Source organism: Mytilus trossulus, chromosome 14 (assembly GCF_036588685.1).
Source record: "Mytilus trossulus isolate FHL-02 chromosome 14, PNRI_Mtr1.1.1.hap1, whole genome shotgun sequence".
Classification (NCBI taxonomy): Eukaryota; Metazoa; Mollusca; class Bivalvia; order Mytilida; family Mytilidae; genus Mytilus; species Mytilus trossulus.
Genome location: NC_086386.1, coordinates 54,217,046 through 54,505,403, shown reverse-complemented (window position 1 = coordinate 54,505,403; position 288,358 = coordinate 54,217,046). Strand labels below are relative to the sequence as shown.

Below are 288,358 nucleotides of genomic sequence, written 5' to 3'. Positions count from 1 at the left end.
GTTGATATGAGAAAAAAAATATTCTATAGTTTGTTTTATATCTTGTTAATCTATATATTTAAATATATACTTTAATATACATAATAACACAACGTTGTGTTATGGTGCACTTTTGACACAGCAAGGTTTAGCGGATGGTGAGTGGTGTAATTTTCTGTACTTATATTTGTAAAACAAAACAAAAGTGGTCTTTGATTATACCAAAGATGTCGTTTGTACAATATTGGACATGGTTTTTTTTAAAAAGGGGGAGGCGGGCTCGGAATGTTGATAAATTTATAAAAATGTATATTCTCATATCAAACCAATTGGAGATAATTTAGTTTCATTTTCGTTTTGATTTCGTCTTATTTCTTGATAAGTTCATTGAATGACTTTTGAAGTGTAAATATAATGAATTTTATTCTACATTATGATATTTTGGTTTTCATTGTTTTTTTTTCAATTTACTTAACAGAAGATTTACAGTTCGTTTTTTGTTTCCTCGAGAAAAAAATCAGTGTTACTCTTTTCTGTACGCCTCCTTCTTACTTTATTTTTTTTTGTTCTTTTCAGGAGGGACATACATCATTTGTTTTTAAGGAAGATAAGTTAAGAAATTAAAGCAATAGTTTTTAAACTGTATCTTCTATGTTGTTATAAAAACAAAACAAAATAATTGCAGTTTTATATCTTACAATGTTTCACGGAAAAACACACAAATGGTCGTTGTCGGTGTCTAGAGTCACAAAAAAGAATCGTATTTTAACAGTTTCAATTTCAGTGCTAAGTTGTTTTTTGGTTTTTTTCCCCCTAATTTTAAAATAAATTGGAAAAAAGTCAAAATATATTAAATGATTTGTTTTTGGTAATTCCTACCATTTCAAAAACAGTGTCATTTATTTCCGGTTTGTTTTTTCTTCTCCCTACTTTCCGACCTTACTTAAGCTTCGGTAAAACATTATCCGACGTCATCGTGGTTTAAACTAAGTTCCTCAATTGTGAAATAAACCTACATAATTAACCTGCCTCCTTAGACCTAATCTCTAAACACACTTAGAGATTATTGATCCACTATGAACCAATTGTACATTAATTAAACGTCACATTTCATTTTAATAAATATCAAATATTTATTAAATGCTAATGGAGAGCACTTCTTTAAACTTTAATATGTATAATGCAAATTAGAATTAAATTGAAACTTTTAAATCTATCCAAACATTTTAAGTTGGCAGAATACTTGACCAATTTACATGTTAATATCGAAGTTGAAAAACTCGGGAAATAAAAAAATTATAAACATAATGATCCATAATGCATAGAGAGGATCAAGATGGTAGATTAAATGTGTATTGTTTGTCTCGTTTTCATATTCACTAATCGGATAAATTTTGATGGATTATATGTTAATTCATACATTTAATCCGAGATTAAGTAGGACAATTTATTATTGTAATAAATATGACAAGACTGCATTGGGCATATGCGTATAATGTTTTGATAATACAACAGTACGCTTTGTAAATATTGGAGTCTGTTGAATTCAATGATGTTTAAGGTTTGTGGAAACATTTTTTTATGTTTAGGGTATTTCAGTCAAATCCCCAAGCTACTAACCTAACTATGATATATAAGTGACCAATTTTACTAGGGCTTTATATTGTGGTTAATTTATTGAATGCTTAATGTTTACAGAATGTCCAGTGGCAAATATTTCATGTATGGTCAGCTATAAATTTAATAAAGTATGTTCGAATAGTGAGCTGACCGAAATAAATCAAATTAAAAACAAAATATGAATTAAAGTGTATAAGGCTTATATTGTGCCATTGACTTTATGCATATTTATCAATAAAAAAATGATGCTGAATGTATCTCCTCTATACCGGCATCAAATAAATATGACTTTAAGACATAAAATAAATATGCATATAACGACATATTAAATAAAAATGGCTATATTGACATACAGTTAATATGGTTATTAACGACTTGAAATAAATCTGGTCATACGACATAAAATGAATAGTGCTACACACCATTAAAAAAATGGCTATAAAACATAAAATATACATGGCTATATCATGTATTTAACATATAGTGCAAAAGGTTACATGATAAGGACATTAATATTTGGTTATATAAGGATACTAAGTGTATGCATTAACGGTGTCTATACTTAACCGAATAAATGCACATTTTTGGCTTAATGTCTCTTAAGTGATGCACGGGGACAAAATATTGAAAAACATATAAGAGCTGATAAACCAAAAGAAGTCGGAAAGGAATCAGTGAGATATATTACTTAATTTAAAATTATTTCAAAAACAGCAAATTCTTGACTGTCCCTTTGGTATCTTTCGTCCCTCTTTTATAACACAATATCCGTAGTGGCATAACGTTTTGGAATTTTGGGTCCAATCATCTTCAACTTGTATTTGTTTGTCTTAAAAACTTTTTTTTATTTGAGTGCCTCTGATGCGTCTTGTGTAGACGACACGCGCCTCTGGTGTATTAAATTATAAGCCTGGTACCTTTGGTATATATTGGTATGTCAGAAATGAATTACTGGCTACTGGGTGATGTTATCCTAAGGGACTAGCAGTCTACCAGCAAAGGCATCTACCCAATATAACGACTCTAGAGTTTTCGCTTAGATTTTGTTAATTAAAGTTTAACGTTGCAGAAGTTAAGTCATATGTTAAAAATCAAAACAAGAAGAAATATAAAATCCTGTAGGGATGCCATATAAATCTTTTGTGTTGAAAATCTACAGTATGGCGCTGAACATGAATTTTTAAAGTATAGACCAGATAAGGTAAAGAAAACTCCCTAGAGCACTGACTTGACTTTACCATACCACGCAAGACTTCAACACCTCTAGTGTTAAACAATTAACTTTCAGAGCTAAAGTTTCAATATAACATTCGATATCGACCGTTTATTTGTGTGGGACCAATATGTACTATGACGCCGTACTATGGTAAAGTTTGTCTATAATATCATTACATTTAATGACCTTAATAAATATATGATAATTGTTAAATTGCAATGCATGTGTGCATGTGGTGATGAAAATTTGATATGACGGCGTTGTGGGTAGATTAGGACTTAGCTGAACCGATTGGACATGATAAAGATAGGTTATAGTTTCACCCTTTGCTAACTATTGTCTGGGCGGATGAAATTAAATTACGAATCAGCGGACAACACTCGTCAGACTTACTACTTCTGTTGTCACAACGACTAAATTTACGTATGGACAAATAAAAATAAGAACCAATTGATAAACGATTCTACGTCAATGATAAGCAATACTTAGAAAACATTATCATCTAAGGGGCACGTCCAAATGATGCAAAGATCTGCACCGGGTAACGATTTGTTTTACTCTATTACTTCTTTTTTTTTGTAATGTGTTTATTGGCAAAGAACTTCATATGTAGTATAATTATAGTAAATAAGTTCATAGTACATCAGCAAAATCGAGACAAGTACATAAAGTTGATATTTTGAATCCTTCTATAAACGTATATTAATATTATTAATAATTTAGAAAAAGGTTTACTCGATTACTTCTGCTGGCATGACATTACATCTTTGTAGGAGGTCGAAACTTATTGTTCTTTACACATTTGTTTGAGATTTTTTAAAATGTTTAAATAAGATATCGATGCCTCTATACACCATACAAAATTAACTAAAAGAAATTAGATATTCGATCACTTTGTTAATGCAAGGGATGGGTTTTAAAAATGACATATAGATCTTATTTAAAGCTTACCATTAAAAATGCAACATTTAAAGCTTTAATTGCAAGCAATTATAAATTCTTTTGTTGTCATAAAACATGTTTAAATATTTAATATAAAACATAATACTTCAACGTGTTAAAGTGAAAGTATATCGATTGTATATCAAATAGATTAATACGTTATACAATGGGAATTAAAAAAATAACAAATTCTCCGCCACGCAAATATGACAAACAAGCATAGACGGTTTTCATCATAGCATTTGTTCAACGTATGTATTACATTTATTAGTATCTTATTTGGAGGGGACAGAATATTTATACAAGAAGAACTTCAAAAAATGTTTTTGGAATATTACAGATATTTTTTCAATTGCTTGATGTGTTTGAGCTTCTGATTTCATTTTTTGATACGTACATTACGATTTGAATATTCCCTGGATTCGATATTTTTTGTTATTTTACTTTTTACGTGTAATCTTAATCTTATAACTGCCGAACATTATTTTGTATGAGATTCTGTTCTTCATTATTATCGAGTTCACTCGAGAAGGAAGGAATCTTAACATATTCACTTTCTTACCAGCTGATTAAGCGGCCGAGTTGAAACTTTTTTTCCGTTTTACGAAGACTGTTTAGGCTTCATTTTCAGTATATATGAAACCTTCGTAAAAGGAACGACATTAATAGTAATTATAGTTTCTATTAAAAATCCTTGGTCACCGTCACGCAAAAGGTGGTAAATGATGCCAAAGGGAGTATTGTGTTGAAGTAAACAAGTCAATGTAATGGCCATGAGAAGAAGAAAACTATCAGTGCAATAAAATATAAAAAAAACTTAAGTGTAACCTGTAATGTTCATCGAATGGAAGTAATTTCAATTGTCATAAAGAATAAAGACATTATATTACTTGTAGATATTACACCCTGATACGCAGATGATATTCGTCTTTTTTTTTGGTAACAAATCCTGCTTATGATATTGTTCAGCTTCAGTCGGAGGCAACTATTACATTTGCCATGTATTCATATCTATTCGATAGCAGTTAACAACTATATGTCACCGTGCGGCCTTCAAAAATCCATGCCGCATAGTAAAATTTTAAAGACCTCGAAATGACAAATGTAAAACCATTCAAAGAAGGAAACTGATTGATATATGTACGAGACAATAAAGCAAAAGTTATATGATATACTTTATTGTTTATGGTTGACACGTTTCCTTGTTTCCAAAATTTAAAGGATATTTACTTTAAAAACTTGGTCTGACATATGTATAGAAATTAGGTATTGGTTCCCCCTAGATGCACGTAGGAGAAATGTCTGACCATCCATTCACACCTCATATGATATACTGTGCTAGCACGTGGGCAAAACAAAATGCATCACTACCTGTTCTAGGTTAAAGTATCAAGGTCGGATACTAACTATTAGACACCAGATAAAAACACGTAGTCATCTTGTTAGCACTGTACAAAAATGAAGCAAATGACGTACACAAGTTTAAACCAAAAACAAATGAATAGCAAATATTTAACCTAGTTATTTGTTTAAACACCCACTTACATCTAGTTGGTTCATGGTTTTGAAATATATATTTTGTCTTCGACTTGATGTGAACTTTGTGAGAAAAAAAAATAAAGTTCAGAGATTATTTTCTCTAATTCTTCGTCAATTTATCCCTTTCTGAAAAAATAATAAAATAAAAATAAATAATAAAAATTAAAAAAAAATTAATCAACGTGTGGTTCGTTTGATCAAAGTACTTCTTTGGTTAAAATCCGATTATGACGTCGAATTTTCTTGCTTTCCTCTGAATTTCCTATTGTGACGGCATGAAAAAAGGCGACCATGCCTGACGACGTCACATAGAAAGAACACATCTTTTTGCAGATCGATCGCAAAGAAGGAATATGTTTTCCTGCATAATGTTAGAAAATCTTTAGAGTAACAGATTCCACCACCAAATCTCGTGTAATACGATATTTATCCACTCTCGGCTCGGACTTTAAATTTGAAAATTTAACTGTCTCGAGTGGACAAATATCGTATTACACTCGATGCAGTGGTAGAATCTATATTTAACGAATATCACAGTGGGGAATCAAATGGGATGGCGTTTATATTTTTAACGGTTCTTTTTAAAATTGACTGTCTGAATAGATTCATCATAACATGTTTAATTTGTATCGGAAAATAAGTAATATCACAAAAATACTGAATTCCGAGGAAAAACCAAAACAGAAAGTTCCTAATCAAATGACAGAATCAAAAGCTCAGGCGCGTAGTTCTCTATATGCGAACACGCAGTTGCGTGAACATCGATTCGGCATGCCAAAAAAAAATTGGCAAAATAAAAATTTACCAATTGAATGTCAAAGGAAACATCTATGTTGTTACATTATAGTTCGTTTCTCTGTGTGTTACGTTTCGGTGTTGTGTCTCTATTGTGTCGTAGTTCTCTTATATTTGATACGTATCCCTCAGTTTTAGTTTGTAAACCGGATTTGTTTTTTCTCTATCGATTTATGAATTTTGAACAGTGGTATACTACTGTTGCCTTTATATGTCACTTTTTTAATTGATGAAATATCATTAAATAACGGCATTTTGTTTCAAAAAGTAAAATCACAAAAATACTGAACTCAGAGGAAAATCAATACGGAAAGTCCATAATCACATGGCAAAATCAAATAACGAAACGCATCAAAAACGAATAGACAAGAACTGTCATATTCCTGACTTGGTACAGGCATTTTCAAATGTAGAAAATGGTGGATTAAACCTGGTTCTATAGCGCTAACCCTCTCTCTTTAATAACAGTCTCATCAAATTCCGTTATATATACATGATGCGTTAAATAAACAGTCACAATTAATAAAATAGTCAAAATATGGGTACATCAGTCATCATCGATAACAATTTTAAAAGGGACAAATTTACAGAACACAAAAACATCTATCTACGAACACATGGATTGACTTGAGTGTCTGACGTCATAAAATTTGTAAACGTCACATAAATTTGTCGTTCAATGTGCATACACACAGTTTTAAAATTTACATAGGCAATGTAAGCATACAGAGTTAAAAAAATCAAAAGTATGTAAGAACAAATTACAGAAATAGACCGAGATTTAAACTAGTCCAAAAGTTATAGGTAGAATTTATGAGAATCCAAAAATAGTTAATTCCCCTACGCGATTGAATGATTTTGACGTTTGTGGTTCAACGTATATAGTAATTCATAATAGAAATAAAAGTTTTAATGCAGATTATGACAGAATCGGACAGTAACTTTTATCTTTTACAAGATTTGAATTTTGTAGTACTCAGTCAAAATAATAGTATTGGAAAATATCATTAGGTTTTGCGTTCATAAACCATATCATAAGGGAACTGGAGAGTGGAGTCGCGTCTAGTTTTTCTTCTTTGCGCTGTATCTGCTTTATCGCGTTGTAGGAAATATGACAAATGAACAAATCTCAACATTGTCTGAGACATAAAAAACTGACCTGACGAATTCAATTAGGAGGTCACTCCATGCCGAACACGTACGTACGCGAGTTCTGCCATTGAGGTTTATCTGTGTTCTACGTATGCTGAAAACAAATTTACGAACAACAATGAACAACGACAGTTCTACTAGCATTCCTGCTTATTCATCGGGATTTCAGTGTGAATATTGACAAAGTAATAGAGAAGTTTGTTTCTGCCTAGACCTGAAGAGCAGATTTGGGACAATTTTGAGTAAATTATGTATCAAAAATATGTGTTGTGTATGTATTACTCAATTCTGAAGATTTATTAATAGTTTTACATTCATAAATTTTTTATAAGTCCTATCTACATATAGCTCCCCTTTAAACGTCCTATGACCGAAAACCGAAAAAAAATCGGTATAAAAGGGCCCCAAAGTTTTTTCGCTTCGTTCCGCTCGCCTGTATTGTTTGCAAATCGTTTCATTATAGCTACGCCCCTGAAAGCTCAAACTCATCAAACGAATGAATAAAAATTGTCATATTCTTGATGTAGCACATGTTTTATTTTTGGTTACTGTTAAAATTACAAGTCTAACAACGATGGAAATTTTTTGCTGAGGACATCATTCAAAATTTACATTTAGAGGTTAGGAATTGCGCTGAATTATAAATACACCATCGTACGCATTTAAATCACCTATTGAACTTTGTTCATTTTCGAAACGAGATTCGATTGTTCGTAATTGGTTCACCAGTGTTCTACTGAACTACTGGAGACCTAAACATATTGAATTAGAATGATTGTTTTAAATAAATGCAATAATACTGTGGTAAATTAGAATGGTTGTTTAAATAAATGCAATAATACAGTATGCCTAGCTACACCGATGACCGAGAACAATAGAAAATTCACTTTTCTAATGAAAATCAATAATTAAAAATGCCGGGCACAATACTGATCAACATTTATTTCTAAACAACAATTGTACATTATAAATAAAGTATTTATTAAACAGTGTTAGTATAAATATACGCAGACAGACGCGATGATTTATATTAATTATTCACAGAGATAATTGCATTATCATAAGCTAATGTGAAACTGAAAGTTATCAGCAATTATCTCTGTATATCTAAAGCTAGCAATTAACAATCGACAAATATTCGGTTATAGGACAATATAAATAATTGCTCTCTCTATACGTTTTGTTTAACTTTCCAGGAGGCGGAGTTTTAATACTTTCCTTCGATGTTATTTTGGAATTTGATGCGACTTCCATCCTGTTTAGCTAGCTATAAAACCATATTTTATCCACCTTTTTGTTTTCTTAAAATGTCCTGTACCAAGTCAGGAGCCAGTTGTTATCTACTAGTTCGTGTCTATGTATGTTTCATTGTCGTTTGGGTTTTTTTGGTTGAACTCTATTGTTCTGTTGTTTTTCTCGTATAGTTGATGTGTTTCTCTCGGTTTTAGTTTGTAACCCAGATTTGTTCTCTCTCTATCGATTGGTGAATTTTGAGCAGTGGTATACTACTGTTGTCTTTATTTATTGCAATTTCTGTTTGTATCAGAGGTTATTTCTCATTTCAGACACGATTTGATATGAAGAAAAAGAAGATAAAGCCACCTATAGATGAGAAATTGTTCTTCAGCCTCCGTGGCACGTCAATTCAGAAGAAACCCTCCGTGCAGGCTCAAGTGGAAACTTTCAATCTCTTTGGAAACTTAAAAAAAGCTCCCACAGAAATACACAACTCATTACCATCTTCAGAACGTGAGTAATGTTTGGCAGTATCTGCTTACCCTTCCGGCGCATCTAAGATCCCCCGGTTGTTCAACTTTAATATAGTTTGATAAGATATATTTTGCAGACTGTTTTTGTAGTTCGTCATTTTTGTTCATGGCGTTATCTATTTATCCACGATTTATAAGTTTGCATATTCATTTGATTTACGTTTCTCTCTTCACGGATGTCTCAGTTTCTAATCTAACTGATCTCATCTGGTGAAAATCTTAAGATAACCATGTCATTCATTTTCATTCAAATATGAACTCTAATAATAAAAAAATATATATCAGTTTGAGTTATTCCTGAGTAAACAGTTGCAAAATAAAAAGGCAGTATATCTTATGTTGTTGAATGCTTTTTTCCCTTAAAAAATACCAAATGGTTTTCAGCAAATATCAATGCAAGCATACCGTCTCTGAACACTATATGTTTCGTATAACTGTAACAGCAATGAGCAACTAAAAATAAATCAAAACGTTTAATTAAACATGAGGAATATTTTTGACTTTCTTCAATTTATTAACTATATGCACAAACGAATATAGCAATATGCATAGATACACACAGCGTACCATTTCATATTGTTTGCTTTTCAATGTTGTCAATACAATGCTCAATAGACTTAGTCATGACATTCACGCCATTCGTTGTAGTTCATGTTTCTTCTTCTTTTTCAGTGATAGAGAGAGAAATGAAATATATTTCTTTTGACGAGGAACGAAGAAATAGACCACATGAAGTTGGCTACAAAGACTTTTACCAATACCTCACTCCAACTGTGACCCCTGTGAGGAAGAATAGAGAAATTACATCTAGCTAACACAGCCTAGATAGATAGTGCTTTTATTTTCATTTTCATATGCATATATTTGTGCTATTGAAAACTTCACACCATCGGATTTATTGGGGGCCGAGCCAAGATTTTCTGGTGGAAATGGAGCCGCGTATGTCATTAAATTCATTTGATATCTATATTTAAACTTTTTTGTACGGAACAGATAGAGATGGATATAAAGAAAGTGTCGAACTTTCTCTTACATCCTAGTCACTTGAATTATGTTCTTTACCAATGTTTTGAAGTACTGTGGATTCATTATTATTCGTGGGATACGAATTTTCGTGGATTCTTGGGAACAATTGAACCATGAAATTAAATGTTCAACGAATGACAAATTTTCTTATGGTTTATATGACAGCTTCGTCAAAACTACGTAATCAAATATCCACAAACATGCAAGTTTTCCTCAATCCATGAATATTGGTACCCAAGAAAATAAATGAATCTACAGTAAACAGTATTATATTTCCTCTCATTAAATAATGACGGTGTTGGGTTATCAGTTGTTACCAGTGTGCAATTCTATTTTGACGTTTGATCAAGTAATTGAAGGTCAAATGTGTCTTTTTGACGAGAATAAGTATTTGCATGTATTCCTTCAATGCTTTTCTTTTTGTTAAAAGTTTTTATGGGTGATACAAGTTGTTCGAACTTTCATGAGCAAATTAAATGTACTATACACATGAAGTCACTTTGTGTACATCGGTGCTTGAAGTATATGTAAAATAAAAATCTAGAATGAACGTTATAAAAGATGTCTGGTTTACAAAATGATAATATATTCCGTGCTGTTATTTAATACTGATAAGGTATTTGTACTATATTGTTATATGATCTTATATTGAATAAATCTTAAATTGGTTTTCTACATATGCTTATATTACTATGTTTTAAGGTGGTATGGGAGTCTAAAATAAAAATGATAGAATTTGTTCATACTTTGTCAAAATGTAGTATCTATTGATACATGATCAAAAATATTATAAAAATGATAGGTCACCGTGCATTTTCTCAAGCTACAGGTTGTGACAAAATGACAAATTTTGTATGGATTATACAGGAAAAAACACCATTTTGTGAATAAAAACTAAACAAAATGATAGAATTGTAAAATAAATTAGGAAAAGATTGCTTTCAGACAATGCTTTGAGAAAATCAAAAGAAAAGATAGGGTCACCGTACGTTTTTTCCATCTAAAAGACAAAATAGGAAAATTTCAAGTAGAGTCCTTCAGAAAATGCACTGTTATAGAGTTACCTCCCCTTAAAATGCCAATTTGAAAAATATTCAAAAACAACCAAAATTAATCTACACTTGTAAAAATATTAATATTTCTAAGTTATATTCTTTTAAAGGGGTTCTTTTAGATGAAAATTCACATTAAATTCTGCATTCCTGCATCAAATTTGGCTAACTTGATAGAAAATATTGACCTTAGATTCTCTGTTTTTTACAATCCAAGATGGCGAAAGACACCCATACCACCTTAAATACTACACAATAATATTCACCAACGTTATTATCGATTTATGTTTCTCAAACGTTTGTACTGAGACAATCTTTCTTTTAATAAAACCACATTTATAAACCTCAAAAAGAATATGGAATAATTACTTTAGTAGCACCTGCGATCACACAGATGACCGTGGGGTTGCGTAAATCTGCACATAAAAATAAACTTAGATGTGCTAATGATTTTTTTTTAATAAAAATTGTATGTCTCGGTTCAGAATTTGGAATCGTTGACGTCATTTCGAAAAGGTTCTATTGACTGTTCTCGCGAAAGTATTTGCAAACAGAGTTCATGCACCATCTGCCTCAAGTCACTGTCTATATCTAGATGAATATATCATCTATTTGTACGAATATCAGGCATTCAAATTACCGGTTTTACCCAAAATCGGAATAATTTTGAGCAAACAGCTTACATAAAAGAAGTGGTACACATGCACTTGTAATATATCACATGACCATGACACGTGATCATAAAATTATCTTTAGCAAAAGACCAAAGGTTTGGACAGCAAAAATGAACCAAAATAAAAACTTTTAAAGGATAAAATTTCCTGGGTCTGAACAGAGAGGCAAAAGGTAAACTGTGTACGTCATTTGGGAGTTTCAAACTTAAAAATAAATGCATTAAAACATTTATAAACTAGAAATCTAAAAATTCTGAATATATTTAATTCACTTCTATGTTTAAAAAAAGTCATCTACTATGCAGATACTTTCCTCATGGAATGAATGTCAGCTAACTGCATATAAACTCATCATAGAAACCAGGACTTAATTTTGTATATACACCAGACGCGCGTGTCGTCTACAAAAGACTCATCAGTGACGCTCGAATCCAAAAAAAAATAAAAGGTAAAAAAAGAAACGAAGTTAAAGAGCATTGAGGATCGAAATTCCTAAAAGTTTTGCCAAATATAGCTAAGGTTATCTATGCCTGAAGTAGAAAAGCCTTAGTATTTCAAAAATTCAAAATGTTGTGAACAGTAAATTTATAAATATAACCATATCAATGGTGATTCAAGTGCTGACAACTTGGCAAACCCATTTCACAAAACGTAGAATCAACATTTTACGACTTTTAAAATAAAACACTTGCAAGATGCCTATCCATTTCTAAACCAATTATTCGCAGTAATAGAATCAATGCGGACATTTTTTTTTCATTTAAGGAGGACATAACTTGAAAAACAAAATTTGGACAGAGCACATGACTAACATGTGCATGTCTCTAAACGAACATATCACAAAATATGCTTATTCAGAAGATGCAGTCAAGAAATATGAAAAGGAGTTTTTACAGTAATTGTCGTTAACTACACTACTGTGGATTCATTTCTTTTCGTTGGTATCAATTTTTGTGGATTGCTGAAAACTTGTATACATGACGTACAAAAGTTTAAACCGAAAACAAATGATTAGCAAATGTTTAGCATTGGCATTTGTTTAAACACCCACTTACATCTAGTTGGTTCATGGTTTTGAAATATATATTTTGTCCTTGACTTCATTTGAACTTTTGTGAGAAAAAAAATGAAAATAAAGTTTAGAGATTAATTTGAAGAATATCACAGTGAGGAATCAAATGGGATGGCGTTTATATTTTTAAGAGTGATTTTTAAAATTGAATACTTTAATAGAATCATTGTAACATGTTTAATTTATATCGGAAAATAAGGAATATCACAGAAATACTGAACTCCGAAGAAAAACCAAAACAGAAAGTTCCTATTCGAATGACAAAATCAAAAGCTCAAACACATCAAACGAATGACTAAAACTTGTAATATTCTTGATGAGGCACATATATTATTTTTGGTACTTTAACATAACAAGTCTAACAACGATAGAAATTTTATGCTGAGGACAACATTCAAAAATCAAATTTAGACGTTACGGATAACGCTGAATTTTAAATATATGGAAAGTTCCCTATCACACAAATAGTCCAGTCAATCTAGCATAAATTTTACCCTAACCCGAAAGTAATTGCAACAGAAGATGTTTAAGTTTTAATCTTTAGCATTATACCCCAAATATACATAGAAAAAAGTCCCATAAGATCTAGCTTGAGGAAGGTTAAAATAATTACCATTTATAATTCCTATGGAAATTTGCATTGAAAAGGGCGGTAACTCAAGCTAAACAGGCAGAAATATCAATAAAAATTAATACAAAATTATAACTTTGCCGCTTCTATTCATCAAAATGTATTGATTCTTGATATTTTAGCGGTCTTTAGAGTATAAAAAACAACACTGGTGTTTTCATATATTTTATAAAGCTATAATCTAGATTTCGTAATTTATTAGTTGACCATTCAATGTAAAGAATCTCAAATTTAATAAAAACAATTGAGCATACATTCTTCTTTTTGTGGTTTAAAGTTTCTTTAGATAAGTAAGTTGCTGAAAAATATAATAAACATATATAAACAATACCAAATTTTCATATCATTTTTTCAAAATGGTTACAAAGCTTCAAATTTGCAATTTCTTCAATGAAAAATGCCCGAAAATAATAAAACTACCCATAACAATTTTGTTTTGTACATTTCATGAGCAGAAGATTGTATAAGTTAGTCAAATACAAACTTCTAACCCCATCAAAGTATCATACTTTACATAAATTTCAAGAAAAACAACCAAAAACTGACCAAAAAAGACTTATTTTTGCAAGAGTTATCTCCCCTTCCAATGTTAACTTCCATAGGAAATTTAAAATGCTGATTTTGATTTTTCCCAAAGTAAGATTTTATGGGACTTTTTTCTGTGTATATAAAGGGCATAATGCTAAAGATTAGAACTAAAACATTTTCTGTTGCAATTAGTTTGAGGTTAAATCTTAGTTTGACTGGACTAAAAGGCAGGGACTCATTACTTGTATACCAAAGGAGGGTAGTCAAAATTTTATTTAAAGAACTGGCGACCTATCACACTTTTCTGTGAGGCTATAACATAGGTACAGCAAGTTTAGAAAATAGACTAAATAGGTGCTGGTAAATATAATAAGTGAAACACAAAAAGGTTTTCTTAAAGGTAGGCATATAGGCGAATGAATTCGATTCATTTATGATCTGATGGAAAAGATGGAGGAAGACGACATTCCTGGACTTTTACTTTTAGTCGATTTTGAAAAAGCTTTCGACACGGTCGAATGGTCTTTTATACTAGAGGCTTTGCAGTTTTATGGCTTTGACCATTAATTTATACGTTGGATGACGGCATGCTACTGTGATGCCTCTAGTGCAGTGTTGAACAGCGGATATATTTCAGAATTTTTTTCATTGAAAAAAGGGGTTCGTCAAGGGATCCTCTGTCTGGTGACAAAAAGTCTCTAAATCAATGTCTTAATTTGTTTGATAATTTTTCAGAATGTGCTTGACTTAGGTTAAATGATGACAAAACTGAGGCCATATGGATTGGGTCAAAAAAGGGTAATATGGGATACCAGAAAGAAATCTTGTTTGGAACCTTTCTGGGAGGTTCAAACTATTAGGTATATGGTTTGAGCTTGCTAAAATGGATATAAGACTCTATGTAATTTTACAGGCAAGATAAACAGTATCAAGTCACTTCTTAATACTTGGGCTTATAGAGAACTAACATATATTGGTAGGGTGGTTGTGATTAAAACTTTAGCACTTCCCATTTTGGTTCAAGTTCTGACTGTCCTCCGTAACGCCCAATATGGGTTTTGAAAGAGATTCAAAATATATTTTTCAATTTTTTATGAAAAGGAAAACCAGATAAAGTGAAAAGAACAGACGTTATATCCGAACACTGTGATGGCGGTCTTAAGATGCCTAATATTTACTATGTTTTTAAGCGTAAAAATGTCTTGGCTGTATAAATTACTTGACCCCAAAAATTATTCTCCTTGGAAAGTTTTGCTGCCTAACTATATACAAAAATTGGGGGAGGGGACAAAATTTTACATTTAAGTAAGGAAGGAATCCCTTTTGGCATGATATCCTGATTAATTTTTCAGAATTGATAAATAATTTGAAAGTTGAAAACAATACCGATATTCTGGCCCAGTCCATATGGCTAATTCAAACATCAAAATGGATGGCAAGATGATTTTGATGGGTAAATATATTGGAAATTGCATATCAATGATCTGGTGTCAGATAATAACACATTATTCTCATATGAAGAATGTGTGAAAAAGTGTAATATCGATACTAATTTTGTAGAGTTTTATGGTATTTTAAGCGATTTTCCAAATATATGGAAAAGTAGGATAGAAGGTAGTTCTAAACTTGATAATATTGAAAATAAATTCGTAGATAAAGTTAAAAAGGAACCAAAATCTTGTAAATTTTTCTATAATTTATTTCTGGAGGATAATAAAGTATTATCTCTTTCTTCCCGTAACAAATGGGAAAAAGACTTAAATTCACAGTTTGAAGATTGAAATGCTATTTATTCCATGCCCTTCATTATAACCAAAAATCCGTTAAGATTGTTCATAGGATTTTACCATGTAATTCCTTTTTATTGAAATGTAGATTAAAAGAAACTGAACTATGTACATTTTGTTCAGAAGTTAGAGAAAATATTTTTCATATTTTTTGGGAATGTAATGTAACACAAAACTTCTAGTTATCCATTATAGATTGGATTAGAAATTATGAAATCTTCTTGCCTTTTAGTGCAAAAGAGGTCATTTAAGGTGTGTCTGGGGGTATTCTGTCAACAGCAACCCAGTTAATAATAGCTTCTTGTTACTTAAATACTATATATACAAATGTAGATGTAAAAGTGTATTGGCCACAAAATATGGTGGGATAGAATATTTAAAGTATTGGTTTAAAATAGAAAAATACTCTGTATGTTTCTTAATCCCTACACAAAAAATAAAAATGGATCAGAAGTGGCAATTGTTAGAAGCAGCATTTAATTAACAAAATCAATTGTAATATTTATATATTATACCATTATGATTTAATCTATCTTAATTATATTAATTAACCTTTTATACTTTGTGTGTAATTCTGTTTTATGTAATTTCACATGTTTCATCTTGAATAATAAAATAATTACAATTAAAATATACCGTCGAACGTATTGAACAATGTTGAAATCACCTATTGAACTTTGTCCATTTTCGAAACGAGATTCGATCGTTCGGAATTGGTTCACCTGTGTTATACTGAACTACTGAAGACATATAAACATATCGAATTAGAATGATTGTTTTAAATAAATGCAATAATACATTGGCTATGAATAAATGTAAAAAGACAATGGCTAGCTAAACCGATGACCGAGAACAAAAGAAAATTCATTCTTCTACTGAAAATCAATAATTAAACAATGCCGGGCACAATACTGATCAACATTTATTTCTAAACAACAAACGTACATTATAAATAAATTATTTATCAAACAGTGGTATTATAGATATATATGGACAGACGCGATGATTTATTTTAATTGTTCTTAGAGATAATTGCATTATCATAAGCTAATGTGAAACTGAAATTTATCAGCAATTATCTCTGTATTTCGTAAGCTAGCAATGAACAATTGACAGAAATTCAGTTATAGGACAATATAAATGATTGCTCTCTCTGCACATTTTATCAAACTTTCCAGAAGCCAGAGATTTAATATTTTCCTTCGATGTTATTTTAGAATTTGATGCGACTGTCATACTGTTAAGCTAGCTGTAAAGCCAAGTTTTACCCACCTTTTTATTTTCTTATAATGTCCTGTACCACGTCAGGAATATGACAGTAGTTATTTAATAGTTCGTTTCTATGTATGTTTCATTGTCGTTTGTTTTAGTTGTACTCTATTGTTCCTTTTTTTCCCTTATAGTTGATGTGTTTCCACCGGTTTTAGTTTGTAACCCGGATTTGTTCTCTCTCAATCGATTTAAGAATTTTAAACAGCGGTATTCTACTAATTGTCACTTGTCACCTGTATCTTTAATAGCTTACACTGTAAAACCTATTCAACTTGAAATCGTTATCCCTAACTTTAAATCGGCAGTTTTCTTGCCGATGCTGGAGTCTGTTGACAACGGCAAGTTTGTTGGCTTAGTGCAAGACTTTGTTGAGTATTGAACCCAATCTAAAAATAAATCTATCTAAATCTGCTGAGAATTCGGTTTTCAAGAAAATAGGTTTATTTCAAATGTGCTTGTATTGAAACTTCATGCTAAAATGGATGAATGAATTTTGATTAAAGATTTCTTTATGCGGACCTTGCCGCTTTTTGTTTTTTAATATTGTAACTGTATCATGGACCTGGTCGTGATTTTCTATCATTGAAGCATAGGATATTGCATATTTGTCCATGTATTGTATTGTAACGTGATGCTAAAATGAATGAATTTTGAGTAAACATTTCTTTATGCGGACTTTGCCGCTTTTTGTTTTTGATATTGTAACTGTAGATTATACAGTGTACATGTGTTTAATATGCGGATCTGGCCGCTTGTATCACGGTCGTGGTCGTGATTTTCTGTCCTTGAAGGATAGGATATTCCATATCTTTCCATGTCTTGTATTGAAACTTGATGCTAAAATGAATGAATGAATTTTGAGTAAAAATTTCTTTATGCGGACTTTGCCGCTTTTTGTTTTTTCTATATTGTAACTGTAGATTGTACAGTGTACATGTGTTTAATATGCGGACCTGGCCGCTTGAATCACGGACCTGGCCGTTATTTTCTGTCCTTGAAGGAAATGATATTGCATAAATTTCAATGTCTTGTATTGAAACTTGATGCTAAAATGAATGAATGAATTTTGAGTAAAAATTTCTTTATGCGGACTTTGCCGCTTTTTGTTTTTTTTAATATTGTAACTGTAGATTGTACAGTGTGCATGTGTTCTATATGCGGATCTGGCTGCTTGCATCACGGACCTGGCCGTGTGTTTCTGGCCTTGAAGGATAGGCGAAACCCATACAAAAGAAAGAACCACAGCGGATATGATCGTTAAACTATTTAACTTATATCATGATATTTCTTACCTGTCAAACTGTAGGTTATTTTGTATGTTATAAATGGCTTATGCTTGATTTCTTAAGTAAAAAGAACCCTCGCTTATAATAATGAGTGATATCAGTTTTCATTAAACACACGTTGAAATTAAAGTTCACACTAGCAAGACCGATATTTACAGACAAGGTAGTATAGTTATGATAGTAAGTATTGATATACCGACTTATCCTGTTAATTTTTTAAAACATTATTGCGACTTTGCAAATCTTAAGATTAATTAATCTGAGTACATTTTTGTTCTTTGCAGTCCAAAAAAAAGATACCTTAGTATTAAGTAAAATAAATAAGCCTTTATCTTATACTAGAGCCAAAGAAGCTTTAAGCGCGCAATGGTTAGACAAAAACAATCAGGTTTGCATAGTTTACGAAGCGGAGGCGCTACTCAATCCGCAAACAACGGTGTTTCAGATAGGCTTTTCAAAGTTCATGGCCGTTGGCGATCCGAAAATGCTAAAGACGGATACGTGAAAGACAGTATTGAAAAAAGACTTATGTCTCTTATACCTTGGCATCTTATAAACACTCTTTCGCCTTTTGTCTCGACTGGATGCTTCAAACCTACATCCCATAGTATATTTGTGTTTCGTGTTATTAAGCCTTGTATAGAAAAGAAATGCTTTATGTTCGGTTGAACCCGTGAAAAAGAACACGTCAAATAAATTTCTTTTCGTTATAAGGCTTAACGAATACCGTTTTGCGAAGTAATTTGCACGGGTGGATTCACTCGTGCATACCTAAGAGGGAATGGAATCATTCGACGGTTTGCATTCAATCAGTCTACACGTCTAAACTGACTTTAATTTTTTGTTTGTTTAAAAAAAAAAATTGGTACTGTCTTTCACACGTGTAAGATTATTCTTATAGAATTGTACAATTCAATAGATGCATATGTATACTGTCCAAAGTTAGTATTTAATCAATTTTCTCTTTTCATTCATTGACATGTAGTTTCTAATTATTTCTAATTTTTGTAATTATATTTTGAAGATTGTTCAGGCTGTTAATCATACTTCTAGTGAAGAGAAAGTGATAAGGACTGCTGTTTGCGTAACACCTGACATTCTAAATTTGTGTTCACATGTTGTTATTATGTTCCGAATGAATTATTAAAAGACTGGATGCTGCAAACCTATATTCCATAGTATATTTGTGTTTTGTGTTATTAAGCCTTGTACAGAAAAGAAATGCTTTAGGTTCGGTCGAACCCGTGAAAAAGAACATAACAAACTGGCCCTTTGGGCCCTCCGTAAACATAGAAAATAGGTAGTGCACCAAAATTCCTTTTAGTCACGTTTGTATCTACCTATTAACTACCTGTCTGCTTAATATTCGGCAAATAGAGAGATAAGGGGACTCTCAGCATTACCAAAGGGTTCTTTGTCCTGAAATATTGATAATTTTTTCCTGAAAAGTGACAATCTAAGCCCTCTGTATATATCGAAGATGACATTATTCTTGGAAATCCTTTTAATACAATCTTTATACATACAGAGTCTTTGATTTTGTCGAATTTTATGGACATTGAAAGAACAGGGGGTCTCATCGTTCTTTAAGCCGTCTCAGATAGGTTTTCTACTTTATATTTTTTTTTACAGCTTTCCATATAGATATTTTATTCATATTTCTAAATGTTTCAAGAGTGAGTGGTTTTTTATTTTGTTTTGAGAATTATTAGATATAATTTATAGTGTTGATGTAGTTTAATTGATAGAAAATCTATATTACATAAAGAAAGATATGCAACTTACATAAGCATTGATAATGGTTTATATTAGAGGATAACGAAAGTTTAAGACAACTTGAAGGGGTAAAAAACTATTTCCTACGTATCGTTTCACTCCTTTCAATTATGAGAATCATTCTTTTAATGTTATCAAATATTATAATTTTTTTTTATGATTTTCAACTCAATTTGAATATCGAACCGACTGCTAGCAGCCGGTTGGATATCGAATATCGAATAACGAACCGGCCGCTAACTTCACATCCATAACTTAAAGTGCATGTGACTCACATACACATATACTAATCAAATATTACATGTTCTGAAACTGTTAATACATATTTTGAAATTTTGATAAAGTTAATACTAAAACCATTACATTTCTATAATATCACGGGTGTCATTCGGTTTATCGAGAGAAATGAGCGTGAAAGAATATCTAACGGCGGTCAAGTATTGAGCGACGATCGTGAAAGTTCTGGTAACGGATCGTGAAAGACATTTAATCGAGAAGACATATGAAAGGTCAATACATATTCTAATTTAATTAATTACACAGACAAATTTACGACAAAATAAAACTGTCTGTCAAAATGGTTCAACATAATGATCAGTATGTGAGAATATCCAGTTTTAAAAGTACATAGTTATTACAAAACAACAAAAGGCAGATTGCTTCTCGACATTTCAATGACATACAAAATGTAAACAAACATGATTTTTTTCACAAATTCGACTAGAAAACCATAGTTTAATACGAATTCTTTTTAAATTAATCAAATGGTTCTTATAGTTATTTTGTATAAACCTAATCTGAAACTTGGTAAATAAAGAACTATTTACATAAAAATGGATTTTTTGGATCGTGAAAGATCACGTACCGTATTTTTGAAGATCGTGAAAAGGATCGTGAAAGATCTGATGCTACGAAGACGTTCAAATTATTCTTCAATTATATCATAGTTAATATTTGTTATCGGTATTGAGAAAAGCTATATATTACAGGTCAACATCCTCAATAGGTTTAAGCTTTTCAAAGTATTAATATTTTCAGAAAATCGGAAATGTAAAATAATTGGATGATTGTAGGATGAAGCTTTTTATTGTCATGTGAAGTACTCACTTATCACGAGATATAGGATACCCACATTTGGTATATTGGATCCTATAAACTACATGTCCGTCAGACAGGATTCACCTTACCCCGAATTTGCCTTATTTCATGGATGAAGATTCATTTTTGTGGTCAAGTCCGTACGTATCGCAGATTCGTTAAGCTTTAGGATTACTGTTTGTTGTTATGATTGTGAGGTGTACATTTTCGACTTCTGCAACTAACATTGAACCCATTATCATTCATAATTCGGCAATGTTCGTTTTATGTTGTCTAGCCTTTTGGCTATATACCTGTATGCTATAGCACCATGGTATTTCGTGTATGGTGTACATGTCTGGTTGCATGTTTCATATATGACCATGATGACGTCAATTGTATTTGATATATTGAATGATAGTAAGATGTCACCATGTTTGGCTGTCGGTCAGGGTTCATATACTTTTGACCTTATGTTTCGAATTAATTGGCCAAGCATAACTTTTATATTTGTCAGTTTCTAAGGCACTGTAAGGATCGGAACACATTTATTTGGTCTATGGGATATTTGTAGAGATATGTATGTCATGGTTCATCTGACCTTGCACTCTTTTTATGAACCATTGACAATCATAATTTAAAAAAAGGATGTGGTATGATTGCCAAAGAGACAACTATCCATAAGAGACCAAAGTAACACAGACATTAACAACTATAGGTCACCGTACGGCCTTCAACAACGAGCAAAGCCGATACCGCATAGTCAGCTATGAAAGCCCCTCATAGTGACAATGTAAAACAATTCAAACGAGAAAACTAACGGCCTTATTTGTATAAAAACAAGAATGTGTCCAAAGTACACGGATGCCCGACTCGCACTATCCTTTTGCATGTTCCATGGACCGTTAAATTGGAATAAATTCTCTAATTTGGCATTAAAATTAGAAAGATTATACTATAGGGAATATGTGTACTAAGTTTCAAGTTGATTGGACTTCAATTTCATCAAATACTACCTTGACCAAAAACTTTAACCTGAAACTTCCACTTCCATTTTCTATGTTCAGTGGACCGTGAAATTGAAGTCAAAGGTATAATTTGGCTTTAAGATTAGAAAGATCATATCATAAGCAACAAGTGTACTTAGTTTCAAGTTGATTGGACTTCAGCTTCATCAAAAACTACCTTGACTAAAAACTTTAACCTAAACGAACGGACGCACAGACGAACGAACAGAGCCACAGACCAGAAAACAAAATGCCCCTCTACTATCGTAGGTGGGGCATAAAAATGAACGAAAACCAAATATGTAACAAATAAACAAACAACAACCACTGAATTACAGGCTCCTGACTTTGGACAGGCACATACATTAATAATGTGGCAGGGTTAGACATGTTAGCGGGATCCCAACCCTCCTTCTTACCTGAGACAGTGGTATAACTGTACAACATAAGAACGAACTATAAAAATCAATTGAAAAGGATAATTTCATCAGATGGACAAAAATAGATTAAGCGCATTCACCGCATTTGACACTTCTAGTATTAACCCTTGATATTATAGACGTTCCATAAAATTAACTATCATAAGTAAAGCGGATGAGACTTTACAGCATTTGCGATCTGGTATTCTATAGTCTGTAGTATCTAGTTAAATCAATCCACATATGCGTTGTATATACATAACTTAAGAAAGTACTGTTGCACAAAATGTTGGTTATCGTTCAATCTCAAATTACTCATGAAAGATGCTGTTTTGCTGTAATTTTTTGTTTGATGGATATCATTTTGGTTTAAACGTTGCATATACATATTGTTGGCTAAATAGTGTCAGTCTGCCTGAATTGCACTTGACCGATTCTCAGAGCTGAATCTTTCAAACTTATTTAGAGATGTTTTAGTTGTTGTTTTTTTAACTTCCGAGGTAAAGTGTTGAATAAAAAAAAAGCTTTCATGTTCATCCTTATCAAAATAAGTACAGGCTTCGACCAGTTGCAGGTTTATCAAATGGTAAAAGATATACTGATTTCTGATTACTAGTAATGTCTGGTCACGCATTTTCTTTCACGATCAAAATAATGCGTTGCCTGATCTCTCACGATCAAGTTTGATGGATATTCAACAAATTCAAGGTTTTCATATACAAATTAATGCTTTCAAGAGAAGAACATACCTTAATTTTATTGTACTATCAGATACACCAAAGATTAAATTCCAAATATGTCATGATGAACTGAAACATGACCATTATAGTATTAAAAAGCGTGTTATTTGTAATTAATTTCATAGACATGCATTGCGCCTTTTGTGTTTTTTCATAAAGTACTGCATATTTTGTCTTTCTTATTTCACAGTTATGTTGAGGAAGTTAAACCATTTTGACAGACATATTTTTTTGTTCGGATTTGTTCCGCGTTTTGTAAATTAAGAGATTATTTCAAAGATTCCGACCTAGAATTATCATTAAATGTCTTTCACGATCCGTTACCAGAGCTTACACGATCGTCGCCCAATACTTGACCGCCGTTAGATATTCTTTCACGCTCATTTCTCTCGATAAACCGAATGACACCCGTGAATATGAACTACACATAAAAGAAAAACATTTGAATTTTAAATTCTAAACTTCTATTTTAAAATACACTTTATAAAAACGTACCACCTATCGTTATCTTATAAAAAGTTTTTAGATAATTGTAAGCTTGACCTACAACCAACACCAATCTCGCAAGTACTTGTGAGCAAGATACTGACTACACAGGAAACATATCAGAAACTAAACAGGTTATAGTCAACATGAGAGACATGACAGTAACTGGTGAGGATACATACATGACAGGAACAAATCAGGATACATTCGACACATAGACACATGACAGAAACTGGAGAGAAGGACAGGAACAACACAGGATACAGCCAACACGGCGACACATGTCAGGAACAAAACAGGAACAGTTGACACGAGAGACATGCCAGGAACTGAACATGATACATACATGACAGGGGCATAACAGGATACAGACGGAACATCGGCAAAACCACACATTTTATTTATTTCACCTTCATGAGAGTAAATAGAACCTACATACTCGTACACAGCTGCAAGCAGATTTTTCTATAAAACTTTGGGTTGCTTGTATTTAAAAAAGTCTCTTGGGAACAACACCATTTTTTGATTTAGATATATTACGAGCTACAAGGAGACCTAGTTCACTCATACAATGAATTACAGGTTCAATGAGAATAAGACAATCAATTAATGAATTACCATCTTCAAAAGATTTAATTACGATTTCAGAATCCGCTAGAATAAAAACATTTTCAGCAACTCCGATTCTGCAAACTGATCACTCAGCATTTTCACTATTTCCTTTACTATATCCACAGAGTCCGAATCATCTATCTCTACCCTAAACTCCTCGCTCACCTTTTCAAATTTCAGAAAATAGTCTGCATATTCCTCTCAATTTATTTTTGCCATCCCCCTTTTCTGCCTTCCCTCTAATCACAAGAGAGGGGTTGAGTTCTAGGTCGTCCCTACCACCAGCACCGTATAACTTTAAAGCCGCTGAGGTGTTCTATCTGTCATATCTCTACTGATATGCCACTGCCCTCTTACCAATTTGAATCACAACAATCAATTGTTTATTCCACTTTGAAACTATAGAGACGTTAAGCACGATATTGTGTCTCAAGTGGTAACGACAAATTTTTACGTTTTACGGCGATTACCGATTATTTGGGATAAGTTTTGTATTTCGCTTGCAATTTTTGTTTTGCACATCAATATGGATACTTCTTATAATGTTTTGTTGTACTGAATATGCATTGAATATTTCCCAATGAAGGTAACGTAAGCAACAAACAACAAAATATATCGTATTTGGGTAATGCATAACTTTATGAAATGAGAAGATATATACGGTATGATGAGTGCAAATGAGACAACTCTCTACCAGAGATCAATTGACATAAAACGTATTAAAGTGCAATGTTTTCCCATTTAGATCCGAAAAGGAGGAGGATACATAATTTGCTTTAATATAAAAAGTTTGTCGAGAATAACAAGTTAAACGGGTCTTGCTTATAAAATTCACTATACTTTCTTTAATACCGGTACAATTAGATTATGAAATGGAACGAGTGTCAGAAAAAAAGGTTATTTATAATTCATCTCGTATGTTTACAAGCTTTGTATGATGTAGAGAGGTATATAGCCACGCTTTAGGCCCAATTTTATTTTCAATTCTATACTCATGAATCTTATTGCATCTAGAAATTAAAAAAAATCGCAGTCAGTTTACGCTTCCCAAATTTGAAAATTTGATAAAGATGATTTCTTATCCACATGTGATACAAAACTTTATCACAACTTAAGAACCTCGTCTAAACGAACAAACCCAGTCATCGGATTTGTTTTATGATACTTTGTGGTCTTGTTGATAGTATCTGACTATCAAGAAAATTCTATTTGAGGAACTATATACAGATGATCCACAATAAATAGCGTACCCCGAATCGACAACGTTGAAAACGTACGAAATTTGTCCAGTGGACAAACTTGCAAGACATTTCATTTCTTTGAAAACGAAGTCGTTTTGACTACGCAAGTTATCAAAAAGTATGAAGCTGATTTGTAAAGTTAAAGCACAATTACGGAAAAGGACTAGTTAGCATACAACTAATCTAAATGTTTAACAAATAACGTCGCAAATGACAATTTATTTGTAAAAAACGGCGAAATCCGACATTGGACATCTTGCAAGACATTTGCCAGAAGCCGTTGCATTTTTATATGTAGTGTGAGTGCTCCAAAAAATCGATTTTGATATGGTCTATGTATGCACATATGTGAGCCGAATTTACACAAACGAAATATCATGTAATCTTATATTTTAAAACCTATAAATTTTGATAACTTAACATCTTCCAAAATCTGACCAATATGAACACTATTTGTTTTTGCCAAAAAATAACGTTGGTCCTATCAGAAACACATATCCAGTAATATTGTTATACTTTATATATGAAGCATATCATGCATTCGAATTTTCGTGGATATAACACTATTTTGAAGAACACAAACACCCCTGCTAAAGTGATTATGCGTATAGTCTGTTACGTCTGACACGCATATTTTTGACGTTTTGTCAATATGATGTCCTTATTTTAGACTAAAGTAAAATATGATAAAACAATTTGTACTTTTTTTTCGGAATAGTATTTACCTGTCTAGTCTATGGATATAATTTTTATATAACTTTTAAACTGTTATGATTTTATAGAAAAGCTGTTTATTAGTGTGGACTGGTTGATTAAACGGTATTGACGCAATAACGTGCGTAATGTCAGAGTCCTCTCGACGACGCAAATATAACGTGTTCGCAAACCGGTGATAACCTTTCTAACCAACCAAACCAACCACCAGCCCAGACAGACACCAACAACGAACCAAAAGAATTAGCATGAAATATGGACGCTCAAAATAATAACAAATACGGCTAATGCATACTGTATATCACACAGATATAGTTTCTAGGTCGTCAAATTCTCCTTTTTATGTGTGTGTGTAAGACGGATTGTATTTTTATATATAATGCAATAAAGTATCAGATCAGCCTTTGCGTTGAGGTTCTGAATGTAAACACAAAATCATTTCAAGTGAATAACAAGTTTTATTCACCAGACACAATATTAGTAACAACTGGAACACGAATTAACAGATGTAAATCTCTAAAAAGCAGCAATCAACAATTAACAATATTCCGTATAGATTAGACGGACAGATAATACTCTAAACAGCTACGCCAAAAAACAACATTCAATAAACAGATTCTATCAACAACTCTCCATATAAACATGATAAATACAAATAAAATACTACACAAATAAATAAGTCAAAATTTTCCTAACCCTCTATATCATAAAGATATATTCACAGCAACACTGGCTATTTAAAACCAACGGACACTGTTGCCGACTTTACGCACCTTCCTCCTATTTAAAGTTAAAATTCATTATTAAACTTTTTTCTCAAAACTTAAAATATTTAACAAAAACAGGAAAGCTATCAAATTTCTGCCTCCGTTCAAAACTGGAAACTGGAACAATTAAATGAAATGCATAAATATTTATATTGCATATATATTGTGATATTCAGGAACATAAACTGCTGCGTTAGAATAACTGTACCTTGATTATGTGACACGTAAAATTAAGCTGCTAGCCGGCGGTAGAGCGAAGCTAAAACTGACGTAAAATGCTACAAATCTTACGCTAGTGTTGTTATTTTGAAATTGAAAATATGGCTAAAATATAGGATCAAATAAGAAAACAACATTATAAGCCAAACATATTTGCACTTAACGACGGATCAAATGACGTCATTATAGCCCTATTACTGTGAAAAGGTGCGCAACGCCGGTGCAAAAATAGTTCATAATCAGTTATTACTATAATCAGAATAAAATTATCTTCTACATAAACCTTTCATAAAATACTCTTACATTTATCCCTATTTTGAAAAACCTACAAAAATATAACTACAACCTGTTCAAGACAGTCTACAAATTATACGATTTCTCAGTATTGTCACTATATTTATAACAATACGTGACTTCCGGTTTAAGCAAAGATTAAAGTAACGTACAATTTATCAAAAGTTGCCGGTCAGAAAACACACGTTTTCTGTTATTCTGGAACTTGCAATATAAAAACATTTATACAATGCATAGGTTATTATGTAATAAAATACACACTTTCACTGCTATATATAATACCATAATACTAAGTACAGTTGGCTTGAGACATTAGACAAAACTATGTAGACAATATCAATAAAAATTTAGGCACTGTTATCTGTCAAAATCGTCACAATATATATATACTACGGACAATTGTAGATGATAACGTTTCCAAACGTATTTGCAATTATTAGAACTTTTCTACCTTTATCATAGTGTATACCGACCATGCTTTTAATGCCATCTTCTCTGCCAAGTAACTGTCTACCTTGTTTTCCATCAGCTGATATAAAAACGACATTATATGATGTTTGTCCTATCACATAAATGTTTCCATTTGCGTCCGATGTGAGGTGTGTTGGCGAGCGTAATAGTTCGTGGTCAACAAACTTCCAAATGATGTTTGCTGATGAATCAAAGAGCGTTATATCGTCAGTATAAGCTTTGCTCATACATATGTTACTATTAGACATTGTAACATAAAGCACCTCGCCGCGTAATTCTAAAAAATTAGACACCACGCAGTCAGAAATATTTGCCGAACACAGACCGACGTAATAAGAGCATATGTTTAGTTTTCCTTTATCATATTCTATACCGAAGCATCCCATCGTCTCTGGAATGTTTTTTACAATTTTCTTTTCCCCAATATCAACTAGAAAAACGACAGAATCCGGTGCATTATCACCATTAGTGAAAGCAACTGTAGAATTGTCTATTGATGTGATATCTCGTATCATGATATCAAAATTAATGCTAAATCGACCTTTCAACGAACCGTCGTATTTCCAGATTGAAAACACACTTGCTCTATTGACAAAAACGAAATCATTATTAGGGAGTAAGCAGAATGCCTAAATGTCCGACTCATCTACATCGAATTTATTCGCTAGTCCTAGTTGTGCATTATGACTCCTTATCGGTATTTGCGTCCTAGGATACAGCACTTCTACGGTTGTTGTCTTGTGATTGATTGTCTTATTTGATTGATTATGTCGGTCATTACAAAGATCACATAAAGCACTTTCACATTCTGGACACCATATGATTGCAGCTTTATCGTTCCCATTTTTAAGACAAATACCACAGCTGACACCAGTAGACGTAGCCATTTATTTTACCTGTAACGTTATTTACATTTGAGCTAAGCGTACTTGGATTGACATTGAATCCTGATTAAATATGTAGGATATCAGGTTGCAACTAATATAGCGAGTGCATTCGAAATTTTAATTAAACGGACCCGATCAAGGCGCTTGTTGAAAGGACTCTTTTATATAAATAAATAATTGTGTGTGTATTGAAAACTTTTATGTTAATATTCATTAATATTGTAACTTATTTTCACTACTGTTAGTGTTTTTGGTTACATCCATACAATATTACAATAACAGTTGCTTTCGTATTTCTATATACAATTCTCCACTAAAAAATTAAAACATTTACAAAATGTACCCCTTTTAGTATATAAACTAAAAACGGGTCCATTCCTTGATTGCGCTTGAGACCTTACGGTACTGCAAACTGGTCCTTAAACACAGTTATTGTCCTTTTGTGGTCTTCAAATGTAATCCATGGTGTGGACAATGTTTAACTTGCAAATGTTTTCATACACTTTTCAAATTTATTTGTTTATATAATTTGCATGAACTATTCAGTAGGGGTTAAACTTAAATGTTAAAAAATTGGGTGCAGTATTTGAATGTAAAGTTAAAAATAAAAAGGTCAAAAACTAGTATGTCTCAAAATTTCAAACTAAACTATAGACCCATTACAATAGAGTTGTTCATATTTAGAGTTAGAACTGGCATACTTGTGTATAATTTTGATATTATTTTCCCAAAATAGTACACTAAATTGTAAATTGTTTTTTAAATAGAGCAAGTATTTTTTTTTATTTGAATTTATTGTTTTAAAGACACTCACTACGTACTAACTGTGGTAACTAATTTTTTGTGCAATTCCTAAAATGCCTGGATTGCTTTTGAAGTTTTAATGCCTCTTTCAGCACTTTTGGCTGTTTTGTGGTGGTCAGTATAATAGGTAGAGGAAGCGGAAGTACCAAGAGAGAAACATTGACCTTTGGCATTAAAACGCGAAATTTGCCTGCAAATAACACGCATAGTGTACGTTTATATGTTGAAACATAGCTCTACTATTTTTTCAGGTGATTTTTTCCTAGGATTGCAAATGGATCCGGTTTAAAATTTAACGAAAACTTAAGGTGAAGATGCACAATTCTACAGCCTCATTTTGATTTAAAAAATCATATTATAAAGTATTTGTTATGGCGTTCAAAGTTGACAAAAGTTTTTATTTTTATACACAAAAATGTTATGTTTATCAATTTCAGAACGGGCTTTTTTTTTTTGGTCAAAGCGGGTTAAATGCATTATTATTGCATAATATTTCGATTTCTATTTTTCTTTCTTCAGAAAGGCGATTCAAAAATACACTGTTTCCAAAACAAATTTATGCAAGCTTATAATTATTCATAATTTGGGGATCGATTCATTCATCATTGAAAAATTCCTGTATTCATTTAAATTTCTAGTGATTTCAAAAGGCAAAATAAAATAGGAAATACACAAATATGATATTGAGTTTGGCTGATTTCAAAATAATTACACCACATAGAATCCGCTATTTCCATTGGCTAATTTGTTTGAAAAACGAGCTGATCGCTGAATTGCCGTGTTTCATACAAAATGTGCCTCGGTCAACGCTTTTAAATAAAATAACCAAAAGAAGCATATAATTCTCAAATCATATGCAACATGTGACTTCTCGTGCTATCCCTGGCACCGATAAAATATCATAACGTATAAAAAAAAAAGAAACGAAAGGTCTGATTAAACTCGTAACTTCAAGGTTATTGAATTGAATACATAGTCCAGTTGTCTAGGGTTGCAAAAGCGTTATACTTGCACATAATTTTAGTTTTAGGCGAGTACGCACTTTACATAAAATGGGCTTCAATATCTATTATCCGGATTACCCGTCGATAAATAATCTGATTGATAAACGCTTACAGTATCGATGAAGTATAGATTGGATCAGGATGCCAGACTTATTTGTAAGTAAAACAATTGTGTTAACGCATACGGAAGAATATCTGAAGAACCTTTTTGCGGTAATACATGAATGCCTTCTCAAATCAAATCTAATAGAAGAGTGTCAACCATGCACTTGAACTGCACTTTTATTAGAATAGTAGAATACAATGATATACAAATGGATGAAAATAATATATACATTTAACTATTATACACAAATATTAATATTTAATAATAACAACAAACCAGAGTATACTGATTTGTATCACTACAATATAATAGTTATTTCGGTAAGGTTGAATTCCCTGTCATTTATTCATCATCCACGTACCAACATGTCTTAGAAAAAATATATATGTATATTGAACTCACTTTAAGGTATAAAGTAAGTGCTTGTGAACATCAGCAAGAACTTGCTGTCATCTCATTTTCAGTACTTTGATTTACATTTATTGTAAGAAGGGCTATATTTCAATCATTTCTATGGCATCGATTGACACACTTTTATAGGTTAAAAACACAATTGAAGTTATACAGTATTGTTTACTGTTTCATATTTTCTTTTAGAATACATCTGTTAAATCTATGGTTTGGTGTTGGACTTCAATTTCCGATGTTAGATTTCCAAACGCACTCTGCCGATACGGTTTTGACTCTATTGAACTTCATTATATCGTTTTTGCATTTGGTATTTAAACCACACACCATTGGAACGTTTGCGTATAATAAACTATTTATATTTATACTACAGTATAATCTAAATATAGAGATCACATTTATAAAACAATTTGAGGGTTTTAAATTTTATAGACATGAGAGACAGGAAATTTAGGAACAATGCCAGATGCAGATCCATGATTCTTTCAAGGGCGTAGGCCCAACAAACCTAGTCAAAATTTGGGATGGAACAGGAAAAGAGTCTGGATTAACCATAAATGTAGCTCAATAAGGAAAGCTCGGGCACCCTTCCCCTTTTTCATCAACAAATTCAAACATAGCTTAATATTTATTCTTTTAGAATGGATTTTGGGACGTATAAATACACATCCACGCTTATTTTGATTTCTATAGAGAGATTTCTTTATCTATATAGCATATGATACATATTTATTAGAAGGTTAAATTCCAAATATCCTACTGCCTGTCGATACTTTTATTTGTGCATTGCACAAGTCATTTCTTCTTTCAACTGTTTATGACATTAAAACGTTGAATAGAACTTGCAGAAAATATCTGACTGACTCATTACATCATTGTTCTCCAATAAATTTCAATTACTATATATATATACACAAATAAACATAGCAATATGCACAAATAAACCTAGCAAAATAAACAAAAAACATAGCATATAAAAATTGGTGTCTATTTTTCAATTGCTTTTCAATGAAGTCACTTCAATACTTACTAGACGTAATCATGCCATTCACTGCTGTAAACTTTTTCTTCTTTTTTCAGTGATAGAGAGAGAAATGAAATATATTTCTTTCGACGAGGAATGACGATATAGACCACATGAGGTTGGATACAAAGACTTTTACCAATACCTCACTCCGACAGTGACGTCCGTGAGGAAGAATAGAGAAATTACATCTACCTCATACAGTCTGGATGAATAGTACTATTGTTTTCAATTTCATATGCATGTATTTAAGCTTTTAAAAACTGCCTAACATCAGTTTATGGACCAGAACCAGGATATTATGGTTTGGGGTTGGGGTTGGGGGTAGGAATGCGTTGGGTTGGAATTGCTCTCATTGTTTCATATGACGGATATAAGACGCAAATAGGGGAAGCTTGAATCTAAAGTTATTTTTTTAGTCTTTATTATACATCCTTTTACCTTGAATAATCTTCTGAACTGATGTTTTGAAGTTCATAGTCTGATATTTTCCTTCCATAGTGAAGAAGGGGTTTTGGGCATTCGGGACTCTGTCTGCATTTCTAATTTGAAGCTTGATCTCGAAATTGGAGCTAAAATGTGTCTATTTGAAAAGAATATGTATTTGCATTTATTGCTCCTAAGCTAACTTTTATCTTGAGGATACAGATTAATTGAAACTTTATGAGCCCGTTATACATCCATTTATTATATACCCGTTAAGTCACTTTATGTACATCGGTGCTGGAAGTATATGTGAAATGAAAACTTAGAATGAATGTAACAAAAGATGTCAAGCTATTTGTACTATGTTGTTATATTGAATAAATCTTAAACTGGTTTTTTTTTAATGTTGACTATTATGTTTAAAATACTGCACCATAATACTTACCCACACAAATATCGATTTATGGTTTCTCAAACATTGGTAGTAAGCCAATCTACTTTTAATAAGACAAAAATTTATAAATCTCAAAAATAATATGCAAACCTAACCCTTCCATAGCACCTGCGATCACTCGGATTATTGAGGGGGTTGCGCAAATCTGCACATAAAAACAAAAAAAAACTAAAATGTGCTAATGAAAAAAACTGTATGTATGTTACGGTTCAGAATTTGGATTCGTCGACGTCATTTTGAAAAGGTGCTATTGATTGTTCACACGAAAACATTTGTAAACAGAGTTCATACACCATCTGCCTCCAGCAACTGTTAATATTTCGATGGATATTTCTTTAATTTTCACATATTAGGCATTCAAATTATCGTTTTTAATCAGATTCCTTTTGAGCAGCTGCACTGGTAATATATCACATGACCATGACACGTGATAATGAAATCATCTTTAGCAGAAATTTATCAAAAAGACCATAAGTGTGGACAGCAAAAAAAACAAAATGAAATTTAAAAATATAAAATTAACTGGGTCTGAATAGAAGGGCAAAGTGTCTGAATACGTCGAAGGGAATTTCAATCTTAGTTTAAATGCATTAACACATCTATGAACTAAAAACTAAAAAACATCTTAATATATGTTATTCATCATCCATGTCCAAAAGAGTCATCTACCGTGCAGATATTATCCTCATGGAATGCATGTCAGCTAACTGCAAACTCATTTCACAAAACGTAGAATCAACATTTTACGACTTTTAAAATAAAATAAAACCCTTGCAAGATGTAAATTATATCCTTTACTCAACCAATTGTTCGCAACAATAAAATCAAAACGGGTTTATTTTTTTATTTAAGGAAGATATAAATTAAAAATCAAAATACGACAAATCATATGACAAACAGGTACATGTCTTTAAACGAACATATCACATAATTCGCTTTTTCAGAAGATGCAGTCAAGTAATATGAAAAGGAGTTTTTTTCGTTGATTACACTACTGCGGATTCGTTTATTTTCGTTGGTATCAATTTTTGTGGATTGCTGAAAACTTGCATATTTGTGGATATTTGATTTCATGGTTTTGTCAATCTCTGTATTCAAATATAAAAAAGAAGATGTGGTATGATTGCCAATGAGACAACTATTCAAAGCCTATGGAAAATATGATATTCGTTGAACATTTGAATTCGTGGTTCACCTGTTACCACGAAACCCACGAAAATTGGTATCCAACGAATATTAATGGATTCACAGTATATGTATTGAACTTTGGTGTTAGTGAGGGATCAATATAGTCTCTAATTAATGTATTCACATTTTGGCGGTTTATAACAGATATTTCTTATAGTTTACAGGCTTTTTATCTTTAACTTTTAGTTGTACCTACAATTAAAAATGAATAAGTACAAATCATAACCAAACAACATATTAAATGTTCAAGTGGGTTCAGATGAACTGTGTCCAAGAAGTGGGACAATGAGTTAGTCGCATTTAGTTTTAACGTGTTTCATTATAAGAATTATTACCAAACAACAAATTAAATAGACAAGCGGGTTCACATGAACTGTGTCCAAGAAGTAAACAATGAGTTTTCTTTGGTCGTCTTAGGTTTTGACGTGAAAGTCTGAATAGTCTTTAAAGAAAACAACAGATGCGTCGAACGTGGTATTAAACACACCTTATACGTATTTCACGGGTCTGAATTTGGAATCTTTCACGTCACATTTTGAAAATAACTGCTACTGATTGTTTACGCAAAAACATTTACAACAAGAGTAAATCCACCACCTGCCTTCAGTAACTGTTAATGTTCTATGGGTATTTTTCAATTTATACGAAACTAGCATCTGACTGAACGTTCACCAGCAGCTTACTCATTTTTCAAAATTCGAGTCAATATCTTTTACTGCTTTTAAAAAAGAATAAAAACAAAATGGCTATCCTATACTTTACTATGTATGCCTAGAATCAAACTTAACCGAACTAGACATAAAATAAATAAGATGATTTGGAGGAGTTATGCAAAAATGTTTGACAAGAAAAGTGTTCGTTTCCACAACTAAGAAATAAATAGTAGAACTAAACATATGATAACATTGTTATACTTCTTGACCAAAAGTTCGTAAAATATGCTAGCTAACAACTGATGCAGTTTACCAGGGGAAACGGTCACATCATGAACACATTTCGTTGCAGGTGAATTCTTCAGAATCCAGTTCCTACTGGTGCTAATTCAAACGAAGCTGCAAGCCAATGTGTTTATTGAAATTGTTATATAGTCTACCGAATATAATTGTCCTTTTCATGTGTTATTTCCGCATGTTATTTTATATCAAATATGTTGTGTTACGTGAATGTCTGAATGTTTACCTGACAATTTATGAGTATTTGTTGCTATTTCCGAACTAGATATGATGAATAACTTCTTAATTTATCCTGCTATTGAGACCACATGTAGAGTTAACAACTATTGAAATCTAATTTACAACTTTTTTTTAAAGCCACTGTCTTTTGTAGACGAAATTAAATGTGCGTCTGGGGTACAAAAATTCTATCCTGGTATCTTTGATGAGGTTATTAACAGCCATTTGGCGTTTTGTTCCTGACGATATCGCCAGCCCAGTAGTTAGCACTTCAATTATCATTGATATGGTTTCAACTATATAAATTAACTGTTAACAAAACTTGAAAAGTTCGAATTACTAAGGATTTTCTACGCATGAAATAAGATATAAAAAAGAACTGTTTAGGAATTTAGGGTCCTTAATGCTCTTCAACTTCGTACTTTATTTGACCGTCACTTTTCGTAGACATAACTACAAAATTTCTATCATGGTGTCTATGATGAGTCTATTATACTGTATCAGACAGATTAACATACAATATATCAAATATAAAAGGGGTTTAAGGCAGAAGTGTACATGAGTATGACAAGTAGTATTCAGAAGTAGCTGTCTTTAAATATACTACGTTTTAGTTTAGTATTTCATGTAATTTGATGATTGTTGCAGACAGTCCAAGTTTATGGTGGGGTTCTTGTTGCCCAGTCTTTAGTTTTCTATGTTGTGTTTTGTGTAAAGTTGTTGGTCCTTTACATTTTTAGCAATGGCGTTTTCAGACTATTTTCGACGTATGAGTTTGAATGGTATTTCTCGCCTCTCTTTTGGGAAGTTTTTATTTTTTATTTTTACCAACTAGAGAATCTTTCATCTCCACATAAGTTTACGATGTTAAAAAAAATCTACTTTTAGACCTTTGTTTCTTATGTTTCATTTACCGTTTGTTTTAACTGCGTGGGTTGGGGTCTTCGTCATTGACGCAAACCCCACATTTCGTTTAAGTAAAAAAAAAAATACTTGGAAAACAGGGACATCAAATTTAAAACTATCATCACCTGCTCCATTATTATAGCAGGAAGACTGGACTCTATTTGTTAAAGTAATCAACTGATATTTGTAAGTTAGATAAGAACTACAATCTAATCAATAAACCTATATAGCTTCGTTTCAAATATAACCAGATAAATGCTTTAAAACCAGTTCAATCCACCACTTTCTACAAAAGAAAAGGCCTGTACAAAAACAAGAATATGAGAGTTGTTATCCTTTTTTGTGATGTGTTTGAGTTTTTGTATTTTGCCATTTGATTAGGGACTTTCCTTTTAGAATTTTCCATAGAGTTCAGTTTTGTGATTTTTCATATTGATTTCTGGTTATGAACATACCTCATGCAAGTTGTCACTGTTCCCCATTAAGCATCTTCAAAAGGTGCTTCTTATTGTTCAGCCGAAAAAAAAAGATATCATATATATCTGCCCTCTGTTGATGTATTAATTGGTATTTCTACATTATTATTTTTTTTTTACAAAAAACTCATATAAATTATGAGCTGGCAATTTAAAAACCATAATATTTCAATATAGTCATATATTTACCACAGCGCTTACTACTTTATGATTTGTTATAGTGGTGGGCTGTATAGTCATTTCATAAAACACACACTGAAAGCGAGAAAATGGAATAGCAAACATAGAGAAATTCTATCAAGAAGAAACATGCGACATTTTGTAAAAATTTAAGAGCTTACATTTAACATTTATTTTATTTATCTGAATGTTCGTTTCTCCTTATAAACCAGTAGAATAATAGCTTATGTATTTAACGAAACATTCGTTATGCTATAAAGGATCATAAAGATGTGATAAAATATTATTGTGTCTCCTTATTTTTGTCTGTTTATGCCTTAGATCTGAAAATTAATGGTTAATTGTCGCGTCTTACTTCTAGGGTATAACTATATCATCTGTCCATCTTTATTTTGTCAATGTTTTATCCTCATTGAATGAAACACTACCATACTAATGCCATCGTCAGGCACATATTGTTACGTATAGTAAGGGAAAATGTGTTCAGTATAAGGAATAGGAATGCTGCTATATCTCCAAAGCCCCATTTTCTCCAAAACAGAGACAACATTTAACTTCCTTTCATCAATGTATGTTTTTGATATATAATATAACATGAAGGGATTGTGTTTCATTCAAGGAAAGAGAAAATAATAAATCTCAATATGGGTATGTAATATAATAGAGCTAACATTATAATGAAACAACACTTAAAATACAAAAGTCTGGTTCAGAGCTGTTCTGTTCAATACATATGACAGTTATTCGTTTGTCGATATCGTTAGTTATGCAATGTGTTTTGACTTTACGGGCATTGGAACTGATATCATATATTGATAGCCTCTATTTAAACTATTCACAACTTGTTCATTTTAGAACATGACATTATTTTAGGAACTTGTTGAAAACGCTGTTTTTGTTTTTGTCACACTTGGTTGCTGTTCCCTTTGAATAAAAAAAATATATATATATACACAAAAAAATAGAAAATAGTAAAACTAAAATGGTCAACACCTACTTCATTTTTATATAAAATCGACTAATATGACTCTGGTAATATTCACAGTTGGTGTCTGTAAATAAGACAAGTACGTACAAATGAACATACTTAGACCAAATTCACAGATCCCAATTTGGAATTATTTATGTCATTTTTTAAAGGTGCCACAGAATATTTACGAAAAACATGTTTTAACATATATTGGTAAATCGTCAGCTTCCATGAAATATTAATATTATATTAGTGTTTCTTAAATTTAATAATAACAGACTTTTATAACGTTGATTATTAAAACAAATATTAAGGAACTACTGGTATCAAAGTTACATTTTTAATAGGTACATTATGTCCGCATACATAACATATTAATAACCCAAAGCAAAAATTCGCAAAACAAAATAATTGTGCTACAGCTTAACTTTAAGAAATAAAAGAAAAATTTGTATAGAAAAATAGTAAAATCACAAAAAAATGAACTCCGAGGAAAATTCAAAAATAAATATCCGTAATCAAATGACAAAATCAAAAGCTCAAACACACCAAACGATAGGATAACAACTCTAATATATCTGACTTCGTACAGACATTTTCTTATGTATAAAATGGTGCATTAAACCTGGTTTTACAGCTAGCTTAATCTCTCACTTGTATGACAGTCGCATAGCATTCAATCATATTGACAACGATGGGTGACAAAACAAACTGATATACTGTAAATATTTGTTTATTTTGTAGCGATTAAGATAAAGACACAACCTATTACTGTTAATTCAGAAATTAATGCGAGGTTTTTATTATTGCGAAAAATGCGACTGAGTTGTAAACGCAATAATTTAACCTCGCATTTTGAAATAATTTTAATTAATAATAGGTTGTGTCTTTATCTTAATCGCTACAAATTAAACAAATATATGAACACCAATAACCTAGCTCAAGCTTTTCAATTTTCAAATTAATAAAGGGATTTTACTATACATTACGATATCTTACACTGCATCAAATTAAACTGTTGTTCTTAGCTTTGGATATGAGTTTCATAAAATTTGTCGCGTCATACTTCTTTTATATAACTTTGAACCAGCTTATATATTTTATTGCACTTCGTGTTTATTTTTTTCGTTGTTTTCCTCTTATGATTGATGTGTTTCACTCAGTTTTAGTTTGTAACCCGGATTGGTTTTCTCTCAATCGACTTTCGAACAGCGGTATACTACTGTTGCCTTTATTTATAAGCTGTATAATCATATCATCAATCCATCTTGATTTTTTCAATTTTGATCCTCATTAAATGAAAACAAACGTACTAGTGCCATGGTCGGGTACATTTGGTTACGTATGGCAAGGGAAGGTTGTTCAGTGTAAGGAATGGGAATGCTGTTCTATCTGAAAAGCCCAATTTTCTCCACAATAGGGAAAACATTTATGTTCCTTTAAGAATGTCCGCTGCTCAGTTTCAAAATAAATAATTTTTCATTAAACTATTATGTATTGATAGGAAATAAATTGAGGAATCAAAAAAGCCAAAAAAAATATAGGGGTCAATGTGCTTGTTTTCAAGATATAAGCCATTGAAATTGTGGCGGGGAAATGTTCTCTTTTGATTTTTCATAGCTTTATCATTGACCAGTTAAAGTTCTCAAATACTATAAAAAAAAAATTATAAGACTTTTACAAATGACTTATAATTATACATGTAAAAGATTTATAAAAAGAAAAATGGGGGTTCATGGGGAAGATTTGTCAAGGCATTCAAATGGGTAAAACCAGAGGATTCCGAAAATCTGACAAAAATTCCAAAACATGACAAGCAGACATCCTTTATAATGTTTATCAAATTTAAAAGCATGATTTCTTTGATATATGCTATAATATTAAGGGATTGTTTTACATTCAATGAGAGAGAAAATAATATAAAAAAAATCAATATCATTTCATTATCGATATGTATAACATTGCTAACAGCATAATGAAACAACAATTAAAACACTAAACAGGCAATTTCTTATGAAGAAAATGGTGCATGAAACCTGGTTTTATAGCTAGCTAAACCTCTCACTTGTATGATAGTCGCATAACATTCAATCATATTGACAACAATGTGTGAACAAATCAAAATGACATAATAGGTTGTGTCTTTATCTTAATCGCTATAAATTAAACAAATATATGAACACCAATAACCTAGCTCTAGCTTTTCAATTTTCTATGACTATAGACGTTGTCAGAATCATTAAATTGTTGGTTTTTTTTTCTGCTGTGCATTTAATGATTGTGTGTCATGGATGGATAACCTATATTCTTTCTTTTTTTCAAAGAAGAAAATTAGACAAGTCAATACCTGTTCGTAAGGGCATCACCAGCCCAGTGGTGCGCCTTTCTGTGATGACATGAATTAACACCGATATGGACATAATCATAAAAAAAAATTACAAAACGTTTTCCAAATACGATATTGTCTACCTCAGGAATATATTGTCTTTCCTGAATTTGCCAAAACCTTTTCGGATTTTTGGTTCCCCATTGCATTTCAACGTCCTTCTATTTTCCTATGTTTTATTCGAACGTCACTATTGATATTTTGTGTAAACAACACGCGCATCTAGCGTTAACAAGTTTAATCTGGTATCTATCACGAAGGTATTTGTAATATTTAAATGACAGATAACGGTCGGTAAAATACACAGCTGGTGTCTGCAAACAAGACAAACTTGTACAAAGTAACATAATAATCAACATACTTCGTACGCATGTCCTATTTGTTATCTTTAACGTCACATTTCTGTTTTCAATTTTCCTCGGAGTTTTTTTGGTGATTTTACTTTTTTCAAAAGGTGCTACTTATTGATTCGGAAAACATTTTAACAGATACCATGACCATCTGGCTCCGAAAACTACTGTTAATGAAAAATGGAAAGTTATTCATATTTTGTTTTATTGAAATCAGCCATTTAAATCAATGCTTATTAAAAATCAAACGAAATATGCACTGGACATGAACACACCGAATACCTTTATCTAATAATGCTTGTACTAAAGCGCAAGCTACCAAACAAGTTTGATAGATAATGGTAAAAATACCGCTAAAAATACTATATTACACATGTTACATGACAGGAATACAGTAGTCTACAAGAAAATACAATAGAACACTACAAGAAAATACAATATGAGACTACAAGAAAATACAATAGGAGACTACGAAAAAATACAATATGAGACTACAAGAAAATACAATATGAGACTACAAAAAAATACAATATGAGACTACAAGAAAATACAATATGAGACTACAAAAAAATACAATATGAGACTACAAGAAAATACAATATGAGACTACAAGAAAATACAATATGAGACTACAAGAAAATACAATATGAGACTACAAGAAAAAATATGAGACTACAAAAAAATACAATATGAGACTACAAAAAAATACAATATGAGACTACAAAAAAATACAATATGAGACTACAAAAAAATACAATATGAGACTACAAGAAAATACAATATGAGACTACAAGAAAATACAATATGAGATAGCAGAATACAAACACATTTGAAGTTTGTACAAACAATACAAATATGTAACATTTACAAAACATAATAAAATGTTAGACGTTATATATACCTCCCCTTAGCTTACAATGATTATATTTAAAAGAACTGCTGCTTTACTCTATTTTAATGATTCATATTTTAGATAATATTATGATGAAACTAAACAAAACTAAACTAAAGCGAACAACACATAAAGTAAAAAAGTTGATTCGGAGGAGTTATGTTAAAATGTATAACATGAAAAATATTTTGTCATAATTGATATACTTTTAATTGTTGATGTGTTTCCCTCGGTTTTAGTTTGTAACCCGTTTTTTTTCTTTCTCAATCGATTTATGTCTTTCTAACAGCGGTACACTAATGTTGCCTTTATTGATTCCACAACTAAGAAATAAGTAGTAGAACTAAAGATACAATTACATTGTTATACCTCTTGACCAAAAGTTCGTAAATATGCTAGCTTAAAAAAATGATGCAGTTTACCAGGAGAAACGGTCACATAGAATTAATACGTTAACATCATGAACACGTTTCATTGCAGGTGAATTCTTCAGAATCCAGTTCAACCTGGTGGTAATTCAAACCACGCTTGCAGCCAATGTGTTTATTGAAATTGTTATATAGTCTACCCAATATAGTTGCCCTTTTCATGTGTTATTTCCGCATTTTATCTTATAACAAAAATATTGTTATGTTACTTGATTATATAAATGTTAAACTGACAATTTATGCGTATTTGTTGCTAGTTTCGAACTGGATATACTATATAGTTTTTTAGTTTTATCCTGCTATTGTGACCACATGTAGCGGTAACAACTAATGCATTCTAAAATATAACTTTTTTTAATTTGAATGTCACTAGTGAGTCTTTTGTAGACGAAATTCTGTGGTACATAATTTCTATCCTGGTATTACTCGATTTATTTCACTTTACTGAGCGGAGTTTAATCGGTTCGCTCAAAATAAACCAGTCCATCTATAGATAGGTTTTTTGGATAAACTAATCTATGAAGTGTGCAGTTATTTTTTTGGAAAATCATTTGATGACACTGATAAGTTATTAGAAATCAGTAATAATTATAACGGTAATCTTCCTTATCACACACATCTTCAAATAGACTGTCCTTATGCAAATTTAAACGTTAGCTCCGCCCGATCAGTTGAAATAACACTGGTAACATCTCCGATGAGTTTATTTACAACTATTTTGGCGATGCAACTGCAGGTGGATTTTTTCACTGAGGGTATCGCCAGCCTTGAAATTGTCACTTCAATTATCATTGGTACGGTTTGAATTATAAACTAACTGTTCACAACACTTTAAATTTTTGAAATTACTAAAGATTTTCCACGCATAGAACAAAATGCCAAAGCTGCATTTGGCAAATATTTTAGGAATTTAGGTCCCTTATACTCTTCAACTAAGTACTTTATTTGTCCTTTTTATATTTGTTTTATTTGAGTGCCACTTGTGAGTCTTTCGTAGACATAACTACAAAATTGTTATCATGGTGTCTATGATGAGTCTATTATACTGTATCAGACAGATTAACAAACAAGATATCAAATCTAAAAGGGGATTCAAAGGCAGAAGTGTCCAAGAGTATGGCAAGTTCAGTAGTAGCTGTCTTTGAATAAAATACGTTTGAGTTTAGTCTTTCATTGTATTTGATGATTGTTGCAAACAGTTCCAGTTTATGGTGGGGTTCTTGTTGGCCCGTCTTTAGTTTCCTATGTTGTGTGTGGTGTAAGGTTGTTTGTTTGTTGGTCCTTTACATGTTTAGCAATGGCGATTTCACAATATTCTGAAATATTCTGAAATATTCTTGTATTTTTCGCCTCTCTCTTGGAGAGTTTATTTTTTTATTTTTTCCAACAAGAGAATCTTTTATCTCCACATACATTTACTATGTTAAAAAAATCTACTTTTATATTGTTTCTTACGTGTTATTTACCTTTTGGTTTATCGGTCTGGGTTGTGGTAACATTTCGTTTAATAAAAAAAACAATACTTCAAAATATTTAGAAAACAGGGACATCAAATATAAAACTGTCATCTCCTGCTCCATTATTATAGCAGGAAGTCTGGACTCGATTTTTTAAAGTAAACAACTGATATTTGCAAGTTAAACTACAATCTAATCAATAAATCTAAGTAGTTTCGTATCAAATATAACCAGATTATTGCTTTAAAACCAGTTTAATCCACCATTTTATACATAAGAAAATGCCTGTACAAAGTCAAAGAATATGACAGATTTTGTCCATTTTTGTGATGTGTTCAAGCTTTTATATTCTGCCATTTGGTTAGGGATTTTCCTTTTAGAATTTTCCTCGGAGTTCAGTATTTTTGTGATTTTCCTTTTTGATTTCTGGTTATGAACATATTTCATGCAAATTGTCACTGTTCCCCATTTAGAATCATAAACTTTACATTCAAAAGGTGCTTCTAATTGTTCACGCAAAAAAAAAAGCCATATATATCTGCCCAGTGTTCATGTATTAATTGATATTTCTTCATTAATCATGATTGATCATATCACTGCCTCTCAAAACTCAAATAAATTATGAGCTGGCAATATAAAAGCCTTAAGATTTCAATATAGTCATGCATTTACCAAAGCGCTAGCTACTAGATGATTTGTAATAGTGGTGGGCTGTATATTCATTTCATAAAACACACATTGAAAGGGCGAAAAATGCAATAGCAAACATTTTATCAAGAATAAACATGCGACAATTTGTAAAAATATGAGAGCTTACACATAACTTTTTATCAATTCATCTGAATGTTCGTTTCTCTTCATCAACCATTTGAATAATAGCTTATGTATTTAACGGAATATTTGTCACGCTATAAAGTTGTGTTAACATATTGTTATGCCTCCTTAATTTTGTCTGTTTATGCCTTCGATGTGAAAAATTATAGTTGCTTGTCGCGTCATACTGCTTTGAAATAACTTTGAAACAGCATTTATATTCTATAAGCTATATGTTTATATTATCTGTCCATCTTGGTTTTGTAAAAGAAAAATCGCTCCGTGAATGAAGCACTACCATTATAGTGTCATGGCACATTTTGTTACGTATGGCAAGAAAAAGTTGCTCAGTATAAGAATTGGGAATGCTGCTCTATCTGAAAAGTCCCATTTCCCCCAAAACAGGGACAACATTTACCTTCCTTTAATCAAATTCAAAAGCAAGGTTTTTATGATATATGCTATAACAGGATCGTTTTAAATTCAAGGAGAGAGAAAATAATAAAACTCAATTTGGATATGTTATATAACAAAGCTAACAGCATAATACAACAACATTTAAAATACAAAAAAAAAAGGATCAGAATCGTTCTATTCAATAAATATGACAATTTTTTGTAAGTCAATGTCTTTAGTTATGCAATGTGTTTTGGCTTTAAGGGCATTAGTACCGATAACATATCTTGATAGCCTCTATTTAAACTATTCACAACTTGTTCATTTTAGAACATGACATTTTATTAAAGCACTTGTTGAAAATGCTGTTTTTGTTTTTGTCACACTTGGATGCTGTTTTTGTTTTTGTCACACTTGGATGCTGTTTCTCTTGAATAACAAAAAAGTGTATATAAAAACAAATAAAAACAGGAAGCCTAAAAGGGTCAACACCTACTTCGTGTTTATATAAAATCAACTATTATGGCTCTATTAAAATTCGCAGTTGCTGTCTGTGAATAAGACCAACACGTACGTACTAATAAACTATCTTCGAAAAAATTCACAGGTCCCAATTTGGAATTCTGTACGTCACTTTTCAAAAGGAACACAGAATATTAACGAAAAACAGATGGGGGGGAAAACATTTCCGTCCATGAAATGTCGACATCTATATTCGTATTTCTTTAACGTAATAAAAAAGGACTTCCATAATGTTGATTATGAAAACAAATTTTGTGGAACTGATTTATATATTTTAAAAGGTACATTATGTCCACATGCATGATAAAGAAACAACCTTTAGCAAAAATTATCAAACCCACAAATATGACAGCTAAACATTAAAAGATGAAAGGAGAATGTATCTAGGAACACAAATGACCCAGCTCAAGCTTTGCAATTTTCTAAGTAATAAAGGGTATAACTATTATATAACAATAAATTATTCACTGTCCAAATCTAAACTGTAGTTCTTAGTCTTTAGTATGAGTTTCGTTAAATTAACCTAAGTTATAGTGCGGAGACTGCAACATCGCAATTTTCCCGTTTATGCAAGGTCTCTATTGTATACGGCTTGGACTTTAAATGTTCAGGGTATAAAAGTTTAAAAAGAAGAATGAAAGTTCAAATTTGTCAGAGGAAAGATAGGTGACCTATAGAAAAATATAAAAGCATCGTCGAATGACTATTGTAAAACAATTAAGCAGGGAATGAAAACCAACGGTCTAATCTATATAAAAAACGAGAAACGAGAAACACCTATGAACCACACTAACAAACGACAATCACTGAACTACAGGCAGGCTCTAAATATGCGTGTTTTTGAAGCTGCTATGTTGACCTCTAATTTAATTGCATGTCCTATAAATCATATAAAAATTTATCATGAAAATAGATCAGAGTCTCAACTTAGTTTTGATTCATGAATCAGGTGATATTTTCTTTATATCGAAAAAGATAATGAACAGCAAGAAAAATGTTATAACTTTGAAATTGATTTATAGTTATTTTAAATACTAATTGCATATTACAGAAAAAAAATATATATAAAAGGTGTAGTTACAAAATATAAACGATAGCAAAAACTATCAATTGACTAAAATACCTAGGGTAAATCAAAAATATTTCTTAAACAATTGCATCAAAGCAGGTTCACAGCTTGAACAGATTTGTAATCTTGTGGAGTTCAGGGATCTGGACTGAAAACTATAGGAGGCTTTGCTAATACCATACTTTCAAATCACTGTTCATACAAAAAATTTGGCATGAATTTGATAATATAAGTTGCAAATTATTAAAAATGAATGATATCACAGTTTTGAATATGTGATTCTGAATTAACCTTCACTCTTCATCCAAAATAATAAGTAACAAAGGATTTAACAGCAAAAAAATAAATAAATGTGTGAGTGTATTGAAATGAAATTAGTCTAAACACTATATAAAGTGTCAACTATGCCTTATAGTTTTATTACATTTAATTATTTATCAAACATATTTTTTTCATAAAAAAAAAGGCCAACGTAGTATTAGGAAGTGATAAATCCCCTTTTGTAACATAATCACTCTTATTCAAATAACAAACTTTCTGAAACCGACATTAACAAGATGCTTTATTTCTTCATGGCAACATGTGTTAAGATTGGAAGAAGCGTTTTTCAACAAACAAATGGCATTCCCATGGGAACAAACTGTGTCCCTCTTCTTGTCGACTAGCTCATTTGTTCATATGGGGTTGACTTCATACAGGAACTTCGCAGGAAAAAAGAAAAGAAGTCGGCAGTTTCATTTAACTTTAAACCGCTATGTAGATAATGTTCTTCGAATAATTCAAAATTTGGTCAAAAACAGACTCCTAGTGACTGTCTATTTTCTTTGTACTTTTGTAAAATAAAATCCTCTTCTAGGAAACGAATGAAAAATCTGTAGCCGCAGACTTTCCACCAAAAACAGCAATACAACCGTTGTTCCTTTAATTTCATAATATTTCCCGGCATTTTATCGATTATTGTTTTATATACACTGATTTGATATCTTTTCTTTTCCTTTGCGGTATTTGCATTGAAGATTCCTTTATTCGCATGAGGCTGCTGACTTCATACATGAACTTCTAAGGAAGAAAGAAATCAAGCAAGCAGTATCCTTAAAATTTTCTTTCCGCTATATTGACGATTTTCTCTCATTGAATAATTAAAAGTTTGGTGACTATGTTGAACGGATTTATCCCATCAAAATTTTTAGGTTTGTCTCATATCTTGCCTCACGTATAGAAATTGACAATGAATGCCGGAAGAAAACATAACTTCACAACAAAAGGGATGATAACAGCCGGTTTCTCAATTGTGCACTTTCCATTTCTATGTAGCAAAATTTCAACAGCGCCTGCATACAGAGTACATATATTTCCGTTGATGCGATATTCGATGGCTTGTGTTTCCTATCATAATTTCCTTGATAGATGGTTGCTGCTCACAAGGAAGTTATTTAACCAAGAGTTACAATTGGTCAAGTTGAAATCATCCATTTATAAGTTTTACGGACGCTATCATGAGTTGGTTGACAGTTCTGGATATCCTTTCACAGAAGATAACGGATATGTTCCTGGTGACTTCACTACGATCCCGCCTCCTTATCCCGAATATGACCTACCGAGTTAGACTTACTATCGGGTTTGTACTTACATGAGAAACACGACGTATGCAACATGTGGAGCAGAATTTGCATATCCTTCTGAGGCACCCGATATCACATCCAGGTTCTTGTCGGTTCGTTTTTCTCAGTCTTTAGTTTTCTGTTGTTTTTTGTGTACTATTGTTTGTGTGTTAGACTTTTCTTAATTAGCCATGGCGTTGTTTGAATGTCCCTCTTGTATCTTTCGTCACTTTTTTTTCCAAGTATTATCGCTTCCAATTACTGCGTCAGAGTAAAAATCAATGTTGATTCTAAACAAAAATCTAATTTATTATATGAAATTAGATTAGATCCACTTTTACAGGTGCTATTTATCTTATCTTGAAGATATTTTGGTCAAAGTTTTAAAACATTTCATTAAAGATTGAAATTGATGTCAGAAGAAAGGTTGTTATCTATAAGGAAGAACTGAAAAGTGACTACAGAAGGCAACATAGCCATTTTAGAAATAATAATAGCATAGCCTCACTACAAGAAAAGACCTACGTTTTCAAAAAAAACCAAAACACAGACTTCTCAACTATTGTGCCTATTATTTTTGTACTCAATAGTACGGGCGGCCGAGGCCATTTTTGGGAGATATTCTCCTGGACAATGAGGTGAATGATTATGTTTATATACAAGACGGTCTCTGTGTACCGGAACACAATAGTCAGTGTGTCTGTACACTAATGAGATAATCAGTGCTATATATGTGTTTCATAAAATACCAGATTTATAAAGACAGGTAACTAACTACCGTTAAGTTAGCAAAATTTCAAAAACTATGTAAATACTTGTAGAAAAAAAATTGAAAACTGATTATTTAAAGCATGTTTTTCTAAATTAAAATTTTCAATAATGAATAAAGATATAGATATAAAGCCATTTATGATGTTTTTAATCCATCATGACAAAGGCTGAGACAACTTTTAACGAATTATATATAGCTCACATGAAAGGCACATAACTCGACATAAAACTATCGATATGAAAGACAACACTTTAAATACCATAAAGTAATTGTTTATTCGTCATTAGGTTTCACAAGCGTGGTGTCTTCAGGATAAATATACATATGAAATTGTCAAGTAAAGGCGGGTTATGCGGTTAGGCGATGGTCATGTTACAACAGTGGTTGTTATGACGACGTTATCGTAATAATAAGAAAGTGAAAGTTAAATAAAAATGATAGAGGAGTAATACCACCATTGTATTTCCCTATTAGTTGTTCTTAAATTGTCACTTTAAAAAGAATGTGCGAAAGTTATCTTTGTTTCAAGTTTTATCCTGTACAGTACTACAAACATCACATCACATAGCATTTCATTGAATGTAAAATGATAACCATTACTGGAAGTTAACCAATCAAATAGTTATCAAGGGTACCAGGATTATTTTTAATTCGTCTGACGTGCGTTTCGTTAATTAGACTCACGAGTGACGCTCAGAACAAAATAGTTATAAAGCCAAACGAGTATAAAGTTGTAGAGCATTGAGGACCCAAAATTCCCAAAAGTAGTGCCAAATACGGCTTAGGTAACCTTAGTCCAAATAATTATGACGAGACGTCATAATTATTTGGGCTAAGGTAATCTATGCCTTTTATAAGAAAATTCTTAGTTAAAAAAAAAAAATCAAATTATCGTTTTTTTTTTTTTTGAAACAATTAGATCATCTTTATTGCACTAAATCAAATTATCGTATAATTAATATTCATGTCAACACCAAAGTGCTGACTACTGGGCTGTGAAACTTCTACTACTACTACGATACGCCCACCAGCAGCAAATTTGCACCTCTTTTTTCTTCTTTACAAATTAAAGATAACATGTAACTTCAAGTTTATAAAAATATTTTTTTATAGAAACATCAAATGAACTAGATGTGTCAAAGCGACAAAAATGGCCCCGTCCCAAAAAGTTGAAAAATCTGCAATTTCAATATAAACGCATGTGGACACAAACATGAAGGTAGTCTCACATATAAAAAAATCAGCTCAAAATCTAGCGGGGAGTAGAGAAAAAATCCGTATAACTGTGATTTTCAATAATTTATCAAAGTCCAAAGCCCTTAATTTCAGCGAAAATTAGCAGATCGGAACGAAACTTAAGCTTGACCTATAACTCATCATGGTTAACTTACATACCAAAAATCAGCCAAATATCTGAAGGCGTTTAGAAAAAAAGTCTGTATAACTGTGATTTTCAACAATTTCTCAAAGTCCAAAGCCCGTAATTTAGGCAAAAATTAGTGGTCCAATTTATCAAAGTCTTAGTCTTAGCAATCTTAGTCTCCGACAGCAAAGGCTATACCCTACGGAACAATTGCTTACAAAAAGAATTTCCACTAGAAACTTGGTGTAAATCGGGGGCAACAACCGAAGTACTTGTTAACCTGATAAAAAATAGAATTGCAAAAGCCATCAAGCGACACCACCACATCATTATTTACCTCTGGTCCGGGACCAGTGATCTCACCACTAAGGAAGGAAAATATATAAAATTGAAATTTCATAACAACAGAGCAATCAAAATTATAGATCAATACAAAAGAGCTATAAGTATTATTGACAGTTATCAACATGCTGAAATAAAATTTATCGATTGCCCACTTATTTCAATATCAAACTGGAACAAGAGTAAAGGACATAAAAGACCAGAAACATACAAAGTTGAGGATTTCCTAGCGACAAAACAAATACAGGAACTAAATGGTAAAATATATGAACTCAACAGAAGACTCAACAAAACATCAGTCAAAATAAGCAAATACTTTTTCAGAGGGCGCAAGAGAAGGAAAGGACAAACACGAAAATCAGTCAACCTGTCAATCAACAACAAGGACGGCATACATCCTGGACGTCTACTGAGTCTAGCGATTACTAAAAACATCTTGCTGGACACGTACACCGAATGCTTCACAATTGACCAAGAATCTGAATTTATTCAAATCCGAGTTGAACAAGAGGAATTGAACTCCTTATTCTAATCAACATCTTCAAGCTACCAAGAAAACAAAGGTGCCAAAAGTGAACAGACACGAGTAGTAAAATTCTAGGTGAGTTAATCTTATCAGGTTTTGCTACTTACCTCTTGTATAGGATCACCACACAAAACACTCAACCAATGTTTTCTCTTCCAGAACTGGACTCTTGAAGTGATTGAAAAGAACACAAAGACTCAGATTGAAAAGAACACAAAGACTCAGATTGGAACACCCATAATATTGTAAGTACCGTTAGTATAAGATACATTATCATCAACCGAAATGTTTTATTATACTGTATTTATGCTTACACTTATTCTTTGGACAAGACAAGCTTTTACTGTTCACCAAGTAATACTTACCCCACAACATAAATACAAACCAACACATGAGGACTGCATTTATAAAAAAAAAATGCTCTAGAAGGGGTAAATATATACCTATCTGAACACCATCTAAGCCCAGTAACATCATCTGTACAAACTTACTACTGGATAAAAAGCTGTAAAAAACTTATTCAATTGACTCAACAAAAATTTAAAACTGTCCGAGAGAGGAGTACACAAAGACTCATCTTACTCTTACTGAGTGGCATAGAGACAAACCCAGGACCAAGACGACCAAGATTCCCTTGCACGATATGCCAAAAAGCATGTAAAATAGAATTCATAGCTTGTGACGACTGCGATAAGTGGACACATAGAAACTGCATTGGTATGTCAACATCAGAATACAGCAACCTAGGCAAAAGTGAAGACACATGGACTTGCCCATCTTGCTGCAAACCAAACAATTCTTCAACCAAAATATATTTTATACCAAATGGAGATGACAGCAAGCACTCAATACAAAATATATCGACCAATCCATTAATGATGGACAGTATATCAGAAGCATCAATACCATCAACATCAGGTTCTAGCATTAATTCACCATCATTCAACACAACATCTTTCAGCACTGATATACCGATCATGACATCATCACCAAAACCAACTAAAACCAAACCAGCCACTAAAAAAACAGTTAAGAATATTAAACATCAATTTTCAAAGTCTCAGAAAAAAAGGAAAACTACTCGAAGCAATCATTGAGTCAACTGAGCCAGATGTAATAATAGGCACGGAAACCTGGCTTGATCCAAACATCAAATCAAGCGAGATTATACTAGACTACTTCCATTATGACACGGAACGCCGAGATCGCCCAAAGGACCCCCATGGAGGGGTATTGATAGCAGCTAAACAAACATTACAGCTGGGTAACATCATAAAAAGCACTGAAATAGAACTACTGACTGGCACTATTAACTTAGAAGGAAAAAAGAAAATGCTCATAGGCGCTTTTTATCGACCACCTGATAAAACAGATGACACCTACTTGAATAAAATGAAAGACGAAATAAATAACATCAGAGCAAAACATCAAAAAGACATATTCCTTATTGGTGGCGATTTCAACTTACCCGATATCAACTGGGCAGAACAAACTATAGACCATAGACAGTATCCTACCAGAACCAACCAGGCATTATTGGAACTTGTAGCTGACAACGGGCTAGAACAAATTGTGGACTTTCCAACACGAAAAGAGAATACCCTAGATTTATTGCTTACATCTCATCCTTCATTTAAATTAAGATGCAAACCATTACCATCAATAGGAAACAGCGACCATGACATCGTCCTCCTAGATATGGCTTGTAAACCACTTAAACCTAAACCAGTCAGAAGAAATATATTTCTATGGAAAAAAGCGGAAATACATAATATAAAGGAAGATCTACAAAACTTTATAACTACCTTCAAAAACATCAAAGATAGAAGCGTTGAGTCTTTATGGCAGGCATTTAAAACAGCTGTACAAACCACCATAGAGAAAAGAGTACCAACGAAAATGACCCTTGGAAGAAACACTCATCCATGGATCAATACAACCATTAGACGCAAAATAAACCAAAAGCAGAAAGCACACAAGAAGGCGAGAAAAACTAAAAAGAAAAGAGACAAGGATAGGTATAAAAGACTACAACAAGAAGTGCAGTGGGAGGTCCGTCAAGCCAACAAGAAGTATATGGAAGAGGTCAGTTCAGACTATAGAGATAATGCAAAGAAAATCTGGTCTTATATCAAGAGCAAAGGTCAGGAATGGACAGGAGTGGCACCGCTAAAAAACAAAATGGGATTTCTGCAAAGTGACAACAAGAGTAAAGCTGATATTTTAAACGACCAATTCCAGTCAGTATTTACCAAAGAAAACCTAAATAACTTTCCAGATAAAGGTAAAAGTCCATACTCCACCATGAAGGACATAAAAATTAGGACCAACGGAGTCCACAAATTATTAAAAAACCTGAAACCGCATAAAGCTACTGGTCCCGATTCAATACCAGCCTTTATACTGAAAGCAGCAGCAGAACAACTTGCTCCTATACTCACAGACCTATATCAAACATCATTGAACACTGGTGAAGTCCCGCAAGATTGGAGAGATGCCAATAGTTATCAAAAGTACCAGGATTATAATTTTATACGCCAGACGCGCGTTTCGTCTACATAAGACTCATCAGTGACGCTCAGATCGAAATAGTTTAAAAGCCAAATAAATACAAGGTTGAAAAGCATTTAGGATCCAAAATTCCAAAAGTTGTGCCAAATACGGCTAAGGTAATCTACTCCTGGGGTAAGAAAATCCTTAGTATTTCGAAAAATTCAAAGTTTTGTAAACAGAAAATTTATAAAAAATAACCATATAATTGATATTCATGTCAACACCGAAATGCTGACTACTGGGCTGGTGATACCCTCGGGGACGAAACGTCCACCAGCAGTGGCATCGACCCAGTGGTGTAAATAGTTATCAAAAGTACCAGGATTATAATTTTATACGCCAGACGCGCGTTTCGTCTACATAAGACTCATCAGTGACGCTCAGATCGAAATAGTTTAAAAGCCAAATAAATACAAAGTTGAAGAGCATTGAGGATCCAAAATTCCAAAAAGTTGTGCCAAATACGGCTAAGGTAATCTACTCCTGGGGTAAGAACATCCTTAGTATTTCGAAAAATTCAAAGTTTTGTAAACAGAAAATTTATAAAAATAACCATATAATTGATATTCATGTCAACACCGAAATGCTGACTACTGGGCTGGTGATAACCTCGGGGACGAAACGTCCACCAGCAGTGGCATCGACCCAGTGGTGTAAATAGTTATCAAAAGTACCAGGATTATAATTTTATACGCCAGACGCGCGTTTCGTCTACATAAGACTCATCAGTGACGCTCAGATCGAAATAGTTTAAAAGCCAAATAAATACAAAGTTGAAGAGCATTGAGGATCCAAAATTCCAAAAAGTTGTGCCAAATACGGCTAAGGTAATCTACTCCTGGGGTAAGAAAATCCTTAGTATTTCGAAAAATTCAAAGTTTTGTAAACAGAAAATTTATAAAAATAACCATATAATTGATATTCATGTCAACACCGAAATGCTGACTACTGGGCTGGTGATACCCTCGGGGACGAAACGTCCACCAGCAGTGGCATCGACCCAGTGGTGTAAATAGTTATCAAAAGTACCAGGATTATAATTTTATACGCCAGACGCGCGTTTCGTCTACATAAGACTCATCAGTGACGCTCAGATCGAAATAGTTTAAAAGCCAAATAAATACAAAGTTGAAGAGCATTGAGGATCCAAAATTCCAAAAAGTTGTGCCAAATACGGCTAAGGTAATCTACTCCTGGGGTAAGAAAATCCTTTGTATTTCGAAAAATTCCAAGTTTTGTAAACAGAAAATTTATAAAAATAACCATATAATTGATATTCATGTCAACACCGAAATGCTGACTACTGTAGTTCCACTTTTTAAAAAAGACGAAAGGTACCTAGCATCTTACTACAGACCAGTATCTCTAACTTCCATCACATGTAAGGTCTTAGAACATATTGTACATAGCAACATCATGGACCACTTTGACAAAAATAAAATACTAACTGATACACAACACGGATTCCGCAAAAGACGATCATGCGAATCCCAACTAATCGTAACCATCAACGACACAAAGTAGCGGCCAAGTAGACATCATCCTGCTTGACTTTGCAAAAGCATTTGACAAGGTACCACATCACTGCCTCCTACACAAGTTGGAATACTACGGCGTCAACCCCAAAACCAATAAATGGATTCGCTCCTTCCTACATAACAGAAAGCAGAGCGTGCCGTCTCTTCACAAGTACCAGTACTCTCTGGTGTACCCCAAGGCACAGTCCTTGGTCCATTACTGTTCCTGGCCTACATTAATGACATGCCAGAAACAGCATCTACATCAGAGACCAAATTGTTCGCGGATGACAGCCTTCTCTTTCGTACCATCACCAACCAAGCTGACAGTGAACTTCTTCAAAAGGACTTAACAGCATTGGAAGACTGGGAAAACAAATGGCAGATGAGTTTTAATGCCAAAAAATGCCTTGTCATTAGAATATCCCCCAAAAATAGATCAGTGATACAAACATCGTACAATCTTCACGGTCATACTCTAGACACAGAGGAAGCAAGTTAATATCTTGGAGTAACCATCAGCAACAACCTAACATGGGATAAACACAGACAATACAGTAGGCAAAGGAAACAGAACGTTGGGGTTTATACGTAGAAACATCAAAGGCTGTACAAAACCTGTAAAGGCAGCTGCATATGTGTCCATGGTAAGACCTGCAGTGGAATATGCAACCACAGTATGGGACCCAACCGCCCAAAATAAAATCAAGGCAATTGAACAGGTGCAGAAAAGAGCAGCACGATTTGTGAATAACAACTACACAGACCGAACACCTGGCTGTGTCACAAATATGGTTAAAAATCTAAAGTTGGAAAGCCTCGAAGAACGGAGGAAAACAAATAGATTGTGCATGCTATTCAAGATCCAGCATGAACTTATAGATATAGACCGTCACCAATATTTGACCCCGAGTGATAACCGGACCAGAGGTAAAAACCGCTTCTTCCAAGAAAGAACAAGTACAGACACCTACGGTCAATCTTTCTTCCCGAGGACAATCAGGGACTGGAACAACCTACCAACAACAGTTACAGCGATCAATACCGTTGAGGGATTCAGAGCTGCCCTGAAGGCATGCTCTGAAAGGAAGTAGGAAAACCAGTTGTAAATAATTTTAATTGTATATTTTTTTGCGAACGTTTTAAATGTAATTTGTAAATAGCCAAGAGAAATCTTTCTGTGTTGCCCGACACTGCGTAAAGTTTTCGCGCGAAACCATTAACATTCAGCAATGAATCCGGTTCCTTACCTGGAAGAAGAAGAAGAAGTCCAAAGCCCGTAATTTCAGCGAAAATAAGCGGAACGGAACGAAACTTAAGCTTGACCTATAACTCATCATGGTTAACTCACATACCAAAAATCAGCCTGATATCTGAAGGCGTTTAGAAAAAAGTCTGTATAACTGGGACTTTCAACAATTTCTCAAAGTCCAAAGCCCGTAATTTCGGCAAAAATAAGTGGGGCGGAACGAAACTTAAACTTGATCTGTAACTCATCATTGTTAACTCACATACCAACAAGAGGCTGTCACAACGACAGCAAACCGGATTTATTAATATTTATTTGTGTCCTGGCAATATCACAAGAACCATTGCTGATGATTGGTGAAAGTGAAAATCGTCAATATCAAATTTGACCTCCATTTTGTCATCAGTAACAACATAAATTTGGGAAGCTTTGGTAGAACAGTTCATGCGTAAATGCACGGACACGACTGGAAACAACATTTTTCAATCTTTCAAGAACCATAACTCCTGAACGGTAAAAGTCAAAATCGCCATTATTGAACTTGACCTTCATTTAGTTTTCAGTAACAACATATTAAAATTTTAAAAGCTTTGGTTGAACGGTTCACGAGTTAATGCATGGACAACATTTGATTGCCGCCAGCCCGCCCGACCGCCCGGCATACATCCCCAAATCAATAACCGACATTTTTGTCACAAAAATCCGGATAAAAATCAGCCCAATATCTGACAGCATTTACAAAAAAAGTCCGTATCACAGTGATTTTCAACAATTTCTCAAAGTCCAAAGCCCGTAATTTCGGCAAAAATTAGTGGAGCGAAATGAAACTTAAACTTGATCTGTAACTCATCATAGTTAACTCACATATCAAAAATCAGCCCAATATCTGAAGGCGTTCAGAAAAAAACTCTGTATAATGGTTTGTTGCGGAATAACAGAATGACACAAAGACGGAATTTCGGACAAGGGTAAAACTATATGGCACCGACAACTTTGTTGCGGGGCCGTAAAGAACCAGAGAGACTTTCTTTTTTACTGCAATGCAATGAAGAATTTATTTTAACGATTAAGCTCTTATATTGCAAACTTTTGGCTAATTTGTTTGACATCTAGTTTTTTTTAACCTGGTTTTTACATCGGTGGTCATTAGCTGTTTTCTGGTCTTTGGTTGGGTTGTTGTCTCTTTGACACATTCCCCATTTCCATTCTCAATTTTATTTCATGACATATCATAATGACACATTATGTACTTAATATATGAGCTACCTAGGAACCAGTTTTGGAGAAGCATTTAGTTTAAGTGCTCTTTATATTTTACATTTATGGTGCATTTGTTTTTGAGACAACCTCTCTTATGGTGATTTTTCATTTTCTGGTTTGCATCAAGAATGTTATCTTAATGCTTTTAATCATTATGTTTCTGTATTTTACAGAGATTTTGTGAGGTACTTTATGGAGGTAATTGTTAGAAATCAGGGCCATATGTTATTTATAATTTGTTGAGATTAACCCTCTTCCTACTTTTTCCAGGTCCTGATGAACCATGATCAATATATCAAATTGATTCTAAAGGCTTGTCTTGTACTTGCAGTGAGGTGAGAATTGAAAATCAACAATAAAGGCACATTTCTTTTGCTATACACTTATTACATTATATATATGACTGTGGATATTTTGTGTCACGAGTCGTAAAAATATATCCTTTTTCTCTTTTAAACCACACTGACAGGATAGTATGATCAAATGCATGACATAGTGAACCATCATCCCTCATACAAAAGTAATGTAACCAGGAGTTATAAAGGATTTGTATACATAAAATCAATAGGCAGAAAGAAAACTGACAAATATGGGGCATTAGAAGGCTCCTTCTGTAAACTGTAGCAAGGAACAACTTTTTTTAATTTTCTGCAATGAAACTCGCTGAGAAAATTTGGTTACTGACAACAACTGATCTTTAGAAAAATTGGTTCAAGATCATCAAAATCTCTTTAAAGCTTTCTTGAAACAATTTTGTTTTTATGTTTCTCTTTGAAACTTGTAACATACATATGATATCACAGGTTTTTTTTTTTATTTAGGCCCACAATAACTTGTATGTTATTTTTCTCTAATAACTCATTTAAGTAAGACCCTTGACTGTTAATGTGAACAATTTTTGTTGTTATGTCAGATGCAGGTCTGAAATTCTGTTTAAAGATACCACTATTTATATTGTTCAAAATCAAGTGAAAATTACAAATGTTAAAATTTCTGTCTACACATTAGCACATGTGCCTCCTCATAGATGCAACCTTGGCCCAAGCTTTGCTTTAAATATGTCCTCTCTTTAGTCCAGGATAAGTAAATCTTTAACCACAACACTTTTGTGACAATTCTTAATGGCAACACAGAATTTTTTCTTTCTTTCTAAAATAGCCCTATGATAATATGGACAAAACAAAATCAACTATGATTTTGTTATTTATAATAAACAATGTATATACAAAATAAATTATGTAATACATAAATAATACATAATATCTAAATATACTATAGAACATAAAAGAATGAAAATATGTTAATATGAGATATATAAAGTACATGAAAGAATAAAAAATATATCAACTGTTCTTCTTTTCAAATCAAGCATTACAATTAAAAGAATACATATCACTGAATTAAAATTGATAATTCCAACCTTTATTAAATCATGATCTTAAAACAACAAATTAAGCTTAAGGAGGTTTGCTACTTAGTTTTTAACCATTTTGTCAGATTTTCCTGCCAAATTTGCAATGGCTTATACCTCGAAAAACAAGCACAAGGACTCTCCATTTTGTTCTGCTTTTATAGTTTCTTTATTTATATATTATCAATTTATAACAGTCTTTTAAAAAGCTTGTTATTTTAAAACAGAGTAGCAAACATCCTTAACATATATAGTCTCATGATGTTTTTTTAATTGGAAAATTAAATCAAAATCATAATAAATGTCACTGGACATCCATCTTTTACAGGTTTTTTTATACTCATCAATATGCACTTGCTAAAACTTTGCTTTGACTTTTTTAATGTAAACAACAGTTATTTTCCTTAAATATACAGCTTTGGATTGAAAAATTTAATGTGAAAACTAACAATTATCTAAATTGGCCGTTTCAGAATCTAATGCATCCTGGGAAACATTTTCAAAAGTGTACATCACAACGTCCGGATTGGTTAAAAATGTCATAAGCAATGGAAATTTCACCAATGATGTGGCGTTATTTTCACTTTGGGGTACGAACAATGGAATTACCCATGATTCTTTAGATTCTGAATCGGCCAATTACATCTATTTATAATTTAGGAAATACTGTCACAAATTATAAAAGTGGCGGAGATTCTAACAAAGTCATGAAGAAACTTGTCAACAAAAACAGCAAAGGATTAATAGGCACGAGTTACATACATCTCTATGTTTCAATATAAACAATTCTTGTCGAAAGAAAAACAAGAAATAACGATATCTGTATTTGTTTTTGCTGTCTCAAAAGTCGGCTAACTTTCATAATTTTCTGTTTTAAAATGTCTGTTAAATGCTTTCAGTACAGTACATGTATATCACAGGTTTTCATCTCAACTGCTACAATTAAAGGTTGATTAACAACTTCCATCAATCAGGACCACGTCTATCAAGATGTCGCTGTTGCATAAACTTTTGTAAATTTTGTATTCTGTGCTGCATGTTTCTTCTTTAACTTGCTGGCCCACTGAGGATTATCTTTTGTCTGAAATAAAGAGATGTATATTTATTTCATGCTCCACTTCTTGTGTTTACAAATAAAGTATTTTCTTTTGCATTATTTTGTAAATACAAATTATGTATAAATTGATATAAGCTATATGAATAATTTTTAGAGTGATAACAGTGCAATGGATTATAATTTTTCTAATTACTAAAAGATTACAAAGAATGTCTGTAAAACTCATTAAATCGTAGAAGTATCTTTTTAAAAATAAATGGGGAATGTGTCCATGGGATATAGATGATGCCCCTGCTTGCATATCATATAAAGTTATGAAGGGAGATAACTTAAAAAATTGATGCTACCCAAATTTGTACTTGATTTGTTTTGTGGTAATAAGTATTGTGTATAAGGTTCAAAATATTTTGTTGAGGCTATCTTAAGGCAGAGAACAGAAAATTTTCAGCAATTATTCCAAAAACAGGCGTAACAAGAAAAGTGGCACCACCAAAATTCAAACTTGATCTGTATTTTGTGGAAATAAGTTTTATAACATTAAATTTTGAAGAGGCAGACTATAAAGTTATAGAACGGTAACAAAAATTTCAGCAATTTTTATGTTTATAAAGGGCATAACTCAAGAACAGTTAAAGAGATGCCACCAAATTCTGAGCTTGATCTGTATTATGTGGTAATAAGCATTGTGTATAGTTTCATAATATTTGGTTGTCAGAGGCACACTAAGTAAGAGAATAGAAAATAAACTATGGGACGTACGTACATACAGATGGACAAGGGTAAAACAAAATGCCACCACCTCTCTATTTTAAATATAAAATTTTCAAAAGTGGGTGTTCTTTTGATATTTTTTTTAAAACTTACAAGAGATATAGATCCAGGTTTTACTATATTTGGTTCATCATATGTTTCAAAGTCATGAGAAGGCAAGTGAATCGCTAAACTTTTAGGGCTTTTAGGTCGAGCCAGGTCTCTTGACTGGGTCTTTTTCTCTCCATATTTACGTGTAGATAAATTCATCACCACTTGCTTCATAACTGACATTTCCTATAAAAAAAAAAAATCATTATTGATCACTGTAATAATCTATGGATGTATCATGTCCAATGGAAAATATTTGACATTTCTAAAAACATGAAGTTTACACAATGAAATTTCATATAATCAAAGTGCTTGTGAGCAAAGTAAGGTAAATATTGCATTCATTTTTGCAGCATTATTTTTAAGCATTCGATGGAAAAATGTGAATTTGCTCAGAAATGATTATGGATGAAGAAATTAACTGAAATTGTGAATATTACTTAAAAATAACATCATAGATATTGAAAGATTCATGAACCATGCTGAATTTATTTGATGTTCTTGTTAAGTTTGGTAATCATTTATCAAAATTTTAGTATAAATTTCATTGATTAATCTGAGTAGTGATAATGTGTGGAAAATGAGCAGCATTCCTCGAGAATTTTTTCAAACAACTCTATCTTTTGTGTACAGTATTGATGTAAAATAAAATTGAAGCCTTCTTTGTGTTAGGCTGACACACTGAGCGATAATTTAAATTGTCATTGCCATATCACATCATTGGATATACAGCATAAAATGCTCATAGGTATATATTCCCTCTTTTAAGAAATTTTGGTAAAAAGTTATTTCACATCTGTTTGGTTGTTTTGCAAGAGTTATCTCCCATCTGTTAAGTGTTTTGTAAAAAGTTATCTCCCATTTGTTAAGTGTTTGTAAAGAGTTATCTCTCATCTGGACTTTTGCTTAGTAAACCTTATCTTCCATCTGTTTAGTGTGAACTGATAAAACCACAACCTCAAAAACACAGCAAAATACATTTTTTTTCAATTAGTAGAAATTGGTACCCTTATAGTAGTTAAAAAATCATTTTTTTATGTTTTTTTCGAATATTATGCAATCTTCCAAGTCAATCATAGTTAAAATTTCAGGCACAATTTTGCTACATTGTTATCTACCAATATTTGTCTAAAATACTTTATTTCAAAAAATCTAAATAAAGATAAGAAGTCAATAAAAACAACTAACCTCCTTATTGTTGTTACTCAGTTCATAAATATTCTGATTTGTTAGTGAATAGATTTTAAACCATTAGAAAAGTGAGAGATTTTTTTTTTTATATAATTTTGAGGGGATTTTAAGTAAACTCATTTTTTTAAACTTACTCCTAAATACCATTAAAATTATTCAAAAAGGCTTGCTATGACTTGTTTTAGAATATGGGAATTTCTCTATAAATAAATGTCATTTATTACATTGATTGCAATGAATTACATTGATTTCCCAGTTAAATAAAAACCAATAATTTCACAAGTGAAATAAACGTGGTTATTTCACTCTCTGAGGTCATACAACAATAGACGTTGTCAAGACGTCGATAACGTCTCATCAAAACAAATTGTGAATGCGTAGAAAAAACATATAGTTCCTTTCATTTTCTACATTAAGTTCATAAAAAAAGCCATTAGCCAATGTAATAAAAAGTATAACTAATCGCCATATTTGAATATCAAAAATAAGACAACTTGTGACTGAATGCCGCTATGGATTAAACTCCTGCTGCGCACTCGTTTAATCCATTCATTCGGTCACGCGTTGTCTTATTTTTTATATTCAAATATGGCGATTAGTTATACTATAAATCACAGTCTCTGAAGTGGACTAATCTATACAAATTTTACCTCTCTTTGGTTGAGTAATCTTTCTAAATCTAGAGACATCTGGTTCTTTGTCCGTATTAAATCTTCCTTTTCTTTTGTAAACTTCCTGAAAAATAAATTTGATTTCTAAAATTCTATACAAGTAACCGTACATTTTTTTTAGATACCATACCTATATAATTTAATTTTGGATGTAAAGCGTCTTCTGATTGGCTGACGTTGTTTTTGTTTGTCAGCTCATAGTTATAAATTAGTCATTTGACCGTGATGTCATCAACTTCTTTTCATGGTTTACTCCGGTTTAAAATGGAATTTAGAATTAAATTATAAGTTATTAGTGTAATCTTTTATCTGTCTATTAGAAATAACATAAAAAATGTGTTCAGTGTGCACTACATTTTTTATGTTATTTTTTCAAAAAAAGAAAAAATATAACAGTTATCTTTTTAAATGTAAAGACAGAAATTCGATTTGTAAAATTAAGTCTTTAAATTTTTTCAATAGAAAAAGAAAAGAGAGGAATTTCATACTTAAATGAATCATCTTTGAGAAGTTGATTATTTTTCTAAGTAAAATAGAATGTGCTATTTCATAACTAACTGGGACCCATTCTTATTTATTCTATGCATCCTAAATATACACTGCAATTATTCCTGAATAAAAATGTCCATGACTGAACATAGAATTAAGTACTAATGTATAAGTCACAGCATTCCCTTTTACAATAAAAATATTGCTTTACGGTTTACATACTTGACATCATTCTTTTAAGTACCAACCTTCACCCTACCTTAAACAATAGTGTACATCACAACATAGAAAGAAACATAAGTTTACATACTTGACATCATGCTCTAGGGTTGCTGTATAATCTTTCTGTTTCATGATCTGATTGTCCCTCTGACGTATACTCTCTATCAAATAGTTGTATGGTTGCTGGGCCTGGTCTAGTATAGAGTTACTGTTCTTTAACTGAAAAAAAAATAAAGTTAGCATTCAGAATATGTTGACATAAAGCTAGCTGTCAAAACATTTCTAGTAAAATCTTTCATCAGGAAATTCCAACAAAATTCTGAGAATGTTTATTTAGAGTCAATTTGACCTGAAGAAAAAAAATACTATGCTTATGAAAGTTTTTTAGTTGTTACAATATCAAAGTTGTCTCCCATTTAAAACAATAACCAGTCAAACTTTTAATCCAGAATGAGTTTCTATGGTACTTTTGTGTAGTTTATGCTAATTGAAAATTAAAATAATATAAAATCCTTGTTTATTGATATATAAATTACCTCTTCAGCAAGCTGTTTCAGTTTTAATTTTTCTACATCAATTTCTTTTTTCTGGTTGGAATTGATTTTTTCTAACTGTAAAACTCTTCTTGCTAAATGTACACTGAAATAAAATTATCCTGATCTTAGATTTAAAACATGCACAAAATTATCATAAAAAGAGTAATAGCATTTAACACAGTATAAAAGGTACAACTTGTTTGCAGGTTGGTAAAGTATTACCCTGGCATGGGTTTTCATAGACTGAAAAATACAACAAAAAATTAATAATTCTTGACAATATGGCTTTTTGATTTCATTTTTTAACACAGAACATGTAGCAGATTTATTGTATCATTGCTAAATTTGTATATAAACACTCAATTCCTTTTCTAGCTGGCTACTGGAATGGTTAATGGTTGATCTTTTTTTTGTTTAGGACATTAAGCAACCAACAATCAATCATTTTTGTTTATGTTTTCTCAGAAAACAATGTGACAACATTTTTATCATAAATCATTACCTTTGCTGAAGTCTACGTTTTGATGTACTTGGAATATTAGCACCATAACCATAAGAGAATAGGACTTTCTCTGCTTCTGTTTCATCTTCAACTGTGGAAAAAATAAAATTTATAAATATATTGTGGATTTATTTATTTTTGTGGGTATCAATATCCATGGATTGTAGGACACTTCTATTTTCCTGAATATATTGTGGATTTATTTATTTTTGTGAGTATCAATATCCATGGATTGAAGGACACTTCTATTTTCCTGAATATATTGTGGATTTATTTATTTTTGTGGGTATCAATATCCATAGATTGTAGGACACTTCTATTTTCCTGAATATATTGTGGATTTATTTATTTTTGTGGGTATCAATATCCATAGATTGTAGGACACTTCTATTTTCCTGAATATATTGTGGATTTATTTATTTTTGTGGGTATCAATATCCATGGATCGAGGGACACTTCTATTTTCCTGAATATTTGATTTCATGGCTTTGCCAATCACTGCATACAAAACCTCTAGAAAAGTTGTAATTAGTTTTAAAGAGGGTATCCATGGAAAAAACAGGCAGTGGATGGCACATGACATATTTTGTTTTCAAATTTTTTTCATCTATTTCATATCACAAATTCATTCTTTCTCAAAGTTAAATTTAGTTTTTTTATTATTAACTGCAACAAATAAAGAGAAAAAAATACATAGAAAGCACTGAAAATTCATTGAAAAAGGGAGATAATTCTTCATTTTGTACAAAATTTTGTTGCATTGTTAGTGAACTTTAAAATCTTTTTCTGAGCCATCCACTGTTGATTCAAAAATATCTTTGACATATATATCCTTTGTATGATATAAACATTGCATTGGAACCAAAATTTCAGTGGGAAAAAAATTATGTTGTGCCACCCATATCATAGAATTTGCCTGATATTTACTTGTACAGCCTCTTAAACATTTGAATTCATGGTTCACCTGTATCAATGAAACCCATGAAAATTGGTATACAACCAATAATAATGAATCCACAGTAGACACAAGAAGATGTGGTATACTTGCCAATGAGACAAACTCTCAACTATTAGTTCCTGTAGGGCCTTCAACAATGAGCAAAATTCATGCCCCATAAAAAAGGCCACAATAAGACAAATGTAAAACAATTCACATGAAAAAACTAATCAATGGAATTTCCAGTGAACGAAAACAAGAGAAAATTCACTCTTCTTATGATAGAGATGAGAGAGTCAATAATAAAACAATACTGGTGATGATACTGGTCAAAAGTTATTTCTACATAATAATTGTACATTTTAAAGAAATTATTTGTTAAACTGAGTTATTAAAAATATACGCGCACATACACAATGTTTTATATTCAGTATTCATCCAGATAATTGCTCTAGAAGCTTGAGAAACTCAAATTAAAAACTGCCACACCGTCTTTGCTGCATATTGGTAAAAAAAAAATTGAAATGTCAACCAGATCTACTCAAAAACTTCAAAATTTACAACCATATTGGGTGTCAAAAGTTCAATACTCTCTATCAAGTCCATTTTATCGGAACATGGCTTATCATAAATTTGGAAATAAAATCAACAAACCTTCTGCAGCCTGCATAACAATATCATCCAGTTCTTTCTCTACTTTCTCGTAAGTTTCTAACTTTGCCTTTTTATCAGAGATATGAGATTCTAGTTCTACCACTTTCTTCTCCATTGAAGTTTGTAAAGCATAATATTCTTTGGTTAGAACCTGTGAAAATAAACAAACCCATTATAAATGTTTTGAAAGCCATTATAAACATGAACAAAAAGTAATGCAAGTAAAGCTCACAAAATGACCCCCCCCCCCCCCTCAATTCAAAATTGGAATTGCACAATAAATCTATTTGGATAAGATTGTAATAAAATTTCAGATTGTTACAAATTTTCAAGGAATTGTAATAAGTGATCTAGGATACAAAAGTAGGATTGATTCATTAGTTGGTGTTGAATTCCACTTTCAACACTATTTGGCATTTTGTGGCTCTCAGTTTTTATTGGTGGAGAAAGCCAAAGTACCTTAAGATAACCACAATCTTCAATAAGAAAACTGACAATCCTAGTTTTATTCAGATTATAGTTGAGCGCAACTGCGATGTACGCTGACCTACCAATTAAAATATCGACTGGACTTTCATGGAACAGGCCATTCATATCAAGTTTTCCCTAATCAACATGGAATAGACTTGAAACAGTTATTACCATTTACTTCCAAAATCAACCTGAATAACAATGGTCAAACTTTATCGGAAACAAACTTTTCCCATCCAGATTTGCTCATTTGACTATTTATAGGACTTTAATGTGACAATGAATTTAGTCAAATTTGTTTATCATGTAAACATGAAATAAAATAATCAGTATCAAATCAGAAAGATGTGTTGTTGTCTTGTATGAATACTGTAGGTCCATTTAATGTTGTAATTACCAATTTTCGAGGATTGAAAAAAACTTGTGGATGTTTAATTTAGTTGTTTTGCAAAAGTCTGCATACAAGCCAACAAAAAATTATAAATTGTTGAACATTTAAATTCATGGTTAACCCTTCAAAATTGGTATTAAACAAATACTAATAAATCCACAGAAAAACAAATTTAAGTTTCAATTAATCGGTTGTTGAAATAGGTTTCAGATTCCTTTTCCATTTTACACAAACAAACCTCTATTTTTTTATGATGTTTTTCAATTTCCAGCTGTGATTCTTTGAGATTTCGTACAGTTTCCTCGTGAACCATCTGGGTTCTTTCAACCTCAAACCCCTTTAATTTCAAATCATTCTGTAGTTCTACAACCTTGTTGTCACCATTCATCTGTAACTCACGAAATCTGAAATAAAACAAATTACCATCAATGATGTAAATTATCTCCCCTTACACCATATTACCAATTTGATTTAGGTTTGTTTTAACTTTCAGCTTTAACATTATAAAAAGTGTATTTGTTCTATGTTTATTTTGCCTTTCATTTTTTTCATGTATGAAAAGATTAAAGATAAAAATTTGATACATGAAATAGAATAAATGACTTGAATTATCTCCCCTACAGAGAAAACATCTATGATATAAATTATCTCCCCCTACACCATATTACCAATCTGATTTAGGTTAGTTTTAACTTTCAGCTTTTACATTCTTAATAGTGCATTGTTCTATGTTTATTTGGCCTTTCATTTTTTTTCATGTTAGAAAAGATTAAGATAAAAATTTGATACAGCATAATAAATTTAATACTTTTTCTTCAATGGATAATCACAGCTAAAATAGGGATCAAATGATGCATTATGACATAAAAAAGTATTCCATCATGGCATTGGCATAATTTTCTAACTGGATTGATAGATTAGCACTATGGTTTCAAGGCCATTGTATTCTTCAATTCACAATTAAATGTCAATTTATTTGTTTTTTCCTACTAAGTTCTATATCTCAAACATCTTTCCTGTTGGTGTCAAACTTTTCAATTGCAAATCAGAATAAAAATTACAAACACTAAAAGATAAATCAAGTTTTCATAATGGTTGACAGTTGTTTATATTTAATCCAGCTGCTCACCAAATGAAAAAAAAAGTTCTCATGGTAAGTTTTAAATTTGTAAATCAACTCAGAATATATGACCAAAATCTTATGATCAAATCTTAATGTAAAAATTAATTACTGTGTCATTAGCTGTTCATATTTTGTAGAAGTTTCCCTCTCTGTGTTCTGTGCTCGGTCTTTTTCTGACATTGACATATCTCTAGCTTCACGTAAATTTCTGAAAAATAATTCAAATACAAATGTTAGTGAAATAAATATATGTGTCAAACAATTTTGTTCATTAAAACAAGAGCCAAAATTATGAGCACTTTCCAATGTCTGGGAAGTTATCAGCCACATCACAATGTGTAAAGAGACTTGGTTGATATACCTCAGTCTAGCATTAAACTCTCTTGGGGAGGTGACAAAGATACCAGAAATAGCATGATAATAAAATTATCAGATTTTCTGGGTATCTATCTAATTTTTCTATCATAAAATAAAATGTGCTAAACACACAGATTAATCTTTAGACAGCTTTTTATATTATTTCTAATTCTTTATTTCCAAAATAAGCAAACAACTTTCAAAGCAAGATAATTAAATTATGAGAAAATAATAAGTTGCAGCAAATCATCCAAGTTGCTCAGTACATACTATAGGAAATGCACTAGTTGAACTAGTCAACTATTTAAACCACTAAGCAACTATGTATACATAGATAAGTTCAAGGCTTGCTTTCATGTATACTGTAAATTCAGAAAATATTGCGTGCATTTACTTTTGCGATTTTGTCAATTTCAACTTAAATGCAATTTTAATTTTTACGATTTTGGGAAAAGTCATGCTTTATTCAGTTAAAATATTACAAAATGCGAGTTTTAATTATTGCGTTTACGACTCTGTCGCATTATTCGCAATAATAAAAACCTCCCAATAATTTCTGAATTTACAGTATTCAAGCTCTAGAATATATTTTCATAACAGTGTAGACAAGATCATTTCTTGAAGCTTAGGTTATCAATTGACAGTGTTTGATTAGGCGAACACTCGTCTGAAATGCCCACTTGCTGTATCATACATGTTATAGAGATTTAAGGAGGTAGACCTAGGTTAAGGGAAATAACTCTTAAAATCATCAGTACGTTTGTGTCAACCATTTTCAAAAATATATTCTAAGCTTCTATGTTACATAGATTATTTTCAATCTGTTTTAGGTAAATGCTTAAAATACATTGATGAACTTGACTTTTACAAACGCTTAACTGATTTAAAGAGTTATCTCCCTGAACCAAGGTCTACCCCCTTAAACTGTGGGGTCACCAAAGGTTCTACACGCTAAATTATATAATACAAATAACAAGCAGAGGACGAAACCTTGAGATTTAATTTAAATGATGAATACTTAAACTTTTTTTTTCTTGTGCACCTGCATGTACTTTACTCTTTTATTCTATTTAAATCCCCATTGGAAGGCCTCTGATAGACTGAGTGAGCATAAAACGCTGTTATAGGTAGCTGATGACAATCAAGTAAAAGGTAAATGATTCAGTATTTTTACCAATATATTAAGTATTTGGGTTGTCTACGCTGTTATGAAACTGATTCTATATAAAACTTACCTGTTTTCTCTTTCGTACATCTCCCTGGTACTTGTTCTAAGTCTGTCAATCTCAGAGTTTGTCTTTGTCCTGATCTGTTCTAGTTCTTCCTTTAATTTGTTTTCATATTCTGTCTTGTACTGATCCCTTAAAGGCAAATAAGTTAAAACAATAAATCTAACAGATAATCAAAAGATCTTCTAATTTCCTATAAATAAACTCATCATAGATACCAGGACTAAATTTAGTATATACGCCAGATGCGCGTTTCATCTACAAAAGACTCATCAGTGACGTTTAAATCCCAAAAAGTTAAAATGCCAAATAAAGTACAAAGTTGAAGAGCATTAACATTATGGAAAAGAAAAGAAACTTTTAACAAGGGTTTTTAAGTGGTCCCAAGTCTTTTATTTGATATCAAAATTATCCAAATATATTACCTATTGACAAAATGACACAAAACAGAAATGTGTAGGAACTATTTTATTTTATATACATTGTGTACATACTTTCTAACAGGGCAGAATTATTGATTCTTTGCTCTCCGTCAAAGTTAAGAGCAGTGTTTTCCACAGATCCTTTCAGCATCAAGGTAATGTGATACTATCTGAATTAGTTTTCTTATAGGTTGTGTTATGGTTGTGATGCTATAATTCTTAAAAACAAAATGGTATTTCAAATTTTACTGTTTATAAGGATGCAACATGTTGTATATAATGTCTGGGGAGAACACTGAGGAGGTTATATAACAAAAGAAGATGTGGTATGATTGCCAATGAGACAACCATCCACAAAAGACCAAAATGACACAGAAAATTAACAACTATAGGTCACAGTACGGCCTTCAACAATGAGGAAAGCCCATACCACATAGTCAGCTATAAAAGGCCCTGATTATGCATATTTGACAGATATTGAACAAACATTACAGAAAAGACAAAACTTAAAGTATTTGTGAGTGAAGAAATGTTTTGATTTTTTATGTACAATGTACTTACCTTGAACTGACATATTTCTCATACATCTCCTCTCTAGAACGTTTTGCATCATCTAGCTGTGCATTGATCTGTTGAAGCTTCTCCTCTGCATAAGTACATCTGTTTGTCAAATCAGAGACCTGCTTGGTCAGATAATCCTTGTCTTGTTTGAGTAAAGATAATGACTGCTTTGCAGCTGTGAACTAAAAAAGAGACAAATACACATTTTCAACAGACAAGTGTTTGATATTCTTTATTCATTATTGGTATATTTCTTTTTTTTCAAAGGGATTGCTAATTTTTTATTGGTGTGGTGTATTGTACTTTTTTAAACATGCATTGACATGTAGTTCATGTCACAATAATCTTTAATTATTCTTTTAACTACAGTACACCACGGCTGACTTGGAATTTGTAAGTTACACCGGTCTAAGATGGGTGTGGGCAAACTTTTAAAAAAAATCCCTTGTGCCCTTTTCTCTACATAAGTCATGTAACTTATGTTTTTATCTTTTCTTTTATCATGAAAATTGAAACATCTTCACATATAAAAATTATTCAAAATTTAAACTCAATATAGTTTGACATAATTATGCCTATGGTTAAATTTGAGTTGGTCAAATAGTGCTGCTTACTGTGACATGTGGAAATACTAAAAATATTTCAAACATCTTCTTTAATGACATTTTGAATTTCACATTATTTAAATTGAAATATCAAAATGTTTTTGATCTTGAAATTGACATTGATCATATCTAAATACAGCTCTGTTTTTAATTGGCAGCTTCATGAGAGTTTGGGCATTCATTAAAGACAAATCAAACTTACATCACTATGCAGTTCATCTCTTTCTTTCTGTAAAGTATGATGTGATCCATCAAGTACTGTTAACTGTCTCTGTGATTCTAAACGGTCATGTTCTAAATTGTCACGCTCACTGAAAATATATTTTTTATACATTTTAAAAAGCACTGAAGGGATTCAGTAAAATATTTCAGGAAACACTACAAAAAGATTTTATAAAAACATAAACTGTAATAAATTTATAAGTTTTGATTACATCCCTTGACAAAAGAAAAAGGTATTAAAGTTAACTATGGGTAGAGCATGTAAAATGCCAGTTAAAATTGCAATTTTGTTATTATTACGTCATACAGGCATGACAGGGAAAATATATAAAGCAATCTTAACAACCTTTAAACTTGAAAAAATCAAATGTCTACATGAAAAAAAGCTGAAACCCTTATCTTTAGGATATCCAAAACTCAAATTTATCCTAGATAAAATCAATCCTATTGGAAATTATTAAGTCTAAATAAGTTAAATTAAAGCATATAACATGTATGAGCTTACTGTTTGAGTTGATCATAATTATTAACTTTATAGTCCTCCTGTTTCACTTGAGATTTTGTTTCTGATAAGTCCATTACCAGTTTCTGGTACTTGACTCGGATGTCACCATGCTCGTCTCTTTCTTGGTCTAATTTCTGAAATTATATTTTACAAGAAGTATAAGTTTACCATAAAAAATGTTTTAAATGAGGATAAACATGATAAAGATATCACAAATTAAAACACAACAAGAATGTGTCCAAAGTACATGGATTCCCCACTCACACTATCATTTTCCATGTTCAATGTTCCGTAAAATTAGGTAAAATCTAATTTGGCATTAAAAATAGAAAGATCATACCGAAGAGAATATGTGTATTAAGTTTCATGTTGATTGGATTTCAACTTCCTCAAAAACTTTTACCTGAAGCGGGACAGACGGAAGGACGAACAGACCGCCGCACAGACCAGAAAACATAATGCCAATAAATGGGGCATAAAAATAAGAATTAAGTTTCAAAGAATCTTTGATCTATTATTTTCTTCTACAAACTAAATTGCACATAACTGCTCTTCCTCAAAAGTGTGAATATTGAACTAATATACATATATATAAGAAACATGAGAAAAAGGTTTAAATTTCTAGATTCTAACTTTTGTTATTAACCAGAACACATTCATGTACATGTACCAATGCAATTAGAAGACATAGTCTCATCAGTTGTTTTTTTTTTTTTTTTTTATATTAATCTTATGGAATTGATGTTTTTTTATAAAATGTTGAATCAATGTCAGATCTTATATTTAAATGTTGTCTGAATTAAGTCAGTTTTAAATTTGTGATATATTTAGTTGGCTGAAATTCTTCTTTAATGTCAGAGAATTGTAAAGCAATTCCTTGTGTTTATCTATCTGATTCTGACTATTGATAATTCAGAAATTGTTGCATGCAGTTATTATTGCAATACATGTACATTGTATTGTCATTCTGGATTAAACTGCCATTTTCATTTTCTGGATATCTAGAAAAATACTGTTTAATTCATATAAAAATATCAAAATGAGAGTTTTAATTATTGCGATTATTGCTTTGTCACATTTTTCACAATAATAAAAACATTGCAATAATTTCTTAATTAAGAGTATTCAATTTCATATTATAAATAATAATAATTATAAATTACTGATTGTAGTTCAGAAATCTGTTTTGATGATGATCTAGTATCAGCCTCTAAAGTACTTGTCCTCAGTCTGAGTTCATCACATTCTGTTTGTACTGGTCTTACTGCCTCATAAAACTTCATCTGAAAAATAAAGCAAACATTCGACAAGAGTTACATTAAAATGTACATGCATGGTAATTGGTAGGTAAACAGTTCGACATATACAAGTACCATACATGTACATTGAACACATGAATTACTATGAATCATGCAAAAAATAGAGTACAGGGTACCTGCAATATCATGTACATGCATCTTAAATTTCACTTATCATGTTCATGTAAACTTTGTATAAAAGCAGCAGGGATGACAAGAAGTTTGTTATTTTAATATAGTATCTTTCTTAAAAATCATACTAAGTTTGATCAATTTATTAGGTCATTGAATTATACCACTACAGTAACACTAGCATGACTAGTTAGGTTTTTTTATTTGTGGTATTTATTTTGTCATGATATATTGTACATGCTGGTGCAATGTATATGTAGTCCTTTGTTTTGATTCATGTATTATGGTCATTTTTTGGGAGTTTTTTTTGTAACCTTAGTATTTAAACATCGTACTTGGGACTTCTTTTAAACTGAGTTTTACTGGGTTTTTTTTTCTTCTTCATTGGCTGTCATACCTGCCAACGTTCACAATTTAGGCGTGTACTACACGATTTTGACCCTTTGTCACGATTGCACGATCGTGTTCCTGAAAAACTCTCTAAAACACGATTTGGTGAAAATCTACACGAAAAATATTGTTGTTCCCGATTTTGAACTGTGTCCAATGGAGGAAAATCGTGTTCAGCCAATCGAATTGTGTGTTTCTCATGATCAAATAAATCAGTCAATCAAAAACGTTTTCTCTCAGGATATTTTAACATGCTAGATATTGAACTTGTGTTGTACTGTTTCTTGGTCAGAATTGTAAAAATGTGAACATGGCAAATGATTTTTCAACTGCAGGAGGTTCTTACACAGAATAAGAATAAAAGCATGGCTTCAATGATGCAGTACTACCATGAATATAATAAATAGTAGTTTATTCACTAATTTATTGACATTACATGTACACTTGCATGTACACTTGCTGTAACATAATTTCATTTATGTATTCAATCATTTAAAGTATAATGTACTATTCATTTTTTTTTTACATGGACCCCCCACCCCACCACCCACATCAACATGAGGAATCCCTTAAATGAGGGACTACCCTTAGTCAAGGGGTCACTCTTGTAAAAAATAAAATAGAAAAATGTAGATTTATTAACTTAAAAATGGGAAATTCTGACATTATATTTGGAACAGCTTTTCTAAATGAAGAGTCCTATTATTTTGAATAATAAAGAAGATATAAGGTCAAGAACTTATCAAAATTCGTGAACATGTGTTGACCATATAATACCAGATAGATCATAAGATGTATAGTTCTTTGGGAAAAGTTTCTTCAAATAATATGAATGTGTGCTCATTTGTACTTTAAAAAAAGTGGTTTTTAATGTTCTAACATTGAGGGGGGATCCCTATGTGTTGTTCCCAACCTGATAAAGGTCCTTCTTTGTGTATAATTTTAAATTGGAAAAGTCAACAACTATTTAGTATCCTAACACATGAAAATAATTCCTGGTCTTACAGCTACATGTTCATATTTTCTGCTGATATAATAACTAGAATCATGCAAATAAACTTTAAAAAAAGGGATGTTAGCTCATCTTACAAATCATGCAAATATGACACTTTTTCTAGAGTACAAAATGCACGCGCAAAATAGTCGTCGCAAAGAATTTTAAATTTTGAAATTGTTGTCGCGCGCTAAAACCCCCATGGGCATTTTCAAAAGTTGGCAGGTATGGGCTATAGGTATAGGGGGAAGGTTGAGATCATGTTTAACCCTGCCCCATTATTGTGCCTGTCCCAAATCAGGAACCTATAATCTTTAAAAGTCTTGTAAAATGTATGATTTTTAATTTTAGTTCATTTATATGTTTTGTAGTTTAGTATGATGTTCATTTTCACTGAACTAGTACATTTTGTTTAGCATTGTTTAGGGGCCAGCTGAAGCCAGCTTTGGAGTAGGGGATTTTATTGCTGTGTTGAAGACCCATTGGTGCCTTCGCTGTTTTCTGCTCTTTGGTCAGGTTGTTGTGTCTTTTGCAATTTTAATGTGTATCTTTGTTACATTTTAAGAAATTTTTAGAATAATTCTTGAATTAATACCGCTACATAGTCTCTAAGTGACAAGTCTTCTTCACTTTGCCCTCTGAGTTCATAATATCTATCTTCTGAAAGAGTGAGGTCTCTCAAACTTCGCCTGACATTCCCGGCCCTTTCTTGCAGTTTTTCATTTGTTCCTTCAAGCTGTTGCTGTTTTTTACGAACATCTTCTAGCTCTTCTTTAACTAAGTTTTGACGTCTTTTTGATTCTTGTTCTTGAATAGTTAGCTGTGACTCAAGACGAGCCGTTAAAATTTGTTTTTGGTGAAGTGCATCATTCAGCCTCTCTTCAAGTTCTTCCACCCTTTGCAATGATTCCGCCTTCACATTTTCTAAAGTTAAATTTTTCTGTGACAACTCAATTCGTAAAAGCTGCATATCATGCATTAATTGTTTTCTTTCTATGAGCTGTCGGGTTATTTTCGTGCGTCTATCTTTTCTATCGCCAGAGAATCGGTCAGTTTCTCTCTCAGGGGACAATGTCAAATCTGTAGGAACGGACGTTTCAAGACTTAATTCGTCCGATTCGAATTCATCGAACGTTTTGGACAAATCTCTAGCAGCCATGGTTAATCTGAATATTTTGTCCTAACTTCAGAAAATTGTTTAAACTCTATAATTCTTTAGTGAAATTTATCTTCATTTCAAACTTTTTGTTGTCATCCGGGCGCTAAGTACGTCAAGTTATTGAAAGGCTTGTTTTGCTAACTATAAAATTATATCTATCAAGCACGCATGAGATTAAGAAGAAACAAGTCGAAACTTGAGTTCCATAAAGGGAGGTAAGTTAGCAGACGAAAATGAGGGTCAAGAAGGTAATGACTTTTAACAAATTTTCTTTTAATGATAAATGTAATCATTATTGAAAATTTTCTTTTGTGTACTGATGCATTTATGTGTTTATAGGGCCTTTTAAAAAAGGAGATTAATGAATTCGAGGGTACTCTATGCTCATTGTTTATTTTGTATTAAAAAATAAATGCACTGTAAAATAATACAAACAAATAAATTAAGAAATCCATGAAGGAGCAACAAAACTACAAAAATACCAGGTATAAGAAATAAGAATTCGAAGACAAGTATTAACGTATATTTAATAAATCATACGAATTACAATTTTAAGTTCTGAATAAAAAATATATGAAAATTGCAGAATTTGATTTTTATTACCACGTTTTTATTTGCAGGACTATACATGTAACAAACTTGGAAAGATAATAGAACGGTATGACAAAATATCTAAAGGAAGATTACTTCACTGATTATTTGTCATATGGTACGGCTAGGACGGTTCGAAGAACGTCTGTTTTGTTGCCGCCCAAATTGTGTGCCTTTATAATCATATTAAAAATATAGGGACTTAAAAACTAGTGCCCCCTACTTCAAACTCATTGCTTCGAGGTACCGAAGTATCAAAGCACTAAGTTTCTTTTGATATATTTTATCAATGCATGCAACTTGCAGACCATAGACCTCAATTACTCAAAAATAATTATAGGACCTATATGAGTGATCATGAGTAACTGTTCAGCAGCTAGAAATATTATTGGCACTTACGCAAAAAATCCATGTCCAAGCTGAATTCAGGGAAAATTGTAGTCATGTGGATGGTAAGCAGTCTTTTGCTACAGCTGATGGGTATCGTTGAGTTAGCTTTTGCATGAAACCCCAAAAATGGCAACACGTGCATGTTGATAAGCTGGTTGTTTCATGTATCTCCTTTCCTTGTCTTATATTTGTTTTTCGTTATTTTTTTTACATAAATAAGGCCGTTAGTTTTCTCGTTTGAATTGTTTTACATTGTCTTATCGTGGCCTTTTATAGCTGACTATATGCGGTATGGGCTTTGCTCATTGTTGAAGACCGTACGGTGACCTATAATTGTTAATGTTTGTGTCATTTTGGTCTTTTGTGGATAGTTGTCTCATTGGCAATCATACCACATCTTTTTTTTTTATATTATGAATTTTTACGTATCATGGTATCGAATTGTCATTTTTCTCTGTGGGTTTAATCACCTTTAGTCACAGAAAGCTCGACATAGGGATATAGTGATCCAGCGGCGGCGGTGTTAGCTAACTTTTCAAAAGCTTCATATTTTAGAAGGTGGATGACCTAGACGCTTCATACTAAATGCCTTGTGTAACGACGTTCCTTGACCTCATTTTCATGGTTCAGTGACTACTTGAAAAAAGTGAAGATTATTTGTTATGTTAATTTCTCTCTTATTATGAGCTATATCATAACTATATTTGGCATGTGCGTACCTTGTAAGGTCCTTATGCACGTCAATAGTTTTCACTTGACCTCGACCTCACTTCATGGATAAAAGAGGGACGAAAGATACCAAAGGGACAGTCAAACTCATAAATCTTAAACAAACTGACAACGACATGGCTAAAAATGCAAAAGACAAACAGACAAACAATTATAGTACACATGACACAACATAGAAAAACTAAAGAATAAACAACACGAACCCCACCAAAAACTAGGAGTGATCTCAGGTGCTCCGGAAGGGTATAAGCAGATCCTGCTCCACATGTGGCACCCGTCGTGTTGCTTATGTGATAACAAATCCGGTAAAATTGAAATATTATAATTCGGTAGGTCACATTCACAAAAGGGAAGGGGATTGTAGTTATGACGTAATGAACATATCCGATATCATTTGTGAAACGGTTATTCAATAACGGTCAACCAACTCGTGATGGCGTCCGTAAATTTTACGAAGGGATGATTTCAACTTCATCATTTGGAACTCTTGGTTTAATAGCTTCCTTGTGAGCAGCAACCCTCTATCAAGAAAATCATGATATAGGAAATGCAAGCACGGGAATATCGTATCAATTGGGAGATATATACCCCGTATGCAGGTGCTGCTGGAATGTTGCTACTTAGAAATGGAAAGTTCACAATTGGAAAGATGAAATCATCTCTTTTGTCGTAAAGTTTTGTTTTCTAACCACAAGGTTAAGTCCACATCTCAGATTTTATTAGCAGCATGTATATTATATTCGGTGCATGGAAGGACTGTAAGATGTACATGTCCAACTGGCAAGTACCATCTGAACTTTACCTCATTTTCATAGTTCATTGGTTTTATTTAAGTTCTTGTGTTTTCGTCTGTTTTTCTTATACTGTCAATCTTATTTTGTTATACTGTATGCAATAGGTTAACTATAATTAACAAGGTGTATGGAATGATTGCCAGATGTACATGTCTAGCTGGCAGATGTCATCTGATCTTCACCTCATTTTCATTGTTTCGTATGTATTTACCTCTTGTTTCACATGTCAATGTGAAGGAGTGTTTTTATATATAAAAACAAAAAAAAGCATGTTGTATTGTATTAACCTTGGCCTCATTTTCATGGTTCATTGGTCAAAGTTACGTTTTTGAGTTTTGGTCTTTTTTCTAATACTTTATACAATAGGTCAACTACTAGTATATTTGGTGTATGGAAATATTTTATGATGCACATGTCACACAGGTTTTATTTGACCTTGACCTCATTTTCACGATTCATTGCTCAGTGTAAAGTTTTTTGTGTTTGATCTGGGGTTTTTTAAACTATCAACAATAGGTCAACTATATTTGATGTATGGAAGGACTGTAAGTTGTCCATGTCTGCCTGACATTGTTCATCTTACCTTGACCTCATTTGCATGGTTCATTGGTCCATATTTAGTCTGTTTCTTAGAAACTATTATCAATTGGTCAATTATATTTAGAGTATTAAATGATTGTAGATTGTACATGTATTTCTTGTTTGGTTTATATGACCTTGACCTCATTTTCTTGTTAAGTTTATGTGAAAAATGTAGTAAAGCTTTAAATTTAGGAATATCAACATAATGTCAATGACTAGTAAAGAAGGCGAGACCTTTCAGCATGTGCACTCTTGTTATACTAAATTATCAATGTTGTATCATATTAAAATTATTATAGAGTACGCAAATTATGCGTAGTAAATTAACATTGATAGCTGTTACTTACTGAATACGGTAGTTTACAATGTACATTATTGACACTGTCACATTCTTAACATTGAACAATTTTCATTGAGGAACAGATCTTTAACTTGAAATGGAACACAGAGGAATAACTGTAACTCAACCAAATTGAGTACGGATTCGAACTGGGGTCCACCGGCGTGCGCCTTAGTTTTTTTACACACATTGCTGGCAAAGGAATACACCGGTTAAGCACCCCAAAACCCCTAGAAGATTAAGATGCGCCATTAACTATAAATCTTGGACCGCAATTTTTATTATATATGCTTCTTTAAATGGTATCATTAAACTTTATAAATGCATTATCGTTTGCTGATGAAAATAACCCAAGTTATTTGTGCAAAAAGACGACGCGTAGTTTCAATGTAATTTTAAAATGCGGTTTATTTCTTTTGACATTATAAATGTTGTGTTTAATACATTTCTTGATTCACAAACTTACTCAGATTTTCACCGTTGTATCTCAGTCTTTTTAATTTTATAGTCGTGAAATATTTACATTCTTGAGTACATAGAATTCTGAAACTTTTACTTTAAAGAGAGAAAAAAAAACATTAATCAAAGCCACAAGCAGTGTATGCACATACAAAGCTGTGCATCAAAAAGTCTTAAAATATCGAAATTAACCGTTATGTAACGTGTACTTAAATTGTCCAATGAAGTTTCAAATCTTTCATACTGAATAATTTCATAAGTAATAATGTACATTTTACAGTGTGTAACCATATTTTTAGAGGGCCGTAAAGGGGGGACACTGTTACGAAAGAAAGTGAAATAAGATAGTGCGGACAGTGAATTCTATTTTTATTTTGAAGTAAAACTATATAATCTATAAACACGTCGGAAAATGGAACGTTAATTAGTACGAGAGCACTGGTAAACGAAACGGAATTAATAAACAAAAAAATAATAACTTCACCCTTCGTCACCCTCTTTAATTGTTAGGTCCATTACAAAGTCGTTATATGTTTTATTTATGTAAAAATCAACAAAATACATCACACCTGAGATTCGTCCAAGTGGAAGTAACTCGTACTTCTCACCCGAGTTCTTTGATGTAACTCACCCATCAATAAACACTGAATATTGACATTTTCAATATTAAAATCTATATTCTCACCCGTACAGGTGTTCAATATATACCCTTCACTCCATTTATACGTGGTATTATTGGTAATTTATAATTCATACAATTGGCAAAGAAATACGTGTCATTGTGCATTGTTGCTCCTTCAAATGCAGACAGTTTTGCAAATCATACAAGCATTTAATATCAGTCTGGTGTTTTCCCGCCTTTATAGCAAAATTTGAGAAAAAATGACACCAAGAGATTCGTTTGATAATCTAAAACAATGAATGGGACACAAAACCTCATCAAATTAAAAGTAGTCCAATTCCTATTTCAAAATAGATGATAATGTTACAATACTACATGTATCCCTTCAATAGAATTAAGAGGATGGGATACGAGTGCCAATGAGACAACCTTCCACCATAGTCACAATTTGTAAAAATAATCCATTATAGACCATAGAACGGCCTTCAATGCGGAGCCTTGACCAATGCCGATCGAACAGCAAGCTACAAAATGACTAGTACATGTAAAACCAACGGTCCGCTAACTTATATAATAAACGAGTGAAACAAGAATTACTTATGAACTATACTAACAAACGACAACCACTAAATATCAGGTTCCTGACTGGTCTAAATGTGTATTTTTAAAATAAAGGCAACATATGGTCGAAAACATTCTTAGTGATAAACAAGTTCACAAAACACTATACAAAACTTAGGATTGCGCAAAACGTGATGATAAGGAAATGGTTATTGCACCAACTGACTTTAAGATTGTTGCCGTTCTTGCTTAGGAAGCAACCATTTAACTTCAAAGGGGTTATGGTTTTATTCCAAACGCGAACATTTGTTTTAGGTTTTTTTCGACGCTATCAATCTGTTTTTTAACACACACTATGTATGGTATGGGAAAAATCGAGATTCATAATATTTATTTTATCTGCTTGACCACACCATCCCCCCCCCCCCCCCCATTTTATTGGGGGTCACCGGAATAAATTTTTTTAGCTAAATTGTCGGTTCAATATTTCAAGTGAGTAAAGTTGTGAAATGTTATTTTGAGATGAATAATTTAAGGGCTAAGACTATTATATATTTAGAATTGTCACCGGACATCAACTGCTCTTCTTGTTACTCTAGTATATATGGTTATTATTGTAACTGTAAATAATGAATTCATAAATAAATAAGTATTAAGTAAATACATAACCAGAAAAGGAAGGTCAGGTTATGTGATAAAAATGTAACAAGTTAACTTTCGTTATCATTTTTGAAAAATACACGAAAAACAAGTTTAAAAAAGTTAAACCAAATAAATGACATTAGATTTTAATCTTGAAAAATTAAACAAAACTTTTAAACTTTTTAACTTTTTAAAGTAAATAAACACTCCTGGCGTATTTATCAGGATTTTGACATATAAAAGCCGATTTTCTGGTTAAAAGTGCGAAATACAGGATATTCTCAAGAGGGTAGTGTATTAACTGAATAGAGAAAAGCAATAATCTACGAAAATGGAGATTTTCAAATGAAAATGTCCTGGGTTTTAAGTGGCATTTTCCCATTCAAAATACTATTTAGTGCATTTAAACGCCCTTGTTATAAATTTGAAATTAATTTTCACCCTACGTTGATAAAGAACTGAGAAGATACCCTTTTATAGCGCATTTTAAGTGCAGAGACGGGGCCACGAAGAACCGAGGTATCATTAATTTCTTCCTACTTTTAACAGCGAAAACTACTGAGGCGTTCAGAATGTGTGTGAAAATTTGAATAGAAATATTTAATTTTTCAAGTGTTTAGTGTCATTTCTGACAGTTACAAATTGTTTAGGACTCTACCTATACTCAACGGGGTACATCCCATTCGGAACAGTTCGAACAGAAATTCTTTTTACACGAAACACCTGTGAATTACTAACTTCTGACATAAGTTCAAAACGTGAAAAATTGCTATTTTACGTGCACAACCTGCATCGTTTTAAGATTTGTTTACGTAGTAATTTAATTAATGCAAGAAATGTCACACCTTTCGATAGTTATATGGGTTGCTTCAATCTCAGTCTCGCCTATTAAGGATGACCTACTGTGAGTGTACAAGCAACAACAGACATTACAAAATCTTCCAGAAAATGCCAGCAAGAAATGAAATATCCAAATTGGATGTCTTTGTTTCAACATCCATACATTTTAAACCTTTTGTTGGTAGTTTGCCTTTCTTTGTGTTTCTAAATGGTATATATTTGGTGTAACTGCATACTAGAAATTATAGATCTTTCGTAGTTACTTACTTTTTTCAGGAACTCAATATACTTAACATGCACGTTGCCAGACTCACAGTTTAGTAAGCTAGTCACATGTTGAAATTTCGTCTACAAATGATTCAATATTGGTGCTCAAATTTAAAAGTTCAGTGGAAAGCAAAATAAAACACGAAGATGAATCGCATTTGCAAAGCTTCCAAACAGCTTCTAAACAGGTGCTCCAAATCTGGCTATTGCCATTTACGCCTGTGGCAGAAGAACACATATATGAGTTTCGCATAATTCAACATATTATACAAAGATAATTCACAGAAAATGACCGTATCACTTTAATATATGAATAGCAAAATCAATTTCGAAGATGAAGCGATTGAAAACCAAAAATACAAAAAGATGTTTTAAATGGGGTTAGGCCATCTACATGCATGCCTTGGGTAAAAACCTTGGTATTTTACCTTTTATATATACAGAAAATGCCGATAGAGAAAATGACACACTTTTGGGGATGTGCGACATAGGATTAAAAAGTGGAGATGTGGGATATCGTTTGTAAAAAAAGTTGGGATATTAGATACATGTAGAAATGGGATAACAACTTCGACACAATCCTCGCTTTTCTTTCTATTTTTAAAGCTAGTACAAATATTTTTACGTGTTTCTACACTGTCATCAAATATTGTATATTTATTAGAAATTAAAGTTATTTATTCATTACAAAAACAGAACAATATTCTGCATTACGTAATCCCATTTTCACGTTGACAGTTTTAATTCAAAACAGGATCTGATATATACTTTAAAAAGACAAATAGAAGTACATTTGTTTTTTTCTCTGAAAAGAGAGCGCAACCCTGCAACATTAAACTTTTCTAATCCGTATAAATATGTCAAGAAACCGAGATTTTAGGTTTTTTCTTCTGAAATTGCGAAATTCAACAGGATATATAGAAACTGTTAATAGTTATTTATTTCATAAGCTTCCATTTCAAATATCAAATTTATAACGATTATAAAATATGTCATTTTCAATAGGATAAAATTCAAATTTTGATCTATTTTATACCATTTCATAAACTGGGTAGATTTTATTGTTCACTATTTATTCGCTCGAATGACAATATCTCATCGTAAAACGTATTAAGAAGGATTATGCTAATTTTTCAACGGGTTTTCACTATTATTTGATAAATGTCCCATTTAAAATGAAAATCCTTGGGTACCATAATCATATTATATATTAAAAATGAGACAGTATAGAATTGATGGAAAATGTCATTTTATCAATAAAACTCGTTCGTGTTAAAACTGTGAGAATCGTGTTTTTTTCATTTTTATAGGGTGGTGAACTTGGAAGTATTGTGTGAAATTTAGTTTTTCAGTGCAGTATATCAAGATCGGTTAATCCAGTTTGATGATGACAGTTTTGTAGGCCTAATAAACATAGTACAAAAGAGTTTGAATTTTTATAAATAGATTTTTAGATCTTCATAGACCACACATGGGCATTTGAATTCATTTTATGTAAACATCTTTATACATTTAAGAGAGATATGAATTATAATGCAGTGTACATTGCTGATCATTGCTTATTTGAATGAACTAAATGCACTTCTTCGGTGACGACTACCCGGGAAATGGCTTGCTGCATTGCGGTAGTATACGTACTTGCATCGATTTCAGGCACCTTAATTTTCACCTCTTAAACTATTCAGTACCCATTCCTAGACAAAAGTGATTTCATAATGCTTTCAAAAAAATATTCATATTAACTATCTCAATTTTTGGCAGATTTTCCTCAGAAATATTTGCTCTAATAATCGTATAGGAATTTCAAAATTTTTCTCTTATTTCTTTACATGCACAACAATATTTTGTTCTTTAATCGCGACACGTTAGACATGTATTACTAGTACCTCACTAAAATACGCTAGATGCAAGACGCATTATGTTATATATTAAAAAATAATATGGAAATAAGTTTATTGCATGTAATATTCCCTCAAGATATCATGTATATCATGTTTGCTATTTAGTGAAATGAATATTACTGCTGCGTTTTACTGGCAGAATAGGGATTTTCGATAAATGGTTAGGTGGTGCTGGGACGCACATACAAAACTTTGTTTTAAAGAGCCATTTAAAATCGCGGTAAAAGGTACTTAAACATCAACTGTAAGTTAAAAGAGGAAAACCTTGCATTCCATCTGACACCTCCATGTAGGTCCACCCCTGTCGCGGTTCAATTTGTAGGAGAGTGAGGCCGTACGGTGACCTATAGTTGTTAATGTCTGTGTCATTTTGGTCTCTTGTGGACAGTTGTCTCATTGGCAATCATACCACATCTTCTTTTTTTTTTATATAGCATAGGTCAACTCAGAATGTGATATAAACCAACAGGGACCTAAATGTAAAATACAATATCATAAGAACTTTGACCAAGGTATATTTTACCGGATGACTTTGAAATCACCAAAAAGTACCAACAATTATCACTCATCATTTATATTATACACAATTGATAATATTGAAAAAGTTATGAGAAAGTATGTTGGAATAGATGAAACATACATGCAATTGGTTTCTTCATTGCATCAACTCTGTTACTAGCAAAACATGTTTCCTACAAGACTAAAATACAGAACATTTGATTGTGACAAAACTTAGTTTCTTTGGGAAAAAACGGACACAGATTCGATAGACGTTTTTCAGTTTCACTTTTAAACACATATTTCCATTGTATTTTTTTATGCATTAAATGAAATACAAATAAATTTCACACTGTTTAAAAGAACTAGAGACAACAAGCATACATTTGGAAAGACTAGCTTATTTAACAAATAAATACAAACCAAAATAATGGCAGTTTTTTTTTCTTAATTTGTTGTGTTCTTTGTATAAGTTTGGGTTGATTTATCCCGCGTTGATTTTTATTAAAATAGTAGTAAAATAAATGTATATTTGAAAATTCACACATTCGAAGTGAACTAATATCCTTTGTATGTACATTCAAAAATTATTGAAAAACTGTAACACTATGATGTTCCTCGAAAAAATAAAGACCGCATGTATGGTATGTGTTAAAAATAGCCTATTTTTGTATCATTAAAATAACCATATTTTTTTTTACTTTCTCTCTCTCTCTCTTTCGCTATCTCTGTCTTTTAAGAAACTTAAGTTTTTATATATTTTCATTGGTCAAAATGTATCATTTGAAGAATTTTTATACTAGACGAAAATGAATCCCATTTTCAGTTTAAAAAACTATTGATATCATTTGAAAAAAGGATAGGGACATTTCAAAAATTCTAAATTTAAGTAGTTTTTATGCGTGTCATATTTTTTGTGGTGTTTATGCTTAATTTTGTAGGTGTACTAGCTGGTAGTAGTTGTAAATAAAATATACACAATATTACTTTAAATAGTAAACATAATAAGCATTTATTTATATATAAAATTTGTAAAAATTTAAACACATTTAAAAATCTTTGGTTGATTCATTAGTCTTTGGTGTAATTTTATAAAACATATCAAAAATCCATTCGGAGCAATCTTCACAATGGAAAAATGGACGGAAAAAGATCACAAAAAGCACATTAATTTAGCGTCACAAATACGTATAACATGGTTGCCCAGGTTGGGGCTCAGTCCAGGAACACGCTGGGATTAAATCTGGAATTGTTGAATTACAAAATGCTTGTGGAAAAGTCGGTAGGGGAATGTCATTCAAATTCGTTTCGAAACAATTATTGCTAAATGCCATATTGTCATTAAATTGCTGATTTCGAGTATCATTTGTAAACGAATTTTGAAAATTGTCAAAATTATCTCCTAGAAATAGCTGTCCATTCATATTATTGTCATGAATTGGAAATTGTTGTAACCATTGGTTATTTTGATTTTGATTCGACAAACCTGGTGATATGCTACTGAGGCTTTCCGAAGAATCTGAAAAGGAGCGCGGACTACAGTTCCCAACACTACTATCACAACCGGGTGTAGTCGAACTATCCCTACCCGTGTCATTCCACGGACCAGATAATAGTTCCTGCAAATCAGTCGGGCCTAAAATTGATTCTAACGTGTCAGTTGGTAACTGGATAGACGAAAAGTCTGTGCCATTTGTTGGTAACAATCCGTTCAAATTTCCATATTGTTTATTGACTTCAAGAGCGGTTGGCTCTGTGAAAAAAGATGGCGGTAAATTCCTTTTACGTAATGGAACTTTTGAAGAACCATTGCAAGCTTTTGTTGCTGGGTCGGCACAACATTTTTCATGTAAAGTTCTAGGGTCAAACAAAGCCTGGAGCGATTTTATTTGAAGTCCTATTTGTGAATTTTCCTTCCTTTGAATTTTAGCTGGTGGTCCGTTATAGCAATTGTTTTTCCCGTCGCCTCCATCTTTTCCCGAACACCGTTTAAGCTGTTTCTGGAGATATTTACGATGATTGACTTTACGTTTTGATTTTGAAGGTTTATCTAATGCTAATTTAATGTTACTTGACGCCATGTCAACAAAACTCAGCAGATTTAACGTAGCATCGTCCTGTCCGTGATGATGAATTTCTTCTTCCCCGGGGTCGGGAAATCCCATAGGCTGCATAATCCCTGTCATATCCTCTACGTTCAACATCACATACTATATTTCATCGTTCTTTAAAAAGAATTCTTGTAGATTTTCCAAGTTGCACACAAAATGAATCCAGGTTAATTGCAGGTGTGCGCCGTCACATCAAGGTGTAAAACGTTTCAGTGATCTGTCTGCTCTGAGTTAACTTCTCTCTTATAGTATACCTTTGACACTCTTAATGACAGCGATTAAGCATAAATTTCTTTTAAGAGACATATTTGTTATAATCCGCTAATGTCCATCAAAAGCATCGCCAGTCCATTTGTTTAGAGTTAGGGGTTAAGTTAGCTTCATAAAGCTTGATGTCTTCTTCATTGAACGCAGGTAGCACTCTATTGTTCCCATCAGCCAGTAGATTTAATTTCGTCTTCTTTTTACGACCCGGAAAAGGCGTACAATGGCTTCCGTCATCAAAAGATGGAGAATATTAATCCGTTTTTACATGTTTTACAAAGCAAGTGGGCTGTCTTTTGAAGAGGTACATTCATGGGGTTTTATTTGAACTGTCAAAGCTAAGGTCGTGTCAGAAATATAACAGCTAGAAAAGGTTAATAGGATGGGAAACACAGATGTGCATGATAAAAATATGGTCTTTTTACAAAATGAACTTCAAATGAATAAATTAATTATGATAGGTTTAAACGTCGTTTATACCATACAATTGCTAATTTTAGTGTTAAAAAGAAATAATCCTTTACTTAGACAAAACAGTTTAAGAGAGTATAAGGTGGAGCTATAATAATGGACAAAACTGTTTTTATTATTTCTATGTTTACAACTTTGATATGTATGTCGAAAATTTCACGGAAACCAACAAGTGTGTCTCCCCATAGATGCAATAGATGTAATTACATCTATGGTCTCCCTAAGCACTCGTCAACCGTTAAAAAGCAAGAAAGTTCGAAATCCCACTTTTTTAAATTATCATAGAAATAGATGAACAAAAGTAAAAGAAATCATGACAATACTGCGTTTACATATTTTTCTTCATCATTTTAGATTTTTTACTTGCGGGTAAAAACTTCTATGGATTTTTTTTCCAATGGAGGACCCATTATAAAGAAAAATAGTTCAATGATTATAGTATATCAAAATTTTACAATATATATAATAAAAAAAAATATGAATAATAATAAAACAAAACCCAAAAATTATGAGAGACCAAAATGACACATAAATTAACAACAATAAGTCACTGTACGGCCTTCAACAATGAGCAAAGCCAATACCGCATAGTCAGCTATAAAAGGCTCCGAAATGACAATGTAAAACAATTCAAACGAGAAAACTAACGGCCTTATTTATGTACCAAAAAAAAAAGAACGAAAAGCAAATATGTAACACATAAACAAACGACAACCACTGAATTACAGGCTCCTGACTAAAGAGAGGCACATATAGAGGTATGAATTTAATAAACATTTTACAATAAACTTGAAAACAACTGTTAAAAAAAATATAATATGTATAATGATTATCGTGGATGATGAGCATGGACAAGAAAACTACACAGTTATCCAAATGCAGAAGTCGCAAAAAGCAGGTTCTCACGGACATTGAAATATGACATTTAAAAATTTAGTGTAAACATTATTTGGATAAGGATGCAATCCAATCTGCAATTTTGTTAGATGTATTTTTATTTGTATCCATCTGATAAGTTGAGCCTTTTTCAACTGATTTTTGTATAGTATTTTTTTATAGTGTACTTTAACATTAAGTGTCCCAGGTTAAAATAACATGTTTAATCCTCCACAGTCTGTATAAGTTATGTGCCTGGCCAAAGACAGTGGTTGTCATTTGTTACTGTTTTACATATCTGTTTTTCGCTCTTTTTTTTTGTGTACGCAAGGGCGTTAGTTTGAAATGTTTTACAATTGTCATTTCAGGATCGTGTCTTTTATAGCTGACTATGCTTTTATGAAGCATTGTTGAAGGCCGTACGATGACCTTAGTTGTTGATGTCTGTGTCATTTGGTCTCATTGGCATTCATATCACATCTTCTTTTGTATAACTAACACAACTAGTTCCAATACTCCGAGAGAAAACAAAATTACATAATAAAAAAAATGCATACAATGAAATAACCCATGAGGATTTTTTATGAGAGCACTTTCGTAAAATATATTCTTATTTTCACTCTTTCATTAACTAAATAAACTGGTCCTTTATTGGTGTGCTTTAAATATGCACAGATACTTACATACATGTATAAAATAACATTATATTTGTCTAGTGTATTTATTATTTTAGTTGTTATTTCTGAAATTTATTTGAAACTTAGAACTAGTTATTTAAGCTTAGATTTTATTGAACTATTGAATTGTTTTTACTGTTAAAGATATATGATGGTTTGAGGCTTGCCTCAGTCTAGTTGCAAATATTTCATGCATATTCTGGACGATCTGACACATCGAGTCATATATGCTCGGCTAGGACGCGGACATGCCGCTTAGGAACCGTACCAACATGCAGCCCTTACCAATTGTATTGCTTAATGGCTTACCTCTACACATTACATTTTGTTTGAAAGCTTATTAAAAAAGAATCCTACCTCCTGGCTCAAAAATGTAAATATATGTATTTATAATTAGTAGTTAAGGGCTTTAATTAATATACCTATAAATTAACTAAGAGTATGAAAGACCTTATAAGTCTAGCATAAAAAGGCCAACGAGCATATCATAAGATTTTACAATTTTACAATTTTATAATTTTACAATTCAAAACTTTAGCATAAAAAGGCCAACGAGCATATCATAAGATTTTACAATTTTACAACTCAAAACTTTAGCATAAATGAATGAAATTTCGTAATACAAACAAAACTTTCAGGAAATGTCTTTTTACAATGGATTGCGATATACTAATTCTTCAATATCTTATTTTTTACTAGGTCAGCATTTATACCATTGCAAAGCCGTAAAACACCAATCAATTTAGCTTTGTTACGCCTCAATCACATTGGGACACAATGCTTGCCGACATGTCCAGAATTCAAATTTAAGATTTTGGGGGATTTATAATATGTCTTTATTACATATGAATATGTTTTATTGCCCTATTTCTTAGTTTATTTTTCAGAAAATATATTCTTTTGATAACAAATGATTCTTTATACTAGCAATTAATAGTCAAAAATTTACCAAAATTGAACTGGATTTGATAGTCTCTGATTTATTGCAGTATGGTGAAACTTTTATACAATAAATCATCTAACTTATCGTAAATATTTCATAATACTCATTGTTATATTCATGTAATGTTGAACGTACACTAACTGAAAATAAAGTAGTTTTTGACAACTGGCCAACCTATTCACTTTTAATTTGTACTTCTCTTTTCAAGTGTGCAAATATTAAAAGACGTGAGAAAGTTACAACTAAAAAGGATGTTCGCTTCTCTCTTTCAAATTAACAAGTTTTCTCTATCTTTTTTTTCCCTCGCTGCGTTGCAGACCCATTGATGGCCTTCGATTGTTGTCTGCTCTTTGGTCGGGTTGTTGTCTCTTTGACATATGCCCCATTTCCATTCTCAATTTGAATAAAACGACTGTTATGAATTTACAAAAAGACAGTATTTAAATAAAGGAACGTAGAAAGTGAGAAAAAATAAGGGTTCGTGTGCTTGTTTTCGAGATGTAAGCCATTGAAAATATAATTGGCGGAAAATGATGCTCCCTGTAGTTTTTTTCTTACATTTAATTAGACTTTACTCTTTCAAAAGCAATGAAAAAACAAGGATTTTCTAAGATTTTGATCTATGACTTTCTAAAACTATATGCAATAGCAGCATGAAAAGAAAAGTAGGGTTTAGCGGACAATTTTTTTTAATGGCACTACATGGATAAAACCAGGGGATTCCGAATACCTGGCAAATAATCTAAAATAAGAGAAGCGAAAATCCAAATTAACGTGCTAAAAGCCGCGTATGAAAATACAATTGAAAGGTCTTTTTTTTTACAAGTAAGCGTATAGTTCTTTTCTGTCAAACTTACCGATACCATTGCATTGCATTGTTTTTTTTAGTTTTATTGTTTTTTTTTTATTCCATGAATTGATTTAGGAAAAGCTCAAAACAACACATTTCAACTTGACTCGGTTCTACTTCGACTTCTACCACTAAGTGACCACCGTCATTATGTTGACTATCCTGTCACTGTATAGAAGTCGAGGACATTGCACTGGACCTCTTACTGACAGAAAAAGTTTTCAGGATTTGGATATATTCATTCTTGATAAGGCAATGTATTTCAATGTCATTTTAAATCTTGAACTTATACCTAAATACGATTTGAAAATGGCAAAAAACAACAAAATTCGCACTTTTAAATCAGAACGTTGCGCGGTCTGTATTATGACGTCATCGGATTATTGCGATAAGTAGAGTGTGCACAGTACTGGCATTCAAAATTTCAAGATGGGCGCTAGAACGTCAAAAACCAAGAAGCAAAATTCAGACACAAACCAGAGTTCTGTAACCGCTCATCATACAGTTACAAGTTCAACAAAGACGTTTGATAGAAGAAGTACTGTTGGGCCATCAGGACTGTACTATTATTATCCATTAGGACCTACAAAAGAAGTTAGAACACCGCCAAAACTTTCGCGACACCATCAAAATGTCAAAAACTCGATGGAAAATTTAAGAGAAATGGCAGAGGAATTAGAAGAGAAAATGATGATAGCTAATATTCTTAGGGAAGAAAATCTGCGATCGAAAGGTATGAGAACACAAAATTAAAAGAATACTTTGGCGTAAAATCATCAAGATAAAAAAAATCACTGACTAGCGCTAAAATATAGAACAGACACACAAACACAACATACCTAAATCATTTATAAAACAAAAAATCAACCGTTGCAGTTTTGCAAGTTAGTAAATGAAAACACATTATATACCAACTTGAATTGTCGGGGAAACATTGGTTTTTTTTTTTGTAGTACATGTATGGCAGTTTTTTTTTTCTTTTCTTTTTATATCATCTTGGATCGTATATGAATTTCTTCTGTTTAAAAAAAATTGAGAAATACGTTTGCACATAAACAAAATCGTCTTTTTGCGCCAACATTCATTTGCGCAAATAATAAAGTTTGCCACTTGTCTCTAAAAAATTGAGTACACGTTGATACAAATTCTATTTAAGATGTTGCTTGTCCAAAGTGAATGCTTTTTCGTTTCCGTTTGTGCAATTCAGAAATGTTTGCAGTTTCTTGTATTAATAATGAAATATATGATGGACTGTACGATTAATATGTTTAGGCAAAATCCTGCTTAACTTGAAGAGAAACATTAATTTTTGCACACACAAAAACTCATTTTTGCAAGACAGGAAAGCATTTAAATTCAATATATATATACAAATAACGATTTCTTAGTAATGACATATCATTTTTTTTCAAATGACCTTAAAAAGACCTGTAGAACGTTTAACATTAAAAATTGATCCAAATTGGACAAATGATTTTTTGTAAATATCTTTTTAGAAATGTGTTTTAATAAAAATAATATAGGAGTAATATGGGATAGAAAAATACGTTTGACCTTAGATGGTGACAGAACCACACGACAAACATCTACGCATATGATGGTGTTCGTGTTGGGGGGCTAAATATTGACTCGTCGTGAAATAATCTTTGGGAAATGTGATTATACTGTTTTATATATTTTATCTTTTATTAACAGGAAAAGCAGCCAGAGATTTTGAAGAAAGATATGCAAGAGTGATGGAAAGAAAAGCACTACTGACGGAGGAAAAAATACAGAAAGTTCAAGACAAAATGGTTTTAGACGAGGTCAGACTTTTGAACAGGCCAAAGATGAATAAACCAAGACTTATGAGCCATTCTATTCCGCACCTCTCAAAACCTGGCACGAATACCGAAACACAGCTCTAGATCATGAACTTCCGGCCCGATGCAGAAACCAGACGAAAACCAGCACTGTCGTCTGTCAGTTCCGAAGTCCTCAGATTTCTGGAATAGAACGACATGACTCACATTGTATTTTTTAATCAGTTGAAATAATGAAATATTTAACATTTCCCAAATTCTCGTCTTCGTAGTGATGACCAGCCTGCACTGAGTTTAACAGGTCTAAGACGATCCAAATGTATCACAATTGTTTTTGTTTGATTGTTTATTTATTGTCTGTTGTGTATTTATATGGTGGGAATCCTCCTACACCTATATATTTATGTGCACGATTAAGTTAGATAATATCACGAACATTTTTGTGTGTTACTTACTTTTATTACGATTTATTACATATATGTAAGTAAATTTGGATTAGAATTGCAAATTGTTGTCGTTAAATTATGGTGGGAGGCCATATAATCGTAGTTAATAATTTTAATAGGGGTGATCTAGAACAGATATTTACCTACTTTTTTCACGCTGATTTTTTACTGTTAGGATTTATCTGTCTGCTTTTGTTGAAACTTTGAAGGAAGATCTCTTTTGGTTATCTTCTATTGTGAGGGACAATAACCCTCAACAATACCGGGGTTAACGATCCTCGTGAGAAATTCATTGGCGAGTCTATAGAGGACTCTGCCCTTTTGCTTCTTATGGCCACAAATAACCACACTTGTCAACAAAGACCACACATTGACCTAAGCGGAGAGTGCACTATGAACTCATATTTGACGCACTGTGATATGGGGTCAGTCAGGTTATCAATTAGTTGAGTTCAAGTTACTCATAGAAAGTAAATATATAACAAGACAGTAGTCGATGAGGTTGTGGCCAGGCAAAAGAGCCAGGGTTATTTCATTATTCCGGTATTAAAATAACAGTCCAAATCAGAGACAAGTTTAATACGATTATTATATTTCATGTTCAAATGTACATTACATACATACAGTACTTCAAAGTACCAAAGAAGTTACCTCAAAATCTGGATGGACTAGATTAATGTTCTTATCCGATTCAAATTTTGATGTCACGTGTTCACTAAAACGAAGTTTAAATGAGAGTAGAAATTAAAACCGACATTGCCACGTGGAAAAAAATGAAAGAAGAAGAAAATACAATCGCCAGTACGCAAAACGCAACATAGAAAAGTGAGCAACACATACCTAAACAATAAATTGTGGGGGATTTTTTTGGGGGGAGGAGGTGGTCAATTGCTTCGGAAGAGTAAACAAATCCTTCTCCACATTTGGCACCCGTCATGTTGCTTATGTAGCATGATTTTCTGATTGTTATAAAAACAGGTAGTAGATGACACCATAAATCTGAAATTCCTCACTGCAATTGAGATATAAAATCGTTTGGGGACGAAACACAATGTTTAAATTATGTGTGAGTGGGTTTCTGGAAGAGGATAAGATGCAAAGGAAATCAAGCATGCATTTGTTGGCAGGGAAAGAGTTATTTAGTAAACTGCTTTAAAAAGAACTTCATGTATTTAGAAGTGGAAATATATTTTTTTTTATTTGAGTACTTCGCTTCCAAGACAAGAAAACGTATCATTGAATAATATAATTGCAAATCTACTTCTCATTCAAAACACAATGCTGAAAACTATCGCTTCATTTATCGTTTGCGTGTAAACGAGATACTAGTACATATCATAAGTAAAGCAACTCCATTTATTTAAACGGTAAGTGCTTCTGCGTTTGTATGCCCCATTTATGGGCTTTATGTTTTCTGGTCTGTGTGTCCGTTTGTTCGTTCGTTCGTCCGTCCGTTTGTCCCGCTTCATGTTAAAGTTTTTGGTCGAGGTAGTTGAAGTCGAATCAACTTGAAACTTAGTACACGTGTTCCTTATGATATGATCTTTCTAATTTTACTGCCAAATTAGAGATTTTACCAATTTTCACGGTCCACTGGACATAGAAAATGATAATGCGGATGTGGCATCCGTGTGCTAAGGACACATTCTTGTTCATCATCTTTTTGTAGTGGTTTATGATATTTTGTTCTTTCTATTTTACAACACTACCTTCTGGGTGTCCAAATAACACAAAGAATTTGTTTTGTTTATTTTTTGTATGTTTCCAAGCTCATTTAGTTTTAACTTCAAATTTTGAATAAAGTCTGAGTAGAATGGAAGCTGAGGGTTTCGAATGAAATAAAATACGAAGATGTGATATCATTGCCAAAAAGACATATCTCCATCAATGACCAACTTACATAAAACATAGCAATTATAAAAGTCATCGCACGGCCTGCAACAATGAGTAAATCCCATACCTCTAATCAACCAATAATATACCATACATATATTGCTTCGTTGCAGCTGGATACGACCGGAGAGGTCCAACCCTGAAGAGTAAGGAGAAAAGTGGACACAATAATATTAACACTTGATACAGGTCTGAACTTGGATGGAATTAAATATTTGACACATAATAGGTTTCAGATGATAACAACTTACTTGAACTAGGGAAAATAGACGGCATATAAAATAGTTGAATCTGTAAATGGTTTAATGCTGGATTCAGCCGAAAAGGTGTTTGGATCTTTCACTTATAAACGACATGAAAACAAATGTCGAAAAAAAGTTATTAAACCTTGGTTTGACCAAATATGTTGGGAAAAAAGGCGGTGCTTTCGAATTTCAAAAAGAAGATATAAATACAATAAAACATGTTTAAAAAGAGAAGAGATGAAGCATACAGAACGTGAATATAAGAGGCAAATGAACATTTCTATTAATAAGCATAAAAAAGCCATGAGAAAAAAGATGAATAATTTAAAAAATAGTAATTCTAAAGAATTTTGGAAGATATTAAACTCGTATAAAGAAAAAAAAAGGAATAATATTCCTGTTGATGTACTTTTTGAATTTTTCAAAAATTTAAATTCGTCAGATCCTGACGCTGGTGAAGAAACTATTATAGATGAAAATAACGAACTTAATTTGTTATTAAACAGTTCTATTACGGAAAATAAAATTTTTAAATGCATCAAAAATCTCAAGAATGGCAAAGCTTGTGGCGATGACTTCGTCACTAATGAATATATTAAGAGCACCACTCAGATTTTTATGCCAATCTATGTAAAACGGTTTAATATTGTATTTGATACTGGAAAAGTGCCTGAACTTTGGCTTGTTGGTAATGTGATACCTTTTTATAAAAACAAAGGTGACCAGTCAGATCCCCAAAACTACAGACCAATAACTATATTAAGCTGTATGGGTAAACTTTTTACGTCAATTTTGAATTTAAGACTGAGTAACTTTTTGGAAGAATATTTGTTGTTAAATGAAAACCAGTTTGGTTTCAGAAAGGGATATTCCACTATAGACAGTATATTTACTCTGCATATTTTATTTGAATTACTGAGACAAAAAAAGAAAAAACTTTTTTGTGCTTTTATTGATTTTGCTAAAGCTTTCGATACAGTTTGAAGATCTGGTCTTTGGTCAAAACTCATTTTACATACAGTGAATGGGAAGATGTATAACACTATATTTAATATGTATAAAAATGTGAAATCACGAATTTTTAGTGATGGGGAATATTCAGACTACTTTCCATGTAATGTAGGTGTAAGACAGGGAGAAAATTTATCTCCCATACTTTTTTCTATTTATTTAAATGATTTAGAAAGCTTTTTTCAGAACAAAAATATAAATGGTTTGAAATCTTTATCAGATCAAATAGAGAACGAGCTTTGTTTGTATTTAAAACTGTTTGTTGTATTGTACGCACACGACATTGTACTTTTGTCAGAATATTGTGAAACATGGAAATTAAAAGTCAATGTTCCGAAAAGCAAAATAGTATTTTTTTATAAAGGTAGACCACTACAACATGTTAGTTTTAAATATGCTGATATTGAGTTAGATATTGTTGAAGAATTTACATATCTTGGTGTATTATTTTCTAGAACAGGAAGTTTCACAAAAGCAAAAAAGGCACAGGCTGATAAAGCAACAAGGGCTATGTACGATATTCTAAAAAAGGGGAGATTACATAATTTGAATATTAAATGTCAACTAGAATTATTTGACAAAGTCGTTAAGCCTATATTATTATACGGGTGTGAAGTCTGGGGAATGGGTAACACCTCTGTTATAGAACGTGTTCATCTAAAATTTTGTAAATTACTGCTTAATCTTAAAAAAATCCACGCCTGATTATATGATATATGGGGAACTTGGCCGATTCCCACTTGATATTTTTATTAAATTACGTACTATAAATTATTGGGAAAAGCTTGTAACTGGGGAAAATAAGAAACTTCCTGTAATTCTATACAATCTTGCTACTGGTAGTTATAATGGAAATATAGCTTGGTGTAAGAATGTAAAATCTGTGCTTGATAACTGTGGACTATCAAATATATGGAACTCTAAATATTTTATAAGTAAAAACTGATTGTATGATACTGTTAAATTAAGATTAACTGACCAGTTCAGACAGACATGGTATGCTACTGTACAGAATTCTCCAAAAGCTCTAAATTATAAATTATTCAAAAATAGTATAAATTTCGAAACCTACTTTGATATTTTAGATGACAAAAATATTGCTTCTTTTTGTAGATTTAGAACGCTGAACACAAAAATTCCTATCGAAATTGGTAGATGGCAAAACATTCAAAGAGAAAATCGTATTTGTACTTTGTGCACTTCCGGTGACATTGGCGACGAGTTCCATTATATTTTAAAATGCTCGACAATAAACGATAGTAGACAACAGCTACTAGAGCATCATTTTATAAACAGACCAAATATTTTAAAATTTCAAAGTCTAATGAATAGTAGCAACCCGTCTGAACTAAACAATCTGTGCAAGTTTATAAGAATTATTATTAAATGCCTAGAATCTCCTGGGTAATCACTTTATGTCTCTATTTTACATTTGTATTTAAAATTTATACTATGTTAATTTATTTGTATATGTCTCTGTACCATTGTACTTTGGTTTATGAGAATAAAGATATATATATAATTTGTTAAGCAGGGTCAAATATCACGTATGGCACGTTATCAGGGCTGATTGATTGTTGGTTGCTTAACGTCGGGTGCAGAATATTTCATGCATGTTCTGAAAAATATATTAATAAATTAATAATAAATACAATAGGTAGTCCTGTAATAAAGGTCACCCGGTATAGAGGTTTGAAAAATTTGGACTACCAATTTGGAATGAAATTTTGTCATTCAACAGGTCACCTAGGGACCCCTTTATAATGAAATGTTGCAAAGGCATTGTATTTGCGCCAATTTTTTAAAAATCCAATCTTTCATTTGCGCCACAAGGTTATATTTCATATGAGCCAAAAAATAAAAACTTCATTTGCGCCATTTTACAATAACGGAAGCGTTAAATATTCATTGCTCTAAAAGATTTGTCTTTACAGTATTTCTCTGGACAACGGGGTGAGTTCAATGCCACACTCATTTCTGAAGCTGATAGTAACTAAGGTTTATAATTATATAGTGTTTACATGTTCGAGGTGTCAAGACGGACATTTTCAATTTAAACATATAACAGGAGAATTTAGTGTGTAATATTTGATGACCACACTTTTATTTTATTGTCAGATCATACGTTCTGAAAAATGGAGACCAAGTCGTTTATTGGTACCCTAATAAATCAAATCTTGCAAAGCCAGGATAACAACTGAAATGGACTGCAGTTCATGAAAAAACGGACTATCTTTTTTATCAATATGGTATGCACTTGAGAGGAGGAATTTTCCAGACATGGAATACCTTACAAATTTGGTGCCAGGGTAGACATAATACTTTACAATAGTTGTATCATGCTTAGAATAACTCCAGTGTAAACTTTTTGTCTCATTTTCATAATAAGTAATTACCTGTAATATTGGAGCAATTAAAATGTTTTATTTTGGCGCAAATGAAATATTGTTGTGGCGCAAATGAAAGATTGTTTTGGCGCAAAAGATATGCCAATTAGCGCAAAAGCAAAGCACCGGTTGCCGGGGGGCCAACATTTTAGGTCACAGTCGATCGGTGGTTAAAGTCATTTTATAACATCAATTGTCAAACCTACATATAACATTTTATGAAACTGGAACATAAGTTCCGTTTAGATCAAGAAATAGCAGACAAGAATTAAAATGATTCTGTAAACAAGATTTCCGTATTTAACTAAAAAATGGCCCTAAATTTTGATGTTTTTTTAATCAGGTCATAAAATATAAATATCACATAAAACAGTTATGATATTTCATTAATACAAAATGGCTTCATTTTGGCACGCCATATTATAAGTGATGAAGTATTGACTAAATGTATTATTTTAGTTGAAACGTCAGTATTGGTCAAATTTTCAATAATTCTGTAACAGTCAGTTTGAGCATAATTAACTTTGGTCGCAACCCAAGATCCAGAAAGTTATTCAATATGACCATTTGCAACTCTTGTTTATAGAAAATTGTGGATCCGATGTTGCTTTTATGTTCGAAATATGCTCAAATTCATTGTAGTTTGCCGAATATCTAAATTGTGCTGATTTTGGAGCAAAAATTGACTCTTATGAAGATCTATGCAGATATTTCTTTAACAAAGAAGTAAATCTTTTTTTAAAAATACTTAGTAGATCAATTTAAGATTCAAATTGTTTCGAATGATAAAGTTGAAATTCAAGGCCATTAATTTTGCTTTACGTCCAGTGGCAAATATTTCAGTCATGCTCAGGACGAGTATTGTAAATTGGTGTTTACAAATCAAAGCTCTTACGTGTATATAAACTCCTTTGACTGAGGATTCCTTCTGGTTTTAAGGTCTGTAGGTCACATCACTTTTTGATACATTGACACAGACCTAGAAAGTCAATGTACTCAGTGCCTTCCTATGCATTTCACAGTGTTCACTTTAAAATGTACACTAATTACAAGATGTTCATGTCAGTGTGGCAGGGTTCATCTGACTGATTTTTATGGTTAACTCATCATTTCTAAGTAACGTATCTCGGATAATACACTTAGTACGTAATTTATAATATTGTTCGGCAAGGAATGATTATAAGGTGCCCGTCTGTCTGACATAGTTTATCCGGCCTTGATCACCTCATTTCATGGTTCATTATTTGCCAATCGTAATTTTTTTTATCATGTCATTTGTCACTGCAGTAGGTCACATATATTTGTATATGTAATGATTGGAGGGTGCACTTGTGTGTCTGACAGGTTCATTTGGCCTCGACCTAGTTTTTTATGGTGCATTTATCAATATTAAGTGCTTGTGATTAAATCTGTTTCACAGATACTATAAGCAGTAGGCAAACTTTGTTTCTAGTAAGATATGCTTGTAATGTGAACTTGTTTGTCTCGCAGGGCCCTTTACCTCAATTTCATGGTTCATTGGTCATTTTAAGATTAGGTTTGTTTCACAGATACTTTATGCAGAAGGTCATCTTTATTTAGTGTATACCATGATTGTAAAGTATATGTGTATTTTGATATGGTACATATGACCTTGAACTTTATTTCATGGATCTTTTGGTTAAGTTTAAACTGTGTATCTGATGATGGGAGTTTTGAACGCCCTTGACTGGCTATACAGCCCTTGCATGTATGGTGGAGTGTGATATCTGATGACGGGAGTTTTGAACGACCTTGACTGGCTATACAGCCCTTGCATGTATGGTGAAGTGTGATATCTGATGACGGGAGTTTTGAACGACCTTGACTGGCTATACAGCCCTTGCATGTATGGTGAAGTGTGATCTCTGATGACGGGAGTTTTGAACGACCTTGACTGGCTATACAGCCCTTGCATGTATGGTGAAGTGTGATATCTGATGACGGGAGTTTTGAACGACCTTGACTGGCTATACAGCCCTTGCATGTATGGTGAAGTGGGATATCTGATGACGGGAGTTTTGAACGACCTTGACTGGCTATACAGCCCTTGCATGTATGGTGATGTGATATCTGATGACGGGAGTTTTGAACGACCTTGACTGGCTATACAGCCCTTGCATGTATGGTGAAGTGTGATATCTAATGACGGGAGTTTTGAACGACCTTGACTGGCTATACAGCCCTTGCATGTATGGTGAAGTGTGATATCTGATGATGGGAGTTTTGAACGACCTTGACTGGCTATACAGCCCTTGCATGTATGGTGAAGTGTGATATCTGATGACGGGAGTTTTGAACGACCTTGACTGGCTATACAGCCCTTGCATGTATGGTGAAGTGTGATCTCTGATGACGGGAGTTTTGAACGACCTTGACTGGCTATACAGCCCTTGCATGTATGGTGAAGTGTGATATCTAATGACGGGAGTTTTGAACGACATTGACTGGCTATACAGCCCTTGCATGTATGGTGAAGTGTGATATCTGATGACGGGAGTTTTGAACGACCTTGACTGGCTATACAGCCCTTGCATGTATGGTGATGTGATATCTGATGACGGGAGTTTTGAACGACCTTGACTGGCTATACAGTCCTTGCATGTATGGTGAAGTGTGATATCTGATGACGGGAGTTTTGAACGACCTTGACTGGCTATACAGCCCTTGCATGTATGGTGAAGTGTGATATCTGATGATGGGAGTTTTGAACGACCTTGACTGGCTATACAGCCCTTGCATGTATGGTGAAGTGTGATATCTGATGACGGGAGTTTTGAACGACCTTGACTGGCTATACAGCCCTTGCATGTATGGTGAAGTGTGATATCTAATGACGGGAGTTTTGAACGACATTGACTGGCTATACAGCCCTTGCATGTACGGTGAAGTGTGATATCTGATGACGGGAGTTTTGAACGACATTGACTGGCTATACAGCCCTTGCATGTATGGTGAAGTGTGATATCTGATGATGGGAGTTTTGAACGACCTTGACTGGCTATTCAGCCCTTGCATGTATGGTGAAGTGTGATATCTGATGACGGGAGTTTTGAACGACCTTGACTGGCTATACAGCCATTGCATGTATGGTGAGGTGTGATATCTGATGACGGGAGTTTTGAACGACATTGACTGGCTATACAGCCCTTGCATGTATGGTGAAGTGTGATATCTGATGACGGGAGTTTTGAACGACCTTGACTGGCTATACAGCCCTTGCATGTATGGTGAGGTGTGATATCTGATGATGGGAGTTTTGAACGAACTTGACTGGCTATACAGCCCTTGCATGTATGGTGAGGTGTGATATCTGATGATGGGAGTTTTGAACGAACTTGACTGGCTATACAGCCCTTGCATTCATGGTGAAGTGTGATATCTGTAGTACATTTATTGATCTTAAAGACTTTGAACATAACATTCAATCATGAAAATATAAGCAGGTGAGACCTCTGAATGTGCTCACTCTTTTTAATCACTAAAATTTTCAATCAAAATATGCCTTCATTAGAGTATAAAAATGCTCTGAGCATTCTGGCTCCATACAGATGTCTTTGAAGTTGTCCAGGCTCTTTATAAAGGCTCTGTGCTTCTTTGAGCAATGTGTTGGGCTCAATGCCTGATATGTGGACCAGGGCTCAAACAAGACTACAGATTGCAGTCTTTGAAGACAAATGTGTTCTTATCACAACTTCACTTTTTGACAAATATTGAAAAAAATAACCAAGACAATGTCATATAAAACTTAACACATTTTATTGTGTTATGATCATACAAATCTTTGTATACCATTTATATGAGGTAACTTTTAACAAGTGTATATTGCAAATAATTGTGTACCGTACATTTCTTATATATATGTATATCACAATTTATCATACAGATATTATATATCACAACTATTAAGGTATATAAACAATGATACATACAGTGAAACATTTATCAATCAAAACATTTTAAGTTAAAAATTTCACATTTTCCCATTTTCACAACTCTTTGTTATACAACTCCATGCAATAAGTCACAAATAAGGAGGGTAATATCTTCAAATTGAATTTTTCTTATTTTGAACTTTTTTTATTGTTCAACTTCAATGCTTAAGAAATTTTTTATATAAGCTAACATTTATGTAACATCTTTTAAGAAATGTTGTTGCTTAAATACTAAAGGGACCAAAGTTAAACCTATTCATAATATTTTCTTGATTGTATAAAGTATAATTTCATTTATATATGTTTCACTGTTAGAATGTAAGTTAATAGGGTACAATGTACATGGATTGAGCATATGAAAAGATACAGATTTTTTTATGGAGAACAATATGTGTTAAAGCATATATGCATGAACTAAAAATCCTGTTTTTTCTCGTGCATATTTCATACATTTTATACTATTTTTGTTAATTATGCAGGGTAAAAGTTAATAAATTATTACAAACTCATTATATTTAAAAGGTTTTGGTTATATGGCATAAATATTTTTCATATTATGAAATCAAATCTGCTTAATAGATTCTGTAAACACGAGTTACTTCCCTTCAAATTTTATATAAATTTCAATAAAATTAAGACATATATGAAAGAGAAAAACAAGAACTTTCCTACAACCTCATCTTAGATTTCCAAATATCATGAAATGTTTTAAATGTTCAACTCCATGAACATTCTAGATCAGAACTGACAAAATATTCACATTTTCAAATTAAGGGAAGCAACTTTTTAAGGGGAGATAATTTTATGTAATAAAACAATAATTTGATTGAAATCAGCAGTGTAACAAAAACAGTATTTCACCGAGTATTATATTTTAAGATATTATTTGGCACAGATTTTTACTTGAACTGTATAGCAGAAAATTTTGGTGGAGTGCAAAATTTCCTTTTTTGAACGTTTTACTTCGAACTTTTGCCATTTACTATTTATAGCCTCTAAACCAACCATAATTGATCAGAGTATCCAAAATGATTTAAAATTATCTCAAGAATAAGCATAAGGTCTAGGGAACTTTGAAAAAAAAGAAAGTTATTTACAATTAAAATCACTTTGAAAAATTCTGTCCATTTAAAATAAAAAACATCTTTTCTTGTAAGAGTGAAACATTTTAAAAATTTTGCATCCACCAAAATAATTAGCTACACATAAACATCTGAACAGAAGCAAAATATTCACAGCTTTCTAGAGCTACAATTTTGAAGCAAAAATCTAGTAACATCCAAAAAATGCATAGCTTTTTTTTCTTGGCAAGATTTATTACACTTTAAATATGCCAAAGACATTAAGTGTACATTTGTAATATCTTTACAGGTACAACAAAAGTATCTGGGATCAAATTTAAATGATATTTTTATGTAACACTTTTAGCATCATATATGTATATAAAGCTATCTAAATTAAAGCAACAACTATATGAAGGTGTCTTTGGTTTGGGATGTAGAATCTTTTTTACCCAGAAAATGTGTCTTAAACATATGTTGTTTAGAGACAGAAATCACAAGCTCACTTCTTAAAAAGTAACACATACATTTTTTACTTTGGCATAGTTAATTCAAATAATTCAAGAAATTCACCAGTTTACATATTGAGACATTAACATTAATACTATCATAGTACCTTAGGATTTCATTTCCATTGGTAAATTCATCTTACAAAATTTAAGCAACCCATCTCACAAAACATCTTATATAACTAAAATGATTTTAACGACTACCAAAATATATTCATTCACTGTAAATGAGGAAATTTTATTATCAATATTATAAAATATCTGCAAAAAATTGAAAATGTCAAAAGTGTACATTTCATACCCATGCCAAAAACAAGTTTAAAAAAATTGTGAAAAATGAGTTAGCCCAACCCCTGAAAAATTTCTATGTTTAAGTATTCAGAGTATACTTGGTTCACTTTTAAGATATTTTGTGAAAATAGAAGCTTGTCATATGGTCCTTCATGCATATATTATATTCATATCCTTTTTTTGTGTTTAGTTTACACGATCTCCTATAAAAAGTTCCATTTAGTATTGCGAAATCCTAATTACTAATTTATCAGACTTATACACATGAAAAAAGATGCACTTCTCAAGTTTTAATTGGTTAAATTTTCTACCAATAAAATAATCAGTCAACATTTACTGTTGATAATCGTTCTTGTATCGCTGCCAAAAGTCGTGTACAGGTGTAATTTTAAACGTACCTGTTTAAACCATCAAAGCACACAAATGTTGATTCACTGACTCAACGTGTATATTCACGAACAATTTTATTGTTGTATAGTTAATCCTCTCATTAAAAACCACTCTCAGACAAGATCAGTTTAAAGCTTGAACAATATAACCATTAAGATAGATATAAAAAGCATAAGAAAGATCATGATTGTTATACAAAAGTGTAAATTTTGTACCCTTATATTATCTTAACGACTATTTTAACAAGATTGATGGTTTTAGACACAGAATTTTATCCCGGAATTTATTCAAAGATAAAATACTTTTCTAAAGAATCATTTTAAAATTCTGACCAAATATTCTAAAGCGTGAAAGTGTCAATCGTAAAAAAAATCGGTATTATGTTTGGGAAAATATAAGTGTTCATAAAAATTGATTTTTATTGGGCTACGTTTTCTCCCACCAAATTTGATAACTGTGAATAAATATAAACTTTCACGATAAATCAACTTATTTTAAATATTTTGATATATTAAAGCTATAATTTAACATTACAACGGTTGTCATGGAAACATACAATACAATATACTATACAGTTTTTATATTTACAATTTTCTGTACTTATTCTGGAATGTAAATACTATGTAATAAATATGGAATGTGGACAAAAAATACGAAACGATAAAGATATTTATATATATAAAACTTACAAAAAAACAAACAAATAACAAAAACATTTATCACAGAACAATTCATGTAAGCATCAGATCCATCAAGAAAATAAAGCAATAATATAACATAAACAATAGATGCTTAGTTAATAACAGAGGTTCTATATTTAAAGGGGAGACAGGGCCCAGGGTTCTTAAAAAGTAACATGCAAAAAAGGAACAAATTGACTGAAAAAAAATGTAAAATGTCTGGCAAATTTAAGTGAATTCTCTATAGAATTATAGGATTGGGCTGACAAAAATGTATTTCAGATCGACAAAATTCAAATAATTTCCAGTCCAAATTCTAATGTCCCATAAGATAAAAAATATTTTCGAGAAATGAGACAAAAATATTTTCAAGAATTTTAAGAAGAAGTATTTTTCATTTTTCAATATCTTTAAATTATCAGTTAGTTTAAACAGAAGGTTTTGTTCACCTTAAATATAAGACCACTGTTATTAAAGGATCTATATAATATTAGGAAGGGGAAACAACTCTGTATAAATGATATCAAATTGGCAAGTTGATACAAAACTCATAATTATGATGACATTATTAAATTTCTAAAAAATTGATACATTAAAAATAATTCTAATACTTTTTAAAAATTTCAAAAAATTCTTCAATAATTAATATTTCCTGTTTTATTTTTTAAAGGACTTTAACAAATTTTGTTAATACAGGTATTTCATTTATATACCTGTTATATTTAAATAAGGGCCGTTTCAAGCATGAATGGTACCTAGAGAAGGTACTTTCAAAATGGTGTAACAACCTTTAAGAGTTTCACTTATCTGTACATTTTCACTGTACAAAAGTACTTGACACCCATCTAAAGTAAGCATTTTTAATTTTTGGAGTATGGATTTTTGGTTACACATTAATAAATATTTGGGACTTTATAAAAATTTCAATAAACAACAGACTATAAATCTAATTCTGTTCTAATGTTTTTAAATGTTTTAACAAACTACTCAGCAGTGTCGCTAAACTGGTTGCCTGTCTCATTAAGTAACGCATATGAGGATCAGACAACGGCTTTCCGCATGCAGCCTGGGCAGCATTTACTGTACTTTTAAATGAGTTTGTGACCTTTATGACCTCAAACCCTAGCTGCTGTGCTTGGTGAACTGCGACCATCATGATCATGGTTGCCTGAGCGTGAAGGAAGACTTTTGCTAAAGTATGCATACAAGTGTCCAGATTTTCTGCTAATTTTTCTTTCGTCTGTGTTGCATTACTGACAAGAAATTTTGCATCATACACAAATTGTTTGACTCGGTTATTGAGTTCCTCTTTGCACATACCAAACTGTTTTGGACGACGGTCAATTCTGGTATCTTTTAATGTCTCAAGTGTTTGTTTAAGTTCTGATAGAAGCCGCTCGGCATCACGAGTGGCTTCTTCAAAGTCACTTATACTATATGTCTTTTCTAAGATTAATTTCACTGAGTCTGAATGGCTAACACTAATTCTGTCACTAACAATTGCAAAACTTTCTTCAGAAAATGAACCTTTTCTCTGTCGCACATCACCATTGGGAACAGATGTTTGAACACTTGTTTTCTTACTTTCGGCATTCCCCGTTGGCACAGGTGGAGGCTTTCTCATCACTTTTTTGTCCGTTCCCTGAGGAGTTTTTCCAGCAGTGATATCACGAAGAGCATCAAAGTTTGTGTATGACCTCGCTTCTTCTGAATCGTCTTTAATCGTACTCTTGCCTCTCATTGACATTGGGCGCCATATACTACTATTACTGCCTAATGTCCCAAATGGACTTACGTCTCCTTTCGTACTAGATTTAGGTGTGTATGTACCAGAAATGTCGTCTTTACTGCCTCTTCTTTGTGAGTTCCTTCTAGGTCTTTGGACTCCATTTGTCTGATCCTTATCATTTGGATCCTCATGTTTGATGTTGCCATTGGCAACTTTAACTGGAGTTGATGATTCTGAATCAGCAGTGTGTTTTTTATCACCAGATGAAAGAACAGATGATAAAGCCTTCATTGGACCTGATTTCTTTTGTGCAGTTCTCTGTCTCTGAAAATGGAAAAAAAAATGTTGACATATTTTTTTATCTTGATCAGATATGCAAATTCAGCTTATGCATAAGTTTAAAATTTATATATTAAATGTATGCATGCTTTTAGTCGCATGCCTTCAATGTGTTTGGTAATTGTGATAACAGTTTTAACAAACATGCAAGGTACATTTACATATTTTTTTTTTCCTCATTTTTATCTTATGTTGTTACAAATTACATAGATATTCTTATATGTCAAAATAATTAAGAATCTGAATAATGATAGATTCATAAAGAAAGAAAATGTGTCTTTTTCCCCTTAAAAAGTTATTCAAATATGCATAATATCATTATTGCCTTATTACCATATATTTCCCTTGTACCAACATGCAGCATGCATATGCATATAATTAGAAAATTTATAAAAATTGTAATGAAAAAAATATATTCAAATTTCTATTTTATTTGTAAAATATTAGTTTCTTAAATGTGCATATAAAAAGAAATTAGTAAAATCATTACATTTTTCGGTCAGTAAATACATTCAAATGTGATTTTTTTTCAAACAGACACTTTTAAAAACTGTGAACGATTAAATTGTTGTCAAATTTGTTGTGAAAACATAAAATACAAAACAATTGAGAACTTGTGGTATATCTTTTACAAAATTTAGTTCTATTTATAAATTTGATATTTTTACTATGTATTTTTAATGATTTACATTACAAATTTGTCCTTTAAAATGGGTAATTTATATAATAAAATGATAAATGATTTGAACAAACTCAGACAATTAATGGTGTTACTAACCCTGTACTGTGAAACGTTTCAGAAAATCAACAGGGGTAGACGACAAATTGAAAATTGAAAATAATGTGAAAAAAACTACTTTTATCAATAAATTTCTTTAGATTTCCGGTAGGTGAAATCAACATTTGTGAATTATTTGAATTTAATGACATCTACCTAGTCAATTTTTTTTTTCGTTTTCACAAATTTTCATTTTTTTGTAGACATTATTTGTACAAAATAAATTTTCTACAGTTTTACTACTACTTTCTAGTTTTTTTGTTTTTTTCTATGCTTTCTACTCAAATCAGAAATCTATCAAATACTAAAATTACAGAGATACCAAACACGTCTAAAATTAGGACTACCTTATTGTATTTATTAAATCGTTATCCTTCTTAAAAAAATATACTTTCTTCTAGAAATTTTTAAATAGTTAAATTTAGTTGTATTTGGGAAAAAACCCTTTGGTGCATGGTTAAACAAAAAGTTAAATCCAATATTTAAGTTAAAATACCATCATTATCAGTACTTGTTTGTGAAAAGTATGATAGGTTGAATGTTGCTTGATTTAAGTCCAGTGACCAGTATTTCAAGCAAAAGTCACATTAGCTGCAAGATTTATAGAAACAAACTGTTTCAGATGTCTCCCACAAGAAAAAACTTTTTAACTCCAACTTGAAATTTAAGAGAGAAATACAGATTAGACTGAACAATCCAAAACTTTCCCTATACATAAAGTGTGTACAGGGAGGTTGTATTTGTTCTTTAGCATGCTTAGTGAGGCAAGAAATCATTTAACTGATACACTGTTCAATTGTGCAATATTCACTTTAATGGCAAATACTTGTTAGATATTAAATAATTCTATGAGAAATCAAAAATAAATTTAATGCACTCTTATGTCAAGTATTACACGAAATCAACATTTAATGCACACATTAATTCCACGACATATTTCTAGACACATATAAATACACCAATTCACCACATGCCAAAAAAAGACAATTGTGATTTTACCTCTTCCATGTGAATTGAATTCGTGATTGCAGTGCCCTGAAAATTATTATTGAAATATAATAACACTATCATTATTTGATTTTCCAGCCCAACACTTCAAATTCTATAAATATAATATTGAAATGAGCTTGACATGTATAAAAATACATTGAACTTTAATACTTGTCTTTTTCAATTTGATTATTTTTTTTAAAACAAAATTTCAATACCATTTATAAAATTATGTTTTAGTTTGCTTTTCTTTTTCTGTTATTAGGAAAGTAATGTTTTCTAATCAAGAACAAGTCTGAGTGAGGCTTATTTGCTTATTGAAATTCTTCTTTCAAATCAACCTGACAGGTTTTAAAGTTGAATCTCTTATAGACATCTTTTCTGTATGGTCCACATACAGTCATTATGCCTCAAGATTAACCCTATTGAAGTTCAAGGGAGATAATTGAAATTAATTATAGATCACCCAGTATATGGGAAGTAACTCTTTAATTAAACTGATCAGTTTAATAAATTGATACAAATAACATCTAGCTATACTATTGTGATGAAGGACAAGCTGCACAATTCTTTAACATGCATGCATAAGATAGCTACATAATATCACTCTACCAAAATTGAGGATACATATACAACCAGTTAAAAAATAACAATGAAAGTTCACTGAAAAGTTTCTGTAGTTTAAAAATGGTCTTTCAGACAGATTGTAGGTAAATTTGTTGTTAGTATACACCATTTATTAGATATTCAAAAGTATAAAATACTTTATATGTCAATCATAAATTTTGGTGTACCATAGTTATTTGTGTATACCAGGCACTTTTTATAAATAACCCCATAAATGTATTTGATGCGCATTATACATAACTATAGGCGGTATTGCCAGAATACTTTACAGTTTCTGTAACAATGGATTGACTGATATGTGCTGTACAAATATATGTGCAAAAATATATTTGTTTATGTTTAGAACAGATGAGCAAACTTATTGAGAAAAGTGCAGCAAAGAAATGCATGATGAAAAAGTACATTGAATTACATTTCAAAGGGTATGTATGACCTTTAATCAGATTTTGAATTTTCAATGGTGATTTTAAACTTCTTTTATTTTCACTTTATCCAGATCCCTCTAGAGCTACAAATAATCTACAAATTGAAAATTTTGTTATTGTTTTGTATTAATTTTTCCTCTATAATACATGTCAACAGAAAAACGTGTATTGTTGCTGAAATTAATTGTGCTATGAAAAAGTTAAATAAAAAATACATAAATTTATTTTACCATGTACAGTTCAGTTTCAAACTCAGATTTTGGTTCACTCAAAAACATGACAATTTGTGAGTATTTTTTGTTAAAATGGAAGAATAATTACAATTTTTAACCAGCATGTAAAACAAGAGCAATGGCTTAAATTCTTGGCAATAAATTAATTAAATTCATTTAAAGGGGGAAAAAAAATATTAAAATAAGCTCATAATCATTTATTAAATATCTTTTATTTTAATATTTTAAATTGTAGTTTTAGATTAAAGGAGGGTGCCAGTAAGCATTTCATCAATAAAAAGGGAAAATGATAAATAAGAAAAATATTAAGAAAGGAATTGGAACACACACACAAAATATTAATCCTCTTTTTTTTTGGCAAACTGGACAATACGGCACAGTTCACAAACTGGCTTGTTAAAAAAATCAATTTCAAAAAGGTATTTAAAAACATTTTTAGCATGCAAGGGATGTTTGACAATTTTCTTTTTGTCAGAACTGTACATGGTATTGTACACACACAGTGATGACACGTCACACAAACATGTGTCTGGGACAGAAGCATGAGCTAGCTACTGACCTTTTTATCAAGGGGGTATGTATAATGCTGGAATATAAGAATCGTCACTATTCAAATACAACATTACATGAACGACAAGTATGAAAACCACATTACATTTATTCACAGATTTTAATGTTTTCTAGAAAAAGAAGATATGGTTTGCTTACAAATAAGACCAAATGATGTGGATCTAGGCAATTACTTTTTTTATTGACCTTGCTAATTTTTTTTCTTTCTAAATAGATCTCTTAAAATGTAAATACAAAAATTATTTAAGGACTTTATGCAGATAACAATGTAAGGTATATAAAACAACAGCTATCTGCAAGGTCAGAACCAAACCTCAAAAATAGGTTTCAAGTTCAGAATTTTTTTCAGAATCTTCAAATTTCTGAAAACAGGCTTTTTTATAACATCTCAACAAACTGTTTCGGTCAATCATCGATCACTGTTGCTTTAATCCTATTAATAAAAGCAGTTTTGTTAAATTTAAGTTGAATAGAATAGACAAGAAATAATCTGTGAACAAATAAATGTGGATTTCATCTCTATTTGTGCATGAATATATGATGATATAAACAATGTACATTCAAATTAAAGTAGTGATAATGTGCTAGTTCATTCACACTCAGTTTTACATAATTATACAAGATTTCTGCATGCAACCAAATAGTTACGTCATGCAAGAAAAAACTATAATAATTTTTATTTTATTAAGTTAAGAAGATTATGTAGACAAATGCATTTACAACTTTTGATTTAAATATCTTCTCATCAAATGACATAATACTCTTCTTTTTATCCAAAATAGTTTGCCTATATTCTGATTTATAGAATTATTTGTATTCAATTTTTTCGTTTTTTCTCAGAGAATAGCAGATATTTTTAATTCTACAACACTGATGTTTCATCTTTTTTGTTATTTGACCATTTGTCAAAAATATTTAGATAATACATGTACCTTATCAACAAAAGTACAAGAACTGTTGTAAAACAAAATAGAAATTTTCACTACTATACTTAAAAAAAAAAACAGTTTTTCTCTTCTCAGATTTATATGAACAATTTTTAAACATAAAAAAGAACCAACATTTCTGTTCAATCCAAAAGATATTACATTATTAACACTAGGAATTCAATTTTCAAAGTAAAATTAGTACTGAATATATTTAGTGATGAAATTGACAAATAAAACAAGACTAATATGAGAAACAAACATTATGAACACGCGTGACCACCTCATGTCAACATACCCAATTGCCGATTCTCGCACATGAATCAAATTTTAAATCTACCAGGATTTGCTGTAACTATAGGAATTGTATTGATCATGTAAAATTTCTGATTTAAAAACAAAATTAAATCTTTGAAATGTTTTCAGGCAAAAGGGAGATAACTCGATAGTGTTTATCATGCAAAAACAACATGATGCACACACAACATTATTATAAATTTTTCAGAAATGGTTTTTTAATTTCTTATTTGAACTTTAGTTTTTATATAAATTTTTCTATTTTTTTCAGGGTTTTCAAATTGCCAGTCTAAAGGGAGATAATTCTAAAATTCAAAACAACATACAATTGTGATAACCTAAAAATAAATGCTTCAAGAATTAATTGATTAAGTTAATTCACACACTGGTGAGAACTAAATAAGACTTTCCACTAAAACTAAATTAAAACGTCTGCAGACAATAGTGAATATTTCATGCCTACTTTAAAATTAAACAAGCACTTTAAATCATAAAATAAAAAAAATAGCTGAATTTATACTATACTTTTAAAGCCTAAAAGCAAAGCATTTCTAATTCCTTTCTATTCTTTCCTGTCATATCTTAATTAACATATTATAAAACATTTCAAAGACTAAAATAGATAACCTTACCTGTACTGATAGTGTGGAATGAGGTTTAAATGTTGATCTTGGCAGAGTCAGTGTGCTTAAAACCTGAGGAAATTTCTTGGCACTTTCTTCACTTTCCTTTGATCCATTTGACGGTCCACTTTCAGTTTCTGTTTTATTTTTTCTGGTATCCAAAGAATCCAGTGAGTTGGATCTACGTTTAAGCCAATTGAATGTAAAAGAATTTGAACGTTTTAAAGGACTATTTGATTCACTGCTAGCTGTTTCTGTGGTTATATCAGTTGAGGTTATAGATGATTTTCTTTGTTTTGTATCATCTGATTTACTTAATAAATAATCACGATAAGATTTTAATTTGGCTTTCAGCGAGGCGAAATTATCTCCTCCTGATTTATCATCGTCTTTTTTCGGTATAATGTCAAATGAATGAGTCCGTCTCAAATGACGAGAATATTTAGAATTTTCAGATTTTTCAGGACTTTTAGATTCATCACTTTTCTTCACAGGATCTGCGGGTCTATTTTTCTTTGGTGAAATATAAGTAGGTCCTGGTTTTTTAGGGGGAAGTTCAACATTTTTTCCAACACTTTGTTGTCCATTTAAATGCACCTGAAATGAATTGCTTCTCGCAATTTTCTTAGTTTGAATCACTTCCTGTTCTTTTGTCGGTGAATTAAGAACTTCAAACGAAGCACTCTTCCCCAAACGTAACGACGAAGTCCGTCTAAATTTCATATCACTCTCGGACACATTACCAAAACTTGGCATGGATTGAAGTAGAATATTAAGTTTTTCTGAAACTGTTGCAGGTGATTCAAAATCCTTCACAGGATTTGGAGCAGTCAGTAATGTTTTCGGCGGAGTAATATTTTTATCACATGGTTTGGGACTACTTTCTGTCTTTGATTCAGACTGTGTTAATGATTCATTGAATGATCGAAGACTAGAAACATCAAGAGAACTAGATCTTCTATGTGAGTAACGTTTTTTCATACTATCTGAATGATTTGAGTCTGACATTTCACTATCTACAGGAGGGACTATTTTTATTTCGTCAATAGATTCTGACACCTCACCAGGAGGCGGAGGAATCACTAATGAATTCAAAAGTTCATCAGATGAGATCAATGAATCAGCACCATTAAACATTTGAGAATCCTCGTCTTCGAAATGAAACTGCAAAGAGTCTGCAAGATTGTGAGAAGAATCATCCGTCATGCATGAATCGGGTGGGGGTGGAATCATCATGGAGGCGATAAATGAATCGATGTCGTCATCCAGGAAATCTGGATTGTCTCCCATGCTGGCTGATCTCTCCACTAAGGCAGGATGATGTGGCTTTTTACTTTCAGTTTCTTTCCTTACATCTATAAATAAACAATTAAATTTCTTTTAAATGACAATACAAAATTTGAAAATATAATCAGATGTTCAAAGTTTTGCTTTTGTTTTTTCTATGGAGTGATGGATTGTACAATTTTTTGTCAGAAATTTCTTAATGGTGTTGGAAACTGGAAGCAAAACTGGACTACTCTTAAAAATATCTATATAAAAAAATTAATATACAAAAACAATGAATCTCTGTTTTACAACCTGGAATCAAACTGTAATTTTTCTTCTATAAAGACCCAAAAGGCTTTTACTGCACATGTTACCATTCAATATTCATCCTTACGGAACAAGAGAGTAGTATTTCACTGTATTTATTGCATTCTTTATTTGTTTGGGATAAATGTCACTTTTTACTTGACCAAATTTGTACCAGATGTAATTAGAATTGAAGCTTAAAAACAGACTTTTGTACCAATAATATGGTTACTTTACAGCTACTGACAAATATAACATGCATTAATGTGATGTAGTCATGAACCCTAATTAAAACGACACATATTTAATGTTCTAGCTCACATATTGTTCCAACTCTTGGTCATCTTTTTGATAATTGCTTAGAGAACATCAGATTCCAATTACAAAATCTTCGGTTTGGCCCTATCATAACCTAATCATGGGTCAAACTTTTGATCACCTACACTTTAAACAGTGTCTGTTTGGTTCAACACCGCTTTCAGTATAAATTCCAGTTGAGGAAGCTTGAGTACCCTCAGAGAACCATGACCTTCTACTAGAAAAGTTGTACCAAGCAAAGACTAAAGTGTTACTAAACAGCTTACCTGTAGCTGATAACAGTCTGTTTTAGTACTTACCTTATTGCACTTTTACAGTAGGCAAAGTCTTGAGAACAGGAGAAATTTTTGAGTGTAAAAGACAGATGTTTTGTTTTGTTTTATTTCAAATCTTTTTGTTATATTAATAACAGAAAAACAGATTGTATTATAAATGTATGTTAAGAAACTTATGCAGAATATCCATTCATCAAAAAATGAGTTAAAAATATCTGTTCCTGAAATCGATAAAATCTTTATATATAAAACAAAAATTTCAAAAATAAAAGGAGGTAAAATAAGGAGGAATGGTCTCAACCAAAATTATGATGCAAAATAAATTACCATAACCAATAGGTAAACTGGAGGTAAGTGATGGCTGCCAGGTTGTCATTGGTTCATCTTGTTCATGTGATGTGGGAGGTGGTAACAAGGTTAAATCTGTCAAATAAAATGTTGTTTGGGTAAAACATTAAAGGTTAAATTGGTTAGTGTCAAAATAAAGTTAGTAGTAACATATTAATGAAAGATGGCAGACAGGGAGGGTGCTGTCTTCATCTTTCTGTTAAGTTTTATCTCCTTTCTTAAAATTTGTTTCTGTAATTTTGCTTTTCCAATCTATGTACAACACCTTTTTTTTTCTCTTTCCACTATTCTTTCAGCTTTATATCCTGCATTGGATAATATTTAATTTCTGTCTATCCTTTTCACTTGTTCTTGTAACCCTGACTAAATCATGAAAATGTATTGGTGTATTCACACATGTTTCTTGTCTTTGTTTTATATGTACAAATGTATAATACAAAATAGACCTATGTTATAGGTTAAAAATCAATTTCAGTTTATTTAAGATCATATTGTTTTTTTCCACTATGCATTTTTAAAAGCTCAAATACATCTATGGTTTACCTAGCTCCTTAGGTAAACACAAAAGGGATTCATACCTGCCAACTTTCACAATTTAGGCGTGTACTACACGATTTTGACCCTTTGTCACGATTGCACGATCGTGTTCCTGAAAAACCCTCTAAAACACGATTTGGTGAAAATCTACACGAAAAATATTGTTGTTCCCGATTTTGAACTATGTCAATGGAGGAAAATCGGTTCAGCCAATCAAATTGTGTGTTTCTCATGATCAAATTAATCAGTCAATCAAAAACGTTTTCTCTCAAGATTATTTTAACATGCTAGATATTGAACTTGTGTTTTATTCTTCTGTTTGTTGGTCAGAATTGTAAAAACGTGAACATGGCAAATGATTTTTCAACTGCAAGGAGGTTCTTACACAGAATAAGAATAAAAGCTAACTGATTGACATATTTCAATGATGCAGTACATTGTACTACCATGAATATAATAAATAGTAGTTTATTCACTAATTTATTGACATTACATGTACACTTGCTGTAACAGAATTTCATTTATGTATTCAATCATTTCAAGTATAATGTACTAGTCTATTCATTATTTTTCACATGGACCCCACCCCACCCCCACCCACATCAACATGAGGAATCTCTTAAAAAATAAAATAGAAAAAATGTAGATTTATTAACTTAAAAATGGCAAATTCTGACATTATATTTGGAACAGCTTTTCTAAATGAAGAGTACTATTATTTTGAATAATAAAGAAGATATAAGGCCAAGAACATATCAAAATTCTTGGACATGTGTTGACCATATAATACCAGATAGATCATAAGATGTATAGTTCTTTGGGAAAAGTTTCTTCAAATAATATTAATGTGTGCTCATTTGTACAAAAAGTGGTTTTTAATGTCCTAACATTGAGGGGGGGGGGGGGGGGGGTCCCTATGTGTTGTTCCTAACCTGATAAAGGTCCTTCTTTGTGTATAATTTTAAATTGGAAAGGTCAACAACTATTTAGTATCCTCATACAGGAAAATAATTCCTGGTCTTACAGCTACATGTTCATATTTTCTGCTGATATATGACTAGAATCATGCAAATAAACTTTAAAAAAAAGGGATGTAAGCTCATCTTACAAATCATACAAATATGACACTTTTTCTAGACTACAAAACAGCACGCGCAAAATAGTCGTTGCAAAGAATTTTAAACTTTGAAATTGTTGTCGCGCGCTAAAACCCCCATAGGCATTTTCAAAAGTTGGCAGGTATGGGGATTGCAAAATCATGATTTTTTTGTCTCTTGAACTATGACAACTTTAAAATTAAGCAAACTAAAGAGGACAAAATGTTCTTTTCTTCAGTAAACCAAAATACTTGACTCTAAGTAAAAACATTGCTTGTCGTTACCAAGAGTAAAGGAATTTCTTCTAGTTGTTAACAAATTTCATGCAATTGTCATTAAAATAACCTACATGCAAATTAAAATTAGATGAAAAATTTACATGCATTTTAAAATTTAAAAAAAAGTTAACTGAACAAGGGAAGTTTGGAGGAGAAGGAGTTAAATCAACATTATACCTATAATATCAGGATCTATAAATAACTTTCTTTCCGAGAACATTCTTGGATCTAAGATTCCATCTTGTATTCCAGCAGGAATCTTGTCAGGACTCAGAAGACCAAAGCTAGAAGCTATAACCTGGAAGTCGGTCTCTGACCTTGGCAGTTCATCTGGATTGTGGATACCAAAACTTAACCCATCAACTGTAAAAGAAAAGTAATGACTTAGATGTTGTTTTATCAATATATGTAAAGCAATATGATTGATTGTTGGCTGCTTAATGTCCAGTGGAAAATATTTCATGCATGTAAAATAATCTGCAATAAGAAATTAATTGTAAAGGATTTCCATACAACTGAAGATGGAATTTCTTGAGGTTTTATATTGCTATTTTTATCTTGTCTTTTATCTTAACTTAGTTTCTTAAGAAAGGATAACAAATAAAGTATAATTTATCAATAAGGTTACAAATTTGATTCGTCTTCAAAATATACAGAATTATACTACATGCATTATAAGTGTTGGTTAACTAATTTAAAAAAATAAATAATGTATAACAAACAAAAATGTGTCCACAGTACAAGGATGCCCCACTCGCACTATCATTTTCTATGTTTAGTGGACCTTGAAATTGGAATAAATTCTCTAAATTTCACATTAAAATTAGAAAGATCATATCATAGGGCACATGTATACTAAGTTTCAAGTTGATTGGACTTCAACTTCATCAAAAACTACCTTGACCAAAAACTTTAACCTGAAGCGGGACAGACGGACGAATGGACGGACGAACAGACGAAAGGACGAACAGACGAACGGACAAACAGACGCACAGACCAGAAAACATAATGCCCCTCTACTATCGTAGGTGGGGCATAAAAAATAATGTATAAGTGCTTATCAAATATATTGTCACCATGTATTTAATCAATGTACTCATAAAATTATTAAAATTAGTTTAAAATTTTAACTTTTTGATAGGCTTCTCAAAAAGTTATTTTAATACATGTAGTTGCATTACAGAACTGTGTATTTCTAGTTCATGAGAGAGGGTAATATCTATAGGAGAAAATAAATCTATAAATGTGTTTGGTAAAACAATTTAGGAAATTTGTTTTTTACTGTGTATGACTGTCAAAAAATGAAAAAAAAAAAAAAAATTGAAGCACATAGATGCTCAGTTAATTATTCATTTCATTGAATACTTGCAATAATTGCTGAAAGTTTCAGTGAATAAATATCTTGGTGTTGGGTGCATAAAATCTACACATTTCTATATAACAATTTTTTGTTGTTAGTAAATAAAGCCAAATGGCAAATGGTATTAAAAATAAAATCTACAATCTTGTAAATACTCAAAGGCTTAAATTGTAAAATTAGAAAATATATTTGTACATTTATATGTCAAGCAAATACCATCCCATAGCAACAAAACAAAATAAAATAAATAAAAACAAACCAAACCAAACCAAGCAAACAAACAAAGGGAGGAAACTTTGACAAGCTTTTACATTAGCAATATTGACCAAAATGTCCTAACAGAGGAATTGAGGTTGACACATGATAGATGTAAAATTTTCAATACTCTCTTTTCAATAATATAATACTATCCCATCCCAACCATCTAATTCAGAAATATATGTTTTTCTTCAAATATTTTTCTGTGAAGTCTTCCTGATAATTTTATTGTTTTATAATTTCTGAAGGTATCAATTAAAATCTCATTATTGCATATTGTACTTCTTGTAAGACATATGCATTTGGGGGTAATCATGAATAACAAGCATCAAATTATGAATTTATGCCTGCAATAGGTAAAGATACAAAACTTATATAAATATCAAATTAATCCAAAAAAATCAAAGAAATGAATTATTATGCAATAAAATCTTTATTTCTTTTCTTAAAAGAAAAAAAAACAAAACAAAACAAACAATAATGACGAAAGGGGAGACAAAAAATAAAAAAAATATATAAGTATGCACAAAAGCTTGCAAAACCAACACCTTTATAAGTATATATGATAAAACTGTTTTATATGTATCTGTTTGAATTATGACATATTCTTGACAATTAGTAGCAACAAGCAGGTGAGGTATACTCTAATGTCATCACTCATTGATTAAATGTCTTGAATTTTACAACCCTATCCAATCAAAATTCACTTACAAAAAAAATCAGACATTAGAATAAAGTTAGTATATAAGTACTCACACCACAAAATACCCATATTAGTAGCTTCCACAAGTCTACCTTTTTCTGGACTACTTGACGGATGACCCCAACTATCACTGTCACTATCCACGCTCTCTGCATCTCCAGGGAGAGAATCAGGGGGACCTAACTCTCCAATTACGATCTTCTTTTCACTTTCTACACCACTGTCAGTATCAGAAAGTTCGTCACTGCTCGGAGGTTTAATTTCAGAAGACTCATACATGCTTCCATTCTGATAACCTTGATCAATGGATTCATCAGATTTCTTTGGAATTTTGTCGCTAACTATTGGACTGGTTTCCTCCCCTGGACGTTTTAATTTATTTGTATAATGTATTAATGTATCTGGTTCCTTTCCAATCATTATAACACTTTTATTTTTAGGTTTATCGTCTTTCTGAACATTGTTATTTTCACTGTCATCTTGAACAAGGGAGATAATTCCTGTATCCATAGGACCATTTTCTTTATTTTCTCCCTGTAATTACAATGCAAACAAAAAATTAATATAATTTTAATTCAATTAAAATTTTTTTTTTTTTAAGATGTTTTAATAGTCTCTTCATTTTCACCAGACTAACTCTTTTATTTTCCTAAATGTATAAATCTAAATTCATTAAATTGATATCCTTGTTATGCATTAGCCTTTCCAATTCGTGCATTTGGTTAATAGCTATACAATGTGTTCATCTTCTTCTTTAACAACTGACCAATAATTGTGGTTGCAATTTTAAATTTCCCAGTTTTGCAGCTGTAATATTGGATGTGTTAGTCTGTGAGATTGAATTATCTCCCTTTGGATTGAAACCATTAATGAATACTCAGTACAGGAAAATATAATGTTCTCTATTTTGGCGGTAAAGTGCAAGCTTCTTAGTAACCATGAAAGGATCTACAAAGAGTTTGTTCATATTTGTAGGTACTTATTTTCATAGGATAAAGAAAGAGTAATTTCATGAATACCTTAATTTGTTAGGTATGACAAATTCTACATACAAGTCTAATGGTTATTGGTATTATGCTGAACACCTAATTTTGAATTTCATCTGAATCAATGAAATTTACAAAGATTAGTTCCCAATGCAAACATCATTACAATATAAGAAACAACAAATCTACGATATATGTGACTTTACCTCAATACCCAAATCTTCTTTTATTTGTTTAATGTATTCTTGACTTTCTTCATAGTTTGGTGGACCTCGTCTACAATCAACCACCCTCTGGTTCTCTGTGATTTCACTATCTTCTATACCAATCACTTGAGAGACAATATCTTCTGGGTAACTCCAAGGAGCTGCTATCACACGATGCTTACTGGTATAAACTGGTACTAAAATATAAAGCAATAAGTTTATAATTCTGATGTTATTTTCACTCCTGTCACAAAGAAAACATTTTAATTACATATTGACATAGCTGCCATTTTAATAAATTCAACTATTCAGAAGTGGGGCAGTAACTGCTAACTCTTCTTGTGCACTTTAATTCCTACCTTTTTATTGGTCTTATATAGCTCAACTACAAATCTTTGGAGTGTAATATATTGAGGACATTTTTAGTGTTTTAACCATTTTCATTTAGCCATAATGTTGTCTTACTTTCTTTGTCTCAACTATTTTCTCACTTCCCTTCTATATTTCACATAAAAGTCAACTCTCTGAATATATACAAGTTTCAACCAAAAAAAGCCAATAGCACTCAGTAATAGCAGTAACATTATATCATCACATCTTACTTTTGGCGAAAATTGCAATCAACCACCCTGAAAGCTACTTGGAATAACTCATGTCATAATATGATATATATAAGTCATATTCTAAAGGAGTAGGTTCAGTAAGACCCCTTTTTGGCCCCAAAACATAGCAGTTTTAGAAAATTGTGAAAATATAATCTTTGAGCTAAATTTTGGAAAGTAAAATGCTTCTGCTACATAAATATGAGCTGTTTTTGACAATACAATGCACAAATATCGCGTTCTAGCATCATTAAGTTGTGCTAAATTACTGATATCTTCAAAATTTTTGCCTTTTGGTTAATTTTTAGACAATTTCCATCTAAAATGAAAGTGGCCACATTCGTGTTCATTCATAATATGTAAATCTAAGTTGTATTTGATGATAATACAAACATATATAAAGGTTGAGGGTGAACACAGATGCAGCCACTTTCATTTTTGACAAAATCCATCTGAAAAGTGATGTTTTTTGGCATATTTGATAGATTTTTCATATTAAAGCTTCAATCAGAGAGTTTTTACTGACTAAATCAGTTAAAATCTTTCACATACACTAATTGAATCAATTGAAATAGACACTTAAGTGTTTAAAAAGCGTCCAAAAACTTTTGTTAGATGAACCTGAAATTTGAGGCCAAAATCAGCCCTAATACCAGACCTACTCCTTTGTGAGAATATCAAAGTCTTCTATAAATTTGTTTTATTTATATTTTACCATCTAACGAATCATTAATTTCATAATTGAAATTTTGATATCCAACCTTTTTGTAGTATATCTAGAGAAACCTTTGATACCTAAGGTGTATTTTGAAAGATTGATTGATTGTTGATCACTGAATGTACAGTGGCTATTTTGAAAGAAGTCTGAAGACCATTTTTGTTTATTTTTGTTGTGGTTGAGTTACTGTCTTATTGCTGCAATGTCCACCTCTTTTTCTTTATAATTAAGTCAAAAGTTTTTAGAGTTATACAGGTGTTCATACTTTAACAGAGTGATTAACAATTTTAGAAAATTTAAATACCAATAAAATACACTTTTACAAGTCAACACATGCACTTTATTGCACACATCTGCATTTAATATGCAAATTAAGTCTTTGAACTTTTGTAAATGACTAATTAATCTATATTACCCTATTTACGATAATGAACAATACCTACATTTTAGAATTTCCTTTAATGTTATCCCGTTATTCTAATGAGTGACACAATGTTATGGTCAAAGCTATAAACAGATTAAAAACTTTGGAACATAAAGAGATTATAGGCGATTTGTCTTAAATTCAGGGCCAAATAACAATTCTTTTTCATTTCCTTCAAATGGTTTAATGACTAATGTCTTTCTTTTTTTTTTGTAATGTTGTAATCTTTTCTTTTAAATTTTGTTTGTTTGTTTACAAACATTTCAATTGGATTATATGTGTAAATCCCACAAATACTCACTTAACAAATTAATCATTGATTATATAGTTTTAAATCATTTAATAAATAAATGGGCATTTTTGTTATCAATTTTTTGTTAATAATTTCAAAGTTTACAACAAATTGTAAAATATGCATTTTGTTCAGTTCTCAATCTCAGCCCTTTTAGACCCATCTGGGCAGTCAATGTCGTTAAATACCCCCTAGAAGTACTCAATTAACTAGTAAAGAAGGCAAAAAATAAATGATATAAATTAATTTTCTTTGGCCTCAAATATTTCAAAATCCTTTGTTCAACAGTCCATAATTTCTTAAAGTAAACATACAAGTATTGTATCATATAAATATGACATATTAATATTCAATAAAAACATATTTCATTGATAAGATAGCTGGCCATGTAAACTTTAAGGTGGTCCTATGTAAATATGTACCTAAGAAAGAAGAACAATATTGAAATTCTTAAAGGGTAAACACAGTGCATTGTTTGACCTTAAGATTCAGGTCTAAATAATCTCAGTGGAAAAGAGATATGCCAACTCGAATACAACTGTATACCAAACATCATTGACTTATCATAAGTGATACTTCTGGAAGCTGTCCTTAGAAACGCAAACCCAGGGGCGGATTTAGAGGGAGCCCAGGGACCCCCCCCCCCTGTTTTCTTTGGAAAATGTGGTTGATTATAATAGGGAATCACTGAAGCATGACCGGAGCAGCCCCCCTCTTTGGCAGAAAATTTCTGGATCCACCACTACAAGTCTAGGTGATTTTTTTTTAATACTTTGTCAAGGCTAAAACTAAATCAGTGTTGCAGATGACTACTGCTGTAACATTATTTTGGGGACAAAATTCTGTCCTTTTTTCCTGTATTATGAAATCCTCTAAATCCCACAGCTGGTTTTAGTAGTGAAGCAGAAATTGCTTAACCCTCAGGAGCATCACCCCAAGATTTGAAAATGTTTTTATTGCTCAATCCTTAGTTCTCTTTCTAGTTTTTTTGTGATATGTTTTTTGGCTTTTCATCTGTTTCTTTTGTTGCCATAGTGTTGTCTACTTTTATTGCACTCAATGATTTTGATTGCTCCTTTTGTACCTTTTCCACCTTTTTATAACAAATCCTCTTTTCAACATTTAAAGTAATAACTATCATCAAAAACCAACTTTGTTACTTTTTTAAGTTTACATTTCTACAATACAATAGGAATACATCTTCACAATAAGTTCATTATTTAAATTTCCAGCATTCTTAGAAAAAAATCGTTTGCATTAATTCCAGTGGAAGTTCTTGATTGTTATAATGAATTCTCAATCTTACTTGAACTGTCTTGACAAAAGTCTGAAGGCAGATCAATGCATTTTTGATGAGAAATCAGAAGTGTTTTATGCAATCTATGACAGCTATCCAATTCTTTATTTACATACTGACAGCTAAGGAAAAAAATCAATTTCTGACCTAAAGATCTTATTTGGGTTAAAAAAAAACACTTTTGTATCTCAAATGGGATGCATTATCCTGTTTTTCAATTGTCAATTGAGATTCAATTTCTGAATGAAACAGTCTAAGGTGATTGAAACTATTTTATTAAAAGAAACAATTTCCTTAATCCAGATGCAGATTCAGGATTTAAAAAAAATGTTGGTCCATCAATAAAGCAATTAACATTAGGAGGTGGACTAATGTGTTAACCATAAGTATAGCTCCATTAGGGTGGGACGTCTTCACTAAATCTTGCTCTGAATCTAAATTTGGCAATTAAATTGCAGACATTGGCATCTAATATTTAACATGATAATATCAAAAATTTATTTTAAAAATAGCATATTTTTCTTCTTAGGAAGTAACAAGGCATACAATTCAAACTGACCTTTACAAAATAGGTCAAGGCCATTTATTATGTTCTGTGATACTATATATCAAAGCTATAACAAGATGACTTACAGTTCAATTTCATTTCAACAATAGCCGACTTTTCATCAATTGAGTAACTGTACAAACATGATGAGATGAAATACAAATATTGGAAGTAATTTACAGCTATTTTAGAGCAAGAAAATAATAAATTTCATCAATAATATATCTAAATTGATAAATTTATTTATAACATTCCAATCAATTTTTATCCATTACCAAATATTCCAATTTAGAAATATTTATTATTAAAAACAAAAATATCAACTTTTTCCATTCAGCGGTAAAATGATTCTAATTGTATATGATTGGCTATGTAGGAGTTATCGCACGCTGTATTACAGTGAGTGGAACCATTTTATACGGAACTGAAATTTTAATTTTCTTCACGATCATCAATTATCAAATCCAATTACAAGAATTTTAAGAATTCCATAAAAACAAACATGTGAAATTGCTAATAATTTACGCATACTAAATGAAATTAATATTGTAACAGAATTTAAAAATTTAATCAAATAAACTGTTTCTCAATTTGTGTTGTATAATAATGTGTTTTCATCAAAATTATAATGAACATTAAAAGTGTGATGAAAAACATAATTTCATATTCTGTTAATTTACGTCAAAACATGGAGCTTAATCCATCACAATTTTGCCTTATTCAGAAGACAAAATAATTGGATCCTAATCTATCATAATTAAAAAGAACAAAACAACTTTTCAATGCCTTCAAAATAAAACATAATGTTGGGTATTGACAAAACTAATTAATTCATTCTCATTTGGTAGAAGCTATATTGATAATCTAAAAAGTTTTTTTTCTATCTAATTTTCAAGAAAGAAATTAACCTCATTGAAATATGATGTTATAATTGCCTAAAGGTTCCATGACAATGTCCGTCTCTCTTCAACTTATGAGTTTTGAAAGTTCTTGGTTTCTTCTGTCTCCTTGTTTATCACTAGATAAAAATATTTTAAAAGTTTGAAATCTTTCAATAACATGCACCAGCAAAAAACACAAAATGTCCATTTGTCAACAAAATGAAAAATATGAAGATAAAATGTTCTTCTTTCAATTGAAACAAGAATGTGTCCATAATACATGGATGTCTCACTGGACTATTATTTTCTATGTTCAGTGGACAATAAAATTGGGTTCAAAACTGTAATTTGGCATTGAAATTAGAAAGATCATATCATAGGGAACATGTGTACTAAGTTTCAAGTTGATTGGACTTCAACTTCTTCAAAAACTAGTAACTTTGACCAAACTCTTTAACCTGAAGAGGGACAGACGGACGAACAAACAGACCAAGGGACCAACAGACCAGAAAACCTAATGCCCCTCTACTATCGAAGGTGGGGTAAAACAACCCTTTTGTTTATAATAGTTGGCATGCTGGTATGAAACTTTTTTAAAACAAAACTTAAAATCACTTTAGTTTTATCCAGGGTATTATATTAATATTTGTTTAAACATCTGTCTTTCTACAAATACTTCTAAAAGTGGACATACATTGTCGTTTCAACTAATTGAGATTAAGGATATTTTCATTAATCTGTTTAAATCTGCTTATCCCTCATGGAAAATTGGTGGCTGAATATTGTCTGAATTATTTCTGAATTCTATCTGAATAATCGTCTGAATAGGTCTGAATGTTGTATTTGTGTCTATTTCTGAATATTGACTGGATTTCGGACTATTCAGCCAGTATTCAGAAACAGAAATATTCAGAAACTAAGAAATATTCAGAAAATTTATGGTTTAAATGATGCTGTATTAAGAAATATTCAGCCATTTTTTAAGACATATTCAGCAATATTCAGAAATCTTCAGCCAACATTCTTCCAATCTTCAGCCATACTAAGAAATATTCAGACATATTAAGAAATATTCAGACATATATTAAGAAATATTCAGACATTAAGAAATATTCATATATATTCAGAAATATTCATATATATATTCAGAAATATTCAACCATATTAAGAACTATTCAGACAAATTCATCCAATCTTCAGCCTTATTAAGACATATTCAGCCATAATAAGATAGCATGAAATGGAATCAAAACCCCATTGTAACTGATTTGATCTTCCAATTAAGCCCAAGGTTTATCACTTTTTCTAAGAAACACAAAATATAGTGAGTGCTTTGATCATAGATTGATCTGAATATATTCAAATATTTAAATAAATAACATTCTTAACATCCTATCCATGAAAAAAATGGCCTGCATGGTTTGCATAAGAATAAAAACAGTAACTATGGTCAGCTTAAACCTCACTCACAAACTGATTAACTAATATAAAAATTATGTGTCAGATTTAAACTTCTCTTCCTTTCTGTAATTTAAAACTTGCTGTCTCTGTACTTCAAACTTGAATTGCTGAATAAAGGTATTAAAATGGAGTCTGCATAAAATCTGTTTCATATCATTGCTGGCAGCTCATATTTAATCCCCTAAAAGTACAAAAATATCCACAAAGAATCAATTGTTCTTGAGGTTATGAAGCAATAAATTCAATAGAAACATTATTGCATTATGCATTTGTACTGTATCTTACATTGGAAGCCTAAACTCAAATTAAGACCCCCCCCCTTTTTATCCCTTGAAGATAAAATTGGTGACTTATAGTTGTTCACCCAATTTAATTTCTACATTTAATGTAGAAAGTGGTAGTGCATTTTTTAATTTATTGACTGCAGATTAACCTAGTTACTATTTGTTTTATGAATGTGACAACAAATTTTGAACAATATATATCCTATATTCATTACATTAATTGTCTGCCAAAATTTTCTGATGTTTTCTCAGATTTAAATCCTAAATGTTTTATAATAGTGCCTCAACAAATTGCATTTTATAATAATTACAATTATCATATGTTCAATCAAAATACTTATCTGAAAACATTTGCGTTTGGATTCTCCATTTTGTTTATCCAGCGTAATCTTTGATGACGTATGCCAGTGCGTTTCAGTCAAGGTGTCAATCTCGCCCCATATCATATCGGCCCGAAATTGATTCGTCCCCGTAACGGTGTTTCAGTGAAACTTCTCAAAACATGCCGCCGGTCAGGTCACAAATTACGGCCGATTTGCAGGGTTTGCTGGTTAGTTGAAATTTAAAATTTCGAAGAGTAACTTCCCCTTAATATGGGTGTTTGAGAAATATTTAAAAATGTATTTGATCTTATTCAAATATACGTTTTCCTTTGTGAATTTTAGTTTTGTGAATAATTTCTATTGTAAAATACTGCTACAACTTGTATTTCATCTTATTTATTTTTTTTTATTTTGCAGGAATAAAAAATAAAAAACACCATACACTAACGATTTTTCCCTAATAATTATTTGAAATTTGTAAACAATGTAAGGAAATTGCCGGTAATCACTATTTGTAAAACATTGGGATAATGAAAATAAATTGACAAGCTGAACAGTACTCACAGTTTACTGTCTTTATGATACATAACAATGTTAATACTAATCAGTGATATTAAGATGACAAGGCCCGTTTTATGAGGTTGAATTATTATGATTTTAATTATTCAAATACAAAAATGACACTTGCGTAGTATCCGATTGAAAGGAATCATATGGCCAGTTTTGTAAGGTTAAATTACCATTTAATGTACAGGTCTCCTTGATTTAGCCGGTATGGTGGGAGAACTGTATTTAGAGAAGTTTTAATGTATAAGAAACATGAATTCCTGGTGTTGCATTAAAAACATTTCCCCACTGAATGGTTATTTTATTGTCGGCTTTGCACCTTGCTGCAAAAGGTGTCAAAGCTAAAATTAAATAGCCTTTCAAAACGTCATAATTATTTGGACTAGGTGCAAATAAATTGTACTGATAATAACTGTTAGAATTTAATATAAGTACCTTTTCTACCAAAATTAATGCCCATGCACCAGTATATCCAATATCTTAATGATAATAAAGCAATACTGCTTTAATTTTCAAAAACACAATATTTTAAAGTGAACAAGTGTTTGTTCAGTTTTTCATCACTAAATTATCAAACTACTCATGAGTTTTTTATTATGTACACTTGGTTCTCCAAAGTATTTCATAGTTATATATCAATGGGTTTAAACTGATGACTGTAACTGCATTCACGGTCATCCCAAAATGTTAGATGAAAAATAGGGGGGATTATTATTACCCCGGGATCGGGTGTTTTTAAGCTCAGGATTTCGGGATTCACTCTTTCAGGATTAGGGAATTCTTTTTTTGGGATTTCGGGACGTCGGGATTATGGGATTTCGTTTTTTAAGTCCGGGATTTCGGGATTAGGACCCCTCCTATCCCACCTCAAAAATAAGGTCAGTAGCTATATTGCCTTGGGAAAACACTGTAAGATTCTTGCACTTTTATGTTGATGAGCCAGATGAAGGATTTCAAAATTTTTGTAATCAGGGAAATTAATTCTTGCTGTTATTTGTACATTTTCAAAATATTTTATTTTATGTAGTTTTGTTGGTGAAACTTATTCACATAACATTCAGACTTTTGAAGAATTATTTTTTATGTTTCCATTTATGTGTTAAAATTAAATAACTCAGTGTAATTCAGATCTATGACTTATTTCTAGTTTTCTGAATTTTGTCTAACTTCTGAATGATTTAGAAAACTTCAGACAATATTCATTTCTATGAGATTATAATTTACTTATTTCCAGTTTTCTGACTTTTGTCTGACATAACTTCTGAATGATTTTAAAAAATTCAGACAATATTCAGATCTATATATTAGAATTTACTTATTTCCAATTTTCTGAATATTGTCTGACATAATATCTGAATGATTAAGAATAATTCAGACAATATTCAGATATTTAGGGGTGTATTTAAATAATTTTTGGTTTCTGAATTGATCTTACTCCTGTTTCTTAATAATTCAGACAAATAAGACAGTATTCAGAAGTTCTGAATATGTCTGAAACTTTTTCTGACTAAATAAGAAGTATTCAGACAAAATTCAGAACTATAAGACAATATTCAGACACCATCAATAAACAGGTCAGACAGGATTCAGACACCTGATTTGTTCTAAGACACATTTCAGCCAAAATTCAGAAAATTTCAGCCACATTCAGCTAATATTCAGAAATTATGGTTCATGAGGGTAATTATTGCAATTAAAATATAAAATTCGTTTAAAGAACTATGTTTTTACATGAAAATTTAAGTTAATCAACATCCTAAATTAACCATAAGGCCATACCAAATTAAATAACTGTCAGACTCAGCGTCAAAAATGATCTTTTTTCAAATAAATACATGTACTACCTCTTAGTCCCCTAATTTTCAATGATACAAAAAATTAAAAAAAATAAGAATGTACTCTGAAAATATATGTTCTTTTAAAATCTTCAGTACAAAACAAATTCAATTTAGAAATAGATATGTTTACTAGATGTCTCTCAAAAAAAGCAAAGTACAACCAAAAAAAAAATCAAATTAGCAAAGCCTAATCCCATTTATTATAGTTTATAGGAATGGAAATAAATGGTTTAGATCTTTTTCTAGACAGACATGTCAATTTCAATTTCAAAATCTTAAAAAAGACCTGAAATTGATTATAGAGCAGAAAAGTACAAATTTTGATCTATTTCACAAATCAAATTTAAAGTAGGCATGTCACAAAACAATAACATAAGATTTTCTATTCAAAACATAAACTGAGTAACCTCAAAAACTAAAAAAATCTTGCATCAATTTTTCGAATGTATTTAATCTGTAGTAGATTTATTACGTTATGTAATATGCACTTTCTTTTCAGGAGAAATTAATAAATCAACCCATTAACCAATATAACAAGAACATAACACAGTTTGGCAAAATTCAATCATTCTTTTATAAACGCTGCAAATCAGTATGTAGGTAATAATAGATAAGCTTAATGGTGTTTTCATTTTCCAAAAAAATTACGATTTTTTTCGCTGAAATTTTGTTTGAAGTCAATTTCATAATAAAGCATTGTTTATCTGTTGACGTTTGTTTACAATCATTTCCTCTCATAAACATATTTTCTGTCTTTAAATCTCATCAGATATAACTAATGGTTGCAATTTTGAAAGCTAAATTGTTGGAATAATTCAATTAGTTTTGGTCAGTGATTCAATTCTCTGAATTATATGTATATAACAGGTGGGTGTATGGAATTGCGTCAACAACACAATGAAACCAAAATAGACAATTTGGAGGTCAGAAAATAGCCTTTGTCAATAGAAAATTTGTCCACTCAAATATAATTATGTTGCAATTCCTCAATCAAGTTATGTTTCAAGATTCAAATAATCTCTTTCATAGACACATCCTAGCAGTACACTTAACACGGTTAAGAAACAAGAATGTCTCCATAGTACACAGATGCCCCACTTGAACTATCATTCTACATGTTCAGTGGACCGTGAAATTGGGGTAAATACTTTAATTTGGCATAAAAATTAGAAAGATCATATCATAGGGAACATGTGTATTAAGTTTCAAGTTGATTGGACTTCAACTTCATCAAAAACTACCTTGACCAAAAACTTTAACCTGAAGCGAGATGAACAGACGCACCAACAAACGTACGGACGGACGAACCAATGGAGGCACAGACCACAAAACATAATGCCCCTCTACTTTCGTAGGTGGGACATAAAAAGGGAAAATCTTAAAATTCAAATTTAGCAAGCAAGTTGTCAAACATGAAAAACAAAATTTGAAAGATTTTACTCAATTTATACAGGATTGTTGAAACATCAGGATTTTATACAAACTTCAAGGAAACTTTCCAAAAATTATCTCCCTTTAAAAGCTGCATGTTTTACATGAACTTTCTGGAAGAGAGATGTTATTACTAGACTGGGTACATGGTATCACATTATTATCAGCATATTATGTGTACTTAAGTATATATTTGTTTAGGGGCCAGCTGAAGGACGCCTCAGGGTGCGGGAATTTCTCGCTACATTGAAGACCTGTTGGTAACCTTCTGCTGTTGTTTTTTTATTTGGTCTCTTTGACACATTCCCCATTTCCATTCTCAATTTTATTAATGTCCTCCTCTGCACCATAACTTATGGTGGTGCTTCTAAGAAAGGAGGCTTACATACATCAAGGGACATAACTCACCTAATGGATCAGCAGTTTGTTTGCTGGCAGGTTTCTCTGACAAACTTTTTTGAGGATCCACAAATATTCTGTAGTAACCTTCCACCATTGTGACAAAGTTCTGAGTATCTTGCTTCAACAGACCTATGTTCAGTGTCTGACAAAGATATTTCATAAAAAATTTATAATTGATTTGGGATAAGTTTGTTTACTACCATCTTAATATAGAAAAATAAAACTTCTTAAAAAATTGAAATTCCTAGTTTCCATATACTCAATTAGAATCAACCAAAAATGGTACATGTTGCAATATAATGAACCTGAAATATTTCAAAAATATACTTTTATACAAATATAAAAAAATAAAGGTCACATCTGGGTGCAGGAGTTTCTCGTTACATTGAAGACTCATTGCTGACCTTCGGTTGTTGTCTGCTCTATGGCCGAGTTGTTGTCTCTTTAACACATTCCCCATTTTCATTCTCAATTTTATTTATCACTTAATATATTCAGTATTTTTCATATTTTTTAACAATAATTTTTTCCACTTTTAAAGATTTGACAAGTTTGAAGTTTCATATTTTAAAATAAACTCAGCATAATTCTTACCTGTTGTTCATCTCCACTCATTGAAATCTCCACTTTTTGCATATTTTCTTTCTCTTTGGCTACTTTCATTTTCTTTAACTTCTCAAAATCAGCCAACAAAGAAAGCTAAAATACAAATAAAATATTTACACTAACATTCAAGGAAGTGACATCTTTTTTTTAATAATCAAAGCATGGAAGTGCTGGCAGATAGGTGCTGTCTACTCGATGTTTAATCAACTTCTCAAAATCAGCTAATTAAGTAAATTAAATATAAGTAAAAGTAAACTATTTACACTGCTATCCAAATTGATGACATATTTTTATGAAACTGAACAATGCTGTCTGCCAATTTTTAATTGGAGTTGATTTTGTATTTAATCCCCAATTAACTTTTAATCATATAACAAAATTTCAATGGTCCTGTAGTTCTTCATTTTAATTTTAATTAAGACAAGTTTAGTTAAATAAATATTTGAAATTAACAGTTATCATTTTGATTTTATAGGAATTATATTTAGATATTGGTCAAAGATCTTAATTAAGATAAGTCTGGTTAAATATCTATTTTAATCTAATAGATAACTGTTTCATTAAAAATTGCATAATTCTAAAGATTAAACCATTAACAATCAGCAATGAATCCGGTTCCTTACCTGGAAGAGGAAACATTTGGAGAAAAAAAACAAAAAAATTGCTTCTGAAATACCTAATTAATTTTGGTAGACATCATTTATCATGCAAACCTTGTTAATTAACAGTTATTTTCATATCTTATAATTATATGAAAACATATGTGGTGTAATAATTTGTATATGAGAATAAATTATTCATTCTTGCAAAGAATAACTCTATAGCATTTATATTCATGTGTTGTTATAATTACAAAGGGTAATTTATTTAATACTCTTAATTAATTGACACCTGTCAGTGTATGTATAGAATGCTATGCCGACCATTATTGTACACTTACACTGTAATTTTTTATGTTGGTAATCAGACTTATCCCAGATTTTGGTCCTACAAGTACCATAGCTTCTGTTTTCTTATCCTGAAATACAAAAAATCAAATCTTTTATCAGTAACACAAGATGCTGTTTGATTTTAATGTATTAATCTAGTTGTTGGGTAGATGATAATTACAAAACATGTTTAACCCCGCCATATACATCATGTATTTGCATCTGTCCTAAGTCAGGAGCCTCTGGCCTCATTTAGGTTTGTAGATTTTTTTTTAATTTAGTTCATTTATATGCTAAGGAGTTAAGTGTGATGTCCATTTTCACTGAACTAGTACACATTTTAAATTTTGTTAAGGGGCCAGCAGAAATCAGCCTCTATGTGCGGGAGTTTCTCACTGTGTTGAAGACCCATTGGTTGCCTTCAGCTGTTATTTACTCTTTGGTCGGTTTGTTGTCTCTTTGACACATTCCCAATTTACATTCTCTATTTTATTACACATTATGTTATGTTGATTATAAATAAATAATTCAAAGAAAGTACTTATGATTGAAAACTTTAACTTTTCCTGAAATCCATAACAATTTCGGTACTTTTTAAACAAGTTGTAAGTCTCCTATATCTATTTTGACAATAAAACTTTAAGACACCTACCAGCAGTGTTACCATAAACACACGACTACCAAATGTTTTCTGTTCACTGACGATTTTCATGTAATGTAGTTTGGCTTGCAGTGCCGTCAGATGTTTCTGTCCCGGTGCTGTTAAGTTTTGATTCATTTTCATCTGCTGAGTCAGCAATTTTCTTAAATCTTTTCCTTTCATTGTAGATCTCTCGAAAACAGGTACAAATTTTTCTAACCCACATTCTTTCCTGAATAATAATAAAATTTGTTATGGAAAATATACAACTGAATATAATCGACAAATATTAGAATGATTTAATTTTGGTGTGAACAATTAATATTCTTGAACTCCTTCTCAAGAGTCACAAAATGTCTTCACAGAAAAAAAATATGTGTTCTGTAGTAAAAATGAAAGCTGACATTTGTATGTATTTGAATACAAAACAATTCATGAAGTTTTATTTAGTTATCCAAAAGTACTTTTGTCCCAGAAAGTGTCAAACATTTTATGGAAAGTGCAGAGGCGATAATTAACAAAATCATCAAAACTGCACACATTATTCCCAAATTGATTATTTATTTGTTCTAAAAGTGCAATATGACACCTCTCAAATAAATCGCTAAATTTATTGCACTTTTATTTATACCAATTCATTTACTCCAACTTTGTTTTATTACTAACACTTTCCCCTAGTCACATTTCACTAATTCAATTTACAGAAATTACATCAGGGAAGCAATGATGTCATTTGATGCATTTTTTATTCCAACAATGCACTTTGTTTTACGTAACATAAGTAATAAATGGTCCTTATAACACTGTGTTGATTTGTTCTGATTTAGGAAAATTGTAAATGTATTGGTTCGAGCGTTTTTGATGAAGGTAAATCCCTGAAAGCCCTTCAAACCCACAAAATATTGAATTGTTTTTTTCTTCATTTACTAGCACTGGATTAATACCATTACTGCTGGACTGTTAGTCCTTAGTCCCTGAGGGTATAATTACCATTGATGGTGGACCTTTAGTCCAAGTTGCTTTTTATACCACTGCTGGTAGGCTGTTAGTCCATGTTTGGAGCATTTTACAAAAATTCACAGTTTTTAAAGGATTCAACTTGCTAAGGCACAAGGTTGAGCTTAGATGAAATTGACTATTCTGCAGTGAACTTTTATGGTCGTAAAGTTCCTCATGATGCCATGTATTTAACCTCTCATGGCTTTCAAATGTTTGGGTTTAAGCTTCCAAATCCAGAAAAGCATTTCCAATTCACAAAAGTTTTAGTGTGTTTAGTTCATTTTTTAGGATGTAATGGCAAAAAATATTTCAATTTAAACAATTTTTTACGGTATAAAAAAGCCTATCACTTACTCAATAGCTTTGAGATTGATTTTGCCAGATGCATTGCTAGACATGGCATGTTGTTGGATCTGTAAAGCTGCCAGTTTTAATATGGTATCACCCTTCAAATCAGGGAATCTGTCGTTAACAACATCATTGCAACACTGAAATAATAGGAAATCATGATTAAATATAAAAAAAATTGTCTTATACAGGTATTTTTTTTCCAAAATCATGATTAAATCCAAGATGCACTTTTATGTATTTGTCTTTTTTTAGTTTTTTTTTTTATTATTTAGTAATTTTCCAATCTTAACTTTGGTAGTTATACATGTATACCTATTAGTTATTTCTGTATATTGAATGTCTATCTATGACTGATTGAAAGTGCAAATTGATAAAATTACACAATATAATATGCTGTTTTGGTAAAATTAAAATTGCTTTTTGTTGGTGTTTGCAAGAAATAGAATGCATTAAGGTTAATATTAAATTATTGTTGATAACCAAATGACAGAAAAACTGTTTTTCTAAATTTCCAGTGAGATTTCCTTTGTTTTAAACTTTTCCATTATAAAATTGATAGTACAAAAAGAAATTACTCCTTTAAGTTCTAAATAGCATTATTCTAAATTTTTTCCCCTTCTAATTTCATTTTTAAATTGAATGTGTCAAGTTGTCATAGTTTTTAGATAACTTCAAAATACAGCCTTCAAAAATTGAATTTTTCAAATTATATAACGACAAGAAATTTTGGCACTGTGAACATAAATGCATATTAAAAGTCAAACCCACTTAGAACAAATCCATTTGAATCTTGAGCAATTTTATTTATTGTTGAAATTTGCATAACACGTTAGTATCAGGACTGACATGCAGGTTTGTAAATTACTGTCTGGAATGTATTTGTCTTGATCTAAAATGCTTTAAATGGATTTTTTTGGTTAAAATTTCACTTAAATTTTGGATTGAAATCAAATTCAATTGCTGTACATTTCTTTCCACAAATAGCATCAGTTTGTAGTTCTGTTAGTAAGTAAATAAATGATTTTATTATCATGAAACAATTTCATCTTTCAAGGATTACTTTTAACAATGCAGGAGTATTTGCATGCAAAAAAAATCCTATAAAAGACCTTACCTAAATAAAACGTAACAAAATTTTCTCTTTTAAATAACCTTTTCCTCTGTATAACTTTTTCTCTCTCATTAACATGCTCAAACAATTTCTGATAGGTAACTTACCTGAAGATAGAAATACTCAAAGGCTACAGGGTCTTCCTTCAGCAGGTCATAGGGGTCACGAGGGACAAACATTACACGGAATAGGCAACGAAAATGGCGAGCACCAGGTTTAGATGCAATCTAAAAATAGTCATACATTTTTATTTTATTTTTCTGCAAGCAATAAATTATTTGGATTTCTGTTTTTTTATGTTCTTTTTTTGGTAATTTCTCAATAACTAATCGTTAGTATTCATGAAGTCATTTATGGAATAACTGTTTATTGTACTAACAAATTTGCAGACATAAATCAGCTATTTTACTGTCTCAAATCAAAGATTAAAGAAATGGAGGATAGTTCACAACTATGCTGGTGAGATCTTTACATTTGCAGACATTAATTATTTATTTTACTGTCACAAATCTCAAGTTAAAGTTTTCCAATGACACATTATAGAGACATTTTGGAAAGTAGTTACATAATAACATGCATCCTAGTGCAATCTATAAATAACTTACCTCAGCTAAAGTTTCGTGTTCTTGCAGCAGTGTTACACGATTTGGCATATGACTTTTAATGTTTAATAGCACCAAGTTAAAATGTTGGACTTTCTTTATACTCAGCTTTTCTTGTAATGAATATACCACATCCTGGAAAAGAACAAGGGGAGGTAATTAGCTACAAGTTGAATAATATACAACAATAAGAAGGTTTGAGATTATAAGTCACAAATGAAACAATTTAGAAATCATCTTTTGTGTTGCTGTCCTAAGTTTCCAATGTATGTTGTCTTTTCTTCTTTTCCTCATCAAAAGCAATAACTATATACACACTGGTTGATGTACGATTGCTGGTTATGAGACGACCTTCCTCCAGAGACCAAATGAAGTAAAAGTTAGCTTTTGCTTTTGGTATCCTTCCAGGGGTCAAATTTAAGCTTTTTTGTGTACTGGCCAGCCTGTTTATGTTAAGAAAAACCGGTTTATGTTAAGAAAAACCTACTAGATTTGAAACATGGCTAAACTGCAATTGCATAGAAACTGATTTATAATCCACACTAGTCAATACCTGGCTAAAATGGAGAAAACCTTTGTACCATACAGATTAGGTGAAATAAAACAGGTTAAGTTGCATTTTCCCACAAATTACGAATCCTGACTTACTTTTGTATCTCATATCTATGCTTAATCTTACAATTTGATATAGACCCATAACAAATTCCTTAACTCCAAATTTTCCAATACTGCTGACAAAAGCAAATATCCTCTCTAACAAAATAATATTAAATATTCATCGATCAGAGAACAGTAACACAACTTTTAACCTTTAACCTTATGAAGATTAAAAGAGTGGAAACAATCTATCGGAGAACTAGAAAGATTAATATGTGTAAGCATAAAACTATTGAATATCTTCAATCTATACTGACAGTCCATACAGTTCCTTGACCATGTTATTCTTCAGAAAAACTCATCAAGATATATAAGTACGAGAATAAATTTAATCTACACAATAATAACAAAGCTAGAGGAGTACCAAATGTCATTCAACATCAATCAATCCCTCTTTTGAATATATGATTTCCGATCGTCAATTTCCATGAAAGATTGATATCGTTATAAGACGTTCATTCAGTCAGGACTATGAAAGTTGATTGTGTAATCAAGCATGTATAAAATATGACCATTTGCTGCCTGTTTGGCCTTCGGAAATATCTATCAAATTATTTACTACGATCGTAAAAATGTGAATAGAAAGAAATGTCATAATCATTAATTTAATTCATCCTTTCATGCAGATTAAAATAATGAAAGATGAATACGTCCATGTAATGAAATGATATAATTCTCCATGTCTTTCTTTCTTCTGTGGTTAAAAAGACAGAATGAAAGATTCTACCATAAAATCAAGTATTGAATGGATAATTACTGAAGGTCATGAAGTCATAAATCTAATCTATGGTCAATTCCAGTTTTACAATGCGAATGCACAAAATCTTCCAAATAAAAAAGACAACTCACAAGGATATATGGCATTTAAACAAGCAAGCTTAATAATGTTGGACATATACTCATGTACAGCTCAATAGATATAAACCCAATTTCAAATGGAAAAGTCCACTCAAATCTTGTGACCATGAAAACAGACTGTTCATTGTTGAAGGCCGTATGGTGACCTATAGTTGTTAATGTTTGTGTCATTTTGTTCTTTGTGGATAGTTGTCTCATTGGCAATCATACCTGTCATCTTCTTTTTTATATGTTTCCCCTTAATAGGTATTGGTGTCTGATCTTTATTTTTTTATAAATCTCGATAAAATTCCACTTAAATTGGACTGTCAAAAGAAAATAAGTAAATACATGTCTAGTTTCTATTGTGACAAGAAAATCTGATTTCTCAATTTCTATTCCCATAATATACATGGTCAATTTAATAAAATAGGAAGCAGTCTGGAACATTTAATTATCCAAGGGAAGCACACACAAGCAAACTAATGTCTTAAGAATCAAAACAAGCAAGAAATCAACAACAAACAGAATTCTTAAGCTATAATATAAATGTTATATTTGGAAAGATAATAAGCTTCATGAGTAGAAAGTCTTTATAACTTGTGTTTGCGGAAACAGGCGGACAAGAAAAATTCTATATGACTTGTGTTTTCGGAAACATGCGAACATGAAGATCTAATAAACAGCTTTACAAACAATATCCATTTATGTCAACACAAATGACAACATCCAGACATTGGACAGTGATAATATGTCAGAAGATAATTCAATAAATCAGTTCTTGATGACATCAGACACTACAAGGGATTATTGGATTTTGTCAAAATCAAACAATTTTCAATGCAGACTATGACATAGCCTTCAGAACATCTATTTACATGACATTCAATCATTGAAGCGAGACATAAATTCAATTTTCTGTTGACTGTAAATAAAAGACTAACCAAATTACAAGATATACATACCTGTCAACTGACCCGTATTCTGCGGGTGTGACCCGAGATTTTCACAATTATGAGGGATCACCCGGGACACCCGCCGGGTCATTCAAATAACCCGGGAATTCCGAAAATGACCCGATTTCACCCGTTTTTCTTAGCTTTGAGATTGATTTCATAAGTAATATTCCTTTGAAATACCGGCAAATTCGTAATTCTTCCATGAACAGGAAGTTCATTTAGCTATACAAACTGTCAAATTAAGTGACCCATTAAGTGTATGGCTTCACTTGACAGCTTTGGTGTCAAACAAACTGTTAATTAACACCAATTACCTTAGCTTTAGGTCGTAAATAAATTGTAAACATATTTCAAATAGACGTCTAGAGTTACTTCCCCTTATTTGTCACCATTCAAAATTATTCCTTATATTTACGTTTTATGGGTGAAAAAGATTTAATCATTAATAAATATAAAATTCAAATACATATTGAAAACTAAATTTTTATTATTTATATATACCTTTATACAATTTAAAAAAAAAAAGTTGAAAATTATTTTTTACATTTATACCTTCTTTAACTATATTATTATATTTTATCACAGTCTAATTTCTTTCCATAAACCAAAATGGTATGATTACAGGCTACATGGCCAGCAATCTCAAACATATATAAATCACTTTTGAACAATTTTCATTGTTTATTTGAATAAATACAAATAGTAAAGAACAAGACTGTTTCACACAATTATAAAAATCTTTAAAAGTGCAATGAAGTAATAATTAATAGGATTTAAAATGACTTAACCAAGTGAACATGCATTGATGTTGTGGTAGCTTTGATATACTTTTCAAGAAAATGTACCATAAATACTGAAATTTAGCTGGAAAAAGTTCGTACGCGTTATGACCTGAGATTTCATTCTTCAATGCAGGTCATGACCTGCATTTTCATCGTCACAGGTTGACAGGTATGGATATATTACTTAATTAGGACTGTCAGAAACAGAATCTCACTGTTATGATGTTTTATTGTTTTGGCTGATTTGCAGAAGAGATGTAAAAAAGACTTATTTCTTAGGAAGTTAGCCAAACAAATGTCTTAAACTCAAAACAACCAAAAAGCACTCACAAACTGAATTCTAGCTATGTTGAGTCTCAAAGAATTAATTAGTTTAGTAGGATATCTGTATGACTTGTGTTTTTGGAAACAGACTGACACACAATTCTATATGAATATAGTGTTTAAGGAAACAGATGGACAAGGAATTCTAACAGCTTTACAAACAACATCGTTTATGTCAACACAAATGACAACATCCAGACATTGGACATTGATAATATGGCAGTGGCGGATCCAGAGGGGGGGTTCCGGGGGTCCGCACCCCCCCTTTATTTTGGCCGATCAATGCATTTGAATCGGGATAATTTTGCACCCCCCTGCACCCCCCCTTTGCCCTGGGCTAGCATCCCCCCTTTCGAAAATTCCTGCATCCGCCACTGAGATTATGTCAGAAGATAATTCAATAAATCAGTTCTTGATGACATCAGACACTACAAGGGATTATTGGATTTTGTCAAAATCAAACAATTTTCATTGCAGACTATGACATAGCCATCAGAACATCTATTAATACATGACATTAAATCATTGAAGCGAGACATAAATTCAATTTTCTGTTGACTGTTAATAAAAGACTAACTGAATTACTGGATATAATACTTAATTAGGACTGTCAGTAACAGAATCTCACTGTTATGACATTTATTGCTCCAAGCTTTCGGCTAAATTGTGGAAGAGACTTAAAAGAGTCCCAATTACCATAGATAATAGGTGAACAAATGTCTTAAAATCAAAACAAGTGAAAAGTCCAGACAAACAGAATTCTAGCTTTGATAAGATGTTCAATCATTGGTGCGAGACAAATTCAATGTTCCAATGACAGCAAATAAAAGACTTACTGAATTATGAGATATAATACTTAATTAGGACTGTCAGTAACAGAATCTCACTGTTATGACGTTTATTGCTCCAAGCTTTCGGCTAAATTGCAGAAGAGACATAAAAAGCTTCCAATGGATAAACAATCTAGGTAAATTGCAACTAGACTGGTGACACTTAATGGCCCAATTTCATTCGATGATGGCCAGACGATAATTTACTCTAGTAACATCTATGAATATTAGCTAAGACTTTCTGATAAAAGGCCACGCAAAGCTCAGACCAATTTAGTTAATGAGAGAACAAGAAGATCTTAGTTACTATCGATGATGGCACAATTTAAAAAAAAAATCTTTATTACATTTAATTAAAGGAATCCTTTTCTTTTTTTCCAGTGACTAAGCTTAAAGATTTCATCTAAACTTAGCTATGCAAATCTTTCAAAGTCAATTAACCATGACCAAAGGTTCAGGGTCAATTAACAAAGGTGGATGTGAGAAATATACCAATGCTGAAACAACGGCATTATAATCAAATATCATTGACTTATCAAAAGAGGCTTAACAAATTAATGACACATACAACTCTGGAGCTGATGAACTTTAGCTCTATGGTCCTCAAATAGTCAAAAAATATCATAATGACCTAAGACCTATGGTTCCGCAGATAACAATTCTGGAAACAGAAGATCTCAGTCTCACCTCTGCTACTTTGTTGAGGGGAGACAAAAATGTTTAAAAAAAAATCAGAATAAAATTATGTTAGACCTAGCTTACACTATTGACCTGGAGGAGAAACAAAAATGATAAAGCATGAACACAATTACTTTTTGTTAATAAATATTGAAAATACAAAGGTCTGTGAGGCATCTAATGTATTGGAATAAAACTTTCAACATAATTCATTGACATTATTGCACTGGATCTTAGCCATCCTATTGATTTTAAAAAGAGATCTTTCCATTATCCATTTTCAACACTAACTTGTAAGTCAATAGTATTTTATGTTAATAACTAGCTTTTAATATTGACATCCAATTTGCAAATCAAAGCACTGAAGTCCTATAAAGACAGATTGTCTTCTAAACAGAATGATTATATTTTCTCTCTAGCAATTAAGTTTCAAGTAATAAAAGTCTTCAATCTGAGAAAAGTTTCGAAAACTTATACTTTAAACTTCCATATGTAAATGTTCTTGACCCATTTTTGTTCAAAAGTTGTCAACACTTACTATCAAATTACTATAAATAATCTTATTTTTCGATGATAATTTATTGTGTGTAAGCCGTTACTAGAAGACATTGCAGCAATCTATCATTTTTGACTTTTTATATAAGAAGACATGAGAGTGTCATATATTTGCAATGATTTTTGCCTTAAGGTGGTACCCAACATCTTCACTAAAATTAATTTGACTCGTTTAATTTTCATAAAATTTTGACAAAGTATCTACTTTGACCCTTTGACAAAAACATAAAAATTTCAAAAAATTTGAACCAACAAATTGATCAGAAAAATTACACTGGTTATATAGCAGTTTGCCACACACTAATTTTGATCATTGAGAAGCTTAATATTCCCTTAACAACACAAATTAGTTATTAAAACGTTTAGCTGATTTTACAGAGCTATCTTCCTGTAGTGTTAGGTACCACATTAATTTTATATTGCGAAAGTCACGAATATAAATTGCTCGAAAAAATAAGTTGCTTTACACAGTATTAAATGAAAGAAGAAAGGGTGAAAAACTCAGTATTAAAGGGAGATAAATGACTATGTTAAGCTTTCTTACCTTTACTGTGGTTTTGTTGTCATACTTGAATGATTTTGTCTGTCCATTCTCCAGGAACACCTTCAATACATTAGGCATGAAAGGCACATAACTCTCTAAGTGGGACGGCTGAAATAAAAAAAATATAATCACATTTATCCAGATGGTATGGTACAGTACTTTAATCATTTTTATTTTCATCTACATGTAAACTCAAAGCAGAAGAATTTATTTTTTCCATCAAAGTTATTAGAGTGTAACTTGTAAAATATGTAAGTTTTAAGATCCATGGAGATCAAAGTATCTTATAATTCTTATGGCTATGGAGAGTCTTAATGGAAAAACATTGTACAAAGTCCTAACCTTAGTCGTGGGAGGCTGAGACTAATGCCTCATTCACAGGTAGTTTTAATTCGAATTGAATTCGAATCGAATGCGAATCGAATTCGCTAATCGCATTCACACACTCTTTTTTTTTCGAATTAACTAATTCGCATTAAAAATATGTTTTTATTAATTTCGAATTAAAAGTTAACGTTGTTAGGACAGTAAACAAATTTGACACGTATTCCAATTAAAAATTAGAATTGACGTTAAGGATGTTGAACGTTTCGAATGCCAATTAAACTAATTCAAATTAGTTAATGCGAATCGAATTCGAATTATGTGTGAACTCAGCATAAGCTATGTAGTAATTTAACTCCTTAGACAACTCAGTCTCAAACCCATGGAGAAAAGACACATATGCATCCAATATAAAAAAAAATCCAGTATCACCTGAAATCAAGGTAAATTGTAAACAATAAATCAGGTTGGAGGTTCCTTGCTGATGCTTTTTAATAATATTCAAGAACATGGGGACTAAGCAAGTATTCATAGGACATTCCCATGTTATCCTTCTGGTTATTCATGCATTATTTGACACAGGACTTTAACCCTCCAGAAACAAATCTAAGATATTCTTTGTTATCATGGAACTTAAGTCTTTTTCAATTCAAACAGAGTCTGTACAAGACAAACAGCAGCTTATGTCAGAATAATTGGCATTAACAAAAATTGTTTTGTTTATCCTTGCCATTGGACATTTTTCATGTACTTTAATTAGAACTAATCTCTTTTTGGTATAGTCTGCTATATGCTGGTTTTATGAGTTTCGAATAAGTATCCAATGTATCTACATTGCAATTGCCTGCAATCTGTTTTTACCAACACAATAAATATCACATGAATACAGATATTCTCATTAGAACTCATTACAATAAAAGTATACATTCGTTTAATGATTATTTGCCACAGAATAAATACTCTTTAGGGCAATGAAATTCTATCTATAGATATAGTGTGTCTGCACTGGATATACAAATTACCATGAAGTACTTTTATGTGTTCATAATGATGTTTGTGCTTGGTAAAAAAATGTCATATGAGCAGTGGGATTTTAAATTTGTGACTTCAGATAATGATTATTTGGCTTCTTAATACTCTTCAGAGCATTAGAATTCTAACTAAAGATATAGAATGTCTGCACAGGATATAAAAATCACCATCAAAGTACTTTTCTTGATTTATGAGGTTTAAGATTAAGAGTAGTAACAATTAACAAATTTGGACGTAAGGAATCATAGGTATTTCCTTGGAAGCTCAATAATTTCTAACTTGGAAACAATCCCAAAATTCAAACTTTTTGAGCGTAAATGTTTGATTGGAGGATAAAAATCATATTCGTACCAGCTCCCCTTTTCTTCCTATTTCTGAAGCTTGTAGAAATAAATGTAATATCAATTGTCATAAAATGTACAAATATGTTTTATATGTATATTTGTATAAACACAAGTGGGTTATTCATTAGTATTATATTGAGTGAAGTTGAGAATTATACAGAGAATAAAATGACATTTTCCAGAGTCATGTCACTTTGATCGAAGTACAGAGGGGTCTCATTGGGGGGTTCCGATCCTGGATCCCGCTTACAGTTTTGTCTGATTCCCGTATCCCGCTTACACTATAAATAGGTAAGCAATTCTCAATTTTTTGTCATTTCCCAGGTCCCGCAAGACCTCATTTCCTGTTTTCACGACACAATAATTTGACTTTCACGTGTCACGCTTACAAAAAAATCGACTATCCCGTGTCACGCTTAGACCCCAATGAGACCCGGTGACCGCCATTCTCTGTATAGTGGGTCAGACCCACTATACAGAGAATAAAATGACATTTTCCAGAGTCATGTCACTTTGATCCAAGTACAGATATTATACGAAACTGGCATTGACATTTGGTGCATATTGGAATTAATTTTCTATTGACATTTTACTTTCAATATCTATAGTCATCAATAAAGGAGAATACAGATGAAATAGTCATGACAAATGACAATACAATACTCAGAACACTATACACTAATCATCAAAACCAGGTCATAAATCAGCTGTGGGTTTCCTCATTTGAATACTGTAAATTCAGAAATTAATGCGAGGTTTTTATTATTGCGAATAATGCGACTGAGTTGTAAACGCAATAATTTAAACTTGCATTTTGTAATATTTTAACTGAATTAAGCATTACTTTTCTCAAAATCGTAAAAATTAAAATCGTATTCAAGTGTAAAATGACAAAATAGCAATAATAAATGCACGCAATAATTTCTGAATTTACAGTAGTCAGCAATAAAGGATAAGGCCAAAATAGTCATGACAAATGACAATACAATACTCAGAACACTATACACTAATCATCAAAACCGAGTCAGAAATCAGGCTGTGGATTTCTCATTTGAATAGTTTTATTTTATCTATGAGGGGTAGAAGTGGGTATCATCATCTGAAATTCCCAGAAAAATATAAACACTGAATCCTGGACTCCAGAAAAAATAAAGCTTTCATTTTCCCCCAAAATAATCATTAAATCCTGAATTCTTGCAAAAAAAAAAGCCCAAACCTGATGTCCTGAACAAAAGGTCTTTTCTCGTCTCAGTTATATGATATGCTGGGTTCTTTATAGCTACATATAATTTGGAGTTGAGTATGGCGTCAATTATCACTGAACTAGTATATATATTTGTTTCCAGCCAGCTGAAGGACGCCTCCAGGTAGGGAAGTTTCTCCCTGCATTAAAGACCCATTGGCGACCTTTGGCTACTGTCTGTTCTATGGTCGGGTTGTTCTCTTTGACACATCCCCCATTTCCATTCTCAATTTTATACCTTATATGCCAATTAGACAACATCTTCTTATTTGTATATGGTCTGTAGTTTTAATGAATTCCACGACTTGTAAAATTTTAGAATATAATACTTGTTAACCAATATAACTGTTCAAGCATGATTGGAACTATGAAAATTTGAAACATCCAGTAAAAAACAATTGAAACATTTGTTTGATTTACAAGAACCAAGATATTCTATTTTCAAGTCATCTCAGTTACGAGTATCATTTTATTTAAATGAATTCAGCAGAGTGTTATAGATACAATGTTTGCCTGATGTTACGGTCCTTTACCAATTAAATTCCTCCTTCTAATACATATAGATTAAGAGCAATTTATTCTTGATTATCGAAGCATAAGCTCTGTCTTAAATATCGCACCAAATTTGCGTAAAATCCATAGATATCGTAACTATTGTATACATTTAACAGTCAGATGGAACATTTTCATTAAAGTGACGAAAAGCCTGCTGATCTTGCAGAAATGTTATTCCATGGAAATTATGCATTTTTATCAAGAATTCTTTGTTAAAGAAATAATGACTTTCCTAGAAATTTTGTCAAAATATCTTGAGGTTAATTTGCTGTTGTAATTTCAAAATAAAAAAGCATAAAATTTTGGATGGGTTGTTGTAAATTCTTTGACACATTTCCCATTTCAATTCTCAATTTTATCTTTCTTAAAAATCATTCCAGAGTTTCAATCTTTAAATTAAAGTTATTTGCAACCAACAAATTCAATCTATCAATCTATTGGTTAATTTTATCTCGTTAAAAAAAATGAAATTATAATTTTGAAAAATTTTGAAACAATATTCTTACTATGCATTATAAGTTTACAATTGTGTTATTTTCATGACTTTTGTATGTGTGTATTGTATTGTGTGTGTATTGTATTTTGTTATTAAGTCGCTTTGAAAAGCTCACTAGAGCTTGTGTTATGTAGTTTATTGAATATCGACTCTAAATAAAACTTTGAATTTTGAATCTTGAATATTTAAATCAGAATATATATGGTATGATTGCCAGCAGGACAACTCTCCAACAGATATAAAGTGACAAACTACTTTATTTTGTTTATATGTTTTTGTTTTTCAGAAAAGAAGTAAGATTCTTGTCACAACAATGTTAATATGTTGTACATAAGAACTGCCAAAACCTTTTGTTTCTACTTTCATAAAAGAATAGAAGGAAGCAAAAACAGATGTCATGATCATGCTCATTGTGAATACCAAACATTAGAAAAAGATATATTTCAACTCCTCTAGCTGTTTTGCAAAATTTGCAAACAAAGCTTTTAGACTTGAATAATGAGTTAAAAGTAAATTTTATGCACTTAAAGGCTATGTCTATCATTTAAGCTGATTCACTTTTCCAAAGACATATATTAAACATGTTAAATAAAGAGTATTACGAATTGCATTTGACTTTTAAAAGATATTGAGTTTCTAAAATCAAATATAGTTGCATATATTGAATTGCAACTATTAAATTGCATATATTGAATTGCATAAATTGTTTGCATATATTGAATTGCATATATTGAATTTCCGAAACTTATAATCACTTTGGGCTTAATAACTGGTTTGCAAAGACAAAAGTTTTACGCAATCAATGTATTTATAAAAGTACAAAAATTTTACTTCTTAGACTCATATAAGAAAAAGTGGCAATGAATTAATATTATATAATAATGCACTTATTAGAAAATAGTTTTGATTTTAATAAATGTTATTTTTCTTATCATAAAAGGCTTTGCAGAAATGGCCTGCTGGATCAAGATAAGTCTAATGTCAGTTAAAACTTCAAGCTCTTAAAGGTCAAAGTATATATTTGACCTCAATACTTCATATAACATTACTTACTGGAGTCCTCTCATAAAATAAATCCAATCCAAAAATCTCAACAGATTGTTGAAAATCTACCTCACAAAAACTTGACATTTTTTTCAATACACAGAAAACATTAAATCCAGATTATTTTCAAACTCACATGTTGTGGTGGCGAACTGCCATTGACCATGTTGACAGTCACACATTCGGCAAACCGAACTCGTGACGGGTTACTCTTTAATTTGGCTTTTTTGGCAGCAGTTAACAAGGCAGACTTCCTAATGGACTGAAATATAAAAGACAATGATATGATAACTGGACGTATTTGCTGATTTGCCAACGTAAAACAATACCCCATATTTTTTTATTCTTATAGATGTTATCTGAAATTTAAAAATATCAAATTAGACAAATCACCACCATGTTTGTTTTGAAGTTAAGTAATAACCAGGATTGAATGATTTTTATCATTGTTTGTGTGTTTTAATTAAATAAGGTACAATAATAATACTAGTATATACAGTAATTTCATGGTTAAGTAAGTCAACATGTAAACATTGAAATGGAGCCACAACAAATGTCTTTTTTCTTGTAGATTAAATCGTTGGTTTTCCTGTTTAAATTGTTCAACACAAGTAATTTTCGGGCAAATTATAGTTTGGGGTTCTGTGTGAGTCAAGGCTCCCTGTTGAGGGCTGTACTTTGACCTATAATTGTTAACCTTTTATCCATTGAGACTTGTGGATGGAGAGTTGTCTAATTGGCTCACATACCATATTTTCTTAATTCAACCTTCATCAAAACATTATGTGAAAACAAAAAAGGAGCAACATCCCTTGACCTTGACCTAGGACATAGACATATCAAAATCATTAAGGATCTTCCTGCTATGGTTGAAATGTCTCATGTTGTATTTTATTGAGCATCTAGATAACTGTGAAATTAACACCAAATGTTATCCAATCAAAAGTGATGTTATATGTCATCTTGCATTAGAAATAGATGATCCCACAACTTGAATAATACATAATCAGTAATATAAATGACTTCAAACTATATAATAGTAAGCATTTTGTTGTTGAGGTAATTATTTTCAATATAAATATGCAAACTTAATTAAGAGGTGTCTTCCATGCATGCACACATGCTATTCAGTTAAGTAAATAAAATAATACAATTTAAACTGTGCATAATTCAATTTATATAATTTGTAACTGAAATATATCAATATTTTAAATATGTTTAATGAAATTTTACATGCAACATATGTAATTGAACTGACGTAATTATTTGATGAATGAGTGAACCTAAATATTTAAACTTCAAATTGCTGATAGACATATTCAATACAAAAGAATGTATATTGTAATCTGAAAAAGACATCTTGCAAATGTAAAGGGTCAATTAATTTCATAAATAATTTGTAAATTAAGAATTTTCAATATGAAGTGCAAAAATTTAAACCTTAATAATGTCCTAATTAGCATTTTTAGTATTTTCCAAAGGGAGATAATCGTGATATTTATTAGTTACCTCCCATCAGTGTGATGAACTAATTTTATCACTTATTAAAACTTCTTAAAATGCAATAGAAATAAAATTAGAATGGAAAGTTGGAATGTGTCAAAGAGACATTAACCCAACCAAAGAGCAGAAAACTGCCCAAGGTCACCAATTGGTCTTCGACCTTTGTCTGGTTGCACCTGATCAGTTTGTAAAAGAGGCAACTGTCTTTCATATGACACTGTTGTATGCTTATTTGCTTGCAAGAAATTGCAATGGTTGCATAATAGCATGTGGACGCTGGGATAACTTGAAGTCCCCATCAACTTGTGCACAGTGATTGGCAAATAAAATATTTGTTTGTTTGTTTGTAGTTTGTTTTGTTTGAGGCAATCTAAAATTCAGGAAACATGAAAACAAATATATGAGAAATAAGATTTTACATGGGAAAAGTTACAAAATAAACCAAACAATGTTAACTTCACAACAAAACCATACAAATTTACACTCGGATTTGGTATTAAAAATAATTGGTTAGAAAAAAAAAACACTCATTAAAAATAGGAATTAGGCTGGAAAAATTGGTTTCCAATGAGTATTATAAAGTCCATCACTGTAAAAATAAAACGATAAAATGTGATGATTCAGGAGCTGATAAATGTGATGATTTAAGAGCCGTGTCCATGATCAGATGTGTGATTATAACAAGTTACAAATGATTAAAAAAGTTACGTTTTTCATACAACTAACCTGGGATTCCAGCTACATAAAAACGAATGTGAAAAAAACATAAAAAAAACGTTAATAAGACTGGATATTTAAGTGACTTCTCCAATTTACATAGGTAATCAGAGAGTAACAGTTTCATGGAAGTTATGTGTCAACTGCAACAATATATGTATAGATTATCGAGTTTTCTAAACATTGATATTGTAAAATATCAACCGTGAGGACACAATGTGGACCTTTTTGGTGAGTGAGCGCAGCTAACGAGCTAAAAGTTTCACATTGTGTAGAGTGGCTGATATTTAGGAGATAAATGTATTGTATTTTAAGCTCCAACGGCATCAATTAGGGATTTGATGGTCGCAAATAAAGTTTACTGGCCATGCGTTAGCGGAGACAGTCAACGGGTATTTGCAACCATCAAATCCCAAATTGATGCCGTCAGAGCTTAAAATACAATATTGGTATCTCCATTCTAATGAAACTGACAGAAAACAACGTTAAAACATGTATTTAAAATCTGTCATATGCCGTCTGCGCTTGCGCGTACGTCCAATGGCATCAATTGTCAATTGATGCCATGTAAGAAAGTAACGTTATCCAATCAAAATGAACATTACAAACGTTGTTGCATTAGAATTTATGATATCTATATGAAGAAAACCTGAATTTATCTACTAATTGTTCTATAAATGGTTTTTTTTTCCTCTTCCTAAGACAGTTTTACACTTGACAACAGCAAGCTTGATAACGTCTCCTCTCGCATCGTGATGTCGCTGATAATGCCTGACTCGTTTTGAAGCCTTGATACATGAATTACGGAGTGACAGAGTAGGGTGATAGGCATAGGGAAGGACAATAAAGCTTAAAAAAACGGTTGACGTGAGGGCATTGCCCTGAGCCAATGGTAAAAGTCTATAGATTGCTTGAAAGCTATTGTATCCCAAAAAAACTCATCAAAGATCAAATAAGAGTTTTCATGATAATGGACCTAGGTCAACCTAAGATATAATTTGCCCAATTTTTTTGTTGTTATCTTGATCTTAAAATAAAAAAAGATTACCTTGTATACCATATATATATATTTTTTATTTTACTTTTTCTTCTCAGCCCAAATTGCACAGTAATTTCATCAACAATTTAATAAGCATAAAATGCCACCGAAATTGTACTGTTAATTGATAAACTATATAAATTCATTTGGATTTTTCTATTTCCAAACCTCCCAAATTGCACAGTAGCTAGTACATACAACCAGCTTCTCTAAGCTAGCTAGCATGCTACTGTCAGCATCTGACAAATGGTTATTATAGACTTCACTATTCTAAATATCACTTAGATTCAGGCTTAATAACAGCTTTATGATCTTTGCCAATTGATGACTGTTGTAATCTCACTTTCTTAATAGCATGATAAAAACTACAGGAAGTGTTAATGACCTTTCATTTATTACCAATCAAAAACAAGATTTTTAATGACTTTTCATTTACTGCCAATCAAAAACAGGGCTTAACAGGATTTCTCAACGATAAAAAAAATGTTTTGTTGCATTCTTTCATAGGATTCAATCATAAAGTGTCTAGAAGTATACAGAATTAGAACAAAAGACCTTGATAACTGAAATAAAAGTCTTGGGAACTATTTTGGAAATTATCAGTAATTAAAAAGAGCTGTGATAAGTCAAGTAACCTTCAGCCAAGGTGAAAACTCTAAGAAATGTTGACCATTGTGTATTCTTTCTAAAATGCAATTGACTTAACACACACATATTTTAATGATATGCAAACTTATTGATTAAACAATACATTAAGAAAATCTGACCATTGACAAATTAGGGCAAAATTTTGGTAGATGAACAAATTAAAAAAAAAATCCAAAAAGGAATTTATACCATAATTCATCCATCATTTATTCATACAGAATTTGGATTCACATAATAGATATTTGTAATAAAATTCTTCAATTGGTCAGACTTTGCCATCCTCTTCTGTCCCCATTGACAATTTTCAGAAGATTTTTTAATCTAGGACATAAAATTCAGTTGCCCTCATTTTTGACATTAAGATCCCTGAATGATAAATAAAACAACCCAACTTGCAATTGTATACTGCCATGATGCCAAATGTTTTACAAAATCATCCATCTTTGTGTCAATTAAGATTTAAAAATGAGAATGCCTTAAAAAAGCAGTTCTAAAAATTTGAAAGATACAATAAAACACAATACAGTTTCTAACTCTAAATGTCAACAGACTTACACAAGAGGGCTTCAAATGATCTAAATCAATCATTATGACAATTAGCAAAGAATTGAACTAATATATATAGGAAGGTTCTGAATTCATTGTTAAGGAAAGGAATATCCCTTAAGGCAATACAAATGATAGTAAAATACATAGGTTTGTAAAAAGTCATTATGCTTTTGGAATAAATTTTCCATTTTCGTCTTCCTACATTGAATTATCAAACATTCTTTTTTACCACTGAAGCGAAGTCATACATTTAACATATTAATATTGCTTAAGGCTAGTCTAGGGATTCTTAAACTTATATAGAACTGAAAAAATTCTGCAAAAAGTCAGAATATTTTCAAAACTTTTATTCAATTGAGAACTTGAAATGTTTCACTCATGCAAATCACCATAATGTTAGTAAAATTTAAGAAATTCCCATTTTCATTTTCACAAAAAGATTCATGTATTTCTTAAAATTTCATTTTTGAGGCAGACTTTGGAAGTCCTTTTTAATGGAATAGAACTTAACATCAAATTGCAATCTCTATTAACAGGCTTCCATACCAGGAAAATCTTTAAAATTTGATCCCTTGAATTGACATTTATATCTATATCTATGGGGCAGAATAGTCAAAGATAAGAAACAGAAGCTTATATATATTGTAACTGAAACCAACAAAAGTCCCTCATTTAAGTCTTGTAAAAACAGAATTCTTACAACTTCTTCAAAAATGTGATTCCTTGAAATGACCTTTATATCTATATCTATGGAGTGCCAGAAGTGCCAAAGATAAGAAACAAAAGCTTACATATGTGGTAACTGAAAGCAAGGAAACTCCCTCATTTAAGTCTTGTAAAAACAGAATTCTTACAACTTCTTCAAAAATGTGATTCCTAATGAAATGACCTTTATATTTATTTCTATTGAGTGGAATAGCCAAAGATAAGAAACAAAAGCTTACATACGTGGTAACTGAAACCAAGAAAAGTCCCTCTTTTAAGACTTGAAAAAAAACAGAATTCTTACAACTTCTAGACTCAACCAAGCAGGAACTCTATCTGTGACATCAATCTTTATGTCAAACAGAAAGAAGTTTCTGTGTTTTTTACCAATAAAAGGTTTTCTTATAAAAACTTAGAATAAAGAGACGCAGAATTCTAAATTTATCAAACAGCTTGAGAAGTCAATGGTCCCTATTATCCACAGCATCAGATCAGCTGGAATTCCAACTGACTTAAACCGTCCTTTAATTGGATCTTTCGTCTTTTAATGCAAGCGAAATGTGTGATAATTGATGCCTTAATAACATACCTTTTAGCAATAGAGCTTAGAAATAGTGTTTATTGAAAAAGCGATCCTTAAATATTAAGTACATTGTATTTAAGATAAGACATAAAAGCTTATATACATCTCACTGAAACCAACAAAAGTCCCTCATTTAAGTCTTGTAAAAACAGAATTCTTACAACTTCTAGACTAAACTGAGCAGGAACTCTATCTGTGACATCAATCTTTATGTCAAACAGAAAGAAGTTTCCATGTTTTTTACCAATAAAAGGTTTTCTTATCAAAACTTAGAATAAAGCGACGCAGAATTCTAAATTTATCAATCAGCTTGAGAAGTCAATGGCTCCTATTATAAGCAACAGTAGATCAGCTGGAATTCCAACCGACTTAAACCGTCCTTTAATTGGATCTTTCGTCTTTTAATGCAAGCAAAATGTGTGATAATTGATGCCTTAATAACATACCTTTAAGCGATGGAGCTTAGAGATAGTGTTTATTGAAAAAGCTATACTTTAAAGTTGTTTACTAAAATAGCGATCTTTAAATATTGTGGTACATTTATGTAAAACGTCTAAATATAGTTCTTTCTAAAATAGTAACACAATTTTGGATTTTTTGCTGTTAAATGTTCTACGGTAGAGAGCGAGAGTAATTTTTAAAGCCATGGGTTTACTCCCAAAAAGTGATCCTTAATTATTATGTGTTCTAAAATAGCGATCTTAAATATTGCGTTTCCTGAAATAGCGACAACACTCATGTAAAATGTCTAAAAATTGTTCTTTCTAAAATAGAGTTTCCATTTTTGCAACAAACAAATTATTCTAATACAAATATCATGTTTTCTGTAATAGCAATCTTTAAATATTCTGTTTTTAGCAGAAATAGCGATTACATTTTAGTAAAATTTCTAAACATAGTTCTAAATAAAATTAAGAGATACCAATTTTTCAATTTCTACTGCTTAATATTCTTACTGGGAGACTCAGTTAATAAAGTCGAGAAATATCATGATTTCTAAAATAAAAATCTTTAAATATTGCGTTTTTTGAAATAGTGATTATCGGTTTAAATGTCTAAATATAGATAGAATTTTAGAATCTCTGCTGTTTAATATTCTTACTGGGAGAGAGATTTAACAATTACAAGAGTGTACTTTTTATATACAGGAGCTATATTTATTGTCAGTGTTTTAGTTTATTTTCACATTACTTTTGTCCTTCTGTTTATTTTAAGAAAAGATAAACATTAGCTAAATATTCAATAAAGAAATTGCAAACAAAATCGCTTCTTATCTTTTAAATTAAATTTTCTGTTTATTGTTGAAACATTCAATAATCTGCTTAAATCTTGTGAACCGTAAATATTAGTTATAATGAGAAAGTTCACTGAGTTTGTTTTAGTTCATCAGTACGAAATCAAATTACTTTAAACGAATTACTGTATGATGTCTTTTGGTATTGGCATAAGTCTAAAGCTCCTTGCAAACAACAAAAACAAATTTATAGTTTTGTTGAATTTCCCCTAAAAACAATAAATTGAATTTCTGTTCATTGTTGAAAAATTACAACATTCTGTAGACAGTTCACTTGGTTTGCTTTGGTTCAACAGTACAAACTAAATTACTTTCTTATAAAATAAATGAATTTGTTGTCATATGTTATTGGCAAATTGTAAAGTCACTGACCGAGAGATGTTGATTCTATACTGTGGATTCATTTATTTTCGTGGATACCAATTTTCGTGGATAAGTGGAAAACTGAATGATCGTGGATATTTAATTTCGTGGTTTTTGCCGATTTCTGCATACAAGCCTATAGCAAATTTGTCATTCGTTGAGCATTTAATTTCGAAACCTGAAACTGACGAAATCCACGAAAATTGGTATCCAACAAATAATAATAAATCCACAGTATTATGTTAGTTACTATGGATTCCATTATTTTAGTGGATTTGAGGAAACTTGTGTTTTCATGGAAATTTGGTTTCATTTAGCATGTAAGCCAAGGACATCTTTGCCTGGGGTATGGTGCAACCTTAGCTTTATTACTATTAGATGATACTGCATGTTGATTCAATATTATTCCTGGATTTCTTGGGTGTAGGTAAACCACAAAATTTCTATAGGCTTGCATGTGGACTTTGGGTAGAACTCCTTTTATATCCTTTAGGTTTTATGTTTGGAAAGGCAAAAAAGTTATTTTTTCTGACTTTTCAAACTTCAATCACAAGAGTACCTTGAAACTTAAACCCTCAAAAAATCATAAAATTTGGTTTTGTTATCAACTGAGCATACTGTGACTATGGATGGTCATGGTAGGCTAAGATTGATTGATTGTTGGTTGCTGAACATCAGTAACAAATAGGTGATGCATGTTCAGGACTATGGTTGACTAAGATTAACAGTTTCCAGGTGCAAATTAAAAAGATGTTGCCTTTACAGGGGGTCTCATTGGGAGGTTCAGATCCTAGATCCCGCTTACTGTTTTGTCAGAATCCCGTATCCTGCTTACCTTATGTACGTAAGCAATTAATTCTCATTTTTTTGTCATTTCCCAGGTCCCGCTAGACCTATTTTCCCGTTTTCACACACAATAATTTGACTTTCACGTGTCACGCTTAGACCCCAATGACACCCACTTTAGACAGTCAGCAACTGTTCAGTCAAGGTGGCTTTAATAGCCGCCAATCAAATCCAGACAGTCAGTCAACATGTACAGTCATTTGGTGTCACATTTAAATAACCTAACCTATCAAATTTAACCAGACACTGAGAAAGTCAACACTTCTGTAATGTGTGGTATAAAAAGACAATATAAACCAACCAAACAGTCAACAAAAAAATGATAACAGTCTGCTCAGGTCAAATTTGAGAAAATTTATCTACAAATACAGATTTTCATTTATAAGTGAATTTAATAATATTATTATTTCATACTGGACATTTAACACATAACAATATGCAATCTATCATTTATTTGCCAGTCACAGTTATAATACTTACATTATCAGTATATGGTTGGCAAACAGTCAGAGAAATCTTGTCTTTGCAGGATCTACAAAGACAAATAATTATTTTTAATTTTATAGACACTTTTGTTTAGGGCTAGCTGAAGCAAGCCTCCGGTTGAAGGATTTGCTTGATTTATTGAAGACCCATTGATGACCTTCTGCTGTTTTCTGCTCTTTTAAGTCTTGTTATGGTTTCCTTTACACATTCCCCATTTCCATTCTCAATTTTAGTTCAAATTTTAGTTCAAACAGAACTTTAAAGAAATTGTTCCACTTTTTTTGTTTTTTGTTAACAGCTAACATTAACACTTTGCAACTTACATGAATTTTAAAATATTTGTTAAGTTATTATACAATGCTAAATATTCTTCGATACAGATTTTTCTGTTATTTCATATGATAAATTCAATGAGACAAATACAATGTATTTCTTGGCCTTAGTCAAGTAATTTAAATTACATTGCTATATATTTTTTCATACAGATTTTTCCTATAATTTCATATGATAATTGAATGAGACAAATTCAATGTATTTCTTGGACATGTCACATGTAGATCACCCTATAATCTCATTACTTGTAAGTCCTCAATTATATAAAACCGTATGTCAAGCTCTAAATAGTTCTGTGTGTCTCTATAAGTTTTTATTGTGTTTGTCTTGTGTTTCCAAAAAAGTTATATAATAATGAAATTTTATATTACTCTATGCATTTATGAGGGGGATATGACCTTTATTGGGTATTGAGACTCCATATCGGGTCTTTTTGAGCTAGGGATTTCAGGATTGATCCTTTTGGGATCCAGGATTTTTTTTTCTAATTTCATGATGTCGGGATTTAAATTTCTTCAATTTTTTTTGGATATGTCTATACAACTGATAAATGGGAGTGGGGGAAGGGGGAGGATGGAGAGAGAGAGGGGTCCTGATCCCAAAATCCCGGGCTTAAATACATGAAATCCTGCAAATTTCAGAGTCTGATAATGGCACTTATCTCTGGTATCCCATACTTTATTAGAAGCAAAAGTTTTGAACTTATAAAACATTAAGCGCTTAAATCAAGGAACAATTAAAATTCTGATAACAAAAGAACCAGCTGCATAATCTTTTCTAAATTTCAATATGGAAAAAGTTTATAACAGTAAACAATTTATAAATGCCAAAATTAAGATAAACAAAAAAAAGGAAAAATTATTTAAAAACTTAATTTAACTTACGGCTTTTGCTTTCTGTAAAACATGTTCTCTGCCATAAACATGGTGAGAGATTTTACAACTTTACATCCACGATAACAAATTAACCCCTAGTAAGTTTTTCATTAAAAGTTATCAAGGTATGTAATGAACAGTGTTAAAAATTTATTGGCGAAAAGGATCAATTTCATCACTAACTCCATCATACCCCTAATTGCAAAAATGTGACAAACCTATCAAAAAATTAATTATCTACATCAATTGAGGTCCCTCATGGGGTTCTTGATTATATTGGTCGTTTTTATAGTGATTATTTTATAACCAGACAAAATAATTCATGATAATTTGATTATCTTTTAAAAAAAATATATGATTAATGTGACTATATTGGCAAAAAGTTTCAATTATGTGATTACTCAGACACCCCTATGAGGAGCCTCTCAATTCAATACCCTTGTTTGCTTATCAAACTTCTTACGGTCCCAGTAGGAAGCCAATTTTCTATGCATCAACACGATTACATTTTAAGGTAAATTAAAAAAGTTGCTTAATCAAATTGACAAAACTACAATGCCGAAAAAAACTAATTTGCTGAATTTTTTTTTCAATATATAATTTTGATCAAATAGATAGAGTTGATGCAGTTCTGGTTATTTTGGAATACTAGATAAAATATTTATGAAATTGTTCGCATTCTTCCAAAGTTCATGACAGTATTGGATTATAGTGCTATGAGCAATTGATAAAACTATTGGCGTGTCAAAGTTGAGAGATAGGACGTCAGATTGATTGCCTGTTGGGAAATTTCATAAAACCCTCCGATGTCTATAACAAAATTATATACCAATTTCAAAATGAGATAAAATAAAAAAATCATATATTTTTTAATGTTTGTTCTATTTATAGTTTGCATGCAGCCAATTAGATGTTGAATTAGTCATGCCAAATAGAAATTATGTAATTTCAACCATATATAAGTTTGTGTCATATGGTCTTTTTCAGCATCTCCTGACCTCAAATATTCAGTGCTGTTCAGGCGCGTTTCCAGCCATTTTAAAAAGGGGGGGGGGGGGGGGGGGGGTTCCCAATCCAGGACAAAGGGGGGTTCTAACTATATGTCGATCCTATTCCAATGCATTGATGGGCCAAAAAAGGGGGGTTCCAATCCCCTGAACCCCCTGGATCCCCCAATGCTGTTATTATCAAGTACAATCATATAGATTAGTTTTAATTCAGCACTGAATATTTTCAGGTGAAAGTCCGATCTCACATCTTACTACACCAATATATCACTTAATTATTAATAAATACAATCATGCAGGAATTAGGAAAAATATGATGAGACGTGAAACATCATAGAATTCTCTCAGAATTTTTGATAAAGCCTATAAGCTAACAGCCATTTAGGGCAATTATAATATAACTCACGAAACCAATATTATTTTCCAAATTTTTTATAAATTTTTTATAAAGCTGCTAACAGTCATTTAGAGCAATTGCAACCTAATTCCCTGAACCCAGAAGACAAATGAAATCGGTAAATTGCTTTACAGAACAGCATTAAAAGTTAAGCACTTATGAATGAAATTAATTACATATACAGATGACAACCTTGTTTGTTAACTATTCATGAATTCCGCTGGTTTTATCGGAAATGAACTGTAAATGGAGTAATGAATAATTTCATTTTGACAATGGACGTCTTTAACCTTAATCAAGACTCATTTATCTGGATGTAATAAAACGCACACTAAACTTAGTTCTGAATGGTCACATTATGAATATATAAAGAATTCATTTTTACTCGTAATTTGACTTTTGGTCATAGCAAATGAACATTTATAAGTTGTATTTATAGCAGCTGTATCTTATTTCATATTGACTTGCTGGTTGCTTAAATTTCAACAGCTAGGTCACAGTTCAAGGTTAAAAATGGCATTATTATAGTTAACCTGTTTAGAGCTGGCGTTTTTTTTACCACTTAAAATCACAAACTTCAACAATTGTTAGAACTGACAAATCACCATTGATTCAGCTTAATTACCAAAAATTATCTCCTTTCCGTGACTCCATTGCGGGTGAGGAAAACATTGCTACATCAAAGATTAGGGATTGCTTTTGATTTTTTTTTTTTTGTATTCTGCTTTTCCTTGGTATATTACTTCATTTGCTTTGCAAATTTATGGACCATTCTGTTAGGTATTTTCTTAGGACTTAAAGAGTGGGTCTCATTGGGGTATAAGCGTGACGCAGGATTGCCAAATTTTTGTAAGGGTGACACGTGAAAGTCAAATTATTGTGTCATGAAAACGGGAAACGAGGTCTAGTGGGATCCGGGAAATGACAAAAAAATCAGAATTGCTTAAGTCCATAGTGTAAGCAGGATACGGAAATCATACTAAACAGTAAGCGGGATCCGGGATCGGAACCCCCCAATGAGACCACCTTGAAGGGCGTACGGTGACCTATAATTGTTAATGTCTGTGTCATTTTGGTCTTTTGTGGATAGTTGTCTCATTGGCAATCATACCACATCTTCTTTTTTATCTTAAGACATCAAACTTACCGAACACAATCAATGACATATTCCCTGGGTGCTTTCTTTACATCTTCTCCATTGATTCTGATGATCTGGTCCCCTGGTAATAGTTTGTCAATGCTTGGTCCACCTAAAATGGAACCAGTGTTATATATTTAGTCTACAGTATTTAATATACACCAGTAAGTCTCTTCATACAAGGGGGGTTTGAGGTTTATATGCATAAATTATCTTCCATAAATTAAATGTTAGGATTGATAACAAATTTATTTCTCCTCTGCAAAGAAGATAAACAAATTTAAATTACTGTAAATTCAGAAATTAATGCCATGTTTTCATAATGGTGAAAAATGCTACAGAGTTGTAATAGTAATAATTTAAACTCGCATTTTGAAATATTTTATATGATTTAAACAGGATTTTTCTCAAAATCGTAAAAATTAAAATCGCATTTAAGTCTGAACTGAGCAAATCGCAATAATAAATGCACACTATAATTTCTGAATTTACAGTATACCTGCTTTAATCTAATAGATGATTATCATAGGGTTCTCCCCAGGACCTTAGGGAAACATTATACCCTCATAGGTGCTATCTTGGATGATTTTAAAATAAAATGTAGAGAGTGCTATATTTTTTAGAAACCAGTGCTATGATAATTTCCATTATGCTATTTGAAAATTCCATAGAGAGCACTTTGAAAAATACTTTTAACAAAATGACACATTGTAGGGTTTCAGATCGGACTACTGTGGATTCATTTATTTTCGTGGGTACTGATTTTCACGGATGAAGGAAAACTTGCCTGTTCCTGAACATTAAATTTCATGGTTTTGGCAAAGTCTTCATACAAGCCTTTAGAAAATTTGTCATTTAATTTCATGGTTCACCTGTACTAACAAGATCAACGGAAATTGGTATACAATATTAATTATAATAATGAATCCACAGTATTCGCTTATGCTCGGCCTAAGTTCTAAATAAATTTACCATCAGTAACAAATCTGACAACAACTGGCCTCTCACTCCCTGCAACAAAACCAAATCCTTTCAATGGATCACGATTCAATTCTACCTCCCGAGGCTTGGGTGGCTCTACATAATCTGGGTCATCTCTGGGGTCGTCACGTGTTGTGTACTTGTCAAGATGACTGAAATAAATAAAACACATAAAATAGAGATTTCTTTATTAAGGCTCATAATCATTGTCTTTTTATGCTAGAATTATAAGCTTCCTAATGCAACTTCATATAAATGTCTCTAAAATGCAGTTTCATAAACATCTAATTAGAATCTATATTTTGTACCACATTAAATGTCACAAATTTTATATAGCAATAAATCTTTAAATGGAGAATTATGTGGAGATTTCGACTGTATAATTTATAAAGAAGTCTACCTTTCTGGCATATTTTTTCCAGCATTAGTTTCAGATGAAAGTTTATAACCTTTCTAATAACATATAGGGTTATTGCTTAAACATTGGTGAATATTGACCATGCAGAGTACATTTTTATATTCGAGGGGCTTTTTAAGTGCAAGATATTTTCCACACTGGATACTAAATAATTCAGCAGTATTTAAATAATACAGGGCAGATCCAGACATTTTTAAAAGGGATTTTTGAACATATGTCCCCATTCAAATCAATACTGATTGTAATATAAACAGAGTACATTCGCTGTGCACAATGTCACAAGCCCTTACATGTAAATGTATAATAATGATTAAATTGTTTGATGTACAATTGATTTGGTAAAAAACTGCCATTAGTTATAAGAAGATGTGGTATATGAGTGCTAATGAGACAATACATTTTCTTTCTCAGGATATGGAATAACATAATTACTGTTTTTTGTTTCAGATTTTGTTTCGGTAAATTTTGATAGACTTTTGAAAAACTGATATTCACTTCATGTGACGGCGGTGTACTGTAGCCCTAAGTGAATATCAGCTTTTCAAAAGTCAATAAAACCACATATCCTAGACAGTAATTGTATATTATTACCAGCTAATTTTTGGTTGCATTCTCTATGAAATATGTTGCTGCTATACAATAACAATGTTTACAAACATAAGTTTTTATAGAAATGTAAGTGTAAACTGGTCACAAGATTTTCTCAGTATTTCATAACATTATGGTTGTGTAAATCCTCATCCTTGTGAGGTTAATTTGTCTAATTGGCAATTTAGATCAGTTTCATTAATTGTCAAGTGGTGGCAGTGACTTACATTGCTTGGGTGGAGCCTTGAGTAAATTTAAAATCAAGAGACTACATAGACCAGTTTAACTTAAGCGCAAATAAATATTGAGACGTCCGGCGTTTAATTAGTGGACACTTTTTTGGAAAAAACAATTATCAGACACCAAAAACAATTATCAGATACCAAAAACAATTATCAGATACCAAAAACAATTATCAGACACCAAAAACAATTATCAGACACGTTTGGTCAATATTGAATATTACAGACACATTTGGCCAATATTGAATATTACAGACACGTTTGGGGAGAAAAGACATTTTTTGGGGGAAGGACATGTTTGGGAGTGTTACACATATATTAAGGATTAATTATAACAAATATTCTGAGGGAACTTCTGTCAGGCCGAACAAATATATATTGAAAAACATATGTATAGTTTATGCTGTAATGAAAGTTTCCCATCTAAATCTATTCTTCTTCTTTCAGTAAACATATACCAGATAGAATCTAAAGTTGTTCTCAAAACAGAATGAAATGTCCATAAGAAGATTAGAAAAATCAGAAAAATAAATGTAACCATTCCGGTGGCTGAGGCAAGGAAATGATTTAATCTATTTCTGTTGTAAGTACTGATGTTTTTTCCATAAGCAGCTTACGGAAAACAAAAACCCGAGTTTATCCCTTCCTGAGACCGACCAAAAAACATTACAATTCTACTAAAAAACAATTAATTTTGCTTTACTCTGCTGTTTTTATCCTGTTCTATTATTTTTATGATGTTGTCAACAAGATTAGTTTAGTAAATGAAATTCCTACAGTTATAGGTAAATATTTACGCTGGAATAGTTCGGATCTTTCCTGATAATTTTATGATGATTCCGAATTGGTATGAATTTATGTTTATCATAAAAGCAAGGCCAGATAAAAAAAATAAAAAATCTTTTCACTTATTAGTGTAACTACATGTATAGTCCCTAATATAATCAGTAATAAAAAAATCTAAGCATAACAATCTCTAATTTGGCATTAAAATTAGAAAGATCATATCATAGGGAACATTTACACGTACTATTAGTTTCAAGTTGATTGGACTTCAACTTCATCAAAAACTACCTTGACCAAAACTTTAACCTGAAGAGGGACAGATGGACAAACGAACGAACAGACAAATCGACGGACAATCAGACCAGACCAGAAAACACTATCGTAGGTGGGGCATAAAAAAATTGTAAAGTCTTGAACCCAGAGTGACTATAAATGAATTGTGCCAACAAAATGTAACTTATGGCAATGAGAGACTGACATTAATATTATACAAAAAGTATTCCCCACTTTTATTTCACTTATTAAGCTGCACCTACCGGTACTTCTTGACAACTTTTAAATTAAATATATAATAGATGATCTAATAGCTAAGTAAAATATCCACACGCCAAAAACTCACGCACATTCATTTGTGATGAGATAATTTGTGAAGCCAAACATCATGGTTTATAGAAGATGCTGTCATTGCTTCCTAATTGAATTTCCACAACTATGTTAACATAATTGATAGTCCATTTATAGTAATGTACAGTGGAAGAAGGATACAATTTCCCTGAAGGAACATTCCATCATTGTACGAATTCACTTGGCTATGTATTTTCATACAAAAACATTGTTAGATGGTGTACTTGGCCATTTGAAACTTCAGATATAAATGAATTTTGTTTTATAATGTAATCCATTATTGTCCATTTAAGGTAGTACCCAACACTTTTACTAAAATTAATTTGGCTCGTTTAATTTTCATAAAATTTTGTCAAAGTATTTACTTTAACCCTTTAACCAAAATATATAAATTTCGAAAATTATGAACCACCCATTTTATCAGAAAAATTACACTGGTTATATAGCAATTTAACAAACACTTATTTTGATCATTGAGAAGCTTACTATTCCCTTATCAACACCACGTAATTAAAACGTTTAGCTGATTTTACAGAGTTATCTCCCTGTAGTGTTAGGTACCACCTTAAGGATCCAGTTTTTGACTTGGTTAACTGTATACATATAGTATATGTAACAGATAATTAGCATTTGTATTTATTTCTTCATCAAAGACAATGTTTTAGTGTCCTGTATATGTATGGTCATATGTGTTTTATGGTAAAGTCGTAAGAGTTGTGTCCCTTTGTATAATGATGCATATTTGTCATGTGATGTTATCTGTCTGTTTAAAATAAATGTGCTATGGCATTGGATGTGTTTTTGTTACTCTTAAGCAGATATAACTTTTGCAGCACAGGGAGGCAAGTATATCCCCCCCCCATGTACTTAATATTAGTTATATATATGTATTGCTGCCTTGTTGTTATTTTAATGTATTCATTTTAAACTCTATCCTCTTGTGTTTTAGTATTGTAGATACTCTGTTACTCTGTTTAAAATACTTACTTGATGAAGTATGGTTTGTTATTCTTGTCCACAGCACATTCCCACCCATGAGGTAGTCCCAAACTACCAGGGTCCCAGCTCTCTGTAGGAGGTACCCATGAGGAGGTTTTCCCTGCATGACTAAAAATAGAAAATAAAACAAAACATTAATTTAGAGATCATAAAAATGGTGTATTTTCTGAAAAAGTTAACATCATAATGGACATTTGTAATAAGTTTCTAATGGATGTGACAACTGAATGACAAACTTCCCTATACCAAAATTTTAACCTTTATATACAAAGCAGGATAGACAAATTGATAAATGGATAGAGGGACAAATGTAGACTTAGAAAACATAATGCCCCGTATTGTCATTTACCCTACAATCAACTTCTCTACTATTGACCTACAGGTCGGCAGATAACAAACAGTTATTAACCTATAGTATATGTTTATAGTCTCCTGGTATCCTGCTTCTGTTTTTAGCAAACAGTTATGTTCAAATCACTGTTTTCATTACAGTTCAATTTGGGGATATCAATGTCCACATGTTAGTTATGTTGATTTTATTCAAAAACAAATTCAACAATTTAGATGGAGAAAACAATATGTTCAAGTTCAATTTTAGGTTGCAGGATAAAAACAATAATCGTAGGGAATAAATCTTGTTTGTACTAGCTGTAACGAAATAGGAGAAAAGCTGTGCTAGACTTGGTTCTCTCTGTTTCTTTATGCTCGTCAAATAAATTTTTCATTTTCCGACACTATACGAATATTGTATTTTTATACATGCCATTACAAAAGAAACCTTAGCTCATGTATAACTGTTGTATTATAAGGATATAGTGATATTAAACTTGAAGGGTTTGTTATAATAATTGGTATTCCTTGTGTAAGTGGACAGATTCTACTTGAGTCAGGTTTCAATAGTGTGTTAAACCTTATTTTTATATAAAATGAAATTGTTTCTTTTAGTTTTTACAAATCAAATCTTTTCAAGTGTTGAGTTTTATGAAATTGATTTCATTATAAAATATAAACCTTCTATAGTGATAAGAAAATACATCTCTTGGTAATATTTTAATCTTATCTGTCAAAAAAAATCTAAGACATAAATTGATCATAACAACTATTCAGCACAATCAATTTATGTTGGTTTATTTGATTTAAAATAATTGAATTTTGGCAATTTTATGTGGCATTTGTACAAAACTGTGATATTTCATTTTTCTGATGCAATTTCAAATGGTACATAAATAAAATAAATGCTTTCCTTTTTAATAGGAGGGTTTGGTAGGAGGGCAATGGAAAACATCGTAAAATTAGTCTTTGTAATTATCTCTTAACGTTTTTTTTTTACATTTGTGGAAATTCATTGTTGATTGCAGACCATTGATATTCTCTGTAAAAATGTATGCCAAACTTCAGCATCATGTATTTTTTGACATATTGCAAACTTCAACATGGTCAAATCTGATCAACAACCTTTGGAATTTATGGATGACCTTGAGACCTGACATCTCACTTAAAAGGACCTATGACCTTTACAGATGTTCTGAGCCTTTTTCTTTGAAAGTGTGACTTCAAGTGAACTGAGACAACATTTTAGAATGTTACCTTTTGACCTAATGAATACCCTAATGGAGCCCTTAATACTGAACATAAGAAGTCAATTAAGGTGTCTATCTCACAGACACCACATCTCCATCCATGTGAGGATATAGCCAGTCAAGGTCATGAAACACTTCCATAATCATCCATTCATTCATATGCTCAGTTTTAAAGTCTTTTTTACAAATTTGATACAAAGGTTAAAAATTTACACCCAAGATCTATCACTTAAAGTGACTAAGCTTCATTCTTTTTATACACAGCGACAAAACTCAAAATTAAAAAGTATTAAACTGTTATCTAGACTGTCAGTCAGCTTTTCCAAAAGGTAACTCTTTAATCTTAAAATCTCAAAATTTAAAATTAGAATTTATTCATCTTACATCTTTCAAAAAAAATAGATATGATCTTTTGATTATATGTATATCTTGCAATCATTAAACAGTCTAAATTGAAAATAATGTTCAAACCTATGAATAAAAACTGCAATTTTTATATGGCTGCATGCAAAACAATCTTGTTGGTTGAGGGGGTCTAAAAATAATACAGCACAAACAACATTTTCCAAAAGACAAAAAAAAACCGAGGACATGACACTTTTGACTGATAAGCTGGTCAAACAATGGATGTTCTTAAAACACTGCTGACTGCCATTGGCAATTGCCAAATAAACTGATCACCAGATTTAACAAAATTGATCTAAATTTGAATACTAAACAGAAAACAATAAACTTGCAGAAAAGATGGTATACCATAAATGTCTCTACAGTGATGTTAGGAACCAAAACGGTATTTGGAAGGCCATATAATTTACCTCAATTTAGGAATTTATACATGTCTATAAGTTAACGTAAATAGAAAGCACAGTGAACACCAAAATAAATCAGTCAAATGTTAGGACATCATTTAATGCTTGTGTGGGAGGTTATCGCTATAATCAAACTAATGGTATTAGATGGCCAGTTGATGCACCTTCAGGATGAAAGAGGTCAAGCTATTGATCTTAATCCAAATACAAATGTAAGTGACCGCTGACAATCTAATTTTATAGAGAATTTGACGCAAACTGTCAAATATACATGTAGCTTGATGGTTGTGTCCAAGTTTCTTGACCGAAGGAAGCTAGAAAATTGATTTTAAAGATAGCTAATAGTGTTAACTTCGATCTTCACTATAAACTACAAATCAAGTTCAATATTTGACAAAGCTTTGAACTTGTATAAAAAAAACAGCATACATAGTAAAAGTTTAAAACCAGTTAATTTCAGCCATTTAATGGATTTTGATTCAATTCATATCTAATTAATCAATCTGGTTCCATATTGTTATATACAGTCAAGTCTTCTTTCCAATTCATTCTTTAGAAATTTTGGAATTATGAAGCTTCAATGTATTACTGACGGACTAAATTCCAAATTTAAAAAGTCAGGTTTTACCTTTGAATTCTTTCAGCTTTCAAAGAATATTATTTTTAAATCTCCAAGAAAACAAATTTTAACAATGCATTTAAATGCATATGAACAGTGAAAGGTTTGAGTTCAGGGTTATTTTTTATGGTGAATTATCTTTCTGTCTAAAGACTCAGACTTCTACCTTAGCCTCAAAAATATTTAAATAATAAGTCAAAATTGTTAAGGAGTGCATATGTACTTGAATCTATAATATTTCATAACAATCAATTATACTCTCTTGTCTGTTATTTCTTAAAACAGCTGCTATAATCTATAAAAGCATTCTAACAATTACCATAATTATTTTTTACAAAGAATTTCTAACAAAACTTTAAGGAAGAAGAAAAACATGTAAGAGTTATGCAAGACACTAATTAGCGATATGCATAAACAATATTTAATCTTTCAAGTTGATTACCTGAATTCATAAATATATTGAAATAATGAGAATTTGATTGCTATCATATGGTTGAAATTTTATTTTTTATATAATTTTACTGTTTACTGTCTGTTTCAATGACATAAAATATATATAATACCTTTCTTGTTTAATATAATTTTACATCTGTATTTCAAAAAAGATAATATTAGTCTAATGATTCCAGACAAACATGAATTACTTAGTATTATTTCAGGATCAAATGCTTGTTTACAGAAAAAAAATGTTTGTTTGTTTTTAAAAGTACCCATGCGAGATCCCTGACAATTAGCATGAAAACTGATAGTCCTTAGATATAGGAAGATGTGGTGTGAGTGCCAATAAGACAACTCTCCATCCAAATAACAATTTAAAAACTAAACCAACATTATAGGTTAAAGTACGGCCTTCAACACAGAGCCTTGGCTCACACCGAAACAACAAGCTATAAAGGGCCCAAAATTACTAGTGTAAAACCATTCAAATGAGAAAACCAACGGTCTAATCTATATAAACAAAACGAGAAAAGAGCAACAAGAAACACGTTTATATTACATAAACAAACGACAACTACTGTACATCAGATTCCTGACTTAGGACAGGTGCAAACATTTGCAGCAGGATTAAATGTTTTAATGGATCCAAACCTTCTCCCTTTTTCTGAAACAATAGCATAACATCACAACATTGAGAAAAACACAGGATAAAATATCAATTGGCAGACTTAACATAATAAAAAAACGTATTAATAAAGATTGCAGTTTCAAACTTGCAACCTCATTGATGTCCTTATATTCCATGAGCAGTGGTTCCGGTTTATGGGGAGGGTTACCAGGATTGCTTTTTTTTAATGATTATAATGCATTTGAATGGGGACATATGGTTGGAAACCCCTCTTTCTTCAAGGTTGGGAACCCCCTTTTAAAAATGGTTGAATCTGTCCCTGATGAGACAATACCATTCGATCAGATTTAAAAATTTGTTAAAGGTGACTTATGTTAAATTTTAAGTACTGCTGTTAAATAATTTAATTTTTTGGGTTTAAATTATGTTTTTGATGATATTGAATTTGTCAGTATGAAAGACCATAGAAAACATGTTCCTCAATAAACTTTTGAATTCATGGTTACTCTATACCAACCTATCTAATCTACAAAAGTATTTTAAAAGATACCATCACAGGAAATCTTCACAACTACGGTTACATGTACTTCAAAAAAATATTTTAAAATCTGTTTTTTTAAATTATAAATTTTCTGAAATATGGTTGAATATAGTTTTATCCAAATATCACGTTTTTTTTCACTCCAAAAATGAAAACTATAACAAGAATATTTGACAAATTCCAAAATTAAAACATTTCTAACATTTCCTCTACAGCAACTCTTTAAGAACATAATTCCTTAACTTTGTTCAGTTACAACTAACATGACTAATAAACTGAAATATCAAAATTTCTCTTTAGACTTTATCGAAATAAATAATAAACCTGAAAATTTTCTATTAACATCACTTTAACCAATTCCAAGCAAGATCAATTTCCAATTAGCTGCTATCTATACATTTATATGTCTTCAACTATTCAATAACTGACATGAAAAAAAAATCAAATTCCAAAAAAAACGCATTTTTTTTTAAACTAACCTGTCAACTTTTGGATGTGCTTTCCGTCTGTCCCTCGAGAGACAACCCCACCCTGGGGATCTCCGAGAGTTAGTATTCCCCATTATATATAATCCAGTGTGGTAGTCATCATCAATAAACTGATTACGAGAAGTCTGTATGTCTTAAGACTCTTAGCTGTGAGAGAGGTTCTTGTATAATTATTGAAACCAATATTTCTTGATTGTCTAAATTTCAACGTAAGACTGCACTAGTAAACAAAGGGGTAAATCATTTTTGGTAAAAATCTGTATATTTTAAGAACCAATATTTCTTGATTTTCAAAATTCAACGGCTAACTTCATAAGTAAACATGGGGTAAATCTCTTTTGGTAAGTTAATTCAATTTTACAGATTTTTTTTATGGCGGTTACAAATTTTATTCATGAAGGAAAGAATTGGATTAATGGTAAAGTTTCCTATCTTAGAAATCAGAAGCTTCATGGTAAGAAATGAAGCCATTTAGAAGATGAAAAGATCTTCCAAGAATCCATGATCTTTTACAATATAGCCAAAATTGAGTGCAAAGGAACTTAGAACAAGAAATTATTGAATATAGAATAAGGAGTAGGTCCTGTAAGGGACGATTTTGGCCTCAATTTCAGGTTCATTGAACGAAAATTGTTTGACACTTTTTAAACACTTAAATGTCTATTTAAATTGATTCAATAAGTTTATGTAAAAGATTTTAACTAATTAAGTCATTAAAAACGCTCAGATTCAAGCTTAAATATGAAAAATCTATCAAATATGTAAAAAAAAATGTCACTTTTCAGATGCTTTTTGTCAAAAATGAAAGTGGCTGTATCTGTGTTCATCCTCAACCTTTATATATGTTATGTATTATCATTAAATACAACTTTCATTTCAATATTGTGAATGAACACGAATGCGGCCACTTTCATTTTAGACTGAAACTGTCAAAAATTTCAAAATTTTAAAATGCTCAAATTGTGATTTTTTTCAGTAATTTAGCATGACTTAATGATGCTAGTACCCAATATTTGTGCATTGTATTGTCTAAAACAGCCCATATTTATGTTGCAGAAGCATTCTACTTTCTAGTAAATAGCTAAAAGATTACATTTTCATACTTTTGTAAAACTACTATATTTTGAGACCAAAAAGAGATTTTACTGAACATACACCTTTGAAATTTTGATTATTTTTTGTATATAATAACGATGAAAACTATAACCCACCTAGATAGGGCTTGACCAGTTGACCACCTCCTGGTACAGGATTTTCTTGCTGCGTTACAGAACCATTGGTGGCCTTTGGCTGTTGTCTGATCTTTGTTCAGGTTGTTGTTAAAACCTTGACATATTCCCCATTTTTATTCTCAATTTTATTCTAGCCATATGCACATAGCTAAGGTTAATTTTATTTTCCTTAATAAATCATAATGAACTGACCATTAAACCCCCCTTTGATAATTTAAATGGAACAAAGACTGATATATATATATTCATAAAATTACATGTATCTACAAATCTGTAGGCCATCATCAACAAGGATAAGGTCTGGGATTACTGGGAACACAATTTAATCCTCCCTTGGTTTTAGATGTCTACAATTAAAGTCCCTAGTGTGGACAATGTATTACTTGCAATTTTTTTTTATTTCAAATTCAAACAAAACTTTGTTAATTGTTAAGCAATTTAATATGTTTTTTTTTACCTACATTGTGATTCCGATATAATCTGCACTGAAATATTTTGCCACATGCAGAAATGCAGTGACTATAAGTAGGGACTTCCTATACTAATGAGACAAGTCCCGTGAGTATAGAAAGTCCCTGCTGTAAGTTTATTGTTTAAGTTTATTCAGTTTTAGTTGCGGTGATTATGTAAATTACAAAATAGTTTATTTTATTCATTGTCGAGCCTTCGACTTTAGTCGAAAAAGCGAGACTAAGCGATCCTGCATTCCGTCGTCGGCGGTGTCGTCGGCGGCGTCAACAAATATTCACTCTGTGGTTAAAGTTTTTGAAATTTTAATAACTTTCTTAAACTATACTGGATTTTTACCAAACTTTGACAGAAGCTTGTTTATGATCATAAGATAGTATCCAGAAGTAAATTTTGTAAAAATAAAATTCCATTTTTTCCGTATTATACTATAAATGGACTTAGTTTTTTCTGCGGGGAAACAAAACATTCACTCTGTGGTTAAAGTTTTTAGAATTTTAATAACTTTCTCCAACTATCCTGGGTTTGTACCAAACTTGGACAGAAGCTTGTTTATGATCATTAGATAGTATTCAGAAGTAAATTTTGTAAAAATATAATTCCATTTGTTCTGTATTTTACTATATAAATGAACTTAGTTTTTTCTGCGGGGTAACAAAACATTCACTCTGTGGTTAAAGTTTTTAGAATTTTAATAACTTTCTCCAACTATCCTGGGTTTGTACCAAACTTGGACAGAAGCTTGTTTATGATCATAAGATAATATCCAGAAGTAAATTTTGTAAAAATAAAATTCCATTTTTTCCGTATTTTATTTTTAAATGGACTTAGTTTTTCTGCAGGGAACCATTACATTCACTCTGTGGTTAAAGTTTTTAAAATTTTAATAACTTTCATAAACTATCCTGGGTTTGTACCAAACTTGGACAGAAGCTTATTTATGATCATAAGATTGTATCCAGAAGTAAAGTTTGTAAAAAGATTACTCTGTTTTTTCTGTAATTTACTTTTAAATGGACTTAGATTTTCTTACAATCATAAAATAGTAACAAGAGGAATATTTTTATTGATTTTTTTCCTCATTGTTGTTGAGCCTGCGATTTACAGCAAAAATAGGCGAGACACTGGGTTCCGCGGAACCCTTACAAATTTTTTTGTTATTTGTATTCTATATATCATAAACATGATCATGATTATCAACTAATTTGCAATTGTGCTATTATTGACTTTTCTAAATTTTTAAAACCATACTGCATTTTTGCACCAAAATTCAGCTCTTTAAGTCAGCTAGAGTTATCTCCCATTCTAGTTACAATCTTATTCCATGGGAGATAACTCTAGTGTCACATAATTTCTTTCAGTTTATATATTTACAATGACAATCATTATCTGATCAAATCAACTATCAGATACAATTGATTATTAATAGATTTTTTAATTAACTTTAAGTGACAAGATCACGGAACCGGAAATAACTGGTACTGGTTGATAGATTTTTAATCCTAATCTGAACAATAAATACAATTTATGATCTGAATGCTTTAGAAATATGAATACTATCATGGGACAAGATCATATTAATCTATTCATCTCAATAATTAGATCCAATTATTTATAATTGTCTATTAATAATTGATAATTGTATTTATCAAGTGAGAGTCTGTGATTTATAATCGTAGATAACTATCTAAAATTTCACAATCCTTCTTTAATATAAATTTTAAAATTCAAATTATTAAATCGTCTACTATATAGTCATTCATTATATTTTCGGTACTGTAGGTAAAATTATTAACTATGCAGGTAATATTTCAATTAAGTACACCTTTCTTTTAAAAAAGGATTAATTTTTATCAAAAATACTTACAAAACAAAATCTTAAAGATAAGCCAAAGGGTTTACTTTCAAATGGTTTAATTTAGCCTTTCCCCGATACAAATTTACACTATAAACACAGTAGCAGAGATTTAAAATTAAGTCTTTTAGACTCCATTTAAACACTCTTGAAACCTTATCTGTAGGAACTTGAAATCTACTTCTTTAAAACTATGTCAAAGTGTAATTTCACAAACAAATCTAAAACTGTGTCACGTTTGAAATCTATTCTACGTTTGTCTTTTGAAATAAATTTTCAAAAAGAAATTCAGCCTTCCTTGATAATTTTTTCATAGCAGATACACACACCCAAGAAGTGATTTAAATTAATTCATTTGGCCTCAATCAAAACTATATTAAAACTTCATCTGTTGAAACTTGAAACATACATTTTTAAAACTATCTCAAGTATAATTTAAGTGATAAAAATCTATGTATAGTTCATTCTATTGTCATTTTTAAAATAAAAATTTTAAACTATTATTTATGTGCATATACTTGCATTATAACAAAAAATAATGTAATAACTGAAATAACCAATTAAACGTGAAGTTTTTAATGCCAGATGTGTTACAGCTAATTTTCTAATGCATGTAGAGCAAGACTTGGGTTATCTTGCTTGCTTTGTTTTTATATTGTACAATCATTAGGATAACACCCAATTACATTCAAATATTACATATACAGGTTGAACTATGCCTATGTGTATTGTTTAAAGATGTCAATCTTACTTACAAAGCTTGTATAAACAGTTATACACACAAAGCAAGCAAGCCAGCCAATGTTTTGCTTTACATGCATTAGGAAATTAGCTGTAATACCTTGTAAAGATAGCAGGTTCTGAATTGTAGTCGGCTCATGATCACTTAGATTGTCAAGAGCAGAGGAGTTAAGATCTCAAAATATCTTTTCCAACCGTGTCACATTTTCATTGTCCATTTTTACATCAAAAACTCTGGTTTTAGTGAAAGTCGTTCGTGCATTTAGAGGCATCGTCACTTCCATTCCAATGTTGAGCGAGTGGTTGGAAAATTATAATGTTATACTGCACGAATTATTTGGCAAATTAAATTCTCATAATTGACAATCAGCACTGCTGTCGTTATGGAAATGTGATTAAGTACTTACAAAACAAACATTATTTCTGGTTTATCCTACACAATGACGATCACTAAGAAATGGATGAGTGTTGATAGTGCAGGGATACAGGCGTCCCCCTCTATCTGGTAAATGACGTCATAAAGGCGCGCATAATTGACAAGTTTTTTCCGGTGATGGATGGACTCGAAAGTGGTCTATTTACAGCTTGATATGCTGTGTTTGGCATTAGTCTTTTGAGGGATGTCATGTAGCCCCCTTAATGTTGTTTTTGTTATTGTTGCTGTCTTATTGATATACCCAACTTCTCTGTTTGTATACATATCTCAATGAGAAGTTCAGGACAGGGGGGAATAAATTACCCAAAACAAAAGAAATTACAAGCTGTTTTTTTACCAGATGAGCAAGAAAATCAACAAACTGGAAGCTTAAGTAACCCGAGAAGTATCTGAATCGTGGAAAATTATCTGTTATTTAAAAGTAATACAGTGCCCTCTCTATCTATTCCAATTTGTATAACAGATTTAATATTCTAAAGAATGACATCTACATTATTTACATATTCTATAGGTGGACAATTTAAATTTCAAAAGAAAATTTAAACCAATATTTATTTTATATACTAGGCCCCTGTATTATATCTGAAAGACCAGCATTTTTCACTCCTTATAATTGTGTGTTCCATTATATATGAATTAGATACGAATGATATCTGATTTGTACTTTAGATATGAAATTTTCCTGAATGAATTTTACCGCAAATATTATTACTATCTTGAGCGTGGGCATTGGGATTAAAAACATAATATAAACAGATCGATTTAGAGAACTTTCCCTTATATTTTTGGGAGAAAGAAAGCTGCTATATATCTGACCATTTTCTAATTAGATATAAGGAGATGTGGTATTAGTGCCAATGAGACATTATCTTCATCCAAGTCATAATTTGGAAAAGTAAACCATTATAGGTCAAAGTAGGGTCTTCAACACAGACTCTTGGCTCATACTGAACATAGAATTGCATTTACAAGAAATGCAAAAGAATATTAACTTTAAAGATTTTATCTAAAGCAAGACAAATCTGACAACATTTCACTTGCCCACATATAAATGAAAGACTATAAAAATTAAAAGAAAAGCACAAAAAGTTTTACAGGTTTCAACTAAATCAAAACAAAAATAGTAATAATAACAAACATTTAACATATAAATCATTGTTTAAACATGTGGTCCAAAGAATGTCGCAATTGTCATTCTTGTATGGAGGTCTTTCTACCCAACAGTGGGTCTTTTGTATTTACCTTGGTATAAACTTACTTATTCGTTCTATTGTGACTGTCACGGAAAAGAAATATCGCTGTCTATCGTTATATCGGTAAATTTGTTTAGATAAATAAAATTTATTTCATTTGACATCAACCTATCTTCAGTTACCTGTTATCAAAGCCTGGTCAAAGTGTTTACATTCCCTTGTGTGAGAATGTGTCCATTCTTATTTTACAATTTATAAAAACAATTTAACAATGTTTTGTTTCTAGTCAGCGAAACCAAATCAAAGAATACCTAGAAGGTAATTAAAACCCTATTTTTGTTTCCAGCCTATGAAATAGAAATCAAAGTATACTTACTGGATAATTAAAAACCTATTTTATTCTTTCTTTTCATCTGTATACTGTGGGAAAATAACGAATGGTCAACTAGTCTGGGTCACCAACCCTGTAAACTTAGTGTCCTAAACAATTTGTAAGTTATATTGATGTTTACAACACTAAACTAGCCATAGGAATGGACAAAGTAAATAAAATGTACATATCCTGAGTGAATTTTCTCTAAATGTCCCGTCAAAATGAGATTATTCACAAAGCAGTGTTTCTCAAAAAAAATTGATTAAGCCTAAAATGTGGCTGAGTGGTCTAAGTAGCCCAACTACTATATTACTATGCAGTCAAAGCTGAGGTTGTGAGTAGGAATCCCACACATGGCACGTGTGTTAGACCCCAATCTTAAATGACAAGAATGATCAGTTTTCCTACTGATAGTCATGACTATCTCAAACTACTCCTGATTCTTTCGCCAATAAAAACTGACCACCACCAAATAGCCAATAGCCCTGTAATTGGCATCAAACACCAATTAATTACTCACTAAATAAAAAAATATATATATACAAGCTGTTAAGGTGGTACCTAACACTACAGGGAGATAACTTTGTAAAATCAGCAGAACGTTTAAATGACGTTGTGTTCATAAGGGACTATTAAGCTTCTCAATGATCAAAATAAGTGTTTGTCAAACTGCTATGTAACCAGTGTAATTTTTCCTGATAAAACGGTTGGTTCAAATTTTTTGAAATTTTTATATTTTTGTCAAAGGGTCAAAGAAAATACTTTGTCAAAGTTTTAAGAAAATTAAACAAGCCAAATTAATTTTAGTTAAAGTGTACCACCTTAAGTCTGCCCCAGAATTGTACAGTTGGTTGACAAGATGTCATATTTAAAGATCTCAAATTTACTCATATACAGATGCTGCTTCCATTATACATATAAACTGCCTATCAATAGGAAAATTCAAAATATGAAGCAAATGCCATCTACTGGTATGTTCAACCTCAGAACTTTCCTTAACAGGAAATATAGAAGTTAGAAAAATGGAAAAGACCCAGGTGTTTTAGTGGGATTAGACTTTGACCCAGACACATAAAAAACTAGATGACATCTAGAGGTCAACAGATGGCCTCCATTAACACAAGTACGTGTCGTGTCGTGTCGTTATAATAGGTCAAGTTCATAGAATTGTAGTCTTAAAAATTCAATCAAATAGAGCCACTGTCAAAAGACCACCTTCAACAACTAGATTTTCCAAAAAACAAAATTTGTTGAGACAGTAGGAAAAAGATCCTACAAGAAACTAAACTTCCTCTATTATTTATGAACACACATATATGTTTAAGGTTTAATACCCATTTCAAATATCCTTTATCGTTAAAAAAATTTACTGCTTTAAGCTTTATACTTTCATTTTGGTTCACCCACACAAAATTTACATCCTAAATATAATCAAACCCATCATAAACTTTTAACAATAGCAGAAAATTATACTTATGGATCAAATTCTCTATATCATCAGGGAATATTTGAGTATGTTAATTATTTTTTTTATCATGTACTCTTATAAGCTTAAACTTCTGCTATATTTTTTTCTAATTTTGAAGATTATAATTTTCATTTCCTAGATAGTCTATTTAGAGGTTACTAGTTCTGAAGATGAAATTATTACTTTCATCTTTATAGCATCCCATCATAGAAACCTTAGCCTATAACCTATCAAATATCACAAATAAAGATGAAATATTTATAAAACCTCTGATAAAAAGGTAGGCGGTCCATCAAATATATTTCAAACCACAAATAAAAATAACATATTTATTAAACTTTTAAAGACCTCAGATCTCATGATACCATAATGCCATATATTTTTTTATTCATAAAAGGAAATCATTTATTCCACACAAAGTTATAAAAGTCCATAGCAAGGATAGATAATAAAGATTTTTTCAATAAAGAAATTTTTCCTAATAGACTTTATCACTATTAGAAGTTGTATATTTCGTCATTAAATCATGAAAGGTGTGAAATTGACATATACAGGTATTTATTCACCTTGATCATACAATCTGTAAATGGGCAATCAACATATACAAATATACAAATAAATTACCTATAATTTGCCAATCTTGACTTATTCTATACTATTTTGACTGGCCGTACATATAATTTACCAATCTTCCTGTTCTATATGTATTTTATAACCTGAGCCTTAATTTGCCATTAAAAATGTCTGAATAATTACCAAAAAAACTCCTTCACATTGGTTGCTGACAGTCATAATATTAAAGATTTTTCACAAAGTAGTGTTTCTCAAAAAAAAATAGTTTGGGCCTTTGTGACTGAGTGGATGACTAAGTAGTCCATTGCTGACAGTCATAATTATGTTTTCCTGTTTGTTATTACTGGTAGCTTAAATCAGGCAGTTGGTTTTCTCTTCTAAATATGACTGAACATTTAAGTCAGGCTATTTATAACTTACTACATGAATAAATTGGTACAAGTTTTGATCATTGTCGAAGTCTGTACAGTTAACTATGTTGTTTACGTCCTAAACCTTGTATCAGGTGGAAAATTGTCTAATTGGCAATCATGCCACATCTTATATTGAACAATTGTTAAGAAACATAGTTTTAAACCCTAACACAAACAGCGCTAAAAATCTTCATTTCATATTTACATAAAATTTGATCACAAGATCTTTCTCACATCCTAATTTGAAAGACTGAGTTATAATAATTTGTGTATGAACAAAAAGAGATATAAAATGAGAAACTTATAAAACAACAAAAGACATCTATTTTTTAGAAGTTGAAAACTTAATAAAATTGAGTCCAATTTAATAAACCAATTAAGATTTGACAATAATAACTTATGTGCTGTATTTCTTCATGTTAAATGAAATTGATGCTTTATAAATGTGGTGCCTCCAAATTCTTTTGAGTGTCACCTTCATTGCATTTTGGGATTAAAGTTCAAATTCAAAAATTTGAAAGTATGAATTATAAGTACTTGAAAATATTGAAAAGGTACTTGACCAAAAGGAACCTTAAATAATTGCCAAATCCATCTTAGGTCAATTCTGCCTGAGGGCATTGTAACCTTAGTTTCTTAACAATTCTTAAATAAAATATGGGTTCAAACCCTTAAAAGTTCAAGATAACTGTCCATTAAAAAATTCAAAAAGTGATCTCAGTACAACCCTTGACAACGAAATAACATGTTGCATTTTTACATACTCTCAGTATATTATGAATTCAAAAACATACCTCTTCAAAAGAATAAACATTGCATAACCGATATAAATATATTTACTATCAATAAAGTTCAAGATATTTATTAATCACTTGGATTTTCCTATTCAAATTTAATATTTAAACAAATGTCCTTGACGGTTTCCTAAATACCTCTAGCGCACTTCTCATAAAAACACTTGATCAATAATTTTCAATGCTATTCATTATCTATCTATGGGAGAATTATGTGTTATGTAATGACTGTCAAATCTACATGCAATTTTAAAGAAATGCATCGATTTTGTCTGAAACAGATTGTATAATAGGCATATTTTGAATCATCACTATCATTTATCTGTCTTTCAAATTGCTGCACAATCTATCTATAACTACTCAGACAAGCACTTCAATGGAGTACGTGAGACCTCCATATTTACTTGAAATCAAAGCAATTTTTACAGGTCCTAATTCCTTGGTGGAGGGTCTTGAATTACATTTATTGGAGGTTTGGGACTTCAGTATGGTATCGCAATTTTTAGGTAACTTTTCTCAATACTCTATTTATTTGCCCATTAATTCTCTATTTTCTGTAACTTAAGCACCCCATTATTCCTTATCCTTTATTTTTTGGCTCATTTTTCTTTACTCCTTATTTTTTAGCCAATATTACATATACTCTATATTCTATAAACCCTATCATATCCTCCTTCTGGGATTGCTACATGCATTGCAGTTTGTTTAAGCTGTTTATCTTATAACAAAAACAAGACTACATGCAACACTTAAATACTATCTGCTAACAGTTAATATTATCATTTAACAGTAAAATTCCCAAAGCTCCCAGTATAACACCTTTTTTGTCTGCACAACAAATATCGCTTGCATAAAACTTTTTATTTAGCACCAAATCTATTGTGTTATATGATTCACTCTCCATATAGTCATGATTTTATGACACACATAACAATATATATATGTCAAAACTTCACATAAAATGAAAAAATTTACAATGATTAACGAAAAAATTTACAATGATTAACAATTATTATTCTCGTTGACTTTTTTTTTACCAGAAGAGGAAGAAGACTGACCACAATAACAGTTTTTCATAACCCCTAAAGCCTAGATGTCAATATCAAAGTTAACCTGGTCAATGTTTTCTTTGTTGCAATGGAACCCCACTTGTGCAGGTACACCGTCTTCTCCAATATTTAAATTGGCTAGGATTGTCAGATCCTTTGGGTGGGTTTCTCAGGGTACTACGGCTTCCTCAACCCATAAAAACTTACCACCACACAATAACTCTACAGTGGCGCTTAAAAGTGGAGCTAAAACACCAACAATCAAATACAATTTTCAAGAAAAATAAAAAAATAGAAAGATAAAATGTGATTCTAGTCAATCCAAGTTGTTCAAATTTTTAAATCAAATTTCCTTTGATTGTAGCACTACATGTTTAATAATAACTCATTTAAAAACTTTCACCAATAAAACTTACTAATGTACAAGAAACTTTGATAGTCCCTAACAAACTAAAGACAAACTTCTTAATCATTTATGACCGTATAGTGACATATCTCAGATTTGGCAATTTTTTTTTGAATTTTTGGTTTTATTACTCCTGATGTAAATCATGTAAAAGAAATGTATTTTATAACATTAACAGTACCAATTTTACTGCCTCAGATCCAGATGTGCATTTCAACAATAAAAGTCTCTTCAGTGCACGTGATGCTGGGGGCCAAAATATTTGAAATAACAAAACTGCAGCTGATATCGATTCAATCGTGCTTTCATACATCTTCATCTAGAGTCTTAAGACTGAATTATTCAAAGCTTCTCTATAATTATAATTAGCCTAACTATCAACCTAATTTAGATCACTGAATACAAATGTTCACTAAAGCGCTGCTAACCCTGTGGGGTTTTCCTATATATATATATATCAAGTAAAGCCTTATAAAATAAGAATATGAGGAACCTGATGTTCAGTAGTTGTTGTTTCTTGATGTGGCTCATTAATGTTTCCTCATTCCTCGTTTTTATATAGGTTGGACTGGTGGTTTTCCCCGTTTGTATGGTTTTACACTTGTCAATTTTTAGGGCCCTTTATAGCTTGCTGATCGTGTTAACCCAGGCTCTGTGTTGAAGACAATACTTTGTCTTATCAGGCCTTTTATAGCTGACTATGCGGTATGGGCTTTGCTCATTGTTGAAGGCCGTACAGTGACCTATAGTTGTTGATGTTTGTGTCATTTTGGTCTATTGTGGATAGTTGTCTCATTGGCAATCATACCACATCTTCTTTTTTATATTTGACCTATAATGGTTTACCTTACTAATTGGACTTGGATGGAGAGTTGACTCATTGGCACTCATACCACATCTTCTTATATCTATGATTGCAAATGAGGAAATTATTCAACAGAGTCCCTTACATATGGAGTGGATTTGAGCAACTAGATGTCAATGTAATGTTTGTCCATCATTTGACATTCACAAGATTTTGATAAATAATAGTAGAAAAACAGATTTTTATGAATGACTTTATCCAGAAGGGTGTTGACCTGACAGTTATGACCTTATAAGGTTACAAGACCCACTCTAAGTAAAATTGATAGTTTAGATGTAACATTACTATTCAAGCAACACATTTTACGATGTCTTTTTTATCGTAGCCTCTAGTAAGAGCGATACAATCATCTTGTTAAACAGATGACATATGTCCCCAACAGGATAAATTTTGTCGATATAGTGTTAACATTTCTTATCCTAATTAAAATCTGTGTGGTACATCAATAAACTGCGACTTACAGATACGATCAAAGATCTTTTGGATTAATATTTATCTACATATATAGGCATTCCTCCGATGTGATCAGAGTACACAAAAGAACGTCTTCAAACCCAAAGTTTAAAATCCTACTAGAACTAGGGTATATTATCTATGTAAACAAAGCTTTGCAGTGTTCTATTACATGTATGACATACTGACAGTAAAATAAATTGGTAAAGGGGCCACAAATTATCATGTTCATGAGTTTGCTATTAATACACTTTTATTTAAGTGTATTGGTAATTTGAGATGGATGAAAACTAATAAATGTTCAAATAAATTTGAAAAATTTAAGATGGATGTGACGCCTCTAATATAAGGCTGAAGTGAAGGCAAAATACTGACTCATATTCATTGACATATATATTTGTTTTTTGTTACTTTTTACAATTTTGAAATGATGGTTCTAAAGAAGAACCGAAGCGGGAAAGAAGTAGGAGAGAAGAGATAAAGAGCAGGCCAAATTTGTAAATTCATTCACGTACAAAAAAAATTACAAGGTAGAAATATGTGAGAGAAAACATTAAAAGATAATAAAAAAAAACTTATTGCAAAAAGATCTTTGTAATTGTGCAGATCCAGTGGGTGGGATAACAGGGCTTTCATCACCTTTCCCCAACCCATATCTTCTGAATTTATTTATAAAATTTCTTAACAATAGCCTATGTTAAGTTATTGCCCCTTTTAAAAGAGTTAAACAAACACAACAGAACTAACTTAACCTTAGAAATCACAGTATATTTTCTTTCACATTTGAATTCTATTTTACAGCTATATTTTGTTCATCATAATCAAGTTTCAATTCTCTATTTACATATTACATGCAAGTTTGTTTGCTTGCCCTTGCCATAAACTTCATTTTTACAAGTGTTCATTCGACTTGAATTGATTTTGTAACTTCTTAACCTTTAAATTTATATCGTCTTTTTACAAAGAAGTTTGTTACATTGACTCAGTAAGAGATTTATCAATATGTTGAATTTATTTAATTTGGCTATCGTTGCCAATTTGGTACTGATCGTCAATTTGACCTTATTAAATGTGAAATAAACAATGATTAATACAAAATTTATTTACCAATTTAAAGCACATTATTAACCTAAATCATTATATGAAAATATTATTTCATAACAAATCAAGTTCATAGAAATTCTGATACTGATAAAAAGGTACCAGTTATAATGAACTTGCTCTCTATAAAATTAAGGAACAAATTTGAGACGACAAGGTGTTTAATGACCTAGATGACCATCCATGAGAGTCTTGCACAGTTGTATGACTTTCAGATTAAACTTCAGAAGTTCAGACATAATACATTGGCAGTATATTTTTCACAGGACAAACTTTTTACATTATAAGGCGGATCAAGGGGGCCCTAGGGATTATATAGGGAAACACTGAAGCATGACTAGAGCCCCCCCCCCCCTACCCCTAATAGTTGAGTTAGCAGTTCCCCTTATGAAAAGTCCTGAATCACCACAGTAAATAGAACTTTTAAGCATGCTATAAAATGTTCCTTCATCCAAGCATATCTTGGATGTGCAGGATGAAGGTCATTCTTAGAATATGAGCCTGAGGCTCGAAAGTAATGAATTAGCTTAACTTCTCTATGAGGGATGAAGTTAACATGTAATATCTCTGTTTAAAGAAACGAACTATAGCCATCGGACTATAGATAGCCAGTGACCTTGACCCTAGTATATAAGCACCTGTTCCATAATAACTCGTCATAATTTAAAGCAAGTTTGTGTCGACCAAAAAACCCATAAGAAAAGGGTGGGTCTAACTCATAATCCCTAGGGTGGGAATTAATTACTTTCGAGCCTCAGGCTCATATTCTAAGAATGACCTTCATCCTGCACATCCAAGATATGCTTGGATGAAGGAACATTCTTATTCATATTTCGCCTTCGGTCTCAAGTAATGAATTAGCTTGTTTAAAGTGTAGACACAAACTAAAAACAAAAGCATACAAATGCAACATTTAATAAAGCTTAAACAAATACAAGATCAAGCATTAATAACTGCAGAAGCAAAGTCTGTATTGCCAATATCATTAAATTCTCTGTTATAAAACTTATAAAATGTATTAGCACATGTCCAATTAGCTGTTGCCATAATGTCTTTCACAGAACATCCAGAAGCTAACGCAGCTGAAGTAGAGGCACCTCTAAATGAATGTGCCTTGAAAATGTTAATATCTATGCCCGCTAAAAGTAACACGGTTTTTAACCATCTAGATAACGTAGAAGTAGAAACTTTACGAAAAGTTGCATAAGAAATGAATAAACTAGAAGTCTTCCTGACATCTCTTGTACGTAAAACATAATTAATCAATGTCTTCACCACACAAAGTTCTGGTTTAACAAAACGCTTAAACACCACATTAGGCAGACTAAAACCAGGTCTAGTAGTTTTCAAAAGTTCCTGTATATGAAACACTATAATCCCTTGTCTTTGACTAAAAGACATAAAATTTAAATCTAGTGCTGATATAGATTGTGCTCTAGCAGCTGTGGTCAAAGCAACTAAAGCTACAAGTTTAAAAGTCAAATATTTCAATGTTAAATCCTCCAATGGATATAAAGAACTCAAGAACGAAAGTACTAAATTTACATCCCAAGTGAAAGAGTATCTTGCTCTTGGCGGATTCAGGTTAAAGCAACCTTTCAACATACGTTCAACAAAAACAAATTTAGTAACCTCTACTCCAAAAAAGGATAAAGTCTGTGTCAACATTGACCGAGTAGTATTTAACACTGAATATGAAAAGTTACTGTTTTTCAAAAAATTTAAATAATCTATTACATCCTTTTCAGATGGTCGAAAATAATTGGTTTTCCTTTGAACACACCAAATAACGAATTTTCTCCAAGAATATTGGTATTGCTTGATTGTAGAAGGTCTCCAAGATGCAATGATGACATCTGCAGATGATTCTGAAAATCCTCTATCAAGTAACGATTTCCGGATACAATACACACGGTTAAACTTAGTCTCTTCCTTAATGGATGGCATTCTCCTGTATGCGGCATCATTACTAAATCTTTGTGTTGAGGCAGTCTAACTGGCAAAGAAATTAACATTGGTATTAGTAAAGAAAACCAACTTTGTGCAGGCCAAAATGGAATAATCAAAATAGCCTTCTCAACCTTGTCACTTAAAATTTTCATTAAAATTTTCCCCAACAAAGTAAAAGGTGGGAAAATATATGGTCTAAAATTAGACCATGAAATAGTAAAAGCATCAACATAAGTAGCTTGTGGGTCAAATGACCATGATGCAAATCTAGGGACCTGAAAATTCAAACGTGAAGCAAACAAATCAACGTTTGGAACAAAGAAATGTTTACAAATTCTATCAAATATTTCTACTTTCAATTGCCACTCTGTGGAATCTGTAAAATTTCTAGACATATGATCAGCATCAAAATTTTCTATTCCAGGAATATACTGAGCTGTGATAAAAATATCTCTTTCTGAACACCAAGCCCAAATCTCTGCAGCAAGCCTGTCAAGTGACAATGAGGCCATGCCTCCCATTTCATTAATATAAGCTACTGCAGTAGTATTGTCTGATCGTATACCAATATGGCATGACTCTTTGTGACTAAAAAATGCTCTTAAAGAGAAAAATATAGCCAACAATTCTAAGAAGTTTATATGAAAAGAGCGTTCTGACAAGCTCCATCTACCACCAGCAAATTGTCCTTCAAAATTAGTTCCCCAACCTTCTAATGAAGCGTCTGTTTCAATCCAAAAGTTAATTTGTATGGGTCTTATCAGTTTTCCATTCTCAGATCTTAAATTGTTAACCCACCAAAAGATTTCAGTTCTTGACTCTTGTGTGATAAAAATTTTTGAGTCAAAATCACCATGACAACTATTCAGTGCTCCCACTTTATTTCTCTCCATGTTTCTGTAATGAAGTGGTCCCACAGATACTGCATTAAAAGCATGTACCACAAGACCAATAAATGATGCAAAGCATCTTACAGTAACACACTTCTGTTGAAGAATAGTTTTCCCAAGGGAGATAATTTTATTCAATTTCTCATCTGTCAGAAAAATCTTAAATAACTCAGTATCAATAATGAGACCAAAGAAAACAATGCGTTTTGAAGGAATAAGGACAGACTTCTTATAATTAATTCTGAAACCAAGTTCATCAAGCTTCTGCACCATTTTTTCCTGTATTTACAAAACAACTTTCTAAATTCTGATCCATAACAAGAGAATCATCAATGTAATAAATACATCTAATGCCATTTTTCCGAAAAAATGCATAAACAGGTTTTAAAACCTTAGTAAAAACTCTTGGTGCAGAAGCCAATCCAAAACAAAGAACCTGAAATTCATATAAATGTCCTTTCCACATGAAACGCAAATATCTCTTAAAATCATTATTTATACTTATACTAAAATAAGCATCTGTGAGATCTATGGATGTTAGATAATCATCCTTCTGAATTACATCTAAAACAAATGATAAATGTTCTTGTTTAAAATGATGATAAGCCACAAAATTGTTTAAATATTTTAAATTGATAACAGGCCTTGAAGACCCATCTTTCTTAGGAACTAAGAAAATATTGGAAATAAACTGGTTCTCCAATGATTCAACTTTTTTAATAGCTCCCTTAGCCAATAATTTTTGGACTTCTTCTGAAATAATTTCAATCTTGTGAACAGGGAAATGTATTTCATGCATAAAAGATGAAGCTTGTGGCTCAACATCAAATTCAATTTTATAACCATTTCTAACTGTATCTAATATCCATAGATCACTTGTAATACTTTCCCATACGGGATAATTAAGTTCTCTCACCTTAACTATTGTCGATAATGGTTGTTCTGGTTGAACCCTCTCTGAGAGTTGTGACCTCTTTGGGACCCTCTGTTCCCTGTCTGGAAACCTCTCCCTCTGCCTCTTAGGGAGGGGAATTGTCGTCCGCCCTGTCGACCGACAGGGCCTCTGGAGTTTAAAGACTGATAATGGTCTCTACTAAAGTTGCTTGGAGCACTAAAGTTGTTGGACCTAGATCCTCTACCTAGGAATCTAGGACTAGCTATTGGAATCTTGGTGTAGTCACCAAGTTCCTTCATCTGCTTCATGCAGTCAGCCCCAAAGAGTGATGAATCCACCGGTACATCAGAATTACATATAGGTTTAAACTTGTCATTAAAATAAGGTCTAAGTGCTGAGCGTCTCCTCTGTGTCAGAGAGAGAAAACCATGGCCTAACAAACAAATAGAGTCAGACAAAAGCTTTCTAGTGTTGTCGACATTTAAAGGCTCATTCCTACAGCACTGATTGGCCAACTGAACAATAGGGGTCAACCCCTTAACAAAATATCTTTGAGTTTCTTGCATTTTGGAATCAACAGTGTGGGCCTGTCTAGGCAAAGCGGTCCAAATCTCCTTATTGACCCTAGGAACACAAAGGTTCTCACAATTTTCTGGCCGTAAATATCTCTCCTCGATCAATTTAATACTCTCGTAATTTGATTTAACCGACATTGCAGCATTAACAGCCTTTGAAAGCCCAGAAGATAATTTTGGCCCAGTCTTCTCTTCAGTATTCAACTGTGGGATTTCCCAATCAAAATCATATTGTTCACCCTGTTCAACAACAGGTTGAGAAAGTGGTACATTAACCTCACTAAGAGGAGCCCTAAAGGCATAAGAAAACCCTAGGGCTGGGTCAAAAGAAGTGTCAAAATCAACTGGTGCTGGACTGTCATCAGCCCTAGCAGAGACTCCAGAAGGAGGTAAATATACTGGATCCTCCAAGTAATCCATATCAAAATCCTGAATAGAATCTGTATTTAAATTAGCATCTAAAGGCAAAATTTGAGTGTTAGAGGATACAGCAGCAGGGTTCACAACCTCTGCTTGAATGGAAGACTGTGAAACTGTCTCACACCTAGGGGCCCTTACAGGCTCTTTCCCACAATTATTAATAAATCCTCTAAAAAGATGAGTCAAAGTGTCAATTGACTTGCCCATTGTAGATATGCCCATTTTATCCCTCAACACTGATAATTCCTCAGGAGATAAATCCTCAACTCTAGGAGATTTAGTGGCTTTACTAGTAGCACTAGTAGCCTTAGCTTTCCTTTTGACTGATTTAGGTGCCTTGTCACTCGAAATGGCAGTGCCTTTTATAATTCTATTAGGCTTTTTAGGAGGTTTATTGACACTACCTCTAGTTTTCCTATTCAAATCATCATTTTTTATTTCATTAGCAACATACAGATGCTGAAAATCATAGCCATCGGCTTCATTATCTCATTTTCATCATGCAAAAGCAAAACATCTTCATTTTCAGACTCAGTCATTTTAAAAGTTTGAATAATATAACGTGTACCTGTGCAGGTAAAACACGTGCTAAACCTGAAGAGTACAAGCGACCTTCAGTTAAAGAGAAATACACCTGTAATTATCTACCTGTTTAACAAACAGGAGTAAAATAACAAACTAACAACTTGCCGTACTACGTAGGCAAAAACTTTAATGAAAAAACTTGTCATACAACGTAGACAATATTTATTTATTTATTTACAACAACACTTGTCGTACAACGTAGACAAGAAATTCTTTATTTCTAATTAATATCAACACTTGTCGTACCTCGTAGACAAGAAATTCTTTATTTCTAATTAATATCAACACTTGTCGTACCTCGTAGACAAGAAATTCTTTAATTCTCAAGACAATGGGATTTAAGAAACTAGGAAAAAACAACTTACCAACCAAAAAAACTATATACTATTAAGAAAAAAAACTGTGAAGTAAGTGGTTACTTCACCCCTCTAGAAAAATAATGACGAGTTATTATGGAACAGGTGCTTATATACTAGGGTCAAGGTCACTGGCTATCTATAGTCCGATGGCTATAGTTCGTTTCTTTAAACAGAGATATTACATGTTAACTTCATCCCTCATAGAGAAGTTAAGCTAATTCATTACTTGAGACCGAAGGCGAAATATGAATAAGAACTGTGTTCCTTTTACGTGTTTCAAACACTTATTGAAAGTGTCAACATGACTTTTTTAATTAAATGTGATGAATCAATATTTCCTTTAAAAGACATATTAAGCGCAAGGAAAATGAACTGTGATACTTAGTTAATAGCGGAAGTTAACTGAAAAGGAAAGCAGAAAACAAATTCATACATAAATACAATCGATGTGACTGTTCTCAATTACTCCAATCATTTATTAATACTTGCTATGTTGTTGAGAAAAATTGAAAGTCAGCAAAACTGGCGCAGCTGATGCAATGAAATTAAGTCAATTTTTATATACAGTGATCAGCTGATTAATGTTTTAGCCCTTAACCAGAAAATGTGACCACAAGACACCCAATGATGAGGCATGCCCGTCTCTGTCAATGATATACATAAAATTTCATCATGGACAAAATATCACTGACTAAGTATTTGACAACCACTGCTGACAGTGGCGAATCCAGGGAAGGGTTCTGTGGGTTGGACCCCCCTTTTTATTGGAGGATAATGCATTTGAATGGGGACACTTATAATGCCATTATGGTTGGAATCCCCACTTTAAAAATGGCTGGATCCGCCCCTGGCTATAAATGTCTTTCAAATGAAGATCAACTCAATACAGCTAGAACTTTCTAAAACAAAATGTTGGAAAGCATGAAGGTGTACTGAACTACCCTTAATATGAATTTTCAGTTAAACAATAAAAACGACCTGTTGGTGACCTTCTGCTGTTGTTTTTTTCTATGGTCGGGTTGTTGTCTCTATGACACATTCCCCATATCCATTTTCCATTTTACTTTATAATAAACAAACAATCCCTTGATCATTCTGAACCCAGAGTTCACATATACTGTTCCCAACTTAAATAACTTTGAAGTGGTTTTCTAACTGTTGTAAATTAAACCTTATGACATGCATGATGACCAGTGTACCCATAATTTGACCAATAAGAATATTCAAGCTGATATTCTCAGTCAAGTAGTGAACCTAACACCTTTTCTCTCGTTTGCTGGGTTATCTCGCCCATTATAAATCACAGGTAAACATAACACCTATAATCACCCTGTACATTTATTTGTTTACCTGATTTATTTGATTAAATAACACAAACAAAACTAGTAGAGACAAACAAAAAACAACTTGGATGTATTGTAATGGGTAGTTTAAATAATTAAATAATGGTCTGAAAGAATGTTAGGGTTATAACCTATTACATAACAAAATATTAATCCAGAATAATTTTAAGAATTTGCAATTTGATGTTAAATCTATTAAAGGCTTTTGATTGAAAATTCAGGAAGACATTTATATTAATTCTGATTTCTGATAATAGCTAAATGATGAAAACTATAATAGAGGTTAAATAAGTTCCAATTCGATTATTTAAAGAAAGAGCATGATGATAATTAAGTCAATATTCCTTTATGTTTCAACAGAATTGAGAAAGAAAATATTACTTTCTGCTGTGACTGGAAAGAAAGGTCTTCAAGTAACTTAATCAAATTTGAACTATGAGTCAAATAACTTGCTCTTTTCTAATGCTATGCATATTCTTGTTTTCTTAACAAATTTCCATCTTCTTTACTCTATTAAGGCTTGCAGTAAACCCAGGCTCTCTTCACACTCTTAGTCAGGCCTGATGGAGGTTAGAGGGGTTTGTACAAACCACCCCTTGAAAACAAATAAGCACTGCTAAAGTCGACATAGTGTTTGAACAATTTAACTGTTAAAGTTAAGTATGATTGTATCAACTCCCCCCCCCCCCTTATTGAAATTAATAAACTCCTGGCTTCTGTTCTGCTCTAAAGCATCTTGCTGAACCTACCATTTTCATTTAAAATGTTTTCTAAAATTAATAAATCCAAATTTATCAATGAAATTCCATTGTTTCATACTTGCATGTTTATTTTACTTATATGCGCAGGACCTACTTCTACATCAATTGGTTCGTTTATTTTATTTGCAATCATCGACGTGCATGGGGGGATCCAGTCATTTTAAGAGTTAAGAGGGGGAGGGGGGTTTCAAACCCAGGAAAAAGGGGGGGGGTTCAACTATATGTCCCCATTCAAATGCATTGATCGTACAAAAAAGGGGGTTCCAACCTCCAGAACCCCCCTCCCACTGGATCCGCCACTGACATGATTGCATTGAATGGTGATCTCCTAAATACAGATCAAACATGTGAAAATAGACTGAGAAACATGATGCACAAAATATTTCCCTGGGGGTAATATTCTACAATACTGTTCCAAGGACAAAATCAACAATTTTTCTTACAGGGTCACTTCAGATCACTTATTTACTGGTAAATCAAACTGAATGTGAATTTTACAAGTCACAAATAAATACATTCATTGTATACATGTGCAATCTTTACAAACACCATAAGACCTTGGCAAGGGATCAGGAATTAAAACAGATATAACCTTTATACCTCTATTAATCTTTAAGACTATTACATTGAGTTGTTGACAATTCAAAAGGAAAGTAGACCATATAGCTTTCATTTTCTGCTGACCAATCAGATGACAGAAAATCAATATGGAGTGGATAAAAAATATGCCAGATATTACCCAACCCTGATATTGAGCAATATTAATAAATGATCCTGTTTAAGACAAGCTGGACATATTTGAATGTTACTTTTTCCATCATCTACCTTTCTGTTGATTGAAATGCTGCTTAATGTTTTTTATTTTCATTAAATGGCTGTTAAAAGAAACTTCAATGCTACTAATTTTACTTATAGCAGTACGTAGCTTATATAGTACAAATATACCTGTTACTGCCAGATGTTAATGCTAATTTAGTGTATATATCCATTTATTTTGCTACTAATAGATAAGAAAACCAACCAGTTCTTGTCCATTCTTTTTTTTTGTGTTTTGTTATTTGATTTTGCCATGTGATTATGGAATTTCCAATTAGATTTTCCTCTTAGTTTAGCATTTTTGTGATTTTACTTTTTATGTATGTATATCTATTATGAAATATATTATTTCTTGATTTGAATTTAACTTTAAAATGATAAGTTAATGACATAAGAGAGAGAGAGCTTAATAGTTCTTTGCACATATCTATTTCCCATTTCCAAAATGAAGATTCAAAAATATAGTATAAAGTTGTCCAACTTTTTTTTTTGTCATATAACATAAAAATAATGTACTTTTATGCATTCTTAATTAAGAAACAATCAATCAATCAATCAAACTACCCAAGTTTAAATTGAGTCACTGAACCATGAAAATAAGGTCAAGGACAACAGACAGACAGAAACTTTGTAGCAGAACTGCAGAAGGCATTTATATTAAGTAAGATCGAAGCATCCAGTTCTTCCACCTTCTAAAATATACAAAGCTTTTAAAAGTTAGTCAATGCCGCAGCCAGATCACTATCCCCATGTCAAGCCTACTGCGACAAAAACAGCAATTTATGCAAGATGAACCTTTTCCAGATGACTTTGTGATGAGACTATGAGAGTTTAGGTTATTTTTCATAAAGATTGACTTATTGAAATGACAGCAGCATTAACAAGTGAAACTGCGAGCTACTGCTCACTTATGATACCCCCGCCGCAAGTGGATAATATTAATAGTGTAAAAATATGCAAGTGTTCAGTAAACAGGAAGTTGTTGAGTGGTGAATCTGAAAACGCATCACACGGTATAGCTGACTTATATAAATCCTGAAACCAATTTCAGAAATCCTTGTATTGTAGTTCCTGAGAAAAATGTGACGAAAATTTTCAACTTGGCTATCATGTGTAAAATCATGCAAGTGTTCTGTAAACAGGAAGTTGTAGAGTGATCAATCTGAAAACGCATCACACAGTATAGCTGACTTAGATAAACCCTGAAACCAAATTTCAGAAATCCTTGTATTGTAGTTCCTGAGAAAAACGCGACGAAAAATATTCATGGGACAGACGGACTGACTGACGGAAGGACAGACAGAGGTAAAACAGTATACCCCCCTTTTTTAAAGCGGGGGTATAATAACTATTTTATCATATCATTTTTTTTTTATAAATCATAAATAATTGGTTCTAATTTCATGGGAATCAATACATAATTGAAACAACAACTGATCAGACACCTTATTAAAAATAACATCAATATAAAGTTAGCTCACTCAGGCGTAAATCAACACACAAGGAACTAAAAAACTTCCAGACTACGGACTAATAACTGATAAGGACCCTCGGAGTCTAGCTAAGTACATCAGCATTTATCTACAATAATATCAAATAAGAGGAAAAGTCATTTGTCAAAATATCTATATAATTTCAGAAATTCAATAAAAACTGAATTTGATGTCCGTCAATTTTTGCTGCATGAAATGTCATAGCATATGATTGATAGAGTGATAACAATGTTATTATGGTTCTAATAAAGGGTTGTTTTCATTATAACATATCTACGGGGAGAGATATATCTTTTACCTATCAAGTAAATTAGAATCATGGTGTCTATTATATGTATTGAGTACTTGTATAATGCATAGCTACGGTAGATACGTAAGTCTTGTTCATGCCTATGTATACAAGTACAATGAATTTTAGAAAAGAAAAAAATCTTCCATATAAATTGGTCCAATTTTATTAGGAAAAGTAAAAGTTCATGTTTATGAATGTCATTTATGTTTTGTTTTAGCAAAAAGCCACCATTACATGTCAAATTATTTAAATGGGAGAAAATTACCACAGGCCAAAAGTCATTTCATGAACGTAGCTACTAGGTGCATATGCAGATGGGGGTGCCTAATGCATTTGATTACGGTCAAGAAATTGTTATAACCAAATCAGATGTCACTTCACTTGGTCAAATATAATGCCGTACTATTTGACCTGAGTCAAATCTTTAATGAATGGAAAGACCGAAATTGAAAAGACACCACTTGGTCAAACATAAGGTCAAAAGTGTTTAACTAATCAGGCACGAAGACCCCCACTACCATATATACACACATTTCAGTGCATGTTAAGTTGAATTGCTTTCGTGACCATTACTTTTTCAACAAGTTAAAAATGCCCTTTTGAAAGTTCAATGAGAGCTGACGATTGCTTTCGTGACCATTTCTTTTCATATTTGCTTTTCAAACATGTTAAAAATGTACTTAAGTTTACTGAAACTGTTTTAACGAATTAACTACCACAGATACGTTTGAGCACGACAAATTAAGTCATTAAAGAAGACAAATTATAAGAAACTTCAGTCAATGGATAAGTCAACCAATGTTAAATTTTATGGTCTTGTGGTTTTCTTTGAACTATAGGACTTATTTTTCTCACACATGTAAAGATTTTTATGTTCATTGTAAATTATAACCACTGTGTCAAACAGCCTAGATCTAATCAATTTTACAGTATTTGCCATACAATTTTTTTTTTTCCCTGCTGTTTACCTCAAAAACATATTAAAAAACTTTTTTTTGGCAAAAATACATAAAATACATAATAGATATGTATTAAAATCACATCTGTTGAAATACTTAATAGTAATTTGTGTATTCTCAATATAAAAAATTTGGCATTCTTTTTTTCCCCAATCGTCAAAAAAAATTTAATGTATATTTTTTTTATCTTATCATTTGATTTTTGCACAGTGTCAATGCACTTTTGAATATTAATCAAAAACCCATTATTATGATCTTAAGGTGGTACCCAACACTTTCGCTAAAATAAATTTGGCTCGTTTAATTTTCATAAAATTTTGACAAAGTATTTACTTTGACCCTTTAACAAAAATATAAAAATTTCAAAAATTTTGAACCAACCGTTTTGTCAAAAAATTTACACTGGTTATATAGTAGTTTGACAAACACCAATTTTGATCATTGAGAAGCTTATTATTCCCTTTACAACACAACGTAATTAAAACTTTACGCTGATTTTATAGAGTTATCTCCCTGTAGTGTTAGGTACCACCTTAAGCATGTCTAAGAACTACAATATTAGAAAGTTACATTTCAAGTTTAATACAGAACAAATTTCTATCTCAAAACATTGACAGTTGGGTTGCATTCATAAATTTTATCTTACCACAGTTCAACTATATCTGTGGCATACTCACTTCTCTTCTTTCAATTAAGCTTAAAACATGTATACTCTAAGCATCAAATTTAAAGTCCATAATAATACCCCCAAGAAACTAAATATTAAATGTTACCAGAAAAAAAATAATAATTGTTTTTGAAGTTTAGCTACAATACATGCCACAATATATCATGAACCAAGTATTATCAATGTGTAGATTTATCAAGTATTAAAATCAGGAAAAAGGACAGTCTCAAAATTCCTAATTTTCTATGCACTGATGTAGGTCAACTTTTTACTTATCAGTCTATATGTCAGATGGCCAATTTTGATCTTCATAACTTTTACATTATGTATATCAGTAAGTATATCATATTTACAGGTAAAAATGTGTCAATAATATCACTTTCAATGCAGGTATAATATATACTTGGTGTGGAAAGGCATTCAATTTTTATACAAAACATTCAATAGATTTCTAATTCAAATTCATTTATCATTTATAAATATATGAACGTGGGTGTCTTGTGTAACATTTGTGAAGAATGTTGGGGAAACATGTTGCAGTCTTGAGAAAATTATAGCAGTAGACGTTGTAAAATATGTCAACTCTTGATCTGAAAATTATTCCACTAGAAAAGGGACATTTTAAGCAAGAATAAGTCAAAAATAGTCATTAGATTTTTTTCTCACATTTGTCATTCCAGGGTCTAAATATATCATGTTTATAGCTGACTATGTGGTATGGGTTTTGCTCATTGTTGAAAATGGTCTTTCTACAAGAAATATCCAAGTTTGAATTATTTATTTTGATTAAACTTATAGTAAATTACCAATCATGCCCTAGTAAACAATGAAATTCAGCTATTCAATTAGATGTAGATTATAGACTAGAACAGTTTACACATTTCCCCATCAAGTAACTCAATTTGTTCTGATTGATTTCTAAGACTAATTGCCTTTATTTACTAATTTTTTGGGACCCTTTAGTTTTTTCTAGGTATTAAGAGTTTATGGAACATGAAATACCTGGGTTTCTGTTTATTATAAACACCAATCCTTTAAACTATCAACCACAAATTTCATTCAAATGCATAACACCTCATCAAACTTTAAACAAAATTAGAAATTATGGAATTTAAAATCCAAACAAGCTAGCGGGTATTTTTTCAGTTAATAAATTATAAATCAAGCACGTCTGATTTCATACATGATCATACAAGCATTCAACATAGATAAAAGATTCACACTTCTAAATCTACTGGGCTTAAGCTTATTGACAAAGAATATTTTCTCCTTTAATGAATTCTGGAATTTAAAAGTAGAAAAGGATTTATTTTTAAATCAATTTTTACTATGAAGTTAAAAAACTTTTTTTCAAAAACCGCAGGATGAAATAGATTCCTTTCCTTATATGCATATCTGTGTCATCTTTACCTTACGTAAACACTCTATCTAAAATAAACATATAAAAACACTTGAAATTTGAATGGATTTTAAAATGTATATGCATTAATCTTGTTCTTATTATCATAATTTCTATTCTTCAAGGTTATATACCTATGCAGACATAAACAATGAGATTTCCATATCATTATGATAAATATACCATAATACAATGTATAAATGTTTAAAATGAAAGTTTATATTATATAAGAAAATTTCAGTTTGAACCTTTTCCTTTTAGTTTTGTTGGGTTGATGTTTTATTGAGGTATAACTTCCTACATCTCTTTACTGTCAGATACTGCATGCAATTATGAAAAATATATGACAAACAACAATGTAATCCAAACAAAACAAGTCAATAAACCCAACAGACTAGTAATATTTGGGGCCCTCAGTGGCAGATCCAGGAATTTTCATAAGTGGGGGCCCACTGACTGACCTAAGAGGGGGCCCACTTCAGTCACGCTTCAGTGATTCCCTATATAAGCAACCAATTTTTTTCCCAAAAGGGGGGCCCCGGGCCCCCCCCCCCTTGTGACTTGGATGGAGAGTTGTCTCAGAGGCACTAATACCAAATCTTCTTACATCTGTTTACATGTATAGACTAATATAGAGGATTTGAGACAGGTGTCTTTACAATAGGTCTTTTCTTTGACAGTCAAAAATATATACTGTAAATTCAGAAATTATTGCGATGTTTTTATTATTGCGAATAATGCGACAGAGTTGTAAACGCAATAATCAAAACTCGCATTTTGCAATATATTAACTGAATAAAGCATGACTTTTCCCAAAATCGTAAAAAGTTGAAATTGACAAAAATCGCAATAATAAATGCACGCAATAATTACTGAATTTACAGTAAATAAAATATTAATTTGTGAATAAATTAACAGTCTATCATAGAAATGACAATTACGGTAACATCAAATTCTCCAAAATGACAACAAAAACCATGAAGATATATATATTAAGGACAATCACTGACCATGCCTGTGGTAGGACACGAACTGATTTTTAACATTGGCTCTTGTTTTGTCGACTTACTTTTAGTCCCACAATTTGACATCGGGAGGACTCTCAATCAAGCCACTTACAAATCATCGACAGTAGTTAACTAGGTACAATCACATCGATTGATCCAATCCATTACAATACCCCTTAGGTTGCATACCAAACTGAATACAGGACTATGTTGACCCGGACAAACTAGTGTGTTATTGATACTTTACTAATCCCTTTCAACTGACGTAGCGTTTACTTTACTAATCCCTTTCCAAATATTACCCTGAAATATTTATGTCACCCATGAACATTTTTCCACTTATTTTATCACTTGAATATATAGGATTGTGTTTGTAAGTGTTCATTTCCATTCTCAATTTTAATTTAATGAACATAAAAGTTGTGATTTATACTTACTTGAAAAAAAGAAGAAAACATGCCCTTTTTATTCAAAATGCATTGACTCACATGACTCATCTCCTGTTTTATTGCACTTTTAATTTGTATGTAAAATGTCAACTTGAATGCTTGATTTAATGCTCTCTCCAAAAAAACATCCTTTCTATAATTGCTTGACTCTTTTACTTGTTTATTGCATTTTCATGTGTCTGCAAAATTGTAACATGATTTAATGCTCTTTCACAAAAAAGAAAAAAATCCCTTTTCATTCCCATATTTGCTGATTCAAAGTGCAATGACTTCACTTCATTTTTATTGCACCTTTAATTTGAATGTATATTTCAAGTGTTTATTGTCGTTCTTCAGTTCTGCTTAAAGGAATAAATTTCAAACGTAAGTCAAATACAAGTTGTGCCAATATTTGCCTTTCTAAATAAACATGATCTGCAATTTTTACATTTTTGGGGATTTTAAGTGCATTTATTATACTCCTTCATAGGTACTAAGATGATAAAAAGTATTTACCCAGCACCCACTATAAAATTACTTATAAGATATGTGACCAAAAGGGTCAGTCTACTGTCACAGTATATCTATGAAGACAAATAGATATGAGGTACTATGTACCCTGTCGTTGATATAAGATGTGGTATTGAGTTAGTGTCAATGAGACAACTCTCCATCCAAGTCACAATTTATAAAAGTTGACAATTATAGGTCAAAGTACTGTCTTCAACATGAATTGATTGTTACTTGGTGAATGTCCAGTGGCAAATATTTCATGCATGTTCAGGATGATCTTCAACATGGAGTGTAAAACGATTCAAATGGGAAAACATGCCTGTCCTTTTTAACCTGTACTGGTAATCTTTCAAAAACAGAAAGAAATCTCCTACTTATATCTAATTTGTACTAGGTTTCAAGAAATACAAACTGTCAAATATATATAGTAAGTTCCAAATCCAGATTATAAGGATCAGAAAGTGAAATGCAGCTGAAACAAACTGTTTCTCAGAAAAGCTGATTTTCTTAACAAAGTCCATTGACAATTCATTTAGACTTTTGTTCTTATTCTTGAAGGTTTAATTTCACACAAAAAACAAACCAACTGAACACATGAATGTATAACAATAGTGACAATAGGTTGTCTAGACTGAAATCATGCATCTAGTACGCATTTATGCACATCAACTACAACAATAATTGTATACATGTATTTTCTATTCCTTTTATATAAAAGCACAATTAACTTTACATTACTTTTTTTGTTTTTTGAACTTTTTTAAAAGGAAATTGGCCATATTATTTCACAGAAAAAAACACTCTGCATTTTAAAAAAATACGGATTTTGGGTACAAGCATTGTTCAATCATGCTATTGTATAATTTGCTCTTTAGACTTCCAATGGGTTTTCTTTGAAAGTTTCAAAATAATTAAGTTTCCATGTACTTTAAATGAGGCAACATTATCAATTCCAACATTCAATGTTTAAAAAATCATGCAAACCCGTAAAACTCATTGATTCACGAAAAATGCATTGAATCTGGGTGTTCAAGCTTTTACATCAAATTTAGTTAATTCTTCATTTATATCTTGTGACTAATATATATCTACCTGTAATTTCATTTTCATTTAGCTTAAAGGTGAGTTTTAAAACCACAAAAATATCGGAATATTTATATATTATTTACGATCAAATTCTTACGTATTGTATTCCCTAATTCGGTTTGACGAAGACGTTTGAAAGCAATTATATACCTGAATGGAAGAATGTTTGGTTCAAATAGCGCCACAATTATCAATACTTCATTACATATATTAAATAAAGAAAATTTTGTTTGTACTTCATGACATCTTTTCAAATGAGCAAAGCAGAAAGAATTATTAAACATTTCCATTACATTGTGGGACACGCTTCTTAGATTTCTAATTTTAAACACCCATAACACCAAAGTGCTATAAAAACATGATAATTCATGAATGAAAAATGTATCAAAATTAAAAGACTTCAATGATATTTTTATATTCTGAACATCCCAAAACTGTTTACTCTTTTTTTGCAGACTGCACTCTAATATGACTCATAAGCAAATGCAGATATTTTATTAATATCACTAAGATACAAAATAACATAAGTATAGTCATCTACATGAAAAGTGACGGTCACTGTATACATGTACAATAGGCAACATCATTTTCAATATTTCATGAAATACTAAATTGCCACTGGATATAAAGATATCACACAATTACAATCAATTAAAAGTTTATGTATCAAGATCTATGTCACTTTCCATGGTAAATTTTCTTTTTTCAATATTCAACTAGAATTCTGTCTTAAGCTTCTTGTATTGTTAGCCTCTCCTTTTAACTCTTATAAAAGCAAATATGTTCATGAAAAAAATAATCTTTCAACCTTAAAGCAAGCTTCCACAGCAAAGTTCTTGAAAAGTTGTGGTCTGAGGGGTTTGACCACCAAAATATGCTATGGGCAGAAGCAATTTTGGTATTTTGTATAAGAAATATTGTAGTGAGGACCAGCCGTGAGTTTTTCTTCAGGGACCACCTCGAGGGGACCACCAGATATAAAACGATTTTGAGAAAACTGCTACAATGGCATTTTTGCGCGAGTCTTTTATCTCCAAAACTTTGTATCAATGTTAAAACAAAAATGTATAACAGTTTATCTTTTTAAAAAATAACACAGTTTAAGATAAGTAAAATATAATCAAATAAAACTCATCAAAAGTTACATAAACCAAATGTGTATGTTGATAGCAACATACAATTTTTGAAAAATCTTAAGAATGTTTAAGTTTCAAGTTTGATCCATTTGACCTACAGGATATTTTGAATTTAAAACCAATTATTTCTGACATAATTTCATAAATCCCAATAAATGTGATCAAAGAATCCATTGATTTAATATACATTTATATTTCTAATCTACTGTCCTTAAATCTATATGAATAATATAAAGATCGAGTTTTGACAGAATTATAAAAAAAAAATCTAATAGCTTTAATTTAACATTGAAAAGATAATCTAATTGTACAATGAAAAGATAAGCTAATTGTACAACGAAAAGATAAAGTAATTCTACAATGAAAAGATAAACCTATATATAATTGTACAATGATGATATATAATCTAATTGTAATTTGGATTTTTAAAATTTATTATTACATGTATTAAGTCCATATCTGCATGTCAATTGAATAAATAACTAAAAATAACACAAATAAAATATAAATTACATAGGACATGGTCAGTTATTGATATCAACAATAAAATCGATGAAATGTACGTTTATCCTGTTTATAATGTCAGTTTCCATCAGTCTTTCTGTAAACTTATCTATAATTTAATCAGAATTAAGTTATTGACAAGTTCGTTCCTAAACAAGTTCATTAGGCGATAAAAATTGTATCAAAGACCACCATCAATTGTCAACTCTGGAATCGGAAATGAAGTTACATGTATGGACAAGATTCTAAGTATTGTCTTCGGAAATATAATCTCAAATCAAAGAGAATCGGACAATTGTGTCATTCAAACAGAAACCAATGACCGTTCGTAACAGTATTGTTTATTCTTGCAGTACCATTATAAAAGAGGGTTTCAATAATCTAATTATGTCGTTAATAAATGGATTTTTCGCTGAAATGCTTTGCAAATCAATAGATGTCCGTTTCATCAAAGATGTTTTTCCCTTTTATGAAGTTTTTATCTGTTTAATCTAGAAATTTTTGTATTTGTTCTCTCAATGTGTTAGTGTCATGAAAGAAAGAGTAAAGCTGTGTTTAAATGTAGATAAACTTTTCTCATGTTATACTATTGATTTCTAAGACATGGAATTGTATAGTACACGAAGCACAACTTTTTAATCTATTGAGATTTGAAACAGATTCCTTAAATTCTTTTCTTTTATTCTGCGTCAGCAACAGACTTTGTAAATGGGAAGAATAAAAGACAAACTTTGTATTACTGATGAGATTTCAAACCGATTTTTTTTTCTTTCTTTTTATTTTTGGAGTGGAACAAACATTGTAAATGGGAAGATTAAAAGACAAGTACAAAATGTAACTATCTAATATTAACAAGATTTCAAGCAGATTCTTTTTTCTTTTCTTTTGATTTTCTCTTATTTCTGAAGTGGAACAGAGACATTGTAAAGGGGGAGATTAAAAGATGAATTCTAAACATTGTCAAGATTTTAATCATCTGCATTCCTTAATTTTCTTTGACATTTTATTTTCTGAATGAACCATACCTTGGGAGATTAAAAAAGATAGAAACCACAAACAGTAAAGCCATCCTCTAATACATTTTAGGTGCATATTGGACTAAGACAAGTGCAATTTTGTAACAATATCATTTAAAATCTTTTTATCTTAAGATAAAATAGTAATTCAACCTGACAAGTCTTTGTTGAAGATTGAGTGAAGGCCATAACGATGACTGAGAATATCAAAGAGCAATTCTGAGAAGTAAAACAAAATATTGTTTACAAATATTCCTAGGTCCTGCACCTACCTTTTAACGGAGTTAGATTACGTGTGTTGTAATTGCATTTACATGTACCAATTAAACTTATAATATATATATAAAAATAACGAGATGTGGTATGATTGACAATGAGACAAATTTCTACCATTTGTCTACCAGATACCAAATGAAGTGGTTAACAACAATAGGACACAGTATGGCCTTCAACAATGTGCAAAACTCATACCACATAGTCCACTTTAAAAGGATAAATGTTGAATTTCTCTATAAAATTGTTGCTAATGGAAGTCTTTCTAGGACATAACCTGCCCAACACCTACCTTAGATAATAAATGCGTCCTTGCTCTGCCACCAACTTTGCCTCCCACTCATCAGGTAGTTCATTGTTAATCCTTTGCAGTATATTATCACAACACGACATAGTGATGGCATAGTCGGAGTTTACTTTGTCAATCATATGTTAGCCTTGACATACAGATGACATACTTAATATTCCAATGCCTTACATATAGATACAGCTACAACTTAAAATCCAAAAAGAAAATTCCTACAATATAGAAAAGAATCTGATTTTGAAAATTTGGCTGAATGAAAATCTAGGTATTAAAATAAATAGCCTCTCAAATAATATAGGTATAAAATGACAAAAAAAACAGATATTATAAATATTACATGTAAGTTATTTCCCAAGACATTCTAAAATCTCCTATTCATTCATTTCATTATATCCAGGTCTGCCTGAGGCGAGGATTTGCATTGTAAGTCTCAATTTCTATACAAATCCTTGGTCAGCCTAATTAATGTCTTAATTACAAGTAAGCTTTTATGTAAACTTCAAAGGTGTTGCTGTCTCCTTGGTATACTATTTGACACTAAATATATCTTCTGTTTGCATGGTTTGTATATGTATTTTACATCTATAATTATGATAAAAAAAATAATATCCATCATGTTTATTCAGGTTACTAAAGGTGCAAACGTAATTATTTAAAATCACAAGTGCAATATTAAGAACATTTTTAGTACATGTTGCATGACATAGTAGCAACCTGAACAATAAGAGAGACATTTATAACTATATATTATAATAATTACTGCAAACTAAGATAGCATCAAGAATTCATAAATAATGTAATGGATAACTGGTTATAAGAGTAAAGTTAAAAAAATAAGTTCAGGTGTACCTGTTCCAAGAAAGTTTACCTCAAATTACCTTGTTTGAATAGGATATCCCAAAACATGTACTATATCCATTTAAGTTCTTATCTATTAACCCTTTTTTACAGTATGGTCACTCAGTAAGCCTGCTTCAATTTGTCTTGGTTTATGAAAACATCAAAGACCTACCAAATCCAATCAACTTATTCAGGTAACAATTAAAGGTGTCCCCTCTCTAAATCAGCTATAATGTGTATTATAATTTTGAGTATTACCAACCAATGGCCCATTAAATTGTTAATTAACACATCGTTGTTGTTAGGAGAGAATCTAGCCTAGGGCAGCTTGAAGATATAGTATTATAAACTACTGTCAGAAATAATTCACCTGGCCATAAAAAGCACATGTTTCAGGTAATCTGTGTCAAAATATACCTGTAAATTCATTAAACACCTAATGATTGTAATAATTACGTCTATCAATTAAATAACGACATGAAACATACACCAAACATGACTTAAATACACAACTTTAGAAAGTTTCTTTAAAAAATTGATTATTTTTCTCTCACCTGTTCCGAAGTTTATTCCATCAATGCTTTATTTTTGCATTTTAAATAAATGTCAATTTGCTTTACTTTGACTTTTGAAGAAAATATTCCAATTTGTTATTCAACATGTTTTAAAAAGTTTTAGATATTGTTTTTCATGCACTTTTTCTTCTGTTGACAGGTTGAATGAATTCGTGTGTGAACGAGTACCTGTTGTGTGACGTCACTGTCATGTGACTATTGAAAAATGGAGAAACGGAAGTAGATTTTTGAAATATCAACAAACAGTTATTTCACTTATTTGTATAATTTCTTCAGGTACCACTGAAATTAACTATCAATTAGATGCATGAGACATATTTTGTAACTAGCCATTTGTGTCTGCATTATATTTTTGATTTAGAAGAACGATTTTCCTGACGAATAATGTGATTCAGAAATCACATTATTATTATTCATTATTTATTCAGCATCCCACTGTAACAGTTATTAATGTACCATGTGTACTGAGTGAGCACTCACGAAATATATACATTTGTATTTTGAAATTTGCTTAATCAGTTATATAACTTATCACATCATTAACTTGTTTTATTATATCTATACAGTAGACAATTGTTACTATATGACATATATATTTAGCACATGTAAACAATAATTTTCAATGTGTTCATGGAACAGGCACTTGTTACATGGATGATAATTTGGTAAATACCCACCCCATATCGGGTCTACTCCCCCTGATTATGATGATGTTCGCCGTAGTTCAGTTCAATTGAGATAACTAACAGCCTAATTTATGTACAAATAATGATTGAAAAACAGAAATGTAACACATAAACAAACGACCACTGAAATACAGGCTCCTAACTTGGGACAGGCATGAATTTTTTTAATGCATCAATAAAGATGAATACATACAAACAATTTAGTCTTAGTTTTAAATATTCGGTGAAATTGCACACTCACTTTAACATATTCAAATGTCTACCAGAGATGGGTCCGATTACTTTCAATGTAATAGACCACTTTCGAGTTCATCTGTCACCGGAAAAAACTTGTCAATTATACGCGCCTTTATCATCGTCATTTGTGCGTTTAGGGGCGTCGTCACTTCCTTCCAATGTTGAGCGAGTGGTTGGAAAACTATAATTCTATATTGTACGAATTATTCGGCAAATTGAATTCTCAAAATTGACAATCAACACTGCTGTCATTAGGGAAATGTCAGTAAGTACCTACAGAGCAACCATTATTTCTAGTTTATCCTGCACAAAGACGATCACTAAGACGCTTGATGAACGTAAATAGTGCAGGGATACAGGCGAGCCCCTCTATCTGGTAAATGACGTCATAAAGGCATGTATAATTGACGAGTTTTTGCCGGTGACGGATGAACTCAAAAGTGGTCTATTGATTAAATTACAATTACTTTGTCATTTGTACAATTAAATTAAATTAATGATTACATCATTTCTGATATTATCTGATTTAATTAATGATTACATTGACAAAGTAATCATGATTACATCTGATTACAATGAATTTCAAAACAAAACATTTGCATGATGTGAATGAATAAATGTTCAATATAACTATAGTATTTTTGAGAAAGTATTTTATTTGGTTCAATTATAAAATAATAACTTCAAATTAAACTTCATCTATTTAAATAATCACCAAATTTCACTACATACATGTATATACATTACACTTTATCACCAATGATCTCTGAATTATTTTGTTAAATTTAATAAAGAAATATCATAATCAAGAGTTTTTTTGGTTTGTCTTCTGACCTCCTCTTTCATAATTTATTTGTATTTCAAGGTGCAGTTTATGGAAGTTTAAATATGGATGAAGTAAAGTTACTAGTTAAAACTATGTTAAATTTAAATAGAAATGTTTAATCAAATTGTAAACAATATGTAAGTACTAAAAATCATAGCAGTTTACTTGTCCAATCCAAATACATATTTTAAAATTTTAAACAACATATTTGTCCAACTTTTAATTTAGTTTGTACTTATTAGATAAATTTTCATGTCTGATTTATCTTTAATCATATACATTTCCCTACAGCTATACTCAATTGGTAATTGCAATTAAAACAAACCTTAATTAGTCTCTTACCTGTCAATTCAAAGTTGAAAAAATCACAAAAGTAAATAAAAGAAAAGTATTTCTTGAATATAAAACAGTTATGATCAAATATTGATATGAAGATCATTATACAACGATGTATATACATGTATGTACAATATCTTTTACTATGATAAATGGTATATATATGATTATATTATATGTCTCTGCTTTGGCTAATGATGACTTTTCAATACTGTAATAGTTTATATTTTACTGAAGAAGACATGCTAACAGTAACCTAACTATTTTAGCATGTTAAAAAATTATCAAATATGAATAACAAAGAGGTTTATTCAATGACCAAAAACATTTTTTTTTTTTTCTTTTTCATTGTAATCAAAATGTAATCAAAAAGTAATCATGATTAAGGGACAACATCAAAAGATCAATGTAAGATAAAAAAAACTTAATTCAAATAGTTTGGGGGTTGGAGGGTTGAACTGCTGCAAGATTTGGTTATCCGACATTGATTTTTACATATATCCATATGGGTCAATCAATTTTTCCCAAATTAAGTTAATAGGGGGGTAGGGCGGTCAGTGAAAAAAACTATTTGAATTTATCCTTCATTGAACTTTTGATGTCGTCCCTAATACAGGGTATTTTGAAAAGTAATTGATTAAATTAAATTACATGTAATCAGATTTTTGGCTGATTAATGATTACACTGATTACTTGAAAAATTGTAATCAATTACAGCTGATTAACGATTACAATTACAATTACCCCATGTCTGATGTATACACACAATGCAATATAACCAAAGATCACGGTGAATGGACTGAGGGCAAACAGGAACGGGCCAAAATCAGGGCAAACAGACCTAAGAAGTGTGAGCAGCCTAAATCATTGTGTGAAACAAGTGCCTGCATACAAATAAAATTAACAGAATGATTCATACAAAAGATTTTTATATTATTTTGTAGACCATGATCTTTATTTATCATGTTTATAACATTCCGAATAACATTGAAACTCCTATGGTAACATAAAACTATAAAGTGGCTTCATGTTCTTTAAATAAAGATTTATAAAGTCAGAGACTTTACTTATCATACACATGATTGACAAATACACATGAAATAGGCAAATCTTGTGATATCATGGCCCTTAATATTTCATAGTCTGATAGAAGAAGGTTGGGTATGAATTGAAACTTAACATGTCAAGCAATACATTAGGCCCGAGACCAGAATTAATTCCTCTATCATTTCTTTATAACATGTATAACGTTTTGTTGCATTAAAAAAAATTATCCATTCTTTTTGTCTAATTTATTGTGTGTGTACATGTAATGTACAGTCATGACAGTACAAATCCAAGAAAAGCTAAGAAATTAACGAGAAAGGGAAAAAAAAAAAAAGAAAAAATACACTATATTTAAAGGGCACTGTATTCGTGAACAACGAAAAGCAGGGTCATTAATTTGCAGTCTTAGGCCTATAAATATTTTAGTACAAAATATACATGTAAGAAATGATTTGAAAAATGAGGAGGGTGTCATATTATATTTCAATAGAAAGTTTAAGTATGGTCATAAAATAGTGTTGCAAATCTCTTTATTTCATGAACCCATCATTGAATGTACATATTTTTAAGAACAAATTTAAACACTAGCATTTTTTTCAGTCTGCACCAAAAACTTTTTCAGCTACTAGTCCGGAGACCAATATTCAGATATTTTTCTTATTGGTACAAACCAAGTTTTGCAAAAACTTACTAGTCCGAATGAAATGTTACTAGTCTGGGGCATTGGACTATGGGCTAACTGTGCAGATTGTTTTTTAATTGTGGAGTTTTTGACATGTCATTTTGCCACATTTCAATGTGTTAACAAATTTAAAATTCTGTGTGTATTTACAGGAAACTCAACTGTTAGTTTTAGTGGTAGAATTTGTCAAGACTTTCATCATGTCTGGGGAAGGCATGAAAGAAGATTTATACAGTGTCCCATTGTCAAGTGACAGTGACACAGGTTTGTATCAGAGTAAAACATTAATGTCAACATGTTATGATATAGGTTCCTGCAGGAGGCACTAGCCCATGTTTCTGTAAAAAAATATTTTATGCCCCACTTTACATGTAGCTCTGTGCATTTGATATTCAGTCTGACGTCTATCTGTTTGGCTTCAGGTTAGACAATTTGTTAGAGTTAGTTTTTGATGAAGTTGAAGTCTTATCAAATTGAAACTTGAAACACATGTTCCCTGTGATATGAAATTTCTAATTTTAATGCCAAACTAGAATTTTAACCCCAATTTAACTACTGTGAAAGTACTTTTATTCGTGGGGTACCAATTTTCGTAGTTTTCGTTGATGAAGTCATCCACGAATTTAAGTGTCCAACAAAATAAAACAACAATTGTCCATATCAAGACATGGAAAGATCCCCATCGGTAGGTTTGATTACTGATATGATCTAGAGAATATATTGAATAACGCCAAATCTGAGAATTCTTTAATAGAAGTCACAGAACTGCAACTGCATGCAGGATTATACCATTTAATCTTTAATAACCTAAACTGTACAACTTATTTTTGATCGATGAAAGTCAGATTTCCGCTATTGATGTGCTAGTGTGATAAAGTGTTCATTTTATATCCTCATAGTTTATGTTACGGTTTTCTTTCGGTGACATGTTTAGGGCCTAATTAACACCTTTGATGGTCTTTAATCTGTTAATCACTTTATCATAAGTAAATGAGTGTTATCACTAGGATTTACACCAGTCAATGTTTACTTTGCAATTGCCTTCTATCCAGAATATTTATAACCTTCGTTTCTTCCCTAAAGGCTTTAATTTTTCAATTAATTATTTTTTAGAAAACTAAAATCCACGTATTTAAAAACCCACGAACATGTAAATATTGCTCAAACCACGAAAATTGATACCCACGAATTGAAGTACTTTCACAGTATTGAGTTTGAACATAGAAAATGATAGTGGGTGTTGGGCATCTATGTAATATGGACACATTCTTGTTAAAGCTTTGATGAGCATGCACAACAGCTTTGAAAAAAATTGAAATGGTCATTGCCAAATAAAAAGGTTTTAAACCATTAGCAAACTTGTGCAGATTGATAGGCAGAATTCAGTGTTTGGTTGCTGTCTCAGAAGAATTCTTCACATTTTCTTTTTTCAATAAAATGAGAAAATATTTTGATAAAGGCAATTGTAGTTTACCACTGTTGATTATTTATAAATCGATTTATCTAAAACAAATGCGAGTCACAAACCAAAACGGAAGGAACACATCAACTATAAGAGGAAAAAAAACAACAGAAAAACAGAAACACTTTGCTGCTACAAAATAAATGCAAACATACATAGAAACAAACTATTAGATAACAGCTGTCATATTCCTGACTTGGTACAGGACAAATTTAAGAAAAAATGGTGTGTTGAACCTGGTTTTATGGCTAGCCAAACCTCACGCTTATATATGGCAATGTTAAAAATACTGAAAAAATTACAACGTTATATGTACAATGTATATGATAAACTTAAACTCTATTGAATATTTTTTAAATATACCAACTTGCAAAATAAATTAACATGCAACAATGGTAGTAAACTTTTAATAAAAGTTGGCATGCAAATACATTCAATTGCTAAAAAAAATAATGATAGAAATCATATTTCATGCCTCCAATGTGATACAGGTAAAATGTACATTTGCAAATTATTTTGTTATCTTTTGCTTTTTATTGTCTCTTTACAAAAGAATTTCAAAAAGAAAAAGTTTACACAATAAACTTTTTTTATCTGCATGCATAAGGGTAAATGCAGAATATTGCATGATGGATTGAATCATTAAATTATTTGCACTATCTTGCAGGCGATATACAGCAAACCAATGGATACAACACAAAAAGAGTTCCAAGTGGAGACAACTTTACAAGTATGTACCATGTATTAATTAACATACATGCATGCTATTACATTCAATGAGTCACTTGTAAACTTTCAAGATTTAAGGAAGTCTTGAAAGTTACTCGTTACTTTAATTTTGATAGAAAACATATGGCCAACAAGAAAGTAAGATTTAACCATTGATAGGAGGAACAATACTCAATAGTCATTATTGGCAATAATCAAATTTAAATTTGAATTTGAATTTATAAAACTATAAAGCAAGGTGATCACCTGCTTATACATAAGACACAGATCTAAAGTTTTGAAAAAAGAGGACCAACCAAAAGAGTTGAAAGATACCAGAATGACATTCAACCTCATATGTCAAAAAATATAAACAGACAAATCCATGGCTAAAAAAAGAAAAAGACCAATAGACAAACAATAGAACACACAATACAATATAGAAATCTAAAGACTTAGCAACACAAACCCTACCAAAATCATGGAGTGATCTCAGGTGCTTCAGAAGGGTAAGCAGATCCTACTCCACAAAGCCAGGCAACTTAGGAGTAGAACATGTAAAAAGTCTATGCATAATCTATATATAAAGCTCCATGAAGGAGTGGGGGGGAAGGTCCTCTCCCCCTATCAAGTTTGGTAATCAGGTTAACAAACGAATTGGCAAACCTGAGTTGATACACCGAACAGCAGCAAATTGGTCCACAACAAATGCTAAATTAAAGTAAACATCATGTGATATCATCAACAACAACAACAACAATACTTTATCATCTTGAATTTGCTGTTGGACATTTAGCAGCTATCTGTTAATTAATCAAACAATTATGTTTGTATTCTCTTACTCAATTTTTAACTTTAGGTCTTGACCCAGATATTAACCCTGATGAAGAGGAGGAGAAACAAAGACTCATAGCACAAGTTCTTGAACTACAAAATACACTGGATGGTTAGTATTCATAAATTCTATATCTCTTATACAAAAATGCTTACTTATCTGAATAATGGCAGTGATACTACTGTATACAATAGTGCAATGTCCAAGTAGCGTTATGGTTTTTATCTACATCATACCTAAATTGAGGACTATATATTCTTTATTTCAAAAGCAATACAGCTTATACAATACAATACAATAAATATTACATTAAATATAGTAAGCAAAAAGTATTACAAAGGTAATTCATTAATATGCAATTAATACAATTAAAAACAAATGTAGGATCATGATATTAATTAGCACTACTGTGGATTCATTTATTTTCTTGGGTATCAATTTTCGTGGATAGAGAAAAAAAGACGTTTCATGGTATACGTAAATTCGTGGATCGCTGATTACCAATAAAAATGAGATACGTAATTCGTGAATTTCTTTCTGATTTAGGATATCATATTACCTCCTTGGTTTGATCAATAATAAAACAAACTAAAAAAAAGGAATTCATTGAAAAAGTTTTGAATTGTCAAAATCCAAAAAGGTTAAAGTGTTCATTAAAAACTTCTATTACAATAATGGACAAAGACAACTAATTACTTGTTTGTTTTACAATTTATAAATGCTTGTCGGAAATTTATAATGCTAGCAAGACTTTATGATTGAAAGCTCATTTCCCTAATCACGATATAATAAACAGTCATATAAGTAAAAGGTGTGAAAATAATGTTCCTGTCATAAACAATATTACCTACGGGCAATATCCCCGTACTTAATCCCATTGATTTTCAATCACTAGTAAACCAAACTATGACACGGTAATTAATAATTTCCAGTTATTTTCCATGAAGTGTTAATTAATTTAAAAAAGTAAATTATCACTGATATTCGATATATTTATTATTGATTTAATTAAAATACTTGTATCTTCTTTTAATAAAAAAAAACACGTGTTATGTTATAATGTTAATCGCTAGTCAACACTTTGCTAGAACTGCACAACATAACTGGAAATAAACATCCAACTCCATACACATTTATTGGGATTATTCTTCGTGGAATTCTTAAATTCGTTGTTCGCTGTGACCCACGAAACCCACGAAAATTGGTATACCACGAATAAAAATGAATCCACAGTATTTAACAATCTTAATTAAAGTATGATATACACATTCAACGATTATGATTTTTTTCAAAAAAGATTAACAAACTATGGTTGGAAATTATGCACAAAATTCTTCCAATCTTTCTGCTAGTGATAGATATTTTGAATTTAGTAGCAAACATCTTCAAAAACTTCTTATTATAATTTAATATGTGATCTTTAAAATTTTGTCTGGATTGAAACTGTTAAACACATGTAAAAGTGGAGTTTGATGTTTTTGTAAAATTTGAATCTCCATCAACATTTAGCAGGAATGGGAAGTAACTCTGTCAAATACAAAAGTAAAAAATATCTTGAAATAGAGAATCTTCACAAAAACTAAAAATATTCTTATATAAACAGTAAAAAACAACTGAAATGAAGGTTCTTTCATTCTTAAAGAGATTGTCATTTTTCTGATCAAAAATCAAAAGAATGGTCTCTCTGATCAACAATAAAAAGAATGCTACAGTTAATTTTTAATACTTTGCAGAGACTCTTATAACATGAAAAAGGTTGTGTAGGAACATTTTACAAGAATAAGAAAGAGCTTGATATATAAGTACAAAAGTTTAAACAATGATAGTGTTAATGTTAAGAGCTTCTTGTCATTCAGATATATTTATAGTGCCTGTATCACAAAAATCTGACTATATATCAAATGGGAGACAACTCTGTCTGATTTTTAGATTTTTTGCAGGTGCAAGTTTTTTTTAACTATCTTGTGAAATTGTATACTACCCTATTGGTCGTTTTGGGAAAGTAAATCATAAAAACCAGCTTGAATTTCATATTGGAGTTAATTTTAAGGAAATTAAAAGGAAAAATATCAAAATTTCATAACAATTTGAATATTTCCTTATATAGGTTAGTATAAATTTAAATGTCACATGAGAGATAATTATAAAACAAATTTACATCATAACTTATATTTCTTTTTGTGGCCCATTTTGTGGCCAGCATTTAAACTATGTCAATTTCTTTGAAAAATCTGAGACAACTAATAAGATTTAAACAACTAAAGCTTCAGGTAGGGAGTGTAACTTGCAGGATAAAAAATAATATACACATGTACATGTATTTGAACTCACTATGAGCCTCGCCTTTTGTCATGTTTCTAAAGCTCTCCAAAACTTTACATATATTGTATATAGATATAAGAAGATGAGTTTTGAGTGCCAATGAGACAACTCTCCATCCAAGTAACAATTTATAAAAAAGTAAACCATTATAGGTCAAGGTACAACCTTCATCATGGAGCCTTGACTTACACCTAACAGCAAGCTATAAAAGGCCCAAAAAAATATAATTAATTTTCTTATAAATACATTTTCTTTATATTTTCAGATCTGTCATCAAGAGTAGACTCAGTAAAAGAAGAAAACTTGAAATTAAAATCAGAAAACCAAGTATTAGGGCAATATATAGAAAACCTCATGGCTGCCAGCAGTGTGTTCCAGTCAACAGAACCTAAAGCTAAGAAAAAGTAAATATGAACTAAGTTTTCACTGTGGATTCATTATTATTCTTTGAATACCAGTTTTCACTGTGGATTCATTATTATTCGTTGAATACCAGTTTTCATAGGTTTCATTGGTACAGTTGAACCACAAATTCAAATGTTCAGCGAATTACAAATTTTCTTTAGCTTTTGCATGCAGAGATTGGCAAAACCATGAAAATGCAAGTTTTCCTCAATCCAAGAAAATTGATATCCACAAAAAGAAATGAATCCATAGTTTACTAAGACTACACACACACACACACATAAAAATGTATTTTTGGGGGAAATTTGGAAACTGTGTGTGTATGACACTCTTAACTGGTTTAACTTTACATCAGGAACTCTGAATCTCAGATATATAAATACCTCAAACATTTAGGAACTATTTGACCAACAGGGACTAAAAAAAATAGTCAAATTCATTTAAGGTTAACATTGCCAGAAGGAGTTTGAACCTTAGTTTCTTTATTCTAATATGACCTGCTTCTTTCGCTTTGTAAATAAACCCATGCTCGAAATCCAATAAAAATTGTTTGTACATGTGTATATTTACTACTGCAGAAAAAACGAATTTTATCAAATTGGCATGCATTTAATATATTTCATGAACTTAAAACACTTTCAAACTTTTAAATGATGCACATTTTTTTATATTATGACTACAATATGTTACAATTAGCAATTGACATATTTGATCTAGATATGCAAAGCTCATGCTGGCTATTCCAAACCTCCCTCTTAAAAAACACGTTGCCAGTTGTTTTATTGTGTACAAACAAAAAAGGGAGGTTCATGGAAGATCCTACAATAATGCTCTACACTTATTCACATTCGATATAGAAATTACCCAAATAGTTTTAATCAGAATCCAAATAATTGATGCACGCTATACTTTATTGTAGTTTAACATGTGTAGGCATTATACTCATGGTATTTAAGCTCTCAGTATTGCATTGGCAAAATTAATCACAAATATAATGCCTACCCATGTTAAAACTACAATAAAGTAAGGCCTACATCAATTATTTCTTAATTATTAATTGATTCATCAACTGAAATATATTGAAGAGGAAGATCATTTTAGTTCATATCTAAGGACAAATATTACATGGTACATACCAAGATCAACATTCTCATGTAATGCTGTTTTGTTAAGAAACAAAATCAGTACCATTATGCATCATTGTTCAGGTCATAGACAAACTGAAAGCTATTCACTATTGAAGTATTCAATCTTGAACGACAATATGATTATTTAAAAAGAATAAAGTTCAATCAATATCAAAAGTGAGTTTGGCAATCATTGGTAAACTTTATTGTAAATTAAAGTAAGTTTTAAAGTTTTGTACATCTCATTTTATGCCATTTAAGGGCATTATTATGCCCCATTTATTGGCATTATGTTTTGTGTCTGTGCCTTTGTTCATCTGTCTGTTCATTCATCTGTTCGTTCCTTCGTTCTTCTGTTCTTCCGTCTGTTCTACTTCAGGTTAAATTGTTTGATGAAGTTGAAGTCCAATCAACTTGAAACTTAGTACACATGTTTCCTATGACATAATCTTTCTAATTTTAATGTCACATTCAAGATTTCCACCCATTTGCATGGTCCACTGAACATAGAAAATGATAGTGCAGATGGGCCTTCTTTGTACTGGGGACACATTATTGTTATTTATATTTTCAGGGTTTTTTTCTTTCAAAAATTAAAATTATTTGACCACCATTTAGGTTATGATTCAGTGGACTAATTGATGGTAAATAGTTTTAACATTTGTTTATATATGTCTGTAGTAGATTTCTAATCCTGATGCACCTTGGGACTCACTTTGGAAATTCGTGGTTATTTGTGTTATTTGATGAAAGAAATGAATTGAGTATAATTTGAAATATAGTAAAATGACATTGAAAACAGTTCAACAGATGATCAAATATATGCTACACTTTTTTATTTATGAGCCAGCTGAAGGACACCTCTGGGTTGGGAGTTTCTTGCTGCCTTGGAGACCCATGAATGGCCTTCAGCTGTTTTCTGCTCTTGGTGGGGTTGTTATCTCTTTGACACATTCCATTCTCAATTTTCCATTCTCAATTTTATACTAACGAACATTTTTATTTTCAGGTCTGGGAAAAAAAGGGAGAAATAAACCTATGCTACTCTGCTAACCGTTACAGAAAGCTTTAACTACAGCAAAATTCATGTGGTTGCATAATATCTAAAAATAACCTAGTCTTTATAACTTATGGAATAGAATGCTGATAGATTTTCATTTTGGCTGAACATATGTATTAGAAATGTTTGTATTGTTGAATCTCATTTAAATATTGTATTTACAATTATTAGACAATTTTGCTGAAAATGAATATGCATATTTACAAAAAACCTCAACGATTTACAACCAGTATATATAAAATAAGTTTTTATTCTACAAGTTTCTATCAGTAATTGTTTTGTTTTGTCACCTGAATAATTTGATGGTAGCGAAACACTCTTAATGCTCTTCCTATATGCTTGTGACCATGTAGTTCTGTTAACATTAACATAAAAGCAGTCATCCTGAAAATTCAGAAACTATATGGAAATGCTAAATGCAAATAATGCTATCAAAATTTAGAACAAAAGTTTTATACATTTGATGGAATTATGTTTGTTTTTCTTTTGCAATAATTAAAGCAATGCAAAATTTTGGAATTCACTGTTTATATAAATTAAAATTAAATTCTTTTTTATTGTATAAGTTATTTCCCCTTATTTTTCTACTATTATTGCATAATAAAGAAGAAGAAAATTAGACAAATGTAGATATTTATAGAATTTATTTTTTTTATAATTTAGCTCCCATAATCTTGCAATTACAATCCATTCTGTAGATAAAATTTACATCCATGTAGATGGAAGACAGGAAATTTGTGTAACCATTATAAATTTTATTTTTTTGTACTTAAATTGAATCGTTATCCACCATTATTCAAATGCTGCTGTAGGCTTAAAAATAAGTTCAACATAAAGTTAATTGAAGAAAAAAACATTATTTCAGAATATTGTAGAATTTCCATTTCAAATTTATGAACGTTCTCTCTGATAAAGCATTTTGTTGCCCCAATGTCTACACAGCATTTTAAAACTATATGTGCATCTAAAGTATTCTGCTGAAAGCTAAGCTTTATTTCTCTTATGTATGTACTTAGCCCTTATTATCATGTAAACAGTTTGTTTATGTTTTGATAACTTGAATCAAATTTATAACCTAACATTGGCAATTTACTCCTGGAATATTGCATCTTTTTGTGTACTTCTAATGTTTGGAGATTCTGTACAAAGCTCAGTTCCAGTGCACTATAAATGTATTTCCCACCATATTCTTTTTTTTTTGTTACATACTTTTGAATACAGGATTTTCTAGTTAAGTGGAATTTGCAAAATATAATATAATACCTATAAGAATGTCATCTAGACAAGAATGAAGTGAGTTTATAGTTTGGAAAAAAATGTTGATTTTTCCAGTAAAAAAATAAAACATGACCTTATTATAAGGATAATTCATCCAAAAATACAATGCATGTTTTTGATGGAATCTTTACCTATGAATGTATTGTTCAGAAGGTCCTTCTGATGGAAAGTAATCAGTAAACTAGTCCTGACCAGAGTTTTTGTAGAAAGAAAGTAAATTCAGACAACCAATACTCAAATTCATTTGAAGAGTTTATGACAAGAATAAAAATGGCACATTGGTGTTAAATAATAAGGTTATGGGCTTTGGATATGGCTAAAGGGTTAGTTTTTGGTAATACTTGTTGCCTAGAGAGCGGGAAAATCCTGTATTTTAAGATATTTCATTTTATTTTTAAACATACATGTGATATTTGATCTGTTAAAATTTTATATCTTTAATGTTTGGTAATTTCGGGTAAAGCTGTTGTTATTTATGCTATATCCTATTGTGAACTTCGTATTTTCTAATGTTGTAAGTTTTTATTATTGAAATCCATTAAATATGTATGCAGTGTTCTCCTTAGGAATTTCAAATACAATCTTGTCAGAGAGAAAGTTTTTAAACCAGTACTTCTTACAGAAACTCATTGCATCCAGTAATGGAATTCCACCAAAAATATGTGTATAATGTTAAATAACAAAAATAACAAACTCTGAGGAAAATTCAAACACGGAACCAAATGTCAAAAGTAAATACTCAAAACAGTGAAAACACCCTTATCCTTCTCTATCAGTATGGCAGATATACTGTTGATTCATAATTATTGTTTGATACCAATTTTTCATGGAATTCAGGCATAAAGGAGTACCATGAAATAAAATGGTCAATGAATGACATTTTTTTCAAAGCTTGTATGCAGGGGTTTGCAAAAACATGAAATCAAATATACACAAACATTTAAGTTTTCCTAACTAACAAAAATTGATATCCATGAAATTAATGAATCCACAGTAATAGGATCTTTGTTCCTAATTGCCATTTAAAACAATATTTTTGGCTATCATATACAGCAGGACTGTGTTTCAAATTACCACTGTAATACATTTACAATGGAGTTCATCTGATTTTGATCAATATATTGTATGTACTGAAAAAAGGCTGTATAGGTTTGTTAAAATAAAACCTAGAGAATTCTATTATGTTGGTATCTGAGTGAAACATTTGTATTGTGGGATGCTGGACAGCCCTAGGGAGAACACTTTATATTGGATGTTGTTGTATATTGTGATGCATATTTTGTTTTGTCACTGCCATACTGCAAATATCACTTAAAAATAAGATATTAAGCAATATATTCATCTATTTATGAATTGACATTATAAATAAACACTATGAAATCAAGATTTGGTATGTGTGCCAATGAGACAACTATCCACCAGAGACCTAGAGGGTATTATACAACAATGAACAATACCCAAACAGTATTGTTCCCTAAAAGGAATAGGATGAGATAAGTTAGAAAAATTCATGAGAGAAAAAAAAAACACCTTCAAACTGGTTTAAGGCAATAAAGGGGGCCACCTGTGGAATAGGATTTGCTTACCCTTCAGACGCACTTGACATCACACACAGTTTTTGGTGGGGTTCTCAGGCTTTAGTTTTCTATCTTGTGTTTTGTGTACTATTGCTTGTATGTTGGTCTTTATCTTTTAAAGCCATTGCATTGTCAGTTTATTTTTCGATTATGAATTGAATGTTGCAAGGTAAAACATGTTTGTTTACAAATCTGGAGCCGCGCTAACAGCACACCATAAGTAAAATTATTAAAGTCATATAAAGAAAATGGCTTGACGCATCAGATTAACAAAGATTTATCAAAAACAAAAAAACAACTGAGAAAAAATACTTATACACCAAGAAGTAGTATCAGTATTGAACTAATGCAGCACTGAATTTCAAACAATAAATAGACCATGTTTTATACTCTTGCTCTGTTATGATGTGTAAATATGGCAGCTAATTAATTGTCGTGTTTTGAACCGGTAGTATAGCGATCGCCACCTTATAGGAAAACAATCAATGAAGAAACATGGATATTGAACACATGCATAACATTTTCATAGACAATAACAGTGCATTGACTTGACATATCAACAATATAAGGATGAGGCTTGATAACGGAGAAATGCGAGGATCTGCCGTTTCGGGCCGAATCCTTATATTGTTGATGTGTCAAGTCAATGCATTATCATTGTCTTTAAACTGCAATCTAAAAGAAACATTTCAAAATGTTGTTTCATGTGTTAATGTTATTTATTTGATTTAGATACTGGGGAAATTATCCTTGATAAATGCCTCATATCAGGCGGGAAAATATACATCACAATGCAATGTACATAACCTGTTGATGGTGAACGAATTCGTTTGAGTATGGACTAAAATAACAACAATAAGCATAAAACACAATGATTTATAGGTTTCAAATAACAAGTGAAATATGTTTTACCAAATATTGTAAAAAGAAATAAGTTTGGGTCGTTCCACGCATCGTTGTATACATTGGAAACAAGAACAGGCTGAAGAGGTTGTATGAATAATTAGATATAGTTCGGCAATTTCTATTTAGATATTCACGAGGAAAAGTGATATCGGGTCAGTGACTGTATATGACATACACATATACAGTCGACGCATTTTGACTGCTTAAATAGAACTAGTGCAGTATAAAATAAGACAATAGTTTATTTCAATGACAAATTAGTCCAGGTATCTATGATGAGTTTATTTACCACCACTGGGTCGATGCCATTGCTAGTGGAGATTTATTTCTCCGAGGGAATCACCAGCCCAGAAGTCAGCACTTTTTGTGCTGACATGAATTATCATTGATATGGTTTTATTTATAAGTTATATGTTTACAAAATTTAGAATTTTTGAAATACTAAGGCTTTTCTGTCTCAGGCATAGATTACCTTAGCTGGATTTGGCCAAACTTTTAGGAATTTTGGTCCTCCATGCTCTTCAACTTCGTACTTTGTTTGGCTTTTTTTTTTTTTTTTTTTTTTTTACCTTTTTTGGATTCGAGCGTCACTGATGAGTCTTTTGTAGACGAACTGCGCGTCTGACGAATATACAACATTTAGTCCTGGTATCTATGATGAGTTTATTTACTACCACTGGGTCGATGCCACTGCTGGTGGAGATTTATTTCCTCGAGGGTATCACCAGCCCAGTAGTCAGCACTTTTTGTGCTGACATGAATTATCATTGATATGGTTATATTTTTGAATTATATGTTTACAAAATTTAGAATTTTTGAAATACTAAGGCTTTTCTGTCTCAGGCATATATTACCTTAGCTGGATTTGGCAAAACTTTCAGGAATTTTGGTCCTCGATGCTCTCCAACTTCGTACTTTGTTTGACCCTTTTTTATAACTTTTTTTGATTCGAGCGTCACTGAGGAGTCTTTTGTAGACGAAACGCAGGTCTGACGTATATGTTATTTTCTACCAAATGAAATTCTTAAAAACGAAAACTTAGTACATATCTTAACAAAATCGTTCAATCTGTGCTTCACTAGTGGAATAGTACCAAGTTCGTGGTGTAAATCAATTATATGTCCGATTCTGAAATCTGGAAAGGACTATCGTGCCCATACGGATACAGAGGAATCAGTCTTATGTCAACGGTCGCTAAACTATGTAGTTCAATTCTTAACAGTCGAATGGTGAGTTTCTTTGAAAGTGAAAATATTCTATGCGAGGAACAAAATGGATTCCGTAAACTCAGATCATGCCTCGACCACATATACAGCTTATGTACCATTCTAAGAAACAGAAAAACAATCAAACTGGAAACATTTATGTGCTTTGTTGACTTTTCAAAGGCTTTTGACTCTGTTGATCACACTTTACTGTGGCACAAACTTATGACTGCCGGAATTCACGGGCATATGCTTACAACAGTCCAAAGTATATATTCCGTTTTGAAAAGCTGCATCCGAATAAACGAACAATATACAGATTGGTTTTCTATTGGTGAAGGGGTCCGTCAGGGTGAGATTTTAGCGCAGACGCTATTCGCCATATTCATAAATGATCTGGTATCGGAAATAAACGCTTTAGGCTGTGGAGTTCTACTAGAAAATGACTTCACTCAGTACGTTGCTATATGCCGATGACATAGTTTTCATTTCTGGCTCTGCCGCTGGCCTACACGCACAACTAGACACGTTAGACAACTGGTCGAGACGATGGCGCTTAAATGTGAATATTGACCAAACTAAAGTACTGCACGCAAGGAAAGCTTCAGTTGCACGAAGCGAATATGTGTTTAAAATTGGCGAGAAAATTGTTGACTATACTTCACAGTACCGCTACCTAGGTCTTACAGTGTCAGAAACAGTAGACTACAACATCAGTGTAAACGAGTTGATTACTGGTAGCAGTCGTGCTTTGGGTTCCCTTGTTTCGAAATATTACAGTACAGATGGATTTGATTATGATACGTATATTAAACGTTTTGAAAGTACAGTCGCCCCAATTATGACCTACTGTGCTGGAGTATGGGGGTTTAAATCATATGAAGGACTAGACAAACTGCAAAATAGGGCTATACGATCTTTCTTAGGAGTCGGAAAGTTTAAACCGATACCGGGAATGACAGGTGAAATGGCATGGATTCCAGTCTCTATCCGAAATCATTGTCAGATGATAAAGCTTTGGTGTCGTATTGTAAATATGCACTCGGAAAGATTACCATCACGAATATATGCTTGGGACTGTAGTTTTTCACGAAATCATAAGGATACGTGGTACAACAATATAAAACCAATTATGAGCTAAAGTGGACTTGATACTTTATTTAACTCGAAATGAACGGATGGACTTAGTACCAAGTTTATTAGTAGTTTTGCAAAAGACATGCTAATGCAAAAGTACCAGATCACATGGGAAAAAGCCGTAGAAGCTATGCCAAAACTCCGCACGTATAGAGACTTGAACACCACATACAGTGTTCAGCCGTATCTAAAATCAGACATGCCAGGAAAGATCAGCAATTGCAAGACTGAGATGTGGTGTTTTCCTCCTTGAAATCGAGAAAGGGCGTTATCGGGGAGTTCCAGCTGATAGACGACTTTGTAAAGTTTGCAGAACTGGAAGCGTAGAAGACGAAAAACACTTTTTACTACATTGTCCTACCTATTCGTTACAGAGAAATCGCATGTTTATGGACTGTCAACAGAGATATAACTGTAATTTTGATAACATGTCTGATATGGATCAATTAAAATTTTTACTTAGTGCCGGTGTTAAAATAGTGTCAAAATTTATCACTAACATTTCTGATATTAGAACACAAACATAAATGAGAAAAAAATAACTACTTATTTATTGTACATTTAAATTGATATTTGATAATTGTAACAGATAACTATGGGAATTTTATAGGTACAGTGCATCATAAGCCTACGAAGGCTGGCTGACAAAAATATTGTTTCATAATTGTATTATAATGTTATATCAGGCTGCACTAAAATAAAACAATATATACACCCGGAAAAAAGTATTGCAACACCAAATTCAATTCAAATTAAAAAAAAAACTTTTTATTTTTTTCTGATATAATTTGGTAAAATAGAATTAGTTAAACATTATTTAAGTATAAAATGAGTTTAATCAATAAATATCGACTCGATAAGTTTTTATCTGCACATGCAGCTACTGTACCCGTAAACAACAAAACAGGTGTTTTAATCCTCATTGTTTTCAACACTTTAATTAACCAAGTTTTTGAAGTTATGTTATTGACACCTTGTATAGGGTCCTCGACAACTCTTAACTGCAGCAAGATGGTTTATTATCAGCATGAGCGAAGCAGGGATGTCGCTGAAACAACTGCATGTATTGTTGGTCATCACCATTCCACTATTAGTCGTTTTGAGAATAAAAATCAGGCAATAAACGTTGTTAAAAACCATCCGAGATAAAGAAGAACCCTATACCATTTGCTAGGGAAAGTTAGGCATAATGAAGCTTGGTCAGAAGGAAACCCATTGCATACAATACAATCCTAAAAAGAGAGTGGTGGGTATACAGGAGCCTTTTAACAAGAACTGTTCGAGACCGACTCATCGCTACTGGTCATCGTGCGATAAGACCATTTCGGATACCTTTGCTTACGAACAGACACACAGTTTTCCGTAATGTAATGCAGAGCTCGCCAAAGTTGAAAATTAGCATCGTGGAGGAAGATCCATTGTTCCTATAGAATACGGTTCATCTTCCTTTGTCCGATCGTAGCCCGGATTTGAACCATATCGAGCATATATGGGACACTATTGGGCGTAAAGTGCGCGAAAGGACACCACAGTTCAAACACATCATGAAATAAACAATGCCTTTCATCAGAAATGGTTGCTGCTACCTTATCAGGAATCAGAAGACGTTATGATGCGGTTATCCGTTTGAATGGAGGCTGCGCATAAAGAACTAATTCTTTGGCGTATAACGATCACTCATGATGTGAACAGTCATCGATAGATTAATTTTAAAATGTCTGACATTGTAATGTTCGACTACAGTAATAGTTGTAAAATGCATTTTTTGTACAAAAAACACTTCATTTTGTTATCAAAATAGTGGTTATATAAATATTTTTTAAAACATTTTTGTTCGTTTAAATGTCAATGTTATCATAAACTATGTTTCAATAATATTATACAAATATTTTACTATACCGTATAGCGGGTTATTTTCGCGGGGTGCAAATTTTCGCTTATTTTCGCGGACTGAACTAAATCGCCAAAATAAATTCCGCCAAATTAAAGGTGTACATACAAAGGTATTAATAAAAGTTTTTAATCCGCCAAAATAATAACCGCCAAAATATTTCGTATACCTTGTTCAATGAAAATCGCGAAATTTTACACCCGCGAAAATAACCCGCTATACGGTATTTACTCCAAAAAAAGAGGTTGATTTTTCAAGTTTTAAAAAATCAAGGTGTTGCAATTCTTTTTTCCATGTGTATATATATATATATATATACAAAATTTAGTCCTGGTATCTATGATGAGTTTATTTATATACATGCATATTGCGTTCACCGGATTCTTACAAGAAAGGTCATGGTGAGTTCATTGCATACGGAAATACATCGGCAAATTGTTTACTGGAAACAAACAATAAAAAAATGATATTTCTTCTAAATTTGGACAAATTTTAGAATTTTCTTCAGAAAAAAGTATATTTACATTAGTTTTATAAGAAAAACTAACCATTCTCTATTAATGCATCATTTCTTTTCTAATTTGAAGTTTCATATGACTTTAAAGATTACTCTCCTGCTGATCTGAAATCGGATCCCATTAATCTCGTCTCCCTCGAAGATCTAATTGTAAAGATATTTGTGAGCGTATATCAATATCTTTTACTTTTCTTGGACTGCCTAAATTTTCATTTGAGTTGGGTTCCAATGGAATAAATGTTCAATGCCAACTCTATACAGGGCCGTCGTTCTTCGGCGTGGTTGATGCACTAGACTAAGTATGAGAAACATCAACAGTATTATCAGCTGCCTGAAGCGAGCCAAAAAGTGTATCAAACCTCGAATTAAAGCTTTCTTCTATGCTGAAAAGCTTCATTTCTTGTTCCGACCTCTTGGACAAACGTTTCTTGTACTTACTTGTTGATTTAGTGCAGGTTCTTGTTTTATAAATATTTATTCATAGTCAGACATTTAATGCGAAAGTATGCAACAGTAAATATTTGACTGACCGAAAGCGAAATGAAAGTGTTTTGTACACATCTAAACATACATTGAAGCCTTAACACACGGAAGATCTTTGTTAGGTTATGTTTGAATCATGATTATATGACGCGTGTGTTTGCGAGTTGTGAAATTAGTAAAAAAGATAATTCAAAAGTATGTATCTGATTAGTCAGGATAATCATTGAAATACAATTTAATGTCTTTTAAATCAAGGATTTGTATAGTCTTTGTTTACATCTATCAATTGTAACTATCATACTCGACAATCTGATTAAATCAATAAGATATTAAAATATCTTCGTTTCTCAATCAATCTCGTTCACAGTGTGCTAAAAGGGATTATCTGATCCGGTATTGTCCTCTTGTACTGCCATGCGGTCCACTTTGAGCCCACATTAAGTTGTTTAGTATTAATCTATTTGGAATAAAATCTCTAACAACTATTGGTATCGAATCAGTGTTTGCGCCCCCTTGATACCCTACCCCTTTATCAACATTCCGCCTCTGTTTAATTGAATCATCAAAAAGTAATTCATTTATTTTGATATATTTTGTATTGTTGAAATACGAAATCATTACTCTTTATGTCAATATTTTATATTTTGCAATAAAGGTACTAGTATATTTTATATTGTCTTTTTCTGCCAACTATTTTGAGTATATTGTTAATTCTTTTAAATGTGCCATTTATGCGATTGAAATAATAATGCATACATGCTGAAAAGATATATATTTGTTTTGAATTGATGTGTAATGATATAACATTTTAAATGTATACCGAATGAATATTATCTGATAATATCTTAAAATTTAATTTATCTTTAATTACACATTGTTGTAAATCAATTAAGCATAATACTTATAATTGAATGCTTTGAGGAGGTCTAAACACACAACTTACATTTGGGAAAGACAGTAGATGTAAAAAGAAATTCAGAGATCATATTAAACCTGGTAAGAATATTTAAGGTAAGACATTTTATATTAATTGTTTTCTTTGAAAAATCTCGTAACAGACGCGTTTCGTTAACATTAGACTCGTCATTGGAACTCGTCATACAACATGACATGGATAATCACCTAACGAAACCAAATAAAAATAAAACCGAACGAAAACATATTTCTTTTGAAGTCACATTGCATCTTGAATCTACTATATAACAACAAATCATAACTTACATAATTACATTTCGGTGTTTTGTCTCTGTTGTGTTGCAGTTCTCTTATATTTGATACGTTTCCCTCAGTTTTAGTTTGTAACCCGGATTTGTTTTTTCTCTGCCGATTTATGAATTTTGAACAGCGATATACTACTGTTGCCTTTATTTACATAAAATTGAAACTACTGTATGGCAAATATCCAGTGATGGGTCTTATCAAATAAACTTGGCGTTAATTATTGAAGACTTCTCCCATTGCTTCAAGTTTGTTTTCGAATAATGTCTTTAACATACCCTCTATAGCGTCGTTTTTCTCATTCATCACAACAGACTTGTGTTGATGTCAGATACAATAAAATAAACTCATCATAGATACCAGGACTAAATTTAGTATACGCCAGACGCGCGTTTCGTCTACAAAAGACTCATCAATGACGCTCGAATCCAAAAAAGTTAAAAAGGCCAAATAAAGTACGAAGTTAAAGATCATTGAGGACCAAAACGGTAACTGGAAAAAAGCGTCATTTAAAAAAGGATATGCTAGTCTTAATAAGGAAATCATGTCTCTATCAGTTCTGGAGTTTGTGTTGCTTATGTTGCTTTCTCTTTATGTATGAGCATAAACTACCAATCAAAAATGGTAGCTTATATATGTTCGAAACATACACGATTTATGTAGTACACAAATTTTCAGGTTACCATATGATAGTTTAAATGCTCTTTGACTTTGTTTTGTCTATTTTTAAAGATAAATAAAGGAAAGAGTACAAAAGAGATAAAAAAAAAAGTTAAATTGTTGTTTGTTCATTGTTCATTTCGCGTGTCAAAGTATGGATAAGTAAAAAATTACTACTGATTACCAATTACTGGAAGAGGAGAAGAGAAATATTCCAAGGGACAATTAATCTAATTGGTCGTAGAAAAGCTGACAGCCTTACGGCAAAATAAAACATGGAAAAACTCCCAAAATACAAACACCAGTCTACAAAACCCAATACAGCAAACTAAAGACTAAGCAACACTAACCTCAGCAAAACCCGGGGATGATAACAAGTGTGTCGGAAGGGTGAGCAATATTTGCGCCACATATGTGTCAACCAATTTTATAATGTCTGTTTAGAATGAATGTATACTGAATAACTGTCATTTCAAATAATCAATATTTTCAGATCTGTTATAATACTGTTTTACAGATAGACAGATGCCAGTACAAATGTCTGCGGAAATGAGTTTATCGCTTAACTTTTATAAATATCTGTGTCACAAAATTGGATATGAAGAGGAGGTAAAAATTAGGAGATTAACTTACATAATAGATGACCTTGGGGTTAAAAGCAATACTGATGACCAAATCACAAGTGGTAGTAAAGGTGAAGGACTACAATTGAAAGGAAGTGATTATGATGTTATGTTTATTGACCCTTCTTTCAAAGTGTATGAATCAGAGAGAGATTATGTTCCTCAATCCGGTCGGTGTATTCCTTTAGTAATGAACACAGATGACACACATCCCTGTTTCACACAACTACATCTTCTCGATAATTATGATTTAACTTTACACTCTAAAGAAAAATGGGTTACTATATTACTAGGGAGGAAGGCTTCAAGTGAACTATATAGACTATATCTTATAAAGCAATTTTCGGACAATTTTGGTGTTGCAAGTTCAGATATTATTAACATTCACGGACCATGCGTTTCAGGCCCCGGAGATACCCATGACTTTGCATTTTGTCTAAAATGTGACAAATGGATATCACAAGCATATCCATGGATTATTAGATCTCGATCAATATGGCCTCCTCCTGGTCTGATTTCCAAAATAATCTCATGTGGTGTACTTTACGTTCCAATTGGTTACAAAGGATCAAGAAATGAAAATCTGCAATGGAGAATGTCATTTTCTGTAGCAGAAAAAGTTCTTATATTTTCCTTCAACCAAACCCAATTATTATGTTATGCATTGCTTAAAATCTTGATCAAAGAAATTGTGGAAAAGGACGAAGATTTAAAAAGTTTATTGTGTTCTTATTTTCTTAAAACCTTGCTATTTTGGATGCTAGAAGAATCGGATCCATCAATATGGAGTCCAAGCAAAATAATTCCATGCTTCATGTCGTGTTTAAAGAGACTAATATACTGTGTAGAATATTCAACATTATTACACTATTTTATTCCTGATAATAACTTATTTTATCTACGATTTGATAAAGACAAAAAAGAGAAAATGACAGGATGTCTAAAGAATTTATTTGAAAAAGGGATAAACTGCTTTACTCAGTCAGATACTCTGTCTGATATAATGAGACCATCTTTTAACGCCACGGATTCGTCAATTGCTAGATGTGTATTATCACTATATAAAATGACGAACACTGTTTGTAGGCACCCCCCTCGATCTTTTAAACGCATTAATCATTTTTTACGTTATTCAATAAGTAAAATATCGAGAAGTATTTTTTTTGTAATGCTGTCATTTGCACACCAATGTGTACCGCAAATGCCACAACATCAACTAACATCAAACAAACATAAATATTACAAGTACAAACAGGACTGTACTCATCTTTTGATTGGAACAAATTCAGATGCAGTAACTGGGTGGCTGCTGTTAGCTTCTTTCTTATATGTGCATGGCAATTACTGGTCATCATTACATATCATCAATTATGCTTTAGAAAAATGTACAGATGAAAAGTTATATCCTTGGCAAAACGGTTTAGACCAAATCCAAGAAAATCTGCTGCGTTTGCTGAATCAAGAAGAACTTTTCACACTATCTAAAGCATTCGCAGTCAGGTATCCGAAATTTATTTCCTTCTCACAAATAAGTCCACAAGAACTGCGATTAGGCCTACATGAACAAGGTTTTCCTTTCCATCCTATAATATTTGCACATTTCCTGAGTTTCCTGTGTTTCTACCATCTACAACAAATAAAACCATATAGACAGTCTTTGATTCGGCTACTTCTAACATTTTTGCAACATTTACTTACTAGTAAAAAATTGGATCCATATTCTTTATCAATTCTGCAAACGTGTATTGGTATATGTTATCAGATGATTGGACTAACAAACTTTGCAAGAAATTGTTTCCAACGAGCTTCTCGCTTTGATGAACATAATTTAAGCAGTGCAGCAATAAGACTGTCCAATTGCAATGTGGAATGACAAAACTTACTAAACAATAAGCCTTAAGCTTATTATAGTTATCAATATCCAAAAGTAAGAACTGGTAGCTCGACTCGTGAGATGATCTCATGCATAAACATTATTTCATATGCCCATCTTTGGGATTTTCGATTCAGCATCATATGTACTGTAAAGATTCGTATATAATTGCATACATTTATTATTATTAAATTTTTAAAGAATGGACAAAATAAGAGATTTACTATAGATAATTCAGATAAATGAATAATAATGAAGTAGTATGCAGTAAATGAAGAAATTAGACAAAAAATAAAAGTTATATTCCATGATTGTAATATTTAGTGAATACATAATTTTAATAGACGTGTATTCAACCCACCATTTTTTTTTTAAATGTCCTGTACCAAGTCAGGAAAAATGCCATTGTTATATTAAAGTTCGCTTCTGTGTGTGTTACATTTTATTGTTGTGTTTCTGTTGTGTGGTGGTTCTCCTCTTTTTCTAATTTTTTGTGCTATTTTCTCATTTCCTGAACGGTATGAGAAAAATATTTCTCCTCACGGGTGAAAAATCTGTTCTCAGCAAATGATTGGTTGAAATTTTATTGTGACGTTAAGAATCTTGCTTTCTTCTGAATTTTCTTATTGTGACGTCATAAAAAAGGCGATCATGCATATACCTGATGACGTCATATTAAAAGTACACAATTTTCCTTAAATCTTTGAAAAAGAAGGATAAAAGTCATAAGAGATATAGATTCCTACACTGCAAAAAGTGTTTTACGTTATTTTTTGCCTAGCCCTTTAAAAAATAAAATGTAACTGGCGAGAGCGGAGAAATATCGTAATACACGAGTAAAGTGTCGGAGTCTAATGCTTTTTGTCGGTTTTAAAAAAAAAGAATTTCAGGAAATTGTGCTCTTTATATGCGACGTCATCAGGCAAGGTCACCTTTTTTCATGACGTCACAATAGGAAAATTGAGAAGAAAACAAAACATTTTGGCGTCATAATCAAATTTCGACTAATCATTTGCCGAGAACAGAATTTTCACTATTGAGGAGAAACATTTTTCTCACACCGGTCCGGAAATGTGAAAATAGCAGAATAATGAGAGAAAAACAGATTCACCACTGTAACTCGTGTATTAGGATATTTCTTCACTCTCAACAGTTAAATTTCAATTATTTAAAAAAAACTTCGTTTAAATATTAAAAATTAACTGTCTCGAGTGGAGCAATATCGTAATACACTTGTTGCAGTTGTGGAATATATATATACTTGATGTATTTCCATCGGTTTTAGTTTGTAACCCGGATTTGTTTCTTCTCAATTGATTTATGAATTTCGAACAGCGGTATACTATGTTGCCTTTAAATAAATAAATACAGAAAATACGATTATTTTTGAATGATCAATTTACATGTTCTGTCCAATTTGAGGTACTCATGTGGAGTTTGCTTCTATTCAAAAAGTAACAAACGTAGGAGATGTTAAAAAAGTAAGTTAAAGTGGTGTCTGCTTTTATAGTCTGTATAACTAGTTTGTCATTAGACTGGTTCCCGATCGCAATATTCAGTTTGCTACAATGTTTTGATTCGATAAATGTATTGAGTACTGACATACAGGGATTTTAATGTAAACCGTTTACTTGTTCAATAGTATGATATTTATATAGATATATATATTATATAGATAATTCTCGGGAATTTCTCGCTACATTGAAGACCTGTTGGTGACCTTCTGCTGTTGTTTTTTTTATTTGGTCGGGTTGTTGTCTCTTTGACACATTCCCCATTTCCATTCTCAATTTTATACTTATATATTTTATAGAGTGTCTGTCTATGTTGTGATTTTTTTTGAAGAGTTGTCTCATTGGCACTCTTACCACATCTTACTTTATATATATATATGTGTTACTGTAGCTAGAAAGATACATTTTATATAGACTATGAATTGGTTCAATAAATGTTATAACACACATTGTACCATGTTTTTGAATATAACATGTTGGTAACAGACCACGGTTTTGGTCATTATATTTATGCCATGCATTTTGTGAAAACATGTTGGTAACAGACCGTGTATTTGTCCATAAGATATATTTAGCCTATGTATTTTGTCCCTGGGTGTTGGTACCAAAGCATGTATTTGGTCGTTAGATATATTTAGTCCATGTATTTTGTCAATAGGTGTTGGTAACAGACCATGTATTTGGTCATTTGATGTATTTAGCCTATGTATTTTTTGTCAAACGTTGTTGGTTACAGACCATGTATTAGGTAATCATATGCTACTTATAAGGTATCAATACACAGTTAGTTTAGTTTCGCATTTTGGCCCCGGTGGATTTTTCAAATAGGAAAGTTATAATAAAATTCATTACTATATAAAGCCTTCAAAGATGGACCTCAATGCTCTTCAACTTTGTACGTTATATGGCGTTTTTAACTTTTTTGAATTCGATCGTCACTAATGAGTCTTTTGTAGACGATACGCGCATCTGGTGTATTCTAAATCTAGTCCTGGTTTCTATGATAAGTTTATTTACAACAACTGGGTCGCGATCGATGCCACTGCTGGTGGAAATTTATTTCCCCGAGGGTATCACAAGCCCAGTAGTCAGCACTTTTTGTGCTAGCATGAATTGTCATTGATATTGTTATATTTATAAATTAACTGTTTACAACATTTTTTGAAATACTAAGGCCTTTCTACCTTAGGCATAGATTACCTTAGCTGTATTTGGCAAAACTTTTAGAAACTTTTTTGGATTCGAGCGTCACTGATGAGTCCTTTGTAGACGAAACGCGCGTCTGGCGTATTCTAAATTTAGTCCGTGTTTTTATGATGAGTTTATTTATAAGATCAGAGCATCAAGAGTATTGTTTATATATTTTATAGTCTATTTCCTGTTTGACAATCCGTACTTTCATAGCTAGACCGGCCATCGGTCCAGAAATTAATGTAATGTTTATAAACACTTTTTTCTTCACGAAGTTTTTGACACATTTTTACCAAAAAAATGAGATGACCGACATACAATTTTCATTGGATTTACTGAATGATATATGTACACAGTGTGTGAATAGGTAATACTTGAAGCAATTGAAATTCTACTTTTAGCTAAATTTTAGGGAAATATTATGTGACATCTTTTCCCCCTTTTTGCAATATTTTATAGCAAATAAATGCAGACTGTAGCCATGAATACACCCAAAAGAAACTATATTTTACCAATTTTCATGCTGGATATAAAATCTTTGGAATATTCTGATCATATGCATACAGATATAGGAAGATGTGGTGTGAGTGCCAATGAGACAACGCTCCATTCAAATAACAATTTAAAAAAAAAGTAAACCATTATAGGTCAATGTACCGCCTTCAACACGGAGCCTTGGCTCACACCGAACAACAAGCTATAAAGGGCCACCAACATTACTAGTGTAAAAACATTCAAACAGTAAACCCAACGGTCTAATCTATATGAAAAACGAGAAAAGAGAAACACGTGTATGCACATATATGACACAAACAGTAAGCTTAATACTGCAAGAAAGCAATGAAAAGGGGATGGTAAATTTTCTGAGGGCAAATTTTAATATTTTTTCTAACTGTTAATTGCTACCTATAAACAAAATTTGTTGGTTAATAAATCTTTTTCATTAGGTTAAAGAATATGTATGTAGGCTATAAATGTAACTTACAGATCATGGGTTATTTCCAAATGGTGGTTATATGTTATGTAACTGATCAGTGGTGGAGTTAAGCAGGGGTGATTGATTGTCATAGTATTACCCAATTTCCTTATACCGTATGCTGGTGAATATACACGATTTGTTAGTACCATATGTTATAAGTATAGACCACCAATAAATGAAAAGTTAATAGAAACGAATAAAATGATAATTTGCTGTTCAATTACGAAGTATTTTATTTTCAAAACACCATTTTCATAAGTTTTCAATGTATCTATTCCATATAGTTAAGAAGAACAATTAGATTCAAGTCGACGACATGGGTATCTATCAAGTTGGGTGTAAAACATGCATAAACTCCGATTTTTTTTTTACCACGGACGGAGAAAATATCAATCTATTAGTTCAGTAATTTTCGTGTCTGCCATTTTATTATGTGACTCAGAAAAAAATCCAAAAAATGGGCAACTATTGTATCGAAAAGAAAAAATCGGGTGCACCACTTATGTAAGGACGTGTTTGAGTTGAATACTTTGTCTTGAAAAGTTATAAAGCAAGAGTCGCATCATCTCGCTTAGGATTCTATCATTTTTATATATCAAGGATACAGGTTGACTTTATAACATAAAAAAAAATCATAGTACTAAAAGATGAAATATATGTGTCAAGTGTAATACCTTTCTAATGAATCACAAAAACAGAGTATGAATAGCTAATTTTTAATAAAATACTTGACGACAGTCTTTTAAATTGGATCTTAAAAATGCATATCTTTAAAAAAAAATATCATTTTGTGTGTGATAATTAGGGTTTATAATAGTCTTCAACCACTGAATATTTTTATTCTGTTCTTCCACCAAATATTTAATCAGAATTTTTTAATTGTTTATGAATTTTCGAAAATTCCACCTGAAAACTGATCAGAATATAGTTTTAAGTTGAATGAATGCACACAAGAACATTAAATGATGCGCATTAGCTAGTAGAAAAATACAACTGACATATAAGGATCCTTTTGATAAATTTATCGGTTTTCAAGAGCTAAATTGGCAGCGCGTCATCCCTACAATGGCTACCATTTCTACGATTATAAAAATTATCTGGCACAATCGGGAGATAATTTTGACGAAGTAGAATCCTGACAGGAACGGGTATTAAATGAAAACTTACTTTCAGGAAGTGGTAGGTGACCAAAAAATAGAAGGCAACGACTCAGTTGAAGATTTGCCGGAGCTATCGAAGGACGACACCAGGGACATCACGCTTGGTGTACACAAGCTTAAACTAGCAAAGCGTTATACTGAGGAACATTTATAAAATGACACATACTGTGAAGTTATACAACAAGGACGTAAACTTATCAGGGTTGGAATGACAAGCAGGCATACAAGCAGCAAATCGCATAATGGATTAAATACGATGACTGCTGCATAAAGGATTGGTTCTGTACTTGCAAGGCCCGTGCGCGAATAGTTGGTACTTGTAGTCATATTTCCTCAGTGTTATATGGTTTCTAAGTTTTTACCGGCATCAAAGTAACAAAGGAAATCAGGCAAAGCAAGGCAATGGAGGGACTATGTCCATGATACTAATTAGCCAGAATTCAGTAATGACGGTGACAGTGAACCGGAGGAGTGAAAAATAAACATTTGTCTTTTACTTAACAATTACTTGAACATATAGGGCATATAGTATAATGTAATTTAGTTTTGAATGTAATTGTTGGGAATAATACTGACGTACGTCCATATCAGGGTACCGTTATGTGAAATATTAGCAACAACTGTCAATTTTATTAAAAATAAAAAGCAGTAAAAGTGTTTTTGCTTGATTTATTAAAACCTTTTTTTAACATTTCTTTAGCAAAAACACATGTCAAATATGATAGCTTGACTGAGATTTTTTTCAAAATGGTAATAATTCAGCAGCTTTTTCATTATATTTTATATTCAATCATGCTTAATTATCCTCATTTCATTTCTCATATATTTGTTTCTCTTCCACACATTTAAAAATAAATATGTTTTTAACTCTAATATTTGGTAATTTAATTTTCGAAAATTTCAGTACGGAAAATCGAACACAACAATTGAAATGATTTTAATTTAACTTTCATGTGTATCTGCAGCTTTTGCATAGAGTAGGGAAGACATTTATTGCAGTAGTTAAATTGGTAAATTCGAACACTGAATTGTCACACCAAGCTGGCATAATTATTATTGATAACATAATACCTGAATTTGTGTTACTGTTGTTTAACAAAATCATAAATAATGAAGTCTTATAAGACATGTTTCTTAATCAACAGTTTGGTTAATCTGATACACTATCTCCCGATGAAGCACTTGTTACCTTGGCAATATTTAGAAAAGGAAGGTTGAGGTAATAGGGGTTGTGGTGGGGGGTTGAGCATTATACTTTTTTTTAATTTGATATGAAGAACATGTGAAAAGTTTATAAAGATAAGAATTTTTCAGTTTTAATAAGGTTGAGTAGTTGTTGAAATGTACAGTTTATGAAATTGCGAACCTTATTCATATATCATGTGTGTACTAGTACGTAATATGTTATACCTTCTTTGTGTTTTTATCAGAAGAGTACATAAAAGTACACACAATACCAATTTGGTAATTCATGGTAAAAGAAAACACAAAAAAAATAATTGTAGATGCCCTCTTGTGAACATTTCTGTAATTTATTCATACATAGAACAAATGTTAACTTTGTTGTAACCATAGCAACTATATTACTTATTTCAAATAGTTTAACTTTATATCAATTTTGTTCTTCATTGTATTAACACAACGTTACACTAGTAATAATGTATTCACGTTGATTATTTAAGGTGTAATATATTGTACATAGTACACAATTAATAAAAAAAAAGATATAATATATAAAAAGCTGATATTTTAGCTTAGTCGGCATACCATTTTTTATGACGTCATAACAAGAAAACGGCAAGAGATAACTATTACATCCTTGATGTTTTGTAAGCTCCATATCATAGATATAAATTGTAAGAAATATCAATAGATTCGGAAGTGGGGCCAATTTTGCCCGCTAGAGAGCCACTTCTCCTTTAAATATGTGGACCTATCATTGCTAGTTTTATGCAAAATATGTGCCTTCCAATCAGTCATTATAATTTTTCATAAATCAGCCCGATACACTTTTTTGAAGTGGGTTAGGTCGGCTTCAATTTTTTTATCCTACATTTAACTTTTGATGTAGCACCTTAACGAAAAACTATGAAAGCATGTGATATTTATTTGCTACCAATGTTGTCTACCACAAAAAAAATGTCAAAAATATTAGTATTTGATACTGTACTGATCCAGAATCAGACTGCTGGGATTGCTTTAAAAAGTTTACTGATAAAATGCAATTTTATTATCTTTTCCACATAGACTTACCATCTTTCAACAAATTGTCAGTATATTTTCTTTTTCAAAAGTGACCTATGATTAGTTTATTAGACAAATTATCCAATGCATTCAATCTGATATGTGACTTTTCATGCGTATGACTAGGTCATATTTTTAATCGACCGTCCTACTTAAATATTAAAATATATCCAAAAATATTATTAATCATGGTATAAATAATAAACAATACATGTGTTTTATAGAAATCAGTCACTTTTTTTTTATTTGTTCTTCAATTCAGAATAACTTTAAAGATGATACTGATCTCCATAAATACAGGTTAATTTCTTCGAGATTCAAATCTGTCAAAAATCATGCAAATTCATAACTTTTTTTAAATAAACAAAACAGAATTTAATAAAACTAATAAAACTTCAAGTTTTGTTTTACTAAAGGCTGCTTTTTTCTAAGCCTGTTTTATATAACACTATTTCAAAGCACCTTCAAATAAGTCTGTGTGTGACCACGACATGTTCGGAGATACGTGTTGAACCTTAAGTTAGTACATGTACATGTACTATCAATATCTTATCATAAATCAAAGAATAGTTATAAGTTTGACTAGACATACACGCATATAAGGTAAAGCCATTTTTGTTAACAGAAAAAAAAAGGTATATTAAAAATTAGTGTACCTATCAAATCATTATATTATTAAGTCCACAACTCCACTTCACTTCACGCCATTCCACTCCACTTCACAACTCTATTGTACTCATCCCTTCAGTATATGCCTACTTCTTAATAGTAATAGGTGTATCTCAATGAAAAACTTAAATAAAACATTAAAATTGTAGCTTTTCCCTTATCTTATTTTTGTGTTCTATTTTACTTCAAAATTTCACTTTAAAATGTCACTCCAACACTCCACTCCAATACTCCACTCCAATACTCCACTCCATAACATATATCATGCTTTTGTAACAATGCCGACCTTGTCTGAAATGTATAATTCATTTGTAAAACCTTTCATTGGAAACGTCTAGTCTTTTATCAATATAAAAAAGAAGATGTGGTATGATTGCCAATGAGACAACTCTTCACAAAAGACCAAAACGACACAGAAATTATTAACTTTAGGTCACCGTACGGCCTTCAACAATGGGCAAATCCCATACCGCCTAGTCAGCTATAAAAGACCCCGAAATGACAATGTAAAACATTTCAGAAGAGAAAAACTAACGGCCTTATTTATGTACAATAAATGAACAAAAAACAAATATGTAACACATAAACAAACGACAACCACTTATTTACAGGCTCTTGAATTGGGACAGGCACATACATAGAGAATGTGGCGGGTAAAACATGTTAGCGGGATCCCAACACTTCCCCTAACCTGGGACTGTGGTGTAACAGTACAACATAAGAACGAACTATAAAAATCAGTTGAAAAAGGCTTAACTCACCAGATGGATAAAATACAAATACTAAAAATACAAGTGGACGTGACCGGGTACTTGTACATCCCAACAACAAAAAGACACTAAATACAGATCTGAGATAACGAAGTCTCTGGCTTAATAATAGTTTTTTTTTAAATTAAAAACGTCACAACAGACACGGGCATAGCGAACGAGTTGGTGCCAAAAAGACATCACCAATCAAAAAGGGAAAATTAAGAATAGGGAACGAAAAATTGTCCCTTTTGTCGTAAATTTTCCTGTGGAGTTTCCCGTTTAAAACCAAAATATCTAAATCTAGGAAAGGACAGTTATTAATGTTTAAATTTGATTTATTTTAAGTAAGTTCCTCTGCGTAAATTTCCGCAGTATATTGAGAAAACTCTTGATTATTTAACGAAAAAATAAAGTGTTATTGAGTTTATCAATTAAATGCAATTTGGACGGGTCTTTACTGAGTTTGGTCATAACCTGTGATTCAAAACAGTATACAAATAAATCTGCTATAAAAGGGGCACACTTAGTGCCCATAGGAATACCTCCAACCTGTCGATAAACTTTGTTGCCGAAACGTACATAAATATTATCAAGGAGAAAATGAACAGCTTCAATTATCTCATCACAACCTGCAGTATTAATTAAATAGGAACACTTTTGTTTGATAAGATTGTGTGGAAGTGTAGTGTAAAGAGTAGAAAAGTCAAAACTGTCAACATAATCAAAAGCACCATCAAAAGCACGTAATGTATCTAAAACATCCAAAGCATTTTTTTTTACACTCCAAAAATAGTTAATTCTACTATTTTCATATATTTTATTACAATAGTTTATGATAATATCTTTGATAGTAGTTAAGGAACTTGTTAAAAGCACTGAAAGATTAGTTGTAGAACACTTACTGGAGGCCGAGATGAAACGATATTATTATTTTTTTGTGTAGTTTATGTAACCAATACATAGTAGGGAACTCAAGTTTTTCAGAAGAAGCCTTAGGATGTGATGTGGTAATGATATGTTTGTTTACTATATGTAGATGAATTTAAAATTTCATTCTTAAGAACGTCCATGTAGTTTTTACGGCATACCACCACCACATTGTTGGCTGCTTTGTCGGCCGGTACAAACACAAATCGCTTTGAAAGTTCTTGAAGTTTATTTTTTTTTATTCTGGAAATAGGCGTTTTATGTACTATATTATTTATTTCTAAATTACAAGATTGATCGTTTATATAAATATACAGTGTTAATTTCCATTGTTTAACCCAAGCGTACATTTTAGAAATGAAAAATTGAATGAAAACTACGGTTCCTAATTTGTGCATTGGGATTAAAAAATCGATATGTATCATTACTTTCTTTTGTTTACAACTCTGTCTTGTATTGTTCTTATTGACATAACTGCACGACTCGATTCTAAATTATATGTGGTAGGATAATCGTTGCAAATAATCCTGCTCAAACGTTAGTGAAAGTCGGCCGGATTTAACTTTGTTTTGTTGCGAGAGTTTATATTCTTTGTTGAAGGCAATTGTAGTGACTTGGTATACAAGTACCATTCAATTGAGTTTAGTTATGTCTTGTGTTTCAGTCTCTGCCCTAGGTTTTCTATATTTTGCATTGTAGACTACTAGTGCATCATGACATAAGACATTGTTACGTGTACCATGATGAGCTTTCGCGCAAGACTGCTGTGTGAATTTTCACATGGAACATTTGGACTTTTGACTTTTTGACTCCCGACCTACATGTATGTACGTTGAATGTGTCATCATGTTGCAGTGTGTTCCTCGGTATATTACCTTGACCTCAAAATATAATTTTCAATTGACCTTGCTTCTGAATATGTTGCATGTAGATGTGTTGTCATAAGATGACTAGTCTAGCTATTGGCACGATAAACTTCATATGAGCTTGACCTTTGCCCTCAATGTAAAACTTGTATATTTTGTTTGAATTAAATGGAGAATTAACTGTATGATTGGCACTCGTACCACATCTTCTTAGATATATTAGATATAAAGATATATTGTTAGTTTTGTGTACCACGATGACCCTTTTCTCAAAATCCACTTTGTGTTGGGGTTTTTTGGTCAAGGATCTCTTGACCAGACTATAACTTGTTGACTCTTGACCTTTGCATATTGGATGTGTCTTCTGGTATGATAAGTCAGGAGTCTCTGGTTTTTGTTAGTATTGTATGATTTTAATTGTAAGTTTATTTTATTATTTGGAGTTTGAACTGGAACACATTTTGTTAAGGACCAGCTGAAGCCTTCCTCTGAGCGAGGGATTTTCTCGCTTTGTTGAAGATATAAAAATGAAGATGTTGTATGATTACCAATGGGACAATTATCCACAAAAGACCAAAATGACACAGACATTAACAGCTATAATGGTTTACTTTTAAAAATATTATTTGGATGGAGAGTTGTCTCATTGGCACTCACACCACATCTTACTATATCTATAGGTTACCGTACGGCCTTAACAATGAGCAAAGCCCATACTGCAGTCAGCTATGAGGACCAATGAGTGGCCTTTGACTGCTTTCTGCCCATTTTGCAATGTAACTGTCTCTTTTACACATTCCACATTTCCATTCTCAATTTGTAAGAATGTTTGGTTCAGATGAAACTAAATCTTTTAATTTCCGTGAATATCAAGTAAGAAAATTTACTGCTTCAGTAGCATCGTGTGCTACCAGTTGTGATAGATAATGTAAAATGTTTAACTCCAGAGGCGGATTTAGGGGGGCAGGGGGCCCGGCCCCCCCCTTTTGGGAAAAATTGTGGTTGCTTATATAGGGAATCACTGAAGCGCAACTGAAGCGGGCCCCTCTTAGGTCAGTCAGTGGGCCCCACTTATGAAAATGTCTGGATCCGCCACTGAACTCATTTTACCTTAGATTTAATTTCATGGACATGTAGGTGGTGGATAGTCTGCTTTTACATCATAAAAATTCACACTGACGAAATACGCATATCAATAAACTGAACTCAATGCTAAGAACCTTTAAAGTACACTTAGACAGAGAGCTCAACCTAGTGAAAAACTTTGTTAAGTTGGTCACATTCAACTTGGAATATCACTGTCTGTTACCAAACTGCACCGAGATTCTGAAAAAAAATGTGCAAGTTACTTCTGTAAGTCTATTCAAAGAAGAACTCAATGGAAGTAAATAAGCTGATTAATGAAATAAATGTAGAATATGGCTATTAACCACAGATGACCCTGCTTGTGAGAAAAATGAGTAAACTTTCACATAAAATAGATGCCGGATTCGCATAATTTTGACCGTTTTGTGTTCATAAGCATTGTGAAAAAGTTTCAAAACATTTGGTTGAGGTAAATTAAAGTTAAAGAACGGAAACAATGGTTTTAGCAGTTTTCCTATCTCAAGGCTCCGGGTTGACATTTGTATCATTGGTACTCGGACAACAACTTTTTACATCTAAAAACTCATGAACAGTGTCGCCATCGGGACCCAATATCGAACTTAATAGATCTATGTTATTGGGTAATGTGAATCGCGTATAAGGTTCCTAACATTTTATTGAGTCAGACTTATTTAAGAGAAAGGAAACGAAAGAGTCAGCACTTATGTTTTTAAAGGGACATGATAACTCTTAAACGGTAAAAGTGACACTTAAAAATTTGATTTTGTGTTGAGGTGTGGATCCCGCTTACACGCTCAACTCCTCCTTATTCGGTATGTATGTGCCTGTGGTAAGTCAAGAGCCTGTAATTCAATAAATGTTGATTTTATGTGTTACAGACTTGTTTTTCGATCATTTTTTGTTTGTTTATTTTCTCGTTTGAATATTGTTTTACAATGTCATTTCAGTGCCTTTTATTGCTTACTATATGCAGTATTGACTTTGCTCATTGTTGAAAGCTGTGTATGACCTATGATAGTTGTTAGTGTTTGTGTCATCTGGTCTTTTCTTTTGTGGAGAGTTCTCATTGGCACTCATGCAACATAAGGGGGAGGGTTAGATCCCGCTTACATGTTTAACCCCGCCTTAATTTATGTGCACGTACCTATCTTGTTTTTCAGTTATTTTTTATACATAAATTAGACCGTTTGTTTTCTCGTATTGTCATGTCGGTGCCTTTAATAGCTGACTTTGCGGTATGAATCTTGTTCATTGTTGAAGACTGTGTGGTGTCCTAGGCTACATTGTATAATTGTTAATTTCTGTGTCATTTAGTCTCTTGTGAAGAGTTCTCATTGGCATGCATGCACCAGCTTCTTTTATTTATTGTGTATAAGTTTTGAAGTATTTGGTTGAGGCAAACTAAAGTTAGGAGAGCGGAACCCGTTTTTATGGGACGTTCGGGACAGATTAGTGTAACTCTTTATGCCCCTTAATCATGGCGCCAACACAGAAGTTCTGACTATTGTGCTTATGATACACATCCCACTAACACTGTCATTAACACATCTTAACATAATTTTATTATAAACATTTTCAATCTTAATTTTGATTTCTTTATTTTTGGCCGAATGATTATATGCATGCCCTTTACAATGACTGAATAAGTATCAAATTTAACAAATTTATTGTACATAATCATACATTTTATTATACTTTATAACTTTTTTCCAACTAGTTAAAGCTTACCAACTTATTGATCATCGCTTTCCGTTATATGTCTTTTAACATTCTGTTTTGAACAAAAAGATTTGTTGCATATACTTCCCATGTATTTCAAATCTGACATTATTAAAAACCCATTAAATAAAATTCAGTCGAACTTGATAATAAATGTGCAATCAAATATTTATATTAAATAAATGCAAGTCGTCAACTGGTCAAGTGGCTAGATGCACATATTGTTAGCCATATAAACAACATGTACTTTCGTGGGGGGAAAATTGTGGATTATATAGGGAATCATTGAAGCATGACTGAAGCCGCCCCCTTAGAAAAAGTTCTGGATCAGCCTATGTCAATACATATTTACGTAAATAAGGGATGAGTAAAGGGGAAAAAAGAAAACAAAACGACTGCATTAAATAAAAGGATGTTCGATGTACTGTATACTTCGGGTTTTTTTAAATCTATACGATATGCTTTATTTTATCTAGTTTCCTTATCAAAATAATTAAAATGAGAAGATAAATACCTTAAAGCTTCCTTTACCGTCAATGCTCAACTGTTTAATGTTATAAAATAATTATAGCGTCTTTGACCTACTTTACCTTTTTATTCGGAGACTTGCGGTTATCTTCTGTTATGTTCAACGGGAACATTAGAATGATCTAGAATATAACCCAGATGGAACCAAGAAATCGGGTTGCCTTAACCAAACAACCCGGATGATGAACCAGTTACCATGGTTTCGAACCAAAGAACCAAGGTTCAGAACCAGAAAACCCAGATGGAACCAAGGTTTAGAACCAGAGTGCCCGGATATAACCCGATTGCATTCGGAATTCTCATGACTTTTTATACCTTCAGTGTATTTTCCAAATCATTTATTTATTTAGTATATTTATATATAATTTTCAGCATGTGATATTCTATTATCTACAACATTCATACATTTATTCAAATAAGAATCAAGAGATTTTTTATCAGATTTTTCCCGTTTACAACAATTCTTACATCTTTGGTGACCTGACGACACTGAATCTAATTTAGATGGAGGACGATATTTTGGTCCTTTTTTCAAAAAGTTTTTAACCTATGTGTCCTGGACGATATTGAGGTCCCCCCGTAATACCATGGCCGAAGGGAACATATTTAAACTTCGACGATTCACGGTAGAATTAATATTTAGAATGAAGTTTTTTTAGCACGTGACTATCCCTAAAGGGTTGGTGTTTAATGTTTTCTTTCCATTTCGAAAATCATAATTAATTAAAGGGTAAAGAGAAGATTAAATGAGGCCGAAAGTCATAACCTTGAATTAAGAGTTACAATAACGGAATTTATAAACATTTTTTAAACAGTCAAAGAATTCTTATAAAAACTATATTGAACAGCCCGACAAAATGACGTAAGTAAAACAAGACAGATATATAACAAACATTGGATCGAGAAAACAGTTATGACGTAGTGAATTTATCTACAACAAAAAATAACAAAAATATTTTACTATAATTAGCTTCTGCTCTATCCAAAAGATATTTTTATATAATTCATATTAATTTTGGGACACACTATATCAAAATTATAGAAAAGTAAAAAAAAAAACTGTCACTCAAATTAAGGAAAATTTAAGGTTATATAGTCTGACAGATTCATATCTAAACATAATAATTTTTTACCTTTTTAAACTGGACCAGATCACTCATTTTGCTATACGTAAAAATTATTATAAACTGTTTAAACATGTAATTTCAAATCCATATTACTATGTTATGCATAAAATGTAAGGAAATAAAATTGAACGGTGTATGAACAAAATGTAAAACACTGTCCGCATTAGGGACTATATTCGTAGACAACGAAAGAATGACGATAACTGTGTACCATACCTATTAAAAGGCAAATACAATGATCAATTTCTTCAGAATATCAATTACGGATCATCTGGCGCTTGGTTACCAAACAATGTATTAAACGACTTACTCTTTTAAAATGCGATATGTTGTTAAAGTTCTACAATTGATCGCACAAATTTCAGTTTTTGCATTCTTTTACGATCTCAGTATGATCATCGCTAGCAATTTTCTGAAAAAATAAGTTAATTGGTAATGCATCCAAAATCTATTTTTAAAAGATTGTGTCTACTATTTTTATGGAGGAGGATATATTTATATAATATTTGACTGTCCCTCTGGTATCTTTCGTCCCTCTTTTAAATAAAATAGTCATGCGATCAGTATCGGAAATTCCCGTAAAAGTGAAAGTAGTAGATATAAAAAATACGAAATCTTACTTTTTATTTGATTTTAACCATTAACTGTCACATTAAGTTGATTTTCACGATTTAGAAATATTGTTTTGAAAACATGGTCAATTTATTAAATTTTCAGTGGAATTTATCCTGCCTGAAACCACCTTTGGCAGCAAAACATTATACATATAATTGAATGCTCATTTGAGGAGGTCAAAACAAATACCGGCCATTTGTTGAAGACAGTATAGAAGTAAACAGAAACCAAGAGAAAATATTAAACCTGCTAATACGATCTTTTAAGGTAAGAAAGTTTACTGTATAGCTTTTCTATAAAAAAAAAAAAACAAAAAAAAAACATAGGACTGATAGTTCAGTATGAAAGACGCGTTGCGTTTATACATAAAACTTCTCAATGGAGCTCGACAAAAAACTATTGTTTAGCCCATAAACTTAAGAGATCAATTCAAAACAAATTTGAAAAGAAATACTGTGTATTTTTCTATACTATGATTGCATAATAAATCTACTAAACAACATCTATTCAAAATTCCGTAATACTAAAACTTGTGTCTTTGGTACTATGCAATTATGAATAAATTTAAAGTCAGTTGGTATTACGATATTATTATTTTTTTTGTGTAGTTTAGGTAACCAATACATAGTAGGGAACTTAATTTTTTCAGAAGAAGCCTTAGGATGTGATGTGGTTATGATATGTTTGTTTACTGCTATACATGACTGTCTTTGGAGCGCATGGACTTGAATGTAGATGAGTTTAAAATTTCATTCTTAAGAACGTCCACGTGATATTCTATTATCTACAAAAGAAGGACGAAAGATACCAAAGGGACAGTCAAACTCATAAATCTAAAACAAACTGACAACGCCATGGCTAAAAATGAAAAAGACAAACAATAGTACACATGACACAACATAGAAAACTAAAGAATAAACAACACGAACCCCACCAAAAACTAGGGGTGATCTCAGGTGCTCCGGGAGGGTAAGCAGATCCTGCTCCACATGTGGCACCCGTCATGTTGCTTATGTGATAACAAATCCGGTAAATAGTCTAATTCGGTAGATCACATTCATGAAAGGAAAGGGGATTGTAGTTACGACGTAAGGAACTTATCCGATATCATTTGTGAAACGGTTATTACATAACGGTCAACCAACTCATGATGGCATCCGTAAAATTTACGAAGGGATGATTTCAACTTCACCATTTGGAACTCTTGGTTTAATAGCTTCCTTGTGAGCAGCAACCCTCTATCAAGAAAATTATGATAGGAAATGCAAGCACGGGAATATCGTATCAATTGGGAGATATATACCCCGTATGCAGGTGCTGCTGGAATGTTGCTACTTAGAAATGGAAAGTTCACAATTGGAAAGCTGAAATCATCTCTTTTGTCGTAAAGTTTTGTTTTCAATCGACCCTCATTGTCAATTTCTATATGTAAGTCAAGATATGAAGCCGACTTAACTGTATCTGTAGTATCCTTTTTCTCTAGTTCAATGGGATAGATGCGTTCCACATAGTCATCAAATTTTGAATTATTCATACATTTATTCAAATAAGAATCAAGAGATTTTTTATCAGATTTTTCCCGTTTACACCAATTTTAACATCTTTGGTGACCTGACGATACTGAATTTAATTTAGATGGAGGACGATATTTTGGTCCTTTTTTCAAATTTGTTTTAACCTATCTGTCCTGGACGATATTGAGGTCCCCCGTAATAACATGGCCGAAGGGAACATATTTAAACTTCGACGATTCACGGTAGAAATAATATTTAGAATGAAGTTTTTTGAGCACGTGACTATCCCTAAAGGGTTGGTGTTTAATGTTTTCTATCCATTTCGTAAAATCATAATTAATTAAAGGGTAAAGAGAAGATTAAATGAGGCCGAAAGTCATAACATTGAATTAAGAGTTACAATCACGGAATATATAAACAGTTTATAAACAGTCAAAGAATTTTTATAAAAACGATATTGAACAGCCCGACAAAATGACGTAAGTAAATCAAGACAGATATATAACAAACATTGGTCCGAGAAAACAGTTATGACGAAGTGAATTTATCTACAACAAAAAACAACAAAATATTTACAAAAATTAGCACCTGCTCTATCCAAAAGATATTTTTACAGTGTAGTGTATTAATTTTGGGACACACTATATCAAAATTATAGAAAAGTAAAAAAAAACCTGTCACTCAAATTAAGGACAATTTAAGGTTATATAGTCTGACAGATTCATATCTAGACATACTAATTTTTTACCTTTTTAAACTGGACCAGATCACACATTTTGCTATACGTAAAAATTATTATATAGATATAGGAAGATGTGGTGTGAGTGCCAATGAGACAACTCTCCATCCAAATAACAATTTAAAAATTAAACCATTATAGGTTAAAGTACGGCCTTCAACACGGAGCCTTGGCTCACACCGAACAACAAGCTATAAAGGGCCCCAAAATTACTAGTGTAAAACCATTCAAACGGGAAAACCAACGGTCTAATCTATATAAACAAAACGAGAAACGAGAAACACGTATATATTACATAAACAAACGACAACTACTGTACATCAGATTCCTGACTTAGGACAGGTGCAAACATTTGCAGCGGGATTAAACGTTTTAATGGGCCCAAACCTTCTCCCTTTTTCTGAAACAATAGCATAACATCACAACATATAAAAACATAAACTGTTTAAACATGTAATTTCAAATCCATATTACTATGTTATGCATAACATGTAAGGAAATACAAATGAACGGTGTATGAACAAAATGTAAAATACTGTCCGCATTAGGGACTATATTCGTAGACAACGAAAGAATGACGATAACTGTGTACCATACCTATTAAAAGGCAAATACAATGATCAATTTCTTCAGAATATCAATTACGGATCATATGGCGCTTGGTTACTAAACAATGTATTAAAAAACTTACTCTTTTAAAATGCGATATGTTGTTGAAGTTCTACAATTGATCGCACAAATTTCAGTTTTTGCATTCTTTTACGATCTCAGTATGATCATCGCTAGCAATTTCTGAAACAATAAGTTAATGAGTAATACATCCAAAATCTATTTTTAAAAGATTGTGTCTACTATTTTGATGGAGGAGGATATATTTATTTAATATTTGACTGTCCCTCTGGTATCTTTCGTCCCTCTTTTAAATAAAATAGTCATGCGATCAGTATCGGAAATTCCCGTAAAAGTGAAAGTAGTAGATATAAAATACGAAATCTTACTTTTTTTTTTATTTTAACCATTAACTGTCACATTAAGTTGATTTTCACGATTTAGAAATATTGTTTTGAAAACATGGTCAATTTATTAAATTTTCAGTGGAATTTATCCTGCCTGAAACCACCTTTGGCAGCAAAACATGATACATATAATTGAATGCTCATTTGAGGAGGTCAAAACAAATACCGGCCATTTGTTGAAGACAGTATAGAAGTAAACAGAAACCAAGTGAAAATATTAAACCTACTAATACGATCTATTAAGGTAAGAAAGTTTACTGTATAGCTTTTCTATAAAAAAACAAAACAAAAAAAAACATAGGACTGATAGTTCAGTATGAAAGACGGGTTGTGTTTATACATAAAACTTCTCAATGGAGCTCGACAAAAAACTATTGTTTGACCCATAAACTTTAGAGATCAATTCAAAACAAATTTGAAAAGAAATACTGTGTATTTTTCTATACTATGATTGCATAATAAATCTACTAAACAACATTAATTCAAAACTTCCGTAAAACTAAAACTTGTGTCTTTGGTACTATTCAATTATGAATAAATTTAAAGTCAGTTGGCATTACGATATTATTATTTTTTTTGTGTAGTTTAGGTAACCAATACATAGTAGGGAACTTAAATGTTTCAGAAGAAGCCTTAGGATGTGATGTGGTTATGATATGTTTGTTTACTATTATACATGACTGTCTTTGGAGCGCATGGAATTGAATGTAGATGAGTTTAAAATTTCATTCTTAAGAACGTCCACGTGATATTCTATTATCTACAAAAGAAGGACGAAAGATACCAAAGGGACAGTCAAACTCATCAATCTAAAACAAACTGACAACGCCATGGGTAAAAATGAAAAAAGACAAACAATAGTACACATGACACAACATAGAAAACTAAAGAATAAACAACACGAACCCCAACAAAAACTAGGGGTGATCTCAGGTGCTCCGGAAGGGTAAGCTATCCTGCTCCACATGCGGCACCCGTCGTGTTGCTTATGTGATTACAAATCCGGTAAATAGTCTAATTCGGTAGGTCAAATTCATGAAAGGGAAGGGGATTGTAGTTACGACGTAAGGAACATATCCGATATCATTTTTGAAACGGTTATTCCATAACGGTCAACCAACTCGTGATGCTGAAGCGCTTTCCTGGATTAACCTTCCACACGAACGCTCAAACACGAATATTTGAAAGCCAAGTTTGTAAAAGAACCTAGAGCGATATAACCAAAAAGGACCCAAAATATAGCCAAATGTAGTAGTGGATTTGCCATTTTAGCCTGATAATTGGTTGGACCTCCTCAAAGTAAAATTCAATTATTAAACGACACGAAAATGATTGCAGTCCGTATAATGCTATGGCGTTGTCTGAACACTTTTGGTTTCAAGCAAGTAGCCTTTGGAATAAGTGTATGTATCTCTATGAAATTGTACCACAAGATTCTTTACCACAAAAGGAAGGTTGGGATTAATTTTTGGGTTGATTGTCCTACTGTAAAGGAATAAGGGATAAAAAAGGACCAAACACAAATATTGTTTTGTTTCTGGAACTTTTGTATAAGTATATGAATTTGTACCACAAGGTTACATATCTCAAAGGGAATGTTGGGAGTGATTTTCGGGGTTTTGGCCCAAACCGTAAATGAATTAAAGGCCAAAACGAGGCAAAAAAAAGAATTCTGGTTTCGAGACAATAGAGTCTATGGTTCTCTAACGAAATGGTACCAAAAGGTTACATACTAAAACAACGGAAAGTTGGGATTGATTTTGAGAATTATTGCCCTAACTGCTGAAAAAAGGGGACGAGAGAAAACTTTACAAATACTTATTTCTTGGGCAATTTTAATGAGGTTTTAAAAATTCAATGTCTGGAATTCTTGGTGTTCTTTCGTATGCTGAATCTAACAATGTATTTATATTTTGGAATTAGGGCCCTGTTTGAATTGGTCCATACTGAGGTACAAAGGGTCCAAAATTAAACTGGGTTCTTTGATATGCCGAATATAACCGTGTATTTAGTTATTTTATTGAGGGACCCGTTTTCAGAATGGTTCACATAAAGGTATAAAGGGTCCAATTTTAAACTTTGTTTGATTTGAAATAAAAAGAATTCTTTGGGATCTTTGATATGCTAAATTTAACCGTGTGTTTACGTTTTTGGTTTAAGGACCAATGGGGTCCAATGGGTTTAAAATTAAACTTAGTCTGATTTTAACCCAACAAACAATTCAAGGAATTCTCTGATATACTGAATCTCATCTTTTTTTTAAATGTCACCCGGTCGCGAACTTCCGTTATATTTTGATTTTCCGGATGTCAACCCAAATAAAACGTGTTATGCCATAAATCTAAATTGATTAATCTACACAATGGGATATAACACGCCTACCTTTGTTGTTGGAATCATTCGTAGCAGTCCTCCCCTAGTATGTCAACTGCATTGGAAATATAAGACTCAGAGTAAATCAATAATTATCAAAAGTATTAGTTCAAAATCACATAGTTGAGCGATAACCATCTATTAAGGGAACTAAATAGACTGTAGGCAGTTTTTTAAATTTATGTTTATGTTGTGTTATTCAAAATAATTGTCTTTTCACAAACATCAAATGTGGAAGCGAAAATAGTCAGCATCCGTGATGATCTTCTGTCAAAATATAGCACAACTAAATTGCTTTTAAATATCTTAAATTCTGCAGATTTGTTATAATTTTAGTATACAAATTGACAAACACAGAATAAATGTCTGCGGAAAAAGGTGTATCAATGGATTTTTACAAGTACATGTGCCAAAAAATTGGATATGAAGAGGAGGTGAAAGTACGGAGATTGTTTTACATTATACAGGACCTTGGGATGTCAACCACAGATAAACATGATGAAATCATAATCACAAGTGGCAGTAAAGGTGAAGGACTGCAATTAAAAGGTAGTGATCTTGATGTAATGTTTATAGATCCTTCATACCATGTTTATGAATCATTCAGAGATGTTGTTCCTCATTCTGCCCAGTTTATTCCTTTGATAATGGACACAGATGATACACATCCTTGTTTTACACAACTACGTTTTCTCGATAATCATAATTTGACTTTCAAACCTAAAATTACAGAGAAAGCATTTCTAGGGGAAAAGTTTTCGAGTGAACTGTATAGACGATATCATTCGGAAAAAATATCAAATTTAATTAATGTAGCACGTAATTCAAATATTAAAGTTCACGGACCATGCATTTCGAACCTCGAAGAAACTCATGACTTTGCATGGTGTCTTAAATGTGACAAATGGATATCTCAAGCGGAACCATGGATTATTAGATCTCGAACAACATGGCCTCCTCCTGATCTTATTTCCAAAATAATCTCATGTGGTGTTCTATTTGTACCCATTGGTTACAAAGGGTCCAGCAATGAATGTCTTCAATGGAGAATATCATTTTCTGTAGCAGAAAAAAATCTCATTTTTTCTTTTAACCATACTCAGTTATTATGTTATGCTTTGTTAAAAATATTGGTTAAAGAAATTGTTGAAAAGCACGAAGATTTGAAAAATGTACTGTGTTCTTATTTTGTGAAAACCTTGATGTTTTGGATTTTAGAGGAAACGGATCCGTTAATGTGGATACCTGACAAAATAATACCATGTTTCCTGTTTTGTTTAAAGAGACTTATATACTGTGTTGAATATTCAACATTATTACATTATTTTATTACTGACAATAACTTATTCTATTTACGATTCAATGTTGACCAAAAAGACAAAATGACCAGCATCCTGAAGAATTTATTTGAAAATGGGATATACTATTTTGTTCGGTCAGAGACTTTGTTTGATATAATCGGACTACCTTTGAACGCCACGGATTCGTCAATAAATAGACGTATTGCAACACTGCATGAAATTGTTAACAATGTATTTACTCGTTTGAACCGACCTCTCAATCTTCTATATTATTTTCTACATCGTGCAAGTACAAGTATATCAAAAAGTATCTTTTTTGAAATGCTAACAGTTGCACACCAAATCGAACCGGAAACATCACAGCATCAACCGGGATCAAACAACAAACATACATACTGCAAGTTCAAACGTGACCTCAGTCATCTGATGATTGGGACAAATTCAGATGTAGTAGCTGGGTGGCTTGTCTTAGCCTCTTTCTTTTATGTTCATAAAAATTACTTGCTTTCATTGGATATCATCAATCAAACATTAAGGAAATGTACACACGAAAAAATATATCCTTGGCAAAACGGTTTAGATCAAAACCAGAAAGATCTACTACACTTGTTGAAACAAACCAAATTTTGCACAATATCAAAAGCATTGACTGTCAAGTACCTTCAATTTATCAAAAATTCACCAATTAGTCCACAAGAACTACAATTAAATCGAAAGGAAGCGGAAACACCTTTTCATCCAATAATTTTTGCACATTTCCTAAAATTTCTATGCTATTACCATCTACATGAAATACGATCATGTAAACATTCTCTGCTTCAGTTAATACAAACAGTTATGCAACACCTTACTACGAATCAATGTTCTGTATATTCTAGAACAATGTTCTGTACTTGTGTCGGCATATGCAATCAGATGATTGGAGACACACACTCAGCGAGAAAATGGTTCACTATAGCTACTCAATTTGATGAATATAATTTAAGCAGTGCAGCAATGCGACTTTCTAATTGCAATGTAGACAAACAAACGCTTAATAAACCTAGTCTTTAGTTTACTTTTATTTATCTATAGCCCAAGGTATGAACTTGTACCTTGATTTGTGAGAAGGTGTCTGGCATAAAATGCCAATATCTTTTGCACATCGATTGAAGTTTTGGTGTAGCATCGTATATACTGTAAATTCAGATATAATTGTGTGCATTTATTATTTCACTTTTTGAAGAATGGACAAAAATGTGAGATTCGTTATTGCAATTTTAGAAATAAAAATGGATTAGTTACCAGAAGGCGAGTTGATAGAACCCTCAATAATAACTTATTTTCAATATTTTGTTGAAGTTTGTTTCCTTAGTTTCAAACTTTTTCAAAATGTAGTGAGTTCTGTCTTGAATAAGTCAATGACAAAACAATTGGTATTTAACTGCTGGGTTGTGTTTTTATTTTGAATTCAGTTCATCTTAATTGTCATTCTTATCTACACTACATTTTAGTAACTTACACATACACATTTTGAATTAGAAATTATGCAAGCACAGTGTTAATATAGTTGATGGGGTCGAGAAGGTAGAGGGTTATCAATTTTCTACAGTAGGGTAACGAATTCTGTCTGAATTCAACTTGCTCAACTGACGGAGGTATGTTGCAAGAGGGTTTTTTTTTGTAGTTTCGTGACCGTTTATTAGGAAATAGATTATACATAAGTTGCTGATTGTATTACATCAGTCATAATATTGTTACCAATGTTTCCAATTATTAATGTTTTGTATTCATTGGAAAATAATTTGTTATGCTGTCCAATTCTTTTAAACCGTGGTACTTCCAGATGGAACCGAATGCAGTTATATTGATTTTTCACCTATAAAATCACGAGTAAATCAAAAATGATCAAGAGTGATGTCGGGTATCGTGAAAAATTCCGTTATCTGTATTCATAGGTTCAGGTTCAGGAAAATAAAGATTTTATTTTTATGCAGATTTTTTTTTAATGAAACTTTTTTTTTATAATGTTATAATACTTCATATGCAAAACTATTTTTACTTTGTAATCAAAAGACATACTATGAAATATTTTGGTCTTTTGAAAATGCTTAGAAAGGTTTTGTTTCCTTGTTATGTAATAATTGGACACATGTAGATTTACGGGTTAAGAGTAATACATGATAAGAGTATGACGGACGTAATGTTTAGTATACACGTGTAGTCATGCCACATATTGAACCAGATTTCTTTCAACTTGTTTCATTTTATCTCTAATATCTTGCCTGCTGATATAAGAAATTCCTTTTAAAGATCTGAACCTCTCCAAAATTTGTCTGCTCATTCAAAGAAACAGGCATTAACAACGATAAAAAAAAAAATAGATTATTTTGATCAACCATTAATGAAATTGAAATAGTGAAATATTAATTCGCTTAAAGCAGCCAGTTTAGCTCAATTTTGTTAAAACAAGCTAAAAAATATTGCTCATGAGTTTTTCACTTACATTTGCAGCTTATTCCTAACAGGTTTTTTTATCTGATCGTTGAATATTCATGCATGTACCGATGCTAGTTTTTATATTTTTGTTTGAATAATAGAATGTATTGTTGGATATTCCAGCATGTACAGATGATAGTTTTCATATCTGTGTTTTAATGATAATGATGCATTACGTATTGTCCGAATAATATACTAGATGAGTAATAATACTAATTGATATGTAAGGAATCTTTTGTTGAACTTATTATATATTCCATGGTAATAATGACACTCTTATGAAAGTATATGTGTAATACAGGTGTAATGCTGTAATTCTTTCTATTTGTTCGTGTAAAATATATACTGTTATGTAATAAACTGGTTTAATTGAGTCTTGTATGTCTATTCTCCTCCTCATGCGCGGCGCAGGAATCATATTCGTTTCGTTCAATACTACGTAACACTTCACTCAATATTAAACTCATATGAAGTATGGTATTGCGGAGCATGTATGGAAAAGATATGAAAGCTGCGCCACAGATTGTTCCTCAGGTTTCTATATGGAAAGACGTATTACGCAGTAAATGCAGATTAACCAAAAAAGTAGGTAAATAATGTGATGTTTCAAGGTTTTTAAGTAAACATAAGGTGAGAAAACCGTCTATATAAATCAGTACATGAAATATCAACAACAACAACATAATTTTACAAAAGTGTTTTACCACTCAACTGATATTGTACAAATAAAACTTGATGGAAACAATCTAAATGGATTATTCTCGGTTTAGGCAATAACAGTTATGATTAGTTGTTTTATTTTTATGTGTTTTAACGCCTCTTTTGAGCACCGCTTTTGGGCTTTTCCATGGCGGCCAGTCTTTATTGGTGGAGGAAGTCGTAGTGTCTAGAGAAAACCACTGACCTTCGATAGGAAAAACGAAAATCCTGGTCAATTAAGATTGGACCCGAGTGCACCTGCACGAGCGGGATTCGAACGCACAAACTCAGTGTTGACAGGCTTGTGATTTGAACAGTTATGTACTTATGGGATAAAAATTTAAGTTTTTTTAGAAGTTATGTTAATCAGTGTCTATGTTGTACAGTCTGCTCGGATATTTTGGATGTGATTAACTCGAATAATTGAACAGTTTTTGCATTCTGTTAAGATGTCAGTATGATTATCGCCAGTAATTTTTAGAAAATATATACGCTGCTAAACAGATCTAAAGAGTAATATACATCCGCAATTTATTGTATGCAAGTAAATCTACGCTTTGATTTCATTCAATTATAGATATAAAAACATTTGCTAGGCATGCGCTGAAAAGTTATATAAAATTGTCACGTGGTCAGAATTGAAAATTCCCACATTAACAATGAAGTTGTACTTTCTCTTTATTTGGGTTAAACCATGAATATTAACATCAATGTTAAAAATAACATTTAAAAATGCATGGTCGATATGTCAAATTTTTTAGAAGATTTCAATTTTAACCTGCATTAATCCACCAGCGACCACACAATATTATATATAAAACTGAATGGTGCTTTGAGTCCGCAAGGTGTAAAATACATTATACAGTTATATATGTAAGAGGAAACCACAAGAAAATATAAAACCTTGAAAAACGATATATTAAGGTTAAACCTATTACTGTAATCGCTTTAGACAAAAAAAAGCATAACAAATATAGAGAAATAAGACATAAAACTCGTCTTTGGATCTCGTTATACAACTATTTCTTGACCCTTTAACGTAAGAGTAGAGAAATAACCGAAGCAGAACTAATTTTATATAAAACTCCTCATTTGAGTAAAACATTAAACTAGTCCATGTCCCATCAACTTAAGAGACCAATTTAAATTCAAAACTGCAATGAAGCATCGTATCCTTTTTTCTGGAGTAACAATGCGTATTAAATCTTCTTTGTCTAACATCAAACCATAACTTCCCTCAAAGAAAAAATACTGTCTTAGGTACTATCTAGTGATTAATATATTCAAAATGAGTTGGTTTAAAATCAAAGACTTTTCCTAGTCGTTCAAGTCTGTCTTTGACCTGTGATGTTCTACTTTGTTACATCATAATTAGCTTGTTTGATTGCTGTTTGTTTATTATTCGCATCGCGTATCAAATATAACATGTATTATATTATGGACACGTTCGAAAAGCCCACTAGGACAAGACAACATTTACATATTCATGTGAGAGAGAGCAGTAAGATACCAAAAGGACATTTAAACCTTTAAGTCGAAGACAAACTCTCACCGCCATGGCAAAAACAAATCCATAACGACCAAAAAGACAAACAAAATTAAAAAATTGAAAACTAAAGACAGAGCTGCACGGGCTCAATCAAAACACAGTGGTGGTCTCTGATGCACCGGAACAGATCCTGCTCCAAGTGTGACACCCATCGTATTGCTCTTGTAATTAAAACATCGTTGTTGCGTTTGATTTGGTGTTGAAACATTTTTAGGAACAGGACATATTTTTGTTTCGACAATTGGAATATATCCTTTGACATGTGTAAAACAGAGATTCCATAATGATGAACTAAATCGTGGTTGCAACCGTTAATTTTTTCGAAAGGAGGACTTCAGCTCCACACATTGGGACTCTAGTTTAAAAGTTATAAGCAACAGTCCTCTATCAAGAGAACTATAAAGAGATTAGACAGTTTTTGATAAATGTATGTTGAGGTCATTCATTACAGTAAAGATCCTTTGTTGATCTTTTCTTGAAATTTTGGTAGAAGGTCAATTTCAACAATGTGTACTTGTGAAATAGGCAAAGAAAAATATACCTTTATTACTTACTATTCGATATAGTTTGGTTCGAAATTTACATAAGAAAAAAACCATGAAATTTCATAATTAAGGCTTTTTTTTTAAAAGTAACTATAATTTTGAACGAACAGTCAATACTTAACATTTTTTTGTGAAATGTTCCCTTAATCCATGGCTTCAGGATGCTGAAATGAGTGAATTACAGAAACACGAAATAAAAGGACGTTGTCTTATGACAATTTAAATTGTTTAATTACTTAAATTTTGCAGATATGTCATAATATTAGTATACAAATATACAAAGAAAGTTTTCTATCGAACTATATAGACTAAATTATATGGAAGACATGCAAACTATTGATAGTATTACGAAAATTCATGGACCATGCATTTCAACCACAATTGAAAACATGGATGTAGCGTGGTGTCTCAAATGTGACAAATGGATATCACAGGCAAAACAATGGATCATTAGACCTCGAACAACATGGCCTCCTCCTGCTCTTATTTCCAAAATAATCACCTGTGGTGTTTTAATTGTTACCATAGGTAACAAAGGGTCCAGCAATGAAATTCTACAATGGGGAATATCCTTTTCAGTTGCAGAAAAGTGTCTCATATTGGCCTTCAATCATACCCAGTTATTGTGCTATGCGTTGTTGAAAATAATGATTAAAGAAGTTGTGGAAAAGCACGAAAACTTAAGAAGTTTATTGTGCTCTTATTTCCTGAAAACCTTGATGTTTTGGATTTCGGAAGAAGCGGATCCATCAATATGGAGACCAGACATAATAATACCATGCTTCATGGCTTGTTTAAAGAGACTTATATATTGTGTAGAATATACAACATCGTTACATTATTTCATCCCTGATAACAACTTATTTTATTTACGATTTGATGTTAACAAAAGAGATAAAATGATCAGTATACTAGAGAACTTATTTGAGAGAGGGATATACTGTTTTGCATGGTCCGAGACTTTGTGTGATTTAATGAAACAAGATTTTAACGCCACCGATTCGTCAGTAAGTAGACGTGTTGCATCACTGCATGAAATAATGGACACTGTAATTACATCTTACCATCGACATTTCAATCTACTGTATTTTAATGTACATCATTCAAGTACTAAAATATTGAGAAGTATCTTTTTTGTAATGCTGTCTTGTGCACATCAAAATGAACCACAGATATTACAAGATCAACAAAGATCAAACAACAAACAAAAATACTACAAGTACAAACTAAACCTCAATCATCTGATGTAGGAACAAATTCAGATGCAGTAGGTGGATGGATGATGTTAGCTTCTTTCTTTTATGTTCATGAAAACTACTTGTTATCATTGGATATCATTAACCATGCATTAAGGAAATGTACAAGCGAAAAAATATATCCTTGGCAAATCGGATTAAAACGAACCTATGAATATCTGCTACACTTGTTGAAACAAACAAATCTTTGCACAATATCAAAAGCATTGACACTCAAGTGTCCTACATTTATTAACAACTCACCAATTTGTCCACAAGAACTAAAATTAAACATCAATGAACAATCTATTCCTTTTCATACTATGATATTTGCAAATTTCCTCAGTTTCCTGTTTTATTACCATTTACATAAAATAATATTATGTAAACAGTCTTTGCTTCAGTTAGAACAAACACTTATGCAACATCTTAATACTAATCAGTGTTGTGCATTTGATGAAACAATGTTCTTTATGTGTCTTGGCATATGTCATCAGATAATTGGAGAAACAGACTCAGCTAGACAGTATTTTTTTTACAGGTACTGAGATTGATGAACATAATTTAACCAGTGCAGCAGTTCGACTCTCCAGTTTAGAGTAATGTATGCTTGATTGACAAGGGATTTACGTTATCTTATAGTCTTAAGTATTTGTGATACAAATGCTGCAATGTCAACAATTAACTAGAATCATTTGTAGAGGGTATTCCATTCATCAATCTTGTAAAGTTTCAAAAACATTTTGATTCGCAGTGTTAGACAAAAAAATCATTTGAAAATGAGCCATCAAAGTCGGTAATTGCCTCTGGTGACAATGGTTTCCATACGAGGATCATGTGCAATGAACCTACCCTACGTTATTCCGTAGCCATTTTATTCAGGTTCGATTTACATGGTTAATCTTAATAAAGTCATAAAAAGATGAAAATGGAAACACTCCTATAGTTTTAATCGGAACTATGTTCCACTAATGCCGATATTTTTTCTCGCAACATGGAATGAGTTTCACAGTTATTGAGATCCTCAGATACAATAACATATCCCGTAAAGTTTCTCAACATTTCACCTTGCACATGATAAAGCTGCACTGTCGGAGTTTTATAAATTGGCCAAACAGAATCAAAGATTTCCTCCCGTAGAAAGATTAGTACAGGGAAAAGGGAGATAATAATTTTCTATGACTGTTTATGTAAATATACAATAAATATACCTTCATGCATTTCATATCCGTATATTTAATGTCGTATTCTTACATTAACAATTTAATCTATCAGTAAATATAACAGGGTAAAATCCTTGAGAAAACAGAACTTCGTAAATTAGATAATAATATGAAAACTGACTGAAGCTTTCATGCAGCTTGTGTGTCATTTCGGGAGTACTTAGATATAAGAAGATGTGGTATGAGTGCCAATCAGACACCTCTCCATCCAAGTCACAATTTGTAAAAGTAAACTATTATAGGTCAAAGTACGGTCTTCAACACGGAGCCTTGGCTCACAGCAAACAGCAAGCTATAAAGATCCCCAAAAACCAACAGTCTAATCTATATGAAATACAAGAAACGAGAAACACTTATGAACCACATCAACAAACGACAACTACTGAACATCAGGTGCAAACAAATGCAGCGGATTTAAACGTTTCATTTGTACTAACATCACCCTTATCTGAAACAATTGTGTGTTAATTTGTTTAGAATAGTTTTTATTAAAACTCAACACAGGAGAAACAGATTTGAAAATCGAGACAATTGATGTCAAACATTTGTCATCCTGTCATTTTGAATTATATATAATTTTTCAGACAAGTGTCATAAAAAACGTACATTTTAAGTTTTGAAAATCTTTTATTTCTTTGTATTTCTATAGTGATTGATTCCTTAAAGCAAAAGTATCTAGACTAGAAACAAGAAGGTTTACAGTTTTTAAGTTCAATATATTTTGCATTGCCTTTCGGTTCATGCGATATTATGAAAGCAAATTTGGAAAAATGTCAGTGAGACAGCTATCTAAGTACAAAAACGCCATAAATGTAATTGATTTTTTTTTTCAGTCTTATATTATTTTATTTGAATTTTTACATTTGTTAGATATATATAAAGTACCGGTACCTTATCCCGTTCTCGTTAACGTGAGTATAAAGCATTTCAGTGATAAGATTAGTATTTGTTAGTGCACAATATATATAATAATATTTAAGCTAATGACATATATGCAACTGAATAAAAAATAAGATAACATGATATATTATAAAATCTTATTGAAGAACTTCCAGATAATTTAATTTTTGCTGCAACCAGATAATGGAAATTTTCATATTTGTCTTCTTTATTTATCAATAAACTCATCATAGATACCAGGACTAAATTTAGTATATACGCCAGACGCGCGTTTCGTCTACAAAAGACTCATCAGTGACGCTCGAATCCAAAAAAGTTAAAAAGGCCAAATAAAGTACGAAATTGAGAATCAAAATTCCTAAAAGTTTTGTCAAATACAGCTAAGGTGATCCATGCCTGAGGTAGAAAAGCCTTAGTATTTAAAAAAAATCAAAAATTTGTAAACAGTAAATTTGGAAATATAACCATATCAATGACAATTCATGTCAGCACAAAAAGTGCTGACTACTAGGCTTGTGATACCATCAGGGAAATAAATCTCCACCAGCAGTGGCATCGACCCAGTGGTTGTAAATAAATTCATCATAGATACCAGGACTAAATTTAGTGTATACTCCAGACGCGCGTTTCGTCTACAAAAGACTCATCAGTGACGCCCGAATCCAAAAACGTTAAAAAGGCCAAATAAAGTACGAAGTTAAACATGTTAAAGAGCATTGAGAACCAAAATTCCCAAAAAAAATGTCAAATACAGCTAAGGTGATCTATGCCTGAGGTAGAAAAGCCTTAGTATTTCAAAAAATTCAAAAATTTGTAAACAGTAAATTTAGAAATATAATTATATCAATGACAATTCATGTCAGCACAAAAAGTGCTGACTACTGGGGTTGTGGTACTCTCGGGAAAATAAATCTCCACCAGTAGTGGCATCGAGCCAGTGGTTGTAAATAAACTCATCATAGATACCAGAACTAAATTTAGTTTATACGCCAGACGCGCGTTTCGTCTACAAAAGACTCATCAGTGACGCTCGAATCCAAAAAGTTAAAAAGGCCAAATAAAGTACGAAGTTGAAGAGCATTGAGAACCACAATTTCTTAAAGTTTTGCCAAAAACAACTAAGGTGATCTATGCCTGAGGTAGAAAAAGCCTTAGTATTTCAAAAATATTGTTAACAGTAAAATATTTCGTGATATTGAAGAAATTCCTTTTTAAAAAATTCGAACACATGAATTTGTTTGGTTTTTTGCTCGGATATATAATATCCTTTGTATACAGTAAAACGTATAATTGTTAATAAATCATTAATACTGCAATAACTTGTATCGTTTATTTTGTATCCATACAAAAGTGATCTAATTGTTATTATATGATGTCCTATTTTAAGTTTATCAAGTAATAGTTTTATTTGATCCCAAAATATTTTCAGAAATTTTCATGTCAAAACATAATGTTCATTATCTTCGATGACATTACAAATATTGCTATAGCGGAGTTTTAGTTATTTTCCAAGAGAAAAGTAATTGTTTGTTTGGTAAAATGTAGTGCAGAAATTTCCATCTTAACATTTTGAATCTATTATCTTGTATATAGTAAAAGATATAGTTCAGCTGTTGTCTTTTGCTTGTGTTGTTTTCTAAAATAAACATGTTGTCCCATTTTGAAATCCTATTGGTTTTTCATAATGTCTTTTTGAGAGGGAAATGTGAATGTCTTTGAAGGAAATGTTTTAAATAATACCATTTTTCCTTTTCTTTTTTTAAATTTATTTCGAAGTCAATAGCAACTATTGTTTTAATTTATTCTTCTTTAGTTAGCTCTTGTAACCACAGTTTTGGTATTGCTTTCATCAATTTAGAATATTCCGAAAACCAATTAGCATGGCAGGATAGTTTATCTAGTTTATATAGTTTCCCTCTGTTTTAGTTTGTTACCCCGATTTTGTTTTTTTCGCTACTAGATATTTGTCTATGTTTATCATTTTACATTTTAACGTTGTGTTTCCGTTGTACATGTGTCGTTTGTTTTCTCTTGTGTTTGAGTGTGATTTCACATTACTATAAGACGTGTCACGGTACTTTTTTTTCCCAAATTCATATATTTGGTTTTGATGTTATATTTGTTATCCTCATCGGATTTTGTCTAATGCTTAGTCCGTTTCTGTGTGTGTTACATTTTAATGTTGTGTCGTTGTTCTCCTCTTATATTTAATGCGTTTCCCTCAGTTTTAGTTTGCTACCCCGATTTATTTTGTTTTTTTGTCCATGGATTTACGAGTTTGAACAGCGGTATACTACTGTTGCCTTTATTCAAGCCCACCAACATGGTGATTTTTACTTATTGTATCTCTTTTAATTTTTTCTGGTTTATTATTCCATATAAAACTATATATTATTTTTTTATATCTTTATTCTTTATCAATTTCGGTTACAAATGCAACATAAGTGGTATTCGGTAAGATTAATGATTTAACAAGAGTTATCCTACCTAACATAGTTAAATTTCTTTTATTCCAGTCTTTAATTATTTTTTTTAGATTTTTCGTATTGTCGTTGCAAGTTTAATTTTTTACACTCATTTTTATTAAGTCCAAAGTATAGTCCCAAAACTTTTATCGGTTCTTGTGTAAACTTAATGTTTTCAAGTTTATCTTTGCAGGACTTTAAATTGCCGAGCCATATTCCTTCTGTTTTATTTCAATTAAGCTTTAGGCCTAAAACTGATCCCAAAATTTCTATAATTAATATTTAAAGTTAATGAAACTTCCTGTTTTAAATTTAAAAATAAAGTGGTGTCATCTGTAAGCTAGCTTAATTTTAAAGTATGGGTTTTGTTGTCTAGTTTCATCATGTTAATTTGAAAACATTTAAATTAATGAATTATTTTGTCTTAATCTACTTGCTAAAATTTTAACAGCAATAACAAAAATTATAGAACTCGCTGGACACCCTTGACGGATTCCGCGCTCAATGCTGAAGGGTCTTGAAATCCAGCCTATATTTAATATGCAACCTTTATATATGTGTATAAAGTATTTATCCACCTCAAAAGAGATTTCTGAAAGCCAAATTTCTTTAAAGAACAATACATAAATTCCCATTCTAGCGAGTCAAATGCCTTTGTGAAGTCTAAAAAAGAATTGCTTCATCTACATTGAATTTTTCCGAATACTCTATAATATTTTTGATTTGTTTAATATTAAATCCAATATATCTGTTTTTTGTTTAATATAAAATCTAAATAATCTTTAACCGTTTTGATCACTATGAATGATTTTATGCAATATTGGTTTAATTTTTTGTGCAAGAGAATATGCTATAATTTTGGTATCTACATTTAATAAGGTAATTGGTCTATAATTATCTAAATTTAATGGGTAATTTTTCTTGTAAATAAGGGTAATTAATCCTAGTTTCTGTGAATTTGTCAATTCTTTTTTTTTCCTAGCAATGATTAAAGACATCTACGGCAAAGTTTTGTAAGTTGAACCAGAAAGCTCTATAAAATTCAATTGAGAGACCATCAATACCCAGTATTTATTATGTTTCATTTTGAAGACGGATTTTGTACATTCCTCTATTGTCAGGTTGTCGTCAATTTCATTGCTTTCATGTGTAGTTAGTTTGTAATTTAATTTAGTTTTTTCAATATAATTTTCAATTTCTCTTAATTCAGGGTTAGTTGACTGATATAAATTGACATAATAATTTCTCCCCGTTTCTAATATTTTGCCTTGATCTTCGGTTATTTCTCCTTAACTGTCCCTAATAGCCGTAATGTTTTTCCTTGTTTGTCTGGATTTTTCTAATCCCAAGAAATATTTTGTATTTTTTTCGCCTTCTACTATCCATTTAACTCGCGATCTTATTTGTGCCTCTTTTATTTTATCTCAATATAGAGTTTGTAGCGTTTCGTCTGTTTTCTGTATTGAATCTATTATGTTGGGCAAATTTTTATTTTTCCTATCAAAGTTATTTTCCATGTTGAAGGCCGTACATTGACCTATATTGGTTTACTTTTATAAATTGTTATTTGGATGGAGAGTTGTTTCATTGGCACTCACACCACATCTTCCTATATCTATTATCATGAATTTCATTCAAAAGTTTTAGTTCTTTTTCTACTTTTTTAATTTCATCTCTTTTATGTTTAGCTTTTAATTTACAATGTTCTATAGTTTTCTCTCTTAGTTCTATTTTAAACAGATCCCACCCAATTGCTAGGCTTTTTTTATTTTTTTATTTCTTAATTTTTCATATTTATCTATTAAATTATTCATTTTTATTTTGTATGATTCGCCATTAAGAATACTGTTGTTGAATTTGAAATATCCCTTTCCTTTGTTTCCTTGAAATTATAAATTTTAAGTGAAATCGCTAAGTGATCTGTATATTAAATTTTAGCAGGTCGTATATCAGTGCTGAGTACTCTTGATCTCACATCTTGACTAACTAGAAAATTATCAATTCTACTAGCTACTTCATTATTTTTTCTTCTCCGGGTATATTGCGTTTTATTTGGATTTATTGCTCTCCAGATATCTATAACTTTTAGTTTTTTTTATCAAAGTTTTTAGCCCATTTATCTTATTTTTTGTTGATCTTTTCTATCCTTTATATTAAGCGTTTCATTCACATCACCCCCTATGATATTTATACCAAGACTAAATTTTTCAATGACACTTAAAGCTTTTTTAAAGAATATATTTCTATCTTTACATGTGTTTGGGGCATAAAGGTTTACAAAAGTAAATATATTTTTATCAATTTCTGTGTTGATTAAAACAGTTCTTCCGTCTTGATCTTCATATTTATCTATGATATCATGCTTAATTTTGTTGGTGGTATAAATCGAAACACCTCTTGATTATGTGCTTCCAAAACTATGATATGATTCGCCCGTAAATTCTTTTTCTATTGAATTGTCCGAAAAATGTGTTTCTTGTAAAAAATATTATGTTGCTTTCTGTTGTTTTATCCATTCTTTTTAGCCAAAATTCTTTTTCATAGTTTCTTAACCCCTGAAAATTTAAAGAACATATATGCAATAGATTAAGTGACATCTTGGTTTTGTTTTAAAGTATTTGATACATATATTACAAACAGAAAAAGCTAAATATATATATACAAATATGTTTAATTACAGAATTTAGAGACAAAATGACAATCATATGTGTATCACTAATGACAGTTTTAGCCTTGACTCTGTGATTTGCTAGACGTATAAATACATGTTAACACATACTTTTAATTTCACATTGATCGACTTTAATAGGTTTCCACCTATTTCTATATTTAGAATCATTGACTGGTAAAATATATTGACTTTCACATGTTAAACGATTGATTTGCACGAGGGTCGACTTTAATAGATTAACATACCTTAGATAGAAATATATAATTGTGTTGGAAGTAATATATATTTTTATAAATGGGTAAGTATTAAATTTATTTTTCATAACTGGTATATTTTGGAAACACTTTTCAGAAATGGAGACGTTAATAAAATAAAATTGCAGAAGCAACGGGAGATTATTACCAAATACTTTCGTATGCTTATGATATATGTACAGACATTTTAACTGTTTTGTTTGCTAGGCTTGACTTAACTTATAAAGATATTTAGCACGACACGGAGATCTCGATGCAAATAGTTAAGGAAACGAAGAAATATTAATATATGTATCGAAACTTTTAAGGCTACAACTAAAAAATGATAATTATCTGTATATAAAAACAGGAATCAATAGATCAAGCTGATTTGTTTACATTTTGTATACAGGTGTTTGGAAATAGCGATGTAATTAATTTGCATATCTATATAAATATGGAAGAGTGCTATTGTTATATGTTTACAGGATTATACGTGACAACATAACGCACATATTGATATTCTGATACATTTAAGTACAAATTATTATATATGCATGGATAACTATACTTGTTATTTCATATGAAAAAAAAAATGGGATCATTTCATTGTCTATATAATTATATGTTATATTGATAAAAATCTATATACAATTTATTTATTATATTTGTTTTGTGCAGAGTATATACAATCTAATGGTATTGTATCATACACTGCCACATATATTTTAATTGTTTTTCATAAGTATATATAAAATAGGAATATATACAGATATTTATACAAGTACAAATTGTTTATTAAGTTAGGGATTGTTGGATGGATAATATATTTTGAAAGGAAATGGTATATGGTAACTGTTCTTGTACCTATGTTTTTGAAGATTTGCTGGAGTCAGTTTGTCTGTAGTGGTATTCATCTGTAGGGGGTTGTTGCTGGTCTTTCCCTCTGTTTTTGTACTGGTGTTGTAGATTCAGGATTCACAATAAATATGTCAATTGGTCCCTTTGATTCAGCTTATGGCTTGTTTTTTTATTTGCATTTGTTTTTCTTTTTCCTTAAATTGTTTTCCCCCCTGTAAATCCGGATCAGTTTCTGTGATGATGACTTTTCTGACATCTGCTGTTGTTTCTGTTATTGTTTCTGTAGGTTGCAATATGGACTGTGAAGATGGGGTTGCACTGTGATCAACATGATCACCAATGTCAGTCTCATCCCCACTTTCACTCTCACTAGAATCAGAAATTTTATTTGCTTTATTGTCTGATGCTGCTTTGCTTAGAGTTTGGTATTCTTTTGGGGTATGCCCTTCTTTTCAACATTGATTGCAAACCCAATCGTTTTGGCATTTATCTTGTGTTTTGTATCCCTTTTCAGGCATTTTTGACAAGAGTTGTATGGATTTATGTAGATCTGCCCTTTGTAGTATATTTTGACATTGTACTTGCTTATTCTTGTGAATCTAGGTAGTGTTCCTGGGTATTAATTGATTTTTTGTTGTAAAAAGGAAGTGCATATTTTTAATGAACAAAGTGAATAGATTTAAGAAAATGAAACAATTTAGATAAAAAAAATGCCTGTTTGTTTTGTGGAAAAAAGAGATTGGATTATCGCATTAGTCTACCGAAATCTCCTTTTATAGATGTAATATAATGTTAACATCGTGTAATTGTTCCAGTGAAAAAATTTACATATTGATTTCACAAACAAATTTCTCAAATGAACCATGAGTAATTATAAAAATCAAAAGGATAAATGCATTTAACTTTAAATATAAAACTCCATTAGATTCTGGAAAAATATAACCATGACTAAACGATGACCAAAAGGTATTTTAAACGTCTGAAATAAGGTCTCCATATAAATGTCATGTTTTGTTTCATTTAGTTGTATACTGATATAGTATGAAGGCTTTCTTTTTATAACATTTTGTAAAAATCATTGCAGTTTTTATCGGTGATGAAACTATAAAAAAAATATCAAAACCGTTACCTATCATCAGGCAAAAGTAACTATTTTGACGCTTTCAGATGTATCTGTTAAACACAATTTATTTACATCCATGTCTGCAATTGAAGGTTTTTTAATACAACAAGGGACATCGTAAGGATTGGAACCTCTAAATCTATATGCATTATCATTTAAATCATGTAGATCAATAGAGGGACCCACATTTATAAAACAAAATGTAAACTAATAAAATTATAAAATTTATATTTAAATAATAGAAATACAAATATGTGCCCAGTTTTACAGGAAACCATGCAATATTCTTTACAACAAGTCCCTGAAAGCAACAAAAGACACCAACTGAATAGAAGTTACTATTTACCTTAAATTGCCGATACAATTAAGCTTAATTTGGTATGGGAATATAAAAGCAAAATGCAGTAAATGTCAAAATGTCAAAAAATATGTTAAATTTACAGTTTAACGAGCTGGTTTAAATTTATAGGTTGACATGCTTTATTTCTTTGGAATATATATTTATCTCCTTTGCCAATATCAAAATACAAAACTATACAATATTTTTATTGTAAATCAAGGACACCCTAAGAGACAATATAATTACAAACAATTTATTACAATGATTATTATTAATTCTTAATGATATATAATGACAAAATATAAAATAGAGAAAATAAACGCAAAAGAAACATTAAAACCCCAGATAATTATATATATATTTCACATGTAAGAATGTTATTCAAAAAAAGTATTGTTTTTTTTTTAAATGTAATTTGGTAACTCAACTATCTTCAAATTTAATCTTTCGGAAATTCTTCTACAGGTGTTAATTTCAAATGTTTGCAATGCATAAATGTTTTTGTGTTAAATTGTAAGTAAACCATGTGACATTGAATTCGATGTGTGTTGTGTGAATGATATCGATAATCTATATTTTTGTTGGAAAGTAATCATGCTTGATAAAATATAATGAATGTAATTGTAAGCTCTGGTGGCGTTTCTTTTAATGAACCTGTTGAAATAGATTTCAATTTGATAATTTAGGGTAAGACATTTTTCTTTACTCGCTGAAAAAAAACTCTTGAAATATACCAGGCTCATAATTTACGATGGGCGTTTTGTGTACACACGAATCATCAATGGTGCTCGACATTTTATGACTAAGTATAATTATAAATAAGACCAATATTAAACACAACTGAATGATAACATTTCTTTTCTCTTTTCGCATTGCATCTTAATTTTACTATATTACAAATGTGTAAAATCATGACTACCTAATTGACTTCACAACTATTCAGTCAAAGAAAAGAGGGACGAAAGATACCAAAAGGACAGTCAAACTCATAAATCTCAAACAAACTGACAACGCCATTGCTAAAAATGAAAAAGACAAACAGAAAAACAATAGTACACATGACACAACATAGAAAACTAAAGAATAAACAACACGAACCCCACCAAAAACAAGGGGTGATCTCAGGTGTTCCGGAAGGGTAAGCAGATCCTGCTCCACATGTGGCACCCGTCGTGTTGCTTATGTGATTACAAATCTGGTAAAACTTAGTTGGTATAATTATAAATAAAAAGTAAAATAACAAACATACCGAACTCTAAGGCATATTCAAAATAAAGAGTCCTTTTTCAAATTACATAATAAAGACTTCAAACACATTTTTTTTAATAAAACAATGGTACAGGCATTTCCTAATGTGGGAAATTGTGATTTAAAACGTTTTATAAGTACCTAAATCTCTCACTTGTATGACAGTCACATTTCCATTATATTGACAACAATGTGTGAGCAAAACATTGGACTATTATACTAATAGTCCTATTATACTAATAGTCCTATTATACTAATAGTCCTAGGCAAAACAAACAGAAATAATAGAGCTAAAAGGTAAAAGTGTAATATAATTGGGGTACAGTAGTCAACATTGTAATATAATCTGAATTATCATACAAATAAATAACTATTTCAACCAGGAAAAACTAAATGGTATTTAGACACTTTATAGACCAAGTATATAAGCCAATATGAATGCCAAGATTACAAAATTGACCATAGCACAAAAACACAATGACAGGAGGTATACACCACACTAAAAGTATGTTACCGAAAATGGACTAAACAGTAAAGGTTACGGCATTTCATATTTTTTTTTAAGTCTGTCGTTGACTACTGACATTTAGATACCCAATTTTGTGTTTTTTATTCCTTTATTTTTACAGCAGAAAAAACTCGCAGATAATAATATGCAATTACAAACCATGACCTTAAGCAGGATATAATAAAACTTATAAGCAGATGATTTCTGAACCAAGTTTAAGTTTTAATGACAATGCTATATTCCCTTTTTCAATGTTCTACCTCTCACCATGTAAATTGGTTCGGTGTATTATAATATTAAAGGGTAGCTTACATATAGGCTGTAGTAAAATTTGCGGATCTACAAAAACTATTCAGTACAATCATTGTTTAGATACTTAGGCTAGTTTTATTGTTCTTAATATACCGCTTTGACTTTGTGACTGTCTGCTGTTTTAAACTTTTAGTCTATCATTAAGTATACAGATTTAATCAGTGTAGTAGAAATGTCTGCGGACAATAGTTTTTCGAATATTAATATTAAATTGTAATGCCATGAAGGGAAATTTCATTGAAAAAGAAAGTAGTGAAAAATGAAATCCGACATTCTATCTATTTGGTTTTAACCATACACATTTAAATAAATATTAAATTTCAACATTTTCAAATATTATCACCTGCGACAACAAGAGAAATTGTATATACAATTGAATAATGCTTTGATGGACCAAAGTAAACATGGCAAATATCTGCGAGTTTTGCAAGACAGTATAGAAGTAAAAAGAAACCAAGAGAAAATAGACAACCGTAGTATACCGCTGTTAAAAAGTCATAAATCGATTCAGAGAAAACAAATCCGGGTTACAAACTTAATCCTAGGGAAAGACATCAGCTATAAGAGGAAATCAACTGAACAACAGAACCACTTAAGTGTTGCAAAAACAAACGCCAATGCAACATACATAGAAACGAACTATTTGACAACAGCTGCTATTTTCGTCACTTGGTTCAGGGCGAACCTAAACGTGAAACAAATGACTTAGGTACAATACAGTGATGGATATATATTCAAATTAAGTTGACATCTTATACTACTAAATGAGAAGACTTCATTTTGTGTGTCGCTTCTCTTCCTTCAACAATAAATTGATCATTATGACTCTGTGTCCTAAAGGTACCATGCATAGTCGCATTTGTCATCCTTGCTTATGATTATTCTGTTTGGGATATTTTGGAAGGAAAACAAAAATAATGACGTCCGGATATTGTTTCCGTCATCGGACGGACTTTTAGGTCATAGACAAGACTTCCGTTCAGGGCTGTTATAAAATTTTCTTATTAATTTGGAACAGGACAATTATTTACACGTTTTTCAGTATCCTTTAAATATACTTATACTATGAACAAAGTGTATTTACTATTTACAATCGATTCCAAGTTTATCCACGGCGGTCAATGATTTATTATATATAGAGTTTCTCTATATAATATATCAGTGACTGTCGTCACGGCGTGAATAGTAAGTTAACTTGCAAATGGTGGTAAACAGCAAATACACTTTATTTTTAGTATTTTAGTATGCATATATGTTTGTTCACAGTATACAGAAAACAGGGAAAAAAATTAACGGACTTTGGAAAAAAGGGAGAGGGCTAAATATTGTCCTTTAACCGCGATACCCACAGGCTAAGACTTTTGATACCTTGGCTAAATTTCCTCCAGTCATAAAATCTTTTTGGAAAATTCATTCTACATCAATTAATATACCTCATCACGCACTAAATGCCCGCGATTTCGCGCATGTGTTCTAGTTAATATTGATTTTTTCATATATATTCTTGCAAGTCTGTCTTGAACTTAATCCATAGGCTGGTTTAAAAAAAAATTACGCTCGTTTGACTTCCTAACTTCTTGTTGTTTGAAACATTTCTTCGTAAATATAGATACTCTAAAAAAAATCAAACAGGCATACAAAAAATAAAACTAGAGGCTCTCAAGAGCCTGTGTCGCTCATCTGACTCTACTATGGTGTTTGAAATCATTTAAAAAAAGATAAAAATCATAACAGATACTTAAATAATGATTGAGGCCATATTTGGTTCAATATTGCATTACATTCTGTGGTTATCTAAAAGAAGACGTTTGTATGTATTTCCCATTTAAACTCAGTCCCCCATTGACAGCCATCGTAGTTGATGGATCTGCTACAAAGAGACAACACTTGGTCAGTACCTCCTAAGGAACATTCATGCTATGTTTGGTTTAATTCCATTCAGTGGTTCTCTAAAAGAAGACATTTGTATGCATTTCCCAAACGGTCCTATGTTAAACGAAGTCCCCCGCTGGCAGCCATCTTGGGTGATGGATTGGCTACAAAGTAACAACACTTGGTCAGAACCTCATAAGGAACATCTATGCTATGGTTTCATTCTATTCAGTGGTTCTCCAAAAGAGGACATTTGTATGCATTTCCCTTACGGTCCTATATTAAAATAAGTTCCCTGCTTGCTGCCATCTTGGATGAGGGATTGGCTACAAAGTAACAACACTTGGTCAGAACCTCATTAGGAACATTCATGCTATGTTGGGTTCCATTCCATTCAGGTGTTCTCTAAGAGAAGGCAATCGTATGCATTTCCCATGGGTCCTTTGTTAAACTGAGTCCCCCGCTGGCTGCCATCTTGGATGATGGATCGGCTACAAAGTAACAACACTTGGTCAGAACATCATTAGGAACATTCATGCTATGCTTGGTTTCATTCCTTTAGTGGTTCTCTAAAAGAGTACATTTGTAAGTCTCTGCCGTAGGGTCCTATGTTAAAATAAGTCCCCTGCTTGCTGCCATCTTTGAAGATGGATAGGCTACAAAGTAACAACACTTAGTCAGCACCTCATAAGGAACATTCATGCTATGTTTGGTTCCATTGCATTCAGAGGTTCTCTAAGAGAAGACAATCGTATGCATTTCCCATGGGTCCTTTGTTTAACTAAGTTCTCCGCTGGCTGCCATCTTGGATTATGGATCAGCTACAAAGTAACAACACTTGGTCAGCACCTCATAAGGAACATTCATGCTATATATGGTGTTATACCATCGAGTGGTTCTCTAAAAGAGGACATTTGTATGCATTTCCCTTACGGTCCTATGTTAAATGAAGTCCCCCGCTGGTGGCCATCTTTGAAGATTGATTGGCTACAAAGTAACAACACTTGTTCAGCACCTCATAAGGAACATTCATGCTATGTTTGGTTCCATTCCATTCAGTTTTTTTCTAAGAGAAGACAATCGTATGCATTTCCCATGGGTCCTATGTTTAACTAAGTTCCCCGCTGGCTGCCATCTTGGATGATGGATCGGCTACAAATTAACAACACTTGGTCAACACCTCATAAAAAAAAACCCATTCAAGTCATGTTTGGTTCCATTCCATTCAGTGCTTCTTTCAAAGAAGTCCAAAATGTTAAAAGTTAACGACGACGACGGACGACGACGACGGACAACGGACAACGGACGCCAAGTGATGAGAATAGCAGGTGAGCTGAAAAGAGTGTCTGATTGATGTTTGTTTTTTTGTCCACATCGTTTGTCACATATATAATGCATATATTGGATTATACGAAAATCCCGGACTATCAATTGCATGAACCCGGTAGTCGAAGACAAACTGACCACGCCATGTCAAAAATAAAAAACAACATTAAAAAGACCAAATAGACAAACAGAAGACAGTCCAAAACAGACAAAACAGAAAACTAGACACTGAGAGAACCATACCAATCAAACGTGAGGGGGGGGGGGGGGAATTTAAGGTGAAATAGAAAAGTAGGCAGATACTGCTTCACGTTTGACACCGGTCGTATTATTTATGTACATAAACCTAATAGTCGAATAAAAAAAATAGAAGATGTGGCATGTTTGCCAATGAGACAACTCTCCATATGAAACCAAAACACAAAAATTAACAACTATTGGTCACCGTACGGCCTTCAACAATGAGCAAAGCCGATACCGCATAGTCAGCTATAAAAGGCATCGAAATGACAATGTTAAACCATTCAAACAAGAAAACTAACATCGTCATTTATGTACAAAAAATTCGTAAGGGTTCTGCTCCTGAAGGGTGAGCAGTTCCTGTTCCGCGGGTGACACCAGTCGTATTACTCGTTTCAATAAAAATTTGTTGATAATTTTTATTTGGTGCTGTCACATTCGAGGAAACGAGGATGAAATCATTATTTCGATAATTAGAACATGTCCGTCTTCATGTGTGTAACAGATATTCGATAACGGTCAACCAACTCATTGCGTTCTTAGATTTTTTCGTTGGGATGATTTCAACTTCACACATTTGAACTCTGGTTAATTGGTCTCCTTGTGAGCAAAAAAAAACTCAATCAAATGAACTATATAAACTGTAAACATTTTTTTCTTAAATGTCTGTTAAGATTGGGATATACGTAATACATTTCTTTTTCACAAACACCAATTATGGAAAAACAAATATAGCCAGTATCCCTGATGTTCATCTGTAAAACATAGTAAAATGAAATTGTTTAATATCTTTCAAAATTTTGCAGATTTGTCAATATATTACAGTACAAATGACTGCGGAAAATAATTTATCGTTGGATATTTACAAGTATCTATGTCAGAAAATTGGCTATGAAGATGAGGTTAAAGTTAGGAGATTAACCTACGTAATAGATGACCTTGGGATTCAAAGCAATATGATAAACCAAATCACAAGTGGCAGTAAAGGTGAAGGACTAAAATTAAACGGAAGTGATCTTGATTTAATGTATATTAATTATTTATACAAAGTTTTTGAATCAGAGAGAGACGTTGTTCCTCAATCTGGCCGATGTATTTCTTTGGTAATGGACACAGATGATACACATCCAGGTTTCACACAACTACATCTTGTCAAGGATCAAGATTTAACCTTCAATCATAGAAAAGTTATTAAGAATTCATTTCTGGGGAAACACTTTTCAAGTGAACTATATAGACTATATTGTATAGAAACCGTGACAAATATTGAAGGTGTAATATGTAATAGTTTGGTGAAAATTCACGGACCTTGCATTACAACCGAAAACGATACCGTTGATTTAGCATGGTGTCTTAAATGTGACAAATGGATATCCCAGGCACAACAATGGATCATTAGACCTCGAACAACATGGCCTCCTCCTGATCTTATTTCTAACATTATCTCATGTGGTGTGTTATTTGTTCCCATAGGTTATAAAGGGTCCAGGAATGAAAATCTACAATGGAGAATATCGTTTTCAGTAGCGGAAAAGTGTCTTATATTTTCCTTCAATCATACCCAGTTGTTGTGTTATGCGTTGTTAAAAATATTGATTAAAGAAATTGTTGAAAAGCAGGAAGATTTAAAAAGTTTATTGTGTTCTTATTTTGTGAAAACCTTGATGTTTTGGATTTCAGAAGAATCTGTTCCATTTATGTGGAGACCAGACACTATTATACCATGTTTTATGGCTTGTTTAAAGAGATTAATATACTGTGTAGAATATTCAACATTATTACATTATTTTATTCCGGATTATAACTTATTTTATTTACGATTTGATGCTGTGAAAAAAGAAAAAATGATCAGTATCCTGAAAAATGTCTTTCAAAAAGGGATATACGTGTTTGCTCGGTCAGAGACTTTATTTGATATAATTACACTACCCATTAACGTAACAGATTCAGCAATTAGAATATTTGTAGCATTACAGCATGACATTATGGATCCTGACTGTGCATATGCCCATCGATCTGTCAAACTTCTGTATAATTTTTTACATTATTCTAGCTCTAAAATATCAAAAAGTATCTTTTTTGAAATGCTATCATATGCAAACCAAATTGAACCGCAGATAATACAAGTTCAACCAAACTCAAACAACAAACAGACATACTTAACGTTCAAACGAGACCGTAGTCATCTTTTGATTGGAACGAATTCAGATGCGGTAGCTGGATGGCTTGTGTTAGCTTCTTTCTTTTATGTTCATAAAAATTACCTGATTTCATTGATTATCATCAATCAGGCTTCAAGGAAATGTACAAATGAAAAAATATATCCTTGGCAAATCGGCTTAAATCAAAACCAGGAATATTTACTACACATTTTGAAACGAACGGAACTTTGTACAATATTAAAAGCAATAGGAATCAAGTATCCTAACTTTTCTCATCATTCACCAATAAAACCACAGGAACTACAATTAAACGTGCGAGAGCAACTTCTTCCTTTACATCCAACGATATTTGCACATTTCCTCAGTTTTCTATGTTACTATTATCTACATAAAGAAGGATCTTGTGAACAGTCTTTGCTTCAGTTACGACAGACAATTATAAAACATTTAACTGAACGACCATATAATTCCTATTGTTTCTCATTGTACATTATTTGTCTAGGCATATGTTATCAGATGATTGGAGACACACACTCAGCAATACACTATTTTACTGTAGCTTCTGAAATTGATGATCAAAATTTTACCAGTGCGGCAATGAGACTGTCCAAATGCAATGAAGACTAACTTGCGCCTAATAGATTTAGTTGAAGCTTGTTATATTTATCTGTAGCTGAAAATGATAGCTGAATTTGCGTGTAGGTTTCAGGCATAAAACGCCAATATTATTTGCCCATCGTTTAGATTTTCGGTTTAGCATGATATGTACTCTAAATTCTGATATATTGGATGCATTTATAATTGCATTTTTTTAAGAATGGGCAAAGATGCGAGTTTAATTATCGCAATTAAAAAAAAAGTATTAGATATCAGAATTCGAGTTCTTATTTTTGGATATCTATCCAGTTTCATTATTGGTATTAATAAAAACCTCACAATAATTTCGGATTTTGTAGTTCTTGAAGCTTGTTTTCTTAGTTTTCTACTATTTTTTAACAGGTCAATGATATGATGTGGGTGTACATTTGTAACAGATTAGTAAATTAACAAATTCTGTCTCAATTCAACTTTCTTCACTGCAATGGTATGTCGATAAATTTTAAGGGTCGTAACAGTTTATAAATATTTATATACTGAAATAGATAAGAAAAAAGTTGCTGATATTATTACATCAGAATAACACAGTCATAATATTGTTATAAATTTTTTAAATCATTTAAGTTGCATTTTCACTGGGAATCAATTTGTTGTGTAGTGCAATTCTTTAAATAGTGGTACATATAGATGGAAACCAAAAAAGTTATATTGATTTATCACCCATACAATCAGGTGTGAATTAAAAACGAACAAGAATGATGTCAGGTAACGAGAAATATTCTATCCTCTAAATTCAGCAGCTCAAGTATTAAATATATTTTTATTTTGTTCAGTTTGTTTTTTAATGACTAACAATTTTGTTTTAATATATTCAATGTTCCTAATTATATTTCTTTCCAACCATTATAGAACTTTAGAAATCATTACTTTATTATAAATCTTATACAAATACATACTATGAAATATTTTGCTTTGTTGAAAATGTTTTGAAAAGTTTTGTATCTTAGTTATTGATTATTAGTTACATAGTGTACTAGTGACCTAATGCGATATATGTGGGGTCAGTAAATTCGATATGGAATGAGAGCGTGCAGTTGTGGTAGTTATTAAGAAGGTCGGTTTTAATAGTTATAGAAAGATGTGGTGTGAGTGCCAATCAGACAGCTCTCCATCCAAATAACAATTTAAAAAAGTTTTAAAAAAAGTTTAGATAGTGTCTGCTTGTATAGTCTGCACGTCGTTTGATGCATGGTTGACGTTTATGCCAACAACAGGTCTGCTCCCTCTCCCTTTTCTTCTATCAATTCGTCTGTGCTTTTTGCTGTAAAAAAAGTAAATTAATTCATTTGTAATGTTTTAATTTGTTATTTTTTTTAACACTAGCATCAAATGATATATGTATATTGTGCACATAATATTGTTTGACATTTGAGCCCGCAATATATGATTTTTCAAGATCTTTTTGGGTTTGTAAACAACTTTATCTAAAAACCATTCACTTGTACTGCCATTTCAGTGTTATATATTTAACATTGCCATAAAAGTAAGAGGTTTGGCTAGCCACAAAACCAGATTTAATCATCTTAGAATGTCCTGTACCAAAAGAAGATGTGGTATGATTGCCAATGGGACAACTCTCCACAAGAGACTAAAATGACACAGAAATTAACAACTATAGGTCACCGTCACCTTACGGTCTTCAACAAGGAGCAAAGCCGATAACGCATATTCTGCTATAAAAGACCCCGAAATGACAATGTGAAACAATTCAAATGAGAAAACTAACGGCCTTATATATATTAAAAAAATGAACAAAACAAATGTGTAACACATAAACAAACGACAACCACTGAATTATAGTTCGTTTCTGTGTTTGTTGCACTTTAGTGTTGTGTTTGTGTTGTGTCGTTGTTCTCCTCTTATATTTGATGTTTCCCTCAGTTTTAGTGTGTATCCCGGATTTGTTTTTTCTCAATTGATTTATGAATTTCGAATAGGGGTATACTACTGTCGACTTAATGTACACCCTTTATCGGAAACATCTAGTCTTTTTAAGGAGCATCAACGGTCATTTCTCCGGAACTATTTGAATATTGATATTAACTCATCCGGCGTTTGATTAATATCACATACTGTATTAATAGTCTCATAACTAGTGACACGCAATATTTTGGTGATGTCCTAATAATTAGTATGTTGCATTCATTTAAAATATCTTTGTATGGTTATCGTTAGCATTTTTCTGAGAAAAAAACTTAAATCAAACCAAATCAAAACATGTCATTGATGTAAATTCCGAATATTCAATTGTTACCAAGACAGAATGACAATCTTTATAGGTATATCGTATGTTTAAACATGTTTATAGATAAGCGAAATAGTTATAATATGAAAGAAGTTTTAAAAGATTTTTCAACATTGATTTATGGTAGAGGATATTTATCACAGGCACTTTATTAGTTCTACCTATGATTAGTAAGGATAACTGCCGTAAAAGCGAAAGTAGTAGAAATGAAACTCACATTATTTTTATTTCTTTTCACCGTTTTGAAATATTGTTAATGGTAATTATAACGAATGTTAAGATTATTTTGTTGGTGCGATCGATTAATTAAAATTCTAGTTGATTAACAAATTGAATTTGAACCTGCATCAACATGCATAAGTTAAACCACTTGTGACAACAAAAACATTATAAATATAATTGAATGTTGATTTTAGAAGTTCTTAGCATGTATTGGCAAGTTTTTGGGAGACATTATAGCAGCAAAAGTAAACCAAGAGAAAAATTATAAATCTGTGAAAACGATGTATTAAGGTAAGACAATTTATAGTATGAATCGCATTGCACCAACCTCATTGAAAATATAGGGCTGATGTTTTAGCGGGAATCATGCTTAGCCTATACTACAGTAACATTGCTTATTATTCGTATAAGTGACATCAACTCGTAACGTCCACCCTTAAATTGAAACCACTGTTAAATTAAGTTCAAGTTGGCATTACTATTGAAGCTTTTCTTGATCCTTTTATGTATGTCTTTGGCGTCGTAGTTTCCTTTATTACAACAGAATAGGCTTACTTACAGTTAGTATAAAAATGGTAAAACGTGTGTTTTAAAGCAGGAAATTCTAGTGAATATCAGGACATGATTTCTTTTGAGTTCTTGAGTTTGTACTGCCCATGTTGCCCACTTTTGGATTGCCACCGTGTTACCTGTTTTTGCTTTCGTTGTGATGATTCTTTAAACAATTTGACAAAACATGAAGCTTACTTATAGCATACAGTTACATTTTCGGGACTAACACGAATTATTTAGTACAAACATTTTCAGAATTCCTAAGGTTAGTTTGAATTTTTTCTGTACGCTCCTTTGGCTTTGCAAATCCTTGTTGTTAGAAAAATGCCAACAAAACCCCAATAAAACAACCAAAAAGAAACACAAATAACTACAAACACATACAGCAGAAAACTAATGACTGGGATACACAAAAAACATCAAATCAAGGGGTGACCCAAGGTGGGCCGGAAGTGTGAGAAGATCATGTTGCACATGTGATACCCATGGTATTGCTCATATAAATACAAATATCGTCGATAAGTTCAATTTGATTCTGTAATTTGTGAAGAAACGAGAACAGAGTTGTTGTTACAACAATTGAAAGAAATATGTCGTCATTTGAGAAAGAAACACTCCACAACGATCAGCCTAGTAGTGATTGTAATCGTATTTTTTCGACGTTAACCTATATATTGTTATGATTGTGATAATAAGTGATTATGGACTTTGTGAATTGATCTAAGTTCAGTATTTCTGTGATTTTACTTTTTGGTAATTATGGTTACAGAGTCTGATTGTACGCAACAAATTTTTATCAAGTGCACTATTTAGTCAATAGACAGTTTTAAATCACTGTTATGGTTGCGTTATTCTGCATAACTTTTTCCACATACAGCAAAAGCCAGTATACTTGATGCTCTTCTGTCAAAATACACATGAATGAAATTGAAAAAAATCTTAATATTTGTAGATTTTTTATTAACTAGTTCACAGATTCAAAGAGGGCAGTACACATGTCTGCGGAAAATAGTTTATCGTTGCATTTTTACAAGTATCTGTGCCAGAAAATTGGATCTGAAGAGGAGGTCCGAGTTAGGCGATTCACTTACTTTATAGAAGATCTTGGAATTCCGATCACCTTTATTAATCAAATTACAAGTGGCAGTAAAGGTGAAGGACTACAATTAAAAGGAAGTGATCAGGATTTAATGTTTATAGATTCATTATTCAAAGTTTATGAATCAGATAATGATGTTGTTCTTCAATCCGGTCGGTGTATTCCTTTGGTTATGGACACAGATGATACACACCCATGTTTCACACAACTACGTCTTCTCAATAGTCATAATTTAACTTTCGAACGTGATAAAATAAAGAATATATTCAAATGTAGAAAGTTTTCAAGTGAACTATATAGACTTGATCATATGAAAAACTTGATAAGAGGTATTGGTGATTCATATGCTGGTCTTTTCAAAATTCACGGACCATGCATTTCTAACATTACCGAAACCCATGATATTGCATGGTGTCTTAAATGTGACAAATGGATATCACAAGCAAACCCATGGGTCAGTAGACCTCGAACAACATGGCCGTCTCCTTATCTTATTTCCAAAATAATTTCCTGTGGTGTGCTGTATGTTCCTATTGGTTACAAAGGGTCCCGCAATGAAAATATCCAATGGCGAATATCATTTTCTGTAGCAGAAAAAATTCTCATATTTTCCTTCAATCATATTCAGTTATTATGCTATGCATTGTTAAAAATTTTGATCAAAGAAATTGTGGAAAAGGAAGAAGATATTAAAACGTTAGTGTGTTCTTATTTTCTGAAAACCTTAATGTTTTGGATTTCAGAAGAATCTGATCCATCTATGTGGAGACCAGATAGTATTATACCATGTTTAATGGCTTGTTTAAAGAGATTGATTTACTGTGTAGAATATTCAACATTATTACACTACTTTATTCCAGATTATAACTTATTTTATATGCGATTTGATGTTGACAAACAACACAAACTCACACTCATTCTAAAGAATTTATTTGAAAAAGGAATATACCTTTCTGCTTTGTCGGAAACTCTATTTGATTTAATTTCACTTCCTCTGAACACCATGGATTCGTCATTGAGTAGACGTATTGCATCACTTCATACACTTATGAGCACAACATTTACACTATACCATCGACCTTTCAATCTTTTATATCATTTTTTTACATCATTCAAGCTCTAAAATATCAAGAAGTATTTTTTTTGTAATGCTGTCATTTGCACACCAAAATATACCGCAAATAATAAAAAATCAATCAAGATCAAACAACAAATTTAAATACTTCCAGTACAAACGTGAGCTGAGTCATTTGTTGATTGGAACAAATTCAGATGCAGTAGGTGGATGGCTTGTATTAGCATCTTTCTTTTATACTCATGGCAATTATTTGTTAGCATTATACATCATAAATAATGCTTTAAGGAAATGTACAAGTGAAAAAATATATCATTGGCAAACCAGTTTAAATCAAACCCTGGAATATCTACTACATTTGTTGAAACAAGCAAAACTTTGCACACTATCAAAAGCAGTGACAGTAAAGTTTCCCAAATTTTGTAACAACTCACGAATAAGTCCACAAGAACTGCAATTAACCGTACATGAACAATGTTTTCCTTTCCATCCTATGATATTTGCACATTTCCTGAGTTTTCTATGTTATTACCATCTAAATTAAATAAGATCTTGTAAACATTCTTTGCTTCAATTACGACAAGAAATCATCCATCATTTGTTTACTAATCAATTTAATCCATATTCTGAACCATTTTTTATTATTTGTCTTGGTATAGCTCATCAGATGCTTGGTGAAATAGACACATCAAGACAATGTTTCCTTCAAGCTACTCAGAGAGATCAAGATCATGTAACCAGTGCATCAATAAGACTGTCCAATCTCGACCAAATTTGACATTGACTGTCTAGAAGAAACTTTTAACTTAATTCCTGAGAAGGTTTCCTGCGTGTAATTCGACATAGTAATTTAATCATGAATTTGGGTAATCTCAGCTACTGAAAAACTTTTAATTTTCTCTTTTCAGAAGCTTATATATATGAATAGAATAATTATTTAATTCAGATAATGAAAAACAGTTATTTTCTCGATGATGGGGGATTCCTAACTGTGGATGTTTCCTAAAATTGTCGTCCAACTTTGTGAAAATTAATAGTAAGAACCAGCACAACACAAATAAATATTGTTCTTCATTTGTGTCTGCTGTATTACTTTTTTACGAAATTCAATTAAGGGTAAAGTGACTCAGAATTAATTAAAAACCAATTATTCAGAGAACAATTGAAGGTCTTTCCACCTCGATAATAAGAATGAAATTTTAAAAAAGATGTTAGAAAAGGTCACTCCTTGTTGGTGTAATTTGGTACCTTAAACTGATTTAAAAAAATAAGAAGAATAGGTATATGCAGAAGACACAATTGTTTTATAATGAACCAGGAAGAATTCAAAGCAAAGGTCAAAATCTAGAACATCAAGTTGACCTTTAAACTTGACCTCAATTTCAAGGTCATATGTGAGTGATCTCAAATTAAAAGACCCCAGGTCAATCACTTGTATGGTTGTGGAGAAATACCGATTTCAAATACAAAAGTGGAGAAAACTCCTATAAAGGTTGACCAAAACACTTCGACCTAAATGAATAGAAGTTGCCCCTTTATTGTAAACAGTAATTCGGCAAACACATCATATCATTAACTGTTGCAGTTTCTTTTGAATATAGATTACAAGCAAATTCCAAAATTTCGAATATGACCTTGACCTTCAACATTGACCTCAAATTCAAGGTCATAGGTCAGTGAACTCAAATGGGAAGACCCGAGGTCAAACACTTGTATGGTTGTGGAGAACTAATGATTTCAAATACATAAGGGGAGAAAACTCCTATAAGGGTTAACCAAAACCCTTCGACTGATTAAGATGAAGTTGCGCCTTATTGTAAACAGTAATATCAAATCATTAACTGTAACAGTTTCTTTTGAATAACGATAACAAGCAAAATTCAAAATTATAACATGACCTTGACCTTTGACCTTGACCTCAATTTCTTTTTAATGGACCAAGGACATAATATCAAAAGACTGTAGGCCTCTACGACTTATACCGTATGAATTTATCCAACATATTGTCTATCTTAAATTTTCAAAGGGAGATAACTCCCATAAGATGTTTTCCGATCACTTCAGTCAAAATAAAACAAATCATTCTTAAGAGTAGACAAACAATTTTGTGAAAACAGTTTGTAGAAATCTTTTACAGTTTTAGAGATATAGCGATAACAAGAAAAAAGGGACGCGGGGAGATAACTCCTATAAGAATAAGTGTTCGGTATCACAGGGTGAGTTTTAAAACCCCCATTACTGTACAACATCATTGGCCAAACATCCATTCGATATGTTGTAAAACAAAAAAGCATCTCAGACGGCAGAAGAAAAACAAAAGGACCTAATAAAAAGAGGACATGATATATATAAACATGTACAATAAAAAACTAAAACTTTTGTCATTCCGATTTGTGAGTTAGATAAGGGGAATTATCTCTCTTTTTTGTTTTCTTTCTATCAAAGTTAGATTCTCTACCTTCTAGAAACTACAAATGCTCAAAGTCATTAGAGTTTAATTTTTTTTTATCAAATTCTTTGTTTAATGGTATATAATCTTGAAATCGAATTAAAAGTCTATCCAAAATAATCTGTTTTATTTTATGCTGATGATTTAACATTGATGTTTAAATCTAGTGAATATAGATAATTGTTGCTTAAGGTGGTACCTAACACTTTAACTAAAATTAATTTCGCTCGTTTAATTTTCTTAAAATTTTGACAAAGTATTTACTTTGACCCTTTGACAAAAATAGTAAAATTTCAAAAAATTTGAACCAACCGTTTTATCAGAATGATTACACTGGTTATATAGCAGTTTGACAAACACTTATTTTGATCATTGAGAAGCTTTAAATATTCTCTTATGAACAATACGTCATTAAAACGTTTAGCGGATTTTACAGAGTTATCTCCCTGTTGTGTTAGGTACCACCTTAAAGATTATTTGTGTTATCATTATTGTACACACAATGGTAACTGTAAGTAAAACAGTATGAATGCTGGACTTAAATTTTAAGGGTAAATGGTATAATTTGCATTGCTGTTAGTGTACGACGTATCTCGATATATTTTTACCATCCAACATTAATGTTTTTATTTCTTAATGTTTCTGTTATGGTTTCGGTTTGATAATCTTTTATGTAATATCTTGTATTATGTATTCGGGTTTTGTTTTCAGTAATTAGTTAATGCTCTAGTTTCATTATGTATATCTCTTTTATATTCATTTGATAAAATTAACTGTTTGCAATAGCATTAATTGTTCTAAATAATAAGGATGTTCTTATCCCAAGAATAAAAACATAGCCGTATTTGACACAACCTTTTTCAACTTTTGATCTTCAGTGCTGTACAACTTTGTACTTTTTTTCGCTTTCGATCTTTTATATCTGGGCGTCACTGGTGAGTCTTGTGTGGATGAGGCGCGTTTTTGGCGTATTGAATTTTAAACCTGGTGCTTTTTGTTATCTATCAATCATGTGTTTCTTTGTCTAATACGTTCTCCTATTTATTTGTATTGTAGTCCTGTAATATCATGTTGTCATTTCAATGTTATATTTAACATTGCCATTAAAGTGCGAGGTTTGGCATGCCACAAAACCAGGTTCAACCCACCATTTTTTCCTTTAAAAATGTCCTGTACTAATTGAGGAATATGGCTTTGGTTATATTATTGTTCGTTGTGTCGTTTGTTTTCTCTTATTTTTTAGTGTAAATTCACATTGCGATACGACGTGTCACGGTACTTGTCTATCCCAAATTTATATATTTGTTTTTGATGTTATATTTGTTATTCTCGTGGGATTTTGTCTGATGGTTGGTCTGTTTCTGTGTTTGTTACATTTCAGTGTTGTATCGTTGTTCTCCTCTAATATTTAATGCGTTTCCCTCGGTTTTAGTTTGTTACCCCGATTTTGTTTTTTGTCCATGGATTTATGAGTTTTTAACAGCGGTATACTACTGTTGCCTATATTTGTCGTCCAAATAAGTATATAAATTGCCTTCCCATAACATCATTGTCATTAAAATTGTTTGGACGAATAGTGTCATCGTAATTTAATGGAACTCGAGATTGCATGCTAGTTACGTAAGCGTGTCACTGTTTTATGTCCCCAATGGTGGGTGTCGTTGATGAAATATGAGTGTTGCTGTTCTCCAGTTTGCATGTTGTGTCGACTATAATATTAATTGATTGTGCGTTACTCTGTTCTGAATTTTCTTGTTATGTTTGTGCTATATTTCTGTCATGCAGTGTTATCATTTTAGTTATATTGTTTAACATTGTCATAAAACGTTATGTTTGGCTTGTCATTAAACCAGGTGCAATCCTTCAGTAAATCTTAAAATGTCCTATTTCAAGTCAGGAATATGGACAGCAGGTTTTTTTTGTTGCATTTCAGTGTTCCTGCTGTTCATTTGTTTTCCTCTTACAGTTGATGTGTTTCTCTCGGTATCGGTTTGGAACCTGGACTTGTTTTCTATCAATCGTTTATGACTTATGCACACCGGTATACTATTATTGTACATACTTGTTGTGTTGCATGTATTTATTGTTTATTGATCATTTTGCATCATTTGTGAAATAATGTAAGATTATTATATGCATTAATTGACATTGAAATAAATCATGTAAATTATAAGTGTGCTGTTATATGTTCCAGTTGTTTCTTTGTTTCCTTGTTAAAGTTGATGTGTTTCCTTCTTTTTAAGTTTGTGACCTGGATTTGTATTCTCTCCATCGATTTATGACTTTTTTTAACACCGGTGTACTTCTCTTGCCTTTATCTATATTGTAACAATGATTTTACTGATTAGATGTCCACATCTCATTTTACAAAATAATCTTTTAATTTTTTTTGCAACTATGGTTATATATATATGTGTGTTAATTTGAATATCATAGATTATGTATTTTGGGGCATTTTCTAACAATTAATGTCAGTCTTAATCATTGGGGTTTTCTATTTGTTGAAAATACTGTTGAATATTGGTATAACGGATAATGGTGAGTAAGTTGTAAGTTATTGGTATCTAATAAGATAGTCCATTTGATCTGAAACATTGGTCTAGCTCGTAGTGACGTTAAGCACGTTATTGCGTCAATGCCATGAAATGCGACAGAGCAATTTGATAAATAGCTCTTCTATGAAAACTAACTAGTTCAGCTTTATGAAATTTATATCCATGGATTCGGCAGGTATTACTGTTTCCAAAAATATTAAAAATATTCTTTAACTTTTCATA

The 288,358-nt window shown here is 31.6% G+C and overlaps 8 protein-coding genes across 18 annotated transcripts; 5 read left to right on the top strand and 3 right to left on the bottom strand.

Moving 5' to 3' along the window:
* The first annotated feature begins 25 nt into the window (after positions 1–25).
* LOC134696582 (uncharacterized) lies at positions 26–10,713 on the top strand. 3 transcript variants are annotated; one of them, XM_063558440.1, is made up of 3 exons: positions 26–137; positions 8,809–8,992; positions 9,685–10,713. In XM_063558440.1, exons 1-3 carry the CDS (start codon positions 135–137, stop codon positions 9,825–9,827), a joined length of 330 nt encoding a protein of 109 aa, XP_063414510.1. In that variant the 5' UTR covers positions 26–134; the 3' UTR covers positions 9,828–10,713. The 3 variants fall into 3 exon arrangements, with proteins under 3 accessions (XP_063414510.1, XP_063414509.1, XP_063414511.1); XM_063558439.1 differs by lacking the exon at positions 26–137 and adding an exon at positions 1,326–1,540; XM_063558441.1 differs by lacking the exon at positions 26–137 and adding an exon at positions 3,885–4,008.
* A 39,354-nt stretch (positions 10,714–50,067) lies between these two features.
* Positions 50,068–55,657, top strand: LOC134697892 (uncharacterized). Its single transcript, XM_063560179.1, has 4 exons — positions 50,068–50,073; positions 51,245–51,330; positions 52,144–53,560; positions 55,301–55,657. Exons 1-4 carry the CDS (start codon positions 50,068–50,070, stop codon positions 55,655–55,657), a joined length of 1,866 nt encoding a protein of 621 aa, XP_063416249.1.
* Positions 55,658–58,854: 3,197 nt separating this feature from the next.
* LOC134697433 (progesterone-induced-blocking factor 1-like) lies at positions 58,855–76,197 on the bottom strand. The gene is made up of 15 exons (XM_063559712.1): positions 75,491–76,197; positions 73,245–73,364; positions 72,082–72,215; positions 71,557–71,665; positions 70,750–70,931; positions 69,773–69,898; positions 68,290–68,388; positions 67,296–67,461; positions 66,196–66,346; positions 64,605–64,695; positions 64,103–64,205; positions 63,655–63,785; positions 62,835–62,919; positions 60,997–61,179; positions 58,855–60,156 (listed from the first exon to the last, which is right to left on the bottom strand). Exons 1-15 carry the CDS (start codon positions 76,052–76,054, stop codon positions 60,061–60,063), a joined length of 2,340 nt encoding a protein of 779 aa, XP_063415782.1. The 5' UTR covers positions 76,055–76,197; the 3' UTR covers positions 58,855–60,060.
* A 10,141-nt stretch (positions 76,198–86,338) lies between these two features.
* Positions 86,339–87,867, bottom strand: LOC134696402 (uncharacterized). Its single transcript, XM_063558170.1, has one exon. It carries the CDS (start codon positions 87,472–87,474, stop codon positions 86,449–86,451), a length of 1,026 nt encoding a protein of 341 aa, XP_063414240.1. The 5' UTR covers positions 87,475–87,867; the 3' UTR covers positions 86,339–86,448.
* A 3,969-nt stretch (positions 87,868–91,836) lies between these two features.
* On the top strand, positions 91,837–93,772 carry LOC134696422 (uncharacterized). Its single transcript, XM_063558219.1, has 2 exons — positions 91,837–92,195; positions 93,158–93,772. The coding sequence occupies exons 1-2, from the start codon at positions 91,892–91,894 to the stop codon at positions 93,367–93,369; spliced, it is 516 nt and encodes a 171-aa protein (XP_063414289.1). The 5' UTR covers positions 91,837–91,891; the 3' UTR covers positions 93,370–93,772.
* Positions 93,773–103,001: 9,229 nt separating this feature from the next.
* Positions 103,002–206,033, bottom strand: LOC134696420 (uncharacterized). 7 transcript variants are annotated; one of them, XM_063558208.1, is made up of 23 exons: positions 205,830–206,033; positions 204,421–204,647; positions 166,227–166,346; positions 162,573–162,733; positions 161,610–161,712; positions 157,845–157,896; positions 149,254–149,379; positions 144,080–144,187; positions 137,917–138,048; positions 137,419–137,538; positions 136,204–136,337; positions 134,863–135,082; positions 134,222–134,299; positions 133,270–133,374; positions 132,682–132,817; positions 121,609–121,805; positions 120,470–120,950; positions 118,273–118,458; positions 116,163–116,258; positions 113,677–115,022; positions 111,811–111,837; positions 109,976–110,011; positions 103,002–108,183 (listed from the first exon to the last, which is right to left on the bottom strand). In XM_063558208.1, exons 2-23 carry the CDS (start codon positions 204,555–204,557, stop codon positions 107,077–107,079), a joined length of 5,208 nt encoding a protein of 1,735 aa, XP_063414278.1. In that variant the 5' UTR covers positions 204,558–204,647; positions 205,830–206,033; the 3' UTR covers positions 103,002–107,076. The 7 variants fall into 7 exon arrangements, with proteins under 7 accessions (XP_063414278.1, XP_063414281.1, XP_063414280.1 ...); XM_063558211.1 differs by having other exon boundaries at positions 120,509–120,950; XM_063558210.1 differs by lacking the exon at positions 109,976–110,011.
* LOC134696421 (short coiled-coil protein B-like) lies at positions 205,602–217,757 on the top strand. Of its 3 annotated transcripts, XM_063558216.1 has the most exons (7): positions 205,602–205,671; positions 205,990–206,126; positions 209,817–209,928; positions 211,794–211,856; positions 212,694–212,780; positions 215,257–215,395; positions 217,533–217,757. In XM_063558216.1, exons 3-7 carry the CDS (start codon positions 209,865–209,867, stop codon positions 217,555–217,557), a joined length of 378 nt encoding a protein of 125 aa, XP_063414286.1. In that variant the 5' UTR covers positions 205,602–205,671; positions 205,990–206,126; positions 209,817–209,864; the 3' UTR covers positions 217,558–217,757. The 3 variants fall into 3 exon arrangements, with proteins under 3 accessions (XP_063414286.1, XP_063414288.1, XP_063414287.1); XM_063558218.1 differs by lacking the exon at positions 217,533–217,757 and having other exon boundaries at positions 205,604–205,671; positions 215,257–215,399; XM_063558217.1 differs by lacking the exon at positions 205,602–205,671 and having other exon boundaries at positions 205,985–206,126.
* A 58,193-nt stretch (positions 217,758–275,950) lies between these two features.
* LOC134697891 (uncharacterized) lies at positions 275,951–276,724 on the top strand (the record flags this gene model as incomplete). The annotated part of the gene is made up of 1 exon (XM_063560177.1): positions 275,951–276,724. A coding segment is annotated over exon 1 (774 nt), but the record flags the coding sequence as incomplete, so codon positions are not given.
* Positions 276,725–288,358: the final 11,634 nt, after the last annotated feature.

Coding starts and splice junctions, on each gene's coding strand:
- LOC134696582 (XM_063558439.1), top strand. Junction 8,993..9,684: donor CTCATTACCATCTTCAGAAC/GTGAGTAATGTT, acceptor CTTCTTTTTCAG/TGATAGAGAGAGAAATGAAA.
- LOC134697892 (XM_063560179.1), top strand. Junction 51,331..52,143: donor ATTGGAACACCCATAATATT/GTAAGTACCGTT, acceptor CAATTTTCAAAG/TCTCAGAAAAAAAGGAAAAC. Junction 53,561..55,300: donor CATCATTGAACACTGGTGAA/GTCCCGCAAGAT, acceptor CCTACATAACAG/AAAGCAGAGCGTGCCGTCTC.
- LOC134697433 (XM_063559712.1), bottom strand. CDS start 76,054: ATGGCTGCTAGAGATTTGTCCAAAACGTTCGATGAATTCGAATCGGAC. Junction 68,389..69,772: donor ATGTACGAAAGAGAAAACAG/GTAAGTTTTATA, acceptor ATTATTTTTCAG/AAATTTACGTGAAGCTAGAG. Junction 61,180..62,834: donor GATTACTCAACCAAAGAGAG/GTAAAATTTGTA, acceptor TTTTTTTTATAG/GAAATGTCAGTTATGAAGCA.
- LOC134696402 (XM_063558170.1), bottom strand. CDS start 87,474: ATGTTGAACGTAGAGGATATGACAGGGATTATGCAGCCTATGGGATTT.
- LOC134696422 (XM_063558219.1), top strand. CDS start 91,892: ATGGGCGCTAGAACGTCAAAAACCAAGAAGCAAAATTCAGACACAAAC. Junction 92,196..93,157: donor AGAAAATCTGCGATCGAAAG/GTATGAGAACAC, acceptor TTTTATTAACAG/GAAAAGCAGCCAGAGATTTT.
- LOC134696420 (XM_063558208.1), bottom strand. CDS start 204,557: ATGATTGACAAAGTAAACTCCGACTATGCCATCACTATGTCGTGTTGT. Junction 149,380..157,844: donor GCCAACCATATACTGATAAT/GTAAGTATTATA, acceptor TTTATATTTCAG/TCCATTAGGAAGTCTGCCTT. Junction 134,300..134,862: donor TGTTTATGGTAACACTGCTG/GTAGGTGTCTTA, acceptor TTTGTATTTCAG/GATAAGAAAACAGAAGCTAT.
- LOC134696421 (XM_063558216.1), top strand. CDS start 209,865: ATGTCTGGGGAAGGCATGAAAGAAGATTTATACAGTGTCCCATTGTCA. Junction 209,929..211,793: donor GTCAAGTGACAGTGACACAG/GTTTGTATCAGA, acceptor ACTATCTTGCAG/GCGATATACAGCAAACCAAT. Junction 211,857..212,693: donor AAGTGGAGACAACTTTACAA/GTATGTACCATG, acceptor TTTTAACTTTAG/GTCTTGACCCAGATATTAAC.